The 288358-nt window shown below is 39.6% G+C and overlaps 1 protein-coding gene across 3 annotated transcripts; it reads left to right on the top strand.

The window, feature by feature from the left end:
- Positions 1 to 65863: 65863 nt before the first annotated feature.
- On the top strand, positions 65864 to 267011 carry HMGCLL1 (3-hydroxy-3-methylglutaryl-CoA lyase like 1). 3 transcript variants are annotated; one of them, XM_070360685.1, is made up of 9 exons: positions 65870 to 66114; positions 136789 to 136869; positions 137097 to 137204; positions 167864 to 167959; positions 170597 to 170745; positions 195777 to 195840; positions 199822 to 200010; positions 259795 to 259920; positions 264273 to 267011. In XM_070360685.1, exons 1-9 carry the CDS (start codon positions 66007 to 66009, stop codon positions 264372 to 264374), a joined length of 1023 nt encoding a protein of 340 aa, XP_070216786.1. In that variant the 5' UTR covers positions 65870 to 66006; the 3' UTR covers positions 264375 to 267011. The 3 variants fall into 3 exon arrangements, with proteins under 3 accessions (XP_070216787.1, XP_070216786.1, XP_070216788.1); XM_070360687.1 differs by lacking the exon at positions 65870 to 66114 and adding an exon at positions 149572 to 149818 and having other exon boundaries at positions 136839 to 136869; XM_070360686.1 differs by lacking the exon at positions 167864 to 167959 and having other exon boundaries at positions 65864 to 66114.
- Positions 267012 to 288358: the final 21347 nt, after the last annotated feature.

The following is a 288358-nucleotide window of genomic DNA, read 5'->3' as shown; positions in this document are numbered from 1 at the left end:
AAAAAATAAAAACTCTAATCTTTACAAGACTTTAACATGTAACATTAGATGTAATAACATGTAAGTTTTTTTTTTCCCCCTTTCACATGGGAACAAGTGAAAAAAAGAGAATGTAACCGCTTTTGCTTAAGGTCTTAGAAAATACCTCCCCTGACTAACTCAGGCACTTCACAAAGATCACTGACTTTTGATACTTTGAGTGGATAAAAATGTGGTTTTCCATGAAGAGGGTTAACTTATTACTGAGGACCCTGTGGGTTAATTCTTGAAATGGGAGCCTATTTCTGGCATATTGCACAGTTTAGTTAATGCTGGTTTTAGGCCCTCTTTGTAAAAATTATTTGCATGGCTGGGTCAGGTTGGCCCCATTACATTTTAGCATACAGCTGGGCCTGCAGAGTCTCTGCACGATTCAGAACCAAAGAATAGGGTTTATAAAAATGCGTTCCTGTGGAGGGAAAGCTTGGGAGCTGAGAATTTATGAGCGCAGGGCTTCCTTTCCTCTGCTTCTCTATGTCCCGTCATTCTCAGAAGCTTATATTCTTGTCGAGGGAGCAGTAGTTCCTTGTGTGGATATTATGGGGCCATGCGGCCCTTCCTGTAGGTTTCAGTTATTTAATAGTTTACCAACTTTTCCAACTTCATAGTGGCTATATTGCATTGTTTTGTCTTTAGAATTAAATACATATACATTTTGTTGAAAAATAATTCAGTTATAATGTGGTAGTTTCAGGTTTGTAGTACTGTGATTCAACTATACATACATGTCTATTTTTCAGATTATTTTCCTTTATAGATTATTACAAAATGTTGACTATAGTTATAGTTCCCTGTGCTATGAAATATATACTTGTTGTTCAGTCACTAAGTGGTGGTTGATTCTTTGCCACCCCATGTATTGCAGCACGCCAAAGATAAACATCGCAATGATACTTTCCACCAATTTACTTTGAGAAATTTTAGAATAAGCTACATCTTAAAGAATTATTTTTAACAATAATTTTAAAAACTTCCTTCTGTAACTAGATCAGTTCACAGGACAATCTTTTGCACCATGGCTGAGATTTGAGACAGATGACTTTTCAGTAATGTTTTAATTCCAGTTAAAAGCTCAAGAGGATTTCCCAGCAAGAACAAAAGGAAGGGTTTGGAGCTGGCCTTGGATGAGGAAGCAACTTCCCCAGCTGCAAAACTGTCACATGGGGGGAAGCAGACAGATCACGTGCCAGGGACATTAGTAAGAGAAGGGCACCCCTTGTTTCTGCCTTGAGTCTCCCCCTAAATCTTATATTCCCCAGTCAACCATAATCTGACTGCCATTTTCCCTGTCTACAACATAAAGGAAATGTGTGCACTTGAAAATCACCTTGTAGCTGCTGTGATGAATGAAAACACCAATGACTCAGCCACGGAGTATATTCTTACTTTACAGTCAAAACCCTATTTGGAGTAAATCACATCACCTAACACTGCTGCTGCTGTGGCTAAGTCGCTTCAGTCGTGTCCGACTCTGTGCGACCCCATAGATGGCAGCCCCCCAGGCTCCCCCGTCCCTGGGATTCTCCAGGCAAGAACACTAGAGTGGGTTGCCATTTCCTTCTCCAATGCATGAAAGTGAAAAGTGAAAGTGAAGTTGCTCAGTTGTGTCCAACTCTTCTCGACCCCATGGACTGCAGCCCACCAGGCTCCTCCATCCATGGGACCCTCCAGGCAAGAGCACTGGAGTGGGTTGCCATTGCCTTCTCCATCACCTAACACTATTCACCAAATTTTTCAGTTTCGATTTAAGGAGATAACTGTTTGCCTCCAAAAATCAAACCAAAATCATCAAAAAGATAGCCCATGAAGCCAAAACTAAAATTCTCTTGCCTGATTTCGATAAACATCTATTCCCTTAACATCCAGACGTAAAACCATGCGTTAGGCAGCTTCTAAATGGCCCCTTGTATTCATGCCCTTGTGTAACCCCTTCTGCTTGAGTATGGGCTAAACCTATTCACTCACTTCTAAATGACTGTATGTGGTGGAAGGAATAGGATGACACTTAAAAGCTTTGCTTATTAAAGCATCAGGGCTTTGTCTTGCTCACTCATTCTTATTCTCCCTCTGGGAGAAGCCAACGGCCATGTGGCTGAGGGGTTGCTATGAGTGTGGACAGACCAATGTAGGAAAGGACTAAGGGCTGCCAGCGACTATGTAAGTGAGCTTGAAAGTGGATCCTTAAGCTAATGAAGTTTTGAGATGACTACAGCCTGGCTATTAATCTATACAATATCTTGAGAGACCTTAACTGAGATACGTTCCGGCTAAGCCTCATCCCAGGTACTAAATCCGGAGAAATAGGTACATACATGTTTATTGTTCTAAGGCTCCAAGAACAATAATTGGGGATATTTGTTACAGGCCATAATAGATAGCTCAGTTCAGTTCAGTTTAGTTCAGTCGCTCAATTGTGTCCGACTCTTTGTGACCCCATGGACAGCAGCATGCCAGGCCTCCTTGTCCATCACCAACTCCCAGAGTTTGCTCAAACTCGTGTCCATAGAGTCGGTGATGCCGTCCAACCACCTCATCCTCTGTCGTCCCCTTCTCCTCCTGCCTTCAATCTTCCCCAGCATCAGGGTCTTTTCCAGTGAGCCAGTTCTTCACATCAGATGGCCAAAGTGTTGGAGCTTCAGCTTCAGCAGATAGATAGCTAAAAAATCAAAACACTTAAGTTGATTGTCTAAAAATGTAATGTTTTACTTCATCAGTTCAGTTGAGTTCAGTTCAGTCGCTCAGTCGTGTCCGATTCTTTGTGACCCCATGAATTGCAGCACACCAGGCCTCCCTGTCCATCACCAACTCCCGGAGTTCACTCAGACTCACGTCCATCGAGTCAGTGATGCCATCCCGCCATCTCATCCTCTGTCATCCCCTTCTCCTCCTGCCCCCAATCCCTCCCAGCATCAGAGTCTTTTCCAATGAGTCAACTCTTCGCATGAGGTGGCCAAAGTACTAGAGTTTCAGCTTCAGCATCAGTCCTTATAGACATAGTTTTAATAGTATATTCACTAATGCATATCTGCACATATGTAATTCATCTCTGTAGATATCTGGAATGCAAGTTTCTCTCTCATTCTGTGCTCTTCATTCTCCAGTGCTCTTTCCAAGATGTAACCACTATTACTATTTCATGTATCCATCTGAATATCCCCCATACATACAAGTAGTTATGATTATACATCTTTTAAAGATATACAAGAGCCATCCACATAATGATTATATATGTTGCTTTCTAGCTTACTGATATATTTTTGAATCCAGTTATAAATTGCCTTATTTTTTTAATGTCCACATGCCATAATTTATCCATCAAATTCTAAACCAATGAACATTTTGATTTATAGTATTTTGCTGTCACAAAAATACCAAAATGAACATCTTGTATTTATTCCTATAGGAAAACTTTTTAGAAATAAAACTGCTTTGTCCAAAATTTTTTAAAAAATTTAGTTTAGATAGATGTTGCCCAGTTTTCTGTGTAAACTTTGTTCCAATTTACACCCCCACTGACAATGTAAGACAATTCCCCACAATTGTATTAACATGGTTCTCCAATTTTTACCTTTGCCAGTCTCAAAGTCTAGATAAATAAGTTCTTATGATCTAATCTTAATTGAAAGTGTGGCTGGACATTTCCTAAGATATTTAAAAACCCTTCATTTCCTTTCCTATGGACTGCATATTCATATTCTTTGCCCCTTTGTTAAAATCTGATCACTAACTTACATTTCTTTGTGGTTTATAGAAGCATTTTATATATAAGAACATCAGTCTTTTATGTTCAAAACATTTGCCCTCATTTTTCATCTGTTTTACTATTGTGGGCATAAGGACATGGAATATTGAGATAACTGAATCAGGCATGAAAACATGGTTAATGGGAGTTCATCTGTGCTTAGATCACTTTGTGTGTTTTGAAGGCTACCTACAAAGTCTCAGTTGCAGGGATCTACATATGATCCAGGCCTGGCTGCTTTCCTTTGACCATATCAATGTGCGGGGGGATAGTGAAGATTTTAGGAAAGTGTTGTAGTTAGCACTTCATTTTGAAGAAGCCACAATAAAAGGAAGACAAAACTGTTCAGCAAAAGGAAAAAAGAAGATATCTGAAGAGACCTGGGCAAACATTAAAAAACAAAAATAAAAAGAAAAAGCAAACTGAGAGGCATTAAGTATACTGGTTTTGTCACAGGAAAGTGTAGAAAAAATTCCGAACTACACATTAATTACATAACTAAACTTATATAACTACTAACTAAATACTTACTAAATATTTGTTAGTCATTCACATATGTCAGGGGCATTACTGAGAATTCAGTTCGCTAACCAGTTGTTCATTCAATTGTCTCCTTTCTGAAATAGGGAAAATCTAGGCCGAATGAAAATTTTAAAGGATTTCACTCTGTGGATTACAACAAACTATGGAAAATTCTGAAAGAGATGGGAATACCAGACCAACTGACTGGCCTCCTGAGAAATCTGTATGCAGGTCAAGAAGCAGCAGTGAGAACTGGACATGGAACAACAGACTGGTTCCAAATAGGAAAAGGAGTACATCAAGGCTGTATATTGTCACCCTGCTTATTTAATTTATATGCAGAGTACATCATGAAAAATGCTGGGCTAGATGAAGCACAAGCTGGAATCAAGATTGCAAGGAGAAATTTCAATAAACTCAGATACACAGATGACACCACCCTTATGGCAGAAAGCGAAGAACTGAAGAGCCTCTTGATGAAAGTGAGAGAGGGGAGTGAAAAAGTTGGCTTAAAACTCAACATTCAGAAAATTAAGATCATGGCGTCTGGACCCATCACTTCATGGCAAATAGATGGAGAAACAGTGGAAACAGTGGCTGACTTTATTTTCTTGGGCTCCAAAATCACTGCAGATGGTGACTGCTGCTGCTGCTAAGTCGCTTCAGTTGTGTCTGACTCTGTGCAACCCCCATAGACAGCAGCCCACCAGGCTCCCCTGTCCCTGTGATTCTCCAGGCAAGAATACTGGACTGGGTTGCCATTTCCTTCTCCAATGCATGAAAGTGAAAAGTGAAAGTGAAGTGGCTCAGTCATGCCCGACTCTTAGCGACCCCATGGACTGCAGCCTGCCAGGCTCCTCCATCCATGGGATTTTCCAGGCAAGAGTACTGGAGTGGGGTGCCATTGCCTTCTCTGACAGATGGTGACTACAGCCATGAAATTAAAAGACGCTTGCTCCTTGGAAGAAAAGCTGTGTCAAACCTAGGCAGTATATTAAAAAGCAGAGACATTACTTTACCAACAAAGGTCCGACTAGTCAAAGCTATGGTTTTTCCAGTGGTCATGTATGGATGTGAGAGTTGGACTATAAAGAAAGCTGAGCATCGAAGAATTGATGCTTTTGAACTGTGGTGTTGGAGAAGATTCTTGAGAGTCCCTTGGACTGCAAGGAGATCCAACCAGTCCATCCTAAAGGAAATCAGTCTTTTTTTTTTTTTTCTTTTTTTAAATTTTATTTTATTTTTAAACTTTACATAATTGTATTAGTTTTGCCAAATATAAAAATGAATCCGCCACAGGTATACATGTGTTCCCCATCCTGAACCCTCCTCCCTCCTCCCTCCCCATACCATCCCTCTGGGTCGTCCCAGTGCACTGGCCCCAAGCATCCAATATCGTGCATCGAACCTGGACTGGCAACTCGTTTCTTACATGATATTTTACATGTTTCAATGTCATTCTCCCAAATCTTCCCACCGTCTCCCTCTCCCACTGAGTCCATAAGACTGTTCTATACATCAGTGTCTCTTTTGCTGTCTCGTACACTGGGTTATTGTTACCATCTTTCTAAATTCCATATATATGCGTTAGTACACTGTATTTATGTTTTTCCTTCTGGCTTACTTCACTCTGTATAATAGGCTCCAGTTTCATCCACCTCATTAGAACTGATTCAAAAGTATTCTTTTTAATGGCTGAGTAATACTCCATTGTGTATATGTACCACAGCTTTCTTATCCATTCATCTGCTGATGGACATCTAGGTTGCTTCCATGTCCTGGCTATTATAAACAGTGCTGCGATGAACATTGGGGTACACGTGTCTCTTTCCCTTCCGGGTTCCTCAGTGTATATGCCCAGCAGTGGGATTGCTGGATCATAAGGCAGTTCTATTTCCAGTTTTTTAAGGAATCTCCACACTGTTCTCCATAGTGGCTGTACTAGTTTGCATTCCCACCAACAGTGTGAGAGGGTTCCCTTTTCTCCACACCCTCTCCAGCATTTATTATTTGTAGCCTTTTGGATCGCAGCTGTTCTGACTGGTGTGAAATGGTACCTCATAGTGGTTTTGATTTGCATTTCTCTGATAATGAGTGATGTTGAGCATCTTTTCATGTGTTTGTTAGCCATCTGTATGTCTTCTTTGGAGAAATGTCTATTTAGTTCTTTGGCCCATTTTTTGATTGGGTCGTTTATTTTTCTGGAGTTGAGCTGTAGGAGTTGCTTGTATATTTTTGAGATTAGTTGTTTGTCAGTTGCTTCATTGGAAGCTGAAACTGAAACTCCAATATTTGGCTACCTTATGCGAGGAACCAACTCATTAGAAAAGACCCTGTTTCTGGGAAAGATTGATGAGGGGAGAAGAAGGGGATGAGAGAGAATGAGATGGTTGGATGGCATCACCAACACGCTGGATATGAGTTTGAGTAAACTCCAGGAGCCTGGTGTGCTGCAGTCCATAGGGTCACAAAGATTTGGACAGAACTGACTGACTGAACTGAACTGAAGTGGTGTAAGGAATAACATGAAAATGCTAAGTTTAATTTATTAAAGGATCAGGGCTTTGAATTTACTTTTGAAGTAACGTTGTGCTCCCATGATACTGGTACCATAATACCCTGTGAATGTAGTGAATGAAACAAATTGTGAATTCTGTATCTCTCTGTTATGTGGTCAGAGAATGATATTTCCAAAATGTAAAGAGAGTTTAGTAGCTATTTGATCTTAGAGCTACATTATAAATTGCCATATCTCTGAGAAATGCTTTGGTAACTTAATGCTTGGAGGTTATTGTGGGGTCATTTACTCTCTCAGGAAGGAATTATCTGGTACCTACACAGCATAAACTGAAGATGCATGTCTGTGGAACTTCAGGATAAGTCACTAGTATACAAGAAAATCAACATGTCAGAAAAATGAAATACATATAAATATATCAGTACATCAGTCAATGAAAATTATACTTCTTGTACACCTCTTGGACAGAGGAAGAAAGAATATGATAGATATCTGAAAGTATGGAAAATTACCAAACTCTAATTACATTTCCTTCCCTCCTCACTTACTTGACAACCACCAATTAAGCAATTACACCAGTTATTTTCTTTAGCTTTCACTTTGACGTCTAAGACATATGTTTCTGATTCTATCTCTATAGACTGGATTGCCCCCTCAGAGAGAAAGAAAGAGAGACAGACAGACAGAGAGACAGATACAGAGAGGAAATAGACCATCAGGTTTTCATTCCTGAGAGTTTTTTAGATAATATCTAATGAAGTCATAAACTATTTCAGTTAGGTGTATCATATACTTCTAATTCATTATTCATTTAATAAATAACCATTTGCCCCTCCCTGCTCCCACTTTCTATTTTTTTCTGTATCCTCTTTTTCAAGGAATGATATCTTCATACACTAAATTACATATGCCAGAAACATTGGCATGACCTTAACATGACACACTCTAAGCACGTACATCCATCAATGTGTGACAAATTGCTTCTCCCAAATGTCCTTTGATCTCTCCACTTCATTTTGCTTCCCAAGATCAATCAGAATCAATTACTATATGTATATGTATATATATATATAGTTGTATTTACATTATGAGCTAGTGAGTGAAAGTTGCTCATTCGTGTCCAATTCTTTGAGACACCATGGACTCTAGCCCATCAGACTCCTCTGCCTGTGGAACTCTCTAGGCAAGAATACTGGAGTGGGTTGCCATTCCCTTCTCCAGGGGATCTTCCCTACCCAGGAAATCCCACCTGGCTCTCCTGCATGACAGGCAGACTCTTTATCATTTGAGCCACAAGGGAAGCTCATATACATTTAATTTCTGGAGAATTCCATGGAGAGAGGAGCCTGATGGGCTACAGTCCTTGAGATCTCAAAGAGTTGGGCACGACTGAGCAATTAACACTTTCACTTTTTGCACACACACATTAATAGTATGTGTGTGTGTGTGTGTGTGTGTGGTAACTCAGTCAGTAAAGACTCCACCTGCAATGTGGGAGACCTGGGTTCAATCTCTGGGTTGGCAAGATCCCCTGAAGAAAGGCATGGCATTCCACTCCAGTATTCTTGCCTGGAGAATCCCCATGGACACAGGAGCCTTGCGGGCTACAGTCCATAAGGTCGCAAAGAGTTGGACACGACTGAGCTACTAAGCATAGCATAAACTCAAAGACAGAAGACAACAATGCTGAGAAAGATGTGGAGTAAAGCGTATCCTTGTGCACTATTGAGGGGAATGTAAATTGGTGCAGACATTATCAAAATATGTATAGGTTTTCCTCAAAATATTAAAAATAGAACCACCACATAATCAAGCAATCCTACTTCTTGGTATATACACAAAGGAAATGAAAACTTTGAAGAGATATTCATTGCTGAATTATTCACAAGAGCCAAGATATGGAAACAGACTCAGTGTCCATTAATGGATGAATAGATAAAGAACATTGTACAGGAGGCAGGGATCAAGACCATCCTCAAGAAAAAGAAATGCAAAAAGGCAAAATGGTTGTCTGAGGAGGCCTTACAAACAGCAGAGGCTAAGGAGAAGTGAAAGGAAAAGGAGAAAAGGAAAGACATACCCATTTGAATGTAGAGTTCCAAAGAATAGCAAGGAGAGATAAGAAAGCCTTCCTCAGTGATCAGTGCAAAGAAATGATCAGAAAAAAACAATGGGAAAGACTAGAGATATCTTTGAGAAAATTAGAGATAACAAGGGAACATTTCATGCAAAGATGGGTACACTAAAGGACAGAAATGGTATGGACCTAACAGAAGCAAAAGATATTAAGAAGAGGTGGCAGGAATACACAGAACTGTACAAAAAAGATCATGACCCAGATAACCAAGATGGTGTGATCACTCACCTAGAGCCAGACATCCTGGAATGTGAAGTCAAGTGGGCCTTAGGAAGCATCACTACAAACAAAGCTAGTGGAGGTGATGGACTTTCAGTTGAGCTATTTCAAATCCTAAAAGATGATGCTGTGAAAGTGCTGTACTTAATATGCCAGCAAATTTGGAAAACTCAGCAGTGGCCACAGGACTGGAAAAGTTCAGTTTTCATTCCAATCCCAAAGAAACAATGCCAACGAATGCTCAAACTACTGCACAACTGCACTTATCTCACACACTAGAAAGTAATGCTCAAAATTCTCCAAGCCAGGCTCCAAGTTTTCAAGCCAATTTTTCAACAGTATGTGAAACATGAACTTCCAGATGTTCAAGCTGGATTAAGAAAAGGCAGAGGAACCAGAGATCAAATTGAAAACATCCACTGGATCATTGAAAAAGCAAAAGAGTTCCAGAAAAACATCTATTTCTGCTTTATTGACTATACCAAAAGCCTTTCTGTGTGGATCACAGCAAACTGTGGAAAATTCTGAAAGAGATAGGAATACCAGACCACCTGACCTGCCTCTTGAGAAATCTGTGTGCAGGTCAGGAAGCAACAGTTAGAACTGGACATGGAACAACAGACCGGTTCCAAATAGGGAAAGGATGTCAAGGCTGTATATTGTCACCTTGCTTATTCAACTTATATGCAGAGTACATCATGAGAAACACTGGGCTGAATGAAGCACAAACTGGAATCAAAATTTCTGGGATAAATGTCAATGACCTCAGATATGCAGATGACACCACCCTTATGGCAGAAAGCAAAGAAGAACTAAAGAGCTTCTTGATGAAAGTGAGAGAGGAGAGTGAAAAAGTTGGCTTAAAGCTCAACATTCAGAAAACAAAGATCATGGCATCCAGTCCCATCACTTCATGGCAAACTGATGGGAAACAATAGAAACAGTGACAGACTTTATTTTTTGGGGCTCCAAAATCACTGCCGATGGTGACTGCAGCCATGGGGAGAAAAGCTATGATGCACCTAGACAGTATATTAACAAACAGAGACATTACCTTACCAACAAAAGTCCTTCTGGTCTCAGCTATGGTTTTTTCCAGTAGTCGTGTATGGATGTGAGAGCTGAACTATAAAGAAAGCTGAGCGCAGAAGAATTGATGCTTTTGAACTGTGGTATTAGAGAAGCCTCTTGAGAGTCCCTTGGACTGCAAGGAGATCCAACCAGTCCATCCGAAAGGAGATCAGTCCTGGGTGTTCATTGGAGGGATTGATGTTGAAGCTGAAACTCCAATACTTTGGGCACCTCATGCGAAGAGCTGACTCATTGGAAAAGACTCTGGTGCTGGGGATGATTGAGGGCAGGAGGAGAAGGGGACGACAGAGGATGAGATGTTTGGATGGCATCACCAACTCAATGGACGTGAGTTTGAGTAAACTCCGGGAGTTGGTGATGGACAGGGAGGCCTGGCGTGCTGCGGTCCATAGGGTCACAAAGAGTCGGACACAACTGAGTAAATGAACTGAACTGAGATAAAGACAATGTATGTGTGTGTGTATGCACACACATATACTATACATGTGTGTGCTGTGTTGTTCTTAGATTCTTTATCATCTGAGCCACCAGGGAATAGTCCTTCTAACAGGCATGAGGTGATATCTTACCATAGTTTTGATTTGCATTTCTGTGATCATTAGTGATATGAAACATTTTTTAAAAATGCCTATTCACCATTTGTATGTGTTTTTTGAAAAACATCCAAACAAGTTATTTTCCCACTTTTTAATTGAGTTATATACACATACACACACACACACACACACACACACACACACACAGGCTATTGAGTTAACTTCCTTGTTTATTTGGATATTGACTTCCTATCGGATGTAAGGTTTACAAAAATTTCTTTCATTCCATGGTTGGCTCCTAACTTGATTATTTCCTTAGCTCTTCAGAAAGCTTTTAGTTTGATGCAATCCCACTTGTCTACTTTTTTTGTTGTTGCCTGTGCTTTGGGGGTTATAGTCAAAAAACATTGCTCAGACCAGTGTCAAGATTCATAGATAAAAATAGTTTCATGGTTTCAGGTCTTACACTTATGTCTTTAATCTATTTTGTTTTGATTTTTATAAATGGTGTGAGATAAGGACCTCATTTCATTGTTCTGCATATGGATATTCACTTTTCCCAACACTATTTTTTAAATAGTCATTTTTCTGTTGCATCTTCTTGACATTCTTGTTACAGATTTCTTTTAAAATCAGAAAGTGTTGGTGCCTCCAACTTTGTTCTTCTTGCTCAAAGTAATTTTTGCTATTTGGGGTCTTTTGTGGTTCCATATGAATTTTAGGATTTTTTTTTTCTTTTTCTGTTCAAAATGGCAATGGAATTTTGATAGGAATTTTATTGAATCTGTAGATGACTTAGAAATATCATGAACATATTTAGATTATTCCAGTCCATACACATGGGGTATTTTCCACGTATTCGTATTTTCTTAAAATTTTTTCATCAGTGTCTTACAGTTTTCAGTGTATGGATCTTTCACCTCCTTGGTTAAACTTATTCCTAAGTCACTCAACAGGAAAATTCTAAAAGCTTTTCCTTTAAAGTCAGGAACAAGTCAGGGATGCCCACCCTCACCACTTCTATTCAAAATAGTAGTGAAAGTCCTAGCCAGAGCAATTAGACAAGGAATAAAGAAAGCATTCAAATTAGAAAAGAAGAGATAAAATTGTCTCTGCTTGCAGATGCATGATATTATATACAGAAAATCTTGAAGACTCCAGACACACACACACACAACTGTTAAAACTAAGAAGCAAATTTGGTAAAGTTTTTTTTTTTTTTTCAGTTTTATTTATTTATTTTACCTTACAATATTGTAGTGGTTTTTGCCATACATTGACATGAATCCACCATGGGTGTACATGTGTTCCCCATCCTGAACCCCCCACCCACCTCCCTCCCCATACCATCCCTCTGGGTCATCCCAGTGCACCAGCCCCGAGCACCCTGTCTCATGCATTGAACCTGGACTGGCGATTCGTTTCACATATGATAATTTATGGGTTTCAATGCCATTCTCCCATATCATCCTGCCCTCGCCCTCTCCCACAGAGTCCAAAAGTCTATTCTATACATCTGTGTCTCTTTTGCTGCCTCGCATACAGGGTTATCGTTACTATCTTTCTAAATTCCATATATATGCATTAGTATACTGTATTTGTGGTTTTCTTTCTGGCTTACTTCACTCTGTATAATAGGCTCCAGTTTCATCCACCTCATTAGAACTGATTCAAATGTATTCTTTTTAATGGCTGAGTAATACTCCATTGTGTATATGTACCACAGCTTTCTTATCCATTTGTCTGCTGATGGACATCTAGGTTGCTTCCATGTCCTGGCTATTATAAACAGTGCTGCAATGAACATTGGGGTACACGTGTCTCTTTCAATTCTGGTGTCCTTGGTGTGTATGCCCAGAAGTGGGATTGCTGGGTCATAAGGCAGTTCTATTTCCAGTTTTTTAAGGAGTCTCCACACTGTTCTCCATAGTGGCTGTACTAGTTTGCATTCCCATCAACAGTGTAAGAGTGTTCCCTTTTCTCCACACCCTCTTCAGCATTTATTGCTTGTAGACTTTTGGATAGCAGCCATTCTGACTGGAGTGAAATGGTACCTCATTGTGGTTTTGATTTGCATTTCTCTGATAATGAGTGATGTTGAGCATCTTTTCGTGTGTTTGTTAGCCATCTGTATGCCTTCTTTGGAGAACTGTCTGTTTAGGTCTTTGGCCCACTTCTTGATTGGGTCGTTTATTTTTCTGGAATTGAGCTGCAGGAGTTGCTTGTATATTTTTGAGATTAATTCTTTGTCAGTTGCTTCACTTGCCATTATTTTCTCCCATTCTGAAGGCTGTCTTTTCACCTTGCTTATAGTTTCCTTTGTTGTACAGAAGCTTTTAATTGTAACTAGGTCCCATTTGTTTATTTTTGTTTTTATTTCCATTTCTCTGCTCAGAAATTTCTAATAGATAAATTAGTAGATAAATTGTTTGCTGCTAAATATTGTCCTGCTAGTAATCGAAGCATTAGTGGTAGTAAAATGTTATCAGTGAAAGTAGGGACAGACATGCTGGTGTCACTGATTGCAATGTTTTTCTTTGTACTAATAATGCCTAGTATTTAGTGAAATTGCACTACATGTCAGGAGTATAAATTATTTAATCCAATTATTTAATTTCAAAAAGTACACTTATCTCATTCAGTATTTATAATTATCATTTCATGAATAAGAAAACTGAGTAAAGAAAGCGTAAATAATTATCACTAATTACACTTAGAATTTACAGAGTAATTACACATGAACTAAAAAAAAAATAGTCTTAATCCTTCAGATACTGGTAAACATCATTTCAGAGTTTGCTTGGGCTGCTAGGAAACACAGATTGAGAAATACAGCTCAACTTTAACAAAATTTCAGACTGTATGGTATAAATTTAGTGCTTATCATACACCTGGCTTTATTTCCCTGTTTCTATTTTTTGCTTGTGTTAATTTTCTAAAAACTTTAATTAGTCTGTCTTACTGTATATACTTTTGAAAGTTACCAAGTTACCTCAAAAAAAAAAAAAAAAAAAAGGTCAAGAATAGATGAAAATAAAATTTCCCCTTTTCCTATTTCTTGTCATTTGTGCAAATACCCATGGATTAGGTAGGCTTACTAACTACATTTTACAAATGAAGAAATTTAGTTTTCAAGAAGTTCATGTGACTTTTATATGATAGTAACAGCTGAAAATGAAAAATTCACAACTCGATTCAGTGAACTTTTCTTTTTTCTTCTTCTTTTTTTTTTAATTTGCTGCTTTGTTTTGTTTTTAGGTTTATTTTTATGGTATTGAACTTCCATTTGTTATTTAAGTTAGTTTGTGAAGGCAACTACTGATACATTTCTCAGTGGGATAAAGTTTCTATTTCTAAAAGACCTTTTATTTCCAAAGTCTAGTATCACCTTGTCCTCCTCTGTACTGCAACCAAAATGTGGTACCATGATCCAGACTGCAACACTGACATAACCGAATCAGTTTTGCTATGCTATGCTATGCTAAGTCACTTCAGTCGTGTCCGACTCTGTGGGACCCCATAGACGGCAGCCCACCAGGCTCCCCCGTCCCTGGGATTCTCCAGGCAAGAACACTGGAGTGGGTTGCCATTTCCTCCTCCAATGCATGAAAGTGAAAAATGAAAGTGAAGTTGCTCAGTCGTGTCCGACTCTTAGCGACCCCATGGACTGCAGCCCACCAGGCTCCTCCATCCATGGGATTTTCCAAGCAAGAGTACTGGAGTGGGGTGCCATTGCCTCCTCTGGAATCAGTTTTAGACACTGAATTCCAAGGGCAGAGTTATGTGCAACATGGGAAGATGAGCTTTGTAGCTCCACAAGCTTTGTAGCTCCACAAGCTTTGTAGTTTGGCAGTGGTAGGGGTAAAATAAGTCATGGTTTGGGTGGCCACCGGACACTCTTCCCTTAAGGCCTCCACGCTGCTCTTTGCCTTGAACTCAAAACCCACTGTCATGACAAATGATTTACTCCCAATTCCCTCCTGGGCAATTCTGTCAACTACACTGTACATGTATTATGTGTGCATATCAAATTGTAAGAAAGAGACCAGGGGAACTGCATCACGCTTCATCCTGCTCATGACACCAATGGTCTTGCTCTCTCTCACTGTGCACACTGTTCCATGAACCCAGGGAAGGCAAGATGCGAGCTGAGAGGCTAGAAGACTTGATGAGCCGTAGGAACTGCAGACACATTTATTCCCTCTCCTGCCTGACGCGAGCAGCCGTGGCAGAAGACACGCTATAGGCGGTCCTCTAGTGGCTGACCCAACTGACACAGCTGGTATGTAGCAATAACAATGCCGCTTATTTAGGTGAAGCTCACCTATGCACCATACACGGTAACCTGAGATGAAGCCAGCTCCTCGGGAGGCACAGGGGCAGTGCTATATTTGATCTCAGCTGTTAAGTAGTCATTATTTACAGAACATGGGAGGAGAGAGCCTGTGCATGCCGTTTTAGCTAATTTGCTCTCTCCCCGCACTCCATCCCTTTAGGGTCTCTTGCTCACATTCTATGCGCCGTCCATCTGCGATATTCCCTTGGCGAGTATCACTGACCCTTGGATTGGCATCTTGCCACAGCAGTAGCCACAACAACAAACAGTTACAACCCCAACACATAGCAAAACCCAACACCAGGTATCACTTGGGACTCCTGTTGCAGTTCTTGCCCTCATGGTGCTAGAAGAGACACCCACCACATTTGGAGTGACTTTATCTTTCATGGCCAAGTCCAGTCCACTCTATGTCCTTGTGAGATTGTAGGAAAGCCTCCACAGGGGCAGCTCCATGCCTGTGAAATTTTATTAAGGACCCACAAAACCTCCCACAGGCGCTGGGCTCACTCCTTCAAGGAAGGGATCTGTACAGCCTTCACAGACCACCCACTGATTACACTTTTCTAAATCGACTAGAGAATCAGAGGTTAGTGTTCAAGGACATAGCCTTTATACATGATAGGATACAGCCTAAATCTACCCCACCCATCATAGGATACAGCCTTTACAGTGTTGAGTTCAGTTCAGTTCAGTCGCTCAGTCGTGTCCGACTCTTTGTGACCCCATGAATCGCAGCACGCCAGGCCTCCCTGTCCATCACCAACTCCCGGAGTTCACTCAAACTCATGTCCATCGAGTCAGTGATGCCATCCAGCTATCTCATCCTCTGTCGCCCTCTTCTCCTCCTGCCCCCAGTCCCTCCCAGCATCAGAGTCTTTTCCAATGAGTCAACTCTTCGCATGAGGTGGCCAAAGTACTGGAGTTTCAGCTTTAGCATCATTCCTTCCAAAGAACACCTAGGGCTGATCTCCTTTAGAATGGACTGGTTGGATCTCCTTGCAGTCCAAGGGACTCTCAAGAGTCTTCTCCAACACCACAGTTCAAAAGCATCAATTCTTCGGTGCTCAGCTTTCTTCACAGTCCAACTCTCACATCCATACATGCCCACAGGAAAAACCATAGCCTTGACTAGACGGACCTTTGTTGGCAAAGTAATGTCTCTGCTTTTCAATACGCTATCTAGGTTGGTCATAACTTTTCTTCCAAGGAGTAAGCGTCTTTTAACTTCGTGGCTCCAGTCACCATCTGCACTGATTTTGGAGCCAAGAAAAATAAAGTCTGACACTGTTTCCACTGTTTCCCCATCTATTTGCCATGAAGTGGTGGGACCAGATGCCACGATCTTTGTTTTCTGAATGTTGAGCTCTAAGACAACTTTTTCACTCTCCTCTTTCACTTTCATCAAGAGGCTTTTGAGTTCCTCTTCACTTTCTGCCATAAGGGTGGTGTCATCTGCATATCTGAGGTTATTGATATTTCTCCCAGCAATCTTGATTCCAGCTTGTGCTTCATTTAGCCCAGTGTTTCTCATGATGTACTCTGCATAGAAGTTAAATAAGCAGGGTGACAATATACAGCCTTGACGTACTCCTTTTCCTATTTGGAACTAGTCTGTTGTTCCATGTCCAGTTCTAACTGTTGCTTCCTGACCTGCATATAGGTTTCTCAAGAGGCAGGTCAGGTGGTCTGGTATTCCCATCTCTTTCAGAATTTTCCACAGTTTATTGTGATCCACACAGTCAAAGGCTTTGGTGCAGTCAATAAAGCAGAAATAGATGTTTTTCTGGAACTCTCTTGCTTTTTCGATGATCCAGCAGATGTTGGCAATTTGATCTCTGGTTCCTCTGCCTTTTCTACTACCAGCTTGAACATCTGGAAGTTCACGGTTGACATATTGCTGAAGCCTGGCTTGGAGAATTTTGAGCATTACCTTACTAGCGTGTGAGATGAGTGCAATTGTGCGGTAGTTTGAGCCTTCTTTGGCATTGCCTTTCTTTGGGATTGGAATGAAAACTGACCTTTTCCAGTCCTTTACAGTGTATCTTCACACAAATCCGCTCACAGCTGCCTCCACATAACCTGTACGGCCTGCTTTTGGGTCTTCACACTTTCAAAGTGGGGTCTCATGTGCCAGCACTCTACTTCTCTCAGTGAAGTGAAGTGAAAGTCACTCCATTGTGTCCGATTCTGTGACCCCATGGACTATACAGTCCATGGAATTCTCCAAGCCAGAATACTGGAGTGGGTAGCTGTTCCCTTTTCCAGGGAATCTTCCTGACCCAGGGATCAAACCCAGGTCTCTCGTGTTGCAGGCGGACTCTTTATCAGCTGAGCCACCAGGGAAGCCCAAGAATAATGTTTAAGAAAACCTTCACTGGCGCCGGACCCACCCCTGTGTCCCAGAGTCGCAAAAGTCATGCTGCCAAGTGTTCCTCTTGCTTTTTTTTGCTGAAACTGCTTACCCAGTCAACATCTCTGCCTGAGTTTGTGGCCCATACGTTGTGAATCTGTCATACTGGGGACCCCTTGAGGATGACCCCCCTTGGCCTTAGGCTGCTCACGCTTCACTTTCTGCTGCACAACGGGCCTCACTGTTGAGTGGGGACCCACAGTCTCCTAACGTTCATCATCAGTCACTTACTGCCTCGCTGTCAGAGATGCTGGGTTCTTCATGGCCATGGGGTTCTTGCTCTAATGCCAATATGCGTTGTTCTAGTTCTTTCAAGCATCTCTGCACGTTGCACACGGGCACAGCACCACGGAGAGTACAATCCATATTTGCCCTTAGGGCGGTCAGGAAAATCTACCCACGGTGCCAGCGACAGTCCCCTGCCACCTTGTTCAGCAAACGGGAACTCACCACCTGCAACACCTTTTCAGTGCTGTCCAGTGAACCATCCGCCACAGCCCAGGCCCAGATGATCACAGCCACATGGAACCACATGGTGGCCACTGGCTTCCTCCATCCAGGGAGCCTCAGGCTTCTCTACTTGCTGGGTATCCTGCCGACTACGCCAATTGTATTGCTGATCGTCCTGTTTGTGACACCAATTGTCTTGCTGTATCTTGCTGTTCGCTGAAGCCGGGTAGGCAAGGAGCCGTAGGAACTGCAGGCATCTTCATCTCTCCTGAATGGCACAGCAGCCGTAGCAACAGCCTTAGCATAACCTAACACAACACAACCTCTCTTTTGGCTGGTGCAGCAGCCATAACCGTGTTCTCTCCTGGCTGAAGCAGCAGCTGGAGAAGCAGCAGGCAGGCTATATCCTCTCCTCTTGTGGCTGACCCAATGGACATACCAGTGATACAGCAGTAAATGCCGCCGCTTCTTTAGGTGGGGCTCATGGATCCCTTGGAAAAGGCAATGGCACCCCACTCCAGTACTCCTGCCTGGAAAATCCCATGGACGGAGGAGTCTGGTAGGCAGCAGTCCATGGGGTCAGGACTGAGCAACTTCACTTTCACTTTTCACTTTCCTGCATTGGAGAAGGAAATGGCAACCCACTCCAGTGTTCTTGCCTGGAGAATCCCAGGGACGGCGGAGCCTGGTGGGCTGCTGTCTATGGGGTCGCAGAGTCGGACACGACTGAAGTGACTTAGCAGCAGCAGCAGCAGCAGCATGGATCCCTACCGCACAGAGCAACCCAGGATTAAGCAAGTGCCTGGTGGTGTGCATGCAGCGCTATCTATACATCTCAGCTGTTGCACAGTCATTATTTACAAATTTGGGGCAAGAGAGCCTGAACAGGCCATCTTGGCTAATTTGCTATTTCCCCACAGGAACATACGTGTCATTTTAATATTTATCCTTTGCTTCTTTATTCCGGGAGAAATACAGGAGAGTTGATGATCAAATATGGTCTCAACTCAGAGAATGGTTAGCTAGTTTTCTGACTGAAACATTTAAATGGAAGGACTAATGCTGAAGCTGAAGCTCCAATACTTTGGCCACCTGATTCGAAGAGCTGACTCAGTGGAAAAGACCCTGATGCTGGGAAAGATTGAAGGGAGGAGGAGAAGGGGGTGACAGAGGATGGGATGATTGGATGGAATCACAGACTCAAAGGACATGAATTTGAGCAAACTCCATGTGATAGTAAAGGATGGGGAACCTAGCATGCTGCAGGGGGTCCCTGGTATTACAAAGAGTGGGATACATCTTAGCAACTGAACAATGAACAACAGGGATGTTCTGAGAAGAGATATGTTTAACATGCATATTTCAAGCAGAATGATCTCTTCGTTTTTGTTTTTCAACTGACTTTTTAAAGTCACTTTTCAAATGTGCTTTTGTGGAAGAAGTAATTTTATTATCACACTTCTTTCAACTTTTCCAGACAACTGAGTCAGAGTCTTAAAAGCTTATATTGCTGCAGGAAACTGCTCACAGCATCCCTCACCCCAGGGAATCTGTCAGACATGAGTAATGATGCCAGGAACCCTCTTCCAGTCACTTTCTTTTACAGCACTTGTTTCCTTTTAATACATTTGTTAAACAGTTCATCACCCTGGTTGCTCAACTTTCTTTCTTTACTGTTGCTTAGATTTTGAAGTAATACTATTTGGTCTGTAATTATTATGAGAAAAATACCTGGGAAACCTGGTGTGAGTACAAGGCACCTCTTGGTTTGAAGTCCCCAGAGGCGTATTATTCACATGTTAGTTTAACACATCCCCATAGGCAACAACTCATTGCTTGAACTTAAGAAATATGAATCCCATACACTAAACCATAATCTATTTAGCTTACCAGCCATTGAATTGAAAAGATTTAGGTTGTGAGTCCAGCTGTAACACTGGAAACAAACCATGTATAGTAGGAAGGACATTCGAGGGAGCTAGTAAAGGCAAGGCCAGAAAATATCGACTGCCCGTGGTCAGTGAGAACGTGTTGCTGTGCACTGAACTCATTCTTCACGTCAGCCTTCAAAGCCCTGTTGCTGTCTCTACTAAATTCTATCAAGATCTATATCTGAAGATTGATGTGTCCACTGAGCCTGATATTTATATAATATTGCTGACTGACTCAGACAGGAAAGAATCTGCCTGCAATGCAGGAGATGCAGGAGACTGGGTTTGAAATCTGGTCTAGAAGATCCCCTGGAGAAGGGCATGGCTACCTACTCTAGTATTCTTGCCTGGAGAATTCCATTGACAGAGGAGCCTGGTTGGCTAGAGTCCATGGGGTTGCAAAGAACTGGACACGGCTGAGTGACAACACTTTCACTTTCACTCTGACACATCAAACTTTCCAGTTGAGTTCAGTTCAGTCGCTCAGTCGTGTCCAACTCTTTGCAACCCCATGAACCGCAGCACGCCAGGCCTCCCTGTTGATCACCAACTCCTGGAATTTACCCAAACTCATGTCCATCGAGTCAGTGATGCCATCCAGCCATCTCACCCTCTGTCATCGCCTTCTCCCGCCTTCAATCTTTCCCAACATCAGGGTCTTTTCCAATGAATCAGCTCTTCGCATTAGATGGCCAAAGTATTGGAGTTTCAGCTTCAACATCAGTCCTTCCAATGAACACCCAGGACTGATTTCCTTTAGGATGGACTGATTGGATTTCCTTGCAGTCCAAGGGACTCTCAAGAGGCTTCTCCAACACCACAGTTCAAAAGCATCAATTCTTCTGCGCTCAGCTTTCTTTATAGTCCAACTCTCACATCCATTCACACTGACACATCAAACTTTTTAAAATGCTCAAAATGTCTGTTTCTAATTCCCAATGTTTTTGACCTTCCTCTTGAAGACGGTCTCAGTTTTATTGTAGTTTCTGTGATATATCCTGAGTCATACTACTGATGGGTTATGAGGATGAAACACACATCTCCAAAGTCAAGGGTACCAGTGATGATGAGACTCACAGTTTCAGGGTTTCAGAGTGGGATCTGGCCCTATCCAGGAGTCTGTGTCCTGTGATGGGACTTCTGGGTGCCTCCAGTAGACAACCGTCTGGGTCCGAGGGCAGGAGGTGCAAGCAGACAAGCTACATTCTCAGAGTAGCTTCTGTGCTCTGTTCTCTTGGTCACAACATTTCCCCAAAAGTTTAACCCTGCTACTGTGGTCTCACTGCTTATGACACATCACCATCTCTCTGTATTCAGGGTCAAAAAGCCTAGGACAAAGAATCCTTCATTCAGAGTTTTCACCCTAGCACTTGCGCCCCTTTATTCTGCTCCTGCCACCTTCCCCAGGGATGGAATAAAAAAGAAATCTTGCCAGAAATGTCTTGCAGAGAATGCAAAATGATGGCCCTTTTCCAAAAATGTAAGCAAAAGTGAAAATTGACCCTCTGAAAAAATGGCAGGTAATTGACAACTAATACCCACTCCAGTATTCTTGCCTGGAGAATCCCATGGACAGAGGAGCCTGGCGGGCTACAGTCCACAGGGTTGCAAGAGTCGGACATGACTCGGAGACTAAACAACCACCACCATGGATTTTTGAAGAAGAAGGTACATAGTCTTAGTAACTTGATATCATCATCAAATCAACTACAGAAAAATAATTTTAAAATATATGCACTTCAGTGTCTTGTTTTCAGCTGGTATATTCCACTAAAATGAGAGGAGTGTTTCTCACAGAGGACCTTTGGCTGGGCTTGTAACACCCGCTCTTCATCATATATAACTTCCGAGAACTCCTCTCGTTTTCCTGTATCTGATGTTTTGGACTGTTTCAGGTTTCCTTCACCTAGTCAGTGTTTCCCTTTACTCTATAGTTACATAAATTCACAGCTAGGTCTCAGTTGTCTGTTTAGCTTTCTATTGCACACGAATGGAGAGATAAAATTTACATGGAAAAAAAGTTCCATATATTCTTCAATTTTTCTATTTTTGTTCTCAGGGCATACATTTTTTCCCCGCCTGTAAATTACAGATCCTCCAGAATGATGTGAAAACACATGTATTAGAATCAGATCACTTTGTCTATCCAGATGATACAGTTTAAATGTTATGTCTAGGTCAGTTTAATTCCAGTTTATAGGAACATCCGACATCCCTTAGGGAAAATTAAGTTATTTTATGCAGAGGTCTGTTTACTTGGAAACTCAGGATATGTGTTCCTTTACAGATAATAAACTCAGTTATTTTTAGAATGTGTAAAAATTCTCATCTCCAATTTACCTTCATAGGATGCAGTTTTCCACCCTCTCATTAAGTAGTGTTTGATTATATTCACCAAAAGCCCCCTTAGGTGGTGAGCAAGGAAATTAAAACATATTCTAGGGATTAAAATGATCTCCCAAGGAATCTTCCTTTTCTGAGACAGAAACCATGAGCCACAAATGGATGTGTGTTTTATCCAGAGTGCCTCAGGGGTTACTACCGCTTTAACCAAGTGAGATTTTGGAATTTGGGAGAGACCTCAACACAGTGATCTAACTGGGAAGGAGGTATGATGTGTTTCCCTTCATTACCACAGACATTCGGCTGCAAAAACGTTGGGGAGAAGCATTTTAGTCATTTGAGAAATGTCATTGATCACTTCCAGTTACATGGATTAAGATGTTCCAAGTCATTTCTCCAGTTCCTCTTTTTGTCTTAAATTCCTGCTGAGTTCACAGTAGTAATCTTAAAGAAAGAGTACTAAAGTCAAGCAAAAGCATGCACAGGAATTCTGAAGTTTCAGACATGAAGTTTCTGTTTTATCTCCCCTTCCTTCCCCTTTCTTTTACTCTTGCTGGATGTTGTAGCCGAACAGACATTTCAGCAAACATTGCATGCTCGCACACACACGTTGCAGTAAAATTTAGATCTATCCCTGTCATTAATTGGGCCTCCCTGGTGGCTCAGCTGATGAAGAATCAGCCTGCAATGTGGGAGACCTGGTTCTATCCTGGGTTAGGAAGCTCCCCAGAGAAGGAAAAGGCTACCTACTCCAGTGTTCTGGCCTGAAGAATTCCATAGCGTCACAAAGAGTAGGACACGACTGAGCCCTTTCATTCATGTCATTAACATCCGGCATCTGGCTAATGGCCTCCCTCTTCTGTTTTTCCTTTATTTAGTGGCATATAGTTGCTTATAATGTTGTATTAGTTTCTGCTGCACAGCAAAGCTAATCAACCAAATATACCCTTCTATCCCCTATCCCTTGGATTTCCTCCCTAAGTCCCCACAGAGCACGGAGTAGAGCTCCCTGTGCTGTACAGGAGGTTCTTACTGGTCATCTGTTCTACACATCATAGCAACAGTGTGTATATGCCAATCCTAATCTCCCAATCCATTCCACTCCCTCTTCCTCTCTTTGTATTCATACATGTGTTCTCTATGTCTCTGTATCTATTTTTTTTATAACTTATTTATTTTAATTGGAGGCTAATTACTTTACAAAATTGTACTGGTTTTGCCATACATCAACATGAATCCTCCACAGGTGTACACATGTTCCCAATCCTGAACCCCACTCCCACCTCCCTCCCCATACCATCCCTCTGGGTCATCCCAGTGCACCAGCCACAAGCATCCTGTATCCTGCATCGAACCTGGACTGGTGATTCCTTGGCAAATAAGTTTGTCTGTACCATCTTTCTATATTCTCTCTTTTAAAACACAGATTGGCACTGAATCTAGGAGGCCCTGCTCTGAGACCCACTCATCACACATCAGCATTGCTTTCTGCCTTTGACAAAGGGGCTTCAACGCTGTGCTCAGCAAAACCCTCACCTTCTTCCAGCTAAAATGAAGTGATAGCAACACTATAGAAAAAATTAAAAATATAATCCTTTTCTGGGTGTGAAAGAGTTGACAGTAATTAATATATGAGAATACATCATTGATTTGAGTGGAATATTTGCCAGAAGACTGGCTGAAGCAATTGTCCAAATTAGATGTACTGTTAATTGTAAATTTAGTCAGAAAATATTCCCAGCACCCAAGGAAACTGACTTAAAAGTAAAATGAGATTTTTGGCACTTTTATCTCCCCTTCCCCAAATCCAGTCAGCATGATTTGACCATAATATAATTTTAATGTCTTTTAAATTTGCATATTTCTCCTCACTTCTCATTGCCCGTAATTTAATGAGTCATTTCAGAGCTTTTCAAGTGGTTATTCTTGCCATAAAGTTGTAATCTCTTGGGTCTGTTCTGTTCACCTACATTGACTTACTTTTTCTAAAACATGTTCTTGGATCATTTTATTTTTTTATGTTTATTTTTCACATCGTTGTATCTTGCCAAAAAAACCAAATTGTTGCTTAATGCCTGGTGTATCAAGGATGAACTTCTTAGACTAACTTTAATGACTTCTTTTTGCATAATATCACTCCTTGAGAGCTTTCCGACCCTACTTTCCATCACTGCATCCTACTTGCATTAAATTTATTTCTTCATTGTTTCATGGTCATCATTCTCATTTTGATCTTTATTCCTAAATCGTGCTGATTTATGTACTTGGAATTCTCTCTTTGCTAATTCAAACATGCCCTTCTTCTGAGACTACATATATGTCCTCCATGAACAATTAATGACTAGGCAAGCTCATTTTGGCCTAACCATTGTTTTGATTCCTGTAACTCAAGGGCACACTTGACCATATATTAGACCGTAGACATTCTCATATTTACATTGGTGATTTTGACATCTGTGAGATCACACAAGTCCATGCAATTTGGTGGGGCAGACCTCTGAATCACCCAGGCTGGAGGCTGGTGTGGGCTAATGAGTCACTCACTAGTCAGCAAATTGGCTGATACCTTCATCCTTTGCTTTATATTTACACTACAGTCCTTTGTAAAATAATAAAATGCAATACTCTCCCAAATGAAAATGTTTGCAAATATGGAGATTCAGCTAGGACTCTAGATGATTCTCCCAGAGATGTTAAGAGCCCATGTGCTTTATGTGGCTTCTTTGTTCCTTCAAGTAGAGTATGTGGTCTCCTAGCCGGTCAATAGAATTCCTGGGGAAATGAACTCTGCACCGAAATTCTCTACTCCAGAAATCTCTAGAAGAGTCCAAGGAAGAATACCATAATACCTTTACAGAAGCAAAATGTATTGATTATCCACCTGGCATGGTACCTGTTACTGTACTCTATTCATCCTCAGGACTGCAGCTTCCACTTTGATATGATACATGGTATAATATAAAGATGCACAAAATTCACGTCTCTCAACTGGTGTGATGACTACATCCTTTCACAAGAAAGGTTAGTACTTCCAGAAAATGTCAATTGACATGAATTTTACTATAAAAAACTAAAATAGAGCAAGAAATCTATTCTGCTAGTTTTATTCAAAGTGTCGGTGTTTCTTTTTTGATCTTTTACACAAAAATAAATTTTCAATTAATAAACTATATATAATTTATATATATGTATATATGCATATACATATGTAAATATTATTTTCTTTAGCTGCTAAGTTGTGTCTGACTCTTTCATGACCCCATGGACTGTAGCCCGCTAAACTTCTTCTGTCCATGGAGTTTCCCAGGCAAGAATATGGGAGTAGGTTGCCATTTCCTTCTCCAGAGGAACTTCCCAAACCAGGAATCGAACCTATGTCTCCTGCATTAGCAGATTCTTACCACTTGTTAGAGTAGATTCTTTACCACTGAGCTACCAGGGAAGCCCATATGTATTATAGAGAGCTTTATTTAAAATTAAATACTGATAATGCTTATTCATTAGTAAAACTACATATATAGTATAGACATAGTAAAATATGTTCACTCAATTAATAAAGATACAGTGGTCATGACCTGATTCTTTAGCTTATTATGACTTGCTACCTTACTCTCCACTATCTCTCAGTATCAAATTTCTTAGATATGATGGATTAGGACTTTATTACTCTTCTCTAGATCGCTACCATATGGTATGTCTTTACTAAGGTGAAATGTGAGGAAAGTAAAACGGCTCTCAAGCCTTTTTGTTTGTTTAAGTGCATCATGCACTAACCTTCCTCTTGGCTCAAGTGTTGTTACATATTCACTGCTTCTGTATATGGGGGTCTCCTTGAGGTATTGATTTGTTTCAGTCGTAACATCAGTTAAAATTTTTTAAAATAAACAAAAACTTCAGTGCTTGGGAAACACAGGTATTCATAGAGATTATTCTCAATGCAGAAGTGTGAGAATGTAAACAAGGCAAATAGAATCCACATCAGAGAACTGTTCTGCCCTCTGCTTTGCTATTCTTCGGGATTTCTAATCTACCCTGTGAGCATCGGACCTCACACGAGGACAGGGCATAGAAACGTGATTATACCAAACAATGTGCGTATTTAAAATACGTTATTTTACTTATCACCTTGGACTCAAAACACATGAATGAATGCCAGAGTGAATCATGGAGGTGATTCCCAGTAATACTACAAAGGAAATAAATCATTACTAGTTTTCATATGAATTATTTTATTTTCAGTTTACATTTTTAAATGGAAAAGATGATTGCTGTAACCAAATCACCATTAGTTTTCATTTAGAATCAGGGGACTTCATGGCAGGTGCCCTGTGTGGCAGGGACCCCGGGTGCAAAGGCCAGGTGTGAGCTCCCCATGGGACAGCACCGCTTAGATTCTGCCTGGCCTCTCGGCTTTGGACAGACAATCGTGATCTTACTGTCTTTACAGTATTATTTCCTTCCTGGGGAAATTGTTGTTAGTTATAGTGGTGTGAACAGTTCATTGCAAAGTACTCATTAATTCCATGGTTTAATTGTGGAGGAATCAAGTGCATGTCATTGATCAAATTTAAATCTAGGTGGTCTACCAAAATTTCCTCTTTTGGTTTGAATATAAAATCTGTGAAAAGGCATTAGAATCAGTTGCCTCATTAACTAGGCAAAAATATAAATTTCAGTTTATATTACAAGCAAAATTACATTTCTTAGAAATGCTATTTTATAGGAAGTATGCATTGATGCATTTATGCACAATTCTTTTAGATTGAAGCAGTTTTCATTACGAGTACTACACATACTCAGTCTAAAACCCATGCATGCACAGAACCAGGCATGAAAGCTCCCTCCTCCCCATCCATGTTTCCAAATGCATCTAGCATCCTATCCATTTCATCTTCTCTGTGCCTTCCGTCTTAGAGTCCTTTCACCTCCCACCTCAGCACTGCTGGCCTGCTCTGGAGGCCTGCCCATCCCGTAGTCAAGTCATCATTTCTGAAATCCATGTTTTTCCTTTTTCTGGTTTTATCTTCTTTTTGAGGAAGCACCTCTTCCAGTAACTTCCTGAGAAAAGTTGAGTGAGAAGTCAGAACTTCAAAACCATGTACACCTGAGAATGTCATTATCTCCTTCTCATATTGGATACAGGTTCACTGGCTGTATCATTCTGGTTGAATGATTCTGATTGAATATTTCTCCTTGGCATTTTTCAATCTGGTTAGTTTTCAGTTCTTTTAAACTTTCAATGGTTTTAGGCTTTTTAATCTCCAGTACACTAAAAAGTTACCTTTGTTACTAAAAAGGTAACTAAAAAGTTACTTTTGTTGCTAAAAAAAAAAGTTATTTGCTTAAAAATCCTGTAACATTCTCACTCCAAATACTTTGCTTATGAATTTCTCCCCCTTTGCTCCCTTCTCTGTAAATTTGTAGGATCTTTGTTGCTAGAGTTTTAAGGTTTCAAAATCATATAATTTATGTCAGTCTTTTTTAAGCCATTGTGTATATTTTAAGCCAATATTTTAGGTAATATTTTAAGCCAATATTTTAATCCAATATTTCAGTAACCTGAAATATTGATGTTCCTAACTTCTAAAATAATTCTTGAACAATTTGAAAATTCCATCTCTATGTTTTCCTGCCTCTCTTTCTTATATGTTTATTACTTATAATCAGATTCTTAAACTGATCCTCAAATTTTGTTATCCTTTTCTGTTGTTTTTCTGTCTGTCTTGTCGTTTTGTATTCTGGAGGATTTTCTCAGTTGTATCTTCCAATGTTTCTAATTCAAGATTTCATGTCTGTTATTTTATTTTAAATTTGCAGTAGCACATTTTTGTTGTTAAAGACTTTGTTTCTATAACTATATCTTCTTGTTACATAGTGAAATATTGTTTCTTATCTCTCCAAGGATATTAAATAAATTTTCATGGTATTTTTTTATGTTTTCTTTATTGGTTTTGTGTTTTCCTCCTGAAAAAATTTTAAAATGTTTTAGTCTCAGTTTTCTTATTAAGTGCTTCTTTCATTTGTGAGTTAAGACTATCCTTGACTTTTTTTCCTAATTAGAAATTAGCTCCTATATGGCTAGTAGGAAGTTCCACGTTCAAAAATGACATAGAAAATAAACTTACAGTTACCAAAGGAGAGGAGGGACAAATTCAAATTTTGAAATTAAAACATATACACTACTATATATAAAATAGATAAGCATGTCATGTTAGTATTTAATCATCCTGATTATTTTTCAGAACATAAATAACATCATTTGTACAAAGAGAAATATTAGTGCTTTCAATATACCTATATGCAACATTATTCAAGCAAACTTACAATACTCTAGTATTTCCACAGTGTGAGTATTAGAAATTATTTTAGGTGAGACTGGAAAGAAGACAATTATTTTTCTTTAATTTTCAGACATTCATTGGATTAAAAAAAAATAGGGAAAGAGACAGTATCTCACCAGAATGAGTTAACTTTTTTTCCCTCCTCTTTCTTTTGATGCACTTTTTCTGAATGGTCTTGGCTGCCCTAAGCTCAACTTTGGATCAGAGTTAACTTGGTGCTCTTCTAACTTCTTTTCCATTCTCAACACCTTTGACTAAATGATCTGATTCTCTAGCAGAAATACAGAGCCGGATTTCCTTTCAGTTTGGAGGTAAGCAAGGGGGAACCTAAACATCTGCAAACTTTCCAAACTCACGGACTTAGTCACCAGTAAACTTAGAATTTATCTCTGGCAGAGACAAGTGCAGGGTGCTGACTGTTGATAATGATAATATATGTAACTCTGTATTAATGGGATCCATGAAGGAGATATTAAAAAACACTCTAAGACTTTTGAAGGAAGGTCAGAAGTTAAGTGCTGGCAATAGATTCTAGTTGACCAAGGAAATGGTTTAGAATAGGACCGACTCTTTATAATAATTGGCGAAACTGAGGAGGCTGCCAAGATTTATATCCTCAATGTTTACTAAAGTAAGAAGTAAATTAATGTGTACAAGAAGATAGGAAACGATGATGGCCCAGGAGGAAGAAAGATTAAAGTTAGCTTCCTTGAAAAAAAAAAAAAAAACATTTAAAAATATTATTTTTCTTGGAGTCTCGGGGCGGCGGCGGCGGGAGCGGCAGGAGGAGTGCTGGGCACGCTCACAGGGCTTCCTCCGCCTGCAAAGAAAAAAATGAATAAATAAATAAAAATATTATTTTTCTTATGAAGGCAGAAATCAAAATTGGGGAGCAGGAAGGCTTACTTTCCTTCAACTCACAAACATTTTTGATAGAGAATTTCAAAGATACTTCTGTCTTTCAGGTTGGGTAATGAAAGAAGATTTTTTGGTTTGTTTTATTGTGTGTTTTGGGGGGAGTTGCTTGCTTTCTGCTTTGTTTTTTGTTTGGGGATTTTCTTTGTTTTTTGTTTTGTTTGTCTTGTTTTAGTTTAGCTGCGCAGGCCCTTAGCTGCAGCACGAGGGTTTCCTGGGCTTTCTCTAGTTCACCAAGCAGGCATCTCTTTTTGTGCAGCATGGGCTCCAGAACCGGGGTCTCAGTAGTTATGGCTTAGTAGTTAGAGCTGCCTACTAAGTAGTTACAGGAACCCCTCAGTAGTTATAGCTTAGCTGCCCCATAGCATATGGGATCTTGGGGGCTACTCAGCTGGCAAAGTGGTAAAGAGTCCGCCTGCCAATGCAGGGGATGCAGGAGACATGGGTTCAATCCCTGGGTCAGGAAGATTCCCTGGAGTAGGATATGGTGACCCACAGCACTATTTTGGCTTGGAGAATTCCATGGACAGAGGATCCTCGTGGGCTATAGTCCAAGGGGTGGCAAAGAGCTGGGCATGACTGAGCATGCACACAGATGGGATCTCATTGCCCTGACCAAAAACTGAACCAGCAGCTCCTACACTGGAAGGTGGTTTCTTAACCACTGGAACACCAGGCAAGTTCCAGGAGCAGAGTTTAGAGATGTAGTTTAGCTGAAAGATATTTCTTAAGAGTGCTCTTGGGATTAACACGTGGAAAAGGAAGGCGATAAAAACAAGACTAAGTAGAGAGGGAAACCAGGTCTCGTGACAATTACAGCTGACCCCAAGGAGCTCTGGTGCTGGTGGTCTTGGCTTTGTCTCCAGTTGGCAAGGTGCCGGGTCATTATACTCATCCTTTGATGTAGAAATATAGATCAGCCTTTTTGGAGGATACCTGCCAAAAATTCCTTAGAAAAACTTGCTTAATTCTTAGTTTATACTGTGCCAAAGATTAAATGAGGAACTGTGATTAGGTAGTCCATGAAATGCTGATTGACTAATGAAAGAACTTTGGACTAGGAATTGAGATATTTGCGTTTGAATCTTGCCTCTGCCACGAACTGATTGTGAAAACACACAGTTCTTCGTTTCTCTTTCTAAATGTAAGGTGGTTCATTAGAGGCATAAAGTATAACGAGATCTTTTCCTACAAAATTGTAATGGGTTATTTTTCCTAATTATGGACACATGTGCATTTAAAAATCACTGGATGTCTCAAATTTCATGTTTTTTCAAATTGTAATATCCTTCAACCAAAGCTTTGATTAGAGGAATGAACTTCGCTCAGCAGCTTAAATTCTCCCTTCCTGTTTCCCTTAAGACTCTTGGCTTACCAGGAAGTAGAGGCCTTACAGAGCAATGAAGTACTCAAAAGACAGCAACAGAAGTATGGAGAAGGATGCTCTTCATATTGGATGACTAGCCTTCCAATAACCTGTGTGTTTTCAATCCATCTAATAAGACCATTGGGCTTCCCTGGTGGCGCTAGTGGTAAAGAACACACCCAGCAGTGCAGGAGACATAAGAAACATGGGTTCTTTCCCTGGGCTGGGAAGATCCCCTGAAGAAGGAAATGGCAACCCACTCCAGTGTTCTTGCCTGGAGAATCCCATGGACAGAGAAGACTGGCGGGCTACAGTCCATGGGGTTGCAAAGAGTTGGACACTGAAGCTACGTCACACATGTGCAATAGGAAAATTATAATGAGCTGCTACTAGTTGGTCTATTTCAAGAAAGTAATTATAAGTTGTACTGCCATGTTATTTTGCTGGAGTAAAATTGCAAAGCACCTACAATATTGATGAAAACCTAATCCTAAATGAAAACCTATTTATATAATATTTAGGAATGATTTATGAAAAAAATAGTAGTACAACGTTTGAAATGGATTTCTGAGGCAGGTGCTTGGAGAGGGGATTGTGAGAATTGCTGCCGTGGGGATGTGGATCACTCATTACTGTAGAAAATGGCACCTAGAGAATAGATAAGGAGATCAATAGTTTTAAAAGACTTACTGTTTGGGCTTGTGGGGAGATTTACAATTAGAAAACTATTGAGTTAAGTTGGGATTAACAGATACACATCACTGTATATAAAACAGATAACCAACAAAGACTTAATGTATAGCACAGTGAGCCATACTTAATAATTAAGTCATACTTAATATTTTATAACAATAATCTATAAAGGAAAAGACTCTGAAAATGTTATGCTGCTGCTGCTGCTGCTGCTAAGTTGCTTCAGTCATGTCCGACTCTGTGCGACCCCAGAGATGGCAGTCCACCAGGCTTCCCCGTCCCTGGGATTCTCCAGGCAAGAACACTGGAGTGGGTTGCCATTTCCTTCCAATGCATGAAAGTGAAAAGTGTAAGTGTAGTCGCTCAGTCGTGTCCGACTCTAGCGACCCCATAAACTGCAGCCCACCAGGCTCCTCCGTCCATGGGATTTTCCAGGCAAAAGTACTGGAGTGGGATACCATTGTGCAAATTATTTTCAGATTCTTTTCCTTATAGATTATATATATATATATATATAATACATTATATGTTCTCTATCTGAATTGCTGAACTGTGCACCTGAAAATAACATGATATTGTAAATTACCATACTTCAATTTAAATTTTTTCAGCCACTATGGAAAACAGTGTGGAGATTCCTTAAAAAACTGGAAATAGAACTGCCATAAGGCTCAGCAATCCCACTGCTGGGCATACACACCAAGGAAACCAGAATTGAAAGAGACACATGTACCCCAGTGTTCATTGCAGCACTGTTATAATAGCCAGGACATGGAAGCAACCTAGATGTCCATCAGCAGATGAATGGATAAGAAAGCTGTGGTACATATACACAATGGAGTATTACTCAGTCATTAAAAAGAATACATTTGAATCAGTTCTAATGAGGTGGATGAAACTGGAGCCTGTTATACAGAGTGAAGTAAGCCAGAAAGAAAAACACCAATACAGTATACTAATGCATATATGTGGAATTTAGAAAGATGGTAATGATAACCCTGTATGCAAGGCAGCAAAAGAGATACAGATGTACAGAACAGTCTTTTGGACTCTGTGGGAGAGGGTGAGAGTGGGATGATTTGGGAGAATGGCATTGAACCATGTATAATATCATACTTGAAATGAATCGCCAGTCCAGGTTTGATGCATGATACAGGGTGCTTGGGGCCAGTGCACTGGGATGACCCAGAGGGATGGGATGGGGAGGAAGGTGGGAGGGGGGTTCAGGATGGGGAACACGTGTATACCCGTGGTGCATTCATGTTGATGTATGGCAAAACCAATACAATATTGTAAAGTAATTAGCCTCCAATTAAAATAAATAAGTTTATATTAAAAAAAAAGAAATTATGTGACTTGCAAATAAGAATATGATAATAAGTCTTTAGGATAGACTATGGAATACTAAGTGTGGGCCCTGTGGCTCAGTGGTGAAGAACATACCTGCAGTGCAGGAGACTCAGGTTCAGTCTCTGGGGCAAGAAGATCCCTTAGAGAAGGAAATGACAACCCACTCCAGTATTCTTGCCTGGGAGTTCCCATGGACAGAGGGCTACAGTCCATGAGGTCGCAAGAGTCAGGGACGACTTTGCAACTAAACAATAACAATGGAATACCAAACTGAAGCAAAATTAGGCATCAAATAAAAAAAATCATATCCAGTTCAGTATGAAGTTCGACCAATACCTACACATATATCTATAAGAAGGTTTACTGAAAACTACAAAGAGTAACTGGAAATGTGCGTCATAGACAAATCTGTTTCATTATCACTCAGATGTAATTCTCCAGGTTAGGTTCTTGAGAAGCAGATTGGGAGATGGAGTATAGCACTGAGATATTTATCAGGAGTGTTCTTGGAGTCAATGTCTGCGGAAGAGAGGAAGAGGAGCAGCCCTGAGTGAAGAGTCAGGCTGAAACGCATGGCTGACTGTAGCCTCCGGAGCTAATAGGACTAGTCAGAGTTGGCCCATCTTTGACAAAGGGGCCAAGTCTTTTGCCTTCCCTCCATCAATCACTGGACAGAGGCTGCCCCTGGGGAGCGTGCAGATCCCTCCGGCTGAGATAATCTTTGCAAGCTCTGCCAACTGAAGTCTTTCTGCCAACAGCATTTCCAGCAGCTGGGGCTACAAACTCTCCATTGGAAAAAATCTGGATAGTAGATCGCTTTGTGCATCACATACACAGCACATGGTGGTTTTAAATACCAACAAATTAAATATTGTAAACAACAGTATATGATCTATGACTAATTGACCATGGGCTTTACTTTCCTCATTTTTTTAATGCTTACTTCTACCCAGGATTATTGAAAATTAATACATGTAAGTATACTTTGACTACTCCCTGTAACGTCATGTCCACTGTATGAAAATGGTGATTTAAAAGCAGTAATATAAGTCCTTGTATCCAGAGAGGGTGAAATCTTTATAGCTTGTATCATCCTAATAATTGTTCTGTACATTTAGGTTATCTGCCAATTAGAATGTTTTCAAGGAAAGCAGCATTTCATTTATTATTAACTTAAAAACCAGAAAAAAAAAACCCTTAAAACTGCAAGCTATATAAGCCAGTAGCCCTTGAAATTCCCATTGATTTTCCACTATGTTTATAAGATGTCCCCCTCGTATAAGTATCACTATATTAATATTTAAAAATGTCTTTTGTCTTAATCAAAAGCTTACTAAATGTATAATCTTTGAGAATGTAATTTAAAAGTTATAACGTATACACGTAGATAACTTGAACAACACAAAAGTTAACTGAAACTAATCTAGAAATACAAATTCAGTCTTAAGGCTTTAAATGTAGTTCATTATGTGTTTGCTACCTAGTTTGGCAGAGGTAGAAGGAGTTTGTTTTGTTTCAAAATAACTATGGAAGTTAAAGAATGTGTGTGATTTTCTTTTCCTCAACTAATTTGTATGTAATATTTGTTTTCTGAGGAATTGACTTGAAGGTTCATATTTCAGTAGGAAACTTGGCAAAGACCTCTGCAGATAAAACATTCTCTGGTGGTGGAGCCAGCAGCTACAGGGCCAGCTCTCTGCCGCACATGACTTTTTTTCCTATTTTATTTTATTTTAGTTCTACCAGTTTATTGCTACCAACCCATCTCCCTCCACCCTCATGAACGCATGCTCAGTCAGGTAACCCCACGGACTACAGCCTGCCTGGCTCCTCTGCCCATGGACTTTTCCAGGCAAGAATATTGGAGTGGGCTGCCATTTCCTTCTCCGACTTTTATTCTGTTTTAAAAGGAAAAAGGTGCAGAAAAATTTTGGAGGTGAAAATTTTATGAATGACCGTTCTCCCCACCACTCTAGTCAACCCTACAAATGACTTTTCTATGGAAATAGATATGAATAAATATACCTTTTGTGTGTAGTTATGGAATAAAGTCAAGTTTAAAATTTTTTTTTTTTATTGAATGCTTTTTATGCTACTACTCTTTTGTTTGCCCCTACCAAGAAAAAATAGAACACTCTTGTTGAAGAAATGATAAAATACAAGAGAAATGACTGATTTTTAAGACTAAGAGAAACATAAACATGCTATATAACTTTGGGGTTTTCAAGTTAAACAGACAACATAATAACATTCAGACTGCTGAGATGTAATAAAACACTAAAGTTAAAGATGAGCAACAGAAAAGAAATCACCAATTTTTATGAAAGAAGACACAAAATTGAGTAAGCTGGTGGCATGGACATTTCTGCCCCCAGATCATGAAGTGAATGAAGCAAATACTAAGGCCAGGCTCTACGTTCTTATGTTGAATGAATCCAGGAGGTCTTATTAACTAAAGTGACAACTGTAACTTCTTCCATGTTGAGCAGTGAGAACCCCAGATCTGAATAGATGAGCTCAGGTAGCAGGATTGCTCAGTTAGGAATCTAGCTCTATCTTATACTTTAAGATGGAGTTTAATGAGAGAATTATACCTAAAATAAGTTATAACATAAAAATGATAACATAGATAAATTTGAAATAAAGGCACAGCACAAAATACTTGAAATTATCAACTAGGAATGAGTTAGGGACATGCTACCAATGTTCTAGATGGGAAAATTTTTAAACTTTTCTTGGTTATATCATCCTTGATTGTAGCATCTGCTTTCAGGTTAGCACAGAGAGATAACCTGTTAAGGTGCCTTGAAAATAGAGCAATTTATCAAAAGAAGTGGTAGACTGGAGACTCAAGAATGATGAGTGATAAAATTTTTATTCTGTTACTTCAAGTCCCTCTGAAATCATGCCCTTCACGTGATTCTGATGCAAGCTAAAGATTGAAAACCATTTTTTTTTTTAGGGAAAAATTTCTTTATAAAAGTCATATCATTATATTAAATAGGTATCTCACTTTTCATATGCTTGAACTTTACATAAAATGTACTATAGACATTAGCAGACTCATTACCAATTGATTTCCCTGTATGGTGATACCAACAGTTCATTCATCCTTAAGGTCTTTTGTTAAACTATATGTAAATATTTGCTTGTTCAATTGTTGAATATGATTATTTTATTACTTTTTTTCTTTTGGAATGAATGAAAAAATACCAAAGGACTAATGTTATTTAGACTGATGATTGAAACAGAAACCTTATAAATTTTATTTGAATGAAACATTCACCTGAAATTATTTGGTGCATAAGAAATTATGGATTTTTAGTTCCACTTGGATGATTATGGACTTAATCTTATTGATTCTGTTTAATTGTGGAAGGAAATACAAAACGACGAGGAAATGCATGAATTGTTGGAAATGTATCATCAAAGATTGTGATTTAATAGAAAATGTAATTACATAACATTTGTTGGCTGAGAATGGAAGCATTCCTAAAACAAATGTAGAAAAAGAATATTCTCTCTTGCAGCTTTAGTTACTAATTTTTGTGTGTGCATGTAAACAATATTCAGTCAATTGTTCTCAAACGAAAAGATCATAAATTCCTTTTGGTACCTGTTAGCTTATAGAGAACGGTGTCAAATTCGTGATCTCTAAAGGAGAGAATTTTGCTTTGGGACCAGAGACTTGGATTCAGTCACTCAGCTTTGTGTTGCAAAAGTTTTCTATGAAAAAGGGACAGAGAACGCTTCTGACATACACATTAAAAGGGGGCAGAGAGTGCCCCACTGGCTGGTCTTACCAAGGCCTGATGTATGTTTCAAGTGGTTACTAACAACATAAAGGCCTTTCCAGACTCACTCCCACAGCAGACCTCTAAGATAACAGGATTAGTCAGAAAGTGAGAAACAGGTCCTCAAGCAAGATACATTGTTGTTATATAATCATTAGTACAGAGCTTAAGGAAAAACATACCCTTGAGCAAGATGAGTTGTTTTGTTGCACAATCATCAGCTCTGGACTTAAAGAAAGTTAGCCTTAAAGATTGTTGTCATAACAACTCAGAGTTTAGGGAAAAAAAGAAGTCTTCTGTGACTAAGACAAAGCAATGCAGAAGAAAATCATGTGTCCCTTTCTCCTCCTTTAGGGCCCCAGACTCCTTATCAACTTACCTAAGAATTAATTCTCTCATTCCAAAGAATCAAGTACAAAATGCAGTTCTACACTACGACAAGCTTTACATGCTTATTTTTTGCTGACTTTATTTGATTAGGGATTTTTAAAATTGTAATCATCATATAATTTATTTAGCAAGCTAAGAGATCTAGAACCAAATGAAAAATTAAAGAAATGACTATTTTATTAATGATATATTATTTCAGATATTGATCCTATTTTAAAATGGATAAGGTTTTGTAGAAGTTTCAAAGAAAGGCCTATAAGGGGAAAACAGTAGGAATGAATAGATTTCATTTGACTACACTGAAAAAGACTGTATATCAAAAGTTGGAATCAAGATTGCCAGGAGAAATATCAACAACCTCAGATATGCAATGATACCATTCTAATGACAGAAAATGAAGAGGAACTAAAGAGCCTCATAATGAGGGTGAAAGAAAAGAGTGAAAAAGCTGGCTTGAAACTCAGCAGTCAAAAAAAATAAGATTGTGGCATCTGGTCCCATCATTTCATGGCAAACAGAAGAGGAAAAAGTGGAAACAGTGGCAGATTTTATTTTCGTGGGCTACAAAATCACTGTGGATGGTGACTGCAGTCATGAAATTAAAAGACACTTGCTCCTTAGAAGTAAAGGTATGACAAACCTAGGCAGCACATTAAAAAGCAAAGACAGCACTTTGCCAACAAAAAGCTGTATAGTCAAAGCTATGGTTTTTCCAGTAGTCATGTTTGGCTGTGAGAGTTAGTCCATAAAGAAGGCTGAGCACTGAAGAATTGATGCTTTTGATGTGTTGCTGGAGAAGACTCTTGAGAGTCCCTTGGACAGCAAGTAGATCAAACCTATCCATCCTAAAGGAAATCAACCCTGAATTTCATTGGAAGGACTGATGCTAAAGCTCAAGCTCCAATACCCTGGCCACCTGATGTGAAGAACTGACTAATTGGAAAAGATTAAAGGCAAAAAGGAGAATCAGGCAGCAGAGGTTAGGTGTTAGTACTGACTCAGTGGACATGAATTTCACCTTGAGATAGTAAAGGATGGAGGAACCTGGTGTGCTACAGTCCATGGGGTTGCACAGAGCTGGACATGAATTACCAAATGAACAACAACAAAAAGAAGATAATTGCTAATAGGAAAACATACTAAGTTTAAATCATATTACTTATGGCATAAATATTTATATTGTAAAACTCAAATAATATTACTGTTACTGTTCAGTTGAGAAGTTGTGTCTCACCCCTTTATCACCGCATGGACTATAGCCCGCCAGGCTCCTTCTCTCCATGGGATTTCCGAGGCAAGAATATGGAATGAGTTGCCATTTCCTTGCCAGGGGACCTTCCCAACCAAGGGATTGAACCTAATCTTGCATTGGCAGGAGGATTCTTTACCACCGAACTACCAGGGAAGCCCCCAAATGATATTACTCATGGTTTAAGTATTTATATTGCATAGCCTTTATTTAATGTGATAAATTAACATTATAAAACATACTCATGAAATTTGGTCAAAGTCAGTGATTAATAGCCAAGTTAGTCTTCTTAAGCATTAATTTACATCCAATTCACCTTTCAATCAAGAACATTTTATAATTAGAAAGTGTGCTGACCTACCAAGAGAAAAAAATAGTTTTTAGAACCAAACTACTTGAATCACTGAATGGTAAATATTGCAAAAATTGTCACAATTCTCCATTAATTCCTATATTCATGGCTTCTCAGTGTGAATCAATAGCTTCAACTGGTAATGTCCATATTCTTGCCCTCTGAGTTTGGATTAAACTTGGGACTTATTTTGGCCAATAGAATGGAGTGGGATTCATAGTGTACCAGTTAAGAGACTTTGTATGTATCCATTGTTTCTCTTTGAAATTTCCCCAACTGCTATGAGAACAAGCTAAGGCTATCCTACAGAATGACAAGACTCTTGTGCCCTAGCCACCCTAACAGCCCCAGTCAACAGTCAGCCAACAGTCAGACAGACAGTGAAACCATCCCCAAACAGCCAGCTCTTAACCTTCCCATTAAGTGCATTGAGATGCTGGAGAAAGCCCACCTAGAATTAGCCAAGCTTGGTCCAGCTCAGCAGAGTCATCCAGCTGACCTGCAGACACGCAATTCACAGCATAATTTACACTCTCAAGTGTATGGCGTTGAGGTTTGGGATATTTGTGTCCATTCGGGTTGCCAGATTCAGCTAGTAAAGATGCTAGACGTCCAGTTAATTATTTGTTACTTGCTCTGTGTATTACATTGAGATAAAATTCACATGGACATATCTATACTAATAGACAAATCTATATTGATTTACCTTCAAAAATTGGGAGTATCTAAATTATACACTCCTTTCTTTTCTTTTTTGGCAGTACCACATGGAATGTTAGTTCCCTGACTAGGGATCAAACCCGTGTTCCCTGCATTGGAAGTGTGGGGTCTTAACCACTGGACCACCAGGGGAGTCCTATGCTTCTTTCTTTAATTATGTTTCCCTGATGGTTTGGCTCTCTGGAACAGTTCCTTGTTTGCGTAACTGGTTTATCAAATGCCTTGTAGTTCCAGTCTGTGTTTGATTTCCATTGACGCACAGCTTCTATAACTGTCATACCTAAATTTTGTTCTTTGGGCCATTGAGCATTCATTAATGAGAAGACACAATCAACATTAGCATCATGGGTTAATATACTGAATACTTGCTGTATAAATTTAACACCCTGGTACTTGATTTTCAAACCGGAGTCCCTGAAGCACTTAATCTATTTTTAATGACGTAATTTGTATTTCCATTCTTCAGGATGACATTGAATATGTTGATCAACAACTTTTTAAAATGTGCCCATTAACTCAAAAGAGTATTGTTATCAATTTTTATTCCATTTTTCTTCAACACTATAATGATTATTTCATGTTCTTATGCTGAAAGAGTATTTACTAACATCCTGCACAAAAATTGAATTCCTTAAAGGATGAAATCCATTTCAAAAAATAATCATGACAGTTATGTTGACAATTATACCCTTCAACTCAGATTTCATTTTCCTGTTAAGTGATACTGCTTTTCTTGAGAATAGCCTTGACACTTACCAGGATATATTTTCCATTAATTCTTTCTTTAACATATTCAACAAATTCCTGGAAGTGAAAAAGAACTCCAATAACATGGTTTGTTCTTCTTTCCATTTGCAAAATCCTGCTGTTAAAGAGATATTCTAGGCTTCATTTAATGGATTATGTAAAATGTCATTTAGGATTTGGGGGGCCTTTTCTTCAGAATTAAATTAAAGCATATTGCAGAGTTTCGTGTAAATTGAGGATTCTTTCAACTGCATGTGATAAAGAGACCAGCCATGTAGAGTTTTGATTATGAGAAAAAAATGCTGAATGCAAACATAATCACAAAAATTCTTTAATCCTTTAGCTTGAACAGAACAAATAATTTTATGACTTTTATAATTTGATAATTACTTCAATGTCAATAAAAAGGACACCCAGTGCTGCTTGGGGAGCAGTACCAGAGAAGGGACAAGACAGTCAACTCTTTCCATAAAATCAGTCATGCTTTGCTTCAGCTTCAAACAAACACTGTCTATACCATCAAGCAAACATTCACAAATTTACATTTCTTTCCCTTCTTCCCAAAAGAGTTGATCTTTTTCTCATTAACTGCAAACTTAGTAAGAGCATCTCTGTAAATTTTTCTATTGATTCCCAAACCTTAGAAGTAAGACTTTTTCTTCCTTCTCTATTATAAGAGAAATATTTGATGTGCAAAAGGACACTTTTTTGTGTGTGTTGTGATTACTTGCATCCATGATCTATGCAGTAATAAAGTAAGACATGTATATCTTTGATAATCCTTGTAATAGTAAATGGAGTCAGTACACTTTTATTTTTAATTACTGCTAATTGTTGTCCAGACCCTTGAAAATTTGCCTACAATTTGGCAATAAGAACATATTTCTGGTAGAAGTACACTGAATGGTGTTTCATAATTTGAACAGAAAGACTGGCTAAATATTCAGTGTGGAAGACCATTACAATTTGTTTACACTATCTGAATTTCTATCCATAGAGTTGTTGGTTATTTATCACTTTCATTGGTGCTTGTCAAAGATCCTAGCTGGACTATGTTGATTTATTTTAAAATCATATTTTCCATTATTTTCATTACTGAATTAACAGATGCATTCTGTTCAAGGAGTTTCAAGAATTTCTTTTCCTTGCTTAATAAAAGTCTGCTGTTCAGAAAGCATTGCATTTAAACAGCTTAAACTTTGCATTTCAGTGTACAGTATACATATATAAAAATAGGTAATAGCAATCACCACAAGAATTGATGATTCCATTTAATTATCTCACAGACACAACAGTGTCCAGATTATTTCACGTTGGCAAATAGCAATAACCATAATCAGGGGTTGAGTCATTGAAAGAATTGCCAATTAACAGTAGGTGACTTTGAAATCCAGTGCAAGCAATGGTTAACTTTTGGTTCATCTGCAAGAGAGAACTGTCATTTAAGATAAGGTGCAAAGCCAGAGTCGAACTCTAAAGTTTGGAAAGCCTGGTCTTCAGGGATTGGTGGGATTTCAGAGGTGGGCGTGGTTTCAAACAACTTTCATGGGAGTAAGGCTGCTGTTGATTGGTTGACTTTTAAAGTCACTGAAGAGAGGCACTTGCTGATTGGTTGTTGTCTACACTCAGCATTGATTGGCCGACTTTCAAAAGTTGTGGACACTTATTCATTTTCTACCCTTCAGAAGTAAAGCTGTGGTTGATTAGGGGTGGTTTCTGAGATTGTGTACAGATTCCAAGTTTTCTTTATTTAGTGATGGTTACTTGTCATGACCTAGAACTCTGAAAAAACTGAAAGAGATTGTCCGGATTTTTATTTTTGATGTATGGCTTTCAGCTAACGTTCTCAATTTAAGTGATTTAAGTGCCAATTACTGTGACAGAAAACTATCTCTCTCTCTTTTTTTTTTTTTTTTTTTGTAATTTTTGGACGAAACCTGTATAAAGGACATGTAATGTGTCCAGTCAAATTTAGTACAGGATACGGAACAGAGTAATTAAGTACAAGACATGTTCTGTAAATACAGGACACATGACAACCATAATGATATGAATAACTGATAGGCCCTTCTACAGCAAAAGGTGAGTTTTGTTTTTAATTTTTCACTTTCCCCACCTGTATTTGACCACATCCAGAGAGGAGAGCTTATATGTCTTATGTGTCCTCAGCACATGCAGGTTAGCAGACCACGCTCTTGTGGGAAACCTACTCTTCATTACACTGAACCTGAATTTTCACCCACTGAGCCAAATTCTAATCTTTGTAGTAACCCACAACCTGTCTCATCCTCCTATGATAGATTTTCCCCAAACATATGCTTTTAGTTATCATTTTCCACCCTGAGCTTTGTCTTATTAAGCTGAAATATCCAGATATTCAACACCATTTCTTTGTCTTACTGGGCTAGTAAATCTGAAAAAAGAAAGAAAGAAAGAATGTGTTTATGCCTTATTTCTGTGCAATTGTGCTGGCATGATTCCCATTTCCATTTTCTGTACTTACAAATTGTCCCATTTGTAATTTAAGTTAGCATCTTACCTATAATTAATATTTTAAGCTCTTGGTTTTGAAGATAATTGCTTCATTTACCATTGTCATTGGTCTTCTTTTCCACCATTCCTCAAAGATAATGGAATAAGTGGAGGGATTTGTTTTTTTGAATTTCCATAGAATCCAGACTTGTAATTTTCCGGGCTATGAGCCCTGAGCTCTTACAACCTCTTCCTTTTATGATTTTTTAATATATCTTGTATTTCAATTCCCTCTTAACAACTTCTGTATCCTTTTCAAATACAGCTTTGAAAATCTGGGATTAATTCTTACAAAAGAACTGTTTTGTTATGGAAGAAGCTTTGTCTTTACAGATAGAAGGCTGCCATAAATCATATTTAACTTTGTATTTAATATGCCTTTATTACTCTTGTGATGAAAAGGGACATCTCATAGAGGCATCATATTTTGAGCTTTATAAAAGTGCATTTGATTCCAAGTTTTTTTCATAATTTTAAAATTAAATTATTATTAAATTTATTGACAGGGTGTTTGTAATAAAACCCCCAAATTACAATATTTTTACTTCCTTATGTTTGGTTCCAAGGAATAGCTTACATAATTCACAACATCTAAATATTGCAACTTGACCGTGAAATAAAATCCAAGTGAAAGGCAGAAAAGCAAATAATACCCACATTGTGTTGATGATCCAGAATCATTGCATTTCACACATAACATTGTACTTTTTATACATAACATGTTATTTTAATATATTTTTCATTTTGTTGGTAATGTTTAATTTAAAGATCTTTCCATGTTGATAAGTTAACAACTGGCTTTCTTTATGGGCTATGTGTATTTTAGCATTTGTCATTGATTTTCAATATCTACATACTAAATGGAATTATCACAGCTGTTTTAAATGTAAGACGATTATCTTGGCAGAAAGTAGTTTAATGCAACATTGAACTTCTAGTGATGTAAGATTCATAAACTAATTGTTGATAACAGATTTGAAAGAAAAAAATTTTAAATATATATGTAATGCATTAAGTATGTACATAAGTAGATACAGAGAACAAACAGGTGGTTACCAGAGGTGGGTTTGAGGATAAGTGAAATAATGTGAGGGAGATAAAGAGGTACAAATTTTCAGTTACAAAAGAAAAAAGAAAATGAATCACTGAGATAAAATGTACCGCATGGGGAATATACTCAATTATATGGAAATATCTTTGTATGGTGACAGAAGATAATAGACATATCATGGCGATCACTCTGTAATGCATAGAAATATTGAATCACTATGTTGTATACCTGGAACTAAAAGTGATGGAGGTCAGTTTTACCTCGATTCCGAAACAATATGTAGACACTGGGAGGAAAGGCATCAAAATGCTGATCATGATTATCCCTAGGGGTTGGGGATTAGGGTGATTGTGACTTTTTACTTTATGCTTTGATGTATTTCTACTTGTCTGCAATGAACATGTATTGCTTGCAAAATTAGAAAGAAAACAATAAATGTCATTAACAATGAAAATAATATAATTAAATAAAAAGTAAGTAGGTCATTTAAAGATATGGGGAAATGAAAGGATTTTAAAATGTACATCTGTGAAATTCCAGAACTTTCATGTTTTCATTAATAGCTTTGCTGGACATTTTGAGTTCAATCAGAATTTCCTGATCTCATGGTTTAAGCAAACATTGCATATCAGTCCTCAATATATATTCTAGTTGCTATTTCTGTGCAACAGACTACCTCGAACCCAAAGCTATAAGCAACGGCCACTTTATTGCACTCTTGGATTCTGTGAATGAGGGATTAGTAAAGGGCACAGTGAGGACAAATTGTTCTTTACACCACAAGCCTCAGCTGGGAACACTTAGGGGTGACTGCGGCCTTGAACAGCTGTGGCAGGGAGATAGTCTTCCAAAAGGCTTCTTCCCTCATATTTTGGCATCTGGGCTGGATCTGTTGACTGGCACATCTCCCTATGGCCTCTCCATGTGATGGGGACTCCCCAGAGAGCATGGGGGCTGGATTCTGAAAGGGAGTAACCTCCAAAGAGACCATGATTGGAGCAAATCAGGCAAAAACTGGGTAGCCTTTCCTGACTTAGTCTCAGAAGTCACAGCACATAACTTCCACTGGATTCTAATTAGAAAAAGTCAACACAGGTTGGCCCTGAGTCAGGAGGGGTTCAGAGACACCAGCTCTCAGGATTGGGGTATCAAAGAACTTCTGGATATATTTTAAAACCACTGCAATGTTATGTGTAATATGCAATTATATACCAGCACATTCATTTTTTAATTTTGAAATATCTGATGTCATCTTTGTTACGGACAAGCCCTAAGATGATACCCAGTGATTCCCATCTCCTGGGGTCACACCTCTGTGTAATCCCCTCTCTGTAAGTGTGGGCAGGATCTGTGTCTGGCTCCTAACTGATGGAGCAAGGTGATGCATTGCTGCAGTCCTGTTGCACTGTCTGAGGGGCTCTTTCAGCAGCCTGGAGCAGATGCCCCTGTGAGTTCAGTGAAGCCCATGGCCCCGTTGAAGAAGCCCACTGGACAAGGAACTGCAGATGGTCTCTGGGCCCTACGAGGAGCCTCCAACCTCAAGCCAGCAAGTGTTGGGATTTGTAATCATATGGCCACAGAGAAATGGGTTCTACCAGCAACTCAAACTTGAAAGTGGGTTCTTCCCCGGTGAGCCCTCAGTTGAGGATTCAGCCCATTTACTGTGATCACATTCTTGTAAGAACCTAAGAAAAGGAACTTGTCAATCTGTGTCCAGACTCCTGACATACAGAGCTGTGAAGTGATAAATGCTTAGCTTCTGATCATTTGTTACAGTGACAGAAATCTGATAAAATTGTATTGCAAGTTCCTACCTGTGTTGTGGTTTTAATCCCCTAGAGTGACCATATGATTTTATTGTTCAAATTGAGACCCTCTTGACTTTGAAATGTGTACTAAAAGTAATTAAAATTATATTTATTTATTGATCAATATAGGCTTCCCTGTTGGCTCAGCTGGTAAAAAATCTGCCTGTAATGCAGGAGACCCAGGTTCAATTCCTGGGTCAGGAAGATCCCCCGGAGAAGGAAATGGCTACCCACTCCAGTATTCTTGCCTGGAGAATCCCATGAACAGAAGAGCCAGGTGGGCTACAGTCCATGGGGTCACAGTCAGACACAACTGAGTGACTAACGTATCATTGCTCAATGTACTGGTGGCAGTTGGTCACTAAGTTGTGTCTGACTCTTGTGACCTTATGGACTATAGGCTGCCAGTCTCCTCTATCCATGGGATTCTCCAGGCAAGAATACTAGAGGGGGTTGCCATTTCCTTCCCCAGGGGATCTCCCCAACCCAGGGATCAAACTTGAGTCTCCTATGTCTCCTGCACTGGCAAATGAACTCTTTACCATTGTGTTACCTGGGGAGTCTGACCAACATATTGGTCACCTATAAAATAGCTTCTTTTAAATTATTTTCGATTTTCTTAAAAAATAAAAATATACACCCATATGTATTAAACAGATTTTGTTGTAGTAATTTCCTGACCATTTAGAGAAAAAATCTAAGCACTACATTTAATCATGAACTTAATCAATTTGTTAATCACATCTTTCTTTAATAGCACATCACTGATATTTTCCAAAATGTATATATTTCATATTTTTAAAATTTGGATTTAATAGCAAAAATCTTCCAAAATATTTCTACATTTATTTCCAAAGTTATATATTTTATTTAATAAACTAGACAGTTTACCTATTTACTGGAATCTTCTCAATGAGTAATTATATATTTTAAATTGAGAACATATTTTTTAATACAGTTTTGGCCTGTTAAGCACTGAAAAAGATCTTTCAAATAGAAGGTATTCCTAATTCCTTTGTCTTACTCAAATGTTAAAATATTTTAACCTACTAAAGTCATGCCTTTTAAACTGCATTCAGAATACTTTTATTCTGACAAAAATTTGCAAGATAAAACTCATCAAGCAAGTTTTCTTTATGAATGTTATTCTGTTCAAGTTCATTATCTATTTTTCAATACCAATATCCGCATGATATTCAGTATTTATTTTGTTGAATAATTTTTGGGAAAGTATAAACCTTTTCATTTAATACCCACATAAAATATGAATTTATCCAGGAAAGCATAAGAATTTTATCACAAGATTCTTCCCCAAATTCAAGTTATCACAAAACTCAATTTTGGACTTAAATCTTATATATCATTTAACTTTCACATTTAGCTTAAAGATAAATATTAAAGAATTATCTTTGTGAGCTTTCTTTTCTATAATTGCAATTTTCTAAAATTTTCAAAAGTTGAAGTCTTGGGCAGTCTTTTAATTGAACATATGTGTTAAAGATTTCCAACTTTTTTTTGAACAAAATGCTATCACAATTTAGAGAAATGTTTTACAAAAACATTCTATATATACTAGAGATTGACGTTGATTTACAGAGTTGTTCACAAAGGTTCTAATTTTTTAAAATCAGATCAAAGATAATCAATGAAGAATTGTTATATCATTAAGCTGTAGTATCTTTTTGGTTTTAAATCACTTCATTGAGAAAATTATGGTCCATTGGTATATTTTCTCCTATGTGTAAACTTTGACTTCTATATTTTCAGTTATGGTTAGTAGAATAGTTCCCCAGTTTGACCATTCATGAATTGTTTGTGCTTCACAGCTAATCCCAAGCACATTTTTTCTCCATGTGTTTTTTAGAAAGAACCTAGCTTTTACTGTACTGTTGTGCTCTGCCAAAATTTTTATTTTTATTATCATAGCAAGAAAAAAATTGTGTCTTCAACGTTGAACTTTTGATTCCAATAGCATTCACAGTAAAGTCAGATCTTTTGTCTTGGTAGAATATAGCTTTATCAGATGAAAATCAAAATCAGACTTTTTTCTGTAATAGCTGAGTTGTTTTTCTGTTTGAAAATCTCTGAAGACAATGTCATAATGTAAGGCATCTCTTACAAGTTCTCTTCTCCACGGGTGAACATATTAACAGCCCTCTCTTTAGTATCCACATGTGCGAATACACACACACACAAATACAAAAAAAAGTCTCAGAATGTAAATAGGCAAGACTAATCTTAAATAGGAATTTACCTGAATGAAAAAAAAGCATGCTTTAGAGATTGATACATATTCCACTTCTACACTTAGGTGTGTTTAAATGTTGTCTTTGGGTATTGTCTTCTTAAAATGTTGGTGCTTGGATTGTTGATTTATATCTGCTGATTTTCATGTGGCCAGTACAGTCTTCATCACGAAATGGTAAATACTGAAACACACTGTGTTCACATTACAAGCGCATCACTACTTGCGTGAGAAATGGAAATTCAGCACACTACTTTAAATGCATGCTTCTATTTTCTTATGCAATTGCTATCTAAAGATTTTATTTCAGGACGAAAAGTCTTAGTCTAGATAAAACAACTATACATATAAGCAGCTATAGATTTACATTGTACAATACATTTTTAAAACTCCCACAGCATCTATTGTTCACTACTTTTTATACCCAAAGGAGGGCTGCCCAGCCTCCATTCCCTGGATAACCTATACTTTTCAGGATTTCCCTCTGACCCATATAACTGATATCCTGACAGCTTCAAGCATCTCACAGAAGTAGGAAGGGTTCACGGGACAACTAACTGACTGCCAAGATCAAGGGACCAAAAAGCACAGATGGGTAGATATCTTCTTTTATTTTATTTTATTTTTTAACTTTACAATATTGTATTGGTTTTGCCATATATCAACATGAATCTGCCACAGATATACACGTGTTCCCCATCCTGAACCCTTCTCCCTCCTCCCTCCCCATACCATCCCTATACATTTGAATCGGTTCTAATGAGGTGGATGAAACTGGAGCCTATTATACCGAGTGAAGTAAGCCAGAAAGAAAAACACCAATACAGTATACTAACGCATATATATGGAATTTAGAAAGATGGTAACAATAACCCTGTATATGAGACAGCACAAGAGACACTGATGTATAGAACAGTTTTGTGGACTCTGTGGGAGAGGGAGAGGGTGGGATGATTTGGGAGAATGGTAAATTTCTTCTTTCACCATCACACGGGACCAGAGGGGATCAGCTGTCCATAGCTGCTTCTCACAAAAAGCACATTTTATTTTATCAGCTGGCATTCCACATGCTCCTTCGAAAGGGAGATAGTCGTTATCTGTTGCATTTGGAAAAGATCAAATAAAGAGGTTTGTGGCCAGTCATTTTACAGATTTAACCACGCGTTACAGTGAGAACTTCATTCTCAGAACAAATGTCTCCGGCACAGCAAGACAAGATTGTGGCAGAAGCTGGAAGGACATGGAGGAGATTGACTTAACTCAAACTGACTTATTTTAATACAATTATTAAATAAAGGTTTTTGTTAAATGTGAGAAATTCAAGGAATTCAAAATAGTAAAAGACACCGGGACAAAGATAACCCAGGACTGAATGAAGCAAAGCGGGAAAGTTGGTCTCACTGACACATGGGGTGTTAGAGGTACAGAGGACTCAGATATTTGAGCTAATAGGAAGGAAAAAGGAAAATAGGTGAACTGCCTATGGAAGAGCTTTGAATCCTCAGATTTAAAGCCATTTTTGTAATTATTCATTCATTTCTTCATAAGACTGCCAAGAATTGCACAAATGATACAGGTTTTAAGGCACCAAGTATATTTTCCTTGTGTGTCAGTGGAAGATAGATTTTCTAATTCAATTCATTTATCTACCTACTACAGTGATGAATAATATTATATGTGGTGATAATTCCCCCTCTTTAGAAGATTAGTATACATAAATGATACCAGCACAGTTTTGGTGCCAAATTACTTGGGTTTATAAACCAGCTGAATGGTTCCTACCTATTTGATTTTGACCACGTTCTGTAATCTCTTTGTGGTTTCAATTTTTTATTCCAAAATAGGGACATTAAATGTACCTCCCTAAAAGGAATTATTATAAGGATGAAATGAGCCTTTGAAGAACTGCTAAGATAGTGCATGACACAGATAATCAATAAATATAAGTATAGGCCATTATTATTACTTCAATCAACTTTTCTAGAAGCTTGAAAGGCCATAATACACAGCGTGTATTTGTTGTTTTTGTTATTTAGTCGCTAAGTCATGTTCTACTCTTTTGCAACTCCTTGGGCAGTAGTCTGCCAGGCTCCTCTGTCCATGCAATTTCCCAGGTAAGAATACTGGAGTGAGTTGCCATTTCCTTCTCCAGGAGATCTTCCCAACCCAGAGACAGAACCCATGTCACCTGCACTGGCAGGCAGATTCTTTACCACTCAACCACCAGTGAAGCCCTCCATGTATTTAATATTACATGAATTAATTGTGCTTAATTAGATGTAAAACTTTGCTTATCACACTACATTCTTTTAGACAATTTATAGCCAGCCTGGAACAAATTAAAAGAAGCTTTTAGAGCAAGAGAGAAAGTACATTTTATGAAGATATTTACAAAGGCAAAATCTTTGTGAATTATGTTGTATGATAGTTTTTATTTTGTGAGAAAATAGCATGTCTGCCACACACAGATGCAGAGGTGGAAAAAGAAATTTAATTTTTGCTGGCTGTTATTCACAGTACAAATACTATATGTAAGATAAAAATGATATTTGAATGTTAAGGGACATAGGATAAATGCTATAAGGTAATTTAATTTTCTTCTAAACTAATTAAACATAAAAGGACCCTCACTACTCAAATGATGCTGCTGCTAAGTCACTTCAGTCGTGTCCGACTCTGTGCGACCCCATAGACGGCAGCCCACCAGGCTCCCCATCCCTGGGATTCTCCAGGCAAGAACACTGGAGTGGGTTGCCATTTCCTTCTCCGATGCATGAAGTGAAAAGTGAAAGTGAAGTCGCTCAGTCGTGTCTGACCCTCAGCGACCCCATGGACTGCAGCCTTCCAGGCTCCTCCGTCCATGGGATTTTCCAGGCAAGAGTACTGGAGTGGGGTGCCATTGCCTTCTCTGCAAATGATGCTATAAAATAATAAAACATGTAAGCAGCCTTATGATAGTCATAACCATGGTTTCGTCAGGATTTGAGCCCAGGAATCTCATTGCTTTCCCTGAGCTGGAAAATCTCTGCCTGGAAAATCTTATCTTTGATAGAATTTCACAAGCTCTGTGAAATAAGAGAATAAGGGAACCTATCTATCTGGAAAGATTTTGAATTTGCAGGAAGTCTATTTTCCAGCGTTTAAATGTTGGCCATCATGGAGAAGAATTTAAACTCAAAATGATCTATGTCTTTGATAGAGTTCATTCTTGCTTGTGTGATTTCAGCAAAACAGCTGTAGGGCTGACAATTAAAAATACAGACGCCAAGTACCATGGCTTGAATCCCAGCTGTCTGACTCACCAGCCACGTGATGCTAAGTGACTTAGTAACTTCTCTGTGCTCAAGCTGCCTCATCTGAACCTGGGAACCACAGAAACTTTCTGAGAATTAGATAATGTGCACTTAAAGGATTTAAAATAGTTCCCGGCATGTGATAAGGTCTTGTTATCATCATTCTCATTATTTCAACCGGTGGTTCTCGACAAGTATTGACTTGCTTCCTAGGGAACACACGGCAGTCTCTGGAGGTAATTTTGGTTGTCATGAGTTAGTGGAGACTACTGGCATCTGGTCGGTAGAAGCCAGGGATTCTTCTAAAATTCCTACAAGACCTAGGATAGCCCCCCACGATCAAGACTCTAGGCTCCAAATATCAGAAGGGCTGAGGTTGAGAAACACCAGTTTAAGTTATTCTATTGCTGAAAGTGAAGTTTAAAGATCAACAAACCTTTCAAAATGTTGTAAATAATGCCGATTAATCATAACGTTAACTCTCTATCTTCTAAGCACCTGTATGCAAACTACAGATTACCAAGAATCAGAAATCTCCATGAATATATAATCATAGGGTAGGAAAACGTTTCTGAGAAAATAATAGGGTAAATAAGGTAGGAAATGAGTTCCCACAACACAGAGTAAGAAGGTAAAAGAGAGGCATTGGAAGAAAATTGGTTGGGAAGAGGAAAATCCCAGGAACATGATTTTAGGGTTCTTGTATTGTTACCCATCAAGGTTTCTGGAGCGGGTTTATAACATTTTAGTTAACTTTGAACTTTAAATGAACAAGTGAAAAGTTATACAAATACCACATATGAGTTTTTGAATGTTGTAAAATTAATATTGGATTACAAAATAACTATAGATTATTGCCTTGAAAACTCATATGATTCATATTGATGCATTTGCATTTGTGAATTTAGTGGAGATTTAAGGCTCGAAAAATTTAAGGTATTGAATAATGTCAGTTATTAAAGCATTCTTACGATGTTCTGCCCTTATCATTTTCAATGAAAATGTAGTTGGAATGATGGCATTTTAGTAAGAAAGGGCCTCCATTATCCAATCAGTTTCGAATTCTACAGAGATTTGGACTTTCAAGAGAACTCTGGGAAACTGTTGGCAAAGCAACTACTTTTTCCTTGATGGAAAAACTTCTCTAAGTGGTAGAATAAAAATTAGTTCAGGGAAAAAACAAGCAGCATATGATATGTGGGATATATACTAATAAGTATGCTAGGTTACAGAGGAAAAAAATTGAAAAGAATAAACACATGACCAGAAACTTGAAAATCAAAATTCCCATCATATACACATATGTTTTGATAAACTTGACTGGCCTATAAAAAGAGGAATCCCACCACCATGCATGATTAGGAAGTTGAACTGCTGCTGCTGCTGCTAAGTCGCTTCAGTTGTGTCTGACTCTGTGCGACCCCATAGACGGCAGCCTGCCAGGCTCCCCCGTCCCTGGGATTCTCCAGGCAAGAACACTGGAGTGGGTTGCCATTTCCTTCTCCAATGCATGAAAGTGAAAAGTGAAAATGAAGTCGCTCAGTCATGTCCGACTCTTAGAGACCCCATGGACTGCAGCCTGCCAGCTCCCCCGTCTATGGGATTTTCCAGGCAAGAGTACTGGAGTGGGGTGAAGATGAACTACCCATCTGCAAATTTTCTTAGAAGACCTGGAGTTGAGTCTTACCCTCTCCAATATGGTAGAGCATGTATGGCTGCTAAAATTAAGAGAGTTCTTTATTCCTGTATCAATCCCATGGACAGTATTTTTAATGTCAAACCTGCAAAGGTCTGTGGGTTCCAAAGAAGAGATTGGGTCTTCCTTATGTTGTAGAATTCTTCTGGAATGCAGAGATAGAAGGCTGAGTTCAAGTTTTGGCTCTAAAGAACCTCCCTTGGAAACAATTTATCCTCTTGGAGCGTGGGTTTTGGTGTCTAAAAGATGTTCTGAGGAACACACGATTGTGTGTGAATGGCTTTGACAGACACAAATTTGAGTCCATTTCTGAGACTTACTCTTCTACTTTGGCTTAGTTGTTCAAGGTCTCTGAGCCTCAGTTTCTTCACCTGTTAAATGGGAATAATTCATGCACTGAGTTAAAATACCCAGCAAAGTGCTTCAAAGTTCCAGTCATTTTGCAGTTATGATCTCTGCTCTCCTGCCCATGGAGAACAGAGATGACACACGTAAAAAATCTACAGCTGTATATAAAAGTCTGACTTGCAAGATGAATACTTTGTTAATCCCTTTAGCACTTCTGATGGATTTAGGTGCTTATGCTCATCTGTGACAAAATTAGAAATGATGCTTTTATTTACAATAGCCCAGTGAAATAATCACAGATATATAGAAGATTATTAAATCAGGTACTTTAATGAAGATTTTCATTTGAAAGTTATTTGCACGTTTTGATGGTAAAGCAGGTCTTGGTGGTAAGGCAGCCTGTTAGCCCATTATCAGCCGATGTGAATGTATCTCTTCCTTCCCTCGCTTCCTTCCTGCATAATAGGCTCTCCTTGCCCAACCCCTTCACAGGTGCCTCCTTCCTAATGTCTTTGCTTATTTTCCTAACCGAACTTGGAGTTGATTCCCTTTGCTTCGATGGTTCTCAGCTTATATTGGGTTGGCCAAAAAGATTGTTCGGGTTTCTGTACCATCTTATGGAAAAACCAAGTATTATCACTGGGCACTTACTAACATATTGCTCATTGTAGATATTTGAGTGGCATCACATTTCACTGTTAAATTAGAAATTTTCTGTGTTGCAAACTTCCTGGTTCATTATTACTTTCCACACAGTATTTAATGCCCTATGTTTATTATGCAATTAATTACTCAATAAACATTTGATAAATATGCAAATTCTGCCATAAATGATGTTTTCTTATTCAGATTTTTCAACTTTGGAATTTAATTTCTTGCATTCCACTGATGAAGATACATCTGCTACACCTAATAATGTTTATAATTAGTTTTCCCCAGACATTGCCACTAGAACACAAGATCTTTAAAGTCAAGAAGGCATATGGTATATATCTGTTCATGTTTATTTTCCCATTAGTTATTGAATATCAAAAATAAAACCTCTTTAGTGAATTGAACTAATACTCTATAGAAGTCATTAAATTTGAGTTTAACAGATTTCCTCATCATATATCCATTCTTAACAGTGGAATGATTTAATTTGTGAAGAGAGAAAAGAAAGCTAAGATTCACTGAGCACATACTATGTGCAAAGCAAAATGCCAAGTGCTTTGTACCTTAATCCATTGTTTTGTACTGGTAATGATGCTTTTAATTCAGTAGTACTTGATACAGATTCCAATGATGATACTGTCCATGGAGAAGAATTAATATAAGCTACCCATTAAGGTCACATCTACTATAACCATCAGAATATATCAACTGATTTGATATAAACATTTTTCAAATAGAGTCTGAGTTTGTAGGTAGTGTAATAAGAAGACACTTTATATCTTTTGGCAAAAATTGTGTGCACTTCGGCCATCTAACCAACTCATATTATGAGTTGTTAATGAGCTGTCGATGTCTGTATCTTTTATTTTCCAATACAGTTGGCAAAGCTAATGCTTTGGGATCCTTTTGAATCAGTGAAAGAATAAATAGACTTCTACATCAGGAGAAATGTGGTTTGCAGCTTTGTTCTGATTTCTGTATCTAATGCTAGGTATCCATCACCTGGGGTGGGGTGCTATTTTGGTAAAATAGATCACATTACATATTCTCAAAAGAATGCACTATTTCAGAACAATGCTATTGTTAATGGAACTTTGATTTTAGTGACCAAGAATGTTTTTAAACACTCTGTTATCCTTCCCATCAATTTAGATCAGCCAGACATAACATATGTGAGAAGTTATTTAAATTTTTCGCATTAAAACTGAGATGATGAAAGCTTTGCTTCCCCTTAGGTATCATCCAATATCGGTAACCAAGATGTTTTCATTCTTTCCTTTTTATTGTTTGAGGCTGGAGCATATTACTCTCAAGATGCTTGCCAAAGTTCCATGGCATCATTGCTTGAAACTCTCCATATGTGTCTTTGATCCCCGCCTGGTAGGTACCTTGGCTACATGCCGATTTGCATCTATTGTTACTACAAATTTGATTTTAATTTTATGTATCCTGTTCTCTTAGAGACCTTTAAATAGCTGTCTTTGGTACCAAAGAGACTCACACAATAGCCCATTCTAACTGGACCTTTCTCTCCCAAGGACTTGCCACTGTTTTTAAAAGCCTTTTCTTAGGATATAGATAAGCAATGCACAACTCTGTAATTCACTGTTGTTACTTTATGTAGAGAAGAGATAGGGAAAAGACGGGAGAATGTAGCGGTGGTTTAGTTTTCTCTCTTGTGAATTCGTCAAGGTGTCAGAACTGTATTGTAAGATGCTCAGGCTCTGAGATAAGCTGAATGTTCTCTTTCAGTTCAGCATCTCTTGATTCCTATCTTTACTTTCCTGAAGAGTAAAGGAATTCCAGAATGTATTGAAAATTATGTGCAAACACTAATCATAGAAATATTTCAAGTTAGAATTCTGATAAATATGCAGGACTAAACTGAAGTGAGATATGCCTCTCCCTCCTCTTAACAATGATATCAAGGACATATCCAGGAACTTAATATTGCCAAGAGGTTCACAAGAGGACACAGGCCCCTTTTAGCCAGAGGCTAGGGTTTTAATCACTTGAGAAAGTGAAAGTGTTAGTCACTCAGTCATGTACGACTCTTTGTGACCCCATGGACTGTAGCTCACCAGGCTCCTCTGTCCGTGGAATTCTCCAGGCAAGAGTACTGGAGTAGGTTGCCATTCTCTTCTCCAGGGGATCTTCCTGATCCAGGGATCAAACCTGCACTTGATTTCCTGCATTACAGGAAGATTCTTTACCATCTGAGCCACTCGGGAAGCCTAAACCAAATGGCATCTGAGGAAAGGGAGCTAATTGAGCCAAGATCATAAACCACTGGGTCTCTCAAGGCTGTTCCATGTATGGGAGATGGAAAAACTTCACCTGAGTTCTGTGAGTGAGAAAGTAAACCCCTGCAAAAACACTGAAGTGAAGCTATACTGTGTATAGTTTTAGGTTAGATTTATTATGGGCTTTCCTGGTAACGCAGATGTAAAGAATCCTCCTCCAATGCAGGCAACATGGGTTCGATCCCTGGGTTGGGAAGATTCCCCTGGAGAGGGGAATGGCAACCCACTCCAATATTCTTGCCTGGATAATTCCATGGACAGAGGAGCCTGGCGGGCTACAGTCCATGGGGTTGCAAAGAGTCAGACAAGACCAAGAGATTAACACTTTCATCCTGTTATAGCCCAAGCTAAGGGGTTAGCAAAATAAATAAATAAATCCTAGAGCTGTCAAACTAAACTCATTAGAAATTCTGGCTAAGCAAACTTGAAACCATTCTTTAGTTCAGTTCAGTTGCTCAGTCGTGTCTGACTCTTTGCAACTCCATGAATTGCAGCACACCATGCCTCCCTGTCCATCACCAACTCCCGGAGTTCACTCAAACTCATGTCTATCGAGTCGGTGATGCCATCCAGCCATCTCATCCTCTGTCATCCCCTTCTTCTCCTGCCCCCAATCCTTCCCAGCATCAGGGTCTTTTGCAATGAGTCAACTCTTCGCATGAGGTAGCCAAAGTATTGGAGTTTCAGCTTTAGCATCAGTCCTTCCAATGAACACCCAGGACTGATCTCCTTTAGGATGGACTGGTTGGACCTCCTTGCAGTCCAAGGGACTCTCAAGAGTCTTCTCCAACACCACAGTTGTTCAAAAACATCAGTTCTTTGGTGCTCAGCTTTCTTCACAGTCCAACTCTCACATCCATACATGACCACTGGAAAAACCACAGCCTTGACTAGACAGACCTTTGTTGGCAAAGTAATGTCTCTGCTTTTGAATATGCTATCTACGTTGTTCATAACTTTCCTTCCAAGGAGTAAGCGTCTTTTAATTTCATGGCTGTAATCACCATCTGCAGTGATTTTGGAGCCCAAAAAATAAAGTCAGCCACTGTTTCCATGGTTTCCCCATCTATTTCCCATTTAGTGGTATTACCATAATCCAAAGATGATTCCCATAGAAACTCCCCGACTCCGATATAGCAAAAAACAACCAAAGAACCCAAAAATCTTTCACTGAAGATAAGCTTATACCAAGCAAACCACTAACCAAGGATACACATTCTATGTTAAAAATATGAATGAAATTAACAGAAATACAATTTCTGTAGGAGAAGATTTTCACTGTCATATTTTTGGAAGATTAATTAGACAATTAATTATATAAACATTAACAAGATCACATTATAGCTGTTGATCTTCCCTTTAAAAAATAATTAAAAGCCTATACTCTAGAAGATTATTGAAAATATGACATATATATATATATATACATATATATATAGTATAACCCTTAGAACCCTAGTTTTAAAGAATTTAAATCAATGTTAAATGAAAAGAGTAAAATAAAAAGCATAGATAGAAAATAGTAATAAATTTTTTTCTCTAAAGGAAAATTTATTAAAATATTTCTGGCTTTAGAATGATGGGTGGTTTATCTTTATGCATCTTCTGCATTTCCCAAAATGTCTATTTTTAATAATGAGATTGGAATAATAAGGGAGCATGGGAGAGTTTAAAACTTGGGGAATTATACATAATTTGATATTTCTGGAGTGAAAAATGAGTTTACAAAATGGGCAGGAGTGAAGACTATTGTTAAGACTGTTAGGTACCTAAAAATCTCATTTAGAACAAGTAAGTACATCATTTAAGAAACGACTTCTCTTCAAAAGGTATGAGAAATCTCTAAGTGTTTTAAGCTTAAAAGTACTGACTAGATATGTATTTCAAAAATTTCTTATGCTGTGGAGGGTAGATTGTGAATGTAAAATAAAACAGAAAACCAGCTACAGTAGTAATAATAGCTAACATTCAGTGGGTGCCTATTATGTGCCAGAGACCTTGTGTTGAGCATTTCATGTGTTCTAGCTGGTTTTACAGAGAAGGCAATGGCACCCCACTCCAGTACTCTTGCCTGGAAAATCCCATGGATAGAGGAGCCTGGTAGGCTGCAGTCCATGGGGTTGCTAAGTGCCAGATACGACTGAGCGACTTCACTTTCACTTTTCACTGTCATGCATTGGAAAAGGAAATGGCAACCCACTCCAGTGTTCTTGCCTGGAGAATCCCAGGGATGGGGGAGCCTGGTGGGCTGCCATCTATGTGGTCGCTCAGAGTTGGACATGACTGAAGTGACTTAGCAGCAGCAGCAGCTGGTTTTATCTTTACAACAGCACTGTCAGGTAGGAAATTTTAATCATCATTCTCTGGCAGATAAAGAAAAAGAGACTAAAGGACTCGTGAAGGCCACTCATTTGGTATCTGGTGGAGCCAGGCTGTCATCACGGGAATCTAAAACCAGCACATAGGCTCTGCCACTGTACAATGATGATGCTTTCCAAGAGAAAGAGAGTGGGGGAAGTCAGTAGAACAGAGAGAGACAATGGATGGGTGGGTCCAAGATGTTAACTGACTTCTCTGGTTGACAGATGAAATTTGGGACAGGAGGTTAAGGAGAGAAGAGAGTCAAGAGTAATTCAGGAGAGGCAGGCAAACTTAAATGATTTTGCATGGAACATGCCATTCGCAACAACATGGATGGAGTTAGAGATGGTCACACTAAGCGAAGTAAGACGGAGAAAGACAAATATCATATGATATCACTTATCATGTGGAATCTAAAATATGATACAAATGAACTTATTTACAAAACAGAAGCAGACCCAGAGACACAGAAATTAAATTTATGGTTCAAAGGGGAAAGGGGGGGCAGGGATAAATTAGGAGTTTGGAATTAAGAGGTACATATTACTATGCACGGACTTCCCTGGTGGCTTAGATGGTAAAGCGTCTGCCGACAATGTGGGAGACCCGGGTTCAATCCCTGGGTTGGGAAGATCTCCTGGAGAAGGAAATGGCAACCCACTCCAGTATTCTTGCCTGGAAAATCCCATGGACGAAGGAGCCTGGTAGACTATAGTCCATGGGGTCACAAAGAGTCAGACATGACTGAGTGACTTCACTTTCACTTTCTTTATTACTATGCATCAAATAGACAAACAACAAGATCCTACTGTATAGCACAGGGTACTATGCTCAATATCTTGTAATAAACCATAATGGAAATGAATATGAAAAGATATGTATGGATATATACCTGTTATTATTTTCCATAGGACTTCTTAGATTTGCATTAGTAGTGGTACATATTGAGGATTTTCATTTTAATCATAGAAACTGGGAATGTGTACACTAATATTAACTGTTTAAATTTATAAGTTGAAGCTTTTTAAATTTATAAATTTTAAGCATTCATGATTACATTTAACATCAAATTACTGTCCACCAAAAGTGCATGTATTTTCACTCTCTTTTATATGTGAGATAAAACGTTCTTATGATGGTCTTTATTTCATCCTTATTGCTAACAGTTTGGGTATTTACAGGAATCATAATTTCATTTTTTTGTGATTATAGCATTTTCCACATGAAGTACATAAAAATAAAACTGTATTCAGTATTTTCATATTTATATGGTTTCCCTGTCTAAAAAACCCTATATTCCTATGGTGAACTAATTGAGATATGAATTTGTCTAAAAACCTTCCCCATTTAGAGTACTATTAAGTATTACAAGTTTATTTCTAGATGTTCTTTTTCCTACTAGTAGAGGATCATACAATATTTGACTTATCTCAGAGGTCATACTCCAAGACTTTAGATTTCAATATTAACTGTCAAAGCTTTTTCAAATTCTGAACAACTGACTCCATGGTAAAAGTTACCTTGTCTAAGTACTGTTGTTCAAATTGGGTCCTTTTAAGTTCTTTCAAGTACTATTTTTCCTGTTATAGAATTACAGAAAAAACGTGTTAGGCATTGATATAACTTATAAGCTGCATTTCAACTGTGTTGGGAAAATAACAGCTAAGCTCGGCTGAAGCAAATTATCAAAGATATTTAGACCTATGAACATAGACCTCTAAAATAAGCATATTCAAATAAATAATAATTGGAATTTGGGGTGCCTTAGAGTTTTATTTATTGTTACTATTCTTAGTAGCTGTATCAGTAGTATACATTGTCAACCTCAGTCTCCCAATTTCTCCCACTCCCCCTTTACCCACGTTTGTTCTCTATATCTGTGTCTCCACCTCCACCTTGCAAATAAGATCATCTGTACCATTTTTCTAGGTTATACAGATCTATGTTAATATATGATATTTGTTTTTCTCTTTCTGACACTTCACTATATATGACAGTTTCTAGATCCATCCACATCTCCACAAATGACCCAGATCAGGTCAGATCAGTCGCTCAGTCATGTCCAACTCTTTGCGACCCCATGAATCACAGCACGCCAGGCCTCCCTGTCCATCACCAACTCCCGGAGTTCACTCAGACTCATGTCCATCGAGTCAGTGATGCCATCCAGCCATCTCATCCTCTGTCGTCCCCTTCTTCTCCTGCCCCCAATACCTCCCAGCAGCAGGGTCTTTTCCAATGAGTCAACTCTTCGCATGAGGTGGCCAAAGTACTGGAGTTTCAGCTTTAGCATCATTCCTCCAAAGAAATCCCAGGGCTGATCTCCTTCAGAATGGACTGGTTGGATCTCCTTGCAGTCCAAGGGACTCTCAAGAGTCTTCCCCAACACCACAGTTCAAAAGCATCAATTCTTCGGCGCTCAGCCTTCTTCACAGTCCACCTCTCACATCCATACCTGACCACAGGAAAAACCATAGCCTTGACTAGATGAACCTTTGTTGGCAAAGTAATGTCTCTGCTTTTGAATATGCTATCTAGGTTGGTCATAACCTTCCTTCCAAGGAGTAAGCATCTTTTAATTTCATGGCTGCAGTCACCATCTGTAGTTATTTTGGAGCCCAGAAAAATAAAGTCTGACACTGTTTCCCCATCTATTTCCCATGAAGTGGTGGGACCGGATGCCATGATCTTCGTTTTCTGAATGTTGAGCTTTAAGCCAACTTTTTCACTCTCCACTTTCACTTTCATCAAGAGGCCTTTGAGTTCCTCTTCACTTTCTGCCATAAGGGTGGTGTCATCTGCATATCTGAGGTTATTGATACAACTTCATTCCTTTTAATGGCTAAGGAATATTCCATTGTGGGCTTCCCTCGTGGCTAAGTGGTAAAGAACATTCCTGCCAATGCAGGAGATGGAGGTTTGATCCCCGAGTCAGGAAAATCCCCTGGAGAAGGAAATGGAAACCCACTCCACTATTCTTGTCTGGGAAATCCCATGAACAGAAGGAGCCTAGGGGGCTACAGTCCATGGAGTCACAAAAGGGTAGAAGATAACTTAGCAAGTAAACAACAATATTCCATTGTGTATATGTACCACATCTTCTGTATCCATTTCCCTGTTAATGGAAATTTAGGTTGCTTCCATGTCCTGGCTATTGTAAATAGTGCTGGTATGAACATTAGGGTACATGCGTCTTTTTGAATTATGGAATATACACAGTAGTGGGGTTGATTGGTCTTATGGTGGTTCTGTTTTGAGTCTTTTGCATTAGAGTTCAATCTTTTGCTTTAGAGAATTTTAGAGGCTTTCAAGAATTGCATGACCTCACTTTGGCAGTTCTGATCATGTTCTTCATGTTAATCAACCTTGATCAAAGTGACAAGAGTTCCCTTCATCCTCTTTGCCCTTCCAGTCCTGTTCCAATAAGGATCCAAAAGTTCCCTCTCCCACTCTTTGCCTTGTTCTGTCCTTAACTGCTTTATTTCTGTTACTAGTGGAAGTCTCACCACTCTCAGAAGCGTGAATGATGACTTGCTTATTCTGCGTGTTAAATTCCTTAAGTGTGTTTATACTATGTTGTGCAAAGTAGTCGTTGAATCCTTTCATGTGTAACAGTGCTTGCTGCAGCAGACAGTGGGGCTGACTGGTGCTCCTGGCCAGGCCACGTGGCCACACGAGGCTATTCTTGATGGCTGTCCATTCAAATGCAGGTGCTGAACTCATGCTGAAGAGTTTCAGAGTGTGTCGGTGTATTTGTGCTTGTGAAAGAGTGGTAGGAAGAGAGGTGGTCTGTTCTAGGACCATCTCCCCAACGCTTCACTACCCAAGACTAGTCCTATTCTAAGGACACGGATGTGTTTACAATTTTCATTTGATGACTTGAACCTTTATAGCTTCAGTAATTGTGTGCCCTGGATTTCTTTAAGCAATGCAACTCTATTTCAGTGCTTAACCTGTATTACCCACTTACTGTCAGCTGACTGACTTGCCAAATTATCTGTGACATCTTCCCTAATCGACTACCTTCTATCTTTTCTTCTTTATTACACTGCTGCACATAAGGGTTCTAACCTTGCAAATTGCCTTAGAATGTTTACTGTTCATATTTTGTAAGTTTTTAATTGAAGGATAGCTGATTTACAACATTGTGTCAGTTTCAGGTGTATAGCAAAGTGATTCATATTTTTCCACTCTCCAAGAAATTTATTTTAGCATATGCCATAGATTGATATAATTGATATAGTAATTCTATATGAAAAGAAACCATTATAGAATTAACTAAGGTGGTGCCCTTACAAGGAAATAAAAAAAGGACATAAAGAACTCTTCCATGTAAAGATTCTGGATCTGCATCTTTTTTTTTCAATATATGAAAACAACATTAGAAGCAAAGTGAACAGTAGCAAAGGAAAAACAGAAGCTTGGCATATGTATTATATATGTATAGGCTGAGTTATAATACATATATATATGCATATGTATGTATGTGTGTGTGTGTGTGTGTGTGTGTGTGTTAGTCTCTCAGTCATGTCTGACTCTGCAACTCCATGGATTATAGCCCACTAGGCTCTTCTGTCCATGGAATTCTCCAGGCAAGAATATTGGAGTGGGTAGGCATTCCTTCTCCAGGGGATCTTCCTGACCCAAGTATGGAACCTGTTTCTCCTGCATTGCAGGTAGATTCTTTACCCTCTGGGCCACCAGGGAAGCCCATATATATGTATATGTATATGTTTATATACATTTACATACATATACTTCTCCAGATTCTTTTCTTTTACAGGGCATGTAAAAATATTAAGCATAGTTCCAAGTTCCTCTCATAATACTTAAAATCAAGTTTGTTTTTTTTTTTTCCAAATGGGACATCATTGAGACAGTTGGTGAAATTTGCATGGGATATGTGGATTGGATGGTAGTGCTGTACCAAGGGTGATTTTCTGTTCTGGAGGGTTGTTTAGTGGTGATGCAAGAGACTGTCTTTGCCTGGGGGAAATACACACTGGTGAATTAAGGCATCGTGAGGGGTGGAGGTCATATCTATTATTGCTCTCAAACAGTTCAGGAAAAGATTAATGACAATTGGCAGAGAAGAGAGGACAACAAAAGTGGAGGATCCATGGGTTACAGGATGTTCCCACTTTCCAAATTCACATGTCGAAAGCCTATCTTCTGGTATCTCAGAAGAACTGCACAAAAAAGATCTTCATGACCCAGATAACCACAATGGTGTGATCACTCACCTAGAGCCAGACATCCTGGAATGTGAAGTCAAGTTGGCCTAGGAAGCATCACTACGAACAAAGCTAGTGGAGGTGATGGAATTGCAGTTGAGCTATTTCAAATCCTAAAAGATGATGCTATGAAAGTGCTGCCTCAATATGCCAGCAAATTTGGAAAACTCAGCAGTGGCCACAGGACTGGAAAAGGTCAGTTTTCATTCCAGTTCCAAAGAAAGGCAATGCCAAAGAATGTTCAAACTACCTCACAATTGCACTCATATCATACGCTAGCAAAGTAATGCTCAAAATCCTCCAAGCCAGACTTCAAAAGTACGTGAACTGTGAACTTCCAGATGTTTAAGATGGATTTAGAAAAGGCAGAGGAACCAGAGATCAAATTGCCAACATCTGTTGGATCATCAAAAAAGCAAGAGAGTTCCAGAAAAACATGTACTTCTGCTTTATTGACTATGCCAAAGTCTTTGACTGTGTGGATCACAATAAACTGTGGAAAATTCTGAAAGAGATGGGAATACCAGACCACCTGACCTGCCTCCTGATAAATCTGTATGCAGGTCAAGAAGCAACAGTTAGAACTGGACATGGAACAACAAACTGTCTCCAAACTGGGAAAGGAGTATGCCAAGGCTGTATACTGTCACCATGCTTATTTAACTTCTATGCAGAGTACATCATGTGAAATGCCAGGCTGGATGAAGTACAAGCTGGAATCAAGATTGCTGGGAGAAATATCAATAACCTCAGATATGCAGATGGCACCACCCATATGGCAGAAAGTGACGAAGAACTGAAGAGCCTCTTGATGAAAGTGAAAGAGGAGAGTGAAAAATTTAGCTTAAAACTCAACATTCAAAAATCTAAGATCATAGCATATGGTTTCATCACTTCATAGCAAACAGATGGGGAAACAATGGAAATAGTGAGAGACTTTACTTTTTGGGGCTCCAAAATCACTGCAGATGGTGACTGCAGCCATGAAATTAAAAGACGCTTGCTCCTTGGAAGAAAAGCTATGACCAACCTAGACAGCATATTACAAGGCAGAGACATTACTTTGCCAACAAAGGTCCGTCTAGTCAAAGCTTTGGTTTTTCCAGTAGTCGCATATGGATGTGGGAGTTGGACTATACAGAAAGCTGAGCGCCAAAGAATTGATGCTTTTGAACTGTGGTGTGGGAGAAGACTCTTGAGAGTCCCTTGGGCTGCAAGGAGACCCAATCAGTCCATCCTAAAGGAAATCAGTCCTGAATATTCATTGGAAGGACTGATGCTGAAGGTGAAGCTCCAATACTTTGCCCACCTGATGCGAAGAACTGACTCACTGGAAAAAACCCTGATGCTGGGAAAGATTGAGGGCAGGAGGAGAAGGGGACGACAGAAGATGATATGGTTGAATGGCATCACTGACTTGATGGACATGAGTTTGAGCAGGCTCTAGGAGTTGGTGTTGGACAGGGAAGCCTGGTGTGCTGCAGTCCACAGGGCTGCAGAGTCAGACACCACTGAGCGACTGAACTGACCTGAACTGGTATCTCAGAATGTGACCTTATTTCTAGAGAGTTTTATATAGGTAATCAAGTTAAAGGGAGGCTCATTTGACTGGGCTTTAATCCAATATGGCCGATATCTTTATTTTAAAATTTTTATTTTAGTAATATAGTTGATTAACAACGTTTTGTTAGTTTCCTATGGACAGCCAAGTTACGCATATACAGGCATCTATTCTTTTTTTCTAGTTCTTTTCCCATTTAGGTTATTACAAAATATTGGGCAAAGCTTACTGTGCTATACAGTAGGTCCTTGTTGATTATCCGTTTTAAACATAGCAGTGTGCATCTGTCAAGCTTATTTTCATGAAGATAAACTCAGGTGAGTTCAAGGCCAGGAAAATCATACTTGGGCATGAGCCAACTCCCCAAAGGAAAACACAGATGCTTCTACTTTGGTGGAGACCTAACCCTTGCTTTATCTGTGGGGTCTGAACCAGATGAGAAGCCTGTAAGTGCAAGTGTGTGCCAACTCTCAGTCCCGAGTGCTACGCACAATGCGGAACGCGCGCGCCAGGCTGAGACTGGCCGGCTCGGCCCGGGGTGGACCGCGTGTGCGCAGGTGCCCGTCGGCGTCCTGCCCGGCGCCGCCGCAGTGCGCAGAGCGCGCGCGGGAGGCGGGAGGCGGGAGGCGCTCCGCCGCCCGCAAGCTGAGCATCCCTGGGCGTTGGCCCCATCGCTCGCCCCCTGCCTGCTCCCTCCGCTCTCCCCGCGCTGCCCGGGCCCCGCCATGGGGAACGTGCCCTGCGCGGTGAAGCACTGCCTCAGCTACCAGCAGCTGCTGCGCGAGCATCTCTGGATCGGGGATTCAGTGGCAGGGGCGCTCGAGCCCGCGCAGGTACCATCTCGCGGCCCGGGGCGTCCCCACCTCTCCCGCCGCGGCGCCTCTCCGCCCGGGGCCCTCCTGCAGCGGTTCTGCGGTGTGAAGGCCTCTCCCCTGAAAAGGGTTCCCACCCTCTCCCGGGTGAATTTGCGGACCCGCCCCTCGGGGAGGCCCTTTGAATTCCCTACCTTGGCCACGTGCAGGTGGTCTGAAGGAAAGTGTTCCTTCTCTGCGTTTCCCTGGGAAAGGATCCTTCCTGTGAAATGCAGCACTTGTCTGAGGACAGCGTCTCTCTTTGCAATTCTCTTCTTATTATTGTGTGACAAAGGCGACGAATTTGTCGGAATGTGAGGCAGAAAAACGGAAGGAAGCCAACACCGAAGGCTAGGAAAACAGGGTGGGGTGAAATCATCCCTTATCTGTAATGTATTTATGCTCCAACACCCTTGAACAAGATGGGGGAAGATGGTAAATAGCAGAAGGATTTCAGAGCAAAATGTATTCTCATGTGATGCCTGAAATCCCATTTGAAGGCAACTATGAGGGCAGGTGAAGAGTAGCCACAGGCCTGCAATTTAATGCAGTCTCAACCGGAAATGGCAAGTAAATGGAGAAAATCTCTATACAGAAATTGATTTTATCTTAAAAGAGCTTACAATTTGAAGATTCACAGAGAAATAGGTAGTTGTTAAGTGAATGTTAAAATGTGGGAAAAGGGAAGGAGACTATGAGAGTTTAGCTATTAATTTTTCAAATTTTGCTGGATGCAAAATATTTATTCTTTATACATCTAAGTACAATATAAAAACTTGTGTTAAATGTAACAGTTTAGCGGGTAAGCATAATTTGAGTTTGTGTCTTTATTTCTTTATTTTTTTTCTTTAAAAAATATTGTGTTTTTTGCCATACATTGACATGAATCAGCCAATCAACTATTCTAATACTGATATTAGGCTCCGTTTTTCCTATAGTTTTACATTCAGTGTATCTTCAATGTATCACCATGTGAATTGTAACCTTAGTTCTACAGATTGGAGTTCAGCAATCGTGGATTCTTTCAAAGATTTGTCCTCATTACCTGAAAGATGGCGGAGGTCGTCTAACTCAAAGACTTTTACTGACAATGCAAGAGAAGGAAAATTAGTCTTCATGTTCCCATATGTTTGTATGTCTTCTATTCAATTTTTTGGTCTTCTCCTTTGATCTTTGTATTATAACTTTAAACCTTCATATTTACTCTGTTACAGAATCAGAAATCCTTACATTTCAGTGAAAAAGTGTGAGACTGTATATGACTTCTGTTGCTATGTTAATATTATTTTTCTCTTCTCTCACCCCATATTCTGATTTTGTGGGTTTGGGGACTGTGACAGAGGCTAGACTGCTAGGGTGCCTACTTTTCCCTGTTAGAATGTAAAAGCAGGGTAATTGAAAATGACTAGAATGACTGATCTAGGAATGTAGGAAATAGGGTTTTGGGATATTCACCAGCCTAATGAAGATGTTTTGTTTCCTTTTTGAGAAATTGCTATACCTTCTCTAAACATTGCCTTTTTATCCCTGGACTGATTTGCTTAAGAAACTCCTATTCATTCCTCAGGCACAGCTTAAAGATCACTTCTTTTGATCAACTCTTTTCTCTTTCTAAGGTCAGTATCCTTTTTCTGTGCTCTAGTGGGACTTGTGGAATTGTTGTGGAATTGTAATGTAGGTCTTGTCCTGTTGATACCTGACACTTGACTCTGCAATTTACCTCCTTCCCTGGCTTCTCTGTTTAACATCCTTACTGCTTTTAGCCCTACTGCTCTGGGTTCCTCAGGCTGGAATCAGACTGGCTCAGTGGCCTCTGTCTGTCTGGTAAATATGTAGATTTCTCAGGACTTTGAATCTACACTCACAGTTTCTGACACTATTAGTATATCTGTATCTTCCAGACTTGTAGTCCCTTCTGTCTCTTAAACTCCAGTCCTGATGTCCATCTGCTCAGCTGACATCACTTGAGTATCTCCAAAGCAATTCAGACTCAACATTTGCAAAATCAGACTCACATTCTTCCTCTTCCAACTGCAGCCCTTCTCTACAAGTTCCTAACACAGGGAATACTGTCACAATTCATTCTGCCCTGGAAGTGCAAACCAAGAGTCCATTTCCTTCTTTCTGTCATATCCAGGGTGTCACTAAGTCCTGCAGTTTTACCTCTTGAATTTCCCTCAGATCCATCTGCTTTTCCAACTTACTGCTGGATTTTAAAGTGGCATTTTCTTTCCAGTGCGCTACTGGAGTCTTGTCATCCTTCAACCCCCTGTTTCGACAGCTAGTTGAGAGATGTTCTCTATTTCAAATGATATCATGCTGTTCTCCTGTTTCACAACCTTCTGTGAATTCTCATTGCTTTTAAGAGTGAATAGCAAGCAAAACCTTTAATGTATTCTTGGAAGGCTCAGATGATATCTTCATCGCATCTGTGCAGCATTGTCTTAAGCCATGTCTTATGCTTGCCACTGTGTCCTTCTTTGAGTTTTCCAATCATCTTTCCTCTGGAAACAGGGCCTTTATCTATTTACCTTTCTGATAGAAAGATTCTTTTCAACTAATTAACCTTGAGATCTTAAACTCAGATTTTACTTTCTCAGATTCTCAAGCCAAGCATTTCCTGTTACCTTACGTTTCACAGTGCACTGTTCACTATATATAAATGAATTACTATATTTATTTTTGTTACCATTTAATGTTTAATTCCCTACCTGACTGTAAGCATCATAAAAGTGAGGAAAATTTCCACCACAAAATTCTCAACAATGAATAAAATGTCCAATTAGTTTTTGATGGCCAATTAATTTCTCCTGAATGAACAAAAGAATAGAGGTTTACCCTTCTAGGGCATAAGCATCTCAAGTATACGGGGACCATGAACTCCTTCTTAGCACTTTTCGGGGTCCAAGACAATGACTGGCACATTGTAGTACAACACTAATCTTTTTTATGTGAATTCCAACGTGATGACAGTTAAGACAGATGTCAGTAAAGTTTGGTCTTAGTGCTGATAGGTGGATATTATTACTGTTTGTGTTTTACCTTTTTAAAATTGAACTATAATTTATAATGTTTTACAAGTGTGCAGAAAAGTGATTCAGTTATACATACATATTCTTTTTTGTATTCTTTTCCATTATAGATTATTACAAGATATTGATTATAGCTTCCTATGCTACACAGTAGGACCTTGTTTATCTATTTTATATATAGTAGTGTAGAAATTCCCATGGATGGAGGAGCCTGGTGGGCTGCAGTCCATGGGGTCGCTGGGAGTTGGACACGACTGAGCGACTTCTCTTTCATTTTTCACTTTCATGCATTGGAGAAGGAAATGGTAACCCACTCCAGTGTTCTTGCCTGGAGAATCCCAGGGATGGGGGAGCCTGGTGGGCTGCCGTCTATGGGGTCGCCCAGAGTCGGACACTACTGAAGCGACTTAGCAGCAGCAGCGGCAGCAGTGTGTATCTATTGACTCCAAGTTCCTAATATATGCCTCCCACCTTTTCCTTTGGTATTTGTAAAATTGTTTTCTATGTCTATGAGTCTGTTTCTGTTTTGTAAATAATTTCATTTATATCATTCTTTAAATTCAACATATAAGTGATATATCATATGGTATTTGTCTCTCTGACTTATTAATTCTTCACTTAGTATGATTCTCTAGTTGCATCTGTGTTGCTGCAAATGACATTATCATTCATTTTTTGGCTGAGTAATAGTCCATCATACATATGTGTATATATGCATGCCACTGGAGAAGGCAATGGCACCCCACTCCAGTACTCTTGCCTGGAAAATCCTGTGGACGGAGGAACCTGGTGGGCTGCAGTCCATGGGGTCGCTAAGAGTCAGACATGCCTGAGCGACTTCACTTTCACTTTTCACTTTCATGCATTGGAGAAGGAAATGGCAACCCACTCCAGCGTTCTTGCCTGGAGAATCCCAGGGATGGGGGAGCCTGGTGGGCTGCCATCTATGGGGTCGCACAGAGTCGGACACGATTGAAGTGACTTAACAATATATGCATACCATATCTTCTCGGTCCATTCACATGTTGATGGACATTTAGGTTGTATATTATCTTTTCATCTGATCAAATTTAGTCATACTTTCATGGGGAAAGAGTTGAAAATTGATTCTGGAGGTTGTTAAATGAGCTTAACTATTTCTCCACTGCTAACTATGGTAGAGGGAATCATGGGTAGGGCCCCTAAGTTTTGAAATAATTTGGTTGCATCTGGGACAGACAGAGTGCTCTGTTTTGGAAGAATCTGTGCTAGTCAATAGAAGATTCAAAACCTAGACTCTTTTCTGCTACCAATAAACTATTAAGATAAAATATTATATTTGTGTGTAAGTACAAATACACTTTTTTGGAACTTAGCAATTTATTACCAAATATAAAATGAGTCAATGTGCATTAAAGGCTTACGCTACAACAGCTCAACATAATAAAATTCTTTAGATCTCTCTCTCTCTCTCTTTTTGTTTCTCTTTTTTGGTAATGGCATTGGTTTCTCAGAAGAATTCCTTAATGGGTTTCTCAGAAGAATTCCAGGAGGTCAAAACTGATCCTTCTGTGGTTCAAGCTATCGCTTAGGGTCTATTTTATTTTTTATTATTCGTCTCAGTTAAAATGGATATGATGAAGCTGGCTTAACTGGTGGTTTCAAGTTTTGATTAAAATGAAGTGTCCTTGTAAAATAGTCCTTGTTTGATTCAGTAACTAAATTTCTTTCTATATTAATAAAGAGACTTAAGCAATAACTAAATCTCTTTATATATTAATACCCTATCACAGCCATAAAATTTCCAATGGTCTAAATTCTATCATAAATAGCATTTTAAATATGTTTGTTTTGTTTTTTAAAGATACAATTGTAGATTACGTGAGATTAAGTTTATAGTTATTTTACATTTTATCCTGATCCTTTTAAGTTGCATTTGCTGTGAGCAAAAATTAAGATTCTAAGTAAAGTATTTAGTGTTAGAGGATCTCTTGAGTTTAACCTGAATATATAATATTTTTGTTTAAATTTAGTGAAAAGATTAAAGTGACTATATACTTTATGGTTAACAGTGCTCAGCTGTTAATAAACACCTTAGGGTCAGTGGGGAGGAATTGTCAAAAAGAAAACAAACTACCAGCCTATCCCACTGCTTGTTTTCTGTTTGACTCAGGTGTTCTTTGGCCCTTTACATCACCCTTTTTACTTGTTTTATGACTTCTCTGAAATTACATAATTTTTAAAATTCATTTTTCCCCTGCATTAGCTTGGTGGTTATATACTGGGTTTTTTTTGGGGGGAGGGGGTACCAGTTTATTTGCAGGAATGGTACTAAGAAAATAACTTAAGTAGATGTTTTAGTACAACTTACAGAAAAGGTGGAGCTAATCCAAACATGTGTGCACTGTCCTGGGGACCAGGGAGCCAGCCTAAGGCTTAGCTCTCGCTCTCGTTATCCTTACAGTGTTTCCCTGGGTGTGTTTATCAAGGGGTACTCTGCCCTGCCAGATTCGGGGGCCCCCATCTTGCACAGGTTGGTTCCGTGCTCACCCAGTTCTTTGATGGATTTCACCTACTCTTTCAGGCAGTGAGTGTCAATGAAGTCACACAAATGGGGGTCATTTTTTGTCAGTGGCCGGTGTGTGCAGTTCCAGTCATGGCAGATTGACTACTGGAATCAGTAGTGTAGCGCACATTCCATTGCATTCAGCCCATTCTTGCCGTCATCAGGGTCCGGTTTCCTGGTATCCCAAAGGACGGTTCGGCCACCTCCTTAGTTCTGCAGCTCATCCGTTTCTCAGCATGTTCCCTCTCCCCACGAGATTGGTGAAAGTTGGCAAAGCCTTTCAAAGCCACATAACCGCCGTCCACAGAGTAAGACACGGACAGGCAGACGTAGGAGGCCTCGCGCTCCAGGTCACTCTGGCGGTCACGGCCGTCTGGAGTCCTGCTGGCCGTTCTGCGCACCTGCGAGGCGGCGCGGCCCTGGGCGGCCGGGAAAGGCCGTGTGGGCTGAGCCGTGCTGGAGGGGCTGGGGGACCCGGAGGGGCGGCGGACCCCGAGGGGCAGAGGGGCAGGGAGGTTGGCCAGGGCTGGTTCGAGGGGCGGGCCGGGCAGGATCACCAGGTGCAGTCCAAGCATCCTTGAAGCAGGAAACCACAGGGCACCTCCACGAAGATAGCCCATGGCATACTGTTTCTACAGTACTGTTCGTTGTTACCTAGAAGGTGTCAACACGCAAACTTGACTTATTAAAATATCATATAAATTAGTTCTATATTAAAAATTAACTCCTGTTAGTGCCTTCATATATTGTATGTATTCATCCTCTACATGCTATATTTGTAATATATACTTATACAGTCAATGTACATTTATATTTATGTGTGTATTTCCCATTTCCTTGCTCTTCGTTACTTTCTAAAGATCCATCCCTTCATCTGGAATTATTCCCCTTCACCCTAAAGTGTTTGCTTTAATATTTTCTTTAATAAAAATCTGGTGGTGATACTTTTAGTTCTTATTTGCTTGAAATTACATTTATGTATACATGCATACAAAATGCATAAATATAATGAATATTGACTTTAAATATATGTTCCATATACAGAGTTAGGATACATGACATGGCAACCATACAAAATGCAGATTTCTCAATAGATAAATGGAAACCAGGGACAAATAAGAGAGAAATCAGCTGTTGGCTTTATTTTTGGACCTTTGATGATAACCTATCTTCAGTTCTCTTCTTGTTATCTTTGGTTTCCAACAGTATGACTATGATTTGTCTAGAGATAGTTTTCTTCATATCTGATAGTGGTTCATAGTGCTTCTTGGGTCTATGACTTGATGCTTGTTGGTTTCTATGTGTTTGGGGAAATTTTCAACCAGTTGCTTTCAAATATTACTTATTTCTTTTTTACCTCCAACTTAGACCTACAGTTTGAAGAATCTTAGAACATTTTGTTGTGCCCCATTGGTTTCTTATACTCACTTTTGTATTTTTCATCTTTTCTTACCATTGTCGATCTGAATATTTTTCTCAAGTATATTCCATTTCACTAATTCCCAATTTAGCTTTGTCTAATTTGCTGCTAATTTAATTTGTATCCTTAATTTTTAGTTATATTTTTGAATTACTACATTTCTACCTTGTTTCTGAAACCAATTTTTAGCTCTCTTTCCATCATATCAAGAATTCTTGAATGTTTATCAGTTATCTTAAGTTTCATCTCTGATCATTCCAATATTCAAATCTTCAGGGGGTTTCTTTCATTTATCTTCCCTCTTGGAAAGCCTACTAGCTTTTCAGTTTAAGTTAGACACCTGTTATGTAAATATTATAGATGAAATTTGAGGCTTTCAGTCATACTGTCCTTCTCCAGAAAAGATTAACTGTTCCCCCACCTCTTTTTGCTCACCCTCTACAAACTGCCTTTGGAAACCACAAGCCTGTTTTCTCTCTCTCTCTATTTAAGATTCTACATGTAAGTGAGATAGTACAGTATTTGTCTTTCTCTGTCTGACTTGTTTTGCTTAACATGATGTCGTTAGGCCCCATCTGGTAGCAAATGGCATGATTTCCTTCTTTTTATGATTGAATAATGTGCCTTTGTGTAAATATATAGCACATTTATCCATTCATCAGTGGACACTTGGGTTGTTTTCACCTCTTGGCTATTGTAAATAATGCTGCAGTGATCATGGGAGTGAAGATATCTATTTGAGATAGTGATTTCCTATCCTTGGGAGAAACACTTAGAAGTAGAATTGTTGAATCATATGATAGTTTTATTTCTCACCTTTTGAGGAACCTTCATACTCAGAAATGTTTTCTATAGTGGCTGCAATGCACAAGCTTTCCCTCTTCTCCACATCCTCACCAACAACACCAACACTTATTTCTTGTCATTTTGATAATAGTCATTCTGATGCGTGCCTGGAGAAATACCAATAACCTCAGATATGCAGATGACACCACCCTTCTGGCAGAAAGCAAAGAGGAACTAAAGAGCCTCTTGATGAAGGTGAAAGGGGAGAGTAAAAAAGCTAGCTTAAAACTCAACATTCAGAAAACTAAGATTATGGCATCCGGTCCCATCACTTCATGGCAAATAGATGTAGGAAAAAAAGGAAACAGTGAGAGACTTTATTTTCTTGGGCTCCAAAATCACTGTGGACAGTGGCTGCAGCCATGAAATTAAAAGACACTTGCTCCTTGAAAGAAAAGCTATGACAAATGTAGACAGCGTATTAAAAAGCAGAGACATCAGTTTGCTGACAAAAGTCTGTATAGTCAAAGCTATGATTTTTCCAGTAGTAATGTACAGATGTGAGAGTTGGACCATAAAGAAGGCTGAGCACTGAAGAATTGATGCTTGTGAACTGTGCTGTTGGAGAAGACTCTTGAGAGTCCCTTGGACAGCAAGGAGGTCAAACCAGTCAATCCTAAAGGAAGTCAACAGTGAATATTGATTGGAAGGACTGATGCTGAAGTTGAAGCTTTAGTTGAGCACCTGATGTGAAAGGTGACTCACTGGAAAAGACCCTGATGCTGGGAAAGATTGAAGGCGGGAGGAGAAGGGGGCGACAGAGGATGAGATGGTTGGATGGTGTCATCGACTCAATGGATTTGAGTTTGAACAAACTGCAAGAGATAGTAAAGGACGGGGCATGCTGCAGTCCATGGGGTCGCAAAGAGTTGGACATGACTGAGCAACTGAACATGAACAGTTCTGATGGGTGTGAGGTCAGGAAGATTTATCTTTTGCTTCTAGCAGGCATTTAGTACAAGGGTAGCTTTTGCTGTTGTTCAGTCACAAGGGTAGCTTATCTTAAGGCAATCATATATTTAGCTGATTCGAGGCTGGACCTGCTTCATTTGTGAAGGCTTCTCTTTTCTTGTCATCCTAATTTTTATCTTGTCATCCTTCAGGGTTCTGACTAAAGCCCTAGAGAGTTTACCAGAATGTCTTCTCCTTTTTGGGATCTGAACTCAAAAATATTTCCTCCTCAACCTCTCAGGCTCCTGGGAGCTCTGATGCTCATCCTAGCTTTTCACCTAATTACATTAGAATTGGCAAATGCCCCAAGGGGAAAAGTCATGCTGAAAATTAGCCTTAATCACTTCATGTTTTTCTTCTGCATGGTATCTTGGCCACTGAAGTGAACCTACTCTCAGAAACCCCTAAGGCTATCAAAAGGAGTTTTTCACTAATTTTTACCAGATTTTCTGGCTTCCCTGGTGGCTCAACAGGAAAGAATCCACCTACAGTGCAGGAGCCTCAGGAGACGCAGGTCCAATACCTGAGTCAGGAAGATCCCCTGGAGAAGGGAATGGCAGCCCACTTCAGTATTCTTGTCTGGAAAATTGAATGGACAGTAGAGCTTGGTGGGCTATAGTCCATAGGGTCGCAAAGAGTCGAACAAAACTGAAGAGACTTAGCACGCACTCTCACCAGATTTTCTGGTTCTCAGTGACAAGTTTGTTCTGAACAAGCTAATTGAAGGATTAACAATAAGAGTGGAAATATAAAAAGCACTAATTTTGCAATATAATTTGAATTGTAAAAAATATATTCATTTACCATGTTACAAAGCTTTTGAACTGGTTACATTCCAGATAATATGCAAACTATTGACATTAATAATTTATTATTTATTTTCCCAGGTTTATTGAGATATCAGTTCAGTTCAGTCACTCAGTCGTATCCGACTCTTTGCGACCCCATGAATCGCAGCACGCCAGGCCTCGCTGTCCATCACCATCTCCCGGGGTTCACTCAGACTCAGGTCCATCGAGTTGGTGATGCCATCCAGTCATCTCATCCTCTGTCATCCCCTTTTCCTCCTGCCTCCAATCCCTCCCAGTATCAGAGTCTTTTCCAATGAGTCAACACTTCACATGAGGTGACAAAGTACTGGAGTTTCAGCTTCAGCATCATTCCTTCCAAAGAAATCCCAGGGCTGATCTCCTTCACAATGGACTGGTTGGATCTCCTTGCAGTCCAAGGGACTCTCAAGAGTCTTCTCCAACACCACAGTTCAAAAGCATCAATTTTTTGGTGCTCAGCTTTCTTCACAGTCCAACTCTCACATCATACATGGCCACTGGAAAAACCATATAGCCTTGACTAGATGGACCTTTGTTGGCAGTAATGTCTCTGCTTTTGAATATGCTATCTAGGTTGGTCATAACTTTTCTTCCAAAGAGTAAGCGTCTTTTAATTTCATGACTGAAGTCACCATCTACAGTGATTTTGGAGCCCCCAAAATAAAGTCTGGCACTGTTTCCACTGTTTCCCCATCTATTTCCCATGAAGTGATGGGACTGGATGCCATGATCTTCGTTTTCTGAATGTTGAGCTTTAAGCCAACTTTTTCACTCTCCACTTTCACTTTCATCAAGAGGCTTTTGAGTTCCTCTTCACTTTCTGCCATAAGGGTGGTGTCATTTGCATATCTGAGGTTATTGATATTTCTCTCGGCAATCTTGATTCCAGCTTGTACTTCTTCCAGCCCAACGTTTCTCATGATGTACTCTGCATAGAAGTTAAATAAGCAGGGTGACAATATACAGCCTTGACGTACTCCTTTTCCTATTTGGAACCAGTCTGTTGTTCCATGTCCAGTTCTAACTGTTGCTTCCTGACCTGCATACAGATTCTCAAGAGGCAGGTCAGGTGGTCTGGTATTCCCATCTCTTTCAGAATTTTCCACAGTTTATTGTGATCCACACAGTCAAAGGCTTTGGCATAGTCAATAAAGCAGAAATAGATATTTTTCTGGAACTCTCTTGCTTTTTTGATGATCCAGAGGATGTTGGCAATTTGGTCTCTGGTTCCTCTGCCTTTTCTAAAACCAGCTTGAACATCAGGAAGTTCATGGTTCACGTATTGCTGAAGCCTGGCTTGGAGAATTTTGAGCATTACTTAACTAACGTGTGAGATGAGTGCAATTGTGTGGTAGTTTGAGCATTCTTTGGCATTGCCTTTCTTTGGGATTGGAATGAAAACTGACCTTTTCCAGTCCTGTGGCCACTGCTGAGTTTTCCAAATGTGCTGGCATATTGAGTGCAGCACTTTCACAGCATCATCTTTCAGGATTTGAAATAGCTCAACTGGAATTCCATCACCTCCACTAGCTTTGTTCGTAGTGATGCTTTCTAAGGCCCACTTGACTTCACATTCCAGAATGTCTGGCTCTAGGTGAATGATCATACCATCGTGATTATCTGGGTTGTAAAGATCTTTTTTGTACACTTCTTCTGTGTATTCTTGCCACCTCTTCTAATAATATCTTCTGCTTCTGTTAGGTCCATACCATTTCTGTCCTTTATTGTTCCCATCTTTGCATGAAATGTTTCCTTGGTACCTCTAATTTTCTTGAAGAGATCTCTAGTCTTTCCCATTCTGTTGTTTTCCTCTATTTCTTTGCATTGATCACTGAGGAAGGCTTTCTTATCTCTCCTTGCTATTCTTTGGAACTTTGCATTCAGATGCTTATATCTTTCCTTTTCTCCTTTGCTTTTTGTTTCTCTTCTTTTCACAGCTATTTGTAAGGCCTCCCCAGACAGCCATTTTGCTTGTTTGCATTCCTTTTCTATGGGGATGGTCTTGATCCCTGTCTTCTGTACAATGTCACGAATCTCAGTCCATAGTTCATCAGGCACTCTTATCTATCAGATCTAGGCCCTTAAATCTTATTTCTCACTTCCACTGTATAATCATAAGGGATTTGATTTAGGTCACACCTGAGGAACCAGAGATCAAATTGCCAACATCCGCTGGATCATAGAAAAAGCAAGAGAGTTCCAGAAAAACATCTATTTCTGCTTTATTGACTATGCCAAAGCCTTTGACTGTGTGGATCACAATAAACTGTGGAAAATTCTGAAAGAGATGGGAATACCAGACCACCTGACCTGCCTCTTGAGAAATTTGTATGCAGGTCAGGAAGCAACAGTTAGAACTGGACATGGAACAACAGACTGGTTCCAAATAGGAAAAGAAGTTTGTCAAGGCTGTATATTGTCACCCTGTTTATTTAACTTATATGCAGAGTACATCATGAGAAACACTGGACTGAAAGAAACACAAGTTGGAATCAAGATTGCTGGGAGAAATCTCAATAACCTCAGATATGCAGATGACACCACCCTTATGGCAGAAAGTGAAGAGGAACTCAAAAGCCTCTTGATGAAAGTGAAAGTGGAGAGTGAAAAAGTTGGCTTAAAGCTCAACATTCAGAAAACGAAGATCATGGCATCCGGTCCCACCACTTCATGGGAAATAGATGGGGAAACAGTGGAAACAGTGCCAGACTTTATTTTTCTGGGCTCCAAAATCACTACAGATGGTGACTGCAGCCATGAAATTAAAAGACGCTTACTCCTTGGAAGGAAAGTTATGACCAACCTAGATAGCATATTCAAAGGCAGAGACATTACTTTGCCAACAAAGGTCCGTCTAGTCAAGGCTATGGTTTTTCCAGTGGTCATGTATGGATGTGAGAGTTGGACTGTGAAGAAGGCTGAGTGCCCAAGAATTGATGCTTTTGAACTGTGGTGTTGGGAAGACTCTTGAGAGTCCCTTGGACTGCAAGGAGATCCAACCAGTCCATTCTGAAGGAGATCAGCCCTGGGATTTCTTTGGAGGGAATGATGCTGAAGCTGAAACTCCAGTACTTTGGCCACCTCATGCGAAGTATTGACTCATTGGAAAAGACTCTGATGCCGGGGCAGGAGAAGAAGGGGATGACAGAGGATGAGATTGGCGGATGGCATCACTGACTCGATGGACATGACCCTGAGTGAACTCCGGGAGTTGGTGATGGACAGGGAGGCCTGGCATGCTGCGATTCATGGGGTCGCAGAGAGTCGGACACCACTGAGAGACTGATCTGATCTGATCTGATCTGAATGGTCTAGTGGTTTTCCCTAGTTTCTTCAATTTAAGTCTGAATTCAGCAATAAGGAGCTCATGATCTGAGCCACAGTTAGCTCCTGGTCTTGTTTTTGGTGACTGTATAAAGCTTCTCCATCTTTGGCTGCAAAGAATATAATCAATCTGATTTCAGTGTTGACCATCTGGTGATGTCCATGTATAGAGTCTTCTCTTGTGTTGTTGGAAGAGGGTGTTTGCTATGACCAGTGTGTTCTCTTGGCAAAGCTCTATTAGTCTTTTCCCTGCTTCATTCTGTACTCCAAGTCCAAATTTGCCTGTTACTCCAGGTGTTTCTTGACTTCCTACTTTTGCATTCCAGTCCCCTATAATGAAAAGGACATCTTTTTTGGGTTGGTTCTAAAAGGTCTTGTAGGTCTTCATAGAACCATTCAACTTCAGCTTCTTCAGCATTACTGGTTGGGGCATAGACTTGGATTACTGTGATATTGAATGGTTTGCCTTGCCAACGAACAGAGATCATTCTTTCGTTTTTGAGATTGCATCCAAGTACTGCATTTCAGACTCTTTTGTTGACCATGATGGTTACTCCATTTCTTCTGAGGGATTCCTGCCCGCAGTAGTAGATATAATGGTCATCTGAGTTAAATTCACCCATTCCAGTCCATTTTAGTTTGCTGATTCCTAGAATGTCAACGTTCACTCTTGCCATCTCCTATTTGACCACTTCCAATTTGCCTTGATTCATGGACCTGACATTCCAGGTTCCTATGCAATATTGCTCTTTCCAGCGTCGAACCTTGCTTCTATCACCAGTCACATCCACAGCTGGGTATTGTTTTTGCTTTGGCTCCATCCTTCATTCTTTCTGGAGTTATTTCTCCACTGATCTCCAGTAGCATATTGGGCACCTACCGACATGGGGAGTTTCTCTTTCAGTATCCTATCATTTTGCCTTTTCATACTGTTCATGGGATATAGTTGACATCAAACATTATAAGTTTAAGGTATACAGATTTGATATGCATATATTACAAAATGATTACCATAGTTTTGCCTAGTATCTGCATCATATCCCATACTTAATCATCATGTAATTAATTAAAAGAAATCACCATTGCCTTTTTTGTGGTGAGATTGTTTAAGATATACCCTCTTAACAACTTGCAAGCCTATAATATAATATTATTAACTATCATGAGACTATACCTTAGGTTCCTAGAGCTTATTCATCTTATAGATTACAGTTTGTATAGGAAAACAATTTAAAGTTTAGAAAATGAATAAAGAGTTGTCTGCATCATCAAAAGATAAGATTTTAAAGAGAAACTGACTTACACTGGTTTTCACTCTAAAAATTGCGAAAGATACAGAAGATATTTTTTAAACATGAAAATTATTATTATGCCTAACTTAAGTATCTGTCTTTAGAGAAACAGTATACTATTATTTACTGCTTTTTATGTATGATGTAGTTCAATAAAATTTGTTAAATGACTGACTAAATAAATGAGTGATTAAGTGGATAGTTTCTTTATTATATTTTGTCTCTATTGATGTAAGATTATTTTGGATCTTTCCACTTAATGTGTGTGAATTTGGTAGCAGTAATTTCTTCTTATTAACCTCTTCTTTACAATCTTATCTTTTGCTTTGCCTGGATTCATTCCTGATTCATATTTAATAGGCTCTGGACACTGCCTAACTACGTGACACGCAATAACTCACTTAATCCTCATAACAATCCTTTTTGTAGACACAGTAACTGAGACACAGGTTGAATGACTTGCTCATGATCAATAGTTGATGATCTCAGAGGTGAATTCAGGCAGCTAAGGTTCCAGAGCCCCTGGTTTTCACATCTACCAGTGTTTCCTGACCTTGCTGGTGAGAGGAGTCGACGGAGGCATTTATTAAATGTGCTAGGGATTCTGATCAGTAGCAGCTATCGCTGTTCTTTGCTTCAGCTGTCTTTGGAGAAACGCTGGGCTGGGTGACGCTGCTCCTCCTTTGTCCCAGACTCTGCTTTAGAGGGTCTGCTGTTGGCTCGTGTTTCCTCCAGTCTGTCTTTGGAGAGCTCCTGGCTCCAGCCCGTGGACTCCTATGAGTTTTGACTTCCCTTTTCGCCTCTCTGAGGGTGAGAATAGAGTTCTGCCTGGAATAGAATTGCATTGGATACAAAAGGAAAAACAACTTGGTTTCCAATAAATTTCCTGTTCCCTTCCTTCTCCAGTACTTTCTGCCTTTGGATTTCTGTTGGCTTCCCTCTTCCTTGCTTTCTGTCCTTCCAGCTGGCTTTCTCATCCTTCCCTCCCCCAACCCAGTGTTCTTGTTTTTTTCATTAGCTCTGAGCTTCTCCAAGTCTTCTGGCTTCCTTTCTGCTTATTCACTCTGGGCTGCAACTTTCCCTGACCCTCTCTCCTTTCCTCATTTTCTTCCTCTAAGCTTAGATTTTATTTTTATTTCTTTTGATTTTCCCTCATCCACCAAGGGGCTAGACTGTGCAGACATGTAATTTGATGTGTTATGCTTATGGAGCAGATGGTATTTAAAAGAGACCAAGCAAATTCATATATGTAGAGAATATCATTTTAGCAGAAATTCTGATTTGAAAGTGATTGTCCAGCCTGCTTGAAGACCCCACAGTAAAATCAATGCATGAGCATGCTTTCCTGGTCTCACGATTGTTAGACTGAGTAGAAGATTCAAATTGACTGCTACACAGATGAGCCATATTAACCTCTGGAAATATTTTATTTTGTCAAGACTACACTTAAAAGATAAAAACAGATGAATGTCTTAAACAGGATTTGCATTCTTCCTCATATCCTTAGCTGCCTCAGACATCCAGTTTATCTTCCCTTTTTTTTAATCTTAAAAATTAGCTCATCTTTCATATATCTATTTACTGTTTTATGAGAAAAAATAATAAAGGCCCCTAATCTTATAAACTGCTTTATTATCTTTTTCACCCTTGATTTGAAGACAGATACTCACCTTCTACTAGTGGTGAAACTTTCCTTAAATGTCTTTCTCTGTGTCCTTCATTTCCGCCCTGCCAACCCCAACTCTTAAGTAGCGCTCAGTGAACTCACGTTTGTTTTCTGCATCAAAGCTCTGTTCCCCACCAAAGATGGTCAAGTAGAAACATCCCTCTAGTAAATTTGTAATATTTGGAATGCTAGACTGAGATTTTCTAAAAGGTGAAACTACATTTACCTCTTCTATTATCCAGAAGATTTATATACTTAGATTCTGGTAAATATTTACAGAATAAAATAGTTTGTAGGTGCTAAAAATCCATTCATAGTGTAAACTCAGGTAGTTTTAGCCACATTCACTGACTTTATGACTGGCAAAAAAGATACGTGTTTAATTATATCAAAGATATTATTTTTATAAACAAGAATAAGTAGCTTTCAATAATTTTTTTAAATATTGGGCTAGAATGTTTTAAGATTCATGTACTCATTTTGGAAGTTTGAATATCTATATTTTTTTCTTTCATGGCTATCATATAAAGGTCAGAAGGAGTAGAATCTAGCTTTTCATTCACTTTCCGTGTCTAGGTTTTTACTGGGTTAGTTCACAGAGTGTATGATACGCATCTCCTTGTCATCCCACTTTACAAGAGAAGGAATGGAGACATGGCGGGGTATGATGACACCCTCAGGGTGAAACAGCTTCTCTGTTGCAATGTGTGAGCTGTGGGCCCGGGTTTTGGATTCAGTGGTGGTGCTGAGTATCCCACTGATAAAGCATCAAATGTCTCCTTACGCTTGTTACTTTCCAAGTTATGTTTCCTTGGATTTGTGAAGTAGGGAAGTGTGCATGAAGGGAAACTTCAGCTACAGAAAAAACACCTTTAATACGTTTCACCCTGTAAAATCAGCCTTTCAGAAAGTCTTTTCAGTGAACTTTATGAACAACCGATGGAGTCTGGGAAGCTTGGCAAGCAAGGAGGCAGGAAGCCCCAGAGAAATGTATCTGTCAGACATCTTTCCTCCTGAGGTTTCCTTCCAAGTGATTTTGGATCCTGAAGGAAGTAGAGGGTCTCTCTGTCACTGCGTTTGTACATCTGTAACCCACTGGGTGTGCAGAGTCTGGCATCCACTTTTTAAATTCTTTCCTTGATCTGTGTTTCAATGTGAAATAGAAACGAATTATAGCTGAATGTTGGAGTCAAAATATGAACCTTATTTTAGTTAGACACAATTTGTACTTTTTGAGAATTTTTATTTAAGGGCTAAGGCTTCTCTGAATTTTAAGTGCTATGCCACATTTCAAGCCTTGGATTCTACATGGAGCTGTGGACCCAGTCACAGATAAAAGCTGAGGGCAATTTGGAATTCTCTTTGCCCAGGTTTTAGGGCTGGTTTTAAAAGGCATATGCAGGACCCTTGGAGAAACAGATGAAGTGATTCAGAGGTTCACTCACGAATGTTTGATATCGCTTAGTTTCCATTCCCGTGTGAAAAGATTTTAATATTTAATATAATTCTGCTGAATGTATGCTCTAGAAAATACTGAAAGGAAAACTTGAGTTAAAGGAAATAGAACAGAAGCTTGCATAAACACTCATCTCTGGAGAGCTGGATCTCTTAAATCTATTTGGTCTTGAAAGCATGTATACATATAGACCTCTCGATGGAAATGCCATAATGATAACTTGTTAGATAGAATGTCAATCATTTGATTTTTTTTAAAGTGTTATTTAGGGGCAGGAGTATTATTTCAGCTTACCTGTACTAAATTTGCAACTAGCTTATTGCATAGGGCAAATTTAAGAATATATTTAAATTTAAGAATACATCAGAGATATATTAACTGTTAATAGAATATTATTAACAGGAGTTTAGAAATTTATATGATGATGATAATGATGATGATACTACCAACCACTCTTTTTTAAAAAATTTTATTTTATCGGAGTATAGGTGATTACAATGTTGTGTACAGCAAAGTGACTCAGTTATACATATATGTATACATTCTTGTGGGCTTCCCTTGTGGCTCAGCTGGTAAAGAATCTGCCTTCAATGAGGTAGACCTGGGTTCGATCCCTGGGTTGGGAAGATCCCCTGGAGAAGGGAAAGGCTGCCCTCTCCAGTATTCTGGCCTGGAGAATTCCATGGACTGTATCGTCCATGGGGTCACAAAGAGTTGGACATGACTGAGCAACTTTCACTCACTCATACATTCTTTTTTGTATTCTTTTCCTTTAGAGTTTGTCCCAGGAGAGTGAATATAGTTCCCCATGCTATATAGCAGGCCCTTGTTTGTCCACTCTGTATTTAAAAGTTTAAGCCTGCTCACCCCAGACTCCTACTCCATCCCTCCACTACCCGCCTTGGCAACCACAAATCTGTTCTGTTTTTGTGAGTCTGTTTCTGTTTCATAAATGTGCATTTGTGTCATAGTTTAGATTCCACATATAAGTGATATCATATGATATTTGTCTGTCTGACTTCACTTAGTGTAATAATCTCTAGGTCCGTCCATTTTTCCACAGATGGCATTAATTCATACTTTTTTTATGGCTGAGTAATATTTCATTGTATATATGTACCACATGTTCTTTATCCATTGATCTGTTGATGGACTTCAGGTACCAACCACTGTTTATCAGCAAAGTTTGGTAAAGGCTTTACATAATTTCTGAATTCTTACAGTTCTGCAAAGAAAATTCTGTTATTTTCACTTTTTATATGAGGAAAGAAAGTAAATAATATTTTTCTAGGTCAAATCCCTGGTAAAAACACTGGGTTTGAATCTTTGTCAGGTTCCAAAGCCTGTGTTTCTTCACTATATCATGTCAGTTGATTGAACACTAGGAACTTCAATTATAAAATTACTTTGTACTCATTTTTGCAACGTGTTTTCTTTTAACACATTTGTAAAGTTCTAGATTTATCTATTACTGCAGTTGGTTGGGAATGGCTTAGGATGATACAGCTTAGTTTTTAACCATAGTTAATTTTGAGCCTGAATTCATTTAAAGCCTGAGGTGGATGGACCTGAATGAATCACTCTTCTTCAGAGACAAGTTATTCAGATGTTTTATGATGATTCCATAGATTTTTGTGACCTTTCAGGATCTCCTTCCTTCATTCTGACCTATCAGCCGCACTTCTCTTTCTCATGAGCTTAGGTTAATGGTTTTAGAGGGTATTTCTGAGACATACACCCTTTCTTAGTTTTTTAGTAAGTAGCTCAAATAGACACATACAGTCCTATCCAAAAGGTCAGATATTTTTAAAAAGTATTGTTGCATACATACCAAATATTGTGTATGCAGATTTCATAGATATACTGAAAGACCCTGCATTAATCTGTTTACTTTACTGCAACCATTGGCTCTTTATTCATTTTTTTCTGAGTGGCCATCCGAAACCATAGTGTGTAGTAAAAAGTTGTACTACAATACAATAAATGAAGTTTTTAAAAGGTCTCAGTGACCTAAAATGTGCTGAAGTGCTCTTGTGAGGTTAATACAATTTTTTATTAATAATTCATGGGTGTTTTGAAGCCTGGACAATGATCATTCTCTGTCAAAAGCATAGAAGTAAAGAAGTAAAGTTGTACAGAAGATCATGTTGTACAGAAACAAGTTGTACAGAATGGATCATAGAACAAAAAGACTACAGGTGAAAAAGAACAATAATGACAAAGCAGTTGTTCTATACCCAGAATGTGTTCTTAAGTAGAAGGATTTCAGTATCTTCCATTTGAGAACTCACTCTGAACGGCTCAGGAACCAGAGCCATGATGGGATTGAACACTGGAGCTGAAATTACACTCTCACTCCACACTTGCCTGCAGTTTTGCCATCCTTGAGTTACTGGTCCACGTGTCTCAAGCCTGGGCCGGCGTGCGAACTGGTTAAGGGCCCAGGAGCTCCCACTGTCTCTCACCCTCTCCATGAGGCTGCCTTGGTTCTCAGCGGCTGCAGACCCTGAGGCTGCACCATCCACCTCTGTGGATGGCAAGAGTCCCCAGATAGATGCCGCACTTTTCTTTTTCCTAAAAGTGAGAATGAAAGATGACAAGCAACTCCTTCTCAAACTTGGGGAGGAGAAGACAAATACGATCTTTGTCATTCAATTTGTGTGGACTACTATTTAGCTCGTTTTAATGAAGCCATGTATAAAACTTGATTAAACTACTCAAACCACATATAATAACCTTCTTTTGTTTTCAGATTCATAGTGTTGTTGGAGGCATTTTCTGTTAACTAGTAGAGACAGTAAAAAATGAAAGCTGAGAACTCTGTTTTATTTTTTTATTATAGTTAATTTACAGTGTTATGTTAATTTCTGCTGTACTGCAAAGTGATTCAGATACATTCAAATGCATTCTTTATATTCTTTTCCATTGTGGTTTATCACAGGATATTGAATATAGTTTCTTGTGCTTTATAGTAGGGTCTTGTCTGTCCTTCCTATATAAGGTAGCTTATATCTGCTAACCTCAGCCTCCCATTCCATCCTTCCCCTAACCCCTTCCCCTTTGGCAACCACAAGTCTGTTCTGAGAACTGTTTTAGAAAGTTTAAAATTATTGAAGTGAACTGAGGCATGCTATAAAATGGTATCTTATTAATTTCCAGAAGGAATAATGTGTGAGAAAATTGAATTTGGGCCTAATCATTAGTAAAACCAGAGAAGGAAATGGCAACCCACTCCAGTATTGTTGCCTAGACAATCCCATGGACAGAGAGCCTGGTGGGCAAAGGTCCATGGGATCGCAAGAGTTGGACACAACTTAGCGACTAAACCACTACCATTAGTAAAACATATGAATCTCATGTACCATAAAATTCACAGGAATTGAAAAATCAGAAAAATGGAACATATTCTTGTACAGTTTTGCTATTTGTATTACTCCCGAGGCCAATCATAAGGATATTTGGTTTATAGGGTGTGTTTTATTTTGTCCATTTGGCTTAAAAGTTCTTGCTAAAAACTATCAATACTTTCTTAGAACACTATAATTTATTAATTATTAGTAGTGAAAAATTTGAATACTTTTCAAATTTTGATAAATTTTAGTTGCTCCAGTTTTTGTGAGTCCAAACATTTATGGCTCATGAACTTCTTGTAAATATATGTGTACTTATCAAATTTGCATTCATCTATGACCAACCTAGATAGCATATTCAAAAGCAGAGACATTACTTTGCCAAAAAAGGTCTGTCTAGTCAAGGCTATGGTTTTTCCAGTGGTCATATACGGATGTGAGAGTTGGACTGTGAAGAAGGCTGAGCGCTGAAGAATTGATGCTTTTGAACTGTGGTGTTGGAGAAGACTCTTGAGAGTCCCTTGGACTGCAAGGAGATCCAACCAGTCCATTGTGAAGGAGATCAGCCCTGGGATTTCTTTGGAAAGAATGATGCTAAAGCTGAAACTCCAGTCCTCTGGCCACCTCATGCGAAGAGTTGACTCATTGGAAAAGACTCTGATGCTGGGAGGGATTGGGGGCAGGAGGAGAAGGGGACAACAGAGGATGAGATGGCTGGATGGCATCACTGACTTGATGGACGTGAGTCTGAGTGAACTCTGGGAGTTAGTGATGGACAGGGAGGCCTGGCATGCTTCGATTCATGGTGTCACAGAGTGTCGGACATGACTGAGGGACTGAACTGAACTGAACTGATACTCATTGAAATAGACACCATCCACATCCAAACATGTTTGAGAGGAGACGGATGTAGATCTTCAAGTAGGTAGATTTATATCTATGAATATAAGTAAGTATATTTTTATTACTGTTGTGTGAACAGAGACATATCAAAGCATAAGTATTAGAGTTAGAGCATTCAGGGATATTCAGACCTGGGACAATTGAGGATACTCTGTTCTGAGATTGATATGATATTGATTGATTGACATGAAAATAGCTGAGAGGGACCCCTGAAAAGTGGGCATGTAGGACAAGACATTCATTAGGATAGAATCTTTTTCCCCCCCCTCTATTTGTAAAACAGGATTAACACCAGCTTCCTTTTTTCTTTTTTTATTTTTACTGAGGTATAATTGACATAAAATTGTAAGATATTTAAAGAGTACAGTGTGATTATTTGACATATGTATACATTATGAACGGAGAAGGCAATGGCACCCCACTCCAGGACTCTCGCCTGGAAAATCCCATGGACGGAGGAGCCTGGTGGGCTGCCGTCTATGGGGTCGCACAGAGTTGGACAGGACTGAAGCGGCTTAGCAGCAGCTTAGCAGCATACGTTATGAAGGGCTTCCCAGGCGATGCAGTGGCAAAAATTCCGCTTGATGATGTAGGAGACACAGGAGATACGGGTTTGATTCCTGGGTCAGGAATATCCCCTGGAGGAGGAAATGGCAACCCACCCCAGTGTTCTTGCCTGGAGAATCCCATGCACAGAAGGAGCCTGGCAGGCTATAGACCGTGGGCTCAAAAAGAGCTGGACACAACTTAGCAATGGAGCACACATTTTGAAAGGACTGTAAAGCACCGGTTGTCATTCAGTCACTCAGTCGTGTCCAGCTCTGTGTGACCCCATGGACTGCAGCACGCCAAACTTCTCTGTCCTTCACCATCTCCCGGAGCTTGCTTAAATTCATGTCCATTGAGTTGGTGATGCCACCCAACCATCTTGTCCTCTGTCTTCCCCTTCTCCTCCTGCCTTCTATCTTTCCCAGCATCAGGGTCTTTTCCAACGAGTAGGCTCTTCCCATCAGGTGGCCAAAGTATTGGAGCTTCAGCATCAGTCCTTCCAATGAATATTCAGGACTGATTTCCCTAAAGGAAATTGACTGGTTGGATCTCCTTGCAGTGCAAGGGACTCACAAGAGTCTTCTCCAACAGCTCAGTTCAAAAGCATCAATTCTAACGTACTCATCCTTCTTTATGGTCCAACTCTCACATCCATATATGACTACTGGAAACACCATAGCTTTGAATAGGTGGACCTTTGTCAGCAAAGTAACGTCTCTGTGTTTTAATACGCTGTCTAGGTTTGTCACAGCTTTCCTTCCAATGAGCAAGTGTCTTTTTCACATCTGCAGTCACCATCCACAGTGATTTTGGAGCTCAAGAAAATAAAGTCTCTCACTGTTTCCATATTTTTCCCCATCTTTTTGCCATGAAATGATGGGACTGGATGCCATGATCTTATTTTTTTGAATGTTGAATTTTAAACCAGCTTTTTTACCCTCCTCTTTCACCTTCATCAAGAGGTTCTTTAGTTTCTCTTTGCTTTCTGCCATAAAGCTGGTATCATCTGCATATCTGAGATTATTGATATTTCTCGCAGCAATCTTGATTCCACCTTGTGCTTCATCCTGCCTGGCATTTCACATGATGTACTCTGCATGGAAGTTGAATAAACAGGGTGACAATATACAGCCTTGAAGTACTCCTTTCCAGATTTGGAACCAGTCCATTATTCCATGTGCATTTCTATTGCTTCTTGACCTGCATACAGACTTCTTAGGAGGCAGGAAAGGTGATCTGATATTCCCATCTCTTTAAGAATTTTCCACAGTTTGTGGTGATCCACACAGTCAATGGCTTTAGCATATTCAATGAAGCAAGTTTTTTAGAAATTATTTTGCTTTTTCTATGATCCAGTGGATGTTGGCAATTTGATCTCTGGTTCCTCTGCCTTTTCTACATCTAGCCTGTACATCTGGAAATTCTCAGCTCATATACTGTTGAAGGCTAGCTTGGAGGATTTTGAGCATGACCTTACTGGCATGTGAAATGGGTGCCGTTGTACAGTAGTCTGAACATTCTTTGGCATTACCCTTCTTTGGGATTGAAACGAAAATGGAGCTTTTCCAGTCCTGTGGCCACTGCTGAGTTTTCCAAATTTGTTAGCTTATTGAATGTGGCACTTTCACAGCATCATCTTTCAGGATTTGGAATAGCTCAACTGGAATTCCATCACCTCCACTAGCTTTGTTCTTAGTGATGCTTCCTAATGTCCACTTGACTTCTGGGCCATTAAGATCTTTTTGTAGAGTTATTTGTATTCTTGCCACCTCTTTTTTTTTTTTTTTTTTTTTGCCACCTCTTCTTAATATATTCTGTTTTGTTAGGCCCATACCATTTCTGTCCTTAATTGTGCCTATCTTTGCATCAAATGCTTCCTTGATATTTCTCTAATTTTCGTGAAGAGCTCTCTAGTCTTTCCCATTCTATTGTGAAACAGTATTCTGCAGCAAATATCATACCTAAAGGTAAAATGTTAATGATTCTCTTTCAGATCAGAAACAAAGCAATGCTGCTTTGTTGTAACCACTTCTATTTGATATTATATTAAATATAGTATTAATATACTTTAGGTCCTAAGTCAGTGCAGCTTGTTAAGAAAAAGAAGTGGAAATTCACTTGATGCAGGGGAATCCTGTCCCTATGAATATGTACATAGAATCGTTCACAGTACTCTTTTCCTCTTGCCTACCTTGAAATTGATTGCTTAACCTCTTCTGCTGTCACCCTCGAGAGTCCTTGAGGTTTTAGTATATTATCTCAAGTTTTCCGATGACCATTTTGAGCCATCAGATTCGTAGTATGTGACTGCGAATGTGACTAGTATGTGACTTTTGGGCTCTTACTATTGCTAAGCTGCATTCACCTAAGGTTTGGGGTCTTAGTGCCTTCCATCCATGAGGAAGGAGAGAAGACCCCTCGAGGACAGGGGCCTTGCTGGTAGAAGCAGCAGATCCTGAGCCTTCTCCGAACTGTCTAGCATTAAAAGTGTCTGTTGTGTATATGTGTTTCTTTTAGCATCTCTAATACACATAGATGTTCCTGGTACTGGTATTTCAGAAATACCACTGGTTACTTAAAGAGGAATTAAAGAATGTTTGCATGACTTGTGAACTTTGTAAAGAGATATATAGAATTATTTGAGAATCTGTCATTATGGTTTAAAATCTCATTTGTTTTTGACTCTAGTGTATGCCTAGACGACCCACTTGGAATGGTCCACATGAGGAAAGAGAAATCGTTTCCACCTAGAAAGAAAGTAGTGTTATTTGAAAGGAAGGAGTTAGAGAGTGCTATTCAAGCTACAGAATTAGATTGGGTATTAATACTATAATGATTGGAATTTTAATTTTTACCAGTTTGATATATTTATAGAGGTGTTTATCAATTTTATCATCGATGGTGATGGGCTACTACTTAAGAATAGGATATATATATATATATAATATATATAAAATTATATCAAAGTATAATTGCTTTACAGTTCTTTGTTAATTTATGCCATACAGTGAAAGCATTCAATCATATTGTTGTTGTTGTATATATTCTTTTTCATATTCTTTTCCATTATGGTTTATCACAGGGTATTGAACACAGCTCATTGTGCTATGCAGTAGGACCTTGTTTATTCATCTTATATATAAATTGTTTGTATTTGCTAATCCCAAACTCACAATCCATCCCTCCTCCAGTCTGTCAGTTTCACAGTTAATTCATACAGTTTTTTAAAAGTTAGCTTAAGATACAGCAGAAGTTCTCAAATTTTAGTCCTTGGATCAGCAGCATCACCATCATTTGTGAGCTGGTTAGAAATGCAAATTCATTGACCCAACCTGACCCAATGAATCATAGTCTCTGGAGATGGGCCCGAGAAACTGTTAACAAGCTCTACTGGGGTTTGTAGGCACATTAAAGTCTGAGAAACACCGATCTAAAGGAGTTGTCTAAAATAAAGAAATGACTAAACGCCATTATGATCCATACAGGAAACAGCTGGAATAAGAGGGATTTGGCTCCATCTTTACTAGAGGGGCAATATTTTCTTATTTCTAAACTGGAACATACATTAACCGAGATTGTAGAACAACTAAGATCAAAGTTTTAAAAGTGATTTTTATAAGATAATATGGTAATTATATTCAAATTTGTCAATGCAAAGTTTGGGATGTTAATAATTCTTTTTTAAGATTTTTTTTTAATTTTATTTTTTAAGATTTTTTTTTTTTTGATGTGGACCATTTTTAAAGACTTAATTGAATTTGTTACAATATTGCTTCTGTTGTGTTTTGGTGTTTTGGATGAGGCATGTGAAATCTTAGCTCCCCAACCAGGGATTGAACCCATGTCTTATGCATTGGAAGACTAAGTCTTAACAACTGGACCACCAGGAAAGTCCTGGAGTTAATAACTTTAATAAACATTGTACATTATTAGTTTGGAATAAGCAGTTTGTTGAGCTATACCAATGTATCTATAGATTAAAGTAATAAAGCTGAAACAAACTATTTAAATGCAGAATAAAATTGAACATTCTTTGAGCAATGTGATGAATTTTGTTAGAGATTCCATTTCCAAATACAAGCTGAGTTTGCTTAGCTGGAAGGCAGAAGGACTAATTAGTCATTGCATGTAACCTGTTTGTTAACTATTCCTCTGAGGAGAAACTGAAAATCAGCCAGTATGGTTTATTTTTCAATAGAAATTGAAAAGAAGAACATTGATTTATTGCCTAAAATGGCTGAGAAAGTTTGCATCCAACATCAGCAGAACCCTGCACAATTTTTTTTCCTTTGTTTTGATGTTCCAGTCTGCAGATGTTCGCTGTTTTTGTGAGGAAACAATGGTGTTAGCTCTGAGTTTTCTTGGAAAGAAAGAGCGTAAAAGCTTTGGAGGACTGGACTTACAGTCTGCCCAGCCAATTGACCATGATGGAATGTTCGGTGAGGTCTGTGGGGAGTCATTCCCCAGCAGCATCTGGAAGGAAACAATAAGAGGCTGGAGGGCTTACTTTTCAGGCAAATGATTAAGAGGTGATTAAGTGAAGGTTTTTGGATTTGAGGGAGGGAAGGAGTAGGGAAGGTGTGTGTGTGTATAACATGGTATAGAGGGATTATGGAAAAGACTTAATAGAATGAACTATAGATCACAGCAGAATTTAGAAAAAGCTAGAATTGGAATTTGGACAGAACAGCTTAGAGGTATCACATGATACAGAAGATGAGATTCACATAACACAGATTCACATAATCACTTGTTTTTTTGGAACAGTAATGGACAGTGATGATGTCTTGTTATTTCGAGCCACTGGAATTCATGTCTTAGAGTTGGAAAGGCATTCTGCTATTACACCTTTTCAGTCTTACTCTGATTATATTGGCCCTGCTTTAAAGTCCTAACTAAGAAAGCTCTGAGTTTGGGAAATGGAGATCCAAGGCCTTGATCAAATGAAGGGTTTAACTTGAGCGGTTTGATGCTGATTGGTTCATAATGTGTAAAGACAGCATTTCTTTAAATTATTTTATGCAGTCACATCTTCCTGCTCATGCCTCTTGCCTACTCATAGTTCCCTACTCCTAGCTGCAAATAAATGAGTTAGTGAATAAAGAGATGAATAAATGAGTGAATAAAGGAAAGAGTGAATGAATTAGAGGATAAAAGGATGAGTGAATGGATTAGGGAATAAAGGGATGAATGAATGAATGCATGAAATTCTCTGATAGATGATAGAGGATGAAAGCTAGTTTATGTCTCCCCCAAAGACTCAGGTTTATCCTAAAAACAAAAATCAGGTTTCCTCTGAATGCAAGTTTTTCTTCTTGATGCTAGATATTCGAGTTTCTGGGAAAGTTAGAAAGACAAGGCAGGGTTTAGAAACGAGTGCCCGGCTTCACCCCCACCCCCACCCAGTCATCCTTCCTAGAAATCACTTCAAGTCCTTTAATCTCGGTGTATGGAGACTTGGCAAACACAAGGCTCCGTCTCTACTCAAGGTTCAAATCTCAGAATTGCGTTTCATGAGCCAGGATGCAGAAACACTGTAATGCACAACTCCACATTTCCCTGCCTCAAAATCATCACAAGTCCTGAGTGGATAATTTGGCCATTCAGTGACCCAAAGTCTTTCTTCCTGTGGTCTCACCCTGCTCTAGGTCATTGCCATTTATTATTATTTTTTAATATTTTATTTATTTGTTACCGCTGTATCGGGTATTGATTGCAGCATGCAGGATCTTGGTCGCATCATGTGGGGTCTCTGCATTGTGGCAGACGACTCTAGTTGTGGTGCACGGGCTCCCGAGTTCACTGGCTCAGTAGTTGCGGTGCATAGGCCTAGTTGCTCTTAGGCATGTGGATCTTAGTTCCCTGACCAGGAATCTCATCCACGTCCCCTCCATTGCAAGGCCAATTCTTGACTACTGGACCACTGGGCAAGTCCTGGTCCTTGCCATTTAGAGGGGGGCGGAGAGAGACCAAGGAAAGGCCCAGGGACTTCTTACCACTTTGGAGTGAAGTGACACGCTTTACTTTGTCCCACTGTCTGGAGTTCACTCGAATGGTCCCCCTGGATGTAAGGCTGGCAGGGTGTGTGCAGGCCAGCTCTGCCAGGCGTTTACCATTGCTGTCATGGCTCTAGGCAGGATCTTTTTCAGGATGATAAAACAGTGTACATCTATTGGGCACATTCAAGGACAAACTAGCTGGGCAGATGAAATGGAGGATTGTAGATATAGTATTTGCTTCTCAATAAGACTTGGTAGAAAAAGTCCCATAGAAATTCCACTTAAATACTTCTCTGGCTTCTCCTCCTGGCCAATCTTGGTGAACATCTGGGTCTTTAGACTGGCACTCCCGGAGGACAATGATTTCATTAAGTGGTTATGAGAAGTCAAAACCTAAGGAGGCCCCAGATTGCTAGAGTGTCTCTTGGGGCTGGTTCCACTGGCAGGTCAAAGAGATGGGAATGCCCACCTGCCCAGCATTGTTCAGCTTTCCCTGCAAGTGTAGTCCTGACAGAGAGATAACCAAGGTTATAGTCCTGCCAGATTATGGACCAGGTCAGCCACATTCTCATGAGATTTGAGAAGGAGCCACCATTTGGATATTTCTGAGGATAGCGGACCCACTGAGGGATAGAAAGAACATTTTTAAAGAAGATAAATTCAAAACAATAGAAATCACTCCAAGCATCTTTTCTGACCACAATGCAGTAAGATTAGATCTCAATTACAGGAGAAAAACTATTAAAAATTCCAACATATGGAGGCTGAAAAACACCCTGCTGAAAAACCAACAAATCACAGAAATCAAAAGAGAAATCAAAATTTGCATAGAAACAAATGAAAATGAAAACACAACAACCTAAAACCTGTGGGACACTGTAAAAGCAGTCCTAAGGGGAAAATTCATAGCAATAGAGGCATACCTCAAGAAACAAGAAAAAAGTCAAATAAATAACCTAACTCTACACCTAAAGCAACTAGAAAAGGAAGAAATGAAGAACCCCAAGGTTAGTAGAAGGAAAGAAATCTTAAAAATTAGAGCAGAAATAAATGCAAAAGAAACAAAAGAGACCATAGCAAAAATCAACAAAGCCAAAAGCTGGTTCTTTGAAAGGATAAATAAAATTGACAAACCATTAGCCAGACTCATAAAGAAACAAAAGGAGAAAAATCAAATCAATAAAATTAGAAATGAAAATGGAGAGATCACAACAGACAACACAGAAATACAAAGGATCGTAAGAGACTACTATCAACAATTATATGCTAATAAAATGGACAACGTGGAAGAAATGAACAAATTCTTAGAAAAGTACAACTTTCCAAAACTGGACCAGGAAGAAATAGAAAATCTTAACAGACCCATCACAAGCACAGAAATTGAAACTGTAATAAAAAATCTTCCAGCAAACAAAAGCCCAGGTCCAGACGGCTTCACAGCTGAATTCTACCAAAAATTTAGAGAAGAGCTAACACCTATCCTACTCAAACTCTTCCAGAAAATTGCATAGGAAGGTAAACTTCCAAACTCATTCTATGAGGCCACCATCACCCTAATACCAAAACCTGATAAAGATCCCACAAAAAAAGAAAACTACAGGCCAATATCACTGATGAACATAGATGCAAAAATCTTTAACAAAATTCTTGCAGTCAGAATCCAACAACACATTAAAAAGATCATACACCATGACCAAGTGGGCTTTATCCCAGGGATGCAAGGATTCTTCAATATCTGCAAATCAATCAATGTAATACACCACATTAACAAATTGAAAAATAAAAACCATATGATTATCTCAATAGATGCAGAGAAAGCCTTTGACAAAATTCAACATCCATTTATGATAAAAACTCTCCAGAAAGCAGGAATAGAAGGAACATACCTCAACATAATAAAAGCTATATATGACAAACCCACAGCAAACATTATCTTCAATGGTGAAAAATTGAAAGCATTTCCTCTAAAGTCAGGAACAAGACATGGGTGCCCACTTTCACCATTACTATTCAACATAGTTTTGGAAGTTTTGGCCACAGCAATCAGAGCAGAAAAAGAAATAAAAGGAATCCAAATTGGGAAAGAAGAAGTAAAACTCCTGTTTGCAGATGACATGATCATCTACATAGAAAACCGTAAAGACTCCACCAGAAAATTACTAGAACTAATGAATGATTATAGTAAAGTTGCAGGATATAAAATCAACACACAGAAATCCCTTGCATTCCTATACACTAATAATGAGAAGACAGAAAGAGAAATTAAGGAAACAATTCCATTCACCATTGCAACGGAAAGAATAAAATACTTAGGAATATATCTACCTAAAAAAACTAAAGACCTATATATAGAAAACTATAAAACACTGGTGAAAGAAATCAAAGAGGACACTAATAGATGGAGAAGTATACCATGTTTATGGATTGGAAGAATCAATATAGTGAAAATGAGTATACTACCCAAAGCAATTTATAGATTCAATGCAATCCCTATCAAGCTACCAATGGTATTCTTCACAGAGCTAGAACAAATAATTTCACAATGTGTATGGAAATACAAAAAACCTCGAATAGCCAAAGCTGTCTTGAGAAAGAAGAATGGAACTGGAGGAATCAACCTACCTGACTTCAGGCTCTACTACAAAGCCACAGTTATCAAGACAGTATGATACTGGCACAAAGACAGAAATATAGATCAATGGAACAAAATAGAAAGCCCAGAGATAAATCCACGCACATATGGACACCTTATCTTTGACAAAGGAGGCAAGAATATACAGTGGACAAAAGACAATCTCTTTAACAAGTGGTGCTGGGAAATCTGGTCAACCACTTGTAAAGGAATGAAACTAGAACACTTTCTAACACCATACACAAAAATAAACTCAAAATGGATTAAAGATCTAAACATAAGACCAGAAACTATAAAACTCCTAGAGGAGAACATAGGCAAAACACTCTCTGACATACATCACAGCAGGATCCTCTATGACCCACCTCCCAGAATATTGGAAATAAAAGCAAAAATAAACAAATGGGACCTAATTAACCTTAAAAGCTTCTGCACATCAAAGGAAACTATTAGTAAGGTGAAAGGCAGCCTTCAGAATGGGAGAAAATAATAGCAAATGAACCAACTGACAAACAACTAATCTCAAAAATATACAAGCAACTCCTACAGCTCAACTCCAGAAAAATAAATGACCCAATCAAAAAATGGGCCAAGAACTAAATAGACATTTCTCCAAAGAAGACATACAGATGGCTAACAAACACTTGAAAAGATGTTCAACATCACTCATTATCAGAGAAATGCAAATCAAAACCACTATGAGGTACCATTTCACGCCAGTCAGAATGGCTGTGATCCAAAAGTCTACAAGCAATAAATGCTGAAGAGGGTGTGGAGAAAAGGGAGCCCTCTTACACTGTTGGTGGGAATGCAAACTAGCACAGCCACTATGGAGAACAGTGTGGAGATTCCTTAAAAAACTGGAAATAGAACTGCCTTATGATCCAGCAATCCCACTGCTGGGCACACACACTGAGGAAACCAGAAGGGAGAGAGACACTTGTACCCCAATGTTCATCGCAGCACTATTTATAATAGCCAGGACATGGAAGCAACCTAGATGTCCATCAGCAGATGAATGGATAAGAAAGCTGTGGTACATATACATAATGGAGTATTACGCAGCCATTAAAAAGAATACATTTGAATCAGTTCTAATGAGGTGGATGAAACTGGAGCCTATTATACAGAGTGAAGTAAGCCAGGAAGAAAAACACCAATACAGTATACTAATGCATATATATGGAATTTAGAAAGATGATAACAATAACCCTGTATATGAGACAGCAAAAGAGACACTGATGTATAGAACAGTCTTATGGACTCTGTGGGAGAGGGAAAGGGTGGGAAGATTTGGGAGAATGACATTGAAACATGTATAATATAATGTATGAAATGAGTCGCCAGTCCAGGTTCGATGCATAATACTGGATGCTTGGGGCTTGTGCACTGGGATGACCCAGAGGGATGGTATGGGGAGGGAGGAGGGAGGAGGGTTCAGGATGGGGAACACATGTATACCTGTGGCGGATTCATTTCGATATTTGGCAAAACTAATACAATATTGTAAAGTTTAAAAATAAAATTAAAAAATAATAAAAAAAAAAAAAATAAAATAAAATAAAGAAGATTCAAGGAGCAGATCTTGAGGATGCAAAGTTGAGAACAGGGCTCTTCCCCCCTCCCCCCGCCCCCCACTGCCTGAATCTTATTCTCATTTCCAGAGAAATGTTCTATAGTAACACAGTGACTGTAAAAGGCTTAGTCTCAGGGAGTGGGGTCCATGCATTGGGATATAGGGGTTCTGGGAGGGATGGCTTTACTTACTTGTGATTGTTCTTGGTCATCATGGTCACATGAGAATTATATGCAGGGGGAGACGGGAACCCTGATCTTCACTGTTAAAGCTGTGTACTCTGTAGAGCGAGGGGGGATGTGGAGTATAACTGTCTATATTTCTTCAAGGTAAAACTTACAGGGAAATTGAAGTGAGATGATCACATTGTATGGTCAAAACCGGGCACATTAGAGTAAGAGGGGATAAAATTAATTTCCCTCAGATATCAGGTCTGTATCAGGACGACCTCAAACCAAAAGGGATGTACTGCCACCTTATTTTTAAGACAGTGTTAATGCATTTATGTAGTAATCAGTGTCCCAGTATCTAAACACAGCTCTCACTTTCAGAAAATCTCATCTTCATATTCAACCTACTGTTTCAAGTTAATTCCTGTGTTAAATAAAAAGCAAAAGAGACACTAGTCTTTGTAGGGTCACCCTACAAAGTAAGAAGCAAGTTAGAACATTGCCCATCAGTTTCTAAACTCAAAGCTAAATATTCCCAGTGCTTTCAACCCTCTCTCACTCTTTCTGTAAGCTTTGCAGATCACTTTGCAGACCTTTTCTAAGTTCCCTGTGTCTTTATATGGGGGCCAGCCAAATCCTGAGTGAGGCACGGGTGTTTTAGACTGACTCCAACAGGTTACACTTTTATCTAAGAATCCTGTTCCTCCCTTGCTCAACTTGAGAATAGAAGGTTGTGGAATGAATTAAGCAGTCTTAAGGATATGAAGTTCTGTCAAATATAGTGTGGAGACCAGCTGTGCTCTATTCAGGCAACATAATTTATTGAGTTTACCCTACCCCTCTGATCACCACCTCCTATACAGTGTCATGAACCTCCATCGATAGTTCTTCAGGCACTCTATCAGATCTAATCCCTTGAATCTATTTTTTACTTCCACTGTAAACTTGTAAGGGATTTGATTTGGTCATACCAGAATGGCTTAGTGGTTTTCCCTACTTTCTTCAATTTAAGCCTGAATTTGGCAATAAGGAGTTCATGATCTGAGCCACAGTCAGCTCCCAGTCTTGTTTTTGCTGACTGTATAGAGCTTCTCCATCTTAGGCTGCAAAGAATATAATAAACCAGATTTTGGTATTGTCCATCTGGTGATGTCCATTTGTAGAGTTGTCTCTTGTGTGTTTGCTGTGACAGATGCGTTCTCTTGGCAAAACTCTATTAGTCTTTGCTCTGCTTCGTTTTGTACTCCAAGGTCAAACTTGCCTGTTACTCCAGGTATCTCTTGACTTTTTACTTTGCATTCCATTCCCCTATGATGAAAAGGACATTTTTTTATGGGTGTTAGTTCTAGAAGGTCTTGTAAGTCTTCACTGAATCATTCAACTTCAGCTTCTTTGGCATTAGTGCTTGGGGCATAGACTTGGATTACTGTGATATTGAATGGTTTGGCTTGGAAAGGAAGAGAGACCATTCTGTCATTTTGAGATTGCACCCAAGTACTGCATTTTGGACGCTTTTGTTGACTATGAGAGCTACTTTATTTCTTCTAAGAAATTATTGCCCACGGTACTAGATGTGATGGTCATCTGAATTAAATTCTCCCATTCTGGTCCCTCTTAGTTCACTGATTCCTTAAATGTTGATGTTCACTCTTGCCATCTCCTGTTTGACCACTTCTAATTTACCTTGCTTCATGGACCTAACATTCCAGGTTCCTATGCAATATTGTTCTTTACAACATCGGACTTTACTTTCACCACCAGACACATCCTCAACTGGGCACTGTTTCTACTTTGGCTCTGTCACTTTATTCTTTCTGGAGTTATTTCTCCACTGATCTCCAGTAGCATGTTGCCTGGCTCATAGTTTCATTGAGTTAGACAAGGCTGTGGTCCATGTGATCAGTTTGCTTAGTTTTCTGTAACTGTGGTTTTCATTCTATCTGCCCTCTGATGGATAATGATAAGAAACTTGTGGAAGCTTCCTGCTGGGAGGGACTGGCTGTGGGTAAAACTGGGTCTTGCTCTGGTGGGCAAGACCATGCTTGGTAAATCCTTAATCCAATTTTCTACAGATGGGTGGGGCTGTATTCCCTCCCTGTAGTTCGGCCTGAGGCCAAACTAAGTTAGGGGTAAGGGAAGCAATACCAACCTCCTTCAAAAGGGCGAAGTGGCTCCCAGGACTGTTGTAGTCAGTGCCCCCAACCCCGAGTCAGGCCACTCTTGACCCACACCTCCGCCAGAGACTCCTGGACATTCACAGGCAAGTCTGGCTTGGTCTCTTATGGGGTCACTGCTCCTTTCTCCTGGGTCCTGTGCATACAAGGTTTTATTTGTGCTTCCAGATGTACAAGCTGCATTTAGAAAAGGCAGAGGAACCAGAGATCAAATTGCCAACATCTGTGGATCATTGAGAAAGCAAGAGAATTCCAGAAAAACATCTACTTCTGCTTCATGGGGCTTCCCTGGTGGCTCAGAGGGTAAAGCATCTGCCTGCAATGCAGGAGACCTGGGTTTGATCCCTGGGTTGGGAAGATCCCCTGGAGAAGAAAATGGCAACTCACTCCAGTATTCTTGCCTGGAGAATCCCATGGATAGAGGAGCCTGGCGGGCTACAGTCCACGGGGTTGCAAAGAATCGGGCATGGCTGAGCGACTTCACTTTCTTTTCTTTCTTTCTGCTTCATTGACGACACAAAAGCTTTTGACTCTGTGGATCACAACAAATTGAAAAGTTCTTCAAGAGGTGAGAATACCGGACTACCTTACTTGCTTCCTGAGAAACAGCAACAGTTAGAACCTGACTTGAAACAATGGACTGGTTCCAAATTGGGAAAGAAGTATGTCAAGGCTGTATGTTGTCACCGTGCTTATTTAACTTGTATGTAGAGTACATCGTGCAAAATACTGGGCTGGATGAAGCACAAGCTGGAATCAAGATTGCCGAGAGAAATATCAATAACCTCAGATATGCAGATGACACCACATTTATGGCAGAAAGTGAAGAGGAATTAAAGAACCTCTTGATGAAGGTGAGAGGAGAATTTAAAAAGCTGGCTTAAAATTTAACATTAAAAAACCAAGATCATGGCATCCAGTCCCATCACTTCATGGCAAATAGATAGGGAAACAATGGAAACAGTGAGAGACTTTATTTTGGGGGGCTCCAAAATCACTGCAGATGATGACTACAGCCATGGAATTAAAAGACACATTTACTCCTCAGAAGAAAAGCTATGACAAACCTAGACAGAATATTAAAAAGCAGAGACATTACATTTCTGACAAATGTCTGCTTAGTCAAAGCTATGGTTTTTCCAGTAATCATGTATATGGGTGTGAGAGCTGGACCTTAAAGAAGGCTGCACAGTGAAGAATTGATACTTTTGAACTGTGGTGTTGGAAAAGACTCTTGAGAGTTCCTTGGACTGCCAGGAGATCAAACCAGTCCATCCTAAAGGAAATCAGTCCTGAATATTCATTGGAAGTACTGATGCTGAAGCTGAGGCTCCAATACTTTGGCCACCTGATGCAAAAAGCCAACTCATTAGGAAAGACCCTGATGCTGGGAAAGACTGAAGGCAGGAGAAGAAGGGGATGACAAAGGACAAGAAGGTTGGATGGCATCACTGACTCAATGGACATGAATTTGAACAAGCTGTGGGAGATGGTGAATGACAGGGAAGCCTGGCATGCTGCACTCCATGGGTTTGCAAAGAGTCAGACATGACTCAGTGACTGAACAACAACCCTACCCCTGGTATATGGAGGGCATTTAAGGAGGACTAGATTTCAGCTTGGCTTCACATGTGGCTCAGTGGTAAAGAATCTACCTGCCAATGCAGGAGACACAGTAATGTGGGTATGATCCCCAGGTCAGGAAGATGCCCTGGAGGAGGAAATGGCGACCCACTCCAGTATTCTTGCCTGGAGAATCCCATGAACAGAGGAGCCTGTGGGCTACAACCCACGGGGTCACAAAGAGTTGGACACAACTGATTGACCAAGCATGAGCATGATGTTTCAGCTTACAGGGAATGAACAAACATACCCACGAAATGATTTAGGAAGATAGGAAATTCAGCTGCCCCAGACCACCCTTCACCAGCCTGCTCACAGCCCCATCTTGAGAGACAAGTCTGGGGTTCAAGATAGAGCATCTCTAAGTGAAATTGGCTACCTGGAATGAAAAGCATGGATACTAAAGCCAGTTGTGAACTCATTATCTGGCATAGGGCACTGAGGAAGCACAGCATATATTTTCTTTAAAAATTAATTTATTTTAATTGGAAGATAATTACTTTACAGTATTGTGATGGTTTTTGCCATACATCAACATGAGTTGACCATAGGCATACATGTGTCCTCTCCCTCCTGGACTCACCCCCCTCTTCCCTCCCTACCTCATCCCTTCAAGTTGTCATGCAGCACCGGCTTTGGGTTCCCTGTGTCTTACATCAAACTCCCACTAACTACCTTTTTTACATATGGTAATGTGTATGTTTCAATGCTTTTCTCTCAAACAATCCCACCTTCTCTTTATCCCATTGAGTTCAAAAGTCTGTTTTTTATATCAGTGTCTCCTTTGCTTCCCTGCGCATAGGATCATCAGCACCATCTTTCTAGATTCTATATATATGCATTAATATATGATATTTGTCTTTCTCTTTCTGACTTACTTCACTGTATAATAGGCTCTAGGTTCATCCACCTCATTAGCACTGACTCAAATGCATTCCTTTTTAGATCTGAGTAATATTCCATTGTGTTTATGTACAACTTCCTTATCCATTCATCTGCTGATGGACATCTAGGTTTTTTTCCATGTCCTAGCTATTGTAAACAGTATGCAGTGAACACTGGGGTACATGTGTCTTTTTCAGTTCTGGTTCCTCAGGGTCTATGCCCAGTAATGGGATTGCTGGGTCCTGTGGTAGGTGGTTTCATCCCTAGTGTTTAAAGGAACCTTCATACTGTTCTCTGTAGTGGTTGAATCAGTTTGCATTCCCACCAGCAGTGTCAGAGGGTTCCCTTTTCTCCACACCCTCTCCAGCATTTGCTGTTTGTAGACTTTTTGATTGGAATCATGGCCAGTAGGCATCAGTTATGTTAAGATGTGCAGCGTTTCAGCAGTCGATGGGAGAGAAGCCTAGAGGTTAATTACCCAGGGAAGAGCTGGGGGTGCTGATGGCAAGTGCTGTCCTGAAGGATGGAGGTTCCCTGGGCATCTTGGCATGTGGCTTGATTGCTGTGAGACAGCCTGGGTTAGCTGTTACAGGAAGCATGAGACAAGTGCATGTGTGACTTGGCTTCCAAAAAAAAAAAAAAAGTGTGTGTGAAGGTCACTCAGTCATGTCCAACTCTTTGTGACCCCTGCCAGGCTCCTCTGTCCATGGAATTCTCCAGGCCAGAATACTGGAGTGGGTAGCCATTCCCTTCTCCAGGGTATCTTCCCAACCCAGGGATTGAACCCAGGTCTCCTGCATTGAGGGCAGATTTGGAGAATCAGGGAAGTCCAAGAACACTGGAGTAGGTAGTCTATCCCTTCTTCAGTGGATCTTCCCAACCCAGGAATCAAACCAGAGTCTCCTGCATTGCAGGTGAATTCTTTACCAGCTGAGCTACCAGGGTGAGCCAAACAGCATCCTCTAAAGTGGGAAATGGATTTGATACAGCCATATAGTACTTTCAAGCTTAGTAAATGGAAAATAAATCTTTGTGTAAGACTATTTGGTATTGATTTGTAGATGCAGGTGAACTCTCAGTTTTGGGGGCTAGGGAGTAAAGTAGAACATAATACTAGTGTCATTAGAGTGATTGAATTACCTTTATAAAGTGTGAGAAAGCTTCTCATAGGAAAATATTTGGTAGTATTCTACCAAATATTTGGGAAAGTTAGGAAGGAGTTTCACAGAGAAGCAGATTTTGAATACATTTAACAATTTCCTTTCCTTTTTTTAATATTTGGGACTCTGGATTTTTGTCTTCTACATATTCTGATATTTTTCTGAATTTTACATTGTCAAATGTCCAGGGAGAATCAAGTGTAAGGTTCTCACCTGTCCTGCCTGGCCCAGTAAGACTGACTTTGTCAAGGTGAAGAATTCAATACCCCAGGGTCTCCTCTTCCATCTCTACCCAAACCGTCCTAATCCAGGCTGCCAACATCTCTCATCTGGATTATTGCTGTCACCTCCTAATTTTTCTCTCCTTGTTTCCACGCTGGCCTTTTTCAGCCTGTTCTGAGTGTGGCAGCTGGAGCAAGTCCAGTACAAAGTCCTTTAGGGCAGTGGTCCCCAACCATTTTGGCACCTGGAACCATTTTCATGGAGGACAATTTTTCCATGAACCTGGGTGGGGATGACGGTTTGGGGATGATTCAAGTGCATTACCTTATTGTGCATTTTATTTCTATTATTATTACATCAGCTCCACGCAGATCATCAGGCATTACATCCCATAGGTTGGGGACCCTTGTCTTAGATCATCTCTCTGCTCTGGAAACCTCCAGACCCTTTTCATCTGCCCGTGGCTGAGTCTGTCTAGGCTTTCTTAGTGCTTCTGGTCCCTTTATCTTTTTTAAAATTAGTTTTTATTGGAGTAAAGTTGATTTGCAATGCTGTGTTAGTTTCAGCTGTACAGCAAAGTGATTCAGTTATCCATATACATATATCCCCTCTTTTTCAGATTCTTTTCCCATGTAGGTCATTACAGAGTATTGAGTAGAGTTCCCTGGACTATACACTAGGTCCTTATTAATTATCTTTTTATTTCGCTCTTTGCTTACTCTTCCTCCAGCACTTCCTAGAAGAGTTAACACATAGGATGCATTGCCACAATCAATTCAGACAACATTGCACTGGTTATTGGAAGGCTCTTTCCCAGGATGCCTGTTGAGTTTTGTACCAACTGCCATCTTCCACTTCCTTCTGTTCTTTTCCCGAAGCACATGTTTTTATGAAAAATTGCAGCATGGCTCCTGTCCCAAATTCTTTTTCCTTTTTTACCTTGATTTCTTTATAATACTTATCACTATATATTTTACATTTTTATGCTTTAATTTTTATTTTATCCTGGGGTATGTTTGATCTACACTGTTGTGTTAGTTTCAAGTGTAGAGTTAGTCAATCATACATATACAGGTTCTTTTCCCATATAAGTCATTTCATAGTATTAAGTGTAGTTCTCGGTGCTATACAGTCAGTCCTTGTTGATTATCTATTTTACATGTAGATAATGTGTATATTGGAGAAGGCAATGGCACCCCACTCCAGTACTCTTGCCTGGAGAATCCCATGGATGGAGGAGCGTGGCAGGCTGTAGTCCGTGGGGTCGCTAAGAGGCGGACAAGACTGAGCGACTTCACTTTCACTTTTCACTTTCATGCATTGCAGAAGGAAATGGCAACCCACTCCAGTGTTCTTGCCTGGAGAATCCCAGGGACAGCAGAGCCTGGTATGCTGCCATCTATGGGGTTGCACAGAATCGGACACGACTGAAGTGACTTAGCAGTAGCAATGTGTATATGTTGATCCCAAATTCCTAATTTATCCCTCCTCCCACCTTTTACTTCTTTTTTTATTTGTATATAAAATTTTTGGCTACAATTTGTAAGCTCTGTGAAGACAGAGCCTTTTGTCTGTTCTGTTCACTGCTATATTTTGAGTTCAGTTCAGTCACTGAGTTGTGTCTGACTCTGCAACCCCATGGACTGCAGCACACCAAGCTTTCCTGTCCATCACCAACTCCTGGAGCTTACTCAGACCCATGTCCATTGAGTCAGTGATGCCATCCAACCATATCATCCTCTGTCATCCCCTTCTCCTCCTGCCCTCAATCTTTCCCAGCATCAGGGTCTTTTCAAATGAGTCAGTTCTTCACATCAGGTGGCCAAAGTATTGGAGTTTCAGCTTCAGCATCAGTCCTTCCAATGAATATTCAGGACTGATTTCCTTTAGGATGAACTGGTTGGATCTCCTTGCAATCCAAGAGACTCTCAAGAGTCTTCTCCAACACCACAGCTCAAAAGCATCAATTCTTCTGCACTCAGCTTTTTTTGTAGTACAACTCTCACATCCATACATGACCACTGGAAAAACCATAGCCTTGACTAGACAGACTTTTGTTGACAAAATAATGTCTCTGCTTTTTAATATGCTGTCTAAGTTGGTCATAGCTTTCCTTCAAAGGAGCAAGTGTCTTTTAATTTCATGGCTGCAGTCACCATCTACAGTGATTTTGGAGCCCAAGAAAATAAAGTCTGTCACTGTTTCCATTGTTTACCCATCTATTTACCATGAAGTGATGGGACTGGATGCCATGATATTAGTTTTCTAAATGTTGAGTTTTAAGCCAACTTTTTCACTCTTCTCTTACATTTTCATCAAGAGCCTTTTTATTTCTTCTTCACTTTCTGCAGAGGGTGGTGCCATCTGCATATCTGAGGTTATTGATATTTCTCCTGGCAGTCTTGATTCCAGCTTGTGCTTCATCCAGCGCAGCATTTTGCATGATGTACTCTGCATAGAAGTTAAAGCAGGGTGACAATATACAGTCTTGATGTACTCTTTTCCTGATTTGGAACCAGTCTGTTGTTCCATGCTTTATTTTAGTGCTTGTCAAATGAATGGACAGAAGAAAGCTCAGCTCATCAACAGTCACAGAATTCCATGGAGCCCTTAGTAAGTCCAGTAATTTGATACTGATAAAATGATGTCAGCTCTTCCTCTTCCAGTTTAGGGAACACCTCCTCCCCATCCCCCAGGAGATTTGGCACACTGGTAGGTATTTGGACTCTCAGGGTCAAGACTCTTGATATATTACCTTAATATATCAGAGAGCCAGTAAGGCAATGGAGAATTTCTACTGTACCCCATCTTGCCCTAGGGAATCTATACAACAAAAACATGGATATTTCTTTAAATCATGGGATATTCTATACTTTAGAAAAGCAGTGGTCCAGGTGTGTGGCCCACTTTCCTTGTGTCGAACCTGCCTCACCCAATTCAGTTTGCATTCTGAGCAGTTTGAAGGCCTTCTTTGGACAATTTGAGTGCAGATAATGATTCCAATTGGTTTCCTTTGAGTTTCTGGGAGCGCTACATAAAGTGGATCATTGTTGGTTCAGAAAGCCATAATATAACTCCTGTGAACTCTGGTAGGATGAGTCATACCCATTCATTTATTCCACAAGTGTTTATTGAGCATGCTTTATACAGCAGGTTGTGTTCTAATGACTGAGACACAGCAGTGAGTCCTCAAGGGGCTGCTGGTCACATAGGAAAAGATAGACACAGACCAGAGAACAAATATGTATATATCATGCTCGGTGGTGATGATTGCTAGAATCATTACAGAGATTAAGCATGAGAGAGAGGAATGGAGTGGTGGTGGTGCTGTCACTGTGAACTTTTTTCATATTATATTGGTAGGGAAGCAGTCCCCTCCCCCAACCATTTTGGCACCAGGGACTGGTATTGTGGAATACAATTTTTTCATGGCTGGGAGTGATGGTTTCAGGATGATTCTCACAAGGAGTGCTCAAGCTAGATCTCTTGTGTGTGTAGTTCACAGTAGGTTTCTGGCTCCTATGAGAATCTAATGCCACCACTGATCTAACAGGAGGCGGAGCTCAGGCGGTAATGCCAGTGATCTGTGAGGCTGTAAATGCAGATGAAGCTTCACTGGCTCACCCTCTGCTCACATCCTGCTGTGTGGCTGGGTTCCTAAGAGGCCACAGACCGCTACTGGTCTGTGGCCGGGGCTTAGGGACGGACACCTGATGCAGATTTTTTTCAGAGAGCAGATGCCTGAAGGAAGTAAGCCACAGAGATGTACAGGGGAAGGGCAGTTCATCAGGGGTAGTGTAAAATGCCCAGGTGTGCAAGGAATTCAGTGTGGCTGCAGGCAGGATGCAGGAAGGGTGAATGAGGAGCTCAGGGAAGAGATTAAGTGCAATGTCATGAAGGTAAAGATATGGGATTTTTCTCTAAGGGCAGTGGGGAGTCATGGAGGGTGTTGAACCAGAGGAAGTGATGAGATTGGATTTCTGTTTTAAAAGAACTAGGCTTGGAAAGTAGGTATCAAGAGTAGAGGCGGACATTGAAGCCAATTCCCCACCATCCCACCCCTCCTTTCTTTGTCCTGGAATAAGAAACTAAGATCCAGTTGTTTCCACCCTCTACCTCTCATGCAGGCAATTTTTAGGCATCAGTCTACCTAAATGGGCAGAAGAATGTCCATTTAGTTATTCAGTTCATTCTGTGTGCTTTGGGAATAGCTCAGGTGTTAAAACCAATTTGTGACAATCCTGTGTTTTCTACATCAATTAAATCTCTGCAGGTCCATTTGCTACCAAAATAAATAAATAGAGAAACAAATAAATGGGTGGAGGCCGACAGACCACTTATGAAGCTCTCCCAGTGATCCAGGGAGACATGATTATTTTGAAGCTGGAGCATGGTTTGCTGATTGATCTGATAAAGGGTGTAAGAAGAAGGTGGGATCAGGGATGAGACCAGTTGTAGGCTTTAGGGATTATCTTAGTCTGCTTGGGTAGCTATAAGAGAATTCCATCAACTGGGTAGCTTATAAGTCACAGAAATTTGTCTCTTTTAGTTCTAGAGTCTGGAAGTCCAAGATCAAGATGCTGGCAGATGTGGTGTGTGGTGAGGTCCTGCTTTCTAGGTGGTTGTCTTTGTGATGTGTCCTCTTTTGGTGGAAGTGGAGCGGGAGCTCTCCAGAGTCTTGTCTCTAAGAACTCTAATTCAAGTTGTGGGGATTCCAATCTCATGACCCAATCCCCTCTCCAAGGCATTGACTCCACATACTGTCACCTTGGTGATTTGGTTTCAACATATCAATTTTCATGGGGATACAAGCATCCAGACTATAGCAACAGTTTAAAAGAAAAGATACACCATCTACTGAGATGGGGAAGCTTGCAGGAGAACAGGTGGTGCAGTAATGAACCAAGTCTTAGGTTTAGACATAACAATTCTTGGACTTGAGCAAGTGGGGCCCCTGCCTTGGGCTTCATGCCTCCATGGGCCTCTGCACTGGCATAACTTCTCCAGAAATGTCTGAGCCCCACTCCATTGTTTTCATTTTTCACAGTTTATTTCATTGCCTTTATATTTTGAATGTCCCAAATGATGCAGTTTCTGAAAATCATGACAGATTTTGAGGTCACAAGGCTTTTCCATTCCATTACCTAGAGTAGCATTGAGAGTAATCAGCATCCTCCGAGAAAATGACAAAATAAGTAATTGAGTTACTTTAAAGCAGTGTGAAGTCTCTTTTGCACATGGGTGTGGGTCTACTTGAACCTTATGCTGAGGTTTGAATATCTAACTATTCATCTGCAGGCTCTGATTCCACAAAAAGATCTACATTGAAAAGATGGAGATCTCCTGTAACCCCAAACCACTCTAAAGAATTGCAATGAAGTTCCCTGGGGTGAAAGAAGAAATTAAAATCTAGCTTATGAAGAAGATGAGGGCTTTTTGGGTACTCTTGCCTCTGAGCATGTGATGCCATAATCAGAATTATTCATGTATTTAATTTGCCTTTTAAGTTCATATTTTTCCCTTAAAAATATTTCCAAGTAAATAGCTGTGACGGTTGTGCTCGTTTGTGGCATCACGATGCCAGGTTTTTGAACATGAGCTCTTATTTACCCTCATGATGAAGTGAGTGCCCCTCTGTTGCCTCTTAAAGGTTGAAACTGAAGTTGATGTTGCCAAGTGGAACAGGATGGGTGGAGCTGGTGGTGTCAGCCTGGAGGTGGAGGAAATTGTTGGCAGGCTCCAGAAAGGGATAATGTCTCCAAAGTGTTTGGAGCTCCTTGCTGAAAAGACCTTGAATAATTTCCATGTATTATTTGGATTGTATAAAGTACTCTGCTCTGCTATCAACAATGAGTTGTTTCATTGCACATTTCAAGCAAAGTAGGACCATTTCAAAATGATAAATGGAATTATTTTAATCCATCCTGTCTTTCAAAGTATTAGAAAATACTTTCCACCTAAATGAGAAGGCAATCCAAAAAAGAGGGGATAAATATGTATATATGTGTGTGTGTATGTATATATATATAATAATATACAGCTGTATATATATAGCTGATTCACTTTGCTGTACAGTAGAAATGAACACACCATTATAAAGCAACTATACTCCAATAAAATTAGTAATAAAAGATACTTTTCATGTCGTCAAGTTAGCCTTAAGAAGGCAAATGATAAACATGGATCAGGTGTTAACCTTTAACGAAGCACTCTATGAAATGCTTTATATTCATATCCTCACTTAATTTTCATAGAACAAAAGGCCAAATGCCACTGGGTGCAGGGAAGACTTCCCATTTTAAACAGAGGAAAATGAAGAGGAGTAATTCAATGATGTCCTCAGATCTGAGCATAGACACCGGGTAGATCCAGGTGGTTGCCTCCAGGATTTTTTGCCACCATGCCAGCTGGCTTCTTACACCTTGTTTGCAAGGGACTTCTAAGATTTGCTTCCGAAGTGGTGTTAGAAACAAAGCTGCTGGAATAACTAGGGCTTTATTTTAAGAAAGTTATCACTAGAGTAACACTTCTTAAAGCTAATTTCCATCTCCAAGTGGACTTTCTTTTCTTTGATCAAGTTCCATCTAGTATTGCACATATTGTGTCCAGTCAAAATTAATGATGAATTGATGAACAAGATTGTCTGTACCTTCTAAGAGTCTAATGGCTACTACAGTTACAGCACTCCCCTTGAAGACTCTGCCATGACTCTGTATAGCTAGCATGCTCTCCATTTTACAGATCAGTCAGTGGAGTACATAGTGGTAAGAGGAACATTTCTACTGCACCAGGGATGGCAAATAGATTTTTGTCTTGGGTGCTGGGTTCAGTCATTGATAACAATGAATGCCTGGAGCTGGATTGTGATACCTGCCTGGGTAGTAGCATCTAACTGATGGTCTTTACCAGGATCAGAGACACTGGAGGAGATTGCTATATTGTGAAGCTCGGAGCCCATAGCTGGACTCATTGTGAGAAACTGCCATGTCTGATCACTCTTTCCCACCCTGACTCTGCAATGGAGGAGTGATCATTTTAAGCCAATACAGTGTCATGCAGAGGTGGGTTTTCTATGGTATTCATCAGACCATATGACACTTTGAGTTCTGCACTGAGAATTCATCAATCATTTTTATTTTGTTTTATTTGCTTTTGGATGGCTGCATTAAAAAAAAAAACAGAACATCAAAATCTTCTGAATAACTTTTATAATTGAGTAGCCTTTCATACTGTTGGAATTGTGATTAACTCTTCATTGATGCCATGGGTCTGTGTGATGATCTGAAGAATGTCCAAATAGTTCTGAATGTCCAAATAGTTCTGATCCTTTGAAATATATTATACCAGATGGCAGGAGCGTTCTTACAGCCTTGGGAAAATTCTATAAATGTCTAATCTTGTTTGTCCCAAACAAGTGGGAATTATTTATTTTCTCCTTTTCCATCAGGTGTAGAAAATAATCCACTCTTCTGATCAATGACTACATGCATGTTTCTGAGGCAGTGTTTTTGTTTTTGCAAAGATGCCTCTATTGGCATGATTCAGGTTGAGTTTGGTAATCTACTGTCAACCTTCAAAATCTTAACATCTTTCTGGTTTCAGTAGATGCTGTACTAGTGATTAAAGAGGGTTTATCAGACAGCAGAAAAGTGGTTGTCAAGGGCTAAAGGGTGGGGGAAATAAGAAGATGTTGGTAGAGAGTACATACTTTCAGTTATAAGATGAATAGGGTATGAAGATCTAATGTATGATGTGGTGACTGTAGTTGGTAACATTGTGTTATGTAATAGGAATTTGCTCAGAGGGTAGAACTTAAGTATTCTTACCAAAAAAGGGAGCAAACATGAAATGATGGATGTTTTATTTAACTTGATGGAGGAAATCCTTTCTCAATGTGTAAGTACAGCAATCATCACAGTTTAAACTTTAATGTCTGAAAATATTGTTCAGTTAAACCTCAGTAAAGCTGAAAAAATAAGTGGGTTTGTGATGGAATCATCACTTCTGTGTCTTTTTTATTTTGGTACTTGAGGATGGCAATAATCTCTGCCATTTCTCCAGTTTTCCCAAAATGCTTTTTTTTTTTCTTTTCTTTCCTTTCCATTTTCCTTTTCTTCTCTATTTTGCCCTTCCCCCTAACTTTCCCTTCTTCCTTCCTCCCTCCCTTTCATCCTGTCTTGGATGAATAGGAGGAATGAATAATTTCAGAGGTTTCCACTTGCCGTTTTGATATGATGAAAGCAAACCCCATCATAGGTCTTTACACTATAGAACAAGGAATGAATGTATGATTTGGAATGTTCCAACTATCAGATGCATCTGTCCTAATTATATGTTCAGGGATTGGAAATGACCATGGGGACACAGGGGCCCAGGGCTCCTTTTGTTATGTTATCTGCTCCACATTCTAACAAGGGGCATAATGACACTTTGGGTAAGTATCAATGTCAACTTGTATCTTATTTCCAGGAAACTGAAGTGTTTGGTCTTCCCTTCTCACAGTGTGGTGGTTTGGTTACTAAGTTGTGTTCGACTTTTTGTGACCCCATGGACTCTCATCCACCAGGCTCCTCTGTCCATAAGATTTTCTAGGCAAGAATACAGGAGTGGATTGCCATTTCTTTTTCCAGCGGATCTTGCCCACCCAGGGGTCAAACCTGGGTCTCCTGCATTGCAGACAGATTCTTTACCAACTGAGCCACTAGGGAAGAAGCAGTGCACATTTACTTAAATACGTGACTGTGGGTCCCTTTGGGAAGCATCAGTTGCTGTAGTGGTACAGGATCTGGAAATCTGGATTTTTCTTCAGGCAGTTGGTTTTTGGTATGAAAATTGGCCCAGATACGGCAACTAGGCAAAGGGATTTCTATGGAGGCAGCTAATGTAAACTAACTGGTCAACTACGCCCTCAGTATATTTCAGATGTGTAGATAAACCTGCCTGGACCTGAAGAGGTTTTGGGTGGTAATGCTGTTTTGGAGGCCTGTATTGTGCCTTGTAACAGGTCTCCAGCAGTATTCCTCATCTCTGTTCACTAGATGCCAGCAGTGCCTGGTGATTCTGACAATCGGACACATTTCTAGACATTGCCATATGGCCCCCGCAGGGCAGAACCCCCACTGAGAACCAGTGCATCTTTTAATAATCTTTAATCATTGCTGCAGGCTTCCGTGGAGGGTTCACGTCTCAACTGTCTCCATGGATGAGAACCAACTGAAAATAACCAGCAGATAACCAGCGTAGGAGCTCCCAAATCCCATTTTAGAGACTGCTTCCTCACCTCATTTCTGGTACCAATTTCCTTAGGTCTGGTTCTCAGGAAACAAAGTCTTGATGAAGATCTGTGTGCAGGAGGTTGTGCCCTGGATTCTGTACCTGTGGGGAAGCCAGGGAAGTAGGACCAACAGGGGGAGGCCCGACTCCATTCCACAGGCATCTGCTAAGCTGAGCTGTCCTCCTTAAAACGAAGGGGCTGGTCTTTTATGTCCCGCATCGACCCCTCTGGGGATGGTCATGGGGGGTGGACACCACTTGTGGGTAAGGTGGCTTTCTTTAGTTGAGGGCAGCTCCTGAGAAAGGGCCCAGTGACATGTCATCAACTGCTAGACCTCTGGGCTTCCCCAGTGGCTCAGCAGGTAAAGAATCTGCCTGCAGTGCAGGGGACAGAGGAGGCACAGGTTCGATCCCTGCATTGGGAAGTCCTAGAGAAGGAAGCAGCAATCCACTCCAGTATTCTTGCCTGAAAAATCCTATGAACAGAGGAGCCTGGCAGGCTACAGTGCAAAGGGTCGCAAAGCCTCTAGCTTGTGGGAATGTCATAGTCCTGAAAAGGGTATCTGAACAGCACAACAGAACATCCATTAATAATAGAAATGAAAATTTCATAAAATAGATAAATAAGGAGAACCTACTGTATCGCACAGGGAACTCTACTCAGTCCTCTGTGGTGACATAAATGGGAAGGAAATCCAAAAATTTCAATCAATTTAATTTCAATAAAAATAACTAAAAAATAAAAATGTCCAAAGCTACAGGCTTTACCTAACTTCACGATCACACAGTAGTGATTCATCCACTTCTTATTCTGCCACCTTGAGCATACGATAGTTTAACAAATGTCAGAAACTGTTTATACATCATGAGGTCTGAGACTCCACAATTTACCAATTAGATCGTCTGTTTTGGTGCTAGTGTATTTAACCATGCCCATGCTCATGCATTCTCATTGATTTTTCCCAATTAGAAAATGCATATGACATGGGGGAGTGTTTTGATGAAGGGGCTTCATTAAGATCTGAAAACTTTATTCAGAGTCTAAATGGATTTTGTAGATGGCTGAACAGTATTTTTTTTTTTTTTTGACCTTAAAAATGGGTAATACTTTTATTTTTTAAAATGAACTTTTATTGGAGTCCAGTTGCTTCACAATGTTGTGTTAGTTTCTGCTGTACAGCAACATGAATCAGACATACATATACATACATCTCTCCCCTTTTTGACTCCCTTAAAATAGATAACTAACGAGAACATACTGTGTAGCACAGGGAACTCTGCTTAATGCACTGTGAATAGTATTACTGAACTTAACGAAGAGCATTATAAAGCTGAAAACTCATGCTGTATGCATGATATGATTTCTGCTTTGTTGTTGTTATATAACCAACATAGGTTATATATGGTATAAGTGAAGTTATATAAAGTAATGTAATTGCTTTTTGTCAGTGATAACAATCCAAATTTAAATACCTACTTAGAACAATGAATTGTGTCTTCTTAAATAAATAATAAGCTAAGCTTCCCCAGCAGAAGTGCTGCTATACCACTTGGGAGTATAAACTCTAAAACTCTGACAAAATTATATATCCCAAAAGTTTTTTATAAACTTTGTGGTTATAAGGTCAAGCTGCTTGTATAACTAGCTTAATATAGTTAGTTGCATTTTTAAACTCCTGTTTTCAGAAGTTTATTCAAGATATTTCCATGATGAAGCTTGGTATGTTATATGACATATTGCATTTTATTCTCTGAGATTCAGACTTTCTAAAAATATACATATATTTTCAATCAGTTTGACTGCTTTTGTGTTTGCAAAAAGCAAAATAATCTTACTGGTTTCATGAAAGTTTTATTAGTGAAGACCTTGAGGAAAAGGAAACTTTTCATACAGTATTTCAATTCAGTTTTTTTTTTTTTAATTTTCTAATGAACACTTCTATTACTATCCTAAACTTCAGTGATACTGATAATAGTGATGAAAAATCTATAGATTATACTGGCAAATTTTCCATACTTTATTTCATCTGATTCTTTTTTTTAACTTTAAAAAAAATATTTATTTTTAATTGGAGGATAATTGCTTTACAGTATTGTGCTCATTTCTGCCACACATCAGCATGAACCAGGCATAGTATACATGTGTCCCCTCCCTCTTGAAACCCCCTCATCTCCTCCTGCATCCCACCCTCTAGGTCGTCACAGTGCTCTGGGTCTGAGCTCTCTGCATCATACAGCGAAGTCGCCCTGGCCGTTTATTTTACATACGTAATGTATGTGTTTCCGTGCTGCTCTTTCCATTCGTACACCCTCTCCTTCCCCCACTGTGTCCACAAGTCTTTGCACTGTGTCTGTGTTTCCATTGCTGCCCTACGTGTACAAATGACTTTTGATGTCAGAATACAAAGGCCCAGGCTACTTGCCTCAGTTCAGGACAGTTCTAAAGGTGGACGGAGGCCTTTGTGGCATCTGCATGGCTGTTTTGTTTCTCTCTCTGCTACCTGCTTTTTTCACTGCCCTTCTCCCAGCATCCAAGGGGTGATGATTCTAAAATACCCTCCAATAAACTTCTTGCATATACAAACCTATGCTTCCTAGACTATTTCTGGGAGAACCAACCTCAGAGAGTGAGACTCTAGGACATTGATTATGATTTATTTGTTATAGAACTGAATCATTGTTTTTAGGTAAGTTATTTAACTTAACTTGAACTTTTAAAAATTAATTAATTTATTATTAAAAAAAATTTTAGACACCTAATAGCAAAGAAACAAAAATACATAAAACAAAAAATCAGAAGATATATGAGGGAAAAGAAAAATATATAATCATTAATCACAGTGAGACATAATAACATTTCTCTGAGAATATTTTATCAAGTGCAGAAAAAATAAGAATAAGAGCATCTTGAATGATGTCATTAATAATTTAAATATAATAGATTTATATTTAATTGCTTTATATTAAGCTTATATCCTGGAGCTTCCTGGTGGTGCTAGTGGTAAAGAACCCACCCGCCAATGCAGGAGACATAAGAGAAGCAAATTCAGTCCCTGGGTTGGGAAGATCCCCTGGAGGAAGGCATGGGAACCCACTCCAGTATTCTTGCCTGGAGAATCTCATGGACAGAGGAGCCTGGAGGGCTATGGTCCATAGGGTGGCAAAGAGTCAGACATGACTGAAGTGACTTCACATGCATGCACACAATCTTGTCTTACACAAAAGTATTTAAAATTTTATATCTCATATGTTGTTATTAGGTATCCATGGGACATTTAGAAAAACTTGCCAAAAGATAAACATTACTCAGTTTCAAAAAGCAGAATTATTTTTTGTGTGATTCAGTTATACATTTACACATATACTATTTTTGAAATTATTTTCATTATACATTATTACAAGATATTGACTGTAGTTCCCTTTGCTATACAGTAACCTTTGCTGCTTGTTGCATATCTATTTTTTAAAATTAAAAATCTAACATTCTATTTGTACTAAGTCAAATAAGTAGAATCAAAATATAAATTTCTTAGGCAAAAATTCATAAGTTTTCTGAAATATACATATTATTTATATATGAAAGTGAAGTCGCTCAGTCATGTCTGACTCTTTGCAACCCCATGGACTGTAGCCCAACAGGCTCCTCCGTCCATAGAATTTTCCAGGCGAGAGTACTGGAGTGGGTTGCCATTTCCTTCTCCAGGGGATCTTCCCAACCCAGGAATTGAACCTGGGTCTCCCACATTGCAGGCAGATGCTTTACCATCTGAGCCACTAGGGAAGCCCTTATATATATATATATATATATATATATATATATATATATATATATATATATATGTATACAAAAGCTTTTCTACTATGCTTGATAAAAGCTTGAGAAAGAACATCAAAAAAGATGAAGAGTTGGAGAAATTGGAAAACATCAACTAAATGAAATGGGAGCACTGAATACGAAATAGAAAAAGTCAAACAAACTAGATAAAAGTAAAAAGATCCTCATATAGTCCAGTTGTTTTTAAACATGACTGCTCATTAGAAACATATCTAGAGCTCTGGAGAAAAAGCAATTCCTTGGCATTTGTATTTTTCAGAAACTTCCAAAATAATTATGATATGCATGTGGATTTTAAAGAGTGATTACAGCTTTTTCTATTAAATGGTAGTTTTGGTGATATAGAATTCCATTATTTTTCTGTTGACCAATCATGATACAATGGTATTAAGTGAGTAATAATTACATAATCACAATAGTAAAAGATGTTTATCAATTTTCATAATCAATAGTCAGACAAAAAAGATAATTACAATTTCAAGCCATAATGGGAACATGATTAACCTAACAATATAAAATAATTACATACAATTTGGGGGGTCAAACAGAGTGGTGTGGTAACTGGAAGTGCATACATGCACATGTTTTCATCTGTTCAGCCAATAGATGTCTTTTGGTTGGTGCGTTTAACCCGTTTACCTTTAAGGTAACTAGTGATATGTATGTTTCTATTACTGTTTTTTAATTCTTTCTTTCTCCAGGGGATCTTCCCAACCCAGGGATCAAACCCAGGTCTCCTGCATTGCAGGCAGATTCTTTACCAGCTGAGCCACAAGGGAAGCCCATGGATACTCCAGTGGGTAGCCTATCCCTTCTTTAGCAGATCTTCCCAAACCAGGAATCGAACCGTGGTCTCCTGCCTTGCAGGCAGATTCTTTACCAACTGAGCTCGGAGGGAAGCTCTATTACCGTTTTCTTAATTGTTTTAAGTTTAATTTCTGTTCAGTTCAGTTCAGTTCAGTTGCCCAGTCGTGTCCGACTCTTTGTGACCCCATGAATCACAGCACGCCAGGCCTCCCTGTCCATCAGCAACTCCTGGAGTTCACCTAGACTCACGTCCATCGAGTCAGTGATGCCATCCAGCTGTCTCATCCTCTGTCGTCCCCTTCTCCTCCTGCCCCCAATCCCTCCCAGCATCAGAGTCTTTTCCAATGAGTCAACTCTTCGCATGAGGTGGCCAAAGTACTGGAGTTTCAGCTTCAGCATCATTCCCTCCAAGGAAATCCCAGGGCTGATCTCCTTCAGAATGGACTGGTTGGATCTCCTTGCAGTCCAAGGGACTCTCAAGAGTCTTCTCCAACACCACAGTTCAAAAGCATCAATTCTTCGGCGCTCAGCTTTCTTCATAGTCCAACTCTCACATCCATACATGACCACAGGAAAAACCATAGCCTTGACTAGACACACCTTTTTTGGCAAAGTAATGTCTCTGCTTTTGAATATGCTATCTAGGTTGGTCATAACTTTCCTTCCAAGGAGTAAGCGTCTTTTAATTTCATGGCTGCAGTCACCATCTACAGTGATTTTGGAGCCCCCCAAAATAAAGTCTGACACTGTTTCCATTGTTTCCCCATCTATTTGCCATGAAGTGATGGGACCAGATGCCATGATCTTCGTTTTCTGAATGTTGAGCTTTAAGCCAACTTTTTCACTCTCCACTTTCACTTTCATCAAGAGGTTTTTGAGTTCTTCTTCACTTTCTGCCATAAGGGTGGTGTCATCTGCATATCTGATGTTATTAGGTAGGTCTTTTCCTTCTCTTGTTTCCTGCCTGAAGAAGTTCCTTTAGCATTTATTGTAAAGCTGGTTTGGTAGTGCTGAATTCTGGAAAGCTTTTGATTTCTCCATCAAATCTGAAGGAGAGTCTTGCTGGGTAGACTATCCTTGGTTGTAGGTTCTTCCCTTTCATCTTTTTAAATATATCATGTCATTTCCCTTCTGGCTTATAGAGTTTCAGTTAGGACATCAGCCAATAGCCTGATGGGAATTCCTTGTATGTTACTTGTCATTTTTCCCTTGTTGCTTTCAATATTTTATCTCTGTCTTCAGTTTTTTTCAGTTTAATTACTATGTGTCTTGGTGTGTTCCTTCTTGCGTTTATCCTGCCTGGGACTCTCTGTGCTTCCTGAACTTTGTTGATTATTTCCTTTCCCATGTTAGGGAAGTTTTCAGCTATTATCTCTTCAAATATTTTCTCAAGTGCTTTCTCTCTCTCTCCTTCTGGGACCCTATAATGCAAATGTTCTTGTGTTTAATGTTGTCCCAGAGGTCTTTTAGGCTGTTTTCATTTCTTTTCATTCTTTTTTCTATATTCTGTTCTGCAGCAGTGACTTCCACCATTCTGCCCTCCAGGTTATTTATCCGTTTTTCTGCCTCAGTTATTCTGCTATGGATTACTTCAAGCATATTATTTATCTCTGTTTGTTTGCTCTTTAGTTCTTCTAGGTTTTTGGTCAACATTTCTTTCATCTTCTCAATCTTTGCCTCCATTCTTTTTCTGAGATCCTGAATCATCTTTACAATCATTATTCTGAATTGTTTTTCTGGAAAGTTGCACGTCTCCAGTTCATTTAGTTGTTTTTTTGGTTTTTATTATTTCCTTTCATGCTGCTCATGGGGTTCTTGAGGCACAAATGCTGAAGTGGTTTGCCATTCCCTTCTCCAGTGGACCACATTTGTCACAACTCTCCACCATGACCCGTCCGTCTTGGGTGGCCCTAAATGGCACAGCTTACAGTTTCATTGAGTTAGACAAGGTTATGATCCTTGTGATCAATTTGGTTAGTTTTCTGTGATTATGGTTTTCTTTCTGTTTGCTTTCTGATGGATGAGGGTAAGAGGCTTGTGCAAGCTTCAGGATGGGAGGAGCTGGCTGTGGGGGAAGCAGAGCCTTGCTCTAATGGGCAAGGCCATGCTCAGTAAATCTTTAATACAATTTTTTGCTGATGGGTCGGGCTGTGTTCCCTCCCTGTAGTTTGGCCTGAGACCAAACTATAGTAGGGTTAATGGTGGTAATGGAAACTTCCTTTAAAAGGACTTATGCAAGCATGCCAGGGATCCCAGGTCTGCTGCAACCAGAGCCCCTGACCCCACAGCAGGCCACTGTCTACCCATGCCTCTGCTGGAGACTCCTAGACATGCATAGGCAAGTCTGGCTCTGTCTCTTGTGGGGTCCTGGTGTACACAAGGCTTTGTTTGCATCCTCTGGGCATCTCTGGTGGGTCTGAGATTTTATTTTAAATGCGATTGTGCCCCTCCTGCTGTCTTGTTGGGGCTTCTCCTTATAGCCATGAGTGTTGTTTCACTCAGTCATGTCTGATATTATGTTACATTACTTTGCCAACAGAGGTCCGTATAGTCAAAGCTATGGTTTTTCCAGTAGTCATGCATGAATGCAACAGTTGGACCGTAAAGGAGGCTGAGCACTGAAGAATTGATGCTTTTGAACTCTGGTGTTGGAGAAGACTCTTGAGAGTCCCTTGGCTTGCAAGGAGATCAAACAAGTCAATCCTAAAGAAAATCAATCCTGAATATTCATTGGAAGGACTGATGCTGAACCTGAAACTCCAATATTTTGGCCACCTGATGTGAAGAACTGACTCATTTTAAAAGACTGATTCTGGGAAAGACTGAAGGCAGGAGAAAGGGAATGACAGAGGATGAGATGGTTGGATGACATCACTGACTCAATGGACATGAGTTTGATCAAGCTCCGGGAGATGGTGAATGACAGGGAAGCCTGGTGTGCTGCAGTCCATGGGGTTGCAAAGATTTGGACATGCCTGAGCGAATGAACAACAACTGGAGTTTTATCTTGTCTCTTCAACTGGGACATAACTTTATGCTTTTTCATCCTGATTTCTGTAATGTGGTTTTTGTTTTAGTCACTGTGGGATTATGGTTCTTCTTGCTTCTTCTGTCTGCCCTCTGATAGAGGAGGCTAAGAGGCTTGTGTAAGCTTCCTGATGGGAAGGACTGGTGGTGGGAAAAACTGGGTCTTGCTCTGGTGGGCAGGGCCATGCTCAGTAAAGCTTTAATCTGCTGGTGGATGGGGTTGCACTCCCTCGTAGTTTTTTGTCCTAAGAGAACCCAGCCCTTGGGCCTGTGGGCTCTATAGTTGGGTTAATGGTGACCTTCCAAGACTACTGCTGCCCATCTCCTAGTCCCTGAGCCCCTGTCGACCCACACCTCCACAGCAGACCCTCCAACACTAGCAGGTGGCTTTGGGTCAGTTTCCTGTGGAGTCACTGTTCCTTTCCTCTGAGTCTTGGTGCATGCAAGGTTTTGTTTGTGCCCTCAAAAACTGGAGTCTGTTTCCCCAGTGTTGTGGAAGTTTTGTGGAAGCAGAAATCAAATTCCACTTGCCTTCAAGGTCAGATTCCCTGGGGATTCCCAGTCCCTTTGTCGGGTCCCCAGACTGGGAAGCTTGACACAGTGTTCTGAACCTTTACACAACAGTGGGAGAACTTCTTTGATATTATTGTTCTCCAGTTTGTGGGTCACCCACTCAGTGGGTATGGGATTTGAGTTTATTGTGATTGTGCTGCTCCTACCATCTTGCATTGGCTTCCTCTTTGTCTTTGGACATGGGGTATCTTTTTTGGTGGATTCCAGAATTCTCCTGTCGATGGTTGTTCAGTAGCTGGTTGTGATTTTGGTGTTCTCACAGGAGGTGATTGAACGTGTCTGTACTCCATCATCTTGAACCGGAAGCCTGTTTTGTCGATTCTTAAGTTGCCTTAAAAGCAGGAATAAATATGGTAATGTAAGTTTCCATGTTACTATCTCCATATGTCTCACCCTCTCCTTCCCTCTCCCCATGTCCATAAGTCTATTCTCTATGTCTGTTTCTTCATTGCTGCCCTGTAAGTAAATTCTTCAGAACCATTTTTCTAGATTCCGTATATATGCATTAGAATATGGTGTTTATCTTTCTCTTTCTGACTCACTTCACTCTGTATAATAGGTTCTAGGTTCATCCACCACATTAGAACTGATTCAAATGCATTCCTTTTTATGGCTGAGTAATATTTCATTGTGTATATGCACCACAACTTCTTTATCCATTCATCTGTCAATGGACATCTAGGTTGCTTCCATGTTCTAGCTATTGTAAATAGTGCTACAATGAACAATGGGATACATGAGTCTCTTTCAATTTTGGTTTCCTCAGGGTGTATGCCTAGGGTGGGATTGCTGGGTCATATGGTGCTTTGATTCCTAGTTGTTTAAGGAATCTCCATACCATCTTCCATTGTGGCTGTGTCAATTTACATTCCCACCAACAGTGCAAGAGCATTCCCTTTTCTCCACACCCTCCAGCATTTATTGTTTGTAGACTTTTTGATGATGGCCATTTTGACTGGTATGAGATGATATCTCATTGTAGTTTCGATTCACATTTCTCTAATAATGAGAGATGTTGAGCGTTACCATATGTAAAATAGGTAGCCAATGGGAATTTGCTGTATGGCTCAGGAAACTCAAACGGGCTCTGTATCAACCTAGAGGGGTCAGATGGGGAGGGAGATGGGAGAAAGGTTCAAAGGGAGGGGATATAGGTATACCTATGGCTGATTCATGTTGAGATTTGACAGAAAACAGCAAAATTCTGTAAAGCAATTATCCTTCAATAAAAAAAAATAAAATTTTAAAAATCAGGAATAAATAATGATATTTCTTGAAACAGATAATGTTAATAACAGTCACCATTTAAAGAAGCATAACTAGGTATGCAGGGTCTCATCATGCGCCATCAATGGATGGAAGTGTTTCTCTTTTGAACTTTTAAGTGAATGTTAATACTTCTATTGGATGGTTAATTAAATACTTGCATTAAAAGCTATTTTAGAATTTGTTTCTTCTTACATGTGCTTCACCTTGCTTTTATTTCATTTCTATTATTCTATTACCATCTACATTTCATAAACTCTTTACACAATCTAAAGGTTCTCTATTTTCAGTTCTCATACACTATTTTAATTAAATTGCAGTTATGTGTTTTTTACTGACTTTATTGACTTTTCTTGATTTATCTAAGTGTTCATAAAATTTGCATATTTCCAGAAGGAATTCATAGTTAATCATACTATATATCTACACTGACACGAATACTAATTTTCCATTCTGTGCCAAGAATAAATATTAGTATACATACATGCAGAGGAGTGTTCACATTTTAGAGCTAGATTTTAATATCTGTTGAAAAGTTGACCAAATGCTGTTGGAAACAACGATCTTCTGCCTGTCCAATTATAAGGTAGGTGGATACCTTCCTTTACCTTACAAGTCAGTAAAGTAAGATGTGTTGTTCATAGAGTTTAAGATGGCTTAGTCATATATCACAAATTTATTTTCACTTCAGTTAAGTCGCTCAGTTGTGTCCAACTCTTTGTGACCCCATGGACTGCAGCATGCCAGGCTTCCCTGTCCATCACCAACTCCCGGAGCCTACTCAAACTCATGTCCATTAAGTTGGTGATGCCATCCAACCATCTCATCCTTTGTCCTCCCCTTCTCTACCTGCCCTCAATCTTTCCCAGCGTCAGGTCTTTTCAAATGAGTCGATTCTTCGCATCAGGTGGCCAGAGTATTGGAGTTTCAGCTTCAGCATCAGTCCTTCCAATGAATATTCAGGACTGATTCCTTTAGGATTGACTGGTTGGATCTCCTTGTAAGCCAAAGGGCTCTCAATAGTCTTTTCCAATACCACAGTTCAAAAGCATCAATTCTTTGGTACTCAGCTTTCTTTATAGTCCAACTCTCACATCCATACAAGGCCACTGGAAAAACCATAGCTTTGACTAGACAGACTTTGGTTGGCAAAGTAATGTCTCTGCTTTTTAATATGCTACTTAGGTTGGTCATAGCTTTTCTTCCAAGGAGCAAGCATCTTGTAATTTCACGGCTGCAGTCACCATGTGCAGTGATTTGGAGCCCAAAAAGTAAAGTCTCTCACTGTTTCCACTGTTTTCCCATCTATTTCCCATGAAGTGATGGGACTGGATGCTATGATCTTAGTTTTCTGAATGTTGAGTTTTAAGCCAACTTTTTCACTCTCCTCTTCCACTTTCATCAAGAGCCTTTTTATTTCTTCTTCACTTTCTGCCATAAGGGTGGTGTCATCTGCATACCTGAGGTTATTGATATTTCTCCTGGCAGTCTTGATTCCAGCTTGTGCTTCATCCAGCCTGGCATTTAGCATGATGTACTCTGCATATAATTTAAATAAGCAGGGTGACAATATATAGCCTTGAAGTACTCCTTTCCCGAATTGGAGCCAGTCTGTTGTTCCCTGTCCAGTTCTAGCTGTTGCTTCTTGACCTGCATACAGATTTCTCAGGAGGCAGGTCAGGTGGTCTGGTATTCCCATTGCATTAAGAATTTTCCATACTTTCACCTGACTATAAATAAATTCTTCTTAAGTTGTCAGAGATTGCCTTTGAATTGACCTTGGGACATAAATATTCTGAAAGACAGTTTTCAGATATCAGTTTTGTTGATTCAGCCCTTCATTTCAGAAAGGCACCCAGAGAGAGAACCAGCTTTAGATTGTTCCAAAGAATGAAGGTTCCTGTGAATATCTACCCAATCAGTGATGATGCTTTATGTGTTTCCAACTATGTTTGGTTAAAAGAGACATTAATATCTAAAAAACAACAGACAGCAGAATGTGGAGACTTGTATATTGCTGCAAAATGCACTCTGTATGTTTCAGATGAGATGGCAAAATGAGATTCTTTTGGGAAAGTGGACATCTGATGCTCTCTAAAAAACCCAATTTAATTTCAAAAGAAAATCTTGCAATTTCTTGATTCAGACTTTTTATCTCTGTAGTGGAAGCATTTGATTTGGCCATTGTATCAGTTCTCCAGGGGAATATGGACTATGAAATAGGTTATCTCCATATGCACAAATACTTTATGTGCACGTAGAACTACTCCTCAAGAAATGAAGTGAGTAGAACATTTAAATTATGTCTAGAAATTTTTACTGTGGATGGCATCATTTTCCTAGAGAAGAAAAAGTAGTGTTTGTGGAGTGAATAATGAATCATATCTGTCACCACCAGGAAGGTTGATTGTATATATGGAAGCCACCTATATTGACTGCTGGGAATTAAAATATATGTGTGTTATATAGTATATATAAAACATATAATAACATATTTATATATGTAAGCTTCCTAAAGATTTTGGAGAAATTCCCATGAAAGTATGTCTTCTATTTAATTTTATTTAAGATTGAAAAATGTGAGTTAAAGCAGCCCATTTATGTTCTTCATGAAAGAATGGTTCGTTATTACTTTTTCAAACAAAGCTCAATAGTTGGTGATATATTTAATCTCATCCTAAAGAAAACTAGAACAGGAGCCAGGAAACGTAGTTGAGAACCTTAGAAAGTCATTTAATCTCTCTTTCAGTCTGTGTTCCCCACAGAGTAGCTCCACAGATGAAATGTAGATAGAAAAGTGCTTTGGAATAATAAGGCAGGACATAAATGTAAGATAGTATTGCCTCAGTTTTTGCCCTATGAAAGTGAACTGTTAGAAATCCGATTCCAGATGTGGGCATACATTCAGGGTTACATTCAGTCATGTAACCCTGGCATTTTTAAACCCTTATTCTGGATAATACATCTTTTGTTGTTCACTAGTATCATGTACTACTCCACATTAAACAGGATGCATTGAGCTCAGTAACAGGGCTTTTAATTCCATAAAAATAAATTTATACTATAGACCTGTTTAAGGACAGTGGCGCCCAGTTCTGTAGACTAGAGCATAATTTCTTGGAACTTATAAGTCATTCATCAATTCTTATATATTCAGTATATAAGAATAGTGCCATGTTTCCACCACCCCTCTCCCAGAGAGTAGCACACAGACCCTATTCCATTAAAATGTAATCTTGTTATGGGCAGAGATTATTGTGCAGTTGGTTCATTTTCATATATCCAATAACTCTAATAATTCTGGCTAATAAGTGTTGTATAAATGGAAGGTCATCTTTGCTTTTCTGAATTTTAGATGTGAATTTATTCACTCATTCATGCATTCAGCAGTGTAATTAAGCACCTAGTATGTGTCCATCCTGAAAGATTATAATAAAAAAATGGGCAACAGGCAGGTAAATAAGTAATTACAGATCTCTTTTATAGGACATCTCTACAAAGTGTTATGGGTTTGTAGAAATGAAATTGTGGTTGATTCTTGAACAAATGTCTGAACTGTGCAGGTCCGCTTATATGTGGGCATTTTTGAATAGTGAATTCTACAGTGCTACCTGATGGGATGTGCAGCGGGGTTGAATCCACAGATACAGAAGCACAGGTAGGACGAACTGTGGATGGGAAGGAATTGTGTGCATTTGAATGCATGGAGAGGAGGGCTGAAACCCTCTAACTCCCACATTATTTAAGGGTTAACTGTACTTAATTCTCCATGGAGTTCACAAAAGTCCTGAGTAGGTAACAAGTTAAATCTTGAATAATGAGTTAAGTGTTTTGATTGAAGACAGTAATTGAGGTCATAAAGCATTGAGAAATGATTCTTCATGGGTGTCTCACATTTCTACATGTCTTACTAGCTTCCTCTGAAAATATCTTTGAAAAGTGTTTGTGTAGCAAGTGGCCTTGGGTAATAGTGCATCTTTTCTTTTTCTTTTTTATTCATTTCTTATATAATATTATACATGTTTTAATGCCATTCTCCTAAATCATCCCCCCCTTCCTCTCCCACAGAGTCCAAAAGACTATTCTATACATCTGTGTCTCTTTTGCTGTCTTGCATACAGGGTTGTCATTACCATCTTTCTAAAATCCATATATATGCGTTAGTATACTGTATTGGTGTTTTTCTTTCTGGCTTACTTCACTCTGTATAATAGGCTCCAGTTTCATCCACCTCATTAGAACTGATTCAAATGTATTCTTTTTAATGGATGAGTAATATTCCATTGTGTATATGTACCACAGCTTTCTTATCCATTCATCTGCTGATGGGCATCTAGGTTGCTTCCATGTCCTGGCTATTATAAACAGTGCTGCGATGAACATTGGGGTACAAGTGTCTCTTTCAATTCTGGTTTCCTCGGTGTGTATGCCCAGCAGTGGGATTGCTGGGGCGTATGGCAGTTCTATTTCCAGTTTTTTAAGGAATCTCCACACTGTTCTCCATAGTGGCTGTACTAGTTTGCATTCCCACCAACAGTGTAAGAGCGTTCCCTTTTCTCCACACCCTCTCCAGCATTTATTGCTTGTAGACTTTTGGATCACAGCCATTCTGACTGGCGTGAAATGGTACCTCACTGTGGTTTTGATTTGCATTTCTCTGATAATGAGTGATGTTGAGCATCTTTTCATGTGTTTGTTAGCCATCTGTATGTCTTCTTTGGAGAAATGTCTTTTTAGTTCTTTGGCCCATTTTTTGATTGGGTCATTTATTTTTCTAGAATTGAGCTGCAGGAGTTGCTTGTATATTTTTGAGATTAGTTGTTTGTCAGTTGCTTCATTTGCTATTATTTTCTCCCATTCTGAAGGCTGTCTTTTCACCTTACTTATAGTTTCTTTTGTTGTGCAAAAGCTTTTAATTTTAATTAGATCCCATTTGTTTATTTTTGCTTTTATTTCCAAGATTCTGGGAGGTGGGTCATAGAGGATCCTGCTGTGATGTGTGTCAGAGAGTGTTTATATATGACAAACCCACAGCAAACATTATCCTCAATGGTGAAAAATTGAAAGCATTTCCCCTAAAGTCAGGAACAAAACAAGGGTGCCCACTCTCACCACTACTATTCAACATAGTTTTGGAAGTTTTGGCCACAGCAATCAGAGCAGAAAAAGAAATAAAAGGAATCCAAATTGGAAAAGAAGAAGTAAAACTCTCACTGTTTGCAGATGACATGATCCTCTACATAGAAAACCCTAAAAACCCACCAGGAAATTACTAGAGCTAATCAATGAATATAGTAAAGTTGCAGGATATAAAGTCAACACACAGAAATCCCTTGCATTCCTATACACTGCTACTGCTACTGCTAAGTCACTTCAGTCGTGTCCAACTCTGTGCGACCCCATAGACAGCAGCCCACCAGGCTCCGTCATCCCTGGGATTCTCCAGGCAAGAACACTGGAGTGGGTTGCTATTTCCTTCTCCAATGCATGAAAGTGAAAAGTGAAAGTGCAGTTGCTCAGTTGTGTCCGACTCTTAGCAACCCCATGGACTGCAGCCTACCAGGCTGCTCTGCCCATGGGATTTTAGAAAATAGAGAAATTAAGGAAACAATTCCATTCACCATTGCAACGAAAAGAATAAAATACTTAGGAATATATCTACCTAAAGAAACTAAAGATCTATATACAGAAAACTATAAAACACTGATGAAAGAAATCAAAGAGGACTCTAATAGATGGAGAAATATACCATGTTCATGGATCAGAAGAATCAATATAGTGAAAATGAGTATACTACCCAAAGCAATCTATAGATTCAATGCAATCCCTATCAAGCTACCAACAATATTTTTCACAGAGCCAGAACAAATAATTTCACAATTTGTATGGAAATACAAAAATCCTCGAATAGCCAAAGCAATCTTGAGAAAGAAGAATGGAACTGGAGGAATCAACCTGCCTGGTTTCAGGCTCTACTACAAAGCCACAGTCATTAAGACAGTATGGTACTGGCACAAAGACAGAAATATAGATCAATGGAACAAAATTGAAAGCCCAGAGATAAACCCACACACCTATGGACACCTTATCTTTGACAAAGGAGGCAAGAATATACAGTGGACAAAAGACAGTCTCTTTAACAAGTGGGGCTGGGAAAACTGGTCAACCACTTGTAAAAGAATGAAACTAGAACACTTTCTAACACCATACACAAAATAAACTCAAAATGTATTAAAGATCTAAACATAAGACCAGAAACTATAAAACTCCTAGAGGAGAACATAGGCAAAACACTCTCTGACATAGTGCGTCTTTTCAGAACAAAGGGCAGATATGTTGAAATGGTCTGGTTCCCCAAGCATGGCTCCACTAATGCTCAGGGAACCAGTACAAAAAACTGTTGGTGCTGTGGCTTCTGCTATTAAGGTGAATAGTAAAGCGTCTTGTCTTTGACTCAAGAGTTGCATGGCCTCTGCCAGCATCCAGAACACTGACAGGGCTACTTATTAGCTAGCATGTGCAGTAATACCATCGCCTTTCATGGGTTTTGACAGTTTTGTGGGTGAACTGGGATGCTGAGAGAGACATGACTTTCTGCAAAAGGAAGAATGAGGGTAGTCAGGTGGTTAATGGAATTTGAGTGAAATCATGGTTTCCCAAGTGGCGCCAATGGTAAAGAATCCACCTGCTAGTTCAGGAGACCCAGGAGATGGAGTTTCAATCCCTGGGTCAGAAAGGTCCTCTGGAGTAGGAAGTGGCAATCCATTCCAGTATTCTTGCCAGAAAATTCCAAGGACAGAGGAACCCGGCAGGCTACAGTCTATGGGGTTGCAAAGAGTCGGACACGACAGAGTGCATGCATGCACACACACACACACACACACCCACACACACCCACAGGAATTGGTAACAGACATGTTTCATAGTTGATGGAGCAACAGATGGTCCCCTGCTTTGTTGCTTGTTAAAGATGAGGAACTGGGAAGATGGTTGCTGTCTGGTTTCAGGGAAGTATTAATAGGTTCAAAGATTGAGTGATGCCATACTTGTGCTGGCTCTTTCCAGAGAAGGGGAACTTCCTTAGGTATCTACTGATCAGTCTCAAGCCCATCCATTGCAAAAACTAAGACTAAGATGAGTCCTGGGTGGGCTAAAGGGTCTCTTCTCTCTGTCCACCAGTAGTTACTGGGAGTGTTGAAAGAAGAAATTTGGACATTATGAGAGGAAGCCACTGAATAGTACAGGGGTGACTGAGCGACTTCACTTTCACTTTTCACTTTCATGCATTGGAGAAGGAAGTGGCAACCCACTCCAGTGTTCTTGCCTGGAGAATCCCAGGGATGACGGAGCCTGGTGGGCTGCCGTCTATGGGGTCGCACAGAGTTGGACACGACTGAAGCAACTTAGCAGCAGCAGCAGCAGCTACTGCCTCAGATTATGTATAAGATTCTGAAAACCAGCCCACTGGAAAATGAGAAAGGACCCAAAGAATTATAGATGAATTTTAAAGTCAGCCTTGCCACCTTGCAAAACTCTCTTAGGCCTTATACTGTAACTGGATAAAGAGTTAAGAGATGGTATCTTAATAGTGGAAGCATGTACAAGTTTAACCCTTGTCAGGCAGAGGGAACAAGCTGATGACTCTGTTGGAAACCAGCACAGCTATGGATACTAAGTCCAGGGGTTAGTTACCAAGGTTAAAAGAGATGGCGTCAGAAATAATGATTTTGCTCTCTGGTATATGGCTTTGTGTAGACCTGAGACATTGCAAGGTCATTGTTTTGAGCCAGTGAACAGCTGCCATGCTGGTCTTTCCTTCTGCACCCCCTCATCATTGTTGTCCTTCCTCCTTCAACTGTTTCAGGCAAAAGCTGATTGTTGGTGCATGAATAGCCTCTGAGTATGCTAGGGGCCAGTTCGGGGAGTGGGGACTCTTACCAAGTCACCATCCTATCAGTCCCGTGGTGGTGGGTGTCCTGATTCAATCGATGGGGTTGAGCAGTACTCCCAGTGGCAAAGGGGAGGTGAAGCAGCCTTGCTGCTTCCACTTCTGAATGTATAGTGAAGACTGGAGCATATTGTGATTGTGATTTTCTGTCCCATAAATGCCAGAGGGAACCATTTCAATAGGAAGAGCTACAGGTAGTGAAGCAGAACACAACCTTCGGGGGATACCCAAAATCTCTGACCTCCTGGAGCTCCAAGGCTCTGTGACTGGTGATTTGGCAAATTGAGGCTTCTGGCAGAGTCAGGAAGCCTCCTCCTCCTGGCACTTTGGAGGGCTGTGTATCCATTACTGCCATGACACAGCCTTCCAGGTATCTTTGGAAAATCAGTTGTCAGCCTGCCATGGAGTCCTTTTTCTTAACTGGACACTTGACTCAGGGAGGTTTCTCTGACTCTCTGGCCCATATTTCCATTCTGGGGATTCAACTTGGAGGTGGTGGCTAACGAGGTCAGACATTTTCAACAGGCCTCACTAATCAAATGGAAATGGTATATTTGAGAAAGCCGTTGGCCTGTCCCCAGTGCAATCTCAGCTTTACACACGAAAAGTAGTCATTGCCCTCTGTTGTCCATTCCACTGCCTGGAACAAAGCTACCAGCTCAGTGGGGACCCTTCTCTTCACGGTGCTTTTCTTAGCGTGGTTGGATGATGTTTCAGCTGAGCTGAAACCTGATGATGACCCCTGGGCTCCTGTGGTTGGGAAACCTCCCAGGCTGCCATGCAGAACTGAAAAGGGCTGTGATCACTCTACTCGTCCAGTGGAACTGGAGGCCTTTCCCATGTTTTTATTGACTCGTGGGTTGTGGTCATTGGCCTAGCTTATTTGTCTGCCATTTGGGAAACTGTGGACTTAGATGTTAAAGACACCTTGGGGAGGCACTATGAATTATGGCAATAAATTATGGCTGCCGATGGGTCATCTGAGGCCCATACTCTGATGAGGCACACTGGAATCACACTGCTGATCAAACCTCCATTGCCTGGATTGCCACCATTGCTGCTGGATATATAATAGCACTGAACGTAGTAACATACCCACCGTCATAACATAGGTACAGAGTAAACAACTCCAGGTTTCTGATGCCGAGACCATGCTGCATAGGATTCATTCCGCTGGTTGGCTACAGGACCCTCAGGAGGAGTGGGCATGGCTATTTTTGTATTGTATTGTAGGCTGTTTTCTCCTGTTCCTTGGAGGTCTGGTGAGACTGTTGCTGTTGTTTTTTAGTTGCTGTTTGTAGTTGCTAAATGATATGCAACTCTCTTGTGACCTCATGGGCTATACCTCTTCAGGCTCCTCTGTCCATGGGATTTTACAGGCAGGAATACTGGAGTGTGTTGCTGTTTCCTCCTCCAGGGAATCTTCCTGACCCAGGGATATAACTCATGTCTCCTGTACTGGCAGGCAGGTTCTTTACCATGGTGCCATCCTGGAAGCCACCTGCTGGACTAGCTTTATTTTTATTTTTAATTTTTTTTGGATTAGCTTTAATTAAATATTTTCATGAGATAAATTGAACTGATTTGGTTCTAGCTCCTGTTCATTTAAACAGAATGGTTTATTAATGTGACAATTTACCATAAACCAAGATGGTGTAAAAATGAAGTGGGTGTTATTGGGAAATAATTCTTCATGGGTGTCTTGAGTTTTTGTTTGTCTTACAAGCAGAGGCACAAATACCTTGTTCCAAACTCTCTTTCCAAGGATTTTTGTATGCAGAGCAGCTTTCAATGATAGAACTAGTATATCCTTCTGGAGCCAAGGGGGAGTGTCTTTCTCTGGGACAAAAGGCAGGCGAACTCATGGCCAAGCCTCATAAAGACATGTCTCCCTCTGTCACTAAGGGGCCATACAGTTACTGACTGTTACCAAAGTTTCAAGCTCCATGTGCTTGGGAGTTCCTTTCCTGTAATGGAACCCATTGCCTGTGCAAGCGTTACAAGGTCCTCTTTTCTTCCTGGAAATTGGGCTTGGAGAACCACATAAATCCTGATCCTCTAACTACTGTGGTTGTTAGGAGTGATCATACCTTTTTTCCTTCTCTGACCCAGGGTTCTTGTGTCTTCTACCAGCATCCATGGCAGGCTCAACTTGTTAGCTTGCAAGTAAAGTAAAACTTCAGGCCCTTCATCTTTTTCTCATAATTAGTAGCTATAAAAGATACACCTCTCAATATTGTAACACAGTTGATGTTTATTTTTCTATGACAAAACAATTGCTTCTTATAGAATTCTTTTCCAAGTAGTGATTCAAGTGTAGCTTCCTTCCTTTTTTCTTTTTTTTGTCTTTATCAGATTCCAAGTTTGCCATACTCATCTACATCAAGCTGTCTGGAAGGGAAGGAGCATGGATGTGTGTACATGGGGTATTTTCATGGGTCAAGCGAAAGGGGTACATAGCATTCACCTTCATGTTCTGTCAGCTGAACTTGTTCAAATGTGACTCTTAGGGGAGAAATGAAGTCCAATCCTGTGCCCGTGAAGAAGAGACATGGGTTTGGTGGAAAATTTCCCCTATGAATAGAAGCTCTTTCCAACGAAAAGTAACTTCATGTGTACAGTCATGAAAGTGAGCAGGACATGACTCTAGCATGGCTAAAATCACAGGATGCTTAAAGTAGATTGTGGTAGAAGGTGAGAGTTAGTCATGCATCATCTTTTACCTTAGGTTGATAGATCTCTCCAAATGACTGGTAGATTCTGAAAGAAAGATTTTAATTATGGACAATAAGATTAGGGAGAATACTTAGGAAGCAATAGACTGAATGAAAAAGGATGACAATTTAAATAAAGCCAGTGACAAAAGAGACTCACTAATACAATCAACAAGCACTTAGGAAGGACAGACTAAGTGCTACTGCTAAGTCGCTTCAGTCGTGTCCAACTCTGTGTGACCTCATAGACGGCAGCCCACCAGGCTCCTTTGTCCCTGGGAGTCTCCAGGCAAGAACACTGGAGAGGGTTGCCATTTCCTTCTCCAATGCATGCATGCATGCTAAGTCACTTAAGTCATGTCTGACTCTATGTGACCCCTTGGACAGCAGCCCACCAGGCTCCTCTGTCCACGGGATTCTCCAGGCAAGAACACTGGAGTGGGTTGCCATTTCCTTCTCCCAACTAAGTGCTAGATGGTGGGTGTATGCCAAAATAGAACAAGTAATAAATATACCAATTAGGTACCCATTAGATATACATGGTTAGAGACATGGTAGTGAACAGAGTCCATAGGGTTGCACAGAATTGACTGAAGCGACTTAGTATGCATGCACACACATGCTATGTAAAGGGAAATGTTGTTCTTTGAGCTTACTGAATGCATTATAACTTTCTTCTGATTTCTCAGGTATTCAGAAGAGGGTATACAGATCCATGCCTATAACAGTATTTGGTGGAGAATTGTACTGTAATTTCTTAAGATTGTTACCTCTGCCACTTACAACAGTGATGCAAGGGAAGGTCCCTTTAATTATACTCAGCATACTGCTGTCAGCTTAAAAAATACCATGTTCATATTCTTTGTTAAATGTTGTTGTTTAATAAAGAAATATTCTTCATCCCTGTAGGCTCCAAGCTAATTGCTATTGGAAATGAGTTTCAGGAAACAGTCAACAATAATAAGACAACATGGTTTAAGATTGCCTAATTTTTTTTTTTTTTTTTGTAGTTTTAGGATGTAATAAGAGAGAGGAGTGAGCTACTCTTTATTTACTCTGCCTTTCCATGCCCCTCTCTCCTGTACTGTTTGGTTGAAATGACGGCCACCCTGTGAATGAGACATGACTCCATGATCACCATCCAAAACCGAGCCTAAGGCTGAGAAACTGCACAAGTCCTCACTCAAGCCTCCACCCTCCCAACTGCATGCATCACAACCTGCTCAGGAGATGCAGGAATGAGAATTCATTTCCTTTTTGGTTAATTTTTGCTTATTGAACTGCCTGATTTTGTGGACATTGCAGAGGGTGGTATGTAAACTTTGTAACAGAAACCATCAGGGTTCTTTTGCTGAGTTTAGTTAGCACAGAATGCTAATAAAATCAAGCAACAGCTATGGATCCTCCAAGGGCGGGCAGGGCATGTTCTTTCCTGTTATGGAAACAAACGGAGTCCCACACCCAAAATAGCCACTTCATCGATGTATGCTTGTGATTGTTACCAGGACGGAGACAATACAAATTGGTCAGCACAGATTAATCATCCCTTATGGAAGGCAAAACAAAAAAGCAAGGAAATGAAAACTTAGAAGCACAGGTTATGCTGATCTGGTTCAATTCTGTTAGCCTGAAGATTCTGATGATTGATTACCAGTCCTTAACTGTGCTTAGAGATATCAGGAGGTTATGTTTGTTCCGTCTGGAAAGATGTAGCCTATTTCTAATTTTAACTGCAATATGAAGTTGAGAAAGTCTGTTTCTATTTCTCCTATTTTAAACTAGTGTCCTTCTAAACATAGTATGTCCATAATCGTTAGTTTAGGGACAGATAGGAATATCCAGGATTGGGTCATCCTGGTGCGGGTGGGGGAGTCTGACCTTCAGGAAGCTGTGTTTAGGTTCTGGTCATGCTGTGTGACACAGACAGGAAATAAACAACACGTCTTCGCCAGCACAGGCAAGAAATCTGAATTCACACTTGGCAAGTGAAGGAAAGTGCAAAAGTCTGTCAATACAAAGATCTGTTTTTTTAACGAACTCAAATGATGCTGTGTTTATCATCACACACAGAAGTACTCAACAGATTTGATCTTTAGATCCTAAGTCATCTTCTTCACAGTTTTATCTTTGACATTCATCTTTTGAGTTTTAATCATAATTAGACTACTGCGCTATGCTCAGTCGCTTCAGTTGTATCTGACTCTTTGCAACCCTATGGACTGTAGCCTTCCAGGCTCCTCTGTCCATGGATTCTCCAGGCAAGAATACTGGAGTGGGTTGCCATGCGCTTCTCCAGGGGAGCTTCTTGATCTAAGGATTGAACCCATGTCTCCTTTGCCTTCTGCGTCCCAGGCAAATTCTGTACTACTGAGCCACCAGGGATGCCCAATTATACTATTATTGGATTGTAAGAAAAAAATGACTTCACATTGTTAATAGCATAAACTTTGTATTTTGCACTATATCATTGCATTGATTTTTTTACCTTTCTTAACTTTCCAGGGTGAGAACTTAATCTTAACAAAGTGGAATTGTTTGATTTTTCATATAAGCAGCTTTGATGACATAACAGTTATCTCTTTTTCTTGCCTTGTATTTTCCACTTCAGGAATCAGCCCAGCTATCCGGATTCCCTGAATATGTTAAAATAGTAGAAGTTGGACCTAGGGATGGATTGCAGAATGAAAAGGTAGTTTGATGTTTATTTTACACAGTTTACTTAAAATGTTAAATCTAAATATTTACTCAGAGTCTAAAGGCTTATGTGGATTTCATATATTAGATGATTATGTGTGTTCTCAGTTGCTACTTGAATTTATACATCTTAAATAGTATTTACTTTCAGTTAAGAATTAATTTTTATTTATGTGTCTTAGACGCTATGCAAATAACATGTAATTTTTCATGTTTTCTTAGGTTATAGTTCCTACAGATATAAAAATTGAATTTATCAATCAACTTTCCCAAACTGGCTTGTCTGTAATAGAAGTGACAAGCTTTGTGTCTTCCAGGTGGATACCACAGGTATGTAAGTCCGTAATTCCTTAACTGGATTCTTAATCCAACACTGCCAAGATTTAGTGACCAGCGTGATATGTATTGTGATATTAACCTGATATAATTACCAGTTTGCTATATTCTTATGAAATTTTAGCTCATACACCTGATGGCTCAGGCAGTAAAGTTTCTGCTTGCAATGCAGGAGACTTGAGTTCGATCCCTGAGTCAGGAAGATCTTCTGGAGAAGGGAATGGCTAAACACTTCAGTATTCTTGCCTGGAGAATTCCATGGACAGAAGAGCCTAGGGGACTACAGTTTATGGGGTCACAAAGAGTCAGACACGACTGAGTGACTAGTACTTTTCACTTTAGTGAAAGATTTAGTGAACAGTGAGATATACATTGTGATATTAACTTGATATAATTACCAGTTTTCTGTATTCTTATAAAATATTAGTCCATACACTTGAAAATGAAAGTGAAAGTTAGTCACACAGTCTAACTACAGCCCACCAGGCTCCTCCGTCCATGGAATTCTCCAGGCAAGAGTACTGGAGTGGGTTGCCATTTTCTTCTGCAGTGGATCTTCCTGATCCAGGGATCAAACCCAGGTCTCCTGCATTGCAGGTGGATTCTTTACCAACTGAGCTACTAGGGAAGCCCATACACTTAGATATGATTAAGTAAAAAACATCTTTAATTAAATATACATATTAAGTCTTAAAAAGTTATTTGGACTTAGTTGTTTAAAAGCTGTTTGGAACTTCATCCTAAACATCCAAGAGTGTATGGTTCAATATAATGAGTAGGGGATAAGACTCTCAATAGCAGTTTAGGGTCCTGCCTTCCGTTTGCTTCCATTTACACAAGCAGACATTGTTGATCCTGCTTTGTGCTCATAGCCCACTGTTCCCTTGGGAATCTTGGATTTGAATTCTCAAAAGTCATTTATATCTAGTTAGTCAGTTACTGATACAAAATTCTTCCTCTTCAATGTAGCCTATGGTTATCTCTTTTTTTCAACTCCATGGATGAGTTAGTAACCCACAGCCTTATGAGTTAATTATTGGGATAGTCTCTTAAATAATGTTTGTAAGCACTGTCTCTCCCTTCTTTATGCATCTCACCCATTGCTTCTAAGATAACCTCCTAGAACCTACCATTTTACTGACTTTATGAGTGATCTGAATATCTCCAGCTGATTTACCAGTTTTGTCTGTTAGAAGGAAGTGATGTTAAGTGTGACCTGACATCTTGCCCATACAATCCCATTTTAAACAGTGAGAAATGTATAATAGATATACACTCTTTTTTAATGCTTATATTTGCTAGTTTATATATATTCATATAATTGATGAAAATACATAGATTCATCAGAGACAAAAGGGAGTCATCTGGAATCTTCTCTTGAAGAGGATATAGTCTTATTCAGAGCTGGCTAGCATATGGAAGCAGCCATCACTTCTGAGACTTGGCTCTGATGTTTGAAATGTGATTAATAATTAGCAAACAGTGAACCCCTCTCCCTTCCTAGTCCAGTTCTCATTCCCTGGATCCTCGGATTCCTTGAACCCTGTTCTTATTCCTTGGGTCCCCTAGTCTCTCCCCAGAACTTAACTTCGCTGATTACTTTTTCATCCTGCTCCCTTGGTTTCCTCTTCAATCCTCCTTCACTTGCCACCCTAAAGCTCCTTTTGGCTTCCCAACAACATTTCCCCACCACCAAGTTCCCTCGAGATTCTTTAATAATTTCCCCTGCCTCTGCTCTCCTCTTTTCTGACCCTTCCAATATCAACAGTCACTTCTGAGAGGATGACACGTCTGTGTTTCCAGTTCTGTCCTTTCTGACGAGCTTCAGCTGGACATGCTATTAGCACTTGAAACTCAGTGGGTTCAAAACCATACTTATTGTTGATCCTACTTTATGCTCATAGCCCATTGTTCCTTTCAGAATCTTGGATTTAAATTCTCAAGAGTCTTTTATATCTAGTCAGTTACTGACCCAAAATTCTTCCTCCTCAATATAGCCTATCAGTTCAGTTCAGTCGCTCAGTCATGTCCGACTCTTTGCAACTCCATGGATTGCAGTGTGCCAGGCCTCCCCATCCGTCACCAACTCCCAGAATTTGCTCAAACTCATGCCCATTCGGTGATGCCATCCAACCATCTCATCTTCTGTTGTTCCCTTCTCCTCCCGCCTTCAATCTTTCCCAGCATCAGGGTTTATTCCAGTGAGTCAGTTCTTTGCATCAGCTGGCCAAAGTATTGGAGTTTCAACTTCAGCATCAGTCCTTCCAGTGAATATTCAGGACTGATCTCCTTTAGAATGGACTGGTTGGATTTCCTTGCAGTCCAAGGGACTCTCAACAGTCTTCTCCAACACCACAGTTCAAAAGCATCAGTTTGTCTGTGCTCAGCTTTCTTTATAGTCCAACTCTCACATCCGTACATGACCACTGGAAAAACCATAGCTTTGACTAGACAGACCTTTGTTGGCAAAGTAATGTCTCTGCTTTTAAGTAGTAATGTCTCTACACATACATACATACTGCTACTAAGTCACTTCAGTCATGTCCGACTCTGTGCAACCCCATAGACGGCAGCCCACCAGGCTCCCCTGTCCCTGGGATTCTCCAGGCAAGAACACTGGAGTGGGTTGCCATTTCCTTCTCCAATGCGTGAAAGTGAAAAGTGAAAGTGAAGTCGCTCAAGTTGTGTCCGACCCTCAGCGACCCCATGGACTGCAGCCCACCAGGCTCCTCCATCCATGGGATTTTCCAGGCAAGAGTGCTGGAGTGGGGTGCCATTGGCTTCTCCTACATACATACTACATACATACTAATGGCAAAGTAATGTCTCTGCTTTTATGTAGCCTATCCCTATCTATTATTTTTCAACTCCATGGATGAGTTAGTAATCCATACCCTTATGGATTAATTATTGGCATATTCTCTTAAATGATATTTGTAAGCATTGTCTCTCCTTTATTGCATTTTGCCCATTGTTTCCAAGTAAACCTCCCAGAAATACCAGCCTCTTCAAACTCACATTCTCAGCTCTTTATAAGCTCCCTTCTCCTTGCTTAAAAAGTTTGGGAACCTGGCCTGGGGTTCAAGGTCTCTCTACGTGGCCCTACTTCCTTTGGCAGAAGCTTCCAGCAAACTAAACTGTCTCTTATTCCTGCTCATATCCTCCCTCTGTATCTAATCGTGCTTCATTTATGCTTTCTTATGTACATCTCAGGTTCTGCTTTGCTTTTCAGTTATAACAAGATGGTGTAAGAGTCTTAAAACATTAAAAGCTTTTAAGTACTTTTTAAGGTGTTGGAAACAAGAGAGACCACAAAAGGATGAATAATATTATTAACAGTAATCCATCAGTTTTCACAGCTTCAATATTCAAATATCAGGGTTACTATATGGATCCTTAAAATGAAGGATAACTTTATTTTAAGGATAAAGGGATACCTTAAAGTAAAGGGATGACTTTTCTTCATCCCAAATGCCACCATTTATAATCATATATACATTTTATAAATGCTGTCTCAGGATCTGCTTCCCAGACTATGAGGGCTAAAGAAATCTTGACCGTGTCTCTGTTGACTGTCACTGTGTCCCCATTGCTTGGTGACTAGTAAGTAGGTGCTCAATAAATACTATGAAATGAATAATGGACCTGTTAGCCTGAAATCGTAATAACACATGACTCCATCCTTTGATATGGACAAGTGACTCTTAAATTTTGTTCGTGTATTCAATCTTGTGTTACAAAGGCTACAGATAATTTCCTTAGGAAGACACAAACAGCTTAATGAGACTAGACTTATTTCCTTGACATTGTCATTTTGCAAACTGTGAGCTATTATTATTTTACTTACTATCATGTGAGACTTTTTATCATCTTTTAAGTCTTCATGACATTGCCTATGTATTTTGTTTAGTTAGTGCTCTTTTCATGTATTTGATTATTGTTGGAGAGAAACTAGATAGGCTGGTATAATTTTAGAGTAAGTTTTAGGAAGGACAGGTAACATTAATGATGCCCCACCAAGATGATGTTTCAGATTCTGTGTTTTTCATTAGCATCAGAACAATGAAATCTTCAGAATTACATGATAAGTCAAAATGAAAGTTGCTCAATCATGTCCAACTCTTTGCAACTCCATGGATGGTATAGTCCATGGAATTCTCCAGGTCAGAATACTAGAGTGGGTAGCCTTTCCCTTCTCCAGGGGATTTTCCTAACCCAGGGATTCAACCAGGGTCTCCTGAGTTGCAGGTGGATTATTTACCAACTGAACAATCAGGGAAGCCCGACATGATAAGATAACCTCCAACTACATCAGTATCTCTTCAAGAGACTGTTATTTCCCAATGGTTTTGTAAAGCTGTCTCTCGACTATGGTGATGTTCAGGAAATTATCTCATTCCGCTATACTGGAAATTGCTTGGTGGGTTATTCTTGAGCGTAAGCTGGGACACACCCAGGGCCGCTGAGAAGAACGAGGTGAGAGCCCCTTGCACGGAGGCTGCTCTTCTTCTTACTTAGCTCCTAACAAGAGCAAAGGAGCGAACAGAGGGAGGGCCATCCCTCTGTGAGCAGTAATGGGAAAATGCCTTTTGGCCTCACAGGAAGTAGATGCCTGTGATAGGACCGTAAAATAATATGATTCATTCTGGGCTTGGTTCTGAGGTGGATTCAGGACTTAACCTGTTGAGAGGTCATGAACTCAACATTTGGCTCAGAGTATTACTGGATAAAGGACTGAGTTCCCCACACGGCCCGCGAGGACAGCTGTGCGGAGCAGAGGCTCCTCTGTACCATGTCTCTGTGCCTCGCCTGGAGCTGGAGTGAGTGACTGAGCCTCTTTGAACCCTGGCAGTCCCAGCAGTGATGCCTTCAGCGCAGGTGGGTTTACGCATAAAGCCCTGTCTGTGGCTGCCAGAGCCCAGGGCACCTGGCTCCCCCTACGCTCACCAGTGTTACCTGAGCACAAGTCTAACTGACAGACGATTGACTGACTTATCTGCGGCTCCTTTTAAGTCAGTTGCTTTCTCTGGGATAAACAGCCTTTTTCTTAAAGATTGAAATAATGTGTTTAGTTTAAATATTGGGTTGGACTCCAGTCTGAAAAAGTAAAGATACTCATCCTTCAAATATTAAAGAATATGCTATATATTTCACTTTTAATACTCATCTGGGTACATACATTCCAAACCAAAAAAAAAAAAAAAAAAAAGGAGTGTTTTTATTAAATAAATCACTGCTCTATCTGTAAAAGAACAGTGTGCCTGGATCAAAGATAATATCAGATTGAACTTTCAAAGTTATACTGGTTACTTATTACTACACATCAAGAGTTTTTCAAAGGGCAGGACTGAGACCGTACCATTTTGGCAATTTGATCTCCCATAGTCATGTTTGGATTCTAGATTTTACTAAGTTTGTGTCATGGAGCCTTTTCTGTTGTTCTTGTTGTGTTTGTGTGTGTGTGCGCACACGCTAAGTCGCTTCAGTCGTGTCCAACTCTTTGTGACCCCATGGACCTTAGCCCGCCAGGCTCCTCTGTCCATGGGATTCTTCAGGCAAGAACACTGGAGTGGGTTGCTGTGCCCTCCTCCAGGGAATCTTCCCCACCCAGGGATGGAACTCATGTCTCTTATATCTCCTGCATTGGCATTTCGTTATTGTTGTTGGAGGTTATCTCATCATATAACTCTGTAGATTTCATTGTTCTGATGTTAATGAAAAAGGCCTTAAATAACCTATAATGATAATTTGAAGTTTTATATTATAACCTCTCATTTTTTGAAAGCAACTTATTTTTATCGACATACAGTTGATTTACAGTGTTGGGTTGGTTTCAGGTGTATAGCACAGGGATTCAGTTGTACATCTACCTATGTATATATTTTCCCAGATTCTATAACTTCTCATTTTTTTGAGAAAATATCATGACACCAGGCTTGTCTAACTCAAAAAAACATCTGAGATTTGTGTCAGGATGAGTTTAGTGTACCAGCTTACGTGCAATTGTCTGAATAATTTCGAATTCTTCTAAAGATCTTGAGTGTGGCTTGAAATTGGCATACTGTTAGTTCTCTGCATCTTCTGTTTCTTTCCCTTAAACGTGGGTCATGGGAAGAGTCCTCTGGTTTATGTTTAGATTGCTGCTTGCTCACTTATTTCTTTTTTTAGCATTTTAAAGCATTTTTACAGCTTCCCTCCTACTGTTTTGTTTGGCAGCAGCTTTTCTAACTAAAGCAGCTGAAAGAAAAGTTCCACGGTAGCAGGCTGCCATATAAAACAGGATCCCACACCTATAATCTAAATGGCCAGAGATGATAAAATGCCTGTCATTAAAAAATACATGTTCTTTACAACTTATCTGGAAAAAGGGTTTCCTTAGAGTGACATATAATCTAAGGACATTTGAAATGAGTCCACATAGCTCATTTGAAATGAGCTCCTGACTTCAATAGAGTGAACAGCGGTAACAGTAGGAAAAAAAAATGTGTTTATAAAACTCTATGGGTTTACTGAAACTTTGGAATGGAACTCTCAGTAATGAGCTATTTAAATCATTATAAATGCAATAATTTTTGAGAGTGAACTTGAGTTTTCCATTATCTTTAATGTGGCCATTTGGTTTTAAACATGTTCATTCATATGAGTGAATACCATTTGTTTAAAAATAAAAATGCCTGAAAGGTACAAGACACTGTATGTTTATATCTGTCACATGCAAAGTCTCAGTTATAAATATTTGTTCCCTGTTTAATTAATTTTTAACTGTTGGAATAGGTGGGTCAGTAAAGGGCAGAAATAGTTTTTCTCTATAAAAGTAGAAAGAAATACACATAAAAGGCTGTAACAATTATTTACAAATCAGTCTAACACTTAAAAATATGGCCCAAACACAGTGTAAGCAAGAAGGAATGTGTAAACTTTTCCCTGTCCTCTTTTTAGTGTGTGAGACAATTAATTCTTTGTTAGGAATGAAAACACATTTACTGGGTTGAAGTTTAAGATTTAGATGTACTTGGATGAGACGCGGGTGGTTGTTGCTTCTGCTCCTGAGCGCCCCCTGGCTGCTTTTTCTTGCTCTGTTTTTTTTTCTGAGGGGGATGGTTGTGTGGGGAAGAGGCAGGGAAGCAGGTAATTGAGCCTAGAAGTTGTGTGTGTCTGTATGTGTGTGTGTGTGTGTGTGTGTGTGTGTGTATGTGTGTGTGTGTGAGAGAGAGAGAGACAGAGAGAGAGATCCAGGGCAAGAGGGGAAGTGGCAGGGCTTGTGTGAAGAGCTTTTGGGGAGAGCTTCCAAACTCCTCTGTTTATAAGGCACAGTGTCCTGGCAGGGTAATTTCATCTTCTGTGAGTCTCATCCGTGTTTCCCAGAGGAGCTGACCTCTGCCTTCGGCCCAGAGAGGATGAAATTTATAAGACCGCGGTTCCCATTTCCCGGGGTCACAGGAGCCCTTTCACCCACATAGGCTAGTTTGGATTTCCTCCCATCGTGGCAGCCTTACATCGATCACATGGTGATTTAGAGTTGCAGAGGTTCCAAGAGGCAAACACAAATGGTATGCCCTTTATAGCCAAGCCTTATAAATTTTCTAGCATCAGTTTTCCATACTGTATGAGTTGATGTAGCTACAAAGGCATTCAGTTTCAAAGGGAGGGATCCATGCCACCTCTTGACTGGGGTGGGGTGTTGCAGAGGAACACATGTGTAGGGGGATATCATTGGAGCACTTTTCTAATCTGTGACACTTATGTCTTTAAAAATGATCTAATAATTAATCTAGTTACTTATGTGCTTTTCCTTATGAATAATGAAAAACAGAGTTGAGAGAAAAGCAGGCTCGGCATTCCGAAACCCCCAAATTCCAAAAGATTTTAGCACTCTCAGGGCTGCTAGTACTTACCTGAGGCCTGCTCACTCCCAATAGACAATTGTGCTGCCTCCTGTGGGATTCAGGTTAGTATTGGAGTGGCTAACCTGAAATGCAACATTTTAAAGTTTCATCCTACAGTTACCTCATTTGCCACTGTTATCACAGAGGGTATGCAGATTGCTTAAAGCATAGTCACAGATTTTTTTAAACACTTTTGTCTCTCTCAGGAAAACAATCAGAAATATGAAAAAAATGTACAAGGATTGTGGGCACTAATATTTTTTTTCTGTTTTACTTTGCTTTCAATTTTTACTTTGCAAAAAAATTGGGGGAAAACGAGTTGTTAGTCTTGTACATATTACTTGGCATTCGCCAGGAACTTATTCTCTACCTAAGATGTAATTCCACTTGTGTGTGCAAAGCAAAAAGCAAAGCTTACAATGAAAAGCAATAATGTTGCAATTCCACTAGGTAGATTTTATTTTTTTCACACTGAAGCTACAATTCAATATTTTTTTTTACTTTTTCTCCATGAGGACAAAAGCTATGATTCTGCTCAAAGAGTTACTATGCTCAGCATACACTGCTTTTCTAATGACTTAATCTTATCAATTACATTTTGACTAACAATTTGTCTTTTTTTGGCTCTTAGATTATAAAAAAGGACCTAAAATGTTCAAATACTTTATCTCACTTTTTATTTATTTGAGTCTCTCAAATTTTCTCTAAGTTAATCCATGAAAGAAAGAAACTGTCAAAGGCATTTTGATCATATGAAAATTCAATTTTTGTATGTGATTAACATTACATTAAAATTGGGCCTCATAGACTTATCAGTATGCATCGACAGCTTGAAAGGTCTAGCATATAATAAAATTACATAAAAGCTGAATAGAGATACAGTTTGGCACAGAAAGACTGGATTCTAACTTTTTAATGGTATTTTCTTCATTATTCTGATTAGTTTGTCAGTCTTCTTTTAGTGTGCACAACTCCATTGGCATGGCTCCTGCCTAAGCCGCTCTCGTCCACCTGAAGAGGAGCAGTCTGTCCTGTGGACCAGGCTCCCAGGAACTCACGCACTTCCCATGTCACAGTCACCACGCTCATGGGATGAGTCAAGGCCATTAGTGAAAACCAGGTTTAAAGTGTTAAGATTAAATGAGGACTGTTTCGATCATCAGTTTTAAGGCTGCCAAGCAGCTGCACTTGTTTTTAAGAATTCAGGATCCTTGTACATTGAACACTGAAAATGAAACATATACTAATTATTTTTAAATTAATTATGGTTTTAAAAGACATACTTTGTTGATATGTTTATAAGAATTATAATTCCAGTTAAATTTTAAAAATAAAAATGAAGTATTTTTTCCTAATTTTTAGATATGCACAAACACACACATAGCATGCACACCGATCTAATATTGCCTGGTGATATTGCTGGAAAGTTCTACAGGAGTAATATGTAGTGAACATAGGAAATTAGATAAATCTGAATGCTAAAAGTAGCATTACATTCCAAAAATCATATTAAGCAGTAGGTAAGTTTTACATATTAATGAGAGATACATATGTTAACATTTCACTTCTTCCACATTTGATAAAGTGAAAGGAATATAAATGTATAGAGTAAATATATAAATGTCTAGAGTAAATATAAAGCATTTACTTTTATATGCTTAAAATTTTTATCCAAATTCATTTATCTTGAATATCCCATTTATCAAATTGAAGGCTAATTGGAATTATATTTTTAGAATAATAGAATATTTTGTAATGTCTATGAATTTTGGCTGTTTGTTCATTGTCAATATATAGGGCATTCTTTTGAAGAATGCTGTTCGTTTTGTAAACATCTTGGAGAGCTTCAAATTTATAATGGCAACAGGTCATAGGCTATAGTTATGTTGCTTTAATTGTTCTAGGCTCTCACATCCCTGTTTGCTTTTCAAACTACTAAATGAACCATTCTTTGAAATAGCAACATACTGAAGCAAATCCATGCTAACAACTTGAGAAAATTAATACTACTTTCTCCAGATCTTGTACTGCTGTGCTGTGGAACCATCAAGAAATTGTAACACTGTTCTTAGTCAAGACTGATTATAATAAGAAACACATCTCTTAGTAATCCCCAAGTAATTACTTCTTCCCAAGTCCTCCAGGTTTCAGGTTTTCTTGAGCTTTCAGTGACAGCACTGTATCTGTTTAGAAATAACAACATACATATTTTCCAATAGGATGTCTGAGAGCTGACTCTTGTTTCTGATACAATTTGGCAAAGTATTTTCATTTCTTTATGGCTTGGATTCTTTCTATTCATTTATTCACCATCCACTGCTTTTTATTATGTCTCTATTAAACACTGCATTGAATTCTTTGTTGAACTCAGACGTTAAATAATGTGTGGTTGATAGCATTATCTGTATAATAAGCCAATTGTAAAGTTAAAAAGGGTAATGGAAATAAAATCACTCAAATCAAGTGGATATCTGTAAGTGAACTATAATAAACTAGAACCTAGTAATCAGAATATGTTAAGCGGTTTGTGTTCAAGAGGTTGTCTGTCCAATCTTTTCAAGGCCTGTCTTCTCTTCTGCTTACTGGATCTTCAGATCCATATGAGGCCAGATCATTGCAGTTTGATGTTATAGGCTATTGTCCTGATGGCATTACTTGCCAGGGTATTAAGAACCCTTTTGCTACAACTCTTTCTTTTTGCCAGTAAGATAATGTCCCTCAAACAACGCAGTCTTCCCTTCTTCTCATCAGCACAGGTCTCCACTGTGGGCAGAGGGGCTTCCAGGAGGAAATGTTAAGTATAGATGAGCAACTCCATTTACAGTCATCCAGAATGAATACCATTAGGCACAATATTTTAAAAGGCATTTCTGCACCCATGCATGAGAAATAACACCATTGACAGTGTTATTAACAAACACAAAGTCATGATATATGAGAGACAACACAGTTGAATGAAAAGAAAATTATACTGAGAACTTTGAGACTTGTTTTGACTTGGGAAGACCAGGAGGGTGGTCCCCAAAGTAATTGACCTGAACAAAGAATCACTAATGCATATTTGTTATATTTGCCTTAGGAAATGGTAGCGGCGGTGGGAGGTAGGGTGGTGGGGGGGGGGGGATGTTAATGAATAAGGTGATTCTGGTTTCTCTGTCTGGAGCATTGGTCTCTCAGTTTATAACACACAAATCCATTGGGTGGTTTGGATTTATTTTATAATTTAAAAATGAGTATTTGTAGGCATTAATAGATTATGATGAAAATGGCTTGCAGGCATTCACAGGAAAAGAGTGTGGGGTCATTATGCTATTTGCTCCGATCACTCTTGAGAAGCTTGTGCATTCCTTTCCTTAGAGGGCGCTACAGAGGCCCTGAGAACACAAAGATGATGTTAAATAAGGAAACACAGGAAATTATACACCAGCCCAAATTAGTTTTTAGGCTTCTGGACTTAAGAAGTTTTGTGAGTATGGTGTCAGACCATTTTAGCAGCAGCAGCCAAGACAGGGTATTGGGTAGAAAAAAAAATAAAACTAGATGTTCAATTTTCCAGAGATTTCCTGTGTTTATTATTGTAAGACTGTGATTTATTAAAACTGTCTTACTTCTTCAAGCAGACCAAGATTTCCTCTGTGCTACTGAGGCTAAGATATATGGGGTTTGTGGAAAGGGTCTGTGAATGAGACAGGGCTAGAGGACCCAGTCTACAAGCTGTTCATGGCTGGGTAAAGTGTTTCCACCCACAGTTGTCAGGAAGGGCTCTAGTCCCATTTTTTCCTCATTACTGAATTTACGAATGTGTTACCTTTAAGAGGAGTTACTGCTCAAATTGAGTTTTGAGTTATAGGGTCTGGAACCACGTTATTTACATTTGTATAGTAATCTGTGGCATGTCTTGAAGAAATGGTATATCCTGTATCCATCCCTCCTGCTGTATGAGGAAAAGTATTATCGTCAGGGATATCTCACTGGCCAGTGGAGACAGTAGGCGAATACCTTCTGATACTGCCTGCTCATTCCGTGAAGATCTGAATGCTGTCTTGGGTGATGGTGGGGTAAAAAGGAATCCTTCAAATGTATTTATAAGAAATTGTTCCACAAAACATATTATTGAGGCTTATAGATCCGTAAGTATATTTCCTGGCAAAATTTAAAATGGTATATTAAGCAGAGACTTTATACAAAATAAATTTACCCAGAAATATGATGGTTATTCTAAGAATAAGATATTCTGGGTTATACTAAGAATAAGAATCAGTTTATGCCAAACTGATCTCAAGTGTTAAGGAAAAGAAATCCCTGAAATCTTTATTTCAGATAGATTAACTACCTTGATGATAAGTTGCTAAGATCAAGGGTAGGCAATTTCATCCGTGTTGGGAGTCTCCAAAATGTTATTTGTTTTAATTTCACCCATAATGTAACTTTATTTAGAATCTCCATATATGAACTTGTTTTGTTCAATTGCCCAGCTATGTCTGACTCTCCATGACCCCATGGACTGCAGCACACCAGGCTTCCTGTCCTTCACCATCTCCCCGAGCTTGCTCAAACTCATGTCCATCTAGTCGGCGATGACATCCAACCATCTCATCTTCTGCCGTCCCCTTCTCCTCCTGCCTTCAATCTTTCTCAGCATCAGGGTCTTTTCCAATGAGATGGCTCTTGGCATCATATGGTCAACGTATTGAAGCTTTAGCTTCAGCATTAATCCATGCAGTGAGTATTCAGGATTGACTTCTTTTAGGATTGATTTTCTAGTCATGTGTTTTAGTAAAATTTAATAACATTAGAGATTTTTGAAAAAGGTTCCCTTCCAAATTGCAATAATTTTGGATCCACAAAATCTGGAGTCACGTCTGAATAAAAATGAAGTGAGGCTTCCCGTGTTGAAGTGAGGGTCTCTTGGATGCATTGATTTCTTCTCCCACCAGCCTAAGTGGCAGTCTTTGAGAATGAAACCACTGTGATTCCCAGAATTGTTGGTATCTTGACATCTTCTGACCTGCCTCTTGAGAAACCTATATGCAGGTCAGGAAGCAACAGTTAGAACTGGACATGGAACAACAGACTGGTTCCAAATAGGAAAAGGAGTATGTCAAGGTTGTATATTGTCTCCCTGCTTATTTAAATTATATGCAGAGTATATCATGAGAAATGCTGGGCTGGAAGAAGCACAAGCTGGAATCAAGATTGCTGGGAGAAATATTGATAACCTCAGATATGCAGATGACACTACCCTTATGGCAGAAAGTGAAGACGAACTTAAAAGCCTCTTGATGAAAGTAAAAGAGGAGAGTGAAAAAGTTGGCTTAAAGCTCAACATTCAGAAAATGAAGATCATGGCATCTGGTCCCATCACTTCATGAGAAATAGATGGGGAAACAGTGGAAATAGTGTCAGACTTTATTTTTGGGGCTCCAAAATCACTGCAGATGGTGACTGTAGCCATGAAATTAAAAGACGCTTACTCCTTGGAAGAAAAGTTATGACCGACCTAGATAGCATATTCAAAAGCAGAGACATTACTTTGCCAACAAAGGTCTGTCTAGTCAAGGCTGTGGTTTTTCCAGTGGTCATGTATAGATGTGAGAGTTGGACTGTGAAGAAAGCTGAGCGCCGAAGAATTGATGCTTTTGAACTGTGGTGTTGGAGAAGACTCTTGAGAGTCCCTTGGACTGCAAGGAGATCCAACCAGTCCATTGTGAAGGAGATCAGCCCTGGGATTTCTTTGGAAGGACTGATGCTAAAGCTGAAACTCCAGTACTTTGGCCACCTCATGCGAAGAGTTGACTCATTGGAAAAGACTCTGATGCTGGGAGGGATTGCGGGCAGGAGGAGAAGGGGACAACAGATGAGATGGCTGGATGGCATCACCGACTCGATGGACGTGAGTTTGAGTGAACTCTGGGAGATGGTGATGGACAGGGAGGCGTGGCATGCTGTGATTCATGGGGTCGCAAAGAGTTGGACACGACTGAGCGACTGAACTGACTGACTGACTAACATCTTCTGAGAATTTTTAGGAACAGATTCCTGGGTCCTCCACTGAACAGATTCAGAACAGATTCTGTGCAGATGAGTCCAATAAATCTTTTTTTTTTTTTTCTTGAAGAACCTCAAATAGTTTTGATGATAAATCAAGTTTAGGAGACACTGGATTAGACGAAAACAAATACTCTTAAAACCATTCAACCTGAGGGGAAGATCTTTCTAGGAACTCTTCTCTTGACATTATGATGCAGAAAAACTTTGCAATGGCTAAGAGGAGGAGAGAGAAGATATTTAGAGGATGAGGAGGATGTACTTATCCAGGAGGAATTAGAGAGCATGCTTGGGGTCCATCCCATCCCCTGCACTTACTGGGTGATTTTTCTCATCCTTTCCATCTCTGTCTACTTCTTCTTTGACAGAAACAGTCCCTCTCATTGGATGGTTAAAAAGTGTTTAAAGAGATAATGCATGCATCTTAACACATAGAGACCTGCCCTATAGACTGGCATAAAGCAAATATTTGCCTTTATCATTAAAACATTATTGACTAACAATAAAATCTTAGAATTGGTGGAGAATAAGAATCATGATTCAAAGTGGATTGAACTCAAATTGAATGTAAACTAGAATAAAGGGCAAGGAGAAGAGATTTCAGTTCAATTAAACAACCAATTATTAAATGTCCCTTTTATGTGAAGTCTTCATAGAGAAAGAATTTAGTCAGGGAGAGAAATACATATATCAGTATAAATTATACAAACTTTGGTAAGAGTGAATATAGATAGATAGATATACACAGAGAGAACTATGGTGGAAAACAGATGTGGAAATCAAGCTGGTTGTTGAGAATGTCTTCTTCTTTTTTTTTTTTTTTTTTTTGAGGAGTGATGGATTATCCTGAGAGACTGAGGCTGTCTTTGCCAATATTGTATTTAACACAGATTCACCATGCGAATTTTACAAGCCAGTAGTAAGAAGAGCTTTTGAGTTGTGTATTATGAATATTGGAGGATGAAGTATATTGACCTGATGAAAAAAAAAAAAGAATGATATCTCATTAAGAAAGCCTGTCTTAGGACTTCCCTGGTGGTCCAGTGGTTAAGATTCCATGCTTCTAATGCAAGGGGTCTGGGTTCAACCCCTGGTTCAGGGAACTAGATGCCATGTGCTGCAACTAAGATGTGTCACAGTCACATTAAAAGAAAGAAAGAAAGAATGTTATTTTCTCTTGCAACAATGACCAAGACTTCTTATTATTGATATGGGTCAAAGAGGAGAGTGAAAAAGCTGGCTTGAAATTCAACATTCAAAAAACTAAGATCATAGCATCTGGTCCTATCACTTCATGGCAAATAGAAGGGGGAAAAAATGGAAGCAATGACACATTTTATTTTCTTGGGTTCCAAAATCACTGCAGATGGTGACTGCAGCCATGAAATTAAAAGACACTTGCTCCTTAGAAGAAAAGCTATGATAAACTTAGCACATTAAAAAGCAGAGACATCACTTTACCAACAAAGGTCTGTCTAGTCAAAGCTATGGTTTTTCCAGTGGTCATGTACAGATGTGAAAGTTGGACCATAATGAAGACTGAGTGCTAAAGAATTGATGTTTTTGAATTGTGGTGTTGGAGAAGACTCTTGAGAGTCCTTTGGACTGCAAGGAGATCAAACTAGTCAATCGTTGAGGAAATCAACCCTGAATACTCATTAAAAGGACTGATGCTAAAGCTGAAACTCCAATACTTGGATCACCTGATGCAAAAAATCTGACTCATTGGAAAAGACCCTGATACTGGGAAAGATTGAAGGCGAAAGGAGAAGGGGGCAGCAGAGGAAGAGATGGTTAGATAGCATCACCAACTCAATGGACATGAACTTGAGCAAACTCCAGGAGATAGTAGAGGACAGAGGAGCCTGGACTGTGTAGTCCACAGGGTCACAAAGAGTCGGATATGGCTTAGCTGCTGCTGCTGCTACTAAGTCGCTTCAGTCATGTCCGACTCTGTGCGACCCCATAGACAGCAGCCCACCAGGCTCCCCTGTCCCTGGGATTCTCCAGGCAAGAACACTGGAGTGGGTTGCCATTTCCTTCTCCAATGCATGAAAGTAAAAGTGAAAGTGAAGTTGCTCAGTCGTATCCGACTCTTAGCGACCCCATGGACTGTAGCCCACCAGGCTCCTCCGTCCATGGGATTTCCCAGGCAAGAGTACTGGAGTGGGTTGCCAGTTACTAACTGACAACTATTGGGTATTTGTTGTTATTTTATTTTATATAATATATTTTATAGATATTAAATATATGACAGTATTTATACCAATATTCTTGGAGAACACAGTGTTGTTCAAGTAACAAAGTGTACCTCGTTCACACATGAGTAAAATTAAGATTTTGGGATTAACATCCACACACTCCTATATATAAAATAATCAACAAAGACCTACTGTATAGCACAGGAAATCTACTCATTATTTTGTAATAACCTAAATGGGAGAAGGATTTGAAGAGAATATAAATATATATATATGTGTATATACATATATATATATGTACATATGTATATAATGGAATCACTTTTCTGTAAATCTAACAAAACATTGTAAATCAACTGTACTCCAATATGAAATATTACCACCAAAACATAGCTCCTGGACCTATCTCTTCCCTCTCCAACTTCATGACCTTCTAAATTACTTAGGTTTCCCTGGTTATCTTATTTTCTTTTTCCTGCCTCTTCTCACCTTCCTCCTTTTACTTCATACATGATGACAAGGAATCAGGTACAGTCCTCTTGTTAGATGGCGTGAGTGTCATGTCTGACTCTTTGCGACCCCATGGACTGGAGGCTGCCAGGCTTCTCTGTCCATGGAATTTTCCAGGCAAGAATACTGGAGCCCGTTGCCATTTCCTTCTCCAGGGGATCTTCCTGACCCAGGGATTGGACCCGTGTCTCCTGCGTCTCCTGCACTGGCAGGTGGATTACTCACCACAGTGCCCCCTAGGAAGCCCCATCTGATGGCAGGGGAGGGAAATAATTTGAGCTCGTTAGCAAGTGAGTGGAGGGAAGGCAGGAAAAGTGGTTAAAGCTCACCATTGATGATGCTTGACTTGGTCCTATTGCCTAGACCACCAGGACAAAAAGGAGAAGAGACAAAGCAGAATTTTATATTTAGGTTACAGGATCCAGTGGCACAAAAAATGGCTAAGTTATATAATTTTGCAGATAATTCTGTAAAGAGGGAGTATCTTACCTTTTTCTTACATGAATTTTAGATTCTACTCTAAACACATTTGCCATTTAAAAACAGTACTAACTTCAACTCTGAGTAATTCAGCTCCATCACACAATACAATTGCCTCATCTTCACCAGAGCCACCTTGATGCACTGAATAATTTTAAAGATGCAAAACAACTCAACTCCACTCAGGAAGTTTGCAGTCTCCTTAATGACTCACCTCTTACTGAGTTAAAAATAATAAAGGTAAAAGTATGTGTCATTAATCTGTATGAGACCATCACATAAAAATTTTATAGTAAATGCTGCTTTGGTACTTATTGAACTTTACAGTGTGATATATTTGTAATCGTACTTGTTCTAGGAAGAGAATAAAAAGTTCACCAGTGATTAGATTTTGCTCCTTTAAAAAAAGGCCTTTTCTGCTTTAAAAAAATATTTTGCTCCTTTAAAAAAAAGGCCTTTTCTCCTTTAAAAAAATATTTTGTTCCTTTAAAAAAAGGCCCCTGAGTTATTTACACTTCGCCTAGATAAGGGTTGGCTTAAATATTGGTCATTATTCTAGGTTGAAAAGAAAAATATTTCTTTATGTGTTTCATACAACTTCAGATCACATGGTATTTGTATTATTTTGTATTTTTGATATGTACACACACACACACACACATAAACACACACGCACACACATATCTTCCACTACTAGCTGATGTGTAAGATGTGTTTGGTCTGCATCTCCTTCATTTTTAATGCTATAATATTAAATATATTGTAAGTGTATAACCTTTTGAAATGTTAATATTCAAAAATTGGGAGGCATTTTAACAGCTCATTTTAAAGATTTCATGATATTTTAAAATTAAATTTTGTATTCCCCAATGACAAATTTTATAGTTTATTTGCAAAATGTATACTCATATGCATTATCTTGAAATTCCAATACTCTCAGGAAATTTGAACGAGCACTTAATGCTCAAACTATACTTTTACCGTTGCTGTTGTCTGGAGAACACATTCAAGGTATAAGTATTTAGGAGAGATTATTGTATGCAGATAACAGCAAAATATTAGTAAGATGTCTAAAAATGTGTAATGTGGAGTATCTGAAGGGTTTCTGAGGTGGCTCAATGGTAAAGATTCTGCCTGCCAGTGCAGGAGACACAGGAGGTGCAACTTGATACCTGGGTTAGGAAGACCCCTCAAGGAGAAAATGGCAACCCACTCTAGAATTCTTGCCTAGAAAGTTGAAGAGACAGAGGAGCCTGGTTGGCTACAGGCCAGTTCAGTTCAGTCGCTCAGTCATGTCAGGCTCTTTGTGACCCCAAGAATCACAGCACGCTAGGCCTCCCTGTCCATCACCAACTCCCAGAGTCTACTCAAACTCATGTCCATCGAGTTGGTGATCTCATCCTCTGTCGTCCCCTTCTCCTCTTGCCCCCAATCCCGCGCAGCATCAGGGTCTTTTCCAATGAGTCAACTCTTTGCATGAGGTGGCCAAAGTACTGGAGTTTCAGCTTTAGCATCAGTCCTTGCAATGAACACCCAGGACTGATCTCCTTTAGAATGGACTAGTTGGATGTCCTTGCAGTCCAAGGGACTCTCAAGAGTTTTCTCCAACACCACAGTTCAAAAGCATCAATTCCTCGGGTTCTTCACAGTCCAACTCTCACATCCATACATGACCACTGGAAAAACCACAGCCTTGACTAGACGGACCTTTGTTGGCAAAGTAATGTCTCTGCTTTTGAATATGCTATCTAGGTCGGTCATAATTTTCCCTCCAAGGAGTAAGCGTCTTTTAATTTCATGGCTACAGTCACCATCTGCAGTGATTTTAGAGCCCCCCCAAAATAAAGTCTGACACAGTTTCCACTGTTTCCCCATCTATTTCCCATGATGTGATGGGACCAGATGCCATGATCTTCATTTTCTGAATGTTGAGCTTTAAGCCAACTTTTTCACTCTCCACTTTCACTTTCATCAAGAGTCTCTTTAGTTTCTCTTCACTTTCTGCCATAAGGGTGGTGTCATCTGCATGTCTGAGGTTATTGACCTTTCTCCCAGCAATCTTGATTCCAGCTTGTGCTTCTTCTAGTCCAGCATTTCTCATGATGTACCCTGCATATAAGTTAAATAAGCAGGGTGACAATATATAGCCTTGACGTACTCCTTTTCCTATTTGGAACCAGTCTGTTGTTCCATGTCCAGTTCTAACTGTTGCTTCCTGACCTGCATATAGGTTTCTCAAGAGGCAGGTCAGGTGGTCTGGTATTCCCATCACTTTCAGAATTTTCCACAGTTTATTGTGATCCACACAGTCAAAGGCTTTGGCATAGTCAATAAGGCAGAAATAGATGTTTTTCTGGAACTCTCTTGTTATTTTTGATGATCCAGCAGATGTTGGCAATTTGATCTCTGGTTCCTCTGCCTTGTCTAAAACCAGCTTGAACATCAGGAAGTTCACAGTTCACGTATTGCTGAAGCCTGGCTTGGAGAATTTTGAGCATTACTTTACTAGCATGTGAGGTGAGTGCAATTGTGCAGTAGTTTGAGCACTCTTTGGCATGACCTTTCTTTGGGATTGGAATGAAAACTGACCTTTTCCAGTCCTGTGGCTGCTGCTGAGTTTTCCAAATTTGCTGGCATATTGAGTGCAGCACTTTCACAGCATCATCTTTCAGGATTTGAAATAGCTCCCCTGGAATTCCATCACCTCCACTAGCTTTGTTCGTAGTGATGCTTTCTAAGGCCCACTTGACTTCACATTCCAGGATGTCTGGTTCTAGGTGAGTGATCACACCATCGTGATTATCTTGGTCATGAAGATCTTTTTTGTACAGTTCTTCTGTGTATTCTTGCCACCTCTTCTTAATATTTTCTGCTTCTGTTGGGTCCATACCATTTCTGTCCTTTATCGAGCCCATCTTTGCATGAAATGTTCCCTTGGTATCTTTAATTTTCTTGAAGAGATCTCTAGTCTTTCCCATTCTGTTGTTTTCCTCTATTTCATTGCATTGATCTCTGAGGAAGTCTTTCTTATCTCTCCTTGCTATTCTTTGGAACTCTGTATTCAGATGCTTATATCTTTCCTTTTCTCCTTTGCTTTTCATTTCTCTTCTTTTCACAGCTATTTGTAAGGCCTCCTCAGACAGCCATTTTGCTGTTTTGCATTTCTGACAGAATGTGGTTCACTGGAGAAGAGAATGGCAAACCAATTTTGTATTCTTGCCTTGAGAACCCCATGAACAGTATGAAAATGCAAAATGAGGAACTCCTCAGGTCGGTAGGTCCCCAATATGCTACGGAGATCAGTGGAGAAATAACTCCAGAAAGAATGAAGGGATGGAGCCAAAGCAACAACAATACCCAATTGTGGATGTGACTGGTGATAGAAGCAAGGATCATTGCTGTAAAGAGCAATATTGCATAGGAATCTGGAATGTTAGGTCCATGAATCAAGGCAAATTGGAAGTGGTCAAACAGAAGATGACAAGAGTGAACATCGACATTCTAGGAATCAGATAACTGAAATGTACTGGAATGGGTGAATTTAACTCAGACGACCATTATATCTACTACTGTGGGCAGGAATCCCTTAGAAGAAATGGAGTAGCCATCATGGTCAACAAATGAGTCTGGAATGCAGTACTTGGATGCAATCTCAAAAACAACAGAATGATCTCTGTTTGTTTCCAAGGCAAACCATTCAGTATCACAGAGATCCAAGCCTTTCCCCAACCAGTAATGCTGAAGAAGCTGAAGTTGAACGGTTCTATGAGAAGGCAATGGCACCCCACTCCAGTACTCTTGCCTGGAAAATCCCATGGACGGAGGAGCCTGGTAGGCTGCAGTCCATGGGGTCGCTAAGAGTCAGACATGACTCAGCGACTTCACTTTCACTTTTCACTTTCATGCATTGTAGAAGGAAATGGCAACCCACTCCAGTGTTCTTGCCTGGAGAATCCCAGGGACAGGGGAGCCTGGTGGGCTTCTGTCTATGGGGTCACACAGAGTCGAACACGACTGAAGCGACTTAGCAGCAGCAGCAGCGTGAAGACCTACAAGACCTTTTAGAACTAACACCAAAAAAAGATGTCCTTTTCATTATAGGGGACTGGAATACAAAAGTAGGAAGTCAAGAAACACCTGGAATAACAGACAAATTTGGCCGTGGAGTATGGAATGAAGTAGGGCAAAGGCTAATAGAGAACACACTGGTAATAGGAAACACCCTCTTCCAACAACACAAGAGAAGACTCTACACATGGACATCACCAGATGATCAACACCGAAATCAGATTGATTATATTCTTTGCAGCCAAAGATGGAAAAGCTCTATGCAGTCAGCAAAAACAAGACTAGGAGCTGACTGTGGCTCAGATCATGAACTCCGTATTGCCAAATTCAGACTTAAATTGAAGAAAGTAGGGAAAACCACTACACCATTCAGGTATGACATAAATCAAATCCCTTATGATTATACACTGGAAGTGAGAAATAGATTTAAGGGACTAGATTGATAGACAGAGTGCCTGATGAACTATGGAAGGAGTTTTGTGACATTGTCCAGGAGACAGGGATCAAGACCATCCCCATGGCTACAGTCCAAAGAATTGTAAAGAGTCGGACACAACTGAGTGATTGAGCACGCACACAAGGAGTGTCCAGATATAATCACCCCATGATAGAGTTCAGATCAGATCAGATCAGTCACTCAGTTGTGTCTGACTCTTTGCGACCCCATGAATCGCAGCACGCCAGGCCTCCTGTCCATCACCAACTCCCGGAGTTCACTCAGACTCACATCCATCGAGTCAGTGATGCCATCCAGCCATCTCATCCTCTGTCGTCCCCTTCTCCTCCTGCCCCCAATCCCTCCCAGCATCAGAGTCTTTTCCAATGAGTCAACTCTTCGCACGAGGTGGCCAAAGTATTGGAGTTTCAGCTTTAGCATCATTCCTTCCAAAGAAATCCCAGGGCTGATCTCCTTCACAATGGACTGGTTGGATCTCCTTGCAGTTCAAGGGACTCTCAAGAGTCTTCTCCAACACCACAGTTCAAAAGCATCAATTCTTTGGTGCTCAGCCTTCTTCACAGTCCAACTCTCACATCCATACATGACCACAGGAAAAACCATGGCCTTGACTAGATGGACCTTTGTTGGCAAAATAATGTCTCTGCTTTTGAATATGCTATCTAGGTTTGTCATAACTTTCCTTCCAAGGAGTAAGCGTCTTTTAATTTCATGGCTGCAGTCACCATCTGTAGTGATTTTTGAGCCAAGGAAAATAAAGTCTAACACTGTTTCTACTGTTTCCCCATCTATTTCCCATGAAGTGATGGGACAGATGCCATGATCTTCGTTTTCTGAATGTTGAGCTTTAAGCCAACTTTTTCACTCTCCACTTTCACTTTCATCAAGAGGCTTTTGAGTTCTTCTTCACTTTCTGCCATAAGGGTGGTGTCATCTGCATATCTGAGGTTACTGATGTTTCTCCCAGCAATCTTGATTCCAGCTTGTGTTTCTTCCAGTCCAGCGTTTCTCATGATGTACTCTGCATATAAGTTAAATAAGCAGGGTGACAATATATAGCCTTGACGAACTTCTTTTCCTATTTGGAACCAGTCTGTTGTTCCATGTCCAGTTCTAACTGTTGCTTCCTGACCTGCATGCAAATTTCTCAAGAGGCAGATCACGTGGTCTGGTATTCCCATCTCTTTCAGAATTTTCCACAGTTTACTGTGATCCACACAGTCAAAGGCTTTGGCATAGTCAATAAAGCAGAAATAGATGCTTTTCTGGAACTCTCTTGCTTTTGCCATGATCCAGCAGATGTTGGCAATTTGCACTCTGGTTCCTCTGCCTTGTCTAAAACCAGCTTGAACATCAGGAAGTTCATGGTTCAGATATTGCTGAAGCCTGGCTTGGAGAATGTTGAGCATTACTTTACTAGTGTGTGAGATGAGTGCAATTGTGCAGTAGTTTGAGCATTCTTTGGCATTGCCTTTCTTTGGGATTGGAATAAAAACTGACCTTTTCTAGTCCTGTGGCCACTGCTGAGTTTTCCAAATGTGCTGGCATATTGAGTGCAGCACTTTCACAGCATCATCTTTCAGGATTTGGAATAGCTCAACTGGAATTCCATCACCTCCACTAGCTTTGTTCGTAGTGATGCTTTCTAAGGCCCACTTGACTTCACATTCCAGGATGTCTGGCTCTAGGTCAGTGATCACACCATCGTGATTATCTGGGTTGTGAAGATCTTTTTTGTACAGTTCTTCTGTGTATTATTGCCATCTCTTCTTAATATCTTCTGCTTCTGTTAGGTCCATACCATTTCTGTCCTTTATCGAGCCCATCTTTGCATGAAATGTTCCTTTGGTATCTTGATTTTCTTGAAGAGATATCTAGTCTCTCTCATTCTGTTGTTTTCCTCTATTTGTTTGCATTGATCGCTGAAGAAGGCTTTCTTATCTCTTCTTGCTATTCTTTGGAACTCTGCATTCAGATGTTTATATCTTTCCTTTTCTCCTTTGCTTTTCACTTCTCTTCTTTTCACAGCTATTTGTAAGGCCTTCTCAGACAGCCATTTTGCTTTTTTGCATTTCTTTTCCATGGGAATGGTCTTGATCCCTGTCTCCTGTACAATGTCACGAACCTCAGTCCATAGTTCATCAGGCACTCTATCAGATCTATCAGATCTAGGCCCTTAAATCTATTTCTCACTTCCACTGTACAATCATAAGGGATTTGATTTAGGTCATACCTGAATGGTCTAGTGGTTTTCCCTACTTTCTTCAATTTAAGTCTGAATTTGGCAATAAGGAGTTCATGGTCTGAGCCACAGTCAGCTCCTGATCTTGCTTTTGCTGACTGTATAGAGCTTCTCCATCTTTTGCTGCAAAGAATATAATCAATCTGATTTCAGTGTTGACCATCTGGTGATGTCCATGTATAGAGTCTTCTCTTGTGTTGTTGGAAGAGGGTGTTTGTTATGACCAGTGCATTTTCTTCGCAAGACTCTATTAGTCTTTTCCCTGCTTCATTCCGTATTCAGAGGCCAAATTTGCCTGTTACTCCAGGTGTTTCTTGACTTCCTACTTTTGCATTCCAGTCCCCTATAATGAAAAGGACATCTTTTTTGGGTGTTAGTTCTAAAAGGTCTTATAGGTCTTCATAGAACCGTTCAACTTCAGCTTCTTCAACATTACTGGTTGGGGCATAGGCTTGGATTACTGTGATATTGAATGGCTTGCCTTGGAAACGAACAGAGATCATTCTGTCATTTTTGAGATTGCATCCAAGTACTGCATTTCAGACTCTTTTGTTGACCATGATGGCCACTCCATTTCTTCTGGGGGATTCCTGCCCGCAGTAGTAGATATAATGGTCATCTGAGTTAAATTCACCCTTTCCAGTCCATTTCAGTTTGCTGATTCCTAGAATGTCGACATTCACTCGACTTTGACCACTTCCAATTTGCCTTGATTCATGGACCTGACATTCCAGGTTCCTATGCAATATTGCTCTTTACAGCATCAGACCTTGCTTCTATTACCAGTCACATCCACAGTTGGGTATTGTTTTTGCTTTGGCTCCATCCTTCATTCTTTCTGGAGTTATTTCTCCACTGATCTCCAGTAGCATATTGGGCACCTACTGACGTCGGGAGTTCCTCTTTCAGTATCCTATCATTTTGCCTTTTCATGGGATTCTCAAGGCAAGAATACTGAAGTGGTTTGCCATTCCCTTCTCCAGTAGACCACATTCTGTCAGTTCTCTCCACCATGACCTGCCCATCTTGGGTTGCCCCACGGGCATGGCTTAGTTTCATTGAGTTAGACAAGGCTGTGGTTCTAGTGTGATTAGATTGACTAGTTTTCTGTGAGTATGGTTTCAGTGTGTCTGCCCTCTGATGCCCTCTTGCAACACCTACCGTCTTACTTGGGTTTCTCTTACCTTGGACGACGGGTATTTCCTCACACCGCCCTTCCTGACCTTCAACGTGGGATAGCTCCTCTAGGCCTTCCTGTGCCCGTGCAGCCACAGCTTCTTATGATAGAGTTAGTAGCAAGTAAAATAAAATCTCTGTATGTCTATTGCATTCTAATTATGTGACCCTTTGCATATCTTTAAGATGCTTGCAAACTGTTGCACAAATATTGTGGCTGAATCCTTATCAAAATTTGAATACCAGTGAAATTAATTCACCATGGTATACCCTGTATGGTTGGCTAGAGAGATATGGAGATTCCCACACAATGGCCAGATAATGGCCAATCCTGTTACTAACCAAATGATGGGAATTCTTAGGATCGTAAATGAAAAGTCACAGCAAAATCTTAAAACTATGCTAATTCAAACCAGACGTAGAAAGGTTTTGTTAAAATGTCAAAATAGTACTGTAAAGATATAGTTCTATTATTGTTTAAATAACAGTTAAACTTTAGACATTAAAATAACATCAAGACTGAAGTATAACATAAACTCCCTAAGAGTGAAAAAATAAAGTAATGCAAGGATTATCTGCCTTTAATTGAAACCTGCTCTAGTTTATTCATTGTAATAAAATTATATCGTATCACAATTTCCTAAAGCTCTTTACACAATTGTCTTTATTGACTAAATTTAGAGAGAATACTATTATGTCTTAAATGACCTCATCATATTGTTGCTATTTTTATAAACGAAAATGTTCTGATTTGTTGGATTCTAATTAATTAAACTCTAATTAATAAATTTTAATTTATCATAATTTCATTAAGGTATCTTCAATGATTATCAAAGTTTAGCTTTCATGACCTAAAATTTGGTTTACATTCTGAATTTGGTTACTGTCATCTCTGCTTATTTTCCAGTTCTACAAATTGAAATATCTATTAAGTCATTGTTTTCTTACATAATTTTCTACATAAAGATTCAAGATCTTTGTTAAATTACATGTAGAGTGAATTAATCACTTACATGTTAATATGACCTAAATTTCTTGAAGGTTAACATTTGTCTTGTCCCCTTCATCCTGTGATGAGTTGCATACTTTATTCTCTAACTCTGTGTTGGTTAGAGAAGCACTTTTTATTGATTCCTGTTATCACATTAATATAAATATGTCATACATGTTTAAAACATATGACATCAAGTTAGACATAAGTATTAATAATATCAATTAGCATTCACTATGGTGTCCTAAAACTAGCAGCAACTTTTCTTTGTGCTTGAAATTAGGAATCAGTGCTCAGAACTTTGTGTGATGATTTGTGAGTGCATGTTTGCATGTATGTGTGAGAGAGACACGTGGAGAGACAGAGACAGGGAGAGCGGCACAGAGCTCACACTCTAGCCCCAGACACAAAGGCTACATTCATGAGTATATAGTCAAGAACTGTGTGTTGAAATATGCTCAGATCTTAACTGTTTTAAAAAGAAGCTATAAAAGAGGGAAGATTACATTTTAAAGTAAGTCACCTCCTTTATACCATCAGCCTCTGGGTGCTTACTGGTTTCTCTCTGGGGTCCCCTTCCCAGTGCCATTTCTCTGTAGTGAAGCTTGTCACAGCTGCATTCTCCTCACTTGGAAACGGCCTCTCTTTTCTTCCGATTGCCCTTTGCACCTCTCCAGGAGAATCTTTCTAAAGCGCTGCATCTCTCCCAGTCTTTCTCTGCTGATTCAGTACCCACTCTTCATGGCTTTCTAGTGTCTTCACAATAAATCCTGAAGTTTCAGAATCACATGAGCTTAACTCAAGATACATCACCATGTGTGGCCCCCTGTCTTAATTTATAACCTATTCTCTGATTGTTTACTGATAATTTTTTTCCAGCCAGATAGTGTATTCCTGCTGTTGCACCCTACAGCCATCTTTCCCCCTCTTCCCACCCTATTGATTTCTCAGTGTTTCTGCCTTTATGGCTTTGTCATGAATTATCTGTGGATTGAGTGGTGTCAGTTAACATTTGCCATGCTCATCAAATCTTAACTTTGGAATTTGAACAGGTTACAGGAACAAAATTGTCTATGGTCTACAATGTCTGGGGCCTTGGGCTGAATCATCTGGAGCTCCTTTGACCACAAGTTTCGGGTTTAGGGGTAGTGTTGATGTTGGCGAGGGGCTCACTTCCTCTATACGTGGGTCTCTCATGTGACCTCTCCCTGTGACTGCCCTGCAGAAGCTGGTTTTTCTCATGCAGATCTGCGGACTTTCCAAGGAGAAAGCCCTGTGGAGGCTGTGTCCTTGTTCCTAAGCTAGCCTCAGAAGTCACATGGCATGATTTCTGCTGTGTTCTATTGGTTGAAGCAATCACAAGCCTGCCTGGGTTCCAGTGGAGGGTAATAGCATCCATTTCTTGATGGGGATCGGTGGGGTTCTAGAAGAACATGTGGGTTTAGAAATACTGCTGTGGCCATTTAGGAAAAATTATAATATGTCATAGCAGGGGCTGCAGTTCATGTCCCATATACTCTTTTAGACTATTATAGGCCCTATCAATCTTTCCCCATTCTGAACTCTTATAAACTGTGCTCTTTTCACAACCAGTGTACAGTGAGTCCCCTACATACAAACAAGTTATGTTCCAAGAGCATGTTCTTAAGCCCAGTTTGTTCATAAGTCCAATGAAGTTAGCCTAGGTGCCCACCTAACACCATCACCTATATAGTATTGTACTTTAATAGGTTTATATTTTTCACATAAATAATACCCTAAAAAACAAACACAAAAAATAAAGCATTTTTAATCTTACCTTGAAAAGAAGAGTAATACAGTGCAACAGCTGGCATACAAGGGCAACTGAAGTTCAGAGAGGTGGGGAATGGCAGAGCTGAGGATGGTCAGCCACAGGAGATGGGGGCAAGCTGCAGCTTCACTCATGCTTGATGTTGATGTCATGGGTTCTGATTTCTCTTTGGAACCAAATGCACATTCACATCTTTGTAAGTTCTCAACTTGAAGATTTGTATGTAGGGGACTTACTGTATTTCTTTGAAATGTGCACTTTTCCTAGTGCATTTCTTGATCTCCCCAACTATACTGCAAATTACTCAGTGCAAGGACTTTACTTTCCTGTATGTATATTTCCCACATGACCTAGCATGGGGCTTTGGACATAGTTGATGTTCAGTAAACCTTTGGGTTAAAGTGAGATAGGCTTAAAATAAAATAAGCCTTGGTTTTCAGTTCAGTCACTCAGTCATGTCCGACTCTGCAACCTCATGAATCGCAGCACGCCAGGCCTCCCTGTCCATCATCAACTCCCGGAGTTCACTCAGACTCACGTCCATCGCGTCAGTGATGCCATCCAGCCATCTCATCCTCTGTCGTCCCCTTCTCCTCCTGCCCCCAATCCCTCCCAGCATCAGAGTCTTTTCCAATGAGTCAACTCTTCACATGAGGTGACCAAAGTACTGGAGTTTCAGCTTTAGCATCAGTCCTTCCAAAGAAATCCCAGGGCTGATCTCCTTCAGAATGGACTGGTTGGATCTCCTTGCAGTCCAAGGGACTCTCAAGAGTCTTCTCCAACACCACAGTTCAAAAGCATCAATTCTTCGGCGCTCAGCCTTCTTCACAGTCCAACTCTCACATCCATACATGACCACAGGAAAAACCATAGCCTTGACTAGACGGACCTTTGTTGGCAAAGTAATGTCTCTGCTTTTGAATATGCTATCTAGGTTTGTCATAACTTTCCTTCCAAGGAGTAAGCGTCTTTTAATTTCATGGCTGCAGTCACCATCTGCAGTGATTTTGGAGCCCCCCAAAATAAAGTCTGACGCTGTTTCTGCTGTTTCCCCATCGATTTCCCATGAAGTGATGGGACAGATGCCATGATCTTCGTTTTCTGAATGTTGAGCTTTAAGCCAACTTTTTCACTCTCCACTTTCACTTTCATCAAGAGGCTTTTGAGTTCCTCTTCACTTTCTGCCATAGGGTGGTGTCATCTGCATATCTGAGGTTATTGATATTTCTCCCGGCAATCTTGATTCCAGCTTGTGCTTCTTCCAGCCCAGCGTTTCTCATGATGTACTCTGCATATTAGTTAAATATACATTGTAAATGTCTGTGGTGGATGGTCTTTGAACATATGAAGCTGTGGGGCAGGGAATGGTAGCTATGATCTCTAAGAAATAAGTGACCAAGGATCACATTTTACACAGAATTAAATGTGTTTGGATTGAATGAAAATGAAAGCTTAAATATCAACTAGGCATGATGGCAGGCAGTGGGAAATGCTTTTTTACATCTTAAATATTGAATTTAAAATTTTGAATATATTTAAAACTTCATTTAATGATTCCAAATTATAGTCATTGAAAGTATTTGCATTCTACTGGCATTTAGCTGAGAGTCAATAAGACCAATGGACTAATAAGAGTAAATATTGTAAAATTTCACCTTTTACACCTTGTAAAATTACACCTTTACACTATTGTAAAATTACACCTTTTTAAAAATGTATAGTTGTGTGAATTAAAGCATTTATACTTTAATTCTGTTTTATTTGCTTTTAAATTAAAAACAGTGCATGCTTATTTTAATACGCCAAGGTATATAGAGAAAAAAACAAGTCTTTCCTCACCCATTACCACAGCAAAGATACAACTTTTGGTTTAGCACATGTTTTTACAGCTTTCTCCATGCTCATTCCATGTACTTTTGCTGTTTATACATTATTCCTTTTATTTATTGTTCATGCCATAATTTGTTATTCTTCAATATGCAGAACTTGTGATTACATCAACAGTAATTTCTCTATAAGATGATTATGGAGTTTGACCATCAGTTATTGCTCTAGGAGGCTAAATTACAGACTTTGTGATGAACTGGCAAGTTTGACATTTTAATTCAAAGTTGATTTTTCTTAAATAGATTCATAGAAAATAGTCTTGATAGGATGAGCTTCCTGTTGTGTGCTCCATCGTATTTGTTAATATTTGTTCACATTATGAGAACAAATAGTAACTCAAGGATAGAACTATGTAAAGCATTATGATTTTTAGTAGCTAAAACCAATAGTATACTAGGATCTCAGCCTCGTTAAATTCTTTGGACATGTGTAATTTACACTTTACTAAACATTGTAAAATTTCACATGTTGAAAATTATCTGGACATAAAATTTCCATGTGGAAGATAAATGCACAGTCTTTGCCATTCAAACTCTCCCTACTCTCAGGGGTATTGGAGGCTTGGCCATAAAATGAAAGGAAGAGAATAAAGATTAGTCCATTGAAAACACGAGAGTTCAGAATTCCTGAGTAATGTTTAAGTAATTAAGTTAACCAACCAAGTTAAGTAATTCCTAAGTAATCAGTCACTTAACCAGATCCTGTTATATAATACATAAAATCCAGATCAGTTATTATATATTTATGACATTGAGAACTACTTATCATTAGCTATATTGACATGGTTTTGCTATTTCAAACATGAACTGATAGAATATAATTTCCTGTATATTTATAACCTTCCTGAAAACTAAGAACATGCTCGATAGAATATTCCAATTCTCATGTCTCCATATAACTTATTATGTATTCAAGATGGCAGATCACACTGAAGTGATGAAGGGCATTCATCAATATCCAGGAATTCGATATCCTGTCCTTACTCCTAATCTTCAGGGTTTTCACCGTGCTGTAAGTGTGCTACTAATTTTCCCTAAAATTGATATGCTTTTTATTGTAAAGATTTTTACAAAGTTAAATGGTGTGATACATGACTCCCTTGATATCCTGCATAAACACTATTGCTATTATACTCATGTGGGTACTTGGCGATCAGTGACTTTGTGGCGTTGTTGGGACTCAGATGCTCCACACAAATGGCTCTTTCACTTTAACATCCAAGAATTAAAACACAGAAATACAATTGTCCATTTCAATGAGATTCTTTTGAAAGTATATTTTGTGCTTCCCTCTTAAACAAGGAGTACAAAATAAACATTTCTCAACACAGTGTTGTACTTATTAATGTAACTGCAGCAGACAATTGTATTTGTCACCTCTTTTGGCCTTGCTGTTGTTCCCATCCTCTTCACGAAGCTAAGCACTGTCATTGGAACTAACAGCTTTCTTTACTGTCTTCTCACTTGTTTCTCTGAATCCAAGGTGACTTGGGAATTTATATGCCAAAAAGCTTTTGTGAATATACATATCCACCTGCAATGCGGGAGACCCCGGTTCGATTCCTGGGTCAGGAAGATCCCCTGGAGAAGAGATAGGCTACCCACTCCAGTGTTCTTGGGCTTCCCTTGTGGCTCAGTTGGTAAAGAATCCGCCTACAATGCAGGAGACCTGGGTTCTGGTTGGGAAGATCCCCTGGAGAAGGGAAAGGCTACCCACTCCAGTATTCTGGCCTGGAGAATTCCATGGACAGTCCATGGGGTCTCAAAGTCAGACATGACTGAGCAACTTTCACTTTCACACTAGAAGAATCAGTGCAGCTTTAAGTAAAGGCTTGAGGTGATATGCTTACATGGCTGTATTGTAAAAGCTAAGTAGCAGCTATTTCTGATTTTAATGGATATTTTTCACTTCTGTATTTGTGACTGTGTTGCATGAAGTTGAAGTTCTGGGTCCTAGTTGGGGTATGACCTGTTAGTGTATCTTGTGAAACCACTTTTCTCTTAAACAATTAATACAATTTTTGATTACATTGTAAATAAAGACAGACATCTTTTAAGAAATTGTAAATATTCTGTGATCTGGTCCTAACAGAGTAGGAAATGTACCTACCCTGAGAAATATATAAAAGGACACCTTCAGGATAGCTTAGAAAGGAATAGAAGCAATCTTGACCTGGGAGGTATGCAAACTCATGTCCAAAACATGGCCCCAGAACTTCTACTGAGCTTGGGATCTCCTACTAGAGATTTATCCTCTTTGAACCATAGTTTTTGCATCTATAAATTGGTATAGTACATGCTTAGTTTAGAAGATTGTTTGTAGATTAGAAATAAGGTGTGCAAAGTACAAACAGCAACATGGGATCAGAGTAGGTGTTCAATAAATAGAATTTTATTTTAATTTATATAAAAACTTTTAATGAAATATAGTTGAAATATGATGATGTATTCATTTATGATGTACATAAAAATGATTCCATTATAAATATATACACATTCTTTTAAAATACTCTTTTCTATTATGGTTTATCATTGGATATTGAATATAGTTCTCTGTGTTATAGAGTAGGACATCGCTGATAATCCATAGACTTTTATTTTAAAGGTTAAAAATGTTTTGTGGATGGAGGAGTGGAAGCCAATGTTTTTTTCAGTGTTGGAGGAAAGATGACAGAATTTTTGTTTTCTTAAGGTGTTAGGGTATTGGTGAGGAAGGGCACTCTAGGCATGGTGCTGTAGATATATTGATAGAAAGACTTTAAGAATCCGTCTGGAAATGTAGGAGGCTTGACATTTGACAACAAGTCTCTGGGAAGACTGGAGGAAGGAAGAAAGATGGAAAAGTGGGCAAAAAGGAGAACTGATTAGGTCAACATTTTGGGTTTAAAGATTGGCTAGAGGGGAGGGGACTTTCTTGGCAATCCAGTGCTTAGGACTCCACGCTTCCATTGCAGGGGCCATGGGTTCGATCCCTGGAAGGGAATCCAGGATCCCTCATGCTATGCAGCACAGCCAAAATAAATAAATGAATAAGAATAAAAAGTAAAAAAGACACCTACATTTACTAAAAAACAAAAACAAACAAAAACTGGCAAGAGGGTTAAGGAATTAGACACACAAGGGTTTAGTTGTCATAGTCAAAGTATGAAACAATGGAAGGGAGCTTGAGAGATAGGGAGAAAATTGGGGGCAAAATCCAGGTGATAATTTGGAAAAATGTTTTTCTGATGGGTTATAAGGAAAGAAGAAACCCAGAGAGCATTTACTATCCTCTATTTAAAAATATATGGTCTAAAAGTAATGTTTTCCATAGATGTTGAGAGGTTTTATTGGGATGCTGGTATTTTCCACAATTTGGGTTAAAATACTTCTGAGGATAACTTTCAGGAAAGGTGAAATTAAATTGGAATACCACCATTGTATATTATGTGATTTATGAGTGTTGTAGTTTGTGGAATTATCCTGTTATAAAATATTTTTACATTTCAAAAGAGAGTATATAGCAAGTAGAGAGAAATGTAATTTTAAATTCTAAGCAGAATGCTAAAGAATACAAGTGTTTCTTTATAGAGTAATTAATATTGCTTCTACTGCTCTCACTTATGTTTTTGAAACTGATTAGCTTTTGCCTTTAAATTATATTTTTCAGATTGCTGCAGGAGCAACCGAGGTATCTGTTTTTGGTGCTGCCTCTGAATCCTTTAGCAAGAAGAACATTAACTGTTCTATTGAAGAAAGTATGAAGAAGTTTGAGGAGGTAGTTAAGTCTGCAAGACACATGAATATTCCAGCACGAGGGTAATTATCAAATCCCACAAATTAAGCTCTTTAAGAATTATTTTAACATTGTTTTACCTCATGTAATAATATAGATCCAAGCAGTCCATTCTAAAGGAGATCAGTCCTGGGTGTTCATTGGAAGGACTGATGCTAAAGCTGAAACTCCAATACTTTGGCCACCTCATGCGAAGAGTTGACTCATTGGAAAAGACTCTGATGCTGGGAGGGATTGGGGGCAGGAGGAGAAGGGGATGACAGAGGATGAGATGGCTGGATGGCATCACCGACTCAATGGACATGAGTCTGAGTGAACTCTGGGAGTTTGTGATGGACAGGGAGGCCTGGGGTGCTGTGATTCATGGGGTCGCAAAGAGTTGGACACAACTGAGCGACTGAACTGAACTGAATAAATATACATAGAGTATCTTATTTGCACCTTATGTGATCAGGGCCATCATTTTATAGTTATTGCTATAACTACCTCGATAATATCATCTGAATCCTGAGGGTGTATCTAGCCTGTGGGGCATGATGCCTTGAGCTCATGGGGACCAGCATCATATCTGACACTGTTACTCATTTCGTCAATGCCAAATTACCCGAATGCAGCCGTGTGGTTTGGATCTCAGCATACTGTAAGTGGATAGATCGGTATAAGCTCATAGTAGCATTTGGAAAGTAATCATTTAGTGTGGTTTCCAAATTTTTGACTTTTTTAAGAACCATGCTTTTTCTTCAAAGAATATATTGTATGGAAATTGAATAGCATGTGTAAACTGTAAAACCGCACTGGGGTGCAGGTTCGTCGTACCACCCATTCGGCTGACTTCTGGGCCTTCTCTGTGTGAATCCAAAGCAACTATATTTGGTGAAGGAGAGGAGAAAAGAAACCTGCTTTTGTTTTTGCCTTCTTTCAAGAAGCAGGAAAGCATCTCGCTCAGACAGGCTCTACACCCAGATCCGTGTCTGTGAAATGTATAATAAACTCATTGTTACTTAAGAAAGAAGTTTTTTCTAACACATTAGCTATTATTCTATTTTTATAATTATGGAGGTATGATAAAGATGCCATATCATCTTCATAATTTAAAATGCATAGTGTTTGTAAGAGAAGGCTGAATGCTGTCCCTGGGTTTCCGTGCTGGTTGTCCTTCCCTTGATTGAGGTGAGCAATGTTCAGAGTGGCAAGAAAGATCAATCATCAATGAGAAAACAAGTGGACCCAATTTGGAGTGAGGAGATTAGAAAAGGGTTGGAATTCAATCAAGGTCATTTGGAGAGCAAGTAGAATTAGATTACACTGTAGTTAGGTATTTTTTGGTTTACTGCCTTTTTAAAACTTCTTTTCCTTTCTCCTTAGTAAATTTCCAACATGACTTTTTAAACATATAAAGTTATTTTGTTAACTAACATGTATACATAACATGCAGAGTGCATGCAAGAAAATTAAAAAACCAAGATAATCTGTTTCCATAGAAAGTAAAGGATGTGTGCTTTTAAGGCAAAAGTTACATAACAACCAAAAATATAAAAGTTACATAACCACCATCAAAAAGAAGAGGTGTCCCGCAAGTTTTAAATTCAAACACACATAAGTTGTTTTATTTTCTTACCTTTAAAAAAAAAAGGGAAAAATGAAGAAGCTGTTCTTCTGTTTCAGTGTATATTTATGTTTGGAGTATAGGCTATTGAGTAAAGTAATTCTCATTGAAAAGTTGAAAGAACACAAAACCTTAAGAAGTAAGGTACATATTTCAATTGGGAAATTTTTTTTTTAATGTGGAAAGATGGATGTTCACAAATTTTATGACAACTGATCTTATCACTTTATAAAATAGTATAGGCAAACCCTATAAGGCTAATAGAAACCCTAAATCTCCTTTAATACTGATTGCATTAATAAAATGTTTATAAAGTTCAATATAAAAATAAAATAAATAAAATAAAATGCAATAAAATGTTTAGTACTAAATACTAAACATTTAGTATTGTCCTATCAATAAAGAAAGTTCTAACCATGCTACAACCTAAGAAATTTTTCAGGATTTGATAAGATGGATACAGAAGTATAGATGAATAAGAACTAACCTACAGCCAAATGAAGCCAGCAGAAGTACATTGTAATTATACTGTAGACAAATGCATATTTTCCGGTGTAGATTTTCTTCCTTTGGAGCCCAAGTCCTTGATTTTCTGAAACAGTAGTCACTTTTAGAAATAATGCCTTTTGACAGATGGATGTGAGTTCACTACTTGTGTAGTTGAAAATTATCTTCTTCTCCCCCAAACTTTTACAGGCTTTAAGTTAGGTCTTATTTTCACTGGCAATATAGAAGGTAGGTACTGTATTAAAAAGCATGGGCTATTGGTGCTCGTTTTAGGGAAAAAGCCATGCTCAGCTAGTCAAACCTGAAGTAGATGCTCCAGCCAGTGTTACTATGGCAACAGCTGCATCAATATGGACCATCATTCAGAAAATGTATGGTGCCAGCTGCTGTCAGCTTTAAAGGCCATACAACAGGACACATTTTAAAAATGCTCACTAAAGCCATTTAAGCTTCTATAAAACAGTAACCTTTCATATGGTCTAAATAGCAGCTTCTATTAAAGTTATGAAGTCTATTGTTTGTTTCCTCCCCTCTTGGAAACACACACATACACATGCCTATGTACAGGTCTTTTTATAGATGCTTGGAACTTTATGTAACATCTGGGATACATTGGGAAAGACACCATGCCAGATTGCCGACAGAAAATGCAGAGTCAGCTAACTACTGCTGCTCGTCCATTGTATGCGAGTGAGCAATGAAATGTCTAAATTTTGGACTTCATTTTTTAGTGTGCATTTCACATATGTTTAAAACATCTAGGTTACTTTTGTCTTATCTGTCTAAATCTTTAAAATGTTAAAAAGAGAAAAATAGAAGCCTGTTATAAATTTAGTCATTCTCTTTTTTATCAGTGGATTTACTGAATGAATTATCTCTTGATGTGTATTTAAGAATGAAATCCCTGAGATATGAAGTAGTTTTCTCATCTATCACATAAGACTTTCAGGTTTTATTCCCTTTTGTTTGAAATAAGTATCAGCTTCTCTTTAATGAAGTCACGAGTCACAGGAATCACATGCTGCTTTACGTGTGGAAATTTAATTTTAGAAGGAAACTGTCGCTAAGGTGACTTGTTCATTTTGTTGTTAAGATACTTATAAATAGGTTATAAGTTCACAAAGTCAGCAGTTGGGCATATCAGACAGTTTTACCATGATTACCTCTTAGACTTCTCCTGTAAAGTGGTCTAGAATGATTGGACACATGATTGACTTCCTGAAGGGCTGAGCCTACTGAAAGTTGAAAGAAGTAGATTGCTAACATTTTTTTTTCTAGGAGCCAAACAAAATTATTCATTCACCCATTGTTTAAAAAATTTACAAAATGCAAGAAAATATTTCATTGTGAACTGTCACTGCTGAGTTTATTCTCAAATTCTCAGGAAAAAAAACAAAAACAAACTCAGGTACAAAATAATGAGAACAATGAATAAAAAGCAAATTAGTAATTAAAGTAAGAAAGACAACCATAGATACCTGGAGGAGGGCATGGCAACCCACTCCAGTGTTCTTCCCTGGAGAATCCCATGGACAGAGGAGCCTGGCGGGCTGCAGTCAATGGGGTCTCAAAGAGTCGGACACGACTGAAGGGACTTCGCACACAGGCAACCATAGATAACTTTGAAGTATGAAAAAACAAAGGCGGTTTTAGGATGTAATAACATTTTGCTTTTATCTTAAATTCTTTATAAGGAGTGATTAGTATTTATTCATATTTTGGAGGAGATGAGGAATGAGGCTTTTCATAAAACTCTAATGAGTCTAGGGTGCATATCTTACATACCTCTTCATCTGTCACCCACATCACCAACTCCCTATCTAAATCAAAACCAAGGAAAACCCAATCTGTTTTTAAATGCTTCTGAATAAAATTGTATCATTTATGTGAACGACCAATTGTTTTGATAAGACCCTCAATGTTTGGAAATTCTTCCTGTGCTTAGTTAATTTTAACTGGTTGCCTAGCTCTGAATAATTTCTAATCTTTAAAATGGTAACCGTTTCGTAGGGCTGTGAAGTCAGGGCAGAGTATTCTCTTTCAAAATGGTCAGCTTTCCGTGGACTTCCCTTGGAGAAAGAACTGATAACACATTTCTTCAGGAACTTGCAACCTACTTGTTTGTTCATCAAACCATCTAGGTCATGTGAACATGTTATATCTCCTGTCCTTCCCTTGCCTAATGCAAAATGTCATTACAGACCCTGATCTGAAATAGCAGCCTTTTTGAGTAGGATAATGAACCTCCTTGCTGAGGGCCCCGAGTTTTAAATACACAGTAAGTGACAGACAGTGTTTCTCATGGCTGATGATGCCAGTGCCTCCCATAAGCTGATTTATCCTAATGAAATTCACTTGCGTAGGTGGCACCATTGTCTGTAAGTAGAAGCTCATTGGTTTAAGTTTCTTTCCAATTTCTATTGTTAAACTGAGGACTTTCCACTGGTGCCTGGAAGAGGAATTCAAATCATCTACCAAAATATGGCATGTAAGACTTTAAAAATTGAGACATCTGTTAAAATGATTTTCTTTAGTACATATGGTGGTTTTGAGTTCTACTTTTTTTAGCCTTACATATTGCTCTGTCACTGCTGTGTGCCAGATAACACATCCTCAGCTGCAGTCAATATGTAAGTTGTGTGTGTGTGAAGTCGCATCTAAATAGCCTCTTTTAGGGCAAGAATGTGTTTTGTCATTTCTCGTGAAATTCACCTTTTAGAACTAAAGGAGATTTTAGCAGAATTGCTTCTCGAGACTAAGGGACCATCACTGTATCATCTATCATCCACAGTGCTAAGGGCATGATAGGCTCTCAAAATTTATTCATAACTGGCTTGTTAATAATCGGATGCTGTTCTGTATTGCTTTTAGGCTGATATATTCTGCATGGCTGCATCAAATTCATTCCTCTTTTTAAATGTCTTAATTACCTTTCGTTGACATCAAATGTCACCTCATCATTCCTGACACTGACATTGTTTTTCTCTTCTGAGTGTAGCAGTGGTTGATTCTTTATGCTCCAGTATTTGTGACATTTATTAAAGACTTCTTTTGGTTTCTTTTTGCCAGGATGATTTGAGAAATATGGGAAAGTAGGCCTAGGGAAGGCCTAACTAGGTGATTTTTTTCATGATTCAGTTCTTCTGGGTAAAGTTGGTAAAGACTTGAATACTGCTGTTTTTCATGATTTTGCACAATACTGATAAATGGCCTCAGTAAGCACAAATAAAAATAAAACAACTCATATTTCTATCCAGGGTTTATTGTAATTTTAGTACCATGGGTTTCAATATCATTGGTGATTTTTTTTGTTACTCTGTCATCCTAAATAATGTTTAAAACATGATTCCAAGTCCAAACTCTCAAATATTTGCTGTCATTTCTGGATACAGAATTTGAACTGTTAAGAACCAGAATCTGGCTATATGTTGATTATAAAGATTAGGAATTGTATAGAAAATTATTCTGAAAGTTAAAACGACATCTTTACTAACATATTTTGCATGAATTCATTTAAGAAATATTGATTGTTTTATATCATGTCTTGTCTTCTGATGCCATGTGGAATATAAAAATGAAAAAGTAGCCTAGGGAGTTTCCAGCAGACTGCGGAAGTAATTTGTATAGAAATAATGACTATGTGGTCAAAAATGCCAAGTGTTTAGGAGAAATACAGATAAATCCCATTAATTTTTAAAGTAAGACTGTCTTAAATTTCTCAGGAGTTATTTGTAAAACTCGCATGGAGGTGTCAATAAAATGAAATTATAAAAATGAGTAAAAATATGGAAACATAATCAGAAATAGTGACCTTTTCAGTGAGAGCAGGAAATTTACAAAGAGCAAAGGCACAGTGAAGAGAAACCTCCAGAAATGTTTGGTAACAGGGAGAAGTTTGTATTTCCTGGAATAGGAGCTTTTAAGGCTGTGAAATGGAAGAGAGGTAGAAAGATGAGGTTTCACATACTGCTGAGCTTGAATACCAAGTTTATTTGGTAGACAACAACAGGCCATTAAAGATTTTCAGAGTAGAAAAATACCCAATCAGATTTATGCTTAAGGAATATCATTTCAGCAGTCGATACTAGAGTACAAATGAGGGCATGCCATGAGACCAGAAACAAAGAGGGCACTTGGAGATGTCTGTGGCCATCCCGAAAAGGGCCTGCAGGCACCGCTCTGTCCACGTGAGCTGGGCCGGCAGTTCCCACGCTCTACAGAAGAACCAGCCAACGCTGGTTAATGAGCGTGTTCTTAAAGGTGACCAAGAGATGTAGTGGCTAAAAATGACTATATCTTTTTTTTTTTTTTTAAACTTTACAATATTGTATTAGTTTTGCCAAATATCGAAATGAATCCACCACAGGTATACCTGTGTTCCCCATCCTGAACCCTCCTCCCTCCTCCCTCCCCATACCCTTCCTCTGGGTCGTCCCAGTGCACCAGCCCCAAGCATCCAGAATCATGCATCGAACCTGGACTGGCGACTCGTTTCATACATGATATTATACATGTTTCAATGCCATTCTCTCTCCCTCTCCCACAGAGTCCATAAGACTGGTCTTTTTCTTTTTAAAGACAAATGTGGGGAAAACAGGAATGACCATTATTTTGCATCTGTTGAGCTTCATGTGCCATGTGACTGTGTCAAGCAGTCAATTTATAATGTTCATAAGAAGACTGGATGTGTGTTTTGTGTAATAGTGAGAAAGAGAGAGATTATGAGGGACTGAGCTGATACAGAGACTCCCTTTTCTGTTCCCTTTACAAACACATAAATATAACAACTTGTAAAGCATAAGGTGAAGTTCAGAAGAGAAAAGGAAGTCCTCAAATTCCATCAGAGAAAGTGTGGCAAGGATGCAGTGTGATGGCCCCAGCACATGGGGTGTCTACTCCAGATACAAGCCCTAGTGACTTAGAAATGGGATTTTAGAGTCTATGTGTGAAAGATAGATGTTCTGCTAAGACTAGGATTGGAAACTGAGTATTTTTGGATTCTGGAAGCACTTCCTTGCCAATGCAGAGTCACTTAAATCTGTGCCAGTGTTATAGGTTGTGGATTTATGACATTGGAGTATTGTGGAAACCCAAATTGAGAAATAAAGGTAGACCTTTGCTTGGGAACTGGTAAAGTCTGCAAGGCAAGGGAAAAAGGAAATTAGATCTCCTTTATAGGAACATTTAAATAACTCAAGACTTTCATGGAACTTCCACAGAAACTAAAGGACCATGAAAAGGCATTCCCAGTAAAAATTACAGACCACATGAGGGAACAAATTACCCTAAGAAAAATAAGCAGAAGAAAAAGAAAAGGAAGGATAAATTTAGCAGAAAAGAAGGACATAGAATAACCTGAATTGAGATGGTGAATTAACCTTTACTATATTTATAGAGGCAAAGGAAGAATATAATAAAAGGACAAGTCTTTATGAAAAAAAAAAAAAGAATGAAGATTTGAGGAAAAGAAATGGAAGTGAAAAATACATGTGTTAAATAAAAACAGTAATTGCAGAACAGCAGATTAGATATAGTTGAAGTGGGAGTTAATGGTCTATAAGTGGCCTAAAACTAGGATTTGAGGAAATTGCAATAGTGAATAGAAAAATAATAGAAGTTTTGAAAGTGAAAAGAGAATGCCTAATAGAATTCTCAAAAGGAGAAAACAAGGAAACTAGATATGAGAGATATGTTTGATGAAGTATTACAGTACCTTGAGGATTTTCTAGGAGTAAAAAGCATTAATGTTAATAATGAAGAAGTGTAACAAGTCCTGAAGGACTCATAGTCAAATGCAGGATATTAACTATAAATAGATAATGGCACCCCACTCCAGTACTCTTGCCTGGAAAATCCCATGGATGGAGGAGCCTGGTAGGCTGCAGTCCATGGGGTTGCTAAGAGTCGGACACGACTGAGCGACTTCATTTTCACTTTTCGCTTTCATGCATTGGAAAAGGAAATGGCAACCTACTCCAGTGTTCATGCCTGGAGAATCCCAGGGACGGGGGAGCCTGGTGGGCTGCCGTCTACGAGATCGCACAGAGTCGGGCATGACTGAAGTGACTTAGCAGCAGATAACCCTATAGCAGTAGAGAAGAATTGCACCCAGTCACTTCAGTCGTGTGCAGCTCTGTGCAACACTATGGATCGTAGCCTGCAAGGCTCCTCTGTCCATGGGATTCTCCAAGGCAAGAATACTGAAATGGGTTGCCCTGATTTACTGTACAGCAATTATGTTTAGAGGGAAATATTCTCATCAGCAAAAACTGAGGTCAGAGATAATGAAACAGTATATTCAAAATGGCAAAAAAAAAAAAAAAAACCCACAAAAACTGTCAGCTTAGAATTCCATACGTAACCAGACTATTGGACTAAAAGTTAACAAAACCATTTGTTGACACAACAGTCTGAAAAATTCTACCCTTACTGAAAAAAAGAAAAAAAAAAAAAAAGAAATTGAGTCAGAAGGGAGGAATGAAAAAAGAAAGGAAAAAGAGAGGTAGCAGGCTGAGGCTTTGGCAGAGCAGAAACCATTTGCAATAGGGCTGTAAAAACTTATGCCAGCTATTGAAAGTGGATAAATGTAATAAGTGCCATGGATTTAATCAGAGATAGATGCTGTAGGGAAGCAGTGAGATTAGACAGTATATGTCTGTGTAACTTATATCACTTTTACATAAAGGCATCAATTAAACAATCCAGGTAAGGAAATATCACCAGAAGTTGAGTGGTTTCCTTTGTTTTGTTTAATTTAAATTTTATTTTTAATTGGAGGATAATTACTTTAAAATATTGTGATGGCTTTTGCCATACATCAACATGAGTTAGCCACAGACGTACGAAGCATGTCTCCTGCCTCTTAAATCTCCCTCCCACCTCCCTCCCTATTCCACCTTAAATAGATTGTCACAGAGCACTGAGTCTGGGTTCCCTGCATCATACAATAAATTGCCAGTGGCCATCTATTTTATATATGGTAATGTATATGTTCCAGTACTGCTCTCTCAAAGCATGCCACCTTCTCCCTCCCCCACTGTGACCAAAAGTCTATCCTTTAGGTCTGGGTCTACTTTGCTACCCTGCATGTAGGATCATCAGTACCATATTTTTAGATTCCATATATATGTGTTAATATATAGTATTTGTCACTCTCTTTCTGACTTACTTCACACTGTATAATAGGCTCTAGGTTCATGACCTAACTAGAATTGACTCAAATGTGTTCCTTTTTATAACTGAGTAATATTCCATTGTGTGTATATATACCATTATTTCTTCATCCATTCATCTGTCAGTGGACATCTAGGTTGCGTCCATATCCTCAGTTCAGTTCAGTTCAGTTGCTCTGTCATATCCGACTCTTTGTTACTCCATGGACTGCAGCATGCCAGGCTTTCCTGTCCATCACCAACTCCTGGAGCTTGCTCAAATTCATGTCCACAGAGTTGGTGATGCCATTCAACCATCTCATCCTCTGTCATCCCCTTCTCCTCCCGCCTTCAATCTTTCCCAGCATCAGGGTCTTTTCCAATGAGTCAGTTCTTCACATCAGGTGTCCAAAGTATTGGAGTTTCAGCTTCAGCATCAGTCCTTCCAATGAATATTCAGGACTGATTTCCTTTAGGATGGACTGGTTTGTCCCTTGCAGTCCAAGGGACCCTCAAGAGTCTCCTCAAACACCACAGTTCAAAAGCATCAATTATTCAGTGCTCAGATTTCTTTACGGTCCAATTCTCACATCCATACATGACTATCGGAAAGCCATACTTTTGACTAGATGGACCTTTATCAGCAACATAATGTCTCTGCTTTTCAATGCTTTCTGGGTTGGTCATAACTTTTCTTCCAAGGAGTAAGAGTATTTTAATTTAATGGCTGCAGTTACCATCTGCAGTGATTTTGAAGCCCAAGAAAATAAAGTCTTTCACTGTTTTCACTGCTTCCCCATCTACTTGCCATGAAGTTACAGGACCAGATGGAGAAGGCAATAGCACCCCACTCCAGTACTCTTGCCTGGAAAACCCCATGGACGGAGGAGCCTGGTGGGCTGCAGTCCATGGGGTCGCTAAGAGTCGGACACGACTGAGCGACTTAGCAGCAGCAGCAGCAGCAGCATGGGACCCGATGCCATGATCTTAGTTTTTTGAATGTTGAGTTTTAAGCCAGCTTTTTCACTCTTCTCTTTCACTTTCATTAAGAAATTCTCTAGCCATTGTAAATAGTGCTTCAGTGAACACTGGGGTACATGTGTCTTTTTCAATTATGATTTCTTAAGGGTGTATGCCTAGTAGTGGGATTGCTGGGTCATATGGGCTTCCCTGGTGGCTCAGCTGGTAAAGAATCCACCTGCAATGTGGGAGACCTAGGTTCAGTCCCTGATTTGGGAAGATCCCCTGGAGAAGGGAATGGCTACCCACTCCAGTATTCTGGCCTGGAGAATTCCATGGACTGTATAGTCTATGGGGTCATAAAAAGCTGGACATGACTGAGCGACTTTCACTTTCATAATAATTTTATTTCTAGTATTTTAAGGAATCTCCATACTGTTCTCCATAGTGGCTGCATCGGTTTGCATTCCCATTAACAGTGCAAAAGGGTTCCCTTTTCTCCATATCCTCTCCAGCATTTATTGTTTGTAGACTTTTTGATGATGCCCATTCCTACCAGTGTGAGATGTCTCATTATAGTTTTGATTTGCATTTTCTAACAATGAACAATGTTGAACATCATTTCATGTGTTTACTAACCATCTGTATGTCTTCCATGGAGACATGTCTGTTTACATACTGCTCACTTTTTGATTGGGTTATTTGTTTTTCTGGAATTGAGCTGCATGAACTACTTGTATATTTTGGAGATTAATCCTTTGTCAGTTGTTTCATTTGCTATTATTTTCTCCCATTCTGAGGGCTATCTCTTGTCCTTGCTATAGTTTCCTTCCTTGTGCAAAAACCTTTGAGTTTAACTAGGTCTCATTCATTTATTTTTATTTCCATGACTCTAGGGGAGGAGATCATAAAGGATCTTTTATGATTTATGTCAAAGGGTGTTCTGCCTAAGTTTTCCTCTAAGAGTTTTATAGATTCTGGTTTTACATTTAGATCTTTAATTCATTTGAATTTATTTTTGTGTATGGTGTTAGAAAGTGTTCTGATTCTTTCTTTTACATGTAGCTGTCTAGTTTTCCCAGCACCACTTATTGAAGAGACGGTCTTTTCTTCATCGTATATTTTGTCAAAGACAGGTGTGTGGACTTATCTCCAGGCTTTCTATCTTTTTCCATTGATATATATTTCTGTCTTTGTGTCAGTATCATACTGTCTTGACAACTGTATATAGTCTGAAGTGAGGAAGGTTGATTCCTCAAGCTCCATTCTTCTTTCTCAAGATTGCTCTGATACTCAGAATCTTTTATGTTTCCATACAAATCGTGAAATTTTTTGTTCTAGTTCTGCGAAAAATACCATTGATAATTTGATAGGGATTGCGACTGAATCTGTAGATGGCTTTGGATAGTATAGTCATTATCACAATATTCATTCTTCCAACTCAAGATCATGGTGTATCTCTCCATTTGTGTTGTCTTTAATTTCTTTCATCAGTGTCTTATCATTTTCTGCATACAGGTCTTCTGTGTCTTTAGGTAAATTTTCTCCTAAGTATTTTATTCTTTTTGTTGCAGTAGTAAATAGGATTGTTTCCTTAATTTTTCTTTTGGATTTTTTATTGTTACTGTACAGGCATGCAAGAAATTTCTGTGTACTAATTTTGTATCCTGAGATTTTATTCACTGTTTCGTGCTAATAGTTTTCTGTTGGCATATTTAGGGTTTTCTATGTAAAGAATCATGCCATCTGCAAACGGTGAGGGCTTTACTTCTTTTCCAATCTGAATTCCTTTTATTTTTTTTTCTTCTGTAATTTCTGTGGCTACAACTTCCAAATTATGTTGAAAAATAGTAGTGAGAGCAGGCATCCTTGTCTTGTTCCTGATTTTAGAGGAAATGCTTTCAGTTTTTCACCATTGATAATAATATTTTCTGTGGGTTTGTTGTATATGGCCTGTTTTAGGTTCAAGTATGTTGCTTCTGAGGAGGGCATGGCAACCCACTCCAGTATTCTTGCCTGGAGAATCCCTATGGACAGAAGAGTCTGTTTGGCTACTGTATATGAGGTCACAGAGAGTTGGACACAACTGAGCATTTAAGCACAGCACAGTATGTTCCTTTAATGCCAACTTTCTGGAGACTTTTTTTTAAAAAAATCATGAATCAGTATTGAATTTTGTCAAAAACTTTCTCTGAATTTATTGAAATGATCATATGGTTTTTATCTTTCAATTTGTTAATACGGTATATCACATTGATTGATTTGCATATATGTTGAATAATCCTTGCATCTGAGGAGTAAATCTCACTTGATCATGATATATGGTCTTTTTAATGTGTTTTCAGATTCTGTTTCCTAGAATTTTATTGTGAATTTTTGCATATGTTCATCAGTGATATCAGAGAAGGCAATGGCACCCCACTCCAGTACTCTTGCCTGGAAATCCCATGGACGGAGGAGCCTGGTAGGCTGCAGTCCATGGGGTCGCGAAGAGTCGGACATGACTGAGCGACTTCACTTTCACTTTTCACTTTCATGCACTGGAGAAGGAAATGGCAACCCACTCCAGTGTTCTTGCCTGGAGGATCCCAGGGACGGGGGAGCCTGGTGGGCTGCCGTCTATGGGGTCGCACAGAGTCGGCCACGACTGAAGCGACTTAGCAGCAGCAGCAGCAGCAGCAGTGGTACTGGCCTATAATGTTCTTCTTTGTGGCATCTTTGTCTGGTTTTGGCATCAGGGTGATAGTGGCCTCATAAAATGAGTTTGGGTGTTTTCCTTCCTCTGCAATTTTCGGGAAGAGTTTGATCAGGATAGACATCAGCTCTTCTTTTTTGGTAGAATTCATCTGTGGATTTGTCTGTGGAGTCATTTGGCTGTTAATTTATGTTTTTTGGAAGATTTTTTATTACAATTTTGATTTTAGTGTTTGTGATTGGTCTGTCCATAGTTTCTCTTTCTTCCCGGTTTAGATTGGATAGGTATACTTCTCTAAGAATTTGTCCATTTCTTCCAGGTTATCTATTTTATCCACACATAGTTCTCATAGTAGTCTCTTATGATCCTTTTTATTTCTGTGAGTTCTGTTGTAATTTCTCCATTTTCATTTCTGATTTTATTGATTTGAGTCTTCTCCTTTTTTTCTCTGGATGATTCTGGCTAACAGTTTGTCAGTTCTGTTTATCTCCTAAAGAACAAACTTTTAGTTTTATTGGTCTTTGCTCATGTCTCTTTCATTTCTTTTTCATTGATTTCATCTCAGATCTTTATGATTCCTTTTCTTCCACTAACGTTAGGGGGTTTTGTCCTTCTTTCTCTAGTTGCTTTAGGTGTAAGGTTAGGTTATCTATTTGATGCCTCTTGTTTCTTCATGTAGACTTGTATTGCTATAAACTTCCCTCTTAGCATGACTTTTACTGCATCCTGTAGGTTTTAAGTTGTTGTGTTTGTCATTTGATGCTAGGTTTATTTTGATTTCCTTTCTGATTTCTTTAGTGATCTGTTCATTATTCAGAAGATAATTCTTTAACATGTGAATTCAGAAACGCATTTCCATGTGTTTGTGTTTTTTATAGTTTTTTTTTTTTTCCTTTAGTTGATATCTAATATTATACTGTTGCAGTTGGAAAAGATGCTTGAAATGATTTCAGTTTTCTTAAATTTATCACAGTCCAAGATGTGATCTTTTCTGGAGAATGTTCCATGTACACTTGAGTAAAAAGTGAAATCTATTGTTTTTGGATGAAATGTCCTGTAGATATCAATTAGGTCGAATGTAATGTTTAAAGCTTGTGTTTCCCTATTAATTTTCTGTCTGTATGATCTGTCCACTGGTATGAATGGGGTATTAAAGTCCCCCACTCTTACTGTGTTATTGTCTATTTCTCCTTTAATAGCTCTTAGCATTTGCCTTATGTTTTCAGGTGCCCCTGTGTTGGGTGCATATATATTTATAATTGTTACCTCTTCTTGGTTTGATCCCTTGATCATTATATAGCAGCCTTGTTTGTCTCTTGTAATGGTCTTTATTTTAAAGTCTGTTTTATCTGAAATGAGTATTGCTACTCCTATTTTCTTTTGATTTCTGTTTTCTCCAAGCTTCTTGGATTTGAGTGGCTGTTTCCTTTCCCTTTTCAGGGAAGTTTTCGACTATAATGTCCTCAAATATTTTCCATGCCCTTTCCTTTTATCTTCTTCTTCTGGGACCCCTATGATTTGAATGTTGTGGCACTTAATGTTGTCCCAGAGGTCTCTGAGACTGTCCTCATTACTTTTTATTATTTTTTTCTTAATTTTGTTCTGCTTCAGTTATTTCCAGCGTTCTATCTTCCAGCTCACTTATCTGTTATTCTGCTTCCGGTACTCTGTGGTTGGCTCCCTTCAGTGTATTTTCAGTCTCAGTTATTGCATTGTTCATTGTTGATTGTTTATTCTTTAATTTTTCCAGGTCCTTGTTAAACTTTCCTTGAATCATCTCGATTTGTGCCTTTAGTCTCTTTATCTGTGCCCCCATTTGATTTTCAAGATTTTGGATCATCTTTACTATTATTACTCTGGATCCTTTTTCAGGAAGACTGCCTATTTCCTCTTCATTTGTTTGGTCTTGTGTGTTTTTACTATGTTCCTTCATCTGCTGCATTTTTCCCTGTCTTTTCATTTTTCTTAATTTACCATGTTTGGGGTCTCCTTTCTGCAGGCTGGAAGGTCATAACTCCTCTTAATTGTGGAGACTGTACCCCAACTGGTGAGGTTGGATCAGTGCATTGTGAAGGTTTTCTGGATGCGGGGACTTGTGCTTGTGTTCCCATGGATGGAGCTGGATCTTGTCTCTCTGGAGGGCAGTGGTGTGTCCAGTAGTGTGTTTGGGAGTGTCTGTGGGTTTGCTATGGCTTTGGGCAGCCTGTCTGCTAATGTGCAGAGTTGTGCTCCTGTTTAGCTGAAGAATTGGCATGGCACATCCATCCCGGAGCTCACTGGCTTTTGAATAGGGCTTGGCCTTAGTGTTGATGTGGAAGCCTTTGGGAGGGCTCACACCTATTAATGTTCCATGGGGTTGGGAGTTCTCTGGTGGTCCAAAGTCCTAGAGTCAAGTCCCCTGCTTCTGGGGTTCTGGCCCATCCACTAACAGCAACATCAAGGCTTCACAGGTCACACAGCGCAGAAGACAAGCACCATGGATTAATGGCAAAAAAACTTTTAATAGGCAAAAAATCCAAAGAGTTTCACATACTTATATTGGAAAAAGAAGAGGGGGTAAGGAGAAAAAGAGGAAAGAAGGATAAACAGAGGGTTCTAAGGTGAAGAGAGGAATCAAGCCAATAAGTAAACCCCTAAGTGAAAATGGATACTATATATTAGACTCTCAAAGCTACAGAATTAAAAACAATAAATCAAAAATCAAGCATCAAAAACATGGAAAATATTACTCTCAAAAATACAAAATCAAAACATCACAACAAAAATAAAAATGCATGCAATTGATTTAAAACTAATTTTTTTAAAAGAAAAAGTAATAAATAAATGCAAAAGAAACAAAAGAGACCATAACAAAAATCAACAAAGCCAAAAGCTGGTTCTTTGAAAGGATAAATAAAATTGATAAACCATTAGCCAGACTCATCAAGAAACAAAGGGAGAAAAATCAAATCAATAAAATTAGAAATGAAAATGGAGAGATCACAACAGACAACACAGAAATACAAAGGATCATAAGAGACTATTATCAACAATTATATGCCAATAAAATGGACAACGAGGAAGAAATGGACAAATTCTTAGAAAAGTACAACTTTCCAAAACTCGACCAGGAAGAAATAGAAAACCGTTAACAGACCCATCACAAGCACGGAAATTGAAACTGTAATCAAAAATCTTCCAGCAAACAAAAGCCCAGGTCCAGACGGCTTCACAGCTGAATTCTACCAAAAATTTAGAGAAGAGCTAACACCTATCCTGCTCAAACTCTTCCAGAAAATTGCAGAGGAAGGTAAACTTCCAAACTCATTCTATGAGGCCACCATCACCCTAATACCAAAACCTGACAAAGATCCCACAAAAAAGAAAACTACAGGCCAATATCACTGATGAATATAGATGCAAAAATCCTAAACAAAATTCTAGCAATCAGAATCCAACAACACATTAAAAAGATCATACACCATGACCAAGTGGGCTTTATCCCAGGGATGCAAGGATTCTTCAATATCTGCAAATCAATCAATGTAATACACCACATTAACAAGTTGAAAAACAAAAACCATATGATTATCTCAATAGATGCAGAGAAAGCCTTTGACAAAATTCAACACCCATTTATGATAAAAACTCTCCAGAAAGCAGGAATAGAAGGAACATACCTCAACATAATAAAAGCTATATATGACAAACCCACTGCAAACATTATCCTCAATGGTGAAAAATTGAAAGCATTTCCTCTAAAGTCAGGAACAAGACAAGGGTGCCCACTTTCACCATTACTATTCAACATAGTTTTGGAAGTTTTGGCCACAGCAATCAGAGCAGAAAAAGAAATAAAAGGAAATCAAATTGGAAAAGAAGAAGTAAAACTCTCACTATTTGCAGATGACATGATCCTCTACATAGAAAACCCTAAAGACTCCACCAGAAAATTATTAGAACTAATCAATGATTATAGTAAAGTTGCAGGATATAAAATCAACACACAGAAATCCCTTGCATTCCTATACACTAATAATGAGAAAACAGAAAGAGAAATTAAGGAAACAATTCCATTCACCATTGCAACGAAAAAGAATAAAATACTTAGGAATATATCTACCTAAAGAAACTAAAGACCTATATATAGAAAACTATAAAACACTGGTGAAAGAAATCAAAGAGGACACTAATAGATGGAGAAATATACCATGTTCATGGATTGGAAGAATCAATATAGTGAAAATGAGTATACTACCCAAAGCAATTTATAGATTCAATGCAATCCCTATCAAGCTACCAACAGTATTCTTCACAGAGCTAGAACAAATAATTTCACAATTTGTATGGAAATACAAAAAACCTCGAATAGCCAAAGCGATCTTGAGAAAGAAAAATGGAACTGGAGGAATCAACCTACCTGACTTCAGGCTCTACTACAAAGCCACAGTTATCAAGACAGTATGGTACTGGCACAAAGACAGAAATATAGATCAGTGGAACAAAATAGAAAGCCCAGAGATAAATCCACGCACCTATGGACACCTTATCTTTGACAAAGGAGGCAAGAATATACAATGGATTAAAGACAATCTCTTTAACAAGTGGTGCTGGGAAATCTGGTCAACCACTTGTAAAAGAATGAAACTAGAACACTTTCTAACACCGTATACAAAAATAAACTCAAAATGGATTAAAGATCTCAACGTAAGACCAGAAACTATAAAACTCCTAGAGGAGAACATAGGCAAAACACTCTCTGACATACATCACAGCAGGATCCTCTATGACCCACCTCCCAGAATATTGAAATAAAAGCAAAAAATAAACAAATGGGATCTAATTAAACTTAAAAGCTTCTGCACATCAAAGGAAACTATTAGCAAGGTGAAAAGACAGCCTTCAGAATGGGAGAAAATAATAGCAAATGAAGCAACCGACAAACAACTAATCTCAAAAATATACAAGCAACTCCTACAGCTCAACTCCAGAAAAATAAATGACCCAATCAAAAAATGGGCCAAAGATCTAAATAGACATTTCTCCAAAGAAGACATACAGATGGCTAACAAACACATGAAAAGATGCTCAACATCACTCATTATCAGAGAAATGCAAATCAAAACCACTATGAGATACCATTTTACACCAGTCAGAATGGCTGCGATCCAAATGTCTACAAGCAATAAATGCTGGAGAGGGTGTGGAGAAAAGGGAATGCTCCTACACTGTTGGTGGGAATGCAGACTAGTGCAGCCACTATGGAGAACAGTGTGGAGATTCCTTAAAAAACTGGAAATAGAACTGCCTTATGATCCAGCAATCCCACTGCTGGGCATACACACTGAGGAAACCAGAAGGGAAAGAGACACGTGTACCCCAATGTTCATCGCAGCACTGTTTATAATAGCCAGGACATGGAAGCAACCTAGATGCCCATCAGCAGATGAATGGATAAGAAAGCTGTGGTACATATACACAATGGAGTATTACTCAGCCATTAAAAAGAATACATTTGAATCAGTTCTAATGAGGTGGATGAAACTGGAGCCTATTATACAGAGTGAAGTAAGCCAGAAGGAAAAACACCAGTACAGTATACTAACGCATATATATGGAATTTAGAGGGATGGTAACGATGACCCTGTGTACGGGACAGCAGGGGAGACGCTGATGTATGGAACAGGCTTGTGGACTCTGTGGGAGAGGGAGAGGGTGGGAGGATTTGGGAGAGTGGCATTGGGACATGTGAAGTGTCGTGTGTGGAACAGGATGCCAGTCCGGGTTCAGTGCGCGATGCTGGATGCTTGGGGCTGGTGCACTGGGACGACCCGGGGGGGTGGTGTGGGAGGGATGGGGAGGAGGGTTTGGGATTTAAAAAAAAAAAAAAAAAAAAAAATCAAAACATCACAACAAAAATAAAAATGCATGCAATTGATTTAAAACTAATTTTTTTAAAAGAAAAAGTATGTTATAAAAATATAAAAGGAGTAATAAAGAACCATATTAAGTGGTGCTGGGAAAACTGGTCAACCACTTGTAAAAGAATGAAACTAGAACACTTTCTAACACCATACACAAAAATAAACTCAAAATGGATTAAAGATCTCAACATAAGACCAGAAACTATAAAACTCTTAGAGGAGAACATAGGCAAAACACTCTCCGACATAAATCGCAGCAGGATCCTCTATGACCCACCTCCCAGAATATTGGAAATAAAAGGAAAAATAAACAAATGGGACCTAATTAAAATTAAAAGCTTCTTCACAACAATGGAAACTATAAGCAAGGTGAAAAGGCAGCCTTCAGAATGGGAGAAATAATAGCAAATGAAGCAACTGACAAACAACTAATCTCAAAAATATACAAGCAACTCCTGCAGCTCAATTCTAGAAAAATAAACAAAAGAACTAAACAGACATTTCTCCAAAGAAGACATACAGATGGCTAACAAACACATGAAAAGATGCTCAACATCACTCATTATCAGAGAAATGCAAATCAAAACCACAATGAGGTACCATTTCACGCCAGTCAGAATGGCTGCGATCCAAATGTCTACAAGCAATAAATGCTGGAGAGGATGTGGAGAAAAGGGAACTCTCTTACACTGTTGGTGGGAATGCAAACTAATACAGTCACTATGAAGAACAGTGTGGAGATTCCTTAAAAAACTGGAAATAGAACTGCCATACGCCCCAGCAATCCCACTGCTGGGCATACACACCGAGGAAACCAGAATGGAAAGAGACATGTGTACCCCAGTGTTCATCACAGCACTGTTTATAATAGCCAGGACATGGAAGCAACCTAGATGCCCATCAGCAGATGAATGGATAAGAAAGCTGTGGTACATATACACAATGAAATATTACTCATCCATTGAAAAGAATACATTTGAATCAGTTCTAATGAGGTAGATGAACTGGAGCCTATTATACAGAGTGAAGTAAGCCAGAAAGAAAAACACCAATACAGTATACTAACGCATATATATGGAATTTAGAAAGATGGTAATGATAACCCTATATGCAAGACAGTAAAAGAGACACAGATGTATAGAACAGTCTTTTGGACTCTGTGGGAGAGGGCAAGGGTGGGATGATTTGGGGGAATGGCACTGAAATGTGTATAATATCATATATGAAACAAATTGCCAGTCCAGGTTCGATACAGGATGCTCAGGGCTGGTGCACTGGGATGACCTGGAAGGATGGTATGGGGAGGGAGGTGGGAGAGGGGTTCAGGATGGGGAACACACGTACGCCCATGGAGGATTCATGTTGCTGTGTGGCAGAACCAACACAATATTGTAAAGTAAAAAAAAAAAAAAAAAAAAAAAGACAATATGAGAAAAATAAAAGGAGAAAAGAGGTGAGGGATATATAGAGAGTGGAAGCGAGAGGAATGTCCAAGTGTTTCCCCCTTCTACCTACTCCAGTTGAGCTGCCACTCAGAACGTCCTCCAGCATATCTAAGAAGGCCTCTAGACCTGTTGGGGGCAGTTCAGAGTCACCTTGGACTCAGATCTTCCCTTGTTCCAGCTTGCACTTGCTCTCAAATTCTACAGTTGCTCCTAAAGTGCACAGACCCAGACTAATTGCAGGAGTGTAAACTGCTGGACATGCCCTGTCCAGGATGCTTTCCCCTTCTTGGATTTGCTCATGCAGCACCTGGTGTTCCACTTTGATGCTGTTTGTGAGTCTCTCTCCAGTGTCCGTTCTCCACTCAGATACAAGGAGGTGAACGGAGCTGCTATTAGGGCTCAGTTGTGCTGAGAAGACCAAGGGTTACCACAAACGCCGCTGGGGTGTGTGGGGAGCATTTCCGTGGTGTTGGCCAGTGGAGGTTGCCACAGTCCGAGGCGGGTTGTGAACTTCCCCAGGGGAGTTGGTCCCTGGTTTGTGACAACCTGGTCATAGCTGAGCCACTCAGGCTCCCAGGAAGACGTGGGTAGAGACCCACAGCCACTCACAGCTTGTGGTCTTTGGGGTTGAGACTGTAGCAGCCGGCTGCCTTCTGCCTCTGGCTCACGAGCCATCTTCTCTGCGTCTGGGGCTATAGACTCCAGCCACTTTCCCTGCTTCGGCATTCACCAGGGTGGGGTCCTTTGTCCTGTGAGAGTGCAGCATTAGAACGTGGTGTCACAGCCTTCCCATGCGGATGACCTCTTGCTTCTCTGAAGGTTCCAGAATTTTCCCTGATGTGCCTCTGTGGTGTCATGTTAGTCCCCTCAGAGTATCTTCACAGTCAACCCCGGTCCTCTCCTGAGGACTGGCCCTCCAAATCTGAGCCTCTGCCCCCAGCTCCCCCTCGCTGTGGGTGAATGCGAGCCTGTGAGATGCTTCTCAGCGGAGAAGTCCTGTTTGGTACAATCTCTGTGGTGAATTCTCCGTTTTGCCTTTGGAGCACCTTTCTCTCTGTGCTCCCCTCTGAGTTTCCAAAGCTCCCCACTGCCCCTGCGTGTGAGGGGATTTCCTGGTATGCAGAAACTTTTCCTCCTTCATACCTCCCTCCCAAGGGTGCAGGCCCCCAACCCCTAATCCTCTGTCTCCCTTCTCATCTTTATCTTTTTCTCTACCTCATTTCTGAGCAGATTGGTTTGCCTTTGTGGAAGTCTGGGGTCCTCTGCCAGCATTCAGAAGATGTTCTTCAGGAATTGTTCCACATGCTGAGGAGATTTCTTGATACATTTGTGAGGGAGAAGGTGGTCTCCCCATCCTATTCCTCTGCCGTCTTGAAGGTCTCCTTGAGTGGTTTTCAATTTTGGCAGTGCAGTAATTTTTAATTTTAATATATTGATAGTTTGATTCTATCCCCTGAGCTTCTGATTTAAGTTGTTTGGCTTGTCCTACCCATTAGTGTCTTTTGCTTTTAAGCTCTCTAAGATGATTCTGTATAGCCAAGCCTGAGAAGCACTGTAGTAGACTGCCTGGGAAGAGCAGAAGTCTAGAAACTAACGTCTGCCACCAAAGCAGGTATGGCAGCCTCTTTCCATGACAGAGGCCTCTTCACATTCATGAAAATGCCTCACTTTTTACCAGGGGTTGGCAAGCTTGTTCTATTAAGAGCCAGGTAGTAATGGCAACCCACTCCAGTACTCTTGCCTGGAAAATCCCATGGACAGAGGAGCCTGGTGGGCTGCAGTCCACGGGGTCCCGAAGAGTTGGATACGACTGAGCGTCTTCACTTTTACTTTTTACTTTCATGCATTGGAGAAGGAAATGGCAACCCACTCCAATGTTCTTGCCTGGAGAGTCTCAGGGACAGGGGAGCCTGGTGGGCTGCAGTCCATGGTGTCGCTACAAGTCAGACATGACTGAGCAACTTCACTTCACTTTTCACTTTCATGAATTGGAGGAGGAAATGGCAACCCACTCCAGAGTTCTTGCCTGAAGAATCCCAGGGATGGGGGAGCCTGGTGGGCTGCCGTCTATGGGGTCGCACAGAGTCGGACATGACTGAAGTGACTTAGCAGCAGTAGCAGCAGCAGTAATGTTTTAGGTTTTGTGAGTCAGATGATCTTTGATGCAGCTGCTGCTGCTAAGTCGCTTCAGTCGTGTCCGACTCTGTGCGACCCCATAGACGGCAGCCCACCAGGCTCCCCCATCCCTGGGATTCTTCAGGCAAGAACTCTGGAGTGGGTTGCCATTTCCTCCTCCAATTCATGAAAGTGAAAAGTGAAGTGAAGTTGCTCAGTCATGTCTGACTTGTAGCGACACCATGGACTGCAGCCCACCAGGCACCTCTGTCCATGGGATTTTCCAGGCAAGAGTATTGAGTGGGGTGCCATTGATGCAGCTACTATTCTGTTATTATAATGCAAAATAGCCATGGAATGTAGGTGAGCAGATGGGTATAGCTTTGTTCCAATAAGATTTTTGTTTGCACGAGAGTGATGAGCAAGATTTGGCCTCTGGACCTTCCCTTGCCAACTTCTACTTTAGGGAGTTAAAGTACAGTTAATGAACATAGTTGAGAGCCATTGCATTCACTTTGCAGAACGTTGCCCCATGTGTGAATAGGTTATTAAAAAGGTGGAGAAGAATGTGTGAAGATAACATGCAATGGAGGGTGAGGACCAGGTCAAGCACAGGCCCAGGGCAAGGCTGGTGGAGAAGCTTGAGTGAGTGAAAATGTACCCCGAGAGAGTTAGGGGCATGGCTTGAAAGGGGGGCTTGGCCAGGCTTCGCCACTGGAGTTGAGAAGGTAGGTGAGGTGTGTGTGTATTTTATATTGTCTTACATTTGTTGTTTCTTGCTTGCTTTGGTTTTCGGCTTTAGTAGGATGGCAAAACAAGGATGGTTTCTGCCTTTACGGGGGTGTAGTTAGAGAGCCTGGATTTCATTTTTAATCATATTTAGATATTTTGGGTTCAGAATAAATGTACTTCTATTTTCAACACATTATCATCATTGTAGCTGAATTGAAAATATGTGTCCTTTTACCTCCCTTGACATCTTCTCCAGGGCTGTGTTCACATCAGAACATTGTCTTTTCCACATATCTTCGTTAAATTTGTAAAAATCACTCAAGCATTAAGTTTAAATTGTAGTGATTGAAAGATCGGAGAGATGGATTTCCTGTCCAGCAGAGCTTCCAAAGTTTACTAAAATGTATCCTCTTTTCTCCTCCTCTGTCCTCATAATTGATTGCCTGGCTATGGAACTGCTTAGTTATTTTAATTCTAAAAACCCAAATTTTATTCACACATTGATACTTTTGAAATTCAGTTGCATCTTTAGGATCAGTGGATGTATACTGAATTATTGAATCTCTGTTTCATGTTTTCACTACAAAACCTGTTGTGAAGTTTATAGCATATCTTCCAATTGACATCTTTTTAAAAAAAATTTCAAGTATAGTTGACTTAAAATGTTGTGTTAATTTCTGCTGTACAGCAAAGTGATCCAGTTACACATATATATATATACACATATCAAGGAGACGTGGGATCATCTTTGGTCATGTTTTTGCCTCCACCCTTTTGTGGCACCCACTTCCAGAGTTCATGATGAGTTGCATTTTGGAAAACAAATTGGATCTTGTCATATAAGTGTTTCAAAATAATTTTGAGTGATCTTAAAGTTTCAACTCCATGGCAAGCATTCAAGACCTTGCTATCTAAAGCCTTTCGTATTTGGCCCCAAAGAACTGGGTCTCCAGTCTTCCCCACCACCACTCTCCCTTGTGTGAACTGCTTAATTCCTGATGACCAGGCATATGATGCATTATATTCATAGTGTTGTAAAGTCTCTGAGAAATCTTTAATAAAACAGGATTGGTGTTGAGCTGAAAATAGCTAAAAAGAGACTTTTCCTAAAGTTTCATACTTTCAGATGGAAATGTATCATTCTTGCAGGAAAGGCTTGACTTTTTATATTAAATGGTTGAAGAAGCTTATGGAGTATCTTTTTTGGAGCTGTTTAAACACAGATTAGACAGTCTTTGATTGTCTTGGGGATGATTTAGGTAGACCCACGAGAGATAGGCACGGTGAAGTTTGAGTCTGTGGTCAGGTCTAAGAGTTGTGGGGTGATTAATGACTGTATCTTGGTGAGGTCAAAACATCCAGACAGAAATGAAGAGAAAAGTTCAGTTAGTCATCTACTTGGTGCCTACATGATTCCAAAGACCTGGATATTTAACAGTTGAATATATGTACTTATTTAAATAAAACAGTACATCACAGGACTCCCTTAGTGGTCCAGTGGTTAAGACTCCATGCTTCCACTGCAAAGGGTGCAGGTTCAATCCCTGGTCAGTGAACTAAGATTCCACATGCCACATGGAACAACCAAAAAATTTTTTTTAAAAACAACAAAAATAAAAATATATCTCTCTGGTATTTTCTGCTTTTGTATTATTACTATAGTGTAAGCAACCCCAATAGATAAATACTTATTCCCATCTGCCATCAAATAACATATATCAAATTGTAGTTTGAAAAAATTTTAATTAAAAATATGATTGAATTGAAAATGTTTCCAATTGTTTTTGTTTGGTCTGAGAATAAGATAATAATGAAGGAAGAGAGTAAAATAAATTTTTCTGATGAACCTTTGGCTATTTTTTTCATTTTTATACAATGGAAATTAGGAAGTAGCTTATCCACTGGACACATATTTATATGGCTCTGTATTTTAAACTTAGGTACGTATCCTGTGCCCTGGGCTGTCCATATGAAGGAAACATCACACTTCAGAAAGTGACAGAAGTAAGATATATGTCTGCTTTTCTGGTTCATGGTAAAATGATGTCTATTTTTAAAAGTGGGCTCTTTTTCCTGCTGTTTATTACATCTGCACCACAAGGCCAAAGAGAACTGTGGACCTGGAGGCATATTTGATCACTGAGTTAATAGTTGTATTTTAATGCAGATAGTGGCTATCACTGTCCAGAGTTAGCATCTGAGTCTTATGATTTGGGTGTTCAAAGATGGAGGGAATAAAAACATCTGTTTTGGTTTTATGTGAATAGAACACAGTGAGTGGCTTGCCTACTTTCTTTTGGAATGCCAGGACCGTTTTCGCGCACATCCTTAAATTTTGCCTTGGTTGCCCAGGCGCCCCTCTGCTGTCTCCTGCCTATTTTAACATGTGTATGAATCCACGCTGCTTCCCTGCTTTTATTCTTTTTATATCCCATAGCCCTTTCTGCTGAGATTCAAATTGCCATTATTCCAGAGGCAGAGGCAGATATACTATAAAATAATGAAGCTTAATTAAAAAAAATTATTGATGTACAGTTTATTTACCATGTTGTGATAATTATTGCTATACAGCAAACTTATTCAGTTAAACATATACATAAATATTCCTTTTCATAGTCTTTTCCATTATGGTTTATCATAAGATACTGAATATACTTCCCTGTGCTATACAGTACGACCTAGTTGTTTATTCATCCTATATATATAATATTTTGCATCTGCATACAACTTAAATTTTGCAGTCCTTTGCTGGCATCAGACCCTCCCAAGGGTCTGTTATTAGTTTGTATTCACAGTTATATACTCTCTTCTTAAAAAACCGTTTCCAAAATAATATGACTTCAGACTCCACAAAACCCCAGTCCGACTCTGCCTATACCCGTACCCCTTGCTCTTCTGCCTTCGGCCTCCTGCCGCCTCTGGACAGACCTCCCACAGCCTCAGGCTCTTCATTCCTGCTCCACAATGCCTGGGGTGCTGCCAGAGAGAATCATGGAACAGGCAGATCGGAAGTGTTAGGAATTCATGGCCAGACACCCCGGGGTGGGGCCAGCTCCTGGTCTCACTGTCCAAAATGACTCTGGCAAACTGTGTCCCCTCTGCTGAATCCTCCCCTTCACTCACTCCCCTGAATGTGCAACTGCAGAGCCCTTCCTGTTGACACTTGAGCATGCGCAAGCATACTCCATCTGAAAACTTCCTTCCTTTAGTCAGCATCCTTGGCTGGCTAGTTATTGACAATCCTCTCCATCCCACCACAGCTACACTCCAAAGGGCTGTCTGCATCAGTGGTGCCCGCCTATCTGTGTGGCATCAACTCTTCATCATGTCCCCTGTGATGTCTAGACCCTTCATGCTGCTGGAATCCGTCTTTGTACGATCGTTGACTTAGCACTGGGATCAAGAACTGTGAGATTCCCCTTGGTGTCCATGGGTTTGTTCCCTATGTCTGTGTCTGTATTTCTGCTTTGCAAATAGGTTCATCTGTGTCATTTTTCTGGTTCAACATATATAGCACAGGGAACTCTTCTCAGTGTTCTGGGGTGAACTAAATCGGAAGGAAATCCCCCAAAGAGGGGATATATGTATAAATAGAGCTGATTCATTTTGCTGTACAGCAGAAACTAACACAATATTGTAGAGCAACTGTACTCCATATTTTTTTTTTTTTTTAAAGAAATGTGAGATCCTATTCAATCCTTCTCTTGACTTCTCAGCATAATTTGGGGCTGGTTGACATTCCTTCCTGCCTGCTATTCTTGTAACCCTGGGATTCCCCTGACTCCACGCTTAGAATTTTCCTTCAATCACTTGGGTGGCAGCTTCACTTTTCTTTACATGGCCATTATGAAATTCCACCATTTAATAGGCTTTTTGTATAATTAATGACTGTGTCTACGTGAGGCAAAAAAGCATCCCGATGAAATCAAAGAGAAAAATTCAGTCACCTACATGCTTTCTATATGATTCCAAAGACCTGGATATTTAACAGTTGGATGGATATACTTAAATAAAGGAGAAGAAAGAGGAGGATCAGCATTACGTTTTTTTAATCCAAGTTTCCATCCAGTAATAGTCTCCTACCTGGACTAGGTAGCCCTTCTGAGTGCCTTCAGCCTGTTTTGGATGTTGATTGACACTTTCTTTCTGAAACATCAATCCAAGTATATCACCACCACTCCACATTCAGTCAAGGTTTTCTACTGGTCTTATGATAGAATCCTATCATAATCCAAATCCTAAACCCGGTTGGTTTGCAAGGCTGTGTGCTCTTTGAATGCTCTGCCCTGGGCCTTCCTCCCCAGCGTTATGGAGCCCTGTTGCCCCTCAGTTTTTACTTTCTTGTTGCAACTGTCCTTTGCATTTGACCTTTTTTTTTTTTTCCCCCGCCTTGCCTCCTGGCATGTGGGATCTTGGTTCCCTGACCAAGGACTTAACCTACATCCCCTAGAGTGGAAGCACAGAACCCAGGCACTGGACCAACAGGGAATTCCCTTGACATTCCTTCCTACTTGGAATGCCCTTCATGTTTGATATTTTACTTGCCTCAAATTCCACCTGAATATTCTTCTCACATCCTTCCTTTGCTACCTCTCCAACAAGTTGATGCTGACTTTATCTCAAGCTGCACTGAGGCCCTTCCTGTTTGACAGATCTAGGTCAATTTCCTTTGCTCCAAGCTCTTAGAATCTTGTTTCTTTGTTCTGAAATTATTATTTTAGCTGTGTTTACACATTCCCGAGTGGAATTGATTAGGGTCTGTCCTCACTTGGCTCCAGCCTCCATAATACCATGAGCCTGGACATCTGCACCCCTGTCGTATCCCACCATGCAGGGCAGCATCTGGAGTAAAGCAGGCACTGAAGACTAACCTCAGGCATGAGTTTGGGGGTGACCAGGTGTCTGATTTTGCACAAAGTGATTTTTGTATATTCTCATTTCATTTTTATAACCAAACATTTCAACACTAACTTCACCTTATTATTATTATTTCAAAAAGTTAAGTAGTAAGGCTTAGAAAATGTGCTGTATAAAGATGTTTTATTGTTTATATTTTACAGAACAGAGACTGGGGCTTCAAAAACTTCATCTGCTGCCCAGCATCATATGAGGAGCATAGATGAGGTTTAAATCTAGGCCTGTGGGGTTGTACAAGCTGTGTCTTTGTCAGCATACCATGCTGCCTTAAAGCAAATTCATATTTCTCTTTGAAAGTAATATTATTATTTGACTTGAAGGGAACTTGAAATTTACTAGGCTCAATATCATCTGTTTATGAGCTAGAAATTTTAAGACAAAAATATTAAGTGTCTGTATCAATTACAAAGTTACTTGATTGATATCTCTTGACTGCTAGTTTAATGGCTTGAGGAATACTATTAATAGTTTCAAAGTAAATTTCTGATACTTTTGTTAGATTAAAAGGCTGAGAAAATAAGTCTCCCATTATTGAAATTGTAACTTATAATTTTATCATTGAACATACAGTTACACAGATAGATATGGTTCTAAGGCAAACTTGAATGTTAAATTTCTGATACTTTTTTTAGATTAAAAGGCTGAGAAAATAAGTCTCCCATTATTGAAATTGTAACTTATAATTTTATCACTGAACATAGTTACACAGATAGATATGGTTCTAAGGCAAACTTGAATGTTAGAAACAAGTATCAATGGACATGAGTTTGAGCAAACTCTGGGAGACAGTCAGTGAAGGACAGGAAGCCTGGTGTGCGCAGTTCCTGGGGTTGCAAAGAGTCAGACACAACTTAGTGACTGAGCAACAACAGAAATGTCATTCAAAGTTTTATCTAATGTTTGGGATTCACGAGCAACGAAAAAGACTAGAAAACTAAAATATATGTTTTCTATGAATACGCGTGTGATCTTAGTTGTGATGTTTATCTCTAGATTATGTTCCCTAAGGAACAATGGGAGTTGAGTCCATGGATTTCCATTGTTTTACTTGCTTGCTTTTCCTGGTAGGTATCTAAAAGACTGTATGGCATGGGCTGTTACGAGATATCCCTGGGAGATACAATTGGAGTGGGAACTCCAGGAAGCATGAAGAAGATGTTGGAAAGTGTCATGAAAGAAATTCCACCCAGGGCTCTTGCTGTTCACTGTCATGACACCTACGGACAAGCCTTAGCAAATATCCTCACGGCCCTTCAGGTATTCTGTGTGTGTGTGTAAAGGTGTGTATACTTATTTGGCATACAAATGTATTAAGAACTTTAGTGAGATAATATTTATAAATTGCTAAGAATATAACATTTAAACAGTAGTCCACACACAGCACACACTCAGGAAATATTTGTCAATTTGCACATGCTGTTTTGGGCAATGGTGTCTCATTACAGTTCATTTGATTTGGTAAGATCCCTGAATTTGTTCTTTTAAAAAGCATTAATATTCTCAGGGCTATGTCTGTTTCTTTCAGCTCTCACTTGCTCTCGGCCTTCCTGAAAAATGATGGCGTTTTGGGGGGTTCAAAGCACAGAGACAGTAGCACATACTGTTGTAATCATGTAACATATGCTCTTTTGGATAATTTGGTGCTCTGTGGTGAGGAAATATGGTGCTGAAATATAGACTATTTCGTTTAAGATGTTTTCCTGTTGTTGGCAAGCATCCTTTTGAAAGAACCCCTGGTTTTTATCAAGTATATTCTGATCAAAATCAAGAGATTTAGAAAGTTGGAGGATCCAGAATTGCTTATTAAATTCTAATGGCACCTCAGTTCTTTTTAATGTATTAATTGAAAAGAACACATAAATTGCACTTTAAAATATTTATCATTGAATCAGTGTTATTTCTTAAACGTGACTAAAAATAGATTCACTGGACGTTCTTTGAACCTAAGATTTTGACAACTAAAGATAAGAGTGCCTGAAAGCTTTTTGGTGAGGCTGGAAATCAATGCCTGAAGCTTAATGTCACTGTCCTGCAGTGCGCAGTTGTTTGGCAGAAGTTAAAAAAACCCTGTGAAGATCAAGCCCCACAAGGGCTTATTTGGACTTTGTAACATATGTGCACAAATCCTTATTTATCCTCTGGAAGCAGGCAAGGAACACTGTATTGAATTAGAAGAAAAAATGATATCCCATGGACTTCGGGGCGTGGGAATTTTGACAATTTTCTTTCTCTTTTCCAGTTTCTAAAACAATAGAAAACTAGGCACTGCTTCAGGATTCTGTGTTCAGCTGCAACTGTAACTTATTAAGTGTTCCTCACCAGCAAGTTCCTGGAGAGGTCTGTGTATGTGTGTGTGTGCGTGTGCATGTTTTTCTGTGTGTCTCTCTCATTTCGTATATGGATATATCCTTTTTGAGTTGTATTTTGTTCATGTACCATATTTATTGCATAATGAGTGATACCTTAGTTTGAGGGAATCCAGGGCTACATTGAAAATTCTGGAAACCCAAACACCTAATATTTAAAGTTTATGCCTCTTGAAAAATGCTCCTGTGTGAACTATTGCTGTTGGCCAATTGTGACTGTGACAGTTAGGAAGGCCTATCTGAGGAGTTTAAAATCAGATACAAAGAATGAGAAGAGGGACTTACCTGGTGGTTCACTGGCTAAGACTCCATAGTCCCACTGCAAAGGGTACAGGCTCAATCTCTGGTCTGCGAACTGAGATCTTACATGCTGGGGGTTTTGGCAGAATAGAAAAAAAAAAAAAGAATGAAAAGAAAGTAACCTCAATCAGGGGAGTGTGGGGGGTGGGGGCATCAGTGTGTGGAAAGAATGTTCAAGCAGATGAAACACCACTCGGGCAAAAGGCCTTGGAGAGGAAGATGATGTCCCAGGAGCTCTAATAATGTTATTCAGGGGGAAGCTGAGCTCTATAATATTTGCTGAGTTAGTTGAGCTGCAAAGTCTCCATTTACAAAGAGATGAGAACTCCATTTCTGGAGCATTTGCCCATCCATCCTATAACAGCCATAAGGGGTGCGGGTGTAGAAAGAACGCTTGGCCCAAGCAAGATGGGGAGCAAAGGTCAGAACCTGACCCCCACCAAACACCACATTCTCAGTCAAAAAGGATGAACCAGCAAAACTCCCAGCTCACAGAGGGAGAAGGCGGCAAGCATAGTCATTCTCAAGGCCTTGGCTCTGAGTAAGGGAGAAATCCACAAGCTCCCTTTACACTTCCTAGCTTGTTGGCTCTGATGTGGATTTAGGATTCAAATTCACATTGCCTGCAGAATGTGAAAGACCCGAGCAGATGAGTGGCTGTGGATTAGTAATACCTATAGGTGTCAGGAAGAATATAAATCTTGTCAGAAGGAACATATCTTAAATTTAAGCTGAACTGTTTGGAACCTGTGTGTATGTACGTCTGTGTGTGTCTTTGTGTGTGTATATGCGTGTGTCTATGTCTGTGTGTGTAGGTGTCTATGTATGTATGTGTTTGTGTGTGTATGTGTGTGCGTGTATCTGTGTGTGAATGGATATGTGTGTGTGTGTCAGGGGAAGGGTGGATATTCTGCTTTGCTCTTGTACATGTTAGTAGGGGGCATGTCCTCAAGCACTGGGCATTGTGTGTTTTGTCCCCTTACTGTGTGCACAAGCTCCAAGTATATGTGGGAGGCGAGGGGCAAGGAAAGTGCGCTTGGAGCCTGGCGGGGGCCTCAGCCCGGAACTTGACATGGAGTCAGTGTGTAAGCAGACAGAGGAGAGGGTCAGAGCGGCTTCTGTAAGAAGCACTGTGCAGCCCGAGTGGCCGGTTCAAATGAACTTTTGAGGAAATGGTCAGAAAGCAGAGCCCTGCTGGGGAGCTCAGCCCTCGAGCTGGAGAGTTTCTCTCTGCTGCTGTCCACTTTCCAACAGTGGCATGCAGTTTGGGAAGCCAGTGACAGCGTGAACTATATACGCTCCTTTCTCTTTGAATCTGCGTGTAGCTGAGACACTGTCAGTATTTTGGGAGGTCTGTGTTCATCTAGACGTGGACTGTCTTTGCAAACCCACGTGTCCTGGTCCCCCAGCAGCACTGAGTAAGACAGAGTCAGCCTGGACCCCTCCCCGTTTCCTGTATCCTGTCTCCTCCCCAGTAAAAGCAGCAGCAACAACAATAACTAGGGTTACCTTGAGTGGAGGAGAAAAAATATGCCTTAGGAGAAAGAGCTGCCAGTGTTTAAATAGAAGGGAAATCAGAGAAAGTTCCACTTCATTATGAAGCAGGCAAACTTTGGCTTCAGGAAGCACTGGCCATACTTCATTCTTTAAAATGGAAATCTTTGAAGTGGCTTCTAGTCAAATTGGTGGTACATGTGGAGTGGATATCATTTGCTTTAATTTAAGGGTTGAGAAACAGTTTACAGTGCTCCAAACTGGAAGTTAAGATGATGGCATGGAGACGTGCAGTGAGTGGAAACTTGGCCACGATGGTCGGAAACAAATGAGAGTTATAAATGGAACATCCCCCCTTGGTCTGGAAAGCACATACTAATCATGTAATAGAGGGATCTTTCTTGGCTTCCCAGGTTTTATTGTATTTTTTATTATTTAAACAGACTTACAGGACTGTACATGCTTGTAGAGGAGTCAAGAATTTATAATTATCAGATATTCTTTAATATAGAGAAATAATTGAGACTATAGATTTGAGTGCGGGATATTTATAACCACCCAAACCCAAAAGAGCAAGAAAATGAGGTGACAAAACGTACTGCATTTCACTAATGGGAGAAACATACATAGCCCAATATACTTGTCTTAACTTTTATGTAAAAAGTGAGTCTCACCCTTCTGCATATTCCCAAGTACCTAAGTAAAACACCAGTGAACAAATTATTTAATCTACTTAAGACTAAACAATTGCACAGTCTCTGTTTTTCCCCACTCAGATGATTTGAGTCTTCATAACTGGGTAAAACAGAGTAAAAACAAATGAGTTCTAATACCACAAATAACAGAACCATATTAATTGGTAGCAAAGATAGTAGAACAGGCAATATTTAGCTTTGCCCTAAAAAAAAACAATTTGCCTTTTTTTCTCTTAAACTTAATATACATTTAGCTAATGTGCCTTTCTTCATGATGTTTTCCATATGTTGATTATTCTCTTTTAGAAAAACCAAATCATTTACCTAATGTTTACAATAAAGCATTCTTTTCTTCATATTGACTCTCACTAAACTGCATTTAAATGCTACCAGACAGCAAATATGTCCTCATGTAATTGATTCTTGAGGTTCTCAAAGAAAATTTTTTAGATTCCAAATTCCCTTCTCAGTTCTATACCTATAGAATGTGTGCAATGATTTATATATCCTCAGATTTTGCAAAACTGAGATGAGGTGCAGAGTTTCTAGAACACTGGTCTTGATACCAGTGCATGTGGTGAATACTTCATATTATTACAGTCACTGCAATTAAAACTTCCTACTGCCGATAATTAATAACCATAATAATAACCTTTATTACTCAAAGAGCCAGAGGACAAAGCACTGCCTTACAAATGTATACATTTGTAAATACATGCTTTAGGTATTGTTCATTTATTCAACATCTATTAAAGAGCTAAGTAGAAATCAGTGAGCAAGAAAGAAAATAAAAAGTTGCAAACTGGATGCCCCTACAGAGGTTTTACAAAATACATCATTAATTTATTCAACAAATATTCATTTTATTAGACACCATTTTAGATACTCGATTCAGATATAAAATCTCTGAGCCATCCTGCTATGGAGAAAAATGTTTTAGTTTAACTCAGTACCTCCAGAAGCATTTTGAGTAGGAAATAGTTTTTTTTTGGGGGGGGGAGATTTCTTTTGTCTTTTATTTGTTTGCTTTTTGCTACACAATTGTCTTCCTCCAGTATAGTATTATGTTGAAAAATATTTTCAGGTGGAATGAGGTGTAGGTTATCATAAAAAAATGAATAAATAATAAAGTAATTAGAATCCAGTTAAAAATATTTTATAAAAGAAGTGGAAAAAATAAATAAAAGCGCTCAACTAACTTTATAAATCAACTATACCTCAATTAAAAAGTACTTTTAAGAACAAAATAAGCAAATAAAAGAGAACAAGGAGTCCAGCAAAAGTTTAGTACAGTTCAGCTTTTTGAGTGTGTGTAATCAGGGCTTTGAGCTATAACGTCAGTAAGAAAAGATGAATAAAGTTCCTTTCTATTATTATTATTTTTTTTTTTGCCAGTGGCTGGATTGCTTGAATCAGTGATGAAAAATAAGGAAACATGAATGATTTTGTTTTGTTTCTCTCCAACATCTTTTTATTAATATAGATATCTCTCTGGTTTTGACTATAGGTCATCAGGTGAGATGGTATGGAATATACCTATGTGTATGTGTGTATATATATATGTATATAATATTCCTATTCTATATCCAGATATTGAAGGGGGCAGTTAGAAAAAACTCCTTCTGAGCTAGGCATTTTAAACTGGAATTCAGGTAATCGATATTTAAAAATAGCATGCGTGAATTTGGTTCTAATATGCTAAACATGAACGCATTTAATCTTTATGTAGTGGGTTGCATTTAGATTATAAGCCTGAAACTCACCAAGAAAGAGTAGATGGCCTAAAAGTCTCTGTCTCTCCCAAGACAGTTAATCCAAGCTGGTCAGGTAAGCAAATGTAAAAATTTATTACTGTTGGTGGGGATTAGGGCCAGGTGTGACTCTTGCTGTCATGTAAGAAATGAAAATTTCAGAACCTTTTTGAGCATCTCTCTAATTCATTCCGTAAATGTCTCATCCAGTTGTTTTAATCTTGTTTTTAATATCTTATTTTCAACCAAGTATTTGTCACATCTTTCTTCAAACAACTGTCTTTAATTTGGAAATCTTGCTGTTTTGCTCTGTTGTTCATAGGAAAACACAATAAGCTTTTAAAAAATATCTTTAATGTTTCTTTTTTCTTAATCTTTCTCTCATGAAAATTTCTACTTACAAGGAAACTTGTATATACACTCTTGCCCATTAATGTAACTTGACACCGATTTTTTTCTCAAAAATATTGGTTTGAAATTCGTCAATTTGGTATTGAACATAAAGTAGTAGTATTCTCATGCCTGTCTTTTGGTTTATTGTAATGTAATCAATTAATAGTTATAGGCTCAGCACTAATAACAAAACAAGTGTGCACACACACACACACACACACACACACACAATTAGAACCACTGATACATATAATAACCAAAATTCAAGAATTCTTTACCTTTATTGTTTGAAAATTTTTCTCATATACTGCCATATATTCTAGTTATAAGCTTGAATAACACATTCTAGTTCTGGGAGTGGTATACACTATTAGCTCACACTGGTTCATTTTTAAAATAATCATTTTAGAATATTAGCATTAATAGTATCTATCAACGTTAGATTGAAGACCGAAAGACAACAGGGGAAGAGGGCCAAGTCGAACATGTGGAATCCCAGACTGGAAGCTACAAAGTTGTTTTCCTTCCCACATATTTATAAATCTCTTCAATGTAGAACAGACTATAAAACAGAAATTATGTCATCAAAAGTGACCATTTATAATTATTTTCTGAATTATTTTAGAATGCTTATTTAACCAAAAACATATTAACTGCTGTTAATAAATCACGCTTATTAATCATGTTAATAAATCGTGTCATCCTGTTCGTGACGCCAGTTGTCTCGCTGTATCTCACTGTGCACACTGTTCGTTGAACGCGGGGTAGACGAGGTGCCAGCTCAGAGGCTGGAAGATGAGCAGAGCCATAGGAATGCAGACAGGTTTATTCTCTGCTGGCCGGCACAGCAGCCATAGCAATATTCTTTCGTGGCTGCCGCAGCAACCCCAGCAGCAGACGTGCTGTATTCTCTTCTCGCGTGGCTGACCGCACGGACACAGCCGTGACACAGCAGTAATACGCCACCACTTTCTAGGTGGAGCTCACATGCATGCGTGCTGCACACAGCCCGTGACCAAGCCAGTACCTCCTGACGTGCATGTGCAGTGCTAGATTATAAATGATCCCAGCTGTTACACAGTCATTATTTATGAAATGAGAGGAGAGCCTGAACACACCACCTTGGCCAATTTGCTCTCTCCCTGCAAATACCTTCTGTGTGATAGTCTGTCTGCTATTAGGAATGAGAAAAGCAAAACAAAAAAAAAGGAATGAGAGATAAAAATGCAGGATAAAATACCATCCTATTTATTATTTTTTCATATATCAAAAAATGTGGGAACCATGGCAAATTGCTTAGGAAATGAGTCAGATTATTGTTACATAATTTACATTTGCTATTTTCACCTAGATTACATTGGTAAATTATCCTGACTTAAAAATCAGCAAGAATTATAAGAACTGTAATAATTAGGATATGGTTATATATTTCTTTTGAAAGACTTCAAATTAAATAAAACTATTTTTGTAGTAATTGTTTTTTCCACCTTTATTGAGATATCATTGACATACATTGCTGCATAAGTTTAAGGTATCCGGCATAACAGTTTTACTTAAATATGTTGTGAGATGATTATAGCAATGCACTTGGTTAGCATCCATCATCGCATATAAAAAGTAAAAGCAAAAAAGGAAAAAAAATTGCTTGTTATGAGAATTTTTAGGATTTACTCTAGCACCTTTCAGATATATCGTACAGCAGTGGTAACTATAGTCATATCTACATTTCAGCCCTAGTAATTATTTACCTTACGCCTGGAAGGTGCTACATTTTTACTACCTTCCTCAAAGTTTTTTTCTCCCCACACTGACTCTGACCTGTTTTTCTCTCAGTTTGGTGGGGTTTTTGTTTGTTTTGGTTTCTTTGGTTTTTAGATTCCACCGTGAGAACATACACACCTCTATGTGACTCACTTTAGTTGGCGTAATGCCATCAAGGTCTGCCTACATTTTGCAAATGGCAGGGTTTCATAGTTTTATTTGTGAGTGAATTATTATTCCAATATAAATATATGTAATATTATATGTATATTATATATATACACACTATACTGTACATTTTATATTATATCACATATTAATATATAAAATAATTAGGTCATTTTATATATAAATAAATACTTTAAATTATTTAAATAAATACTTGGAGAAAGTGAAGTCACTCAGTCGTGTCTGACTCTTTTTGCCACCCCATGGGATTTTCCAGGCAAGTGTACTGGAGTGGGGTGCCATTGCCTTCTCTGACAGAATATGTACTAAATTATAATTCTTATATATAGTTCATAAATATAATTAATTTAATATTTTACTTAATTTTATTATATTTTTATATTTTATATATTATATCCAGTATATTTAACATATATAATATACAAATAATATATTAATAATATGTAAATGTATAGTATGCATATATGCTATGTTATATATATTGAATACATATAATATAATTTATATAATGTTTATATATTGCATGCTAAGTTGCTTCAGTCTTGTCTGACTCTTTGCGGCCTTGTGGACTATAGCCTGCCAGTGTCCTCTGTCTATGTAATTCTCCAGGCGAGGATACTGGAGTGGGTTGCCATGCACTCCTCCAGGGGATCTTCCTGACCCAGGAATTGAACCCATGTCCCATGTCTCTTTGTCTCCTGAATTAGTAGGCAGGTTCTTAACCACTAGCTCCAATATTTATATATTATGTAGTATATATAATATATTTATATAAGTATAAATGTATTTCTATATTGAATATTATATAATATCTCTATATTGCATAGTATATAATCCAGAAGTGTATCATGTAAAATATATAACTATATAATATTTCATTGTGTATATTTATATATATATATATATATATAGCTCAACTTTTAAACTTTTTCATCCATCAGTGGACACTTAGTTTCCATGCTTTGACTATTGATAATAATACTGCAGTGAACTTGGAGGTGCAAATATCTTTTCAACTTACATTTTTATTTCTTTTGGACGTTTTCAGATGTAGAACCCCCTGATCACGCAGTAGCCCTATTTTAAACTTTTTGAGGATTCCCCATACTTTTTTGTGTAGTATCTGTACCAGTTTATAAATCTACCAGTAGTGCACAAGGGTTCCTTTTTCTCCACATCCTCACCAGCATTTGCTATCTCTTCTTTTTTGCTGATTAGCACTCTAAAATGTTTAAGGTGATAACTCAAACTGATTTTTATTTCCCTAATGACCATTGATTTTGAACATCTTTTCATTTAGTTTCTCGGTCATTCATTTGTGTCCGACTCTTAGACCTCATGGACTGCAGTGCAGCAGGTTGCCCTGTCCTTTGCCACTGCCCAGAGCTTGCTCAAACTCATGTCCATTGAGTTGGTGATACCATCCAAACAGCTCATCCTCTGTCATCCCCTTCTTCTCCTGCCTTCAATCTTTCTCAGTGAGTCGGCTCTTCACATCAGGTGGCCAAAGTATTGGAGCTTCAGCTTCAGCATCAGTCCTTCTAATGAATATTCAGGGTAGATTTTCTTTAGGATTGATTGGTTTGATGTCCTTTATGTCCAAGGGGCTCTGAAGAGTCTTCTCCAACACCGCAGTTTGAAAGCATCATTTCTTCGGCACTCAGTCTTCTTTATGGTCCAACTCTCACATCCATACGTGACTACTGGAAAAACCATGGCTTTGACTAGACAAACCTCTGTAGACAAAGTAATGTCTCTGCTTTTTAATATGCTGTCTAGGCTTGTCATCGGAGAAGGCAATGGCACCCCACTCCAGTACTCTTGCCTGGAAAATCCTATTAACGGAGGACCCTGGTGGGCTGCAGTCCATGGGGTCGCTAAGAGTCGGACACGACTGAGTGACTTCACTTTCACTTTTCACTTTCATGCATTGGAGAAGGAAATGGCAACCCACTCTAGTGTTCTTGCCTGGAGAATCCCAGGGATGGGGGAGCCTGGTGGGCTGCCATCTATGGGGTTGCACAGAGTCGGACACGACTGAAGTGACTCAGCAGCAGCAGCAGGCTTGTCATTATATTTCTTACAAGGAGGAAGCATCTTTTTAATTTCATGGCTGCAGTCACTGTCCCCATTTACTATTCACATATCTTCTTTGGATAAATGTCTATTCAGATCTTTTGCCCATTTTTAAAATGGGAGTATTTGGAATTTTTACTATTGAGTTCGATGAGTTTTTCAGTTATACATATATATGTATATGTATTCACACCTATATTGTATATATATATGTGTGTGTGTGTGTGTATTCTTTTTCAAGTAGTTTCCTTTCTATACAGTAAGTGCTTGTTGTTTATCTATTTTATGTATACTAATGTGTATGTGCTAATCTCCAACTCCCATTTATCCCTCCCCTGTCCTTTCCCCTTTGGTAACCATTACTTTGTTTTTTCTATGTCCATTTCTATGTCTGTTTCTGTTTTGTAAATAAAGTTCATTTGCATCATTTTTTAGATTCCACATGTAAGTGTTATAATGTAATATTTTTCTTTCTGATTTGCTTCACTTAGTATGGTAATCTCTACGTACATCTATGGTATTGCAAATGGCATTGTTTCACTCTTTTTATGGCTGAGTAACATTCCATTGTATATATGTACCACATCTTCTTTATCCATGCTTCTGTAGATGGACACTTGGGTGGCTTCCATGTCTTAGCTAATGTAAGCATTGCTGCTGTGTACACTGGGGTGTGTGTTTAATTTTGTTATTTGGATTTAGGTGTCATATTCAAAAAAGTCAATGTCAAGAAGCATTTTTTCCTATGTTTTCTTCTGGAAATTTCATATTTTCAGATCTTGTATTTAAATCTTTAATCCATTTCAAGTTAGTTTTTTTGAGTGATGTAAGACAGGGACCTTCTTTAATTCGATTACCTGTGAATATCCATTGTCCCAGTGCCATTTATTCAAAAGATTGCCCTTTCTCCACTGAGTCTTCTTGGGTTGTTTGTTAAATATTGGTTGAACTTATATAGTTGGTTTATTTGGGGACTTTTTTGAAAATTAATTTATTTTTTATTGAAGGATAAATGCTTTACAGAATTTTGCTGTTTTCTGTCAAACCTCAACATGAATCAGCCATAGGTATACCTATATCCCCTCCCTTTTGAAACTCCTTCCCATCTCCATCCCCTAACCCAACCCTCTAGGTTGATCCAGAGCCCTTGTTTAAGTTTCCTGAGCCACAGGGCAAATTCCTGAATCTTGATTCTGTTCCATTGATCTATTAGTCTTTTTTTGTCAGTTCTATACTGTTTACTAGGCATTCATACTATAACTTAAAATCAGGAAATATGATACCCTCTGTTTTGTTCTTCTTTCAAAGGATTGCATTTCCTTTTTTGTTTCCTTGTAAATTTTAGGACTTTTTTCCACTTCTATAAAAAATGTCATGGGAAACTTGATAGGAATTGCATTGAATTTATAGATAGCTTTTGGTAGTATTGTTATTTTAACAATATTAATTCTTCAATCTATGAACATGGGAAACCTTTCCATTTATGTGTCTAAGAAATCTTTAGATTTCTTGAATCAATGTCTTGTAGTTTTCAGAGTAAAGATCTTTCACCTCCTTGTTAAGTTTATTCCTAATTATTTTTTGGTGAATGTTATTGTAAAATGGATGATGTTCTTTATTTACTTTTCAGATAATTTGTTTTTAGTGTACAGAAATGTTTCTGATTTTCTGCACATTAATTTTGTATCCTTCAACTTTAATAAATTTATTAATTACATTTAACTGGGCTTCCCACGTGGTGCTAGTGATAGAGAACACATCTGCCAATGCAGGAGACATAAGAGATGTGAGTTTGATCCCTGGATTGGGAAGATCTCCTGGAGAAGGGTATGGCAAACCACTCCAGTATTCTTGCCTGTAGAATCCCATGGACAGAGGAGCCTGGCAGGCTAAAGTCTATAAGGTTGCATAGTGTCAGACATGACTGAAGTGACTGAGCACACACAATTACATTTAGCAGATTTTTAGTGGAGTCTTTAGGATTTTCAATATGTAAAATCATATCACTGGCAAATAGAGATGGTTTTATTTCTTACCTTCCAATTCTGATGTCTTTTCTTTTCCTTACCTGATTACTTTGGCAAGGACTTCCAGTACTATGTTGAATAAAAGTGGCAAGGATGAGGCTATGGATTAATTCCCTGCCTGGATATTGTAAGGGAAACCTCCCTACCCAGTAATAGCTCTGCTCTGTGGAATATCTGCATTGCCTGCCTGCTTCTCAGCCAGTCTTGCTAGGCTAAGCAACTTCTAAGTGTTCTCACTAGCCCTTCTCATCAGGTGGGCCCTAGGGTCACACTCTGAAGCTTGTTGGACTGTAACTCAGCTACCTTGTCTGGGGATGGGCAAATCAGGTCCTTTTGTTGTTGTTGTTCCGTCACTAAGTCATGTCCAACTCTTTGTGACCCCATGGACTGTAGGATGCCAGGCTTTTTTGTCCTCCACCATCTCCCAAAGTTTGCTCAAATTCATCCATTAAATCAATAATGCCATCTAACCATCTCATCCTCTGTCATCCCACTTGTCCTCCCACCCTCAATCTTTCCCAGCTTTGGGACTTTTCCAATGAGTTGGCTCATTGCATCAGGTAGCCAAAGAATTGGAACTTCAGCTTCAGCATCAGTCCTTTCAGTGAATATTCAGGGTTGATTTCCTGAATATTGACCGGTTTGACTGGTTTGATCTCCTTGCAGTCTAAGGAACTCTCAAGGCTCTTCTCCAGCACAATTCAAAAGCATCTGTTCTTTTGTGCTCAGCCTTATTTATGGACCAACTCTCACGTCCGTACATGACTACTGGAACCCTTAGAGCCACCAAAACTCCTTGCTTGAGCATCTGACTCAGGAAGACCTACATCTGTCCTTTTCCCTGGTAAGACTGCAACAGGAACTTGGTTCCACAATTCAGCAAAATTGATGGCTGGTACTATTACTTAGATTCTGCAGGTAGGAACTTGAGCTGCCAAGACCCAAGTGCTATTGTTGCAAGCATCACCCACCCTCTTTTCTCTGTCAAGGTCAGATTCCCAGTGAAGGATCTCTGAAGATTCTCCTGAAATCTCTGTGGAGCAAGGTCATAACAGAGGTTCCTACAAAGTGATCCACAGCACTGAATGGAGACTGGATGTTTCCCTGGGCTCTCTTTCCCACTGGAAGTGTCGTAGGCTCAGGGGGTACCTCTTGGCATAATGCTGCTCCAGCCTGGGGGACAGGCAAGGTGGTCAGTATGTAGCCACTTTTCTTACTATTGATGAGGTCTCTTTTCGTGTGGGTGGTGCAAAGGTGCTCAGCCTTTTCCTTGTGTTCTAGAATTCTCATAACTGTCTTGTCCATGAATAGTTGTTAGCTGTTTTTGAAAGGGGGGACAAAGTCAGGAATGACCTATGGTATCATTATGATGACATCACTCCTATTGGCTTTTAGTAGTTAGGAAATTGTATTGATTTTCAAATATTTGGAAAATATAAATTAGTACAAAGGAAAATGAATTACTTATAATCCTACCTCAGAGGGAGTATTAGTATTAGCTGTCAAAATAGGTCATTTTCATTTATATATGTATGAATATATATATATATGTGTGTGTGTGTGTACATATATATAATGTCTACGTGTATTTTATGGGCTTCCCAAGTGGTGCTCCTGGCAAAGAACCTGACTGCCAATGGAGGAGATGCAGGAATGCGATTTTGATCCCTGTATTGGGACGATCCCTTGGAGGAGAGCATGGCAACCCACTCCAGTATTCTTGCCTAGAGAATCCCATGAACAGAGGAGCCTGGCGGGCTGTGGTCCATAGGATCACAAAGTGTTGGACTCAACTGAAGCGACTTAGCATGCATGCATGTATATCGTATTTTATCGCAGTATGCTTTATTATTTATTTATTATTATTTTATTCAATTGAAGGTTTGTGATAATCCTTTGTTGAGCAAGTCCATTGGCGCCATTTTTTCAACAGTTTTATATTTTAATGAAGGTATATACATGATCTTTTTTTAGACATAGTGCTATTGCGTTTGTAATAGCAACAGTACAGTGTAAATATTGTTTTTATGTGTATTAGGAAACCAAAACACTTGTGTGACTTGTTTCATTGCAATGTTTACTTTTTGTGGTGGTCTGGAACCTGCAGGATCTCTGAGGTCTGCCTCTTTCGTGTATGTGTGTGTGCGTGCGTGTGTGCATGTATATACAGAAAATGAAAGAATGATTGATAGCATGTTGAACTACATAAATCTGCGCTTCATGATTCCTATAACTCCCTCCCTTACATGTAGGCAGTTGGATATATAAGAATTGATTTGCGGAGAGAAGTCTATGCTAAAAATATGGATTTAGAAGTAGCAGTATTTGTTGTTATTTAGTCACTAAGGTAGCAGAATTTTGGTGGTGGTTTAGTCTCTAAGTCATGTCCGACTCTTGTGACCCCATGGACAGTAGCCTGCCAGGCTCCTCTGTCCATGGGATTCTCCAGGCAAGAATACTGGAGTGGGTTGCATTTCCTTCTCCAGGGGATGTTCCCGAAACAGGGATCGAGCCTGGGTCTCCTGCATTGCAGGTGGATTCTTTACTGGCTGAGCTGAGGGAAGCCCATATATAGAATTCAATTCCAAGGGATTCTTGAGATGATAGAGAGGAAGGAAAGAGCACCGTATATTTAATGACTAAGAGACAGAGAAAAGTAGATATTTAGGAGACAGAATAGTGACTCATGAGATGGGAGGAAACCAAGACTGTCTTGAGTGTGAGGCTCCTAAGGAAGAAGTCTGTCAAAAAAAGGAGGTGGCCCTCAGTGTAAGACGCTGGGTAAAGGAAAATGAAGACCAACAGTGATAATACTGTCTTCACTTTATGGCTTCTGGCTGCAGAATTTTGCTGAGAAGGAGCTTGAGTTCTTCAAAACTTTAGTACTTACATAACTTGATTACTCGGGGAAGGCGATAGCACCCCACTCCAGTACTCTTGCCTGGAAAATCCCATGGATGGAGGAGCCTGGTGGGCTGCAGTCCATGGGGTCGCTGAGGGTCGGACACAACTTGAGCGACTTCACTTTCACTTTTCAGTTTCACGCATTGGAGAAGGAAATGGCAACCCACTCCAGTGTTCTTGCCTGGAGAATCCCAGGGACAGGGGAGCCTGGTGGGCTGCCATCTATGGGGTCGCACAGAGTCAGACATAACTGAAGCGACTTAGCAGCAGCAGCAGCAACCTGATTACTGTCTTCTCTTTGACTTCATTTCTTATAATCAAATCTTTCACCCAACTGTACTATATTTTCATTCATGGGGCAAGATGAGAATCTATATTTTATATAAACACACTACTGTCACTTTATTGCATAACCTACTAGTTCCTCAGAGATACAAAATATTCAGCTATGACACATACTGTCTTGCTATATTCTTGAGTGGATCTCTAGAGTTTCTATGCTGTGACATTAGCTGATATTTTTTGAACTTTTAAACTATGTTTTACATGCATTATTTTATTTTGTCCTTGTAACAATCTTATAAATTAATTTCTTATACCTATAATTTTTTACATGAGGGAACTGTGGCTTTCCAAAGCTAGATTAGTTGCCCAAAGTCCTTTATCTGAAAGGTAGTAAAAGTCAATCCAATTTATTTTACCTCTTCCTATCTCTTTGATCATTTATTTTGTATAAGTACCATGGATTGGGGGCAGGAGGAGAAGGGGACGACAGAGGATGAGATGGCTGGATGGCATCACTGACTCGATGGACGTGAGTCTGAGTGAACTCCAGGAGTTGGTGATGGACAGGGAGGCCTGGCGTGCTGCGATTCATGGGGTCGAGAAGAGTCGGACACGACTGAGTGACTGGACTGGACTGAACTGAACAGAACATACTTTTAATTAATATGACTTTATATTAGATTTCAAATCTAGTGTATTTGAATGTACAAATGTACAAATCTAATGTACAAATCTAATAGTATTGCATGACCCTTTTATGAGTCTTATTATGAAAGTGAAAGTGAAGTCGACCTGTCGTGTCTGACTCTTTTTGACCCCATGGACTGTAGCCTCCTCTGTCCATAGGACTCTCCAGGCAAGAATACTGGCGCGGGTTGCCATTTCCTTCTCCAGGGGATCTTCCCGAACCAGGGATGGAACCTGGGTCTCCTGCATTGCAGGCAGACGCTTTACCCTCTGAGCCACCAGGGAAGCCCCTGAGTCTTATTATCAACCCTGTTAAATTATTTTATGTATTTATTTTATGTAATTGAATTTTAACTGAATTTGGCCCAAATTTCATCCCCCAAATATCTATTTTATTAAATATCTAGACTAATTTAGAGAGGATTGGTTTAAGAATATCATCTCCCCATTCAAGAAATTGGCAAGTTTTTCCTTTTGTTCATGTTTTGGTTTGTATAAAAATGAAATTTAGCGGTTTTTTTTTTTTTTTTTTTTAATGTAGAAGGCCTACGAATTTTGGGTTCCTCCTTGGTTGAGAATCATTGTAATATTCTCTACTGTTTTTCTTCCTGATTTTGAATTGCTTCTTCCTGTGTTCTATCACTCTCTCTTCCTCCCTTCATTCAGAAATTATCACTCTCACATTAATGGTATAGTGGTGAGCTAAAGTGGTATAACTGCCTTCCAGAAATTAATATAAACCTCACCAAGATTCATTAATTAATTAATAAATAAACCTCATCAAATTTCACAGTAGATTCTTATATTTAGTTGTGTTTGAAATGTTTAAATATATTCATATTAAATATGTGAATACCTTGAGCAATTTCTTTGGGAAAAAAGTTTTCTTGCAGGATATGGAAAATATGTTTATGACATCAATTTCCTGAGGTAAAAAAACGTTGAGGTTTAAATAGGATGCTTTGAGAATTAGATTATTTTACTTTGATCTCATAATAACAACAGATAACTAAATAAAGCTCACATTTCTTAGTAAAACATTTGCAGTTCAGTAAACATTCTTAAAGGAAACATTCGCTTCAGTAACCAAAACCCACTGTTTTCATTGAAGGCCCAAATTAAAAGAATACTGTTTCTATTCTGTAAGGAAAGAAAAATCTTATTTATTTTTCTATGTAGACATTTTGGAACATTTCCCCTTGAAATTACACAAGACTTTATAGATAACAGACCTGAGAGCAAAAAGAATCAGGATCCACATGAGCTGCAAGAAGACCAACAGTGTTATCCATAACAAATCTACTAAAAAAGCATTAAAAACAGGGGGAATTCTTTTGATTGCTAAGACAATGTCAATAAATAGATAAAGGCAACTTTCTGAAGTTTATCCTACTGTATTATTGCCTTTTCGCTTAAAAATAGACATTAAGCTCCTTGATGACTAATAAGACTCCTCCATGTATCTGAAATCATGTAAATTTAGAGAAAATTGTGATTTAGAAATGTTCCTGGGTTATGCAATGTGGTTATCGCCTTTAGTAAAAACCATGCTATCTTACTATAGAATCAGGGAACAAGAAATACGTTCCTGTCTGAAATTCCAGGTGAGTGATTCCATGCGTGGTCTAGCTGGGAAGACATACCAAATTTATAAGTGAAAATGAAACCACTTTTTCCTTAAGGAAATTTTTTGTGGTATAGAATGGAGGCAGAAGAAGAAAAGTCTCTCTTGGCCATTTGGCTTGAAATATACATTGGAAGAGGACGTTAGTAAGGAAATTTCTTATGGCAACTATGTGTGTTTTTTTATCCTTCAATCTTGATGCACAAAGTTATATAAATAGGTATAAAAGCATTGATTACCTTCTTATAAAAAATCCTGCCTCACTATGGCTTTTCAAAAAGTGCCGACTTGATTATCAAAGTGAGTTCATATTCTGGCATGACAAAAATAGGCTGGAACTAAGTTGAAAATAGCCCAAGAAATAGGGCCAGTCCCTCCAGCCTACACAGACAGACCTGTATGCTCTGAGGTCTTAGATCTTGTTTATATCTTGTGTCTCACTTATTTCACCCTTGCAAGCATTTTAGAAACTGGATCTGTTTTTAAGGGAGGAAATAGTGGTGGTGGGATTAGGTCATGGTAAATTGGTAAAGAGAATTTTGGGCTTCTTATTAATTCAGGACTCAATAGAGACAGTGGTCTTTAGTAAATAGAGGAATTCTGGATTAAATGAGCAGGTATTGGAGATTAAAATGAATTTTGTTGAATTCTGTTGAGTTAAAGTAAATAAAAGCAGTAGAGTAGATCTATCTACAAAGTAGATACCTTCTACAAGGAGTAGCATATATCTACAAAGTATCTTTGCAGTTATCTTTCTGTGCGCTGAAGCAGTGCTTTCTTTTCTTCAGTTTAGAAAGAAAATCATTAAATGTCTACAAATGAGTTTCTACATTGTACTGACCTGCTATGCAAATACAAAAGGCAAAGAAAAGAGCATTGATATCAAAGACAGAGAGTAAGAATAAGATTACATGAGGATCACTTGTGGTTATAGAAATGAAAAAGTTAAGACGAGAGTGGTAGGGGACTTATAATTTCATATTCCATGAAAATTGTTCAGGAAATTTATTCAGCCTGCTCAGATTTTATGAGGACTCCATGTTTCAAATACACCACACCCCATACTTTCAGACATATGTTAGAATGTAAACGTATCTGCAGCACCAATATACAAACATGATGTAAAGAAAACGGTGCCATTCTATACGTTTCATAAGTGTGATTAAGGACAACAGGATTGACCAATTTTTTTTAGCAGATAGTACAGTGACTGACGGTAAAGGCCCTCATAGAGAATGTGGACAGTCTGGTAAAGAGCTTTTCTGTTGTACGGGAAGTGATCCCTATGTAAAGTCCAAGCCAGGCGAAGACTGGCTTGACGTTGCTAAGACAACGTCAGTTTATAAAGGCAATGTCAATAAATAGATAAAGTCCAAGTTAGGCGAAGGTGGCTTTTACATCCACAACTTTGGTGTCCTCGGGTCTAAGACGGGAGCATTGACTGAGTGATCTCTGAAATTCCTTGTTTTTGTTATTTAGTTGCTGAGTCATGTCCGACTCTGCGATGTAACCTGCCAGGCTCCTCTGTCCATGGGATTTCCAAGGCAAGAACACTGGAGTGGGTTACCATTTCCTTCCCCAGGGGATCTTCCTGACCTAGGGATCGAAATCCCTTGACTGACTGTCAAAAGCATGTAAAGTTATGCATAGTTCCATCCATTAATAGAAGATAAGGAACCAAAGGAGACAAATGATAAAACATGAGGGCATTTCAAATTCATGGTCTTCCAAAATTGTATATTTAGGTAGAGATTAGAGGAAGATTTCTCCCTTGACATGTTGAATTTCTCTATTTACCATTAAAAGGATTTAAGTGGGATAAAATTGTCTTTCAATCAGTATAGTCCTGTGAGACAATAGCCTACATCAGAATTAGTTTAGGAGGGTGACATCATCAAGATGGTCATGTAGTCATTCCTGGCTTTCCTCACAGGAAGGACAGCCAACAACCTCATAGGCAAGACACCTCTGAGAGAATCCTAGAACAGGAGGTAAAGCTAAAGCCCTGGGTGCTCCCCACACCCCCCGTTATCACAGAGGCCATGACAGATTGCATTAGAAGGGTTAGAAGAACAAATGCACACCACATTGCCCCTCCCAGGTCCATGCAGCCCCATGCAGAGGGGTCTCCTCTGAGCCTATGATACTTCCAGTGGGGAAAGAGCCCAGGGGACATCAAACTCCCCTGCAACATTGTGGGAGTCCCTGCTCCTACTTTGCCCCAAAGGGATCACAAGGGAATCCAAGGGCTCAAACACTAGAAATTCTGTTGTGACAAAGAAGGAGGGAGAGGCTTTCAACAACCAGTGGTCAGTTTTTGACAGACCAAGTTCTTTCGTACAGAGTCTGCATAGCAATCTCAAATCATTTATTTGCTCTAATGCAAGACCCATGTTGGTGTCACAGTCTGCTGAGAGAACTAACTTGAGTCCAGATTTGCCTAACTTGGGCAAATGCCCCCAAATGAAGTTTGAAACCTTGAAGATGGGTTTGCCTTACCTAGGCAGAAGTACTCAATCATAGCCCCACCCATTACTGATCTTGGCTCCTGACCATCCACACCCACCAGAAAGCATATTTGGGAAAATTTGGGAGTTGTCTGAAGTGGCCCTCCTACCTGGAGCTTGGTCCCAGGCCAAGCTCCTGACAGGAGGGATTGGTGAGACCACCTGGAAACTGGGAAACCCAGCAATCCTCCAGCCGAGAGGTGGCAGGCAGGGCTGATCACCTTCAGAGCAAAGCCAATGGCCTTATTCGGACAGGGAACTTGAGACACTGGTCAAATGCACAGATACCAATGTAAGGAATCAAGGGTTGTAAAAAGTCAGGAAAGTACGGCACCACCAAAGAAAAGTAATAAAACTCCAATAACTGACCTTAAAGAAATAGAGATCTATGAAACGTCAGGCAAGTTCAGAATAATCCTCTTAAAGTACTTCAGTTAACGGAAGAACATACAACTACACAGAATTAAGAAAAAACAAAGAAGAAAATTAGAAGTTCAACAAAGTAATAGAAAGCATCAGAACAAAGAATCAAACAGAAATCTGAGAGCTGAAGAATACAGTAACTGAACTGAAGTCGTCGACAGAGAGAATTGCATACTCAACCACAAGGAAGAGTCAGTGACCTGGAATACAGTATGCGTGAAAGTATCCAGTCAGAAGTGCAAGAAGACAAAAGAATGGAAAAGAAGGTGAAGCATGCCTGGGGGATTTATGGGCCACAATGAAAATAAATAATCTTTACAATACGGGAATTTCAGAAGGAGAAGAAAAAGAGGACATAAAATATATTTAAAGAAACAATGGCTGAAAACTTCTAAAACCTTAGGAGAGAAATAAATATCCAGATCCAAGAGGCCCAAAGGAGCTCGAATAACTGACCGAAATAGGACGACACCAAGATATTGATACGTTATAATCAAGTTGTCAAGGTTAAAGAAAGAGAAGGAAGTTTAAAAGCAGCAAAAGATCCTGTATCTAAACTGGACTGGCTATTCGTTTCTTATATGATATTATACATGTTTCTATACCATTCCCCCAAATCATTCCAACCTCTCCCTCTCCCACAGAGTCCCAAAGAACCAATACAATATTGTAAAGTAATTAGCCTCCAATTAAAATCAATAAATTTAAATTAAAAAAAATAAAAGCAGCAAAAGAAAAGAGAGACATTACAGATAAAGGAATTCCCACAGGGCTGAAATCAGTGGATTCCTCAACAGAAACTTTTCAGGCCAGGAGAGACAATGGGCTGAAGCATTCAAAATATTAAAGAAATAGAAGCTGTCAAGCAAGAATGCTATCCATAGTGAAACTGTCCTTCAGAAATGGAGGGATAAAGACTTTCTCAGAACAATAGCTGGTGGAATTCATCATTGTTAGCCCTGCCTTATAAGAAATGTAAAGTGAGTTCTTTGAGTGGAAATAAAAGGATACTAATTAGTATCATGAAAACATAAGAAAGGAGTGTATCAATCACGGGTAATGGAAAATATGTCATCAGAGTTGGATTCTGTAACGTGGTAATAGGGATACCTAATTCGCTTACAACGCCACTTTAAAACATAATAAAAATAAACACCAGTACAATAATCTGTTATTAGTTACACAATATAAAAAAAATGTAAATTGTAACATTAACCTAAAATATGAGGGGGAGAAGTGTAAAACTTAGACATTTTATTGTGATTAAGATGTTGTTACTTTAAAACAGAGGGTTATGGTTTTATTCTTTTTTGTGTAAGCTCCATGATAACCTCAAGGCAAAACCTGTACTTATACAAAAGAACATATAAAAAAAGTTAAAGCATTCTGATACCACAAGACATCAAAATACAAGAAAGACAAAGGGGCAAGGAAAAAAGGAACAAGACAAGCAGACACAATTAACTGCAAATTATCAATGGTCACCACTGAGAGCTGCCCCGGGCTCAAGACATTCCGTGGGGGCTGAAGACGCACACAGTGGCTGGGGGCTCAGCCAAGCCACTCAGCCTGAGATTCTCGTTGCGGTCGGGTGGGTTTGTATGGACAGGCTTGTCCATCTGTAACTTCATTAAGTGCTTCTTTAGTGCTTCCCCTTGCAGAACCTTATAAGAATTCAGCTGGCAAAGCAGACTTGTGGTTTGCAGAGTCCTACTGCCTGCATCATTAAGGCCGATTGGGAAGAAGGGATATGAGTTTGGAACTGAGGGGCAAGAACTTAGGGTTTGGAACTAAGGGCAAGCATTTAATAACTTGTTCGAGCAAACCGCTAAGAAATAGGGTGTTAAAAAATGCTGCCTCAGATCTGTTTTGCCGCCAGTGTTTATGTGATTTTCGTAGGGTGCACGCATGCTAAGTTGCTTCAGTCGTGTCCGACTCTTTGCAACCCTATAAACCATAGCCTGCCAGTCTCCTCTGTCGGTGGGATTCTCAGGCAAGAATACCGGAGGAGATTGCTGTGCCTTCCTCCAGGGGATCTTCCAGACACACATCGAACCCATGTCTCTTATTGGAAGGTGGATTCTTTACCACTGATTTTGTAAATCATGCGAAATCATATATAAGATTCACAGGTATACCTTGCCATCTGAATCTACTGCATTCATGTCCTGAGTTTGGATAGTAGGAGTCTGGATGGTGAATAGGGTTTTCTACATCTATTTTATTCCCGAGTTTTGGAGAGCAAGAGTGCAAGTTCAGATAATGATGAATATAGTTTTATAGTTTCCTACAAATTTAGCAGTGTCTGTTTGCTTACTGAGTTTATATAAGATGGAGTTGAATACTGAGGTGTACCTGCGTTTTATTCCAGGTACAGATTCAGTAATAGCAAAAGTTTACTGAAAGTTTTCCTTGAACATTTGCTTTATGTAGACAGGTAAACACATATATGTATATAACATATTCCACATATCATAGCACTAGACCATTTTAAAATATTTGATTTGATTAAAGCAAAATAAAATTTGATATTTCTTTGGACTTGTTAAAATGGGGCCCTTTCTACATTTCTGAATTGCCTAATGTTTTTGAGGATTGATCTTATGGCACACATGTGTATTCATCATAGGACACTGGGTTATCAGTAGTACTTTAAGTATCAATAGTTATTGATCTTCTACCCAAGATTTCTTCCTTTCATTATCTTTTTCTGTTTTTATAGTTCACACTTATCTTTTGCTTCCTGTTGTGCTTTACCCTTAAAGATGCCTTTTATTATTGATCCAGAAGTTTGTTTAGGTTATATTAGGGAACACATAGGGATCTTTAGCACCAGAGAAAGCTTGTGTGTTAGTGTCCCAGATGAGCTTCCTGTCCATCTGTTTCCTCATTTCCCTCCGTGTGATATTGAGAACCATGGTGTTTAGAATGGCCAGAGAAGGGTAGATTTATTTTAAGGCTTTTTGCTGTCTTGTTTCTAGTAGCAGAGTTGGTATCGTTAAGGCAGCTCTGGTATGTGGTCTTAGAATTGGGTAGACACAGGTTCCGATCTCTGCCATGTATTATTCATATGATCTTGGGTAAGTTACTTCATTTCTCCTAAATTTTTTGTAATAGGGCTGTTAATATTTACCTCACTGGCCTATTTGCATTCATGGGATACATACATAAAACATTTGGCATATGTTTTCCTCTTTTGCATTTCCTAGTAGTAGAAAGGTCTTCCCAGGTGGTGTGGTGGTAAAGAATCTGCCTGCCAATGCAAGAGATGTGTTTGATCCCTGAATTGGGAAGATCCCCTGGAACAGGAAATGACAACCTGTTCTAGCATTCTTTCCTGGAAAATTCCATTGACAGAGGATCCTGATAGGCTATAGTCCATGGGGTTGCAAAGAATCAGACACAACTGAGCTATGGTACACAAATTTATTAATAATTACTTTAAACATAAATGGATTAAAATTTTCGGTCAAAAGACACACATCTTTCTAAAAGAAAGATGCTGGTAATAGGAGAAATTAGATATAGTAACTGGATGTGGTTGATATGAAAACTCTCTGTTTCATGGTCACATTTTTTTTTAGCAAATATAAAACTTCCCTGAAATAAAAAGTTTAATACAAGGAGATTCATTATGAGAATGCAAGAGAAGCTAAAATGTGGGAAAGAGGGAAGGATATTGGCCATTCATGTATCTGATAAAGCAATAGTATACTGACTATATACAGAAATCATACTAATCTGTGAAAAAAATAAAGAATAGTGAACAAAAGAAGAGACCTTTCACAAAAAGTGGCACACTGATGGCCATTAATCCATGAAAAGATACTCATCTTCATCAGAGAAATGTCAACTAAAGATACCACTACATAAGATAGCACTACATAACCACAGGAAATTACCAAGTCACTGGTAGAAAGTGAAATGAATGGAACTCTCACGTGATGCTGTGAGAGTTTCAACTGGTACCACCATTTTGGAACATGTGCACATTTCAGAGCACAGAAATTCCATAACTAAATATACATCAACAGAAATGCATGCACATATTCATCAAAAGAAATGTTTTGTTGTTGTTGTTCAGTCACTAAGCCGTGTCTGACTCTTTGCGACCCCGGACTGCAGCACACCACTCTCCTCTGTCCCCTACTATCTCTCAGAGTTTGCTCAAATTCATGTCTATGGAGCTGGTTATGCTGTCTAACCATCTTATCCTGTGCCATCCCCTTCTCTTTTTGCCTTCAGTCTTCTCCAGCATCAGGAATGTTCATCATACCACTATTTGTAATGGCCACAAATTGGAAGCAACTCAAATGTGCATCAGTAAGAGAATTTATGCAGAGATTGTGGTATCTACATCTATCATTTATGAAAAATAGCAAAACACTGCTATAGGCGGCATTGTTAAATTTTAAGAAAAGTTGAACAAGAGAAGTCAGACTTGGTAAAGTATATATTGAGTGATTATATTTATATAACATTCAAAAACATGCAGACCAATCCATAGTCAGAGATGTTAAGATGAGAATGATATAAAGTAGGGGCATGAGAGGGGTGTCCTGTGCTTGAAGTATTCTCTTTTCTGATGTGGGTGGTGTTTCCACTTTGTGAGGTCATTCATTTGTGCTCTGCTCTGTTATGAATGTTATACTTAAAGTGTATCCTTTAAAAACAAGCAAACAAACATAAACCAGCAGGAAAATGGTCAAAGGACTCCCTTAAGTGTGACACATAAAAAGGAACACAGATGCCACACAAGCATAAAATATATTTAACCTTGTTATTAATCAGAAAAAATGCAAATTAATGACATGATTCTATTTTATGTGGTATATTGACAAAAATTTAAAATTCAGACAATATCACATGTTGCAAATAATATGGAGTCACAGAAAATCTCACATACTGTTGGTAAGAATATATCGTGATACAACCCCTTTTGAACATATTTGACTCCATAGTAATTTTGGGGGTGTGTACCCTATGATCCAGCCATTCATTCCTTGTTATGTACTTAGAAAATCTCTTATAGAAGCATAGCAGCAGTCTCTAGCATCACAAGAGAGTCTGCAGCATCACAAGAGAATCTGCAGCAAAATTGTTCCTAATAATAAAAAAGAAATCAGTTCCAATTTTCATCTCATATTAGTTAGATAAAGCCTGACACATTCACACAATGAAATATTAAATGGCAGCCCACTCCAGTGTTCTTGCCTGGAGAATCCCAGGGACGGGGGAGCCTGGTGGGCTGCCGTCTATGGGGTCACACAGAGTTGGACACGACTGAAGCGACTTAGCAGCAGCAGCAGCAAGGAATATCTAGAGCTCTGGGTGATCACATAATTGATCTACAAAACTTAATAATGCATGAACAAAAGCAGATTATTGAAGAATATATAAAGTAATATTCCAGATGGATACAGTTTAAAAACAAAATTAGCAATAATATCATAGTGTTATGCTATAAAGAAAAACAAATTATTTTCTGTGCAGGGGTAGTGGGACATGCTATTAAGGAAGACTCACAGTTATTGTTGATGTTCTATTTCTTAAACTGTGCGGTAATAGAAGTATGTTTTATATTTTTATTTTTTTAACTGTGTACTTTAAATATACTTTTTATATCAACAATAACAGAAATGAAAAGTAAAAGAAAGAAATATGTCAGCATAGCCACATTTGGATTTTTGGTCATGAGTTCCTGAACCAAAGCTATCAATTAAAAAACAACAACATTATTTTGCAGTTATTTTAGAAAGTGTTCATCTGATATCTTTCAGCTCATGGTCATTTGAGAACACGGTGGAGGGACCAGTAGGGTGAATCACCAGGGCTTATTTACACAACAAAAAATGTGGCTGTAATATATTCTCCACTGATGTTTCTGAAACCAGAGACCGGAAACGTAGAGTGGAAATGAGACCCTCTACTTTTCTTGCGCCAACACAAACAAGAATTACAGTGCCGTGTGAGAAAAGTTGTAAGAAATATTGCTAGGTTTTAGCAGTTCCACCAAGTCAGCAGATTTCTGTAATTGTGGCAGATTGGATCTCAGAAACTTCACAGTCTTCAGCACAGAATGGCTTTTAGATGTTAAACTGCTCCCTGATAAAACAACCCCAGGGTCATGAGAAGGCTGCTCTGCCAATTTCTTTTCACCGTGGGACCCACTGACATCTGGTTTAGCTGTGGAAGCTGAAAAACTTCTTTAAAATTCTCCTGACAGTAAAAATGGACATGTGGAAATCATTCTAATCTGTTAATCTTTGGTGCTCCTGAAAAAGGGACATTTGGCTTGATATTTCATGATGATAAATTTGAAACCTCCAGATCGAGTTGTACTTAACGGCGTTGGAATAAAGACGAGAATTTTCATTTCCCGCGTGAGCCAAGAGATGGATACGCACCTGCATCGGGCCCATGACCTAAGGACCCTGCTGGGTTCTGTGTTTACCCTTGGGCTTTGTCATTTGTCCTGTTTTACATGTGTTCCATTTGGCCGGTGAAAATTAGTGAACAGTAGCAAGTCATTCTTCTTCTTGTTCTCTTCCTCCCTCTCGCCTCTCTCCCCTTCCCTCTGCTCACTCACTCACCCACCTGATTAAGCACTGCCTCTTTTCCTCCCTCTCTCCCACTGCATTACATATTTCAAATAATCAAGGCAATAAAACAGCATAAGTACTCTCATATGTATATATTTGCATGTTATGTTGTTAATAAGTGACTTTTAGGGTCGCTGAATAAATGTCTGGCTGCAAGATCAGTGAAGGCTGTGTCCACAAAGTATGCAGAGCAGCAGCATATTTTAGCCATAATTTAGACTGGTTTTTCTTCCCTTCAGCTTCTACGATGGTTCGGGCTCCCCACGTTACCTCTGAGCACATTCCCTCACTGTGAACTGCGGTGGGAGGGAGTCTTCATTTCTTTAACATCTTTTGTTTCTCCAGTTTTTGACTTTCAATAAATCCCTCTTTTCAGCATTAATACACATTATTGATTAGTTGGTTAGTTAATTTGGCTGTCCTGGGTCTTAGTGGTGGCACGCAAGCTTAGTTGAGGCATGTGGGGTCTAGTTCTCTGACCAGGGATCAAACCCGGGTCCCCAGATACAGGAGCACAGAGTCTTAGTCGCTGGAACCACCAGGGAAGCCCTAACATTAATATGTATATTTTTTCCGGTGATAAAAAATATCTTAAAAGCCCTGGATTGAAACTAATAAAATGAATTAGTAAATAAAGGAAATATGGACAACTACATATAAGTCTGTAGAAGAAGAAATGGTAGTCGCTCAGTCGTGTCTGACTCTGTGACCCCGTGGAATGTAACCCACAAAGCTCCTCCATCTGTGGGGTTCTTCAGGCAAGAATACTGGGATGAGTTGCCATTTCCTTCTCCAGGGACTCTTCCTGACCCAGGAATCCACCTCTCTTCTGTCTCCTGCATTGGCAGATGGGTTCTTTACCACCCACTAAATGGATGCTAGTCAAGAGGTTTGCTCTACTTGTTTTCAAATATCCTGTGCAGTCTCTCATCAAAATAAAAATGCAAATACATAAATGAATAGATTAATTAATTTAAAGTAGTAAACACAATTGTTGCTTCTAAGAAGCCAATTCATAGCTTTTTTCTCGTTCTTTCTCTGTATACTATCTTTGCCCTTGAATGGGAGAGTGACATATCCTGGTTGTGAGCAGGGCCTCTGGAGTCTAAATTTCTTGGTTCCAATGTTGACTCTGTGGACTTGGGCAGATTACTTCACTTCTCTATGCCCCATGTTTCCTAATCTTTAAATCTGGGGTATTTTTGGCATTTTCTTGTGAGCGATGGCAAGGATTAAATGGATGTAGGTCCCCTGTAGGCACTAGCAGTGTGAGCTTTTCTCACCCTTCCTCTTGGCTTCATTCCTCAGCTAATAGTCAGTCTCACCTTTATACCAGAACCAGGAACATCACTCAAGAATTCCACCTTTCTAGCAGAAGCTTAGCTTCTACTCTCAACCCTGAATCTAAAATTTATAAGGGTATTTTTGTGGGTGTGCAGTATTACATTATAAAAGAACTTTGCTGTATTCCTTGCAGGAAGTTATCCAGTGTCTACTGAGTGCCTTCTGTAGGATACTATTCTTTGCTCGGGGCTAGATTTGACTGGCCATTGTGTTACTTTGTTGGATTGTGTGTGTGTGTGTGTGTGTGTGTGTGTATGTGTGTGTGTGTGTCTGTGAGATGAGATTGGATCATTCATTTTCAAATAATCCCTGACTGATGAAGCTTGAATCCATCGTTCCCTTATGAAGTATATTGTTAGGCGTAAGAACTCACATTCTACTCAGACTTCTGTGACCCCACTATACCCTTAATAACAAGTCATCAAAGTAGATGCAAACCCTGGGCAGGCTGTCCTGGCTGCCAGGCTGACCTCATCTTTAGCCCTGCTCTTCTTTACTCACAAGATCCTACATTGGAGGATATATATTCAATGCAATCTCTGTCAAGATTCCAGTGGCATTTTTCACAGAAACAGAAATACGATTCTAAAATGTCAGTGGAGCCAGAAGACCCCAATAGTCAACACAACCCTGAGAAAGAGCAAAGCTAGAGGCTTCATGCTTCCTAATTTCAAACTATTCTGTAATCAAATAGTAATCAAACTAGTAGGATGCTGACATAAAAGTAGATATGTAGACCAATGGAACAAAACTGAAAGTTCAGAAATACATCCTCACATATACAGGCAACTACTCTTGCCAGGAGAATCCCATGGACGGAGGAGCCTGGTGGGCTACAGTCCATGGGGTCGCTAAAAGTCAGATATGACTGAGAGACTTCACTTACACTTTTCACTTTCATGCATTGGAAAAGGAAATGGCAACCCACTCCAGTATTCCTGCCTGGAGAATCCCAGGGACAGAGGAGCCTGTTGGGCTGCCGTCTATGGGGTCACAGAGAGTCAGGCACGACTGATGCAACTTAGCAGCAGCAGCAGCAACATTTGATAAGGGAGCCAAGAATACTCAGTGAAGGAAGGACAGTGTCTTGAATAAATTGTGTGGGGAAAATTAGATAACCACATGCAGAAGAATGAAATTAGACCCTTACTTAAATCACTCACAAAGGTTAACTTGAAATGAATTAAACTCTTAACATAATAACTAACCTGAAACCATAAAACTGCTAGAAGAAAACAGAGGTAAAACGGTCCTACATTGGTCTTGGCAGTTAATTTCCTAGGTACTACACCAAAAGCAGCAGCTACAAAGGCAAAAATACATAATCCAGGCTACTTCAAACAAAAAAGCTTCTGCAGAGCAAAAGAAATACCAAAATGAAAAGACAGTATGGGATAGGAGAAAGTATTTGAAATCATATGTTTGGTAAAGTATTAATATCAAATATATGTACAAAACTCATACAGGAGAAGAAGTGAAGTCACTCAGTCATGTCCTTCATGACTCTTCACAACCCCATGGACTGTAGTCTGCCAGGCTCCTCCGTCTAGGGGATTTTCCAGGCAAGAGTACTGGAGTGGAGTGCCATTTCTTTCTCCAACTCAATAGCAAAAGTAACAAAGTGACTCAATTTTTAAAAAAGCAAGGGAATAAATAAAATTCAATTGGAAGGAAGGTGCGGTACTCCACTAATCATCAAGGAAATGCAAGTTAAAACTATAATGAGATGTTACTCCACATCTGTTAGAATAGCTGTCATCAAAACAGCATGATGTGACAAGCGTTGGAGCAGTTGTAGATGGAAGGGAACCTTTGTGCTCTGAAGACGGGACTAAATTTATGCAGCCACTAGGAAAAGCTCTATGGAGATCTCTCAAAGACTTAAAAATGGAACTACTATATGATCTAGTGATCTTAATTCTGGGTGTATATTTGAAGGAAATGAAGTCATTACCTCCAGGAGATACCTTTACCCTGTGGTAGCAATAGTCACAACAGCCAACATATGGAACCACCTAAGTCTCCACCAGTAGCTGATGGTATGTGTGGGCATGTGTGTGCATATGTACGTGTATGCACATGTGTGTGTGTGAATGGAATAGTGTTTAGCCATGAGAGAAAAGAAAATCATGCCATTTGTGAGGATTTGGATGAATCTTGATGGCAGTATACCAAGTGAGATGAGTTAGAGAAATCCAAATACTGTGGGATGATAGTTAATTGTGGAATCTAAGAAAGGCAAAATCTGAAAAACAGTAGATTGATGGTTATCAGGGGTTGCAGGGGAGAGGAAGTCAGGAGATAATGGGTCAAAGGGTACAAACTTCCTGCTACCAGATGAACAAATTCTGGGAATCATTAAACAGCCTAGTGATTATAGCTAATAATGCTGTATATACTTGAATGTTCTCGCACGATGTAACTTACATGATGTTACAAGTAACTTAGGTGTCAAAAATCTGGGGAAAACAAAGAGTAAAAGGTAAAAAACAAACAAAAAAAACTAAGCAAATATTTTAGTACAAGAAACTGCCTAATCAAGGGTTTATCAGAAAAGACTTCCTAATGATAAAACAGTCGACAGGGTAGATTCTCTCGAGTCCTAGGCAGGCTCACAAAGCCTGGGATGATGATCTAATCAGTTCAGAAAGTCAGTTGTGTCCAACTCTTTGCAACCCCACGGACTGCAGCACGCCAGGCCTCCCTGTCCATTACCAGCTCCCATAGTTTATTCAAACTCATGTCCATGGAGTCAGTGATGCCACCCAACCATCTCATCCCCTGTCGTCCCCTTCTCCTCTCGCCTTCAAACTTTCCAAGCATCAGGGTGTTTTGCAATGAATCAATTCTTAGCATTAGGTGGCCAAATTATTAGAGTTTCAGCTTCAACCTCAGTCCTTCCAATGAATATTCAGGACTGATCTCCTTTAGGATGGACTGGTTTGATCTTCTTGCAGTCCAACGGACTCTCAAGATTCTTCTCCAGCATCACAGTTTAAAAGCATCAGTTCTTCAGCACTCAGCTTTCTTTAGAGTCCAATTCTCACATTCCTTCATGACTACTGGAAAAACCATAGCTTTGACTAGATGGACCTTTGTTGGCAAAGTAATGTCTCTGCTTTTTAATATGCTGTCTAAGTTTGTCATTGGAGAAGGAAATGGCAACCCAGTCCAGTATTCTTGCTGGGAGAATCCCATGGACACAGGAGTCTGGTGGGCTGCTGTCCGTGGGGTTGCACAGAGTTGGACGTGACTGAAGCAACTTTGCATGCATGCATGCATTAGAGAAGGAAATAGCAACCCACTCTAGTGTTCTTGCCTGGAGAATCCCAGGGATGGAGGAGCCTGGTGGGCTGCTGTCTATGGGGTCACACAGAGTTGGACACAACTGAAGTGACTTAGCAGCAGCTAGGTTTGTCATAGCTTTTCTTCCAAGAAGCAAACATTTTTGAGTTTCATGGCTACAGTCACCATCTGCAGTGATTTTGGAGCCCAAGAAAATAAAGTCTGTCACTGTTTCCATTGGTTTCTCATCTATTTGCTATGAAGTGATGGGACTGGATGCCATGGTCTTAGTTTTTTGAATGTTGAATTTTTTTTTTATTTTTAAACTTTACAATACTGTATTAGTTTTGCCCAACATCGAAATGAATCTGCCACAGGTATACCCGTGCTCCCCATCCTCCCTCCTCCCTCTCCATACCCTCCCTCTGGGCCGTCCCAGTGCACCAGCCCCAAGCATCCAGCATCGTGCATCGTACCTGGACTGGCAACTCGTCTCATACATGATAAAGCCAACTTTTTCACTCTCCTCTTTCACATTCATCAAGAGGCTGTTTTAATAATATCAATAACCTCAGATACGCAGATCTGAGTATCTAAACTTTATTGATCTAAACTTTATTCTAAAAGACTACCAAGAAGGCAGGGATAGAAGACCCTCTCTGTGTCAAAACTCTTACTGTGGTAGGAATTCGGTTTTACCCCTGGAGATCCACACAAGGGAAATTTAGCTCTGTTGCTAATCCTGAGGTTCTGAATCTGAATGAACTTGCATTACAGTCAGAACTGAACTTAAAGTTCATCTGTTGTCATGTGATTTGTTTCTGTTTGGAGAACATGTTTTCGATTATATTTATTAGAAAATATCCTTTAGGTAGTTATCCATGTGGATACCTACAGGCCTGAGAGTTGAAATGTTTTCTTAAAAACTCAGAGAAGTTATTGAATCATAAAAAGTCACATTAGTCATTATTATAGCCGCCAAATAGAACTTTTATATCCTTCACTTTGTCCTTTTTTATCTGAATTCTATCTGCAACTAGGAGTCTAATTTTTTTCTCGAATTATCTTGTGAGATTTTTGTAACCAATAAATCATCTACATGAAACAGTAATGACAGATAAATTTAATTATGTTATAGTTGATACTGCATATTAGCAAATTAAGAGAATTGATTTCTCTTGGAATTTACTGTTATGCTAAGTCGCTTCGGTCGTGTCCGACTCTGTGCGACCCCATGGACTGCAGCCTACCAGGCTTCTCCGTCCATGGGATTCTCCAGGCAAGAACACTGGAGTAGGTTGCCATTTCCTTCTCCAGTTAATACTGCTAGCAGTTACTATATATAGAAATGTGTCTTGAAAAAATTTTGATTCTAGGTGATTGTACAAGAGCCTCATTACAGGATAATATTTACATTCTAAAGTATATAAAAAGTGAGCAATAAACAAGTAAATCAAAACAAATATCATATGTTAATTCATATATATGGAAAATGGTCCTGATGAACCTATTTGCAGGGCAGGAATAGAGACGCAGGCATCGAGAATGGACTTGCGGACACAGCAGGGGAAGGAGAAGGTGGGATAAATTGAAAGAGTAACATTGAACCGTATACGTTATCATGTGCAAAATAGCTAGCTGGTGGGAATTTGCTGTGTAACCCAGGGAACTCAGCCAGGTGCTCTGCGATGACCTGTAAGGGTGGGATGGGGCGGGGAAGGGAGACTCAAGAGGGAAGGAATATATATAAATATATATACTTATGGCTGATTCACATTTTTGTATGGTAGAAACCAAAACAACATTGTACAGCAATTATTCCCCAATTTAAAAATATTTAAAAATTACTAAATGAAATAATACTTTAAAGATCAAAATGAAATAATACATTTTACCGTTAAGCTTTGTTGTGTATAGTTCCTGATTCCCACCTGTTTTGCACTCTCATTTTTAAAAATGCTTCTCTACCTATAGAGTATTGCCTTGGAGGTGATACTCACCATTCCAAAGAACCTAGAAATACTTTATCCTAAAGTATATCCCATGTGTTCTGCCAGGAAAGCAGGACTATATGGAGTAGAAAATTGAACAGCTCAGTCAGAAACAGGACAAAAGACAAAGCTCACTTTCTTTCAGTGATGATTCTCTGGAGAGGTGACTGGGGCTATTTAGGGGGGGAAAGTAAATATTTTGTTTTCAATACCTGCAAGTCTGCAGTTGCACAAATGTTCGAGTCCAAAATTATGCTTCTGTTGTTATATTTTGAAATACTTGTATCCGAATATGGTTTATTATCTTACAGAAGTGTGTTGAAAGTGTGTATGTTATAGCATAATGTTTCTGGAATTTTCTCCTTAGTAAGGAGTTCTAAAGCAAGGAAACTAAGAAGGCATATGAGTAAATAAATTATGACTCATAGCATCCCTTTTTCATTTGCTTTAAAATAGCTGCACAGTTTTTCACATGGCAAGGACCATTTTCCCCACAAGTTCTTTCTCTTCTCAGGCAAAGTTTATATGGACTCAATACTGCAAACCTGGCATAACTGGTGAATTCTGAGCACAGATACTGTTCCAGCTGAGAAGAGATCCTCTGTATTTTCCATGAACAATGGTGTTCATAAACTGTTTTTCACTGTGATGGAGTCATTGTTATGTCTGCACATTCTGTACTTCACTCCTCCTGACAAGCCTATGAACTGAAACTTATATAAGCAATAAGAGATGTAGAAAACTACGCCTGTGCTCATCCCAGGCGTGCACACCATGGGGCAAGTGTGCAGTCTGCTCCATTTCAGATAGTCAAAATAATCCTACAACCATTGTGTGGCAGCTTTTTCAAGCACAGATAAAGATGGCCAGCATTTTCATTGATCATTTGCATGCTCTAGTTTAGATCAATTTAAAGAATTTATAGGATTCTGTGGTCACAACATTATAGATCATATTTTGAAACTTAAATCTCTAGAAGTTAAAATAATAATTGTTACTTCAGACAGAGTTGAAGGTGGACATATAAGTGAGAGGATGGCTCTGGAGGTGAAGGACATGTATATACATACATGTTGTATGTGTATATGAACAGAGAAAGTTTAATGCAGGGCCATGAAGGGAAAATGCGCGACTCATACTCAGAAGACCTGAACTCTCCACAAATTATACTCTTATTTAATTTTTCCACTATTTAACTTCCCTCTCTAAAGTTAGAAATATTATTGATTATTAATGTGCTTTAGAGCTAAGAATTTTGGAGGGATAAGAGTGGTCAACTTTCTATTGACTATTTTGAGTACTTCAGTTTATTTAAGGCCATATAGTCCAATCAAGTCGGAGAAGGCAATGGCAACCCACTCCAGTACTTTTGCCTGGAAAATCCCATGGATGGAAGAGCCTGGTGGGCTGCAGTCCATGGGGTTGCTAAGAGTCGGACACGACTGAGCCACTTCACTTTCATTTTTCACTTTCATGCAATGGAGAAGGAAATGGCAACCCACTCCAGTGTTCTTGCCTGGAGAATCCCAGGGACGGGAGAGCCTGGTGGGCTGCCGTCTGTGGTGTTGCACAGAGTCGGACATGACTGAAGGGACTTAGCAGCAGCAGCAGTCCAATCAAGTACATTTAAAATGCAATCTATTACTTTGTAGAATATCAAAGTAAGTCAGTTTTCAGTAAATGTATTTAGTAGTCATGAAAGAAAAATATAGTTCTATTCTTGTGCTTCAGATCAGATCAGATCAGATCAGTCACTCGGTCGTGTCCGACTCTTTTCGACCCCATGAATCGCAGCACGCCAGGCCTCCCTGTCCATCACCAACTCCCGGAGTTCACTCAGACTCACATCCATTGAGTCAGTGATGCCATCCAGCCATCTCATCGTCTGTTGTCCCCTTCTCCTCTTGCCCCCAATCCCTCCCAGCATCAGAGTCTTTTCCAATGAGTCAACTCTTCACATGAGGTGGCCAAAGTACTGGAGTTTCAGCTTTAGCATCATTCCTTCCAAAGAAATCCCAGGGCTGATCTCCTTCACAATGGACTGGTTGGATCTCCTTGCAGTCCAAGGGACTCTCAAGAGTCTTCTCCAACACCACAGTTCAAAAGCATCAATTCTTCGGCGCTCAGCCTTCTTCACAGTCCAACTCTCACATCTATACCTGACCACAGGAAAAACCATAGCCTTGACTAGACACACCTTTGTTGGCAAAGTAATGTCTCTGCCTTTGAACATGCTATCTAAGTTGGTCATAACTTTCCTTCCAAGGAGTAAGTGTCTTTTAATTTCATGGCTGCAGTCACCATCTGCAGTGATTTTGCAGCCCCAAAAATAAAGTCTGACACTGTTTCCACTGTTTCCCCATCTATTTCCCATGAAGTGATGGGACCGGATGCCATGATCTTCTCTTTCTGAATGTTGAGCTTTAAGCCAACTTTTTCACTCTCCACTTTCACTTTCATCAAGAGGCTTTTGAGTTCCTCTTCACTTTCTGCCATAAGGGTGGTGTCATCTGCATATCTGAGGTTACTGAGATTTCTCCCGGCAATCTTGATTCCAGCTTGTGTTTCTTTCAGTCCAGCGTTTCTCATGATGTACTCTGCATATAAGTTAAATAAACAGGGTGACAATCTACAGCCTTGACGTACTCCTTTTCCAATTTGGAACCAGTCTGTTGTTCCATGTCCAGTTCTAACTGTTGCTTCCTGACCTGCATACAGATTTCTCAAGAGGCAGATCATGTGGTCTGGTATTCCCATCTCTTTCAGAATTTTCCACAGTTTATTGTGATCCACACAGTCAAAGGCTTTGGCATAGTCAATAAAGCAGAAATAGATGTTTTTCTGGAACTCTCTTGCTTTTTCCATGATCTAGTGGATGTTGGCAATTTGATCTCTGGTTCCTCTGCCTTTTCTAAAACCAGCCTGAACATCAGGAAGTTCACAGTTCACGTATTGCTGAAGCCTGGCTTGGAGAATTTTGAGCATTACTTTACTAGCGTGTGAGATGAGTGCAATTGTGCAGTAGTTTGAGCATTCTTTGGCATTGCCTTTCTTTGGGATTGGAATGAAAACTGACCTTTTCCAGTCCTGTGGCCACTGCTGAGTTTTCCAAATTTGCTGGCATATTGAGTGCAGCACTTTCACAGCATCATCTTTCAGGATTTGGAATAGCTCAACTGGAATTCTATCATGTTCCAAATATTCTACCCAACCTTACTGTATTTGAAAATTCATAGATCTTCTCATGTTTAATTCGAGAACCCCTGCAGGGTTTCTCAGGTGAAGCCAGTGGTAAAGAACCCACCTGCCAATGCAGGAAACATAAGTGACATGGCTTTGACCCATCAGTCAGGAGATCCCATGGAGGAGGAAATGGCAAACCACTCCAGTATTCTTGCCTGGAGAATCCCATGGACAGAGGAGCCTGGTGGGCTCCAGTCCGTACTGAAGCAACTTAGCATGCACGCATGCCTGCAGCACTGATTACTGCTACTGCTAATTTGCTTCAGTCGTGTCTGACTCTGTGCGACCACAGAGATGGCAGCCCACCAGGCTTCCCCGTCCCTGGGATTCTCCAGACAAGAACACTGGAGTGGGTTGCCATTTCCTTCTCCAATGCATGAAAGTGAAAAGTGAAAGTGAAGTCACTCAGTCGTGTCCGACTCTAAGGACCTCATGGACTGCAGCCTACCAGGCTCCTCCGTCCATGGGATTTTCCAGGCAAAAGTACTGGAGTGGGGTGCCATTGCCTTCTCTTAGGCATCAAAACACTAGCTAAATCTTTTTTGAGAGCAGTCGTATTTGGGAGACATAGTATTATTTATCTGGAAAATAATGTGATTTGTGTTTCTTGTTTTTGAAACTTTCAAAATACTATATGTGTGTCACTCACAGTTAGATTTTGGAAACCAGGGGATGGCTCCCACGTGTTTCTTCTTTCACTCAAAAAAAAAAAAAAAAAAAAATCTTACTGCGTTAAAGAATGTCTAGATGACTAGAAAATGGAGTGGGTCATCATTCTTTAGGATGTTTACGCTGCTTGCCAACAAAACACCACAGAATAGGTTCTACAAATTAAGTTGCATTTTTTTTTTTGTTCATATTCAGGGCAAGGAGTTAAACGATTTTGGTTCCAAACCTTGTAGCAGCACCATAAGAGCAGAAGTCTTAATAAAATACATTGTTTCTCATGACAAGCTACTACCTCTTATGTTTTACAAGTTTCAGATATTTCCTACTTTACTTGGTCAGCTAAATGTTTAAATGCTGCTATGTTGTAACATTAAATAAGGAATGTTGATATTAAAACTCATCTTCATACTAAGTTTCAGAAACTGCTGGGTTGAAAATGATTAACTCACACAAAAACGTTAAGAGATATGGGCTATAGAGTACACAGTTAACAATAGAATGTTTTTCTTCCTTTGGATAAGCGTGATCATGAAGTAAATTAAGTATATTTCTTTAGAAAAGCGTTCTGCCCGTGGATGAGATCAATATATACAATTTTGAATGTGTTTTTTTGTGATTTTTTTTTTTTAGCAGAAGTATACAGTGTTTTCGTCTTGATTCCTAGAGGAATCCATTGGCTTATGAACTGTGATTTAGAAATGGGTTTTATTTGTATTGAGAATTTTGAGGATTTATAGCACAATAAGCGGAGAAGGCAATGGCACCCCACTCCAGTACTCCTGCCTGGAAAATCCCATAGATGGAGGAGCCTGGTAGGCTGCAGTCCATGGGGTCGCTGAGAGTCGGACTCGACTGAGCGACTTCACTTTCACTTTTCACTTTCATGCATTGGAGAAGGAAATGGCAACCCACTCCAGTGTTCTTGCCTGGAGAATCCCAGGGATGGAGAAGCCTGGTGGGCTGCAGTCCATGGGGTCTCACAGAGTTGGACACGACTGAAGTGACTTAGCAGCAGCAGCACAATAAGCACACTATTCTCTTTACATTAAACATGAATTTTTGACTGTCATATATTTTATCAGGAGAATATTCTACCAGAGGCACAAACTATGTTCATTTAATTAATAAACATTTATAGACTGTCTGCCTACCATGTGCAAAACTATGCATGTGATGCTAGGCAGGTGTAAATATGAGCACCTTGAATGCCATCTTGTTAAAACTTTACATGGAGCTTTTAAGCATCTCTCATTTAATTTATAATTACAAAAGTAACCTTGAACTCTGTTCTAGCTCCGTTTTTTAAGAATATTTTTATAGACTCTAAAAGTAAGATCTTCAAGGGAACTCCTTCAACAGCTTACTTTGAAAATGTGGAAAATGAGCCCCAAAGAAGTAAAGTGACTTTTCTAAAGTCAAATATCCAGTTACTGAAGAAGTGAAAGCAATGTCAAAGGCCAATTTTGTTACCAAAAGCAAGTGCCTGTGCCAGATGGACAGTGAAGACAAACAAATGTCAGAGTTTGGAGCAGAGAAAGGCTTATTGTTGGGACAAGCAAGGGGATTCAGGAAACTAAGATCATGGCACCTGGTCCCATCACTTCATGGCAAATAGATGAGGAAAGAGTGGAAACAGTGACAGACTTTATTTATTTATATTTTTTTTTGGCTTCAAAATCACTGCAGATGGTGACTTCAGCCATGAAATTTAAAAACGTTAGCTCCTTGGAATAAAAGCTATGACAAACCTAGACAGCATATTAAAAAGCAGAGATATTACTTTGCCAACGAAGATCCATCTAGTCAAAAGTATGGTTTTCCCAGTAGTCATGTATGGATGTGAGAGTTGGACTATAAAGAAAGGTGAGCACCAAAGAATTGATGCCTTTGAACTGTGGTGTTGCAGAAGACTCTTGAGAGTCCCTTGGACTGCAAGGAGATCCAACCAGTCCATCCTAAAGGAAAACAGTCCTGAATATTCATTGGAAGGACTGATGCTGAAGCTGAAACTCCAATACTTTGGTCACCTGACGTGAAGAACTGACTCATTGGAAAAGATCCTGATGCTGGGAAAGATTGAAGGCAGGAGGAGAAGGGGATGACAGAGGATGAGATGGTTAGATGGCATCACCGACTCAATGGGCATGAGTTTGAGTAAACTCTGGGAGTTGGTGATGGACAGGGAGGTCTGGCGTGCTGCGCTTCATGGGATCACAAACAGTCGGATGCGACTGAGCAACTGAACTGAACTGAACTGAAGCAAGGAGGTGGGTGACTCCTGCCTAAAAACAAACAACAACAACAACAAAAAACTAAATTCCTTGAAGGGTTTTAGCAAAGCACTTTTAAAGGCCAGGTGAAGGAGGCATGTGGTTGGTTGTTGTAGACTTCTTGGTGTAGGAATCCTTTGTTCTTGCAGCTGTCCACATAAGTCAGGTCACGATATTCCTATAAACTTCCAACAAGATAAGTATTGTTCTCTATTCTGCAGCTTTTCGTCTCTATATGAATGGATGCTTCAAGGTCAGAGCCCTGAGAATGGATTGTCCTATATAATTTAGGCTGTTGGCAACATTCATTCACAAAAAGTGCAGAACCAGCATGATTAAGAACAGATCACAAGGGTTAAAGTAGAAGGAACAGATCCAATATGGAATCAGATTTGTTCTTCCCTATACAATTTCATAGAGCTCCGCCAAACTTTGTCTGATTTTGTATCATATTTATAAATATGTGGTCGGTGGAAGGGACAAAAACTTGGGTAAAGTGAAAATTGAGCCCTTTCTATGAATTTCAGTTGTCTGGCATTCATCTCTGGTAAAGTAGAAATGAATAATTTTAAACATAAGTGATTCAGTTTAGAGCTAAAACCAACCTGAAAATAGTATTTTTGGTTTTATATATATTGAAATAAATGACAGTTTTTTCATAGATAACTATATTATGTTGTGCCTCTTTTTGTATAAGGTTCTGGATATTTCTCACCCTTAGTGAGACATGGTACCTGGAAATGTTTCTCCCTGTTCACTTTCTAATACAGCTATCTTAGAGAAACACCCGTGCATTTGTGAGATGACTCACAAACTTTGGTATAAATCTCTCCTAGACACGTGAGATGATTTGAATAATTGATACAAGATTAGGTATTGACCTGAAATACTGAGTAAGAACAGACACACTTCTATTAAGAAATGCAGTCATTCTTACAGTTGTCCTGTACACAATAGCCATACTGAAAGTGAGAATTCTAAATTAAACAGCTATTGTGCGTGTGATATAGCTGAAACACATACATACACAGATAGCTAGTATGCATATGTGTACCTCTACATATATTTTTAAATGCTTCTTTTATTTATTTGCTTGGTTGTGCCAGGTCTTAGTTACGGCATGTGTGAGCTTTAGTTGTGTTATGAGAACTCTTAGTTGCAGTGAAGTGAAAGTGTTAGTCACTCAGTTGTGTCTGACTCTTTGCAATCCCAGGGACTGTAGCCTGCCAGGCTCCTCTGTCCACGGGATTCTCCAGGCAAGAATCCTGGGGTGGGTAGCCCTTCCCTTCTCCAGGCGATCTTACCAGCCCAGGGGTCGAACCAGGATCCCCTGCACTGCAGGTGGATTCTTTACCATCTGAATTTATGTGGGGTCTATTTCCTTGACTAGAGATGGAACCCAAACCCCTGCATTGAGTGCAGAGTCTTAGCCAGTGGATCACCAGGGAACTTCCTCTACATATATTTATGTATGGCTATCTTACACATATTCAATAATGCTCAGACTGAAATTTTAAGACTATATACATGTATGCTTCTGCCACTGCTAAATTGCTTCAGTTGTGTCCGACTCTGTGCAACCCCATAGACGGCAGCCCACCAGGCTCCCCTGTCCCTGGGATTCTCCAGGCAAGAATACTGGATCGGTTTGCCATTTCCTTCTCCAATGCATGAAAGTGAAAAGTGAAGGTGAAGTTGCTCCGTCGTGTCCAACTCATAGTGACCCCATGGACTGCAGCCTACCAGGCTCCTCCGTCCATGGGATTTGTCAGGCATGAGTACTGGAGTGGGTTGCCATTGCCTTCTCGGATATATATGTATATACATTCTTATATATATATATGACATACGTACATCCTGATGCTATCTTAAGAAATACATTCTGTTAAGCATCTAGAATTATTTATAATATCACGCCTCACTTATATTTTTGTCCTCCATAATGAGCTGTCCAGAGAAATCACTTAATAAATATGTTTTAATAAACAGTGAATGAATAATATTTGGGATGTCTCTCCCAGACTGTGCTACCTCTGGGGGGGGATGAGCATAATGTCAGGGTTAACATTCAACATTAGTCAACAGGAAACTGTTACTAACTAGTTTAGTCACTGGCATTGTTTCTAGTTGTGTTTTAGAACTGCTCCCCAAGCCCCGCACTCTGCAGAATCATCCTATTCCTCAAGGCCAAGTTTAGATGTCATTTCCTCCATGAAACCTACTCTGATTACAACCCAGCCTGAGATAATTTCCTACTCTCTGAACTCTTACAACTTTTTTTCCTAATTGACCAGAACTAGTACTCGGGAGTCAGACATGACTGAGCGACTTCACTTTCACTTTTCACTTACATGCATTGGAGAAGGAAATGGCAACCCACTCCAGTGTTCTTGCCTGGAGAATCCCAAGGACGGAGGAGCTGGTGGGCTGCCATCTATGGGGTCGCACAGAGTCGGACACGACTGAAGCGACTTAGCAGCAGCAGTAGCAGCAGTACTTCTCAGAGTCTCCTTTGTAAGTATTCACCTACATATCATGGCTTTTCTATTAAATGGTAAGTTTTCTCAGTCTAAGCCTATGTCTTAAATATGTCAGTATTCTAAGCCTTTTGTGAGTAAGAAGGCAATGGCACCCCACTCCAGTACTCTTGCCTGGAAAAGCCCATGGACGGAGGAGCCTCGTAGGCTGCAGTCCGTGGGGTCGCTAAGAGTCGGACACGACTGAGCGACTTCACTTTCACTTTTCACTTTCATGCATCGGAGAAGGAAATGGCAACCCATTCCAGTGTTCTTGCCTGGAGAATCCCAGGGACGGTGAAGCCTGGTGGGCTGCCGTCTATGGGGTCACACAGAGTCGGACACGACTGAAGCGACTTAGCAACTAGTCAATATTGGCTGATTGCCTGATTTATTCTTCAACTTACATAAAACTAAATGTGTTTCTAAGAACTATACCCTTTTGTAGTAATTTTGACAGAAAAGTAGGTCTCCATGTAAAATTAGAACTTGTTCAACCTGTAGACATTTATGAAATCCGTATAGTCCAGTAAGAAACTCAAATCTCCTGTGATTAGTACAGGACACTTTTGCTCAAGTAAACATATCTGTTTAACAGAAAAGCATTAACGTAATCCCAAATGAATTTGTCAATTGCCTCACATGAGCTTTGGTTCAGAACACGCTCCTTTTCTGTTTGTCCTTTACTAATTCAGCACTTTGTGGCCTGTCAAACAGCAGAGTGTCCTGTAACGAGAAAGTTCATTGAACAAAGACATTTTCTAGTCTTTACCTATCATCGAAAAAATGCAGCTGGGGCTGCAAACTGACACACTGATTATACTAACCCGATGGAAGATCAGTCCCCCCATCTGGCCCTGCCACGTGTCTGCTGTTATGTTTTCACGTGGCCTCCCTGGTCCCTCTGTTCCAGTCCTAATGCCCGCCCCCCCCCCCCCCCCGCTCTCTAAACATATTCCCCAACCTCCCTGTTCAAGACATCTGTGCTTACTTTGTTCACTTTGCATTAAACACTATTGTGTTAGATAAATTCTTAGTTCACTTTCCTGCTTAATGCTGGTTTCAGCTCAGATTCCTCTTAACAGACCAGTGTACTTGAAAGAACCACTTACACACGCAACCCGGCCCTTGCCTTCCTGTATTCTTCTTGTTTGACCATCATAACTGGTTTCCTTCTCTACTGCACAGCTGGCTCCATGAGAGCACAGATTTTATCGGTGTTGTTTTCCATTATTGTATATCCGGCACCCAGAAAAATGTAAGAATTCAGTAAATATCTGTTCCTTGATATTAACAGAATGAGCAGTTGCCACTGCTGCTGCTGCTGCTGCTAAGTCGCTTCAGTCGTGTCCAACTCTGTGAGACCCCATGGACTGCAGCCCACCAGGCTTCTCCATCCCTGGGATTCTCCAGGCAAGAACACTGGAGTGGGTTGCCATTTCCTTCTCCAATGCATGAAAGTGGAAAGTGAAAGTGAAGGCGCTCAGTCGTGTCTGACTCTTAGCGACCCCATGGACTGCAGCCTACCAGGCTCCTCCATCCATGGGATTTTCCAGGCAACAGTACTGGAGTGGGGTGCCATCGCCTACTCCCTACCAAGTGTTAAATTGCGTGTTAAATCTCCTAAAACATGGACTTAAAGAGAGGCATGAAAGCCTAACTCCCAATCTTTCTATGGTATTGAACTTTAAAAGGAATGTATTGAGTGGCTTCCAACTGTTCTGAATATTTACTTTGTGGTCTGCTCACAGTCACATGTCCCTTCTTCTAAGAAACTATTCCCTCATCTCTCAACCTTGGGGTTTCTTGGGAGGACCAAGGAACTACAGCATCCCCATCCCCACACTCTCCCCTCCTGGGTGGATTCTAGTGTACTGGCTTCAGTGACTGTCCAGGAATGGACGTGTGACTCAAAGAAAGTCAGTAAAGACTCCTCTCCTGAGAATTTCTGGCTGGAGCTCATGGAAAAGTGTTCACTTTCTTAGATAAGACTCTGTAACTTTTGGCATAGTAGACATGAAAGAATAAAGCCGGCACAGTGAGAGGACAGGGGAGAGAGAACCAGAGATGCAGACAGAGGGAGAGAGGAAGAAGAGAAAGGAAAGGGAAGGCAGGCAAGGGGAGAGATGGGGAGACCAAGTGCTGGAGTCCTTGGTCTAATTTTTCCCAAGGTCAGCTCTGCCAAACTCTTCCCATTTAAGTGAACCCATAAATGTTCCCTCGTTTCTTCCCTTAAGCAATTCAGTTTAATCACCCTGATTAATACATGATACAATATAGTAATATTAAGGGACAATATCCTCAGCAGATGGTTTTAGAATAAATGAGGGGAAAGATATGTATTTTTAATTTTTCTCTTTACTGTCAATAAATGACAAAAGAATAACCTTAAAAGGGGATTCAGGGAAGCTATCTCTGTAGGAGTCTGAGCTAATGAGATCCAGGTATATTTCTTCCTAGTGAACTAAACTTTTTATATAAAGATAGAACTCAAATACATAGAAGAGAATTGGCATTATATTTCTTAAGGTGTCTTCTTTTAATTTTCTCAGTCTGCCTCTGACAAAAGCTAAGTGGAAGCAAATTCACAACTAAATTCCCTGCAAGGAATGTTAGAATTTGTCAAGGTCCAGCCATAAAGCAGGCTACCTGTAAACAATGGGATAGAGAGAATTGGTCATGCAGGTGATGGGAGAACTCTACAACTGAACAGCAGACAGCACTCCAAAGCTGAGCAGAGCCTGGACTTGGGCAGGCAAGCCAGGAACCCAGGGTACAAAATTTAGGAAGCCCTCGTGTTCAAGTGCTGACGTTGTTCTGCCCAGCTCTGAGAGTAAGGGCTTCCTTAAATCTCGCTCCCTGGGTGCCTCACGTCTAAGGAGGTGCTCCTGAGATTAGCAACAGCAAGGGGACCCCTGCTGGAACTGCGTGAGGCCCCCAGGCTGGATGCACAAAGGAGGGGAAGTGTCCGTGGGGCTCACCATCAGTCACCAGGAGGAAGTTGGAACCATGGTCAGGAGGGCCTTCGGAGCCACAGAGGTACCACCTGAAGCAGTCTGAGGGGATGCTATTCCATCTTCTCCGTCTCATGGAGCCTTCTGTTGGCTGAACCCAGCAGGGGTCCTGTGGCTAATGGGAACTTGAAGATGCAGCAAGCAGCCAGCAGTCCCCTGTGATAAGAAACACAAAAGGAATGGACAGGCAGGACCTCTGGGAGCCACCCACTTGACTTTCACAGGGCTGTGTCCTCTGAAGAACAGAAGTGTGAATGGCACCTTTCTTGTTCTGTTGAGAAATCTGAGAAGCTCAACTTGTATTCTTGTACAGAGAGGATATTTGGCCTGTTTTTTTTTCCCCCATGATAGATATTTGGTATATTTCCCTGCGTATCCCCCAAGTGATTCTTTGTCTCTTAATGGTACCTCACCTGTGAGCAAAATTGCCCCTGAACTGCACTCAGATCTGAAGATTTCCATCTGCTTTTCTACTTTCATACTTAATGAGGGGTGGCATTGAATTTTAGGTGGTTAGAAGTACTAAAGTTAAAAAAAATCCTCAAATATGTTATAGGTCATGTGGAAGCTTTTGTAAACTCATGGTATTTGGCAGCCTCACCACAAATACCAAGTATGTGTGGCTTTGGCACCTTTCAGGAGAATCTTCAACAAATGTTTTTTCTTTTAAAACTGTGTTTTATATGACTTTTTCTTGGCTGTTGGCATTGGACATCCCAGTTAGATGCCATCTGGAGGCTTACAGCATGTGGCCTTCCCCAAAAGTCACTGTCTTGCTTATAATTTTCCTCTCACATGTTCCAAGGAATGGACCTACCTCAGTGATCTGTTGCCTCAACTACAATAGCAGAAGTCCTTGCTTTTAACTTCATTTCACTAGGTCCATAGCTTTATGGCTAAATTAGATGGTATTGAACAAGCTACATTCAACATGCATTTATAGGAAGCCTTAAGAGTGGATAAAACCCTAGAAACCCTCAAAGCCAATAAGCTTCGGTCACTATATAAAGGATTCAATCTACAGCTTTTAGATTGTCTTTTAATACTTTCAGTGGCAGGGAGATTGTTATTTTGAGAGTGAACCCATTTAAGTTTGAGGAGCTTTAAATGGCTAGAGAGTTATTTCTCATAATCAACCAAAATCTACCCCTATTTTCCTCTGAAATTATACAGAATATGTCTATTTTCTTGACCACATAATGGTCTTGAACTATGTAACTACAGCCATCCCCTACCTCTAAGTTTCACCCAAGATAAATACCAACAAATGCCTCATACATGGCTTATATCATGTTTTCCAGATATGTTAGTTGGTTTCAAACCTCCTTCATCTCCTACATATATAATTGTAATTATACCTACTTTTATTTTCCCACCTTTTTGGAATGACTTGCTTTAAGTGGGGAGAAAACCATTCTGGATTTCATGTGCACTCAGCTTTTTCTCTTTTTTTAAATTGTATTCACTGCTTAGAAAAACTAATACCATTGTTACCATAACTATCTGGTGAGGCATTTTGATCATGGTGGCTCTAGCATAAACAAGGTCCTTGGCAACTCATTTAGAAATCAAGTTGAATTTGAGCTATTGAAAATGAACAATAAAGACGTAAGTGGTAATACTCATACCGTGACAGAGTAATATACATTATTTTAAACTCTATTATCCATGTAAATAAATAACAATGTCCAGTTTAATGAATCCTTCCATTTAAATGCCCCCCAATAAATATCTCCTAATAAACGGCTGAATACATTCATCAGCTTCATGTTCATCAGCTTAAGCTTCTACTGCACATCTTTTCCTCCTATTTCTACAGGAGAGCCAAGTTGGACAGGAGCTAAATTATAACCCTGCCATTGGGCAGGAGTCACCTTGTTGGAGGGCATCTTAGTCCTCCCTGTTGCCCTGAGATGGAGCTCTCCAACCTGTTCATCCTTTGTCCTTGTAATGGTACCCTGGCCACGGTCTGTGGATGTTGGCCTATTCTCTGCATCATTTTGATCATGATCCTACTTCGTTCCTACCCACTAATCCTATGAGGGAAACAAGAAATTATTGTATGCTTTCTATGCCAGATGTGAGTGCCCTATCCTCTTTCTGGCTGTCTTGAGCCCCACTTGCCAGGCACTTCATCTAGCCTTTGCTGCCCTGGCACTGACAGCTGGATGGGAGATTGTGAGTCTTGTCATTTCCCTCCAGCTCATGCCTTTGGAAGCAGAACCAGTCTTCTCTGTCCTAGGGCTCCTCTAAATCTGTCTGGAATTTCTATCATTTATTACCCCTAACTGGTACTGAGTACTAATACATCCCTGGTACTTGGTAGAGAGAAGGAGCCTTTGACTCTTCTCAGGTACCCAGGAAGCACAACATTATTTTTAAAAATTATTTTACTGCCCATGGAGATCAATACTTTGAGTTACAAGAATATTGAATCATAAGTTTGAGTATTGCCAAACCATGACATTACTTTGTCGACAAAGATCCGTCTAGTCAAAGCTATGGTTTTTCCACAAGTCATATATGGATATGAGAGTTAGACTATAAAGAAAGCTGAGCGCAGAAGAATTGATGCTTTTGAACTGTGGTGTTGGAGAAGACTCTTGAGAGTCCCCTGGACTGCAAGGAGATCCAACCAGTCCATCCTAAAGGAGATCAGTCCTGGGTGTTCATTGGAAGGACTGATGTTGAAGCTGAAACTCCAATGCTTTGGCCACCTGATGCAAAGAGCTGACTCATTTGAGAAGACCCCGATACTGGGAAAAGATTGAGGGCGGGAGGAGAAGGGGACGACAGAGGATGAGATGGTTGGATGGCATCACTGACTCAATGGACATGAGTTTGGGTAAACTCGGGGAGTTGGTGATGGACGGGGAGGCCTGGCATGCTGCAGTTCATGGGGTCACAAAGAGTCAGACACGACTGAGTGACTGAACTGAACTGAAACCATTAGATTAGCTTCAATGCAGATGAAAAAGTGGAAATCAGTATGTAACAAAAGATTTACAAAAAGGAGTTAAAGTTAGTTTTCAATAATCAGGAAGGTGTTAAGAAACATTAGGTGTTAAATTTCTCGTTTTCTGTATCTGTAATGATTTTCAAGAGAGCAACGTCTGCCTCATACTGGAGGCAATACTGTGTCCCACTGCGCTGCACGGATCAGCCTCCGTTTAGTTGCTCAGCTAGAAATCACAGAACTTTTGTTAACGGCACCTTTTCCTTCCATTAATCTTTTTAAAATTGAAGTATATTTGATTTGCATGTGTTGGCTTACATTGTGTTAGTTTCAGATTACAGCAAAATGATTCAGATACATTAATAAATGGGCTTCCCTGGTGGCTCGGACGGTAAAGAATCTGCGTGGGGCCAGTGGCAAAGGACCTACCTGCCAATGCAGGAGACCATCTATAATGCATAAGACCTGGGTTCAATCCCTAGGTCAGGAAGATCCTCTGGAGGAGGGCATGGCAACCTGTCCAGTAATCTTTTTAGAGAATTCCACAGGCAGAGGACCCTGGTGGGCTACAGTCCATGGGATCGCAAAGAGACAGACACAACTGAAGCCACTTAGCACGCACACACACACACCTATTAATATGTATATATATACACACATATATGTATGCCTATATATATTCTTTTTCAGATTCTTTTCCCTTATAGATTGTTACCAAATATTGGATAGAGTTCCCTGTGCTGTACAATAGGCCCTTGTTTATTGCTTTTATATAAAGCAGTGTGTATCTGCTAATCCCAAACTCCTAATTTATCCTCTTCTTCTCCCTCTGGTAACCACAGTTGGTTTTCCAAACCTGGGACTCTGTTTCTGTTTTCTAAATAAGTTTATGTGTATTACTTTTCTAGACTCCACATAGAAGGACATCATATGATATTTGTCTTTTTCTGACTTACTTCATTTAGAATATTATGTTCCATTAGTCTTCATTCATTTAGACACTCTTTTAACTCATAAATTTATCTCAAATTTCTTCCTTTATGACAATATTTTTCACTTTTCCTCCATTTAAAATACTCACCACCATTGACCGGATGCATTTTACTGAGTTTCTGACTGGTATTTGTACTTGGATATTTCTCAACGTTGTATCCATCTCAGCTATTATTCCCTTGCTAATAAAACCTGCTTGAAGCAAAAGGCTAACAATGGCATAATTATTCATGAACTTTAAGTAGGTCTTTATTTCCCAGAGAATAAAGTTTCGCTCCTGTAGAATGGCATGCTGGGCCTCCCATGATTGGGAGCTCCACTCCACCCACACCCCAAGTCTCCCTACATACAATAAAAGTCTCCTTAGAATTTCGGTGGACCCTTGACCCATTCATCATCTGTGTATTTTCTCAAGCTGTTCCCTCCCTGTGGACTATCCCTTCTCCTTGCCACCCGCAATGTGTCAACATCCTTCAAGGGCCAATTCAGCACCAAGCCAGTCATCAAACTTCAACCAGCCCCACTGATTCTTGCTTCTTGACAACATACAGAAACCATCTCTCTGACGTTCCTAAACAGCTTTATTTGTAATTTTCATAATAGCTGCCACACTCTGCATCAAGTTCTTTGTATTTGTGAATATCTTCTCTGCCAGGCCATCAGCTGAAGGAGTTGTCAGTTAATGTTCTTTGTTCTCAAGCAGCAGTGGCCAACTCAAGCTGACTTAAGTGAAAAAAAGAAAAGAGATGGTGTTGTGAGGAATTAAGGGTGTGAATGGGAAACCTCTTAAAGGCCCAAGACATGTAGAGACCTGAGACTTGGAAGCAAGCACCCTGGCACTGAGCCTCAGCTCTCACCACTTGCCCAGAATGTATCACTGTGTGTGTCATAGTACACATTCAGTGGCTCAAGTTCCGCACGTGTAGAATGAGGATGGTGGTAATGTGACTGTTTCCTAGCATCACTGCATTGTTTGCTTGGCACAGCTCTTATTAAATGTCATTTCAAAAACAAAGGTGGGGAGATTATGAAGCTAGAGCTCAGGAAGGACCAAAAAACTGTCCGGAATGCAGGTGGCATCTCTCTGATTCAAATATCCCATTCCACCCCCAATTATAGACCGCACTTCTCTGCTTCTCATTGTGCATGTATGTGTGTGTGTGTGTGTGTGTGTGAAAGTCACTCAATTGGGTCTGACTCTTTGCGACCCCATGGACTGTAGCCCACCAGGTTCCTCTGTCCATGGAATTCTCCAGGCCAGAATACTGGAGTGGGTGATCATTCCCTTTCCAGGGGATCTTTCCAACCCAGAGATCAAACCCAGGTCTCCCACATTTGCAGTACTTGTCTATAGCTCATATGTTGTACATCTCATCTCTTAGAAAGATAGAGCCTGTCTTTGTCTCTGCTCCACATTCTGGGGGAGGAGCCCATGATTGACTCAGTTTCAGTTCCAATAGCTGCGCCAAGATTAATAGTGACTGAGCAAATAAGCAGGTTCCATAAACCTGTCATTATGAGAAGGCATTTTCAGGAGAAGAAGGTTTAGGGAGCAAGCAAAATACGTACTGGTCCGCTGAAACGTCTCATTGATTTTGCTATCCTCGACATCTTGTTCTGTATCTCCAGTTGGATTGGATCGAGATCAGTTCAAACGTATTTGCACTTGGGGGTTGATGCTGCTAACGTTTTTATCCCATGCACATCATTTGTTCGGTTATTCTTTGAAAAGTATTTGAACAGTAACTTTTTCTGTCGTCAGTATTATGCCATGTACTGAGGGCATTATGGAGTGAGGTATCTTGAAGTTCTTGACCTCACTGTGTTAATATATATTGTTTGCTGCTTTGACTTATAAAAAAAAAGTGTAATCTTCCCATACTCACCAACCCTGCCTGGTTTCTAAGTATTAATAACACAGTTAGTTCTTTGTCAGCACCACTGTGCTTTCCATTCTTTTTCTCTGGCTATTATAAACAGTGCTGCAATGAACATTGGGGTACACGTGTCTCTTTCAATTCTGGTGTCCTTGGTGTGTATGCCCAGCAGTGGGATTGCTGGGGTGTATGGCAGTTCTATTTCCAGTTTTTTAAGGAATCTCCACACTGTTCTCCATAGTGGCTGTACTAGTTTGTATTCCCACCAACAGCGTAAGAGGGTTCCCTTTTCTCCACACCCTCTCCAGCATTTATTGCTTGTAGACTTTTGGATAGCAGCCATTCTGACCAGCGTGAGATGGTACCTCATTGTGGTTTTGATTTGCATTTCTCTGATAATGAGTCACGTTGAGCGTCTTTTCATGTGTTTGTTAGCCATCTGTATGTCTTCTTTGGAGAAATGTCTGTTTAGTTCTTTGGCCCACTTTTTGATTGGGTCGTTTTTTTTTTGGAATTGAGCTGCATGAGCTGCTTGTATATTTTTGAGATTGATTCTGTCTGTGAAAATCTGATTTGTAGATTGTTGTGAAAAAAATTCATGGAGGCTCCACTTTTGTAGATACAAGATCTTCCTTGTTTACACAGTATTAGTCATCCATCCATCCCCTTTCCTTCCTCCTTTCGTGTTGTTACCGTGGTCTCCATCCATCACTTTTGTGCACTCACAGAGGCATTGTGAGAGCTCACTGGAACTGGAACTCAGTGGTCAACTCTTTCTGGGATTCTCAGCCAATGTTTCTGAGAAGACTGACTATTGATTCTCCTTGGAAGCTTTGAGGTCACTGCTCCTTTACCAGCCTCTGTCGCTTGGCCTGTCCTCTCCTGTCCCACCTCACAGCACAGTTTTCTCCGTGAATTTCCTGGCTCAGCTCCATGTTTCTGCCCTAATCTCAAACTCATCCCCACTTCCCTAAGTGTTTGTTTCTTTCCTTTTTTTCCTTAAACAAAAGCAACAGCAAGTCGCTGTACTGGAACTTGATGCCAGGTCATATATTCTGGCCCACAGTATGTGGGATCTTAGTCCCTGACCAGAGACCAAAGCCACATCCCCTTGCGTTAGACCGCCAGGGCAGTCCACTGTGTGCTTTCTGTTAATTTCTCATCTAGTGCAGCCTCATTCTTCACTCCCACTCGATAAGCTCTGCCCTTTATGGCTTCCAGCTCACCTGTGTCTCCGTTCGCATGTCTCCCTTGCTATATTCTGGCCCCAGTGCTCCGCTTCATGTAAGACGTCCACATCCTCCGTCTGCCTCTATGTCCTTGTCATATGCCTGTGAAAGCCAAGACTTCTCAAGAGTTATGTGCCCAGCTATGGGATATGGGTTTTCCCTGGAACATCCCATTGTATCCTGAGCAAGTCTGTGCATTAGTGCTATTAAATTCATTTTACAGCTGGGCGAACAGAAAGATAAAGTAACACCCTCAAGATCACACAGCTCATGCTGATGGTATTGATTATTTCTCAATCTACTGAAATTCAGAATTTCTTTACCTATTTTTCCATTTTCTTGTGCCTTCCTATGTATACACTCTTCCTTCTGTCTCAATTTGCAATATACTAAATGAGAGTGAATATAATCTCTGATTATGTGTGGTGAGGGAGGGTCAAAGGAAGTGTGTGGGAAAGCCTTTTCAGAGATGAGATACGGTCTATGAAAGCATTGGTGATCCATCATATTAGCTTACTTACCCCAACAGCAAGGCGTCATGATTTACATGCCAACGTTGGTGTATAATTTCTGTGGTTGAAAACAGTGGGCTTTACTCATGTATGCCAGCGGTTATTGTCTGAGGGTTTCAAAACATGGTATGTTCACAGTGCGCATGAATGGCAAGCAGTTGGTACTGTAACTGAATATGGTAACTTTTAAGAGTGATGGATGGGAAGCATCTCAGGGCAAGATCTGAGCTCCTTGGAAAGAATGCTGTGACCCCACCAGTGAAACTGGCCTGGCCGCTGGGGGAGAAATCGCACTCGTGTGTGGATAACTATGATCCTCTGTTGGCAGGAATGTTAGCTGTGAGGAACAAGTGAAGGGGAACACTATTAGGAAGATGGGCATATTGTTAATATTTTCTCTTACATGAATATTTGTCTTTTTCCCCATGAATAACTTAAATCCCCAAATGAATCATTTCCCTATCAGAGATATTTGAAAAATCAGACACATATGGAAGATTATACATTTTGGAAAATGATATCTTTAATTGGCCTTCTCATATTTTTCAGTTTTATTTGGACAGTAAGTTCTTACAGCACTGAGAAAAGTCAAGGTGATATTTTCAGTTAGCATATCAGTGTGATCTGGGCATCTAACCACTATGCGAAGTTTAAAAAAAAGTAACATTCCTCAGAGCTTATATGATATTGTAGTACAAGTGATAATGCTCATGCTATATCTACAGATAATCTGCCAGTTTCCAGAGGAAGTAGCTTCTCGTATTTTGCATTTTCCTCAGCCTACAGTCCTAGTACGCATCTAGGGGCTCAAGCACATGGAGCTCACAACTCTATTCACAAGGCTTGGGATAATCCGTGTCACTGGGTGAACAGCTCTGATCATGACTCTGAGGCAAGTGGAAGCCTCGGTCACCTTCATCCTTTGAGTTTTGGGTTTATTTCATTTTAGGGAGAATTAACTTCCTGAGTTCTAGAGAGAACGGTTTCTCATTTGCTAATAGTGAACTACTTCTCAGTGACAGACCAAATATATAGTAATTTTAATTTCTAACACTAATCTCCATGTGCTTCAGGGCTATGTATGTATCCCAAGTCCCTGGCACATAGAATGTGCTCAATAAACATGTTGAAGTCACAGGAAGAATAATACAAAAACAGATTGATTATACTGAACCACATTTGATGTGTTATACACCATTAGTAAAAGTCTCCTTATTTTAAAGTAAGAAAAATATCTATTTGCATAATATAAAGCCGTTTACTTTCACATTTGCCATTTCTGAGCTGGAACCCAGTGGCATTTCAATGCTTGACTTTAACTTGGTGGATTTTGGTGTTACATCGCCATCTTGTGGTTGTTGATCCAAAAATATTTCTTTAAAAACAAAACCCAAGTCCTTTGTTTTTGCAACATAACCGTACAGTGCAGAAAATCATTTGTGCTCGTGTGCTTATATCCACACAGACACACACACACTGGGAAGCTGAAGATCTGAAAGCGGTGTTTTAGGTTTGGAGACATAGATAAATATCTAAGAATAATCTTTTCATGCAGGTTCTTGTATGGTAAAACCAGCCATGCGGCACATCTACTAACAAATACATGATATTGTTGTAAATGTAATGCGTTTACTATTATACTATGGCTTCAATAGTAAAGGACCATATGTTTCCTCTATTTACCATAAATAACAGATGAGGAGAACAAATAGTATTTTTCTTCCTGCTCTGTTAAGAATTTGTTTACACTGTATGTGTACCATTTCTAATAGGGCACGGAAACAGAGATAAAGAAAACATACACAGTGGAATCACATTTTCTTAGATGACTATGACTAGAAATTTCCAAAGTAGCTCATTCATAAATAAAGCCATCTGACTTACTGTGTGGGTAACACCATCCATTGAGAAGACCTTTTTTGGGGGGGAGGAAAGAATCACACATTTAACAGAGGTCAGAGTTGAGGGGACAGTGGGTAGAAAGTTTTGTTTTTATATTTTAAGATTGTCTGTGTCAGGGCTTAGTTGGAGAGTGCAGGCATGTGAGATCTTACGTTCCCAACCAGGGCTGGACCTTTGTCTGCTGCATTGGAAGGCTAATGCTTAACCACTGCACCACCGTGGAAGTCCTGAAAGTTCTAGTTTTAAACGATTGTGATTTTTTTTTTTTTTTTAAGAGACTTTAAAAGGAACACATATTTTAGTAGTCTTCTTCATAGGTAAGGTGTACTTTAATAAACTCCTTAAATTTGCTATTGAAACTTGAAATCCACATACTGCTTTTAGAATTGATTCAATTAATTTGTGACTAATGCTCACAGAAACATCATCTGTTCCAGAGCAAATGTGATGGCAGGAAAGAAGGAAGGACCATTTTTCAGAGAACCTTTCCCCCAGATCATGTCTGCTTTCATGAGATTATGCACACACATTTGCCTGCAGTCTCAAATCCTAGTAAGACCAATTAGTTGCAAAATAATGTTGTTAATCAAGGAATTCAGTCTTAGGTTTATTTATTCTCACTCTGATTTATTTACTGTCATTCTGTCACAGGCTACAGTTTGCAGAAGCCTTTCTTTTTCTAATTATATACATAATTACATTCATTGTGGGGTCATTGGAAAACAAAGATAAAAAGAATTAAAATAAAATAAATTACATGCAACTCATTGATCACTGCTCTTAGCATTTTGATATTATCTTCCAAATTCTCTTTTTTTAAAGAAAATGGGATTATGATTGCATACACTGTTATAATATTTTATAATCTGTTTCTTTCCCTTAACTATGCATTTACATAGTATTTATCATTCCATTTTAATACTACACCTTAATTAATTTAAATTAGCCCCAATTACAGACATTTGGATGGTTTTCTAATTTTTATTCATATAAAATTTACTGTAATGAGTCTATGCATAAGGGGATGTGTTTCATGTCTGAGACATATACACTCACCCTGTACTTAGTCGTTCAGTCATGTCCAACTCTTTGCAACCCCGTGGCTCCTCTGTAGCCTCCAAGTCTCCTCTGTCCATGGGATTCTCCAGGCAAGAATACTGGAGTGGGTTGCCACGCCCTCCACCAGGGTATCTTCCCAATCCAGGGATCGAACCCAAAGCTCCCACATTGTAGGCAGATTCTTTACCATCTGAGCCACCAGGGAAGCCCATATACATCTATTTGTTTCTATTTTTTGCCTCATTATTTACTTAGGATTTGTGAACTATTCCAAAAAAGAACTATTTTGACAGGAATGTCTAGCATGATAGATATTGGTAATTAAGACTAATTATAAATTAATTGCACAATAGAAAAATAATTCTCATTCATCTTTCTACCAGTCTAAGTTTTCCTGTTTACCTTCAGTTCCAACAACACTTCCTTTTTGTCATTGTTATTTATCGAAGTCTAATATATATACACTTGCTCCTTGGAAGAAAAGCTATGACCAACCTAGACAGCATATTAAAAAGCAGAGACATTACTTTGCCAACAAAGGTCCATCTAGTCAAAGCTGTGGTTTTTCCAGTAGTCATGGACAGATGTGAGAGTTGGACTATAAAGAAAGCTGAGCACTGAAGAATTGATGCTTTTGAACTGTGGTGTTGGAGAACACTCTTGTGAGTCTCATGGATGGCGAGGAGATCCAACCAGTCCATTCTAAAGGAAATCAGTCCTGAATATTCATTGGAAGGACTGATGCTGAAGCTGAAACTCCAATACTTTGGCCACCTGATGTGAAGAACTGACTCATTGGAAAAGACCCTGGTGCTGGGAAAGACTGAGGGGACGACAGAAGATGATATGGTTGGATGGCATCACTGACTCAGTGGACATGAGTTTGAGTAAACTCAAGGAGTTGGTGATGGACAGGGAGGCCTGGCAGTGCTGCAGTCCATGGGGTTGTAGAGAGTTGGATATGACTGAGCCACTGAACTTAATACACATACAGAAAATTTTACAGATCATAAGCTCTCCTGGTAGGCTGAAGCTATCTTCCAGCTATCATGCAGGTACTACTTACATTCACTACTTCACATACTTTTGGGAGTGTTCTTTCAAAAACTGATTTGTTGAAAAGTTGATCCATCATGATTAACTCTGCTGCCTCAGGGTACAGAGCATCTTCAAAATGAAAGCTCACTCATACCCACAGCTGATAAGGGCTGAGATGGATGAGAACCTTGCCTCAGGAGTTCCCACACGTAATTACTCAAGAGAATCACCAGGGGGGAGCTTTAAAGAAATACCAAAGCTGACTCACTTCCAGACAGAGATCCTGGGGAGAAGAAGCTTGTGTGTTATTTTTAAAAGGGCCCCAGGTGGTTATAATTGGTAGGGACTGAAAATCACTGAAACTTCTGTCTCCTTGAGTGATAGATTCATTTCAACGGAATAAATAAATTTTAACCCGTGGGTGAAGAATGTCTCTGTCTATTTGATGTACTGGTTGACTCCCAGAGATGAGCCTCTGTCCTAACTTTTGTACTGTCCAACTACTGAACAACTTCACAACTTTCACTCCTAGAGCATAAGGCCTTATACTTACTATTTATATTCACCACAAATGTGGACTCTCCTAAATGGACCAGTACTTCAGCTGGTCAGTTATTAACACGTGAACACAACTGAACTTTGCGAGAGGGCGTGGCAGTGGAGGAAGAGCCATACAGACCTTCCCATGTTGTAGAGGATAGCAAGTGAGACAGACATACAGAAGCAGACAAATTATATCTGTAAACTTGCATTAGTCACAGAGACATCCATGGCTTTTGGACTGTGGTTCTGCTCTTGGGAAAATGGGTGAACAACCTAGACCTCACAAGGGAATATCTAGAAAATTTATTAAAAATGGGCAGCTCTTTAGACCATAATTGAAAAGAATATAAGAAAGAATATATATATATATATGCATATATATATACATATCTGAATCAGTTGTTGTACAGAAATTAACACAACATTGTAAATCAACTGCACTTCAATTAAAAAAACACAACCCCTTTAGCATGTCAAAGGAACCAACAGAAGAGCCCCCAATGGCCAGATCTCAAACAACGTGAGTGACAAGGCATATAAAGGAATACTGGAACACAACGCAAAGCCCTAAATAAATACCTCTAAGTCTCTACTGATATAAACACATGTTTGAAGAAATAAATGATGATGGGAGAATAGACAAATCTCCCATATGGCTGACTTATAAATAATTAAGGTAGATATTATCCACTCCTAAATCTGAGCTGCACACAGGGCCTTATTTTTCCCAAAAAGTACCACGTGGAAAATGGGGCCTGGGGTCAAGGTGAACATCATCAGTCATTAACCATGACCATGTAGAGCGGCCCTTTGCTATGACATGTCTGGACTGGCATCTCATCTGTGTTGCCCTCCTCACAAAAGTTTAGGACTCCAGTCTAACCATGAGAAAACATAATACAAAACCCACATTGAAAGGGATTGTACACATGACAGGTACAACTCAAAATGGTCAAGGTCAGTGAGGATAAAGAACAGTGAAAGCCGAGAAGATGTCGCAGCCACAGCATCCTGAGACAAAACTAAATGCAATGTGGTACCCAGATGAGTTCCCGGAACAGAAAAAAGACAGTGGCTTCCAAACTAGGGAAATCTGCATCACGTGTGGACTTTGGTTAATAATGTCAGATGTGTTCATCAGTTGTGACAAGTATACCTTAATGATGTAAGATGTCAGCAGTAGGGGAAATGGTATGTAATGTATGGGAATGCTTTGCACTTTCTTCCCAAATTTTCTGAAAATCTAAAACAAAAATGTTATCAAAAAAAAAGAAAGAAAGCGCAATTCCCCAGAACATCAGTGAGAACAGCATCTGGAATCTTGTTAAAAATTCAGGTTTTCAAGGCCCAGCTCAGACCTCCAGAATCATAAACTGAAGGTGTAGCAAAAATTTGTGTTTCTGCTTCTGCGATTTAGAACCCCTGACCCAGAAGGTTGATCAGGGCTCTGCTTCCCAGTGCTTCTTGTTGTAGATGAGGCCATGGCCATTTTCTCCAATGTCCAGGAGCGAAGAATCAGATTAGACCTCAGGTGGCTCCTGATTACCCATTTGTCACATTCCAGGGAGGGCGTCTCTGCTCACCTCTCTTCTTGACTTATTAGAGTCTGTCTCAGGGGTTCCTTTTCAGACCCATTTGTGCTCATGTTTTTCACAGCTTTTCCAGCCCGTGGAGACTCTCCGTCTCGGATCTCCCCAGATATAATGTGAACCAACTTTCATGTTTCCAGGGATTATAGACCAGAGCAGAGTGCGAATCCTCTGGAGACAGAGGTGACCTGGGACAAATTATGCAATCCCTCTGTGCTCGAGTTTCTTCATCTGTGATTCGAGAATGACCCAAGAGTGTCCACCTCATGGGGCTTTGTAGGGATTATGAATCAGCATCATATGGTGTTAATATCTAGCACTTAGTGAGAACCCAGTAAATGTGAACTGGTGCAGTTGTTGATGGTGGATGTCTACCTCTTAAATGGCTCTTCACTTCTCCTACAACATCCAGGTTTTGTGTGCAAATTAATCAAAGCAATCGATCAATAAACACTGGGTGAATTGAGTGGATGAACTGACCCCACAAAACACAGCTTCAAACACAGAGACATCCCCAATTTGTCTTCTAAGGCATCTTGGTTTTTTGGGTCAGGCTGTTGAAAATATTTCATATTGATTATACAAAGCTGTTAGAATAAAGCTCAAAATTAGACTGGAGAATACACCCTAGGTATGAATTGATCTTACTTCAAGCTTCACCCCCTACCTGTGTTCTGTTATCAATTAGAACACCGTTTCAATTTTGATCTAAGACTATTGTCATTCCTGAGATCTTTTAAGAGTTTCTGTTAGCCTGAAAGACGAGATTAGTCAGGAAAGAAGTCCACCTTGGGGACTGTTCCAGCAGCAGGTGGGTAAGGGAATAGAATGGAATCACGGTTCAGATTTTCCTTATTTGCTCTTTGGAACAGGTTAAACTTACATGCCATAAAGAGACAAGCTTGGGCATTTGGGTTTGTTTTCCAGATGGGCATTAATGTAGTGGATTCTGCAGTATCCGGACTAGGCGGTTGCCCTTATGCAAAAGGTGCTTCTGGGAACATAGCCACAGAGGATTTGATCTACATGCTTAATGGCCTGGGGGTTAATACGGTAAGTTAATGTAGCATATTTTAATATTCATACATTCCTTGCAGATTGAAATTGGAATGTGTCTCAGATTTGGGAAGCAACTTCGAGGTCAAGTTTTACTACACTTTTGCTCTTTCCTAAAATGCACAGTGGGAAAATACAATAAAAATTCTTGAGGGGGGCTTCATAAAAGAACTTATTGCTATAGGTCAATCACCGATAATGCTACCATTTCTTTTTTTTTTTTTTTTACTGCTTCATGACTTCCAAAGTACTTTTTTATCTAGTATCTCATTTGATGTCACACACTTTGTGAGTTAGAGCCTGCCTTCGCTTTTATGATTGTTGTTTTTGCTGTTTTGTTTTCCTAGGAGGAAAACTGGGAACTTGGTTTTCTCACTGTGACAAGTAGGGCTTCTGGAAGAGAGCCCAGGGCCATTTTAAAATGGCCAGTGGAGGAGCAGACTTTAATAATACTTAGCATGCGAAACACTGGCCGGCAAGAATAGTCTCTTTGCAAGTGGTATCTGAGAAAGGCCCTGTAACAACACCCATCAGAATCAGTACCTTGTTTTGCCGCATGCTTGTTAAAATGACCTACTAACCTCGAAGTTAGAGTCTTTTAGGGAAAAGTATAAAAGGCAAAAACGCTGTTCACAGATGATCAGAAATTCCATATGTTTTCTGAGATGTCCAAATCACCACCTGGATTAGAGAATGGAGAGAATGTCCTTCCCTCGCTCTGCTGAGAGGTGCTCCTGCCCAGCTGACTGTCCGCGGAGTCCTTCCCTGTGCTTCCTGTTTCTCAGCTCCGCCCCTCTCTCCTGCGTTCCCGGACCCCGCAACGGCCTTCCTCCTCATCCTCGATTTCACCTTCTAGTATTTCCATGCTGATTCCCCAGGTCCACACTGCTGGGTTCCTCTTCTCCGTGTTCCAGGGTTCTTTCAGTGTCTTCCTCAGCTGTAGTACCGTCTTCTTTCTGTGTTCAGCTCCCCCTGTTCATCGAAAGACTAATATCACCTGGCATTAAATACCAGAAGCTGTTGCCTCTCTTCTCTGGTTCAGTTCAGTTCAGTCGCTCAGTGGTGTCCGATTCTTTGCGACCCCATGAATTGCAGCACGCCAGGCCTGCCTGTCCATCACCAACTCCCAGAATTCACCCAAACTCATGTGCATCGAGTAGGTGATGCCATCCAGCCATCTCATCTTCTGCCGTCCCCTTGTCCTCCTCCCCCCTTAGGAATAGCTATTACCGAGTAGTCTGATCATTTCCATCGTTTCTATTAGGTATGACCATGACAGAACCTGAAAAAAAGTAGAAATATTTTCTATTTTTCCCAATTTATTTTATTGAAGTATAGTTGACTTACAATGCTGTGTTAATTTCCACTGTACAGCAAAGTGACTCATATATATATATATTCACATACACACATTCTTTACCATATTCTTTTCCAATATGGTTTATCACAGGATATTGAATATAGTTCCAAGTAGGACCCTGTTTATCCATTCTGTATATAATAGTTTTCATCTCCTAATCCTAAACTCTTAAGCCATAGAAGTCCTTTCTTGAAGATTTATATAACTTGGATGAACTCAGTTGATGCTTCACATGAGTCAGGCTGTCTGGGTCCAACTGCAACTAACCCATGTTTCCATTTCCAAGAATGTCACAATTTAAGTTGTTATGTTGGGTAGCAACCAACAAACCAAGGCCCTCTGTGGAACCTGTATCACTGTGGCTCCCAGGCCTACACAATTAGCAAGAGCCACTGATTCGACTGCTAAACTGTTTTGATTGTTTGTCCCTTCCTTCCTACCCTTGCTGTAACTACATCAGCACAAGTCCTGATATCTTCCGTGGATATTCATCCTCTTTCCTGGTCTGCGGGACTTCCCAGGTGGTGCTAGTGGCGAAGAACCGGCCTGCCAGTGCAGGAGACATAAAGATAAGGGTTCGATCCCTGAGTAGGGAAGATCCCCTTGAGAAGTACACAGCAGCCAACTCCAGTATTCTTGCCTAGAGAGGCCCATGGACAGAGGAGCCTGGCAGGCTACAGTCCATAGGGTTACAAAGAGTCAGGCACAACTGAAGTGACTTGGCACATACTTCAGACTGCCTTCAAATTCATCCTCCATGCTGCCATGGAAGATTTCATCTAAGATACAAATATGAATATGCCTTGCTTCTGCTTGGGCATGCATCAGTGGGTTCCCATTTCCTGAAAAGCAGGCCTGTATTCTGTCACACACTGTGGCCTTTTTTTTTCCTTTTCCAGTCACTTCTGGCTGTTCCTTTCCACGTATCCCATGATATTTTTCAGATGTCTATATTGATGGTGCCTCATGCCTCCTCCTTCTTCTCAAGGACTCACACTCTGTACAAGCCTCGGGTCAGGATTTACCCTTCCTTGAACTCTCCCCAGATGCACTGCTCTCCTTTCCTTTCCTTTTCCTTTCCTGCTCTCCTTTCCTTTTCCTCAGTGGGTTGACCACCCTGCAGCTCTGCCCTCATGGTCATCTGGATCTCTCTCTCTCAGTTACTTTGGTTGCAGTGCAGGCTTTCCTGTTTAGGGTCCACAAATCCTGCTTGACCACAGGCACCCTAAAGACAGAAACTGTAGTCTATGTGAAGTTCTTGAAACCTCATAATGTATCACAGTACATTAACATATTTAAGCTCCTGGTTTAAATGCTGAAATGATTTAAGTATAAATGCCATATTATTTCAAAAAGGTATCTTTTCATTGGGCTTCCAGGGTGGCTTAGTGGTAAAGAATCTGCTTGCCAATCCAGAAGAAGCAGGTTTGACCCCTGGGTTGGGAGTATCCCTTAGAGAAGGAAATGGCAGCTCACTCCAGTATTGTTGCTTGGGAAATCCCATGGACAGAGGAGTTTGACAGAGTACAGCCCACGGGGCCGCAAAAGAGTCGGACACAACTTAGTGATTAAAAACAAACAAACAGAAATAATCTGTTCTTTAAGTTAGAGAAGGCCAAAACACAATTCTTTGCTGTGATACCAACCAATCCCACTGCATAACGGCTATAAATGAAAATTACTGGAAAGCAAAGAACTTTGATGCCTAAAATCTTATGATCTTTTGTTAGATGTAATTCAGAAGTGAAAGACCATATGTAACTTATTCTGTACAAAATTTGCATATCACTGCATCAAGAATGTGAAACCAAACTATGCCTCAAGGACCCTCCACCCAAAACCAATACAAAACCCAAACAAGCGTTAGTGCCCCCAAAGCAACTTCACAATAAAAAGAAACAGGAAAATGATTTACATGTCATTTTACAAATTCCTTTTGGTGATTCTTAAGCAGAAGTAAACTGCAAAGAAAGCAGCACTTTAAAAGTTTCTAGAGAGAAGTAACGAGCTATATTAAACTTATGATCTCTTTATCATCACTGGTATGAAAAGCCCCTGTGCGTATTTATACTTGTTCATTTTAAGAAAACATCAGACTTACATAAATTTTAAAAGCTACTCCTTAATAGCAAGGAGCTTGAGTCAGTTCAGGTTTAAGTCTGCGTTGTTTCCAGTCCATATTGAGGGAAGACATAGCAGCTCACAAAATGCTGCCTGGGGGCAAACCTCTGGTGAACCTGCCTACCCTGTGCCCCACAGTCCCCGCCAGTGACAGCTCCGTGCAGGTTGGAAACTCAGTGGTGATTCTTGGCTCCGCCAAGCCCAAGATGACGAGCCTGCGCTGAACTTGGCCTTCAAACCCCACTGCCGATCTGTCATCCATGGATTTACCAAAGCCTTTGTTGATCCTGTTTATGCTCCCAGTCAGTACAACCTCTCAGGCAAACAAGTTCCAGATGTGGACTAAATACTACTTCATTTTATTAAACTACCTCCTTCAACTTCATGCCAGTAATAGTGTTTCTGGATGTGGTTAAAAATTATACACACGTTCATCATTCCTATGTGTCTTACAGCTTTATCAGGTTTGTTTGTTTATATACTAAAATATTCTATGAGATTCCCCTGTCAAGTCCTTATCTATAAACTGCTCCAAAGCATTATCCTTTAAATTGCCCTTCACTGATATTGGTTCATGCTTTCTGATTCTACTGCTGTCCTTCATAGAGTTCAGGTACCAGCATAATGACACTGGATTATTCAGGTGTGGTTAGCCTAGGGTCAGATTCAAGATATGTTTTAATAAAGCAGAAAAATCTACAATCTATATAATTTATGGAGACAAATGTTGTCCCCCAATCAATAATGAACATTTGTTTGATTATTTTAAATGGTTAAGTAACTACTAATATAATTAAAAGAAATCTGTTTTGTCTTCTTTCTCCCCACCCCTCCTTCCTACCTGGCACCGACATTTTTGTCTCACCAGGGTGTGAATCTTTACAAAGTGATGGAAGCTGGTGACTTCATCTGCAAAGCTGTAAATAAAACTACAAACTCTAAAGTAGCACAAGCTTCATTCAATGCCTGACTCGAATGACTTTGTGACTTAAGTTTGAGAAGCTCCATTTCAGCTACAGATATGCATCTGAAAATCATTACTGTCAACTTGTTCTGAAATGTGGAGTAATAGACAAAAGTGGGAAAAAGAAAGAGAGATACTTTGAAAAAAGGGTATCACTGGATGGATTATGAAGTGGATGGGAAGGTATACCAGTCATCAGGTAAATTGCAAGCCAAGGCTAAATAATAAAATTTGCAGACGTCCTTTGAACTTGGAGAAAAGTCTACCACTCTTTTGCTCTTATAGAAATAACTTTTTAATTTAGTCGACGTGAAAATTGACTTCAGATTTCCCTAAGTATCAAATACTGTGTTAATACTTAATCAAGCTGGCTTAGCACAGCGTACATTTCATCAGTAGTTTATGAGCCCCTGTGTGGTGTGCAAAGTGTGTGGCCTCCGTATTATACATTATACGCCTCTGGATCTCAACTTTGCATTTGCCAAGTCAGTTAAATTATGGACCGAGCGCCAAATCTCCATCTGACCCCACATAATTTTTAGCAATAGAACTTTTATATTCCAAGTATGCTAACATCTGTTAACTATTTCGGTGACTTTATCTTGTTCCAAGAGGCTGTGGTCAATGGCCAGATGCCACATCCTGGAAACATATGACCTCCTGTGTTTGTCACATGCATCCAGTTTTCCATGCTTTGCCTTTCATCAGTTGTAGTAGAAACCAGCAGAGTGCTACTCAGCTATTGAGAAACAAAAGGTCCAACTTCATCCCAATGTCTAAGTTGCAGTGATGAGAATAGAAAGATATATGTACCATGATACACTTTTATCATTTTCAGCTCACTTCCAAGTTGTCCAAGGAATGTCCATTAATGTTGTCCATTAATGCGGTTATTAATTTATGAAAACAGAACATCAGTGCAATGATTAATTTATGAAAACAGAATTTTTCCATTGATTCAAGGTAGTTTGATTACATCACATCTGTTTGGGAGGATTGACATTTTATGGTTATTTTTAATGTTGAAGTGGCTGAAATTTTATCTTCTGTAATAACATTGCCAGAAATAGCAAATATATGTCCAAGTTGAGAAGAGGCACAGGAGGGCTGTGTTAAGAAAAATATATTTCTATTACCTATGCAAATCATATGGGGGCAGTATTATTCCATGTGGATCTAAATTGTCAGTATTTTTATTAATATTTATGTAGACTTTCCAATGATACTGGGTGATCTTATCTTTGAATACATTTGAATAGAACTTGAGATATGAAAGTGAGCATTGTGGGCTTTCTATTAAATATTCATCAAAACCGCAGGAAATAAAAAGAAATTCAAGAAAATAAGAGAATTGCTGATTACTACTGTGTTAACTTTAAGGTTACACAATTACAATAAAAGGATTACAAGGGAAACATATTGGAAATTGACAGGAACTAAGTTTCCATGGAGGAGGCTAAGGCTCAGGTTGTGATGGAGCTTGTCATCAGAACTGAGTGGCCCTCTGCATTTGGGTTAGTGCTGGGGCATGGGAAGTGTGGAGAGCAAACGTACCACGCCTCTTTATGGATCTGTTACATCGGCTCTCTTCAGGAAGAGCGTGGTGCCGCAGTGGGGGCAGGAAGGAGACACCTGCCCCCCAGTGCACAGCAGGACGCCTCCCTTCCCATCTGAGAAGACTGACTTTTCCTCTCTCTTATGCAGCTGTGGAGTTCTTAGTTTTATGATATTTGGAAAAAGCAGCAGTTTATGCAGACTGCTTATAGAAACAGTGAAGGGCAAAACTTCGCTGTTTAGAAATGAAAACCACCACGGGCTCTTCAAAAGGCAGAGGGAGCTGTCAGAACCCCGGGTGCAGCCTAGCACACGCATGCACTGCATAGACAGCAGTCCACCTATTCATGTCCCAGAGCACCTCAAAGCTTCCTAATCACACGCCACAGGAAAAGTCTGTGCTTTAGGTGTTTGTTATCCTTCACCAAAACCATCTAAACCCTTCTCTTAAGGAGAGTTTCTTTTCTGGTTTTAAGGGGGTGGGGATCACATAATCAAATAAAATGGCCTGAATTCCAGAGGCAGAATACCCCCAAAGCTATATTTCCACTAACTAGGAAACTTTGGAGTCACTGTAGGACCTACCCAAACAACCTGCCCACACATAAACCCACACCAGGGTTAGCCCTGGGGAAAGGCTTAGGAATGGCAAAGCAATTATGCAGTACGTTTAGAAGTAACCTTTTATGACATCTGCCCTTTAAGACTACTGTAAAAAGTAGACATTTTCTAAATTCTGGATTCATGAAATTCATAAAGCAAAGAAAAGGAAACTTGCTTAGAAAATTGAGAATGCCTTTTTATGCTGTTTCTTCTGATCACTATAACATTTAATAAATAACCCTTTAGCTGCAGTTCTGTGGCTATTCATTTCTATATATATGCATGAATTCTAGACATGTAACAGGATACTTAGCATTGAATACATAAACCAGCAATATCCCTATCAGAGCAGTAAAGGAGAGATAAAATAAAGCTGGGGCCCCTCCAGAAATCTACATTAAATAGGCATGTGGAACATTGCTATGAATACTCATAATCATCTGCAAAATGCTTTGTGGACTAGAAGATAGAAGTTTTACGCTTGTGTGGGGCAGGTCTGAGTTAAAAGGATAGTTTTGAAGGTATAGAGCTAGAGAAGAATGGGTAAGCTAGGGAGGAAGGGAGAGAGGAGGGGTACAGAATGGAGTGAGGGAAGAAGGTGAAAAGAGAGGGAGGGAGAGAACGAGAGGGTTGAGAAACTATTTCCACCCTGCCTTTGAGCAGCTCCAGTGGAAGTCGCCTCCTGCTCTGATAGAAATATTCACGAGGCTGCTTTAAACTTCAGGCAATAGAAAACCAACTCATCGGAAAAGACCCTGATAATGGGAAAGATTGAGGGCAGGAGAAGGGACCGATGGAGGATGAGATTGTTGGGTAGCAACGTCAACACAATGGATGTGAGTTTGACCAAACTCTGGGAGATAGTGAAGTACAGGGAAGCCTGGCATGCTGCAGTCCATTAGGTCACAAAGAGTCAGACATGACTTAGTAACTGAAAAACAGGAACAATAGAAAACTTGTACTCCACAGGCTTAGTTTCAAATATCTCAGAATTACTGCTTTTTCTACCATCATTTAGCTTGCAGACTCAATTGCCCATTTCCCTGTTGACACCTTCAGGCTCCTCCTCTTCTGAGTTGCAAAGTAGTTGTAGCATTTCTGAGTCACACCATCCCCACAGGACTCAGCCTCTGCTGAGGGCTTTTGTGTCTGGAATGCCTGTTTTTAATCAATGAAGGGCATTTCCCCCATCCCACCCCAAACTTTCTCTCCTGTTTCACTGGGCAGAACATCATCACGTGCCCATCCCTTAGCTCCTTACTTACTTACGTGAGGAGTAGACCATGAGGATAGACCAGCCAAGGTCATGGGTGACCTAGAGTGGATCTGTGCAGTGGTTCAGAAGATGACCCCAGAGTAGCATGTGTCCTGGTGAGAAAGGGTAGGAGAATGGGAGGCAGAAGACCTAACACCTCTGAAGAAGGAGCCATATCCAAGTTCTCTGAGACAGGAGGAAAGGATGGAAATGGAAAAAGCTTCAAATGTGAGAGGAGTAGGTTTTAGGGGAAAGTTGTCCATCGTGCTAATTGGTCTCTACATTTGTTTTTCTTCAGGAAAGTAGGAAATGAGGTCTGTGAGCGTTACAAGTGAGGGTGGAGGGAAGGCTTGAGAAGAATGGGAATCTGTGAAACCCACCCAAAGCAGTATTAGAGGTTCACATACTCTAAAAAATGGTACAGATGAGAAACGGACAGAGAAAACAAAGCTATGGTTCCCAAGGGGGAAACTGGGGTGGTGGGGGTGGGGGGGATAAACTGAAAGTTGGGATTAGCAGATGTACACTACCACATATAAATTAAACAACAATGATTTACTGTATAGTCCAGGGAACTATACAGCATTCTTTCCCATCATAGGTTACTATTCAGTGTCTGCTGCTGCTGCTGCTGCTAAGTCGGTTCAGTCATGTCTGACTCTGTGAGACCCCATAGACGGCAGCCCACCAGGCTCTGCCATCCCTGGGATTCTCCAGGCAGGAGTACTGGAGTGGATTTCCATTTCCTTCTCCAATGCATGAAAGTGAAAAGTGAAAGTGAAGTCACTCAGTCGTATCTGACTCTTAGCAACCCCATGGACTGCAGCCTACCAGGCTCCTCCATCCATGGGATTTTCCAGGCAAGAGTACTGAAATGGGGTGCCATTGCCTTCTCTGAAAAAGAATATAGATGTATACATATGTACATAAATCTGCATCACTTTGCTGTACACTGGAAACTTCAATACTGTAAATCAACTATACTTCAATTAAAACCGAAGAAGTTAACTTACTTTATAACCGTTTTCTAGGGGCACTTGTGTGCTAAGCCTAAGTGTAGTGCTTGGTCCTCTGCCTTTACAGCTCTGTGTTCCATGCACTTCCCCCTCTTTGAAGCACTTCTTAATTTCTGTGGTCCTGCCCTCCTCTGGCTCCTACTGTATCCTTGATCCCAGGTCCTGCCACATCTTTCATTGTTTGGTCTGTTCCTTCTCTCTATTCTGTTTACCTGGAGACTTACAAATGCAAAACTGCTCACAACTCCTATCCTTGTCCAAATGCCTTCCAAGGTCGGCAGGGTTGTCATCGCCTGAGTTTTTTGGGGAAATGCAGACTATGGGGCTCCACTCCAGACAAACTGCATCACCATCTGCATTAAATTTTTTTTTAATTGATGTGTATTTTCATTTTTATTCAGTTCAAGAAATTTCCTTTCTTTTTTTTTTTTTTTTGGTTATGAGGCATGTGGGATCTTAGTTGTCTGACCAGAGATCAAATATGCACCCTCTGAAGCAGAAGCACTGGAGTGCTGGGGAAGTCCCATTGTCTGCATTTTTAGCAAGATCTTTACAGAACTCATATGCTTGTTAAAATTTGAGAAACACCTGCCAGTTTAGCACTTCCTCTTGGGCATCTAATGGGCATCAAAAGCTTCATGTATCCAGAGTACCTTGTAGCACTTGCCTTTGTGTGGTGTGTCCTAGCCTGTTGTCTTTTCTCTGCTCCTGAAACAAGGTAGCCTGGGGCCTATTTCAGGTCCTTTACCTGGTTATTCTCTCTGCCAGTCATGGGTCATGCTCTTTCCCTGTTTGTGACTTCTGGCCATTCAGGCACCAGCAGCATAAATTTCACCTCCTTAGTGAGTTTCCCCAGATGACTCAGACTAAAGTAAGGCCTCAGATACTCTCTATGACATCAACGTGTTGCATTTTCCTTTTCATTATATAATATTTAACATTTATTTATTTATTTTATTTCTTTGCTCAACAGAATGCATCTTCCAAGAGAGCAGGGGGTTTTCCATGTTCAACATTCATAGTTTCTTATGGCTTGGTGTGATAGGTATCTAATACATGTTGGTTAGGAGCAAAAATAAAAATAGATGAGTTAATTTCAAACAAGAAGGGAAGTACGCAATACATATATCACATCTCCTGCCACCTTCCTTCCCTTGACTCTTGTTTCTCAGCAAGATCCAAGTTAACAGGCTCATCATCAGGATTTCTCCAGGATACTTGGATTGGAGACAGATTTCACCAATTTCCTATATGTGATATCCCTCAAACTTATTATAAGAGCAAATTAAACTGAGTACTAGGGACTGCTATAATGAAAGATTTAAAATAACGCTTCAGTTGTGGGACGGAGACCCTGACCCAATGCTCAGCCCTTGGAGAGAGGGGGTATCCTGGACTTATTGCCCATCCATCTGTCGTGAGTTGTCCTGACATCATCTGATCTATTACTTGGCAGCTTGAAACCTCAGTGAATTTACCAATCCCTTTAAACCTTGCTTCAAACCTCACTTCCTTTATGTATAAAACTTGCATGGCAATGGTCCTTATTTAGACAGCTGTGGGAAGAGCTTCATGAAATAATGCTTATAAGTGTTTGGCAAAGGGCCAGAAAGTGGTCAATAAATGTTGACTGTCATCTTTTTTATTGCCCCTTTCTATGGCACTGCCCTGGAGTGGAACTCCTTTTCCCTTATGAGTGGTTCAACCCCCAGGAAGGCTCTCATAAAAGGTCACCCTGTATTCTGTTCCATGTAAAGATGCATTGTCTTAAAGGGCTCGTTGTGATCCTGAAAGAGACAACTCGCCATTAAACCCCATAAATATGTGATCTTAAATTGGCACCAAAGCCCCATACGTGGCTTATTACACTGCATCATTGAACTACGCTTCTAAGCTGCCTTTTCTATATTTCTTGGGACTGTAATTCCCATAGGAACTTACTGTGAGACTTTTACTGAGTAACCCTGTCTAAAGAACATCATATGGTGTTAGAAAGTGTTCTAGTTTCATTCTTTTACAAGTGGTTGACCAGATTTCCCAGCACCACTTGTTAAAGAGATTGTCTTTAATCCATTGTATATTCTTGCCTCCTTTGTCAAAGATAAGGTGTCCATATGTGCGTGGATTTATCTCTGGGCTTTCTATTTTGTTCCATTGATCTATATTTCTGTCTTTGTGCCAGTACCATACTGTCTTGATAACTGTGGCTTTGTAGTAGAGCCTGAAGTCAGGTAGGTTGATTCCTCCAGTTCCATTTTTCTTTCTCAAGATCGCTTTGGCTATTCGAGGTTTTTTGTATTTCCATACAAATTGTGAAATTATTTGTTCTAGCTCTGTGAAGAATACTGTTGGTAGCTTGATAGGGATTGCATTGAATCTATAAATTGCTTTGGGTAGTATACTCATTTTCACTATATTGATTCTTCCAATCCATGAACATGGTATATTTCTCCATCTATTAGTGTCCTCTTTGATTTCTTTCACCAGTGTTTTATAGTTTTCTATATATAGGTCTTTAGTTTCTTTAGGTAGATATATTCCTAAGTATTTTATTCTTTTCGTTGCAATGGTGAATGGAATTGTTTCCTTAATTTCTCTTTCTGTTTTCTCATTATTAGTGTATAGGAATGCAAGGGATTTCTGTGTGTTGATTTTATATCCTGCAACTTTACTATAATCATTGATTAGTTCTAGTAATTTTCTGGTGGAGTCTTTAGGGTTTTCTATGTAGAGGATCATGTCATCTGCAAATAGTGAGAGTTTTACTTCTTCTTTTCCAATTTGGATTCCTTTTATTTCTTTTTCTGCTCTGATTGCTGTGGCCAAAACTTCCAAAACTATGTTGAATAGTAATGGTGAAAGTGGGCACCCTTGTCTTGTTCCTGACTTTAGAGGAAATGTTTTCAATTTTTCACCATTGAGAATAATGTTTGCTGTGGGTTTGTCATATATAGCTTTTATTATGTTGAGGTATGTTCCTTCTATTCCTGCTTTCTGGAGAGTTTTTATCATAAATGGGTGTTGAATTTTGTCAAAGGCTTTCTCTGCATCTATTGAGATAATCATATGGTTTTTGTTTTTCAATTTGTTAATGTGGTGGATTAAAGATCTCAACGTAAGACCAGAAACTATAAAACTCCTAGAGGAGAACATAGGCAAAATACTCTCTGACATACATCACAGCAGGATCCTCTATGACCCACCTCCCAGAATATTGGAAATAAAAGCAAAAATAAACAAATGGGACCTAATTAAACTTAAAAGCTTCTGCACTTCAAAGGAAACTATTAGCAAGGTGAAAAGACAGCCTTCAGAATGGGAGAAAATAATAGCAAATGAATCAACCGACAAACAACTAATCTCAAAAATATACAAGCAACTCCTACAGCTCAACTCCAGAAAAATAAATGACCCAATCAAAAAATGGGCCAAAGATCTAAATAGACATTTCTCCAAAGAAGACATACAGATGGCTAACAAACACATGAAAAGATGCTCAACATCACTCATTATCAGAGAAATGCAAATCAAAACCACTATGAGATACCATTTCACACCAGTCAGAATGGCTGCGATCCAAAAGTCTACAAATAATAAATGCTGGAGAGGGTGTGGAGAAAAGGGAACCCTCTTACACTGTTGGTGGGAATGCAAACTAGTACAGCCACTATGGAGAACAGTGTGGAGATTCCTTAAAAAACTGGAAATAGAATTGCCTTATGATCCAGCAATCCCACTGCTGGGCATACACACTGAGGAAACCAGAAGGGAAAGAGACACGTGTACCCCAATGTTCATCGCAGCACTGTTTATAATAGCCAGGACATGGAAGCAACCTAGATGCCCATCAGCAGATGAATGGATAAGAAAGCTGTGGTACATATACACAATGGAGTATTACTCAGCCATTAAAAAGAATACATTTCAATCAGTTCTAATGAGGTGGATGAAACTGGAGCCTATTATACAGAGTGAAGTAAGCCAGAAGGAAAAACACCAATACAGTATACTAATGCATATATATGGAATTTAGAAAGATGGTAACGATAACCCTGTATACGAGACAGCAAAAGAGACACTGATGTATAGAACAGGCTTATGGACTCTGTGGGAGAGGGAGAGGGTGGGAAGATTTGGGAGAATGGCATTGAAACATGTGAAATGTCATGTATGAAACGAGATGCCAGTCCAGGTTCAATGCACGATGCTGGATGCTTGGGGCTGGTGCACTGGGACGACCCAGAGGAATGGTATGGGGAGGGAGGAGGGAGGAGGGTTCAGGATGGGGAACACATGAGAAATAAAGGAATAAAAAATTTTAAAAAATAAAAAAAAAAATAAAGAACATCATAATAGCCTTACTCTCCAGATCTTATATCACCGAAAGTCAGAAATTCTGTGAATATTAGGCATTTATTCCTATTCTTTGAGTGGTTGCATGAGTGGATTGCTCTCTACTGCCACATAGGAGTGTTTTCTTGGTGGGATATCAAATTAGGCAGTCTTCTCTATTCTTCTTGTTCTACAGAATATGCTTCCATTATGAAGTCATGAGCTTCTTGAAGAAGACTATTCTTTTATTCCATGAGAGCCATCCATCCTCTGACCTGAGCCATAGTATTAAGCTTATGTGGCTTAGGGAAGGGCTTATACACTTCTAGGAATTAAGTGGTAATATCACAAAAATTCTGGTAACTGCTTCATCTGAAATTTCTACAGCTAGTTCTTTAAGGTCATTGGTAGACGAACAACATGCCATGGGTAACTGGACCATTATCCTGGGTTGTTGAATTTTGAAGAGCTGTCTCTCAATCAAAAGTTTTCACAGTTGCCCCTCTATCTACTCATATTGCTAATGTATTGGATTGTTGGACAGATATTCTGGAAGCTTTCTGAGAAGCCAGAGGCATCACAAAGAAGAAAAACATTAGCTGCTTTGCTTTTTCCCCCAGGAACTTCATCCAGATGTAATTGGATCATCTGGGAGTCAACTGACTAAATTCATCTTCTGAATGTGTGTGTATTCCAAAAGTAGAGAGGAGGCAATGAAATTCAAATACAAGTGCCTGGTTCTTTCTTTTTTCTTTGTTTCTCTGTTCAATCGTTTGTTTCTCTGCCTCTTTCTTTCTTCCTTCCATCCCCTCTTTCCTTCCTTCCTACTTTCTTTCTTTCTTCCTCCTTCCCTTCCTTCCTTTGTTTCTCTCTTGATTTTTGAAAATAGTTTATTTAGAAATATTTCCATTTTGTATTTATTTTTGTTAAAAACAGTGTATGTCCCCATAAACGTCCTGTCTTCTCATTCTAACACAGCATGTTACTTAGTCTAAAAATCTTCCAGCAAGAACCCCAGTAGTTTTCTTTTTAAAATTCATTTGCTAAAAATTTAAAAATCCAATTTCTTTGGGTAAGCTTTCAAGAACAACTGATTTATATACATATGTGCACACACATATGCATGGAAGCCACATATTAGTGCATTTCACTAAAACCTTTTTTTATGGAATTGGTGGATGAGATTATGACCTTAGTCACGGTTTTGTAAGTTTAGTCTCAGGCACATTTATGTTTCAAATCACATATCTTTCATAGCTTGCTTTCTTTTCTTTCAGCTTCAAAGTGTATTCTGTTCCATGTAAAGGGTGCATTGTACAATGAGACAGTTTGATGCACTGATATAGTACAAAATGATTACCACCATAGTGTTAGTTAACAGCTCCACCATGTCACAGAATTGCCATTACCTTTTGTTATGAAAACATTTCCAATCTACTGTCTTAGAAGATTCAAGCATATAATACATTATTATTAACCATAATCACATAATAGAATGGTGGTTACCAGAGACTTAGAATAGTGCAAAACATTAGATGTGGGTCAGAAGTCAAGCTTCCAGTTATAAAATGCATACATGCCGAGGATCTTACAGCAGCTCTGAATTTTTCTTACAGCAGCCTGTACACTTAGATATCTGTTACATTTGTACAAAGGAAAAAAAAATTGTTATCTATGGACTTCTCTTTGAAAAAAACAGTGTGTCTTAAGTTTATCAGCTCAAGACCTTCGCAGACATGGAGGAGCAGTGGGGCGCAGGCTAGACCTGCGGGCAGTGAGAAAGGAGGGAGAATGATGTGATGATGCATGTTAGAAGCATGAGTGGGGGCGGATGTGTTTCTGCAAGGGGTCTGTACACTCGCGGGAAGGACGGTGTCCGGCACACTGCTAGGCTTTCAGTCTGCTTCTGCATCCTGGCCTTATACCGCTCTGGTGACTGGAGGCTCTTCCCTGGGCCCACTGGCATTCTGTAGAAGTGTCCACCATTATTACACATTATGTGCAGGCAAGGTTGTCCTCCAAATGTGTAGTTTGGGAAAGTCATCCATTGGTGTCAATGACATTGTAATTTCAAAGCTGGAATAACATTGAATCTCTTCCATATTAACAAACTAAATTTTGTTCACGTATAATCACATTCAGTTTTTATATTACGCTACTCCCCAGCACAGTAAAGCTCACGGCCATTCACCCCTTCCTTCCACAAGCCATTTTCAAACCTGCTAGAATATCTTTCTTGATTCTCTCAGAAAGACCCTTTATGTGAAATTATAATATGTAGGAATTCAGTTGGGCAGATGAAAGTGAAAGTTGCTTAGTCGTGTCCAACTCTCTGCGACCCCATGGACTGTAGATTCTCCAGGCCAGAATTCTGGAGTGGGTAACCATTCCCTTCTCCAGGGGATCTTCCCAACCCAGGGATCAAACCTAGGTCTCCCGCATTGCAGGTGAATTCTTTACCAGCTGAGCCACAAAGGAAGCCCAAGAATACTGGAGTGGTAGGTAGCCTATCCCTTCTCGAGCAGATCTTCCCAACCCAGAAACTGAACCAGTGTCTGCTCATTGCAGCCGGATTCTTTACCAACTGAGCTATCAGGGAAGCCCAGTTGGGCAGATACTTGGGAGTTATGTTTAGAGCCTCCAACTTCTTCTACACAGAGGTGCTCAGTAATAAGACATAGCAGTCACTCTTTGCATCTATATATTTATTTGGTTAAAAAAAAAAAAGGCAGAGATTTATAAAGAACTAAGTTGCTTAATAGGAATTAATTTTACCTTGTAATATGTCATTATTCCAATAAAGGTTCCTCAAACAATACTCAATTCCTTAGGTCTAAATAAATATATATATTAAAAACAAAGAGAGGAGGTATCTTTCCTCCTCCCTATTGTCTGCCTGTTAAGGAATATTTGGAATGAGAATCATATTTTTTTAATTTAATTACCTTGATATTCTTGTAATGTGAGAACGAGGTGAATGGTCAACTCCTCTCCTATTATTGCCTGTCACTTGATCTTCTCCTGGAAGCGAGGGGATGAAGTACCTAATGCAAAGGAAACATGGTTGTCTCTTTGGATCTGGATACTGTCTCTGTGAATCAGAGGGTAAAATGGTGAAATCTGTCCCAGGAAACAAATAGGGTACAGTAACGATCTAGAGGGGCTTCCCAGTGGCACCAGTGGTAAAGAACCTGCCTGCCAGAGCAGGAGACGTGAGAGGCAGGTTCCGTCCCTCGGTAAGGAAGATCCCCGGAGAAGGGGATGGCTGCCCACTCCAGTGTTCCTGCCTGGAGAATCCCATGGACAGAGCAGCCTGGTGGGCTAGTCCTTAGGGTCACAAAGAGTCGGACATGACTGAAGTGACTTAGCAGCAGCAGCAGCGGCATGAAGGCTAAATGGTGAAAATGCAACATGACTTTGTTGTTGTCCTGCTTTGCACTAGACGATGAACTAAATACAGAAGAATCTGAAAGACTATGCTTGGAGAACAGCAAGAAAAAGATCATCTTATATTTAGCATTTACTTGGCTCTGAGGAATGTTGAGTAGACTTAGCATTATGCAGGGTTCACCCTAGGAGATTAAGAACAGTTGAATCATCTGACGCAAAGTGAATTTATGTATTTGAGAAGAACTTCTATCAGCCCTGGTTTACACAGCCTTAAGTTAAAGTTCTGTGCCTTGTTTTCTAGAAACATCATTTGTAGAAATGAAATGTGTCTTTAAATGTCTCTGTGACCCTCAAAGCACCTAAAAGAGTGTCCATAAACTGCTATTGTTCTTTATTTATATAATGTTATTTTTGTCAGTATGTAGGACTTTTTCAGGGATACTGGTGTTATTCTGGACAATGAGCTGTATTAGAGGTTTTCAAATCTACAGTCCTTTGTAGAATCATGTCAAGGTGAACCAATAGCAAGTGCTGAGAATGGAATTAATAAGAGTTTTATTGATTCAAGGTGCTTTGCACCAGCTGTCAGACACAGACCAGAGTCCTTAGCTATTCTTCACTCTGAATTCATAAAGAATAGCATCCCCATAGGACAATTTTAATTGGAAGCATATTTTTCCTCCATAAGGCAAACTCAGGGTCACAACAGGTAACCTGAAAGATTGTTCCACCATATGGTATTCCCAGAAAATATATTCCCCCAAATATCATGATACACAAGGGGCGAAGATTACATAAGTCTTAAGATAAACTTCCCATCAAGTCAGTTTACCATAAACTGAATGGCTGGGTTACAAATGAAGGCAAGGTGCAATTTAGACTCTGGTATATATTAGGAAAATGAAAATTATGATATCCACCTGTTTGAGTGCCTGTTTCTTTTATGCTAAGCTTCATAGTATGTATGCTTCAAGATATTCAAGGATGGACATAATGTATGGTCATATATTCTGGAAACCAGAAAAGGTAAGGTTTTTTATTATAGTAAACTTAAATTTATAGTCCTATTTATTTTCCAAGACTTTAAAAGAAGTCTATTAGTAACACAATTTTAGTTCTCATAAGAAGTAGAAGAAATTTTAACAGAAGACGTTTTTCTACATTAATGTTTATTTGTAAGTACATGTGAAGTCATTTTTGAATGTTGATGTGTAATCTATTAAGTACTAAATATACTTCTTTTTAAATTTCATGAGGAAATTTGTTTAAATTTTAAGCCTTCAAAAATAGTCAGATTCAAGATATAGGTTTTTAATTCTGATAAAAAATATTTCCAAATCCCCCCTATATAATTGCCTGGGCATGAACAGATATCATCAAGACTCCAAATGCCTACATTCTATTATATACTATGACTTAATTATAAAGATCTTAGTTTGGGAAGCTGATAACAAAGTACCATAGACTAAGTGTTGTATAAGGAACAGAAATTTATTTCTCACAGGTCTGGAGGCTGAAAGTGTTAGATGTGAGTGCTGGTGCATTTGGATTCTGGTGAGAGCCGCCAGGCTTCTTGCCTGTCCTCCCATTGTTCAGTTGCCAAGTTGTGTCCGACTGTCTGAGAACTGCATGAACTGCATCACTCCAGGCTTCCCTGTCCTTCACCATCTCCCTGAATCTGTTCAAATTCATGTCCATTGAGTCAGTGATGTCATCTAACCATAATCCTCTGTCCCCTTCTCCTCTTGCCCTCAATCTTCCCCAGCATCAGAGTCTTTTCCAGTGAATCAGTTCTTCATATCAGGTGGCCAGAGTATTGGAGCTTCAGCTTCAGCATCAGTCCTTCCAAGGAATATTCATGGTTGATATCCTTTAGGATGGACTGGTTTGATCTCCTTGCAGTCCAAGGGAATCTCAAGAGTCTTCTCCAACACAAAAGTCCTAGCTAGGGATCCCTCGGGTCTCTTTTATAAGGATACTAACCACACATAGGAGAAGGTGATACCACCCCACTCCAGTACTCTTGCCTGGAAAATCCCATGGATGGAGGACCCTGGTAGGCTGCAGTCCATGGGGTCGCTAAGAGTCAGGCATGACTGAGCGACTTCACTTTCACTTTTCACTTTCACGCATTGGAGAAGGAAATGGCAACCCACTCCAGTGTTCTTGCCTGGAGAATCCCAGGGATGGGGGAGCCTGGAGGGCTGCCATCTATGGGGTCACACAGAGTCAGAGATGACTGAAGCGACTTAGCAGCAGCAACCACACATAAGGAGTCTACTCTTGTGACCCATACTACCTCCCAAAGGCACTCCCCCAAATACCACCACATTGGGGGTTCGGGTTCCAGCATATGCCTCCTGGGGAGATACAGCCAGTCAGTTGATAGTAAAGTTGAAGTAAATACATCTGCATGTTGTTTTCCTGCTGAACTGAGGATACTATATAAAGAGATATAAAGGGATATGCTGCCAAAATGTTTTAATGCTGCCGTGACTGATGTTCATTATTATTTAGTCTAAATCACCCCACTTGACTTTCAGCCCTTGGCTGTCACATCCAAGTCCACTGCAAGAACTGGTGTAAAATACTCTCAATATTTCTTGAATTAATAATGCCTTCATATACTCTCAAGAGGTCATAAGAAATCACAGTGGATACAAATGAACTTATTTACAAAACAGAATCACATACTTAGAGAATGAATTTATGGTTATTACCAGGGGGCAAGGGATAGTTAGAGTCTGCGATGGACATGTACACACTGCTGTATTTAAGATGGATGATCAACAAGCTCCTACTGTATAGCATGGGCTTCCCTGGTGGCTCCAACAGTAAAGACACTGCCTGCACTGAAGGAGACCAGGGTTTGATCCCTGGGTTGGGAAGATCCCCTGGAGAAGGGAATGGCAACCCATTCCTGTATTCTTGCCTGCAGAACTCCAAGAAGAGAGGCGCCTGGTGTGCTACAGTCGATGGGGTCGCAAAGAGTTGGACATAACTGAGCAACTAGCACTTTTTACTTTATAGCACAGGGAACTCTGCTCAAAGTTATGTGGAAGCCTGGATGGGAGAGGAGTTTGGAGGAGAATGGCTACATGTATATACATGATCAAGTCCCTTTGCTATCTATCTGAAAATATCACAACATTGTTAATCGGCTGTACTCCAATATAAAATAAAAATTTTTTAAAAGAAGAAATCATAGTGGAGAGTTACAATGGGAAAGCAAGAATAATTTTGTATGCAAAAAGAAATGGCTTCCAGAAAACCATAAGGCTACCCATTCAACAAACCAAGAAGGGTTTTAAGGTGTGAAAGCACAGTAGTTAGTTCTTTGTTCATTAGGAGGCCCATGATTTAATCTAATTATCATAGTGCTAGGTTTTATTCCATATATGAAAGATGACATCTCAAAAAATACAGAGATAATGAACAGGTTTCACCTTGATTCTCCCTTTGGTTTTCATACATATAACTTATCTTCGGGTACATAATTTTTATATTTTGAGAATCTGGTTGGACCATTTTCAGCTACCCCAGTTGACCCCTCATTTTATTGGTTTTCTGAACACCTATTGATAACTGCTCCCAGGCTGCAGGCTAATTAGCTACCAATGTCAGAAGACTGTTAGCTCATCTGCAACTACTTTGACCAGTTCGCTTTTGGTTCCCCAAAGTTGGAGGAAACTGTGTTACCATTAAATTGGATTTTCTTAACAGCAGGGTGATAATATTGATCAATTAGCTCCTTACAGGCTTTTTATGGGCTGTGGCTCAGTGGTAAAGAACCTGCTTGCAATGCAAGAGACCCAGGTTCAATGTCTGGGTCAGGAAGATCCCCTGGAGGAGGGCATGGCAACCTACTCCAGAACTCTAGCCTGGAGAATCCCATGGACAGAGGAGCCTGGCCAGCTACAGTCCATAAGGGTCGCATGAGAGTTGGACATAACTGAGCATGTGTGCACGCACATCCTAGATGGAGGTTTAAGATCCAACATGTACTTTGTCATAATCTCTAATTCACCTCTGGTAATAGTTCAGAGAAAAGTGGCTGTGTCAGCCTAAATCTCTCTGTGAAGTCAACAGAACAAATTCAGAGCTTCTTGACAGCTCATAGTAATGAGCTTTTAGTGTGAGCAAGAAATAAACCTTTGTCATTATAATCCACTGACATATCCTGATTACTTGTTACTATAGGATAACCCAGCCTATCCTGTTTGTGACACTTATTACATGGAGTAGGATTACAAATAAGATAGATAACGAGGCAAATTCAAATGTACACTAGAAAATAAAAATATAATAGGAGTCTGTACAGAGGGAAACTTTCTAATTGTTAGGTGCAAAGGAAACTCTGACTTTCTAGCAGCTGTATCAAAAAGACAAATATATTTAGATACTGGTTTCAGTGTCCGTTATATAAACATACATCAGTTCCTCAGTGGAATCAATTGATTTCTAGTCATTTCTAGTCAGAAATCTCAAATATGCTTCATGGATTTTAACAAAAAGGATTACATTTGATCAACAAATTAAATCCAGTATGGGGAAACTGCTGGGGTCTTCTCTGATGGACTTCTGACGAAGATAACTATAATGACCTATAAAATTATAGTGAAGCAGCTACAACCTCCAAAGCCCTAATCTGAATCGGTCTGCAAACACTGTCTCTCAAGTAGTTTTATATCCAGGGTTCTCTCTGCTTACCATGCACTCTTTGGTCTTCTGCCTGCAAAAGGGGAGATAATTCAGAAAACTGGGATGAGAGGGAAACAAGGCCAGTCTGTCAAATCCGCTGGCATTTGTTGTTGCTTTTTTTTTTTCTTTTCTCTTCTCATTTCTTCTCATCACCTCATTTCTTTTCCTCCCATTTCCCTTGTCCTGGTTTCCTCTCTAATAATTCTGGTTTTAGTTGAATTGTATATCTGTAACAGGAACATAGCGGAATATCTTAAGTCATCACTTTTTTTTTTTTTTTTTTCATTTTCCTTGAATCGTGGTTCTCTACAGCTCCAAAGCCAAGCAACAAGTATCCATTACTCCTGTAAAAAACTGGGTAGAGCCTTAGAACAAAGGAGTCATTGTTCAGCTGGAGCTTAAAGTCTAGCCTTTTCAAGCACTTTAAGGAATAATGACATTGAAAGCCAGAGTTTGTGAAGAGAGTAGTGTTTTCTAAATGTTACAAATGTCCTTGTGTTATCATGATCTAATTCTGGCAGATCTGAGTCATAAAGCTGCATTAAAAGTTATAGTGGAAAAGAAATGGAGGCTATGGGGGGAGAAAAGTCTACTTTAGATGGTGACCTTGGAGAGATGGAGGGAAGAAAAAGGTAGCGACAGGAGTTTCAGTTTTGGCATCTTGTCCTGTCTGCTTCTTGACCACTCCCCTCCCCCCGCTCAGTCACCACGCCACAGCATCTATAATGGATTTCCCTGGGGGTTTGGGACCAGGACAAAAATGAGGAACAGTACTTACACCCATATAAGTTTGGGGGAAATCCCAGTATAAGAGGCCTCACTTCTTTCCTGTCAACAAAGCTGTGCATTAATCATATTACCAAAATGTTATGCCACTGTAACTCCCGCGGGACAGGAGCTATGACTGAATGAGGGATTTGATGTTCCCTTCAACAAAACAGCACATAATACAGCCGTGTGCAGAGAGAGTGGCTGGCCCTTTGGCTCTCCAGAGGAAGGCTGGGGTGTGGAGATCCTCTCTAGGGAGCGAGACGAGGCCCAGCTTTAGAGGAAGAAAACCACCATATATGGGAGCCTCTAAAACTGGAAGCCTTGACAAGGAACCAGGGTGCCCGAAGTAGCAGTGTGGACCGGTCATCCTTGCAGACTCCGCAAAGTACCAGAGACCAGACAGAACAGCGCCTCACAGCGGAGACCAGAGAAAGCACCGAAGGCAGCACTTAACATGCCTCAGAGTGCTCTCCATTCATAAATTTACCCTCCTGGGAAGGAAGAGGAGAGAGACAGGTGAGATGTCCTCCAATTGGGAATTCAAAGTTAAAATATCAATTTGTTTTCCAAGAGGACCAAGTTCATCTGAATAAGTATTTCAGTTTCTTTCTTGGAAAGATGTTTCCCATCCTGGGAGGGAACAGAAGCTTCTGAAAGCTTCTGAAAGCAGACCAGACAAATATAAATATCCATTACTTTTACATACATGTTTCCTGATATTAGAGAAGCCCTGATATGTATTAAAAGATGTTTACTCCTTGGAAGGAAACTTATGACCAACCTAGTCATCATATTAAAAAGAAGAGACATTACTTTGTCAACAAAGGTCATCTAGTCAAGGCTATGGTTTTTCCAGTAGTCATGTATGGATGTGAGAGTTGGACTATAAAGAAAGCCGAGCGCCAAAGAATTGATGCTTTTGAACTGTGATGTTGGAGAAGACTCTTGAGAGTCCCTTGGACTGCAAGGAGATCCAACCAGTCCAGTCTGAAGGAGATCAGTTCTGGGTGTTCATCGGAAGGACTGATGCTGAAGCTGAAACTCCAATACTTTGGTCACCTGATGTGAATAACTGACTCATTTGCAAAGACCCTGATGCTGGGAAAGATTGAGGGCAGGAGGAGAAGGGGATGACAGAGGATGAGATGGTTGGATGGCATCACTGACTCAATGGGCATGGGTTTGGGTGAACTCCGGGAGTTGGTGATGGACAGGGAGGCCTGGCGTACTGCAGTTCATGGGGTTGCAAAGAGTCGGACATGACTGAGCGACTGAACTGATATGTATCAGGTATGTATCAAGTGTGTATCAGGGCTTCCCTGATAGCTCAGTTGGTAAAGAATTTGCCTGCAATGCAGGAGACCCTTGTTCGATTCCTGGGTTGGGGAGATCTGCCAGAGAAGGGATAGGCTACTCACCCCACTCCAGTATTCTTGGGCTTCCCTTGTGGCTCAGCTGGTAACGAATCTGCCTGCAATGAGGATAGACCTGGGTTCGATCCCTGGGTTAGGAAATTCCTCTGGAGATGGGAACAGCTACCCCCTCCAGTATTCTGGCCTGGAGAATTCCAAGGGGTGGCAAAGAGTCGGACATGACTGAGTGACTTTCACTTTACATACGTGTTACATATATGTTGTAAGGCAACAATATAACGCTTGGATCCTTTGCCGTTTTGTAAGTTGTTTAGATTACAACTGTTTCATATGCTCCTATGTGAAGTCAGTTATCAATTAAAAGATTAGAGCTGCCACTATCATGAATTTAGAGTCTTAATAATAAAGAATATCCCCAAGCAACATACTCAGGGCAACAGAAGACAAAAATGTTCTCTTATACAACAGTATCCTTACAGATAAAGGGGACTATTTGTTTTCTTCCACCCCTAAAATATTATTTAAAATTTTTTATTCTTTGTATATATTTGCCTCCCTGTCACTCAAGGAAGGTGGATAAGCTGATATGCAAGGGGTAAAAGACAGCTTCTCCAAGTGCTGCCTGTGTAAACAAGGATTACATGCATTATATCAGACACACACACTAATGATGCTCTCACGGCTTAATGCTTAGTCCATAGATTTGGTAGACCCATAACCAGTTTCCAGATATTCTTACTAATTTTCTGAATATTTATATAAAAATATAAATTATTTGCCAGGAGTTCTCTCTACTTTCCCTTCTTTCATACTGAATGATTCAAAGATTCAAACCTGTGGAATCTATGTTTGGATATGATTGGAAATCAAGATTAATTACTTTCCCCTAGCTTTATTGAGGTATAACTGACATAAAACATTGGGTAAATTTAGGAGGTTTGATGATGATTATGATTCGATACAATTATATACTGAGAAATGGTTGCCACAGCATGGTTAGTTAGCACTTTTGTTACCTCAGATAATTAACATTTCTTTTCATCTACTCTCCTATGAAGTTCCAAGTATAAAATATAATGTTGTTAACTATGTGCCCAGAATATATTAATCTCATAACTAGAACTGTGTCCCTTTGACCAGCATCTCTTCATTTCCTCCAGACTCTAGCCCCTGGAAACCACCACTCTATTCTCTGTTTCAGTGAGTTCAGCTGTTTTTCAGATTCCACATAACTGTGAGAACATACAGAGTTTTTCTTTGTCTGATGTTTCAGTTAGCAGAATGACCTCAAGTTCCATCCATGTTGTTGCAAATGACATGATTCCCCTTTTCTTATGGCTTAATAATATTCCTGCGTGTGCGTATCTTCTTTGTCCACCATCCATAGGTGGGCACTAGGCCTACTTCCATGTCTTGGCTACTGTGGGTAATGCTGTAATCAACATGGGGGTACAGATATATTTTCAAGATGCTGGTTTCATATCCTTTGGGTATACACTCAGAAATGGAATTCCTGGGTCATATGATAGTTCTATTTTTTTTGTTGTTTTTGAGGAACCACTGTTTTCCATAGTGGCTCAATTTGTATTCCCACCAATGGTGCACAACGATTCCCATTTTTCCATATCCTCCCCAACACTCATTTCTTGTCTTTTTGATTATGGCCATTCTAACAGGTGTGAGGGGATATCACGTTATGAGATAAGCAATGCATTTATTTTACTTTGTAAGTTATTTCATTTGAAGTGCATAAATGACTAAAAGAATGGATCTAAGTGTTTTTATGGGCAGTGCCTATTTCTTAGGCCTTTCACGGTATTCTGCGGCTGATTTCTCCTTCCTAAACTTGTTCCTAGCCTTTATAAGACTTTAAAAATTAGAGGGAAAAAAAGACAGCAGGAGAGGAGGAAGAAAAGATGGACAAGGATTAATAACTGTGATGAAGGAAATTTACAGTATTTGTAAGACAAGCAGATGAATGCATAAAATGATATTTCCTTGTCTTTATTATCTAGTTGTTTGCTTTAAATAAGAACTACCATCATGGGTGGAATATACCTTATCATTCTTACAATGAACTATCCTGTGCATTTCAATATTTCTGCCTACAGTGCTGAGCTCTGCTCACTCCTTATTCTCACTCCCCTCTTCTGTACCCCCTCCACATTCTATCAATGTTCAGAACAAACATGGAAATGCTAAAGAAACCTTTATGTGTCCATCAACCATTTTGCTCTTCCACACCCCTCAAAACTGATCTTCAAATAGAGGAAGATCTCTACTATTGAGATATTAGGGCATTAACAAATTCTGTTTTCCTATTACATATCTTTAAATTCTACTCTTTTAGTCTAATGCTTATTATTTGCACACTAATTTTGATGACATGATCTGAAAAGGATAGGTATCTCTGAAGCTTGTTCCTAACAAACATCTACTCTTTTTGAATTTCCTCTTTCTGGAAATTTTGTTTCCCAGCATTTTCTTCATAGGTTGTATCTCACCTTTACCTTTTAAGCATGATCCTTCGGTCCCGATGGTGCACGTGTTTGGCATCAGGGACCTCTGATATTTTATTTTATTAATATTTGGGAACATGATATTAGTATCTGGGAGACATTTATTTAACCAGTCTAGTGCTGTGGAAGCAGAAGCTCCCAATACATAGATGAGTCCTCTGATGAGCACCTCCCAGGAGAAACACAGGCGGTCACGTTTCCCTAATCACTCACTGAATTCTTCATTTTCAGAAGCACAGCCTTCAGAAATTTCCTCTGCCAGTGAATGGATGATCTCTACCTTTCTGGAAAAAGTTTTACTGGAGATGAAAAGTTCTTGCCTACACAAAAAAACCAATATTGTTTTCTATCATATGAAATGTGTCCATTAATAAATAGAAAAAAAATTCTGAATTGATAGAACTTGAACCCTTTGACACACTGAGAAACACTATTTTAAGTTTGTGCTCTTTAGTTCCAAAGAGCCTCGTAAAATATAGAATTTAAGCCTAGACTGATACGGTTTATTTTTTTTGATGTCTTGACAGGCATCATTTATTTATAAAGAAGGTAGTTGGAGGTTCACGAGGGACGGGATATAAGTGTACTTGTGGCTTATCCCCATTGTTATATGGCAGACCCAACACAACATTGCAAAGCAATTATCTTCCAATTAAAAACAAATAAAAATGAAACTGTTGGCTTCCTACCCAAGCTTCCTATCCTCTTCATCCTTGCTAAATATAACTCTGATTTTACATGGGAATTCATCCTTTCCTTGGATGATTTGGCGTCAGTTCTTATTAGACTAAGTCAATTCTGGCAATTTAAATTCCTGTATGTCCATGTAAGTTTCCCCCTCAATCAGTCTCTCCCATCAGGAAGCTTCCATAAGACTCTTATGCTTATCCATCAGTGGGCAGACAGAACGAAAACCACAATCACAGAAAACTAACCAATCTGATCACATAGACCACAGCCTTGTCTAACTCAATAAAACTATGAGCCATGACAAGTAGGGCTACCCAAGACAGATGGGTCATGGTGGAGAATTCTGACAAAACGTGGCCCACTGGAGAAGGGAATGGCAAACCACCTCAGTATTCTTGCCTTGAGAACCCCATGAACAGTGTGAGAAGGCAAAAAGATATCACAATGAAAGATGAACTCCCCAGGTCAGTAGGTGCCCAATATGCTACTGGAGATCAGTGGGTAAATAACTCCAGAAAGAATGAAGAGATAGAGCCAAAGGAAAAACAACGCCCAGTGGTGGATGTGACCAGTGATGGAAGTAAAGTCCGATGCTGTAAAGAGCAATATTGCATAGGAACCTGGAATGTTAGGTCCATGAATCAAGGCAAATTGGAAGTGGTCAAACAGGAGATGGCAAGAGTGAACATCAACATATTAGGAATCAGTGAACTAAAATGGACTGGAATGGGTGAATTTAACTCAGATGACCATTATATCTACTACTGTAGGCAAGAATCCCTTAGAAGAAATGGAGTAGCCATCATAGTCAACAAAAGAGTCCAAAATGCAGTACTTGGGTGCAATCTCAAAAACGACAGAATGATCTCTTTTTTTCCGAGGCAAACCATTCAATATCACAGTAATCCAAGTCTATGCCCCGACCAGTAATGCTGAAGAGGCTAAAGTTGAATAGTTCTATGAAGACCTACAAGACCTTCTAGAACTAACACCCAAAAAAAGATGTCCTTTTCATTATAGGGGACTGGAATGCAAAAGTAGGAAGTCAAGAGATACCTTGAGTAAAAGGCAAATTTGGCCTTGGAGTACAAAATGAAGCATGTCAAAGACTAACAGAGTTTTTCCAAGAGAACACGCTGGTCATAATAAACACCCTCTTCCAACAACACAAGAGATGACTCTACACATGGATATCACCAGATGGTCAATACCAAAATCATATTGATTACATTCTTTGCAGCCAAAGATGGAGAAGCTCTATACAGTCAGCAAAAACAAGACAGGGAGCTGACTGTGGCTCAGACAATGAACTCTTTTTTTGCCAAATTCAGAATTAAATTGAAGAAAGAAGGGAGGACCACTACACCATTCAGATATGACCTAAATCAAATCTCTTACGATTATACAGTGGAAGTGACAAATAGATTCAAGGGATTAGATCTGATAAACAGTGCCTAAAGAACTATGGACAGAGGTTTGTGAAATTGTACAAGAAGCAGTGATCAAGACCATCTGCAAGAAAAAGAAATGCAAAAAGGCAAAATGGTTGTCTGAGAAGGCCTTGCAAACAACTATGAAAATAAGTGAAAGGTAACAGTAAAAAGGAAAGATATACCCATTTGAACACAGAGTTCCAAAGAATAGCAAGGAGATATAAGAAAGCCTTCCCCAGTGATCAACGCAAAGAAATAGAGGAAAAAAATAGAGATTTCTTCACGAAAATTAGAGATACCAAGGAAACATGTCATGCAAAGATGGCAACAATAAAGGGCAGAAATGGTATGGA

Source organism: Bos mutus, chromosome 23 (assembly GCF_027580195.1).
Source record: "Bos mutus isolate GX-2022 chromosome 23, NWIPB_WYAK_1.1, whole genome shotgun sequence".
Classification (NCBI taxonomy): Eukaryota; Metazoa; Chordata; class Mammalia; order Artiodactyla; family Bovidae; genus Bos; species Bos mutus.
This window is presented reverse-complemented; position numbering and strand designations above follow the sequence as displayed.

What these genes read in the sequence shown, in the direction of transcription:
- HMGCLL1 (XM_070360685.1), top strand. Translation starts at nt 66,007, where the DNA reads ATGGGGAACGTGCCCTGCGCGGTGAAGCACTGCCTCAGCTACCAGCAG. An exon ending in CTTCCAGGTGGATACCACAG is followed by an intron (nt 137,205 to 167,863) that starts GTATGTAAGTCC and finishes TATGTATTCAAG; the next exon opens with ATGGCAGATCACACTGAAGT. An exon ending in ATGGCCTGGGGGTTAATACG is followed by an intron (nt 259,921 to 264,272) that starts GTAAGTTAATGT and finishes TTGTCTCACCAG; the next exon opens with GGTGTGAATCTTTACAAAGT.